The 288,358-nt window shown below is 40.9% G+C and overlaps 2 protein-coding genes across 2 annotated transcripts in view; one reads left to right on the plus strand and one right to left on the minus strand.

Annotated features, from left to right (window-relative positions):
• The first annotated feature begins 77,092 nt into the window (after positions 1-77,092).
• Positions 77,093-242,000, plus strand: LOC126457247 (enhancer of mRNA-decapping protein 4). The gene is made up of 21 exons (XM_050093399.1): positions 77,093-77,228; positions 103,170-103,258; positions 117,965-118,167; positions 118,309-118,501; positions 151,769-151,928; positions 161,668-161,966; positions 163,081-163,270; positions 179,077-179,245; positions 202,358-202,516; positions 203,573-203,949; positions 215,289-215,429; positions 216,352-216,500; positions 218,991-219,161; positions 220,023-220,191; positions 222,943-223,234; positions 224,668-224,783; positions 224,864-225,029; positions 225,142-225,313; positions 228,032-228,248; positions 236,104-236,267; positions 241,271-242,000. The coding sequence occupies exons 2-21, from the start codon at positions 103,188-103,190 to the stop codon at positions 241,452-241,454; spliced, it is 3,762 nt and encodes a 1,253-aa protein (XP_049949356.1). The 5' UTR covers positions 77,093-77,228; positions 103,170-103,187; the 3' UTR covers positions 241,455-242,000.
• Positions 242,001-285,987: 43,987 nt separating this feature from the next.
• Positions 285,988-288,358, minus strand: part of LOC126457251 (rRNA-processing protein UTP23 homolog) — a 57,346-nt gene continuing 54,975 nt past the window's right edge. Inside the window, exon 5 of the mRNA XM_050093408.1 lies at positions 285,988-286,272. Coding sequence (XP_049949365.1) covers positions 286,011-286,272 — 262 coding nt within the window. The 3' untranslated portion in view covers positions 285,988-286,010. The remainder of the gene's footprint in view (positions 286,273-288,358) is intronic.

Here is a 288,358-nt window from a genome sequence, read left to right on the forward strand (position 1 = left end):
TAAAAGGAACAAGATTTCAGTCTGTTGGAGCAGTGAAAGAAAAACGGCATGTGTCATTAAGGAGTTCACAGAGGAAGTCTTCCAGCACCGTTCTCATCAACTGAAAATTCGTGCAGAGCGTTCAGGGATAGAAGGGGTGTATATTGAGGGTGACGATATCTATATATATGTTTGTTTTAAAAAATAAATTGTTTTACAGCAACAAATTTTTTACATCAATCATTTTATAGCCACATCTCGAATGTGTGGTCTAAGAAGGAGATGCTTGAAATGAAAGAGCAAGTGGCAAGGTTGCAATACTGCTACCCTACAGTTGCTTACAGATGCTTCATTGACGATTTTTACCCAGTACCCCACCTGCTATCACACTGCCATTCCCACGTGCTTGAAACTGTATTTTGACATTGACACTGTCCCTCCACAGAGATGAACTTTGAGAATTTACCTCATAGATACTTGTTAAGTGCCCACACACACACACTACCTTATGTAACTTGACAGACAACCACTTCTCTAATTTTTTCATGACACTCCACTTAATGATAACACAATCACAAAACGGTTCTCTGACAGATATATGCACATTTAGACTCTTCTTCTTGCTAAGGAACACACCATTTGTGGTGTGATTTATGCTATCAATGTCAGTAACAAGAGTGACGAAGTTCTTTAACCGTAGCTGCAAACCAAAGTGATCGTCAGTTGGACTTGTCTTCCTACGAAGAAGCTGTGGGCTGTTAAGTGCTCTAGAGCAGCTATGAACAGGTGAAACATACAACCTGTCTGTGGGAGGGAAGGAGGAAGGGAGTCAGAGAACTCTGAAAACCGACAAACTCAGACATCCACTGCAATAATACACTCAAGTGACAAAAATCATGGAATAGTGACATACATATATACATTTGGTGATAGTACTGCATACCCTAGGTATACATGGGCAGTACATTGCCAGAACTGTCATTTGCACTCAGGTGATCCATGCGAAAAGGTACCTGACATGTTTATGACTGCATGACTGCTCCACAGGGTGTGACACCAATTCACACTGTCCATCACAGCACAGTACGTCAAGTCAATTCAAGTTAAGTGATCTCAAATCGCTTGGCTGTCCTCAACTGCTTTTTGCCGGGCATTGCCATCTTCACAAGACGATTTTCAACAGCTTTTCCACTCGAAGTGCACTTACAGAACACAGTACCTTATGTACATGGATGCTGGAATCCACATTTGTACAAAGATGACATTTATTGGTCTCCAGAGGTTTGCAACTTACAGGGATAACTTGTATATTAGACAAGGAAGAGAGAAGTGAAAAATAACGGAAAAAGAGAGCGTGGATCTGAGAAATGTTATTGTGTGGTACAGAAAGGGAATTTTGCTAACTATACAAGGACCTTGAGAAAGAGGTATCTGCATTTTATAAGTATTTTAGAAAGTTGGAGCACCAGTTTTTTCATTTGTTACATCAAATTTTATACATAATTACTAAAAGGAACCAAACGTTATGAGCTACCATAACATCATTTTGATGTCGATGTTGATGCACCATCACATCTAACGAAAAATTCATTTATTTAAGGTTAAGTTCAATTTCCAGTTCAGTGCAAATTTTTGTGCATTAGTCATATCTCCCTCAAGACTTTCCCTTCAAGATTTATAGGGTTTCTTTACCTCTTTTACTTGGCTTTTAATAGTTCAAATGTCTTACCTGCATTTGGGTTAACTAGTGAAACCACATGAATATTGACCACTGATGCTTGCAAAACTGTTTCACACTCACTTAATAACAAATAAGCCTGCCACAAACACATATTTAAACAAACAACTGTAATACGTTACTTGATGTTTACTTCACAAAAAAAGAAATCAGTATTCCGAGATCCACAGAGTCAAGAGTTTGTGAAGCATACAAAATTCAGGCATTATGTCTTACCATGGACAATACATTGGCCAATGGCCTTCACCAAACGACCCGAAGCAGCGGCGTTTGTGTAAGGCTGTCAGTGCTAACAGACAAGAAACACAGCATAAAATAATTGAAGAAATTAATGAGATATGTACGACAAACATATCCTTAGGACAGTGCAGCGAAATTTGATGTTCATGCGATATGGCATCAGGATACTGATGCAAGTGCTTGGGCCCATGATCTCGTCGGTTCGACCTGATTTCAGTTAGTAAGAGCTGATTGTAGGGTTCGAGTGAGGTGCAGACCCCACGAAACCATGGATCTAAGTTATTAACTACGAACTGTGTAAGCTGGTGGTGACGCAGTAATGGTGTGAGCTGTGTTTACTTGGAAAGGACTGGGATTTTTGGTCCAACTAAACCGATCGTTAACTGCAAACGTTTATGTTCGACTATGTGGAGCCCATCTGCAACCATTCATGGACTTCTCGTTCCCAAAAAATGATGGAATTTTTGTGGATGACAATGTGACACGTCACTGGGCCATAGTTGTTCACGCTTGGTTTGAAGGACATTCTGGAAAATTCGAGTGGATGACTTGGACACCCTGATCTCCAACATGAATCCCATCAAATACTAAGAGATCAGTTCACACACAAAATCCTGCACCAGCAAAACTCTGGCAATCACAGAGTGCTAAGAGAAGGCGTAGCTCAGTAATTCTCCATAGGAGTTCCAATGAGTTGTTGAGTCCATGCCACGCCAGGCTGCTGCACTACACTAGGTAAGAGGAGGTCTGATACAATATTATGAGGTATCCCACGACTTCTGTCACGCTGGTGTAGTTGTAAAAGCATAAGAGTACATCTAGGCAGGAAATTATCAATCCAAGTTGTTGATACATCGAAGAAACAAGACACATAAATGGACAAGTCTGTGTAAAAAGAAGAAAAATGTGCTTACTCTAAGGGAAATTATCCAAAAACAAATTTATTTGTAAGATAAATAGTTTTTGCAATGATTAACCGAGAGCTACTACTTATTCAACAGCTGTCGACATCTGATGAAGCTGAAGTTTTCATGACTATATATGAATAAGCAAAAGTTCTATTACTGGTTTCAGTAAAATCTATGGCGTTTACATGAAAAACCCCAGGCAGTCCCAAACATTGTGGTAAGGTGTATACTTGGCATATTTGGTATATTTAGTCCCTACTATTTTTAGGAAGACGAATGATGTGCAACAGCAATTAATACTCATCTCTACAGCAAAGTGTTATAGAATTTCCTCATTCTGGAATCGTTGCTCAATGACATTTTGTTTTGGCAAAATGGCATAATGCTTCAAACAGAACGCCAAGCATGACCTTACTGAAACAACTGTTTCCAAACCTTGCATTATCTCACTTTAGACTTGCGCTGTAGCCATTCATCTGAAGATGAGTGAAGTGAATGGCCTTTACTAATAGTTTACAACCATTGATGAACATAAGACCAGCTTTTGCCATGAAATACACACCATTCGACAGGATATGTTAAGTCACGTTATGGAGCCCTTCGAATGACGCCATCAGTGGAGCAGTAGGCACACGACCCCACTGGAGGGCATTGTTCTCAAATGTAAACAAACCACCTAGTTGTCCTGTAGCTCACTCGGAGTAAGTTGATCGTAGACAGCTGCAGTGGGCTGGATGTGAGAGATTAATGGGCCTGCATCAGCCAATAATGTAATGTGATTCTGTAGCTGTCTCTATGGCAATGCTTCATTGCTGCCACACCTCTTTAGAGAGCTACTGTTCTCACCTACAACTGTCAGCTCTTCATTTTTTAAGCTGGCAAGAGAGCTAAGAGCTGTAAGGGAACTTCTTACACCATCAGTAGTAGGGCAAGGAGAGCCGCTTCGCATTGCATTGTTGCCAAATTTATTCAAGATGGCGGATCCAAGATGGCGATGGTAGATGTGGCATCATCACAATGACATCATAGCGGGAAGTTTAAATTTTGGCAGGAAAACAGGTCACTTGGGCTACCTCCACTAACCTAACCCCCTTCCCTCCCCCACTCCCATTCCCTCCCCCATCCCATCCCTCCACTCCCCTCCCCCAGAAAATGGTGGGAAAAATTTAGTGGGAAAATAGGTCGCTTGGGCTACCTCCACTAACCTGTCATCCAACCACCACCTCTTCCCTGGAATTAGCGGGAAAAGGACTCAGACTGTGCTGGGCTGCTGGATAGGATGGATATAAGTCTTTATTTTGCATGCATTGTTTATCTAAACAATTTGAGTTGTCACAGGCAGTAGCTCCATCCAGTGTGTTCACCATGGGGTTTAGAATCCAACTGACCTAGTACACAGTACCACCACCAAGGGCCACTGTCGCCCCTCCCATGACGTAATGCCAGGTGGCAGAATGGGGAAAATGGCGGGAAAAAGACTCAGTCTGCGTCCAGCTGCTGGGGAGAGGAAGGAGTGTACTTCATTTATTTTATTGTGCTTTATTTATTTTCAGTAGGAAGTTGGAAAAATTTGCTTAGCAATGGATTTCACTTAGTTTATTTATTATGCTGATACTAAACACTCGCCCTGAGATGCTTGGGGTCACAATACATAACCTACAGACCTGCAAACTAAGTGTAAATTACTGAAATAATGCAGGACATTGATGTACTGACACATACACAACTCGTAAATTGTGAAAATAATGCATGTAAATAGCTCTGCAAACACGCTTGCTAATTGTAAACTGTCGAAATAATGCATTGCACAGCCTACAGACATGTTCACAAAATAATGCAGTACACTGATGTACAGACACGTTCACTACGCGTAAAGTTGTCAAAATAATGCATGTATAACACTATGTAAACCCGCTCACAACACTTAAACAGCTGAAAACAATGCAGTGGACAGACTCTCATTGCATATAAAAAAGCTTTCGAATCATCCTTAAGAAATTCGACTGCAACGTATCAGCGATCCGGTCCCTACAGATCTCCAACACACACATGCTGGGGTGGCGCATACACACCTGTCCCACATGCGAGATGCATCTGGCTGCGCAAGTGTTTACCATTGCTGACGCATAGCTTTTATACCTGTGGGTCTAATGCAGGCCTTATTGCCAAGCGAGATATGTTTCCATACCGACTCACCATTGCAAGAGCAGCTAAAAGGTTGTCAGTGTTATACTGATGTCACGTGTCTATGTAAATAACAGCCAAGCCTCCCTCTCGGAAATTGTGAAGTGTCGCAGAAATAGTTAACAGTCACTTTTTGTCTCAATTGCCTGCATGGGAATTCTTGTCCTAACAAGAAATGTTTACGAAAATAGTCCAGAATAACATTGAATGCATTCTTCCTCGTGCTCCTAATGAGACACCCCATCTATCACATGTTTCACTTCCTGGAAATTGTAACGTACTGCTTTCAACGTATGTCTCAGAAACGATAAACGTTTTCACTGCTAAAAGCCTTCATCATGTCTGTGCACACTTGCAGAAACACCGTTAATCATAAAAGCATTCTGGTTGTTTGGAAAGAGAGGACTGTCTAAGCGCAGGCGGGAAAATCAACACATTTACGCAAACAGAATTTGAAGCACTCTCCTACAAAAGAGAAAAATAGCTGCAATTTTAGGTGTCCTGCAGCTGCTGGAATGGAGATGTCCTAGTGCCACAATGGCGGATGAGGGACAGCACCTTGCCAGAGATGGATGGTCTGCTTCAATTTATCTTTGAAAACATGAACAAAGAAGACACCACGTTACTCTCAGACCCTTCTGTAGATACCTTGCCCCCATCTTGTTCGAACCACTCTGTAGAGGCTCCTATGCCACAGCACAAAGGATGTCTCGTGAATGAATAGAGCATTCTGATCGGCTGTTACTGTATTTACCTGCCAAATTACTGATGCTGCCAGTGTGGGAACACTGTCCGCCATTTTTCTCTGCAGACGAGACTTCCAGCTGCAAAACTATCTTGTACACATTGCCATATTGCACTGACAGTTAAACTTTGCAAACGTGGTCTACAGATGTGAAGTACAGAAAGACACTCCCTCAATTACACTGCTCTGCCACAGTCGAGAAAAGCTTGAATATTTCAGCTATATCTCACCACATATCATATCGATGTAGTATACCAACAATTCGTATCCTGCGACATACAGAATCATCACTTCTGCATCCTGCATATAGCTATCGCCCATCAACACCTGTACATATACCACAAACACAGACAGCATAAGCACATGGATTGTATATAGTCCCCACAGCACTAGATATTTCTCGCGATCTCGGTAGGTCATCCACCACAGCCGTCGGCCACAATTCATCTGCCACCCCACACACACTGGCCTGACACATGATGAGAGCGCTCTCAGCGGACTGGGGTCACTCTCCGAACTGTTGTACAAAGGCTGGGTCGGTTCCTCTCGGCACAAAGGCATTACTGTTTCTGGCCCTGACATGCTTGCTTGCTTTCTACATCCATTTCTAGACTCTGGGATTACAAGAACGTATGTATTTTCACATTGTTGGCCAGAATATCATACCATTTTCGCGATACTTCTCGATATCAAGCACATAGCAATATCGGTTGCATAGCTGTATCGCCTGCATACTATAACTCCAAAGATATAGATGGGAAATTATTTCTCTGGAAACCCGAAACTTTAGAGAGGTGCAGCATGCTGTTAACCACTGACTATGTAGAAACTTATCTCGTCTGCGAAGATCTTTACTTGAAAACTCGACAAAATAGAGGACACTGATATTTCCACTCGCAAATACCGATGTCGGTGATATGACAGATCCCTTATAATTTACAAAGTCAACTAAGGTGCTTCTCATGTCTAGAGAACCAGCAAACGTGTCTTCCACCCGTCTCCCACCTGCTAGACGCACATAGCACACACCACAATCGATGTCCTCTCAGCCAAATAAAGATGGGAAATGTGCAGATGCAGTCAACCGGACAATTTACATGGAAGGGAATAATTGTCCAGCGCAAACACACGTCCGTATTGAACTTTCTCAAATTTCCATGGAGAACACACACAATCACGAAAGCTGTCCAACACATACTGAGTATTAGTTCAGTATTCAGCCGTCTAGAGGGCGACACGGTTAGGTCAGTTAGATTCCTGTACCCCAAGCGGCTTCTCCATTCGGATGACACCTGCCGTTAGCGGGAAATGTGAATCATTCCCGCCACAGGTCATCGCCGCCACGTACTCCTCGCACAACAGGTAGATTCGTCCTATGAAACCGATCACGTATGTATTTGATCACTGTGCTTGCAATCAAATATTACGATCGCGGTCTCAATTGGATGACATCCAACAATGAGCGAAGTATGGGAAATACCCCCTGCTGACGGCAGTGGCTATGGTAACATACCTGTACTATTATTATGATTTGACATACTTTTCCAAGCAAAAAAAAAAATCGTTCATTCCCCTTTGTGGCTATCACACCATTCTACATCAAATCCATACCTTCCTTACGACTGGACATAGTCATTTTCTTTGCACATGCCGGAACACACACACACACACACACACACACTTTATAAGCCTATACTAAGTATAATACTTCGCCAATAACTGATTGCTGGCGATGCGAAACAATACTGAGCGAAAATGAGCGATGGCTGGACATGTCTCATTAGTTTTTCTTGCGAGTGGTAACACAGTGTCTTGCAAAGACAAACGTAACCGTCTTTCAAGCCGCCAGGTGTTAAAAACACGATCGCAACGACTATGTTAGCGTCACCAGCGGTCTTGATTCTACAGGTGCTCACAAGTATCGCTAACGACGTCCATGTTAAAAACTATACAAGCCTTATAAATCGAGGTACGGCATTACCTCCGAATTAACTGGTTTTTCCACACAAATACCGCGACACTGAATGCAGACGGTGATCGCCGAAGTGTACATTAACAGGCCGAAAGTGTGGTTACACGTAGCCGACGGAGTAAGTTCGTAATAAAATCATCGAATTTAGAAAGTGATTCGGCTAAGGAACGTGGTATATGAAGCAGGTATTTGCAGCTCCCTCATGCTGCCGCTAGGTATTTCCCCAGTATTTATAACGCATTCTGTCTTGATGCCACATCAGAGATTCTGAGATAAATCCACTGGGTTATAGGAGATGGTTGATGGAGAATGATCACATACAGTGGACGGTGTGCTGATTGAGCTCGCAAGAAATGTACATTAGCTTTTCAGATCTCTAGTGTTACACTTTCCGGTAGACATGCCATCTGCGACTTGGAATCAAGTCCTTCCATTCAGCCACATACCTGCGTTGGATCCTATGGAGAAGTCCTTTAATGATTATAGCCACTAGTTGTATTTCTGGCACTCTCATATCTCGAAACGTCACCTTTTTTTCGAACCTGCCTGTTACAGTAAAATTCCAACGTCGTTTTAGGTAGTTGCATCTTGCAACTGCCCCTCTGACTCTGCCCTGCCATCTCTGCAGCTTTGCGCATGTGGTCATTCCAGTTTAAGTCGGAACCGAGCAGAAGTTGGAAAGGGCTATATCTACCACATTATGCAACCCATTTAGAAACAGGCTAAGCTGAGTTAGTGCGACAGGACCGTGTTTTGACCGTTTGATGGAAATGGGAACATGTTGCCGTAGCTCCGCCAACCGTGTCCAATGTGTAAGGTCACTGTTCCTGCAGCACGAGGTAGTACACAGACAGTATGAACAGTTACACAGGTGTTTCTTATAAGGGAAATTACGAAAACTCAACATCATACATGTACTGCAGTCCGAAGCAGATCTGCATCCCTCAGCGTCCATTCACGTCTATCACCCCAACATTCTATCATCGATATTCTGTACCATTCAACATAGAAAAATTACGAACTGTAAAAGCTCCGCTAACTTCATCCGATAGAGAACTCGATAAGATTTTTACCGCATCCCTCTCTTCCCATGTATTGAAAACAAGTACCGTCTGCGTGGCGGTGATGATCCATTGCACAGACCAGTGTAAAGTTTCATCGGCTGTACTGTAGGAGGCCGACCGTATCCCACAGACTAAACTGTCAGTTACAAGAGAGGCTCCCTGTGACCCTATGTCATTGTTTGAAATATTGTTTTTTCTTCTGCTGTAGCACGCCTTGTACACTGCCATACATTTCGTTTTTTCCACCCCGACTTCGAGGTCTATGTCAGGTTCCAAACACGTTCTGATGCATTTGCCTCTCACAGACAACTAAACATCGCATGGTGTAAATCATGTTGTTACCGCTGCTACTATAACACACACACACACACACACACACTGGATGATTTTAAATAAGACAGTCACAACATAAGGAAACTGCAAGAGTTCTTCGGCGTTGTGGAGCGTTTTCAAACTGCTGTCTTGAAGGTGATTGACGACCTCTACACTTAAATTCATCTGTCACAGTGACAGAACAGTGTTCAACTTCGTTTGATTCCTCATATTGCATTCATGTACGCGATCACTGTTTCGATGCTAGCCAACCCCATTAGGTGTTCCCCCCCCCCCCCCCCCCCCCCCCACCAAGACTCTTTCTTCATCTCAAACAAGCGATCTCAGTCAATCATTATGTGTTAACCAACAGGATACCAATGGACGGATGGGATGGAAAAGACACCGTCGATGTACTGTAATAATAAGCATCACAGTTGATAGTGTGAACAATTTTAGGAATTTTACAGTAATTTCAACACCGACCAATGATGCGACAGCATGCTTCCCAGTTTCAGTATTATCGCTAAACCGCCCCACCTCTGCTTTGCGAGTACCATTGCGAATGTGGATAAATGACTGTGCAGTATGTCAATTCATTGTTAATTCTCGACCATATACTTCACAGTACACCAGACAGCGATCTACATACTTCTGGCACCTTGAGCACAGTCCGTAATTTACGATATATCTCTATGCGGATGTGAGTCATACGGCATTCTCGCATTCTTAGGATGAAGTTAGAGACTGTAAGATCTCCTCACACTGTCTTTGACCAACCTGCCTTGCAGCACTGTTACCGATTTAGTATGCAATTGAGCAGAAGTAGACCACTACATTCCGCATCTCCTGAATGAATGGAGCATACCGAGGCCGTAACTGCTGTTCTGCACCCATCCAGTTGCACACGGTTTCTGCAGATGCACGCATGTCAAGGAGGTTAGCACCCCTTATCGGTGTATAGTAGTGGATATGAAAATGTTGTGCTGTAACAGCAGACGCTTAAAAAGAACAAGAAATGGGTGTTTTTTTTGCTTGATAGAGCTTTAGACAGACGGAGTTCGAAGCATTTTACGTAAATCAATGCTAAAGTATTGCCCTAGTGTCTGGGATCAGTACCAGGAAGGTATTGGTAAGACCGAACATAAAAACATGCACTCCTAAGGCTACACGGTTCTGCACATACAACAGGCTATAATGTTAGATTGCCGCAGTTTCCGACCTGTTATTCATGTGGAATGTAATTATGTTAATAAATGGTTCAAATGGCTCTGAGCACTATGGGACTTGACATCTTAGGTCATCAGTCCCCTAGAACTTAGAACTACTTAAACCTAACTAACCTAAGGACATCACACACATCCATGCCCGAGGCAGGATTCGAACCTGCGACCGTAGCAGTCGTGCGGTTCCGGACTGAGCGCCTAGAACCGCGAGACCACCGCGACCGGCAATTATGATATTCCAATGTAAGAAATATATTTCCAGCACATGACATACATCCTACTTGCAAGTTTCTCTATAATAAACTATGGTAACAAACTGTAAAATGATAAAACTACTTCCTTAAAACATCTGCACAATATAGCTTTCCAGAGAGGTATAGCGTCCACTGTTCACATCTGATCACAGTTCAGAAATTATGCTGTACACGCATCAGTCCTCTATAAAACGATTGTTAGTAACAGAGAATATCTCTTACAAGGAAACAGATAAACACATAGCAGCGGTGTTTGAAACGTGAAATTACACGTCATGCCGCCACTAACTCTGTAAACAGGACATCTGTCAAGCAGACATGTACGTGGGAATTGCAGTGCCTCACAAACACCTGTTGCTAACTTAGAATCACCTTAGGCATGAAACTGAAGTCTCGATGTTATATCCAAGATGCAACAGAGGAATCTAGTACGTCACATAAATTTTTCGTTCATGTGGAGGAATGTGTCAAAACAAGATGGTCATGTTTCACCCTACATGAGATGTAAGTCCTCTGATGACCGAGAGATTTGCTGATAACAATCGCAAGTAGACAGTGCTCTAAGCGACACACAGAACATGCTGTTGTATATGAGTCAAACGCAGGTTATGTCACACAGCTGATGCATCCTGACAGAACAATGGAAAAAATGGTCAAATGATCTGCAGCATCACTACCTCTCTCTCTAGAATGCATCATCAGTCTACCATTAAAGTGTACCTCATTACAACTCCATCTCAACCGATCACTCCATCCACTCTCTGTCATCCTTTAATGCAGATGCAGGTAAGTTTAGAGGCAGATGGTTCTCTGTTTTTCTGAAAAGCGTAAAATACAGTAGTCAACTCGCATATATCACTGTTACGTCAATATAAAAACAGTAGAACGTTGCCGCAATGTAAAAAATTACTGTTTCTCTGGTTCCAGCGCTTCCATGTCAACGTTCTCTCTGATTCCTCTTGCTGCCACATACTCGTTCCCATGAATAAAATTGTTCTGCGCCAACCAGAAGGCACGCAAGTACTTCTTCAATTTCCTTACATTTTGGTGTATTTTCCCTCAATTTACATCTACGTCTACATCTACATCCATACTCCGCAAGCCACCTGACGGTGTGTGGCGGAGGGTACCTTGAGTACCTCTATCGGTTCTCCCTTCTATTCCAGTCTCGTATTGTTCATGGAAAGAAGGATTGTCGGTATACCTCTGTGTGAGCTCTAATCTCTCTGATTTCATCCTCATGGTCTCTTCGCGAGATATACGTAGGAGGGAGCAATATACTGCTTGACTCCTCGGTGAAGGTATGTTTTCGAAACTTCAACAAAAGCCCGTACCGAGCTACTGAGCGTCTCTCCTGCAGAGTCTTCCACTGGAGTTTACCTATCATCTCCGTAACGCTTTCGCGATTACTAAATGATCCTGTAACGAAGCGCGCTGCTCTCTGTTGGATCTTCTCTATCTCTTCTATCAACACTATCTGATACGGATCCCACACTGGTGAGCATTATTCAAGCAGCGGGCGAACAAGTGTACTGTAACCTACTTCCTTTGTTTTCGGATTGCATTTCCTTAGGATTCTTCCAATGAATCTCAGTCTGGCATCTGCTTTACCGACGATCAACTTTATATGATCATTCCATTTTAAATCACTCCTAATGCGTACTCCCAGATAATTTACGGAATTAACGGCTTCCAGTTGCTGACCTGCTATATTGTAGCTAAATGATAAGGGATCTTTCTTTCTATGTATTCGCAGCACATTACACTTGTCTACATTGAGATTCGCTGCAGATCCTCCTGCATTTCAGTACATTTTTCCATTGTTACAACCTCTCGATATACCACAGCATCATCCGCAAAAAGCCTCAGTGAACTTCCGATGTTATCCACAAGGTCATTTATATATATTGTGAATAGAAACGTTCCCACGACACTCCCCTGCGGCACACCCGAAATCACTCTTACTTCGGAAGACTTCTCTCCATTGAGAATGACATGCTGCGTTCTGTTATCTAGGAACTCTTCAATCCAATCACACAATTGGTCTGATAGTCAATATGCCCTTACTTTGTTCATTAAACGACTGTGGGGAACTGTATCGCACGAGTTGCGGAAGTCAAGAAACACGGCATCTACCTGGGAACCCGTGTCTATGGCCCTCTGAGTCTCGCGGACTAATAGCGCGAGCTGGATTTCACACGATCGTCTTTTTCGAAACCCCTGCTCATTCCTACAGAGTAGATTTCTAGTCTCCAGAAAAGTCATTATACTCGAACATAATATGTGTTCCAAAATTCTACAACTGATAGACGTTAGAGATATAGGTCTATAGTTCTGCACATCTGTTCGACGTCCTTTCTTGAAAACGGGGATGACCTGTGCCGTTTTCCAATCCTCTGGAACGCTACGCTCTTCTAGAGACCTACGATACACCGCAGCAAGAAGGGGGGCAAGTTCCTTCGCGTACTCAATGTAAAATCGAACTGGTATCCTATCAGGTCCATGTATTTTCCGCCATTTTTCGTAATTCAGTCGATTTTATATCACTTCTACCCATGTGATCATGATGTCACTTCTCGTTCCATGTTCGAAAATTGCTTGTAAATTTAGTACAGCTGCCAACACCTAGCGCAAATGCACTATGTTTCTGGTCGGGCAGCACAGTATGTTATATGTGCATTATTTTGACAACTTTAGGCGTAGTGAACGTGTCTGTACATCAGTGTACTGCATTATTTTGTGAACATGTCTGTTGGCTGTGCAATGCATTATTTAGACAGTTTACAATTAGCAAGCGTGCTTGCAGAGCTATTTACATACATTTTTTCACAATTTATGAGTTGTTTATGTGTCTGTACATGAGTGTCCTGCGTTATTTCGGTAATTTACACTTAGTTTGCATGTCTATAGGTTATGTACTGCGACCCCAGCATATCAGGGCGAGTGTTTTGTATCAGCATAATAAATAAACTATGTGAAATCCATAACTAAATAAATTTTTCCAGCTTCCTACTGAAAATAAATAAAACACACTAAAATAAATAAAGTACACTCCTTCCTCACCCCAGCAGCTGGACACAGACTAAGTCCTTTTCCCTCCATTTTCCCCATACTGCCATCTGGCATTAAGTCATGGGAGAGACGACAGAGCCCTCTGGTGGTGGTACTGTGTACTAGGCCAGTTGGACTCCGGACCTCATGGTGAATACACTGGTTGGAGCTATTGCCTATGACAACTCAAATTGTTTAAATAAACAATGCATGCAAAATAAAGACTTATATCCATCCTATCCAGCAGCCCAGCACAGTCTGAGTCCTTTTCCTGCCAATTCCAGGGAAGAGGTGGTGGTTGGATGACAGGTTAGTGGGGGTAGCCCAACTGACCTATTTTCCCACAATTTTCCCACCATTTTCTGGGGGAGGGGAGTGGAGGGATGGGATGGAGGAGGGGAGGGGAGTGAGGAGGGGAGGGGGTTAGGTTAGTGGAGGTAGCCCAAGTAACCTGTTTTCCTGCCAAAATTTGAACTTCCCACCATGATGTCACTGTGATATTGCCACATCTACCACCGCCAACTTGGGATCAGCCATCTTGAATAAATTTGGCAACAATGCAACATTGGGTAATGCTCTCCTTGCCATACTACTACAATCTTCACTATAATTTAATGACACTTATGTAAATAAACAGATTACTTGTGCTCTTTTTTTGTTTACTTAGGACGTAATTAATAGGGAAAACAGCTATTATAATTACAATTATTTGTTTGTAACTGTCACTATAATTACCATTTTATAGCCGGCCGAAGTGGCCGTGCGGTTAAAGGCGCTGCAGTCTGGAACCGCAAGACCGCTACGGTCGCAGGTTCGAATCCTGCCTCGGGCATGGATGTTTGTGATGTCCTTAGGTTAGTTAGGTTTAACTAGTTCTAAGTTCTAGGGGACTAATGACCTCAGCAGTTGGGTCCCATAGTGCTCAGAGCCATTTGAACCATTTGAACCATTTTATAGGGAATATTGTGGTGGAATAGAGCACTTACCCAGTTGTCCAATAACTGTCATAATAAAATTGGTAATTTATGACCTAGAAATGGGATCTACCTCCCATAGTGGTGTAGTATGGTCGTATTGGTGCTTCCTCCACCACCACTCCCCTTAGTATTTCCAGCATCCTGAGAGGTAACTTCTCATTCTTAGTTCCTTGTTCGAGTATCATCTACATCTACCTCTACATTTATACTCCGCAAGCCACCCAACGGTGTGTGGTGGAGGGCACTTTACATGCCACTGTCATTACCTCCCTTTCCTGTTCCACTCGCATATGGTTTGCGGGAAGAACGACTGCCAGAAAGCCTCCGTGCGCGCTCGAATCTCTCTAATTTTACATTCGTGATCTCCTTGAGAGGTATAAGTAGGGGGAAGCAATATATTTGATACCTCATCCAGAAACGCACCCTCTCAAAACCTGGTCAGGAAGCTACACCTCGATGCAGAGCGCTTCTCTTGGAGTCTGCCACTCGAGTTTGCTAAATATCTCCGTAACGCTATCACGCTTACCAAATAACCCTGTGACGAAACGCGCCGCTCTTCTTTGGATCTTCTCTATCCCCTCTGTCAACCCGACCTGGCGTGGATCCCACACTGATGAGCAATACTCAAGTATAGGCCGAACGAGTGTTTTGAAAGCCACCTCCTTTGTTGGTGGATTACATTTTCTAAGGACTCTACCAATCAATCTCAACCTGGCACCTGCCTTACCAACAATTAATTTTATATGATCATTCCACTTCAAATCGTTCCGTACGCATACTCTCAGATATTTTACAGAAGTAACTGCTACCAGTGTTTGTTCCGCTATTATATAATCATACAATAAAGGATCCTTCTTTCTATGTATTCGCAATACTTTACATTTGTCTATGTTAAGGGTCAGTGGCCACTCCCTGCACCAAGTGCCTATCCGCTGCTTCTTAATCACATGATTTTATAGTATTCCTTGCTTTCTTATTCACTACCCTCTGTCCCTTCTTGCGATCTGAAAACATCGCGGAGGCATATGATACAATTCCAGCGGCCAATACCTTACCAGTTACTGAAGTATGCATTTTTCTTGACAGACGAAAAACAAAACGAAACTATACAGATATAAACAACAGAAAAGTATAATGTACTAACGAAGAAAGCTGGAGCGTTTAAATGGCGAAAAACGAAACACTACCCAAACGCAATAAAATTCAGTGTAGAGTAAGGCAAAAACTATCGTATGGGCAATACTACCACTGCTCATATGCGCCGTTCCGATGTGAGCATATGGCCGGGCTGCTTTTCCGCTCCCTGCCTCAAATTTCCTACGGTACTAGCAAGGCACGTGCGACGTGCAGCGTGAGAGACTGTGCCACAACCACAACGCCACGGTATACGCGTCTCAATTTCCGCCCAGCCGAAAGGTGTGCTCGTGACCCTGATGCCAAATTCCACAGTGTCTAGAGGAGCAGTAGCGTGTTACATAAAGTTCCGTATCGGATTGCAGCGCCCTTGTTACGTTTTAAAAGCATTCAAAGAAAAATAACCAACAAATCCGCAAGGTGTCGAAAGTTAGGGTGCTCACGCGCTCTTACACAGCATAATTATTACTACTATGTAACAACACTGTAATTAAAGAACAGCCCCTGAGCAATGCAGTTGGATGGCTCTTCAAAGATCTGTAACAGACATTGTCTTAACATCTACATCTACGTGAGTACTCTGCTGTTCACAATAAAGTGCCTGGCAGAGGGTTCAAAGAACCAGCTTCAAGCTGTCTCTCTACCGTTCCATTGACGAACGGCGCCCGGAAAAGACGAGCACTTAAATTTTTCTGTGCGAGCCCTGATTTCTCTTATTTTATCGTGATGACCATTTCTCCCTATGTAGGTGGGTGCCAACAGAATGTTTTCGCAATCGGAGGAGAAAACTGGTGATTGAAATTTCATGAGAAGATCCCGTCGCAACGAGAAACGTCTTTGTTTTAATGATTGCCACTCCACTTATCATGTCTGTGGCACTATCTCCCCTATTTCGCGAGAATACAAATCAAGCCGCCCTTCTTTGTACTTTTTCGATGTCAGCCGTCAGTCCTACCTGATGCGGATCCGACAACGCACAGCATGCAATACTCCTGAACAGGGCGGACAAGCGTGGTGTAAGCAGTCATTCAAGGGGGCTTTTTTTAATTTATTTACAGTATGCTCTCTTACAATACAATTTGTAATACTGCATGTATGTATTGGGTGTGTGTGTGTGTGTGTGTGTGTGTGGACCGTAATGTTTGTGTTGTATGATGATAAGAGAAGGGGGAGGGTGAAACCCAGTGCTGGCACAGAGGCTAGTCGTCTCGCATAGCACTAATTGAGCCGCCGAGCTTGACATCACCATCCGACGCACGGATCACCATCAACAGTGACGCATGCCCTCACTTGATTCACTTTATAAGACATTGCGAAGAGTTTTGGTATTTAAACCAGGCCACTGTCGCAAAGTCTGGTTACCAGGAACTTCACGCCACCACCTCTCCTTCCCTTGCCGTCCAAATACTGGCAGTGACAATTTTTTCCACCGTCCAGGTTTACCCCTGGGTCGGCCACGGAGGCGCTTTTCAATGGGGCACTATTTCAAATTAATATCGTATATCTCGCTATGTCAGAGATAAAACTGTAATCAGTGTCGTTGCAAATGACTTCTGTAATTTCGTGTTTAATTTTTTTCAAAACAATTGATACATGTAAAGTTTCCTTTTCATTGCCCCTTGTCTCACGCCTTTCCTACAAGGATACATTTCCTTATCGTCTGTAATCTGATTATAATAATGAAGTTGTCTAAGTTCATTTATGTTTTTATTTAGAAGTAGTTGGTCATTACTCCTGTACTAATGATGTATACAGACTTCTGTTTGTCTCTCAACTGTTGAACTACGTTGGGAAGCGATTGGTTTGGTGACGTGTTGACACATTTGCGTTTACAAATCGAAACTTGCAATCTAAATTTCTTATTTCGAAGTCCGATTACTGTTTCCGATTATTGTTTCTGTGTAATGCAAATCATGTGTTGCGTTATAGTTCACATTATCACCGTCCGCCGTCACCAAGCTTTTGTGTTTCCCAATGACAACCCTGCACCTGGCTCTAAAACAAATCACAAAATAGCAGGTAATAGAGCCGGCTTTGGCAAAGTGAGAATTTTAATACAAGTTAACATTCAAATTCTGATTATCCATGTTTTTAAAGTGTTCCTGCTTTAGTCGTGCACATTGGATTCAATCATTTTATTACACATTCATTCTTTGAGCCTTACATTACATTCGCCATGCTGCCAAATCGCAAGTGTGTCCTTCATGTATCGTAGTCGACAACGTTGGCGGGACTGCGCGGAGCTTAACGCAATTTAGTCAGGAGCTTGCGTAAAGATATCCGTTACTATCGGAGAGAAGGGGAATGCTACTGCCAATCCAAACATTCATTCATCAGACCATTTGAAATACTTGTATGGCATACATAACTACACCAATTTGTTATATGTGCTGCTCTTATATAAGTTGGACGAAGTGAGTCGAATCATTCACATACGATTCTGCGTATCCCACTAGGGGAAGTATGTAGTTTTCTGGCAGGTACTTCGCCAGGATGTATGTGAGTGAGTCCATACCATTAACTAAAAGCCTTAGGGGACACTTTGCCTATGGATCTTAAGATTTGTTTCAATCAGGAACTGCGTGCTCCACGACTGTAGTAATGATATCAAAGTTAGGAGGAAGGGCAGCATCAGTCGTAAATTTTTAGTCTGTTTAGTGCAGATCAATCTCAGTTACTGCGTACCTATCGCGAGTCATGATGACTTATAGTAAATAAAATCGCACATGGTATTATGTTGCCATTACATATAACGAAGAGTTAACTCGATCTGTACTAAAAAGATTGAAAATTTACAACAGGTGCTGCGCTTCCTCCTATCTTGGATCCTATTATGGATCTTACGTAGCTCCCAAATTCTTCTTCAGGAATAGGTCCTCTGCCTGTGTCATGATCAATTAGTGTGTCTGATTAAGTCTCGATCTTCTTTCCAATCTTCGGTGTCGCATCACCCCCAAGTTCTTTGAAGATGGGCTCACTCAACAAAACAGTTATTTTTGATTTATACCGTGTAGTAGCCTATATCTACCTGGCGAATCACAATGTGCTCATTCCTCGTCAGTTCCTCTACGGCAGCACTTCCTTCCTGTATGGCGATGTATTTGAATAGCCTCGGTCTTTGGTTCTGACTTTTACATGTCTTATCTTTTCAGCTTCGACTTAAGGGGCCTGTAACAGTGCTGCTTCAGCAGACAATAATTTTTATTGTGCCGATCCTTGCAGGCGGGTCACTGCAATGTTTAATCCCTTGGGCAGTACTGTCGTCGCTGCCTCGCTGACGGTCGGTGATATGTTTATTGCGGTTCGAGATTCATTCCGGCCTGCCCATGTAGCGTGAGTCTTCATTGTTCTTCAAATTTCTTCTTTTGGCAGTTGCGGAACAACTATTTATCTCAACAGGTTTGCCTGCTTGTTATTCTGTAGATTTTGTTCACAGTCTGGCATCAGTAGTTTGGACGATAGTCAAAGATATATCTGTGTCGACGTCCATATTGTTCTGTGCCGACGTCCATATTGCTACCAAGTTATTGCCTTATTTCCCGCATCAGAGCATATCCGGCATGTTCATAGACGGCTCTTGCTTTGCTGGCATACAGCCTGGGCGAATCATAAGAAATTTCGAGACGACTGTTCGGCCCGGCACCTCTTATGCAACACTAATCACTGAGTAGTGATTTATTACTCTTTCTCACTAGCTCCAGCAGTCGTATATGGAGTAACATTCGTACCTATACAGATCATTGATATAAATATATAGGCATCGACAGTCAGTGTCAATTTTGTTAAATACCTTCATCGTATGCCACCATATCCTTTTATGAAACACTGAAATATCTGATGTTTCGGCAAAGCAACCAACACCAGCCAGTACCTACATGCCGAATTCCTCCATCATCCGGCTCAGCAGTTTTCCGCATGCTGATCGTGTGGGCCCACCCAGACGCAGCTCAATAACATCAATAGAGAGGAGGCCTACAAGCTCCCGTTGTCCTGGTAACCAGCAGTCCTGGTACGACGAGTCTAGTGTGGTCGCAGGACAGCTGCTACAACAAAAACCGCCGTGACCAGCTAAACCAGTGGTCGTCAAACTGCAGACCGCATGGGACCCGAATCAGGTATTTGTGTGGCCCGCGGTTTTCAGCCACATTTTATAATAATGTTCTTCTAGCAACTAACAGCAGAATCCAGACCTGTCAACTAACGATAAGAGCTTCTTAAAAGTGTACGTTTCTCCCTCAGTAAAAAAGAAACCTATGATAGCGTAACATGGGCTTAACCTCTTAACTTTAAATGGAAATGACGTTTGGCGTCATTGGCCGGGAGGCCCCTTATGGGGCAGGTCCGGCCGCCTTGGTGTAGGTCTTATTACATTCGACGTCACATTGGACGATCTGCGCTCCGGATGGGGATGAAATGATGATGAAGACAACACAACACACAGTCCCTGAGCGGAGAAAGTCCCCGACCCAGCCGGGAATCGAACCCGTCCGTCACGCATCAGCTATCGGGACGGACTTAACTTAAGGTGTTTGGTGAATTCGGCTGTTAGCTGGGTAAAGATTGCCGCTTATGTCAGAGGCAGAGTGGTACGCAGCGCGGCCACTGCACGTTAATGGAAGTGAGAGGCGGAAATTTTGTTGTTTTTCTTCCAGTGCTGACAATTCACGAGCGTCAAACGGAAGTACAGGGTTTTTCAAAAAGAATATACGTATTTCGAATGCATATATTTATTAAACTTTAAGAATACAAATATGAAACTTAACACACATATTTACGAATCTCTCAAGTTCAGATTACAGGTGTTCAATATGTCCATCAGCGAAACGAACAATATCACATCGATACTCAAATTCCTCCCATACTCGGGCAAGCATGTCCTTCGTCACTGACGCTATGGCAGTACAGATCCGGTTCTTCAACTCTTCCACGTTCTGTGGGAGTGGTGGTACATAAACGTTGTCTTTAACGAAACACCACAGGAAGAAGTCAGAGGGTGTCAAATCCGGTGACTGTGGAGCCCAGCCGAGACATGCTAAGTCGCCAGCTCCTTGACGACCAACCCAACGGTTCTGAAAAGTTTCATTCAGATATTCATGCACTTGGCGACTCCAGTGAGGGGGTACCCCGTCTTGCTGAGAAGTGAAGTTGTCTTCGTGCAGTCTCGGAAACCACCAGTTTTGTAACTCTGGGCTCTGCTGGAAAGCAGTTTGTATTCGTGCAACAGTTTCTTCAGGAACACGAGGGCGGCCAGGACTCTTTCCTTTACATACGCATACTGTATCTAGAAACTATCGATACCATCTGCGAATGTTCCACCCATTCGGAGGATCAGTATGGTACCTCAACCTGAAACGTCTTTGCACTGTAATCACGGAATTGCACTTCGCACACTCGAGAACACAAAATGATTTCTGCTGCCATTTTAAACATATGATGATTACCAAGCAAAGCAGAAGACAACTGACACCTAGCGGCTATTAATATAAACTAGTCTATGTCATCATTTCTCCAATGGCCGAGCCGAGGCGCAGCGTACGATAATTTGGACAAAGTAATACTTTGTAATACTTGTATTCTTTTTGAAACAACGTGTAATATACACTACTGGCCATTAAAATTGCTAAACCACGGAGATGACGTGCTACAGACGCGAAATTTAACCGACAGGAAGAAGATGCTGTGATATGCAAATCATCAGCTTTTCAGAGCATTCACACAAGTTTGGCGCCGGTGGCGATACTTACAACGTGCTGACATGAGGAAAGTTTCCAACCGATTTCTCATACACAAACAGCAGCTGACCGGCGATGCCTGGTGAAACATTGTTGTGATGCCTCGTGTAAGGAGGAGAAGTGCGTACCATCACGTTTCCGACTTTGATAAGGGTCGGATTGTAGCCTATCGCGATTGCGGTTTATCGTATCACGACATTGCTGGCCGCGTTGGTCGCGATCCAATGACTGTTAGCAGAATATGGAATCGGTGGGTTCAGGAGGGTAATACAGAACGCCGTGCTGGATCCCAACGGCCTCGTATCACTAGCATTCGAGATGACAGCCATCTTATCCGCATGACTGTAACGGATCGTGCATAGACGTCTCGATCCCTGAGTCAACAGATGGGGACGTTTGGAAGACGACAAACATCTGCACGAACAGTTCGACGACGTTTGCAGCAGCATGGACTATCAGCTCGGAGACCATGGCTGCGGTTACGCTTAACGCTGCATCACAGACAGGAGCGCGTGCGATGGTGTACTCAACGACGAACCTGTGTGCACGAATGGCAAAACGTCATTTTTTCGGATGAATCCACGTTCTGTTTACAGCATCATTATGGGCGCATCCGGGTTTGGCGACATCGCGGTGAACGCTCATTGGAAACGTGTATTGGTCATCGCCATACTGGCGTATCACCCGACGTGATGGTATGGGGTGCCATTGCTTAAACGTCTCGGTTGCCTCTTGTTCGCACTGACGGCACTTGAACAGTGGGCGTTACGTTTAAGATGTGTTACGACCCGTGGCTCTACCCTTTATTCGATCCCTGCGCGAAACCCTACATTTCAGCAGGATAATGCACGACCGCATGTTGCAGGTCCTGTACGGGTCTTTCTGGATACAGAAAATATTTAACTGCTGCCCTGGCCAGCACATTCTCCAAATCTCTCACCAATTGAAAACGTCTGGTCAATGGTGGCCGAGCAACTGGCTCGTCACAATACGCCAGTCACTACTCTTGATGAACTGTGGTATCGTGTTGAAGTTGCATGGGCAGCTGTACCTGTACACGCCATCCAAGCTCTGTCTGACTCAATGCCCAGGCGTATCAAGGCCGTTATTACGGCCAGAGGTGGTTGTTCTGGGTACTGCTTTCTCAGGATCTATGCACCCAAATTGCGTAAAAATGTAATCACATGTCAGTTCTAGTATAATATATTTGTCCAATGAGTATCCATTTATCATCTGCATTTCTTCTTGGTGTAGCAATTTTAATGGCCAGTAGTGAATGCACGCTACATAGACTCTCATGTTCAAATGTGGTACATGTTTGTATCGAGTATCATTAAATCGAATTAAGGCTGTTATAATACAATGCAATGAGTAAAAGAAAAATGACACTGAAAACATTTAGCAAAAATTAGTGATAGAGCCTCATATTACGATAACTGTTATTAAGTAATATAATACACTAATTTATGTAGGTTATCAGTTAATAGTAAGATCAGTAGTAGAAGGTGTGAAAGGGAAAAAGTGGTCAGTGCATATTTTTTGCTCTGAAAAGTGCTGCTGCCTGCGGGGGAAGTGGTCAGTCCAGTTCTAATATACATACCCACTGTCATCAATATGATTTACAGAGGAACCTTGTTCAATTATTTTTTAGTAAAACCTTCCTTGTTTTCCAGTCATCTGATGGAAGATAAGTCATTTATATTATTTTTGTTGCCCCACTCGTATAAAGAGTAATTATCTTTGGCCTACAAATGTAGTTGCTTGTTATTTATTTTAGTAGATAATTCCATCTGTGGATGATTAATGACAACACGGCGTCAGCTCCGGAAAAGTGGTCACCCCGATAAGACTGCGTTACTTACGAAAAGCACGCGTAGTACAACAGATGAAATTGACTTCCAAATCCTTTTATACACTATGCTACAGTCCGCCATTCCATATCATCGTGGCAAATTTCAATTAATTAAGTTGTATTATTTAAAACTGTCTCTATTCTATTAAATTTGTACTAATACCAAATTCCGATTGAAAACGGTATTTTCAGCCGCCTGGTATTCTTTCTGATTAGTATCTGCATTAGCGTGAAGATGCCTAGAAAATGCGCCCGGAAATCAGAAACGCAAACGTGGCATCCTGTTGTGTTGACACTGACCACAGTATCCGCTTAGGTACGGAAAATTGGTCACTTTGTAAGCCTTTAGAAAAATGTACGTATCGCCAATATATTATTTTCTTTTTAACTAAAAAAATTTGGTGTGAGACCTTATAATATGTAGATTCAAAATATGCAGTTAGTGAGTTTCTATCAATAAACATAGTTTGGTTTGGTGAAAATTGAATTTCTCTTTGAGTGCCCACTATAAACCCCCCCCCCAACCCCCCCTCCCCCCACCCTCCCGCTCCCACCCCCCCTCCCCCCACCCTCCCGCTCCCAACGCTTCCTACGCGGCCCTATGTGTCGCCCTACAATGTCAGTATTGGCTCTTAAGTACACAGAATTGGCGTCGAAATTTGTGACTGGTAGAAAGTAAACGCAGAACACACAAGCTTGTCGTCGAATCGCGATAATCTATCAATTACCAGAAATTCGAGCAACTAATAGTCTCATCCGTCCTTCTCACCTAAGAATGACCAGTTGTATTTTAGGAGCAATAAAATGTAAGTAATTCAGCATCAGTGACTTTACGACAACGTTATTAGTGCAATATGCTGACGCAGTCACTCCTCAGCCGAAGGATTCTACGCCGTGAGGGAGGCCACTGCAACACGATCGAAACGGCAGATTTCAGTCATTTATCGATTCCGTCAAATTTGAGTCGACTGCGCGTCATAAAATTTAGGGACAATTTTTCTCAAAAACGCGGAGGGAGGGGTTTGATACAAACTATCGTCGTCTTTCATTTTAGTTTACACACGAGCGACCTGACAAGTATGAGCCGCATCGATTAGCCGTGCCAGGCCTTCCTCTTGTGAGCTAACGAGCCACAAATCATCATAGGATCATCATAGGATGATTTGTGGCTCGTTAGCTCACAAGAGGAAGGCCTGGCACGGCTAATCGATGCGGCTCATACTTGTCAGGTCGCTCGTGTGCAAACTAAAATGAAAGACGACGATAGTTTGTATCAAACCCCTCCCCCCCGTTTTTGAGAAAAATTGTCCCTAAATTTTATGACGCGCAGTCGACTCAAATTTGACGGAATCGATAAATGACTGAAATCTGAGCATTTTTCATCATCATATATGGGGTCCGCATAAGCATATTTTCCTGGAATCGAGGAAAGAAATTTCTACGACTGCCACTCGTGCACCACACGGTAAACGCTGATCAACGAAAGCGCCGCTAGCGTCGTCCGTTGGTTGCAACTGGAAAACATTGGTTTGACTACCGAACACATTTTGCAAGTTTTTTTATTTGTATTGCTTTCCAAATCGAAATTGGTAGGAGTAGGAGGGCTTAACAAGGTAAGTAAGTCAACAGGAAATAATAACAAGATAAGCAAATAAATTTTTCTATCCACTTTGATCAGCAAAGAACTAACATTTTAAACCTCGTTGTATGAAAACAATTCGAGTAAGACTGCTGCGAAATCGTGACGAGGGATCACAGACAACCAAAATGGCGACGCTTATTTACTGTCAGGGGAGGGACAGAATTTTAGTCGCGCGGGATTACCCGAGCGATCTCAGACGCTGCAGTCATGGACTGTGCGGCTGGTCCAGGCGGAGGTTCGAGTCCTCCCTCGGGCAGGGGTGTGTGTGTTTGTCCTTAGGCTACTTTAGGTTAAGTAGTGTGTAAGCTTAGGGACTGATGACCTTAGCAGTTAAGTCCCATAAGATTTCACACACATTTGAACATTTTTGAACAGAATTTTATTTCGAGGCTTCAGTCTAACGGTAGTTGTCATTTTTGGTCTGCTTCTTCCGTTGTATTTCAACAATTTATAGCAATTTAATTTAATAATGTGCTTTCACGTACTCGTTTCTTCAGTATTCGGTACATACTGGGATTTCCCAACATTTAACAAGACATACGCCATTCACAGAGTTCAGATGCGTCATACAATAGAAGCACCTTTTGTACCTTCATACGTCCATTGCCGGGGTTGGAAAACAAGGATGGGAGGATGTTGTTCGCTAGGAGGAGGTAAACTGACTCACACACTTACATCGATTAATTTACGTCAGTTCAGAAAACATAAGCTAATTGTCGGAAATCGGCTCCTTGATAAGCTACCGAAGATTGACGTTTGGTGAAGAAATCTCTGGGCCAGATTTCTGGATGCGAAGAGACAGAGAGAGAAAGAGAAAGAGAAAGGGAAAGAGAGAGAGAGAGACAGCGAGATGGAGCTCTGTTCTCTCTGTTCAGTAGAAGGAGTCCCAACATATGAGTGTTTGTAGACTTAATTAATATTTTTAAAGGATTTAATTAATGTATATAAACAACACCTGTTACAGCACAGTAACCTTATATACCACTGTATTTGATTCTTTCATCCGTTACGTTGTTTTGCCTTTAATAAATGTCATGGATGAAAAGCTATTCATCTGTACGTCGTCTCAAAGAGACTCATGTTTATATAGTTGTATGCAAATGCTCTTTGCTCTAGCAAATAGTCACTGCGTTATAAATGCCAGAAATTACTTATGGAAGGATCATTTTGATATGAAAAAAGCTTATCTGATTTCATTTTTAACAATGAAATTGTTTTTAAGCGAATCAGCTCTGTTTCTGTGTCACTGGGAATCTGCGTTATAATTGTTCACTAACTAAAAATGGGATTAAAACTTATGTAAACGACTTTCAAATGACCATTGCAGTATTTACGTTTGTCATTGTGTTTCGTCACACTGCTGTTATCCGCAGCACATTCACTCTCTTCATCCAGGAACGGAAATTGACTCAAATTCTCCTTTTATAACAGCAAGATGATTGGTTTAACATAATATCAAATGGACTGATGCTTTCGCCTTCTAGTTTTAAATTTAGGCTTTAAGATGGCATCTAACTTCAACTGAAATGCCAAATCAAATTGCTGATTGTCATGCAGCAGAGTTTTCTATCGGTGGTGTATTTGCTTGTCGTAAAAATCAGAAAAAGCGTTTTTCAAGTTCCAAAATGTTTTCAGAAGCTTTCCTTTAGAAATACTGCGATTCAGAATGTAAGACGAGTTCATCATAATCGAAATCCAACAATTCAAAGTAGCCTCGGAAATATCGTGTAGTTAATGCCTTAGCTATACGTTTATCCACACATTTCAGACCCGGTGGCATAAAATGCTGCTTATACAAGATACTAAGTTTTTTCCACGCTGTGACTTTTGGTGTGTAATGCAGTAATATGTTAGTACGTGATGATTTTAAAAGCTCTCGGGCAACGTTGCAGTGCCGTTGACTCTACCTATCATTGACGGCTCTCCGTCAGTAAGCACATTGATGATTTTAGCATAATCTACTTTTAAATTTTTGTGGACATAAGTTCACTTTTTCAAATAGTTCTGATCCTCTTGTTTTAGCATGCACTCTCTCCAGAATGGCAAGATCTTCCAGGACATTAAAATTAATATCAGTTCTAGTTATAAAAAAAGAATCGCGTATTTCCGTTGAACCATCCAAAGCTACAGAAAAGAAAGTACAAGAAAGTACAGTTGCTGAGATACGTCCTAAGAGAGTTCGTTTCGTCTCCTAACTGATTGCCTCGATGTAGCAATTTTTTTCGCTTTCTTTTCAGTACCCTTATTACCAAGATGGCTTGCAAATATTTGGAGACCAAGTATTAAAAGTATCTTTCCCATAAGGGAAAAGTTTATATTAGTTCAATAATACTAAAGAAGGTTAATATGTCGCTTATGTCATCGCCGACCCTTCGAAACTTACTTTAGCAAATATAATTTGTCATTATCAGTGTTCTTCCTTTTTCTGAATCACATACCCTTTCCGTACGTCATACCCAAGTACAAGCTTCATTCCTTCCTTATTAGTATGATTTTGTGCTGCGTAGTATCTGTCAAAGTAATGATGTCTATTATGTGAAAGAGTACTTCAACAGACAATGCAAAAGTCTGCTCCTGAAGGAAGTGTTATAAACAAAAATAACGGCCTCAGAAAGATGAAATGAAGTTCTCGAAAAATTATGCTATAATTAATTTCTGGCGTTCATTACCCAGTGACCATTTCCTAGAGTTAAGGGCTTTTACAGATAGTTCATCTCGTACCTAGCTCTCTCTCTCTCTCTCTCTCTCTCTCTCTCTCTCTCTGTCCCTCCCTTTCCCTCTTCACATCCAGAAATCTGGCCCATAGGTTTCTCCACCAAACGACACTCTCCGGCGGCTTAGATCCACAAGCGGGGACTACGACAGCACTCACCCTCTCACCAAGGAAACGATTTCCGACTATTCATGACTAGTGCACCAATAAGCTTGTGTTTTTTGAACTGACGTAAATTAATAGATGTAAGTGCGTGAGTCAGTTATTCTTTTACCTCCTCTAAGCGAACAAGACCCTACACCTGCGATGAACGTATCAAGGTACGAAAGGTGCTTGAATTTTATGACGCATCTGAACTCCTCTGTGAAAAAAATACCATATGTCTTGCTAAATGTCGGAAACTCCCAGTATGTAACGAATACTAAAGAAAGAGGAGTTGGTGAAAGCACATTATAGAGGCAGCTATCTTCAAATCCGGTACTTAATCGTAGCAAAGATTATCAAATTAAACTAAAGTTGTTGAAATACAACGCAATAAGCAGACCAAAAATGACAAATACCATGAGACTGCTGAGGTTGTCAGCAGTCAGATACAGGGCAATCGACACGATGTGTGCCCACTTGTACCTATATGCACCGATCACAACTGGGGCAGCGACGCTCAGCGATCGAAAACCTATATGTTAGTGAAACGGATCGCACATTATTGAACTATAAATATCTTCACAAGATATTAAATTAGGTTTTTCAGTAAAACTCTTGGAGTGCTATCCAGAACTGTGATCGGAACTGTCATCAGAACTCTAGTGCGATTTCGTATACTTTCTGTAGTTGAGTCCCTCATTAATGCAATTATCTCATAAAGTATTACCTATACAAAAAATATTGTTAAGATTTTCTGCAGAACACTAGGGGGTCTCTTCAGAATTGTGATAATAATTTTATTTTCGCAAATCGGCAAATAATTTTTTTTCCACATAAAAAATTTTCTTTATTACTCGTACTTTTTCGCGAAATTCTGCAGAATGATTCAAATTTAGTACATAGAACTCTAGAACTAAAGGATATCGATAGAAAACTCTGACAAATGTATATTTCTGGAAAATCAGTTGCCAACTTCACGGCTATTGAACTATTCAGAATTGAGATCATAGATTTTTTCGCATAATTCTACAGAAAAATTAAAAATTTTTACCGAGAACTCTAGAACTATAGCATACATATTAAGAACTCTGAAAAAAATTTACATTTCTCGAAAGTCGGGTGCCAACTACACATGATTGTGGAAATGGGTCCCTCATTGTTGCAATTATCTCATAAATTATTATCTGCACAAAAAATGTCGTTAGTATTTTCTGTAGAACTCTTAGGGAGCTATTCAGAACTGTGATTACTATTTTTTCTACAATTACTATTTTTTCGTGCAAGCTTAAAATTTTTCCCAATTTTTTTTTTTGTTTTCTTCGCGAAATTGTACAGAACTATTCGAAATTTGTACAGAGAACTCTAGAACTACGGCATACCCAGCAAGAACTAAAAAAAAAAAAAAAAAAAAAAAAAAAAAAAAAAAAAAAAAAAAAAAAAAAAAAAAAACCCATGTATTTCTCGAAACTCTGGTGCCAACTTTACCAGACTCATAAGGATGACACTATCGAGGTGCAGTCTCCCGCTCGCCAAAAAAAACACCTTGTGTGGTTCGCCTCTCCATACTTTGTTCTAAGGTATATTACGGCCCTCTATTACCTGGTAGAATGGCAGGTCTAAATGCGTGCGGTGCGCTGAACAGCTTTTTACATGGTAAATTCCTCAGGTTCATCGCTGTGAGAGATGGCGTCAAGGTTCGAAAATATCTCCTACTTGGGGATGATAGTGTTACAGCAGGAGGAACACTGGGTGAAATCGGCAAGAAAGGATCTAAAAGACATGTAATCATGCCGTTAAAATGGAGATGGCTGACACTGAAATTGATGTTCTAATGGAACAACTGTCTGGACTGTCCCAGTAGCTCTTGGTTCTTTCTGGTGGTGCAGGATCAACTGTAGGTGAGTAGGACAGCAACCCAAGCATCTCGCTCTTGAACTTACATTCTTATGATCCCCTATAGGTTCTTCTACATGAATTTTATTACTGTTCTCTCACTGTAGCCTATTCTCACTTTTCTCTGAGTTTCAAAGATCTATTCACTGCTTTCTCGGAAATCTACCCACCTGATAGTTGAATGTGTTGCAAATTCTTCCCAACACTGTAGGAACATGACAGGATAATTGTCGTATGTTGGCAGAAACTGTGAGAAGCTGTATCAGAAAATCTAACTCTTAGACCTTTCGTTTCATGACAATACGTACACCATAGCGGTTTCGGGTATTGATTGTTAAAATACTTCACCCTTTCGGTCACGAATTATTTCTTTCCTCAAAAAGATCATGGTTTTACTATCCAGTTCTTCGAATTATGATTTTTCAGATGTATAAAATATTCCGAGGTGCCCCCACCCCCTCCCAAGGGGGGATACAACGCGTCCCCATTTGAGGACATTGTGTTCAAGGTGTGCAATATAAGTTGAAAAGTCAATGTACTTTATTTTATTTTATTTAGCCAACATACAAAAATTACACAAAGCTTACTTAATGATTATATACATAAACTATGGTTTTACACTTCTGAAGATTGATAATCAAAGAAACATTTTTTTTTTCTATACAGACATAAGTGAATATTACATTTTACATAATAAAATTTGGTTTTGCCTTTGCAGCCCGGTTTCTTGTACCTGTAAAATGATTTTTTGTCACTGACCACTGGAAGATTCCCAACGTTGTCCAAACGAAATTCAGCTTCTAGGCGAGCTTCTGCATTGGCTAATTTTGAAGTACTTGAACGTTCACTAGTGGGGCGCCCCCTTTTTTCTGGTAGCTGGCTTATCTATTTTTGCCAGTACTTTGGCCACACTTGCCCTAAAGTGAAGTAAATGAAGGGTCTTATTTTTAGGAGCACGTAATTCTGATGCGTTTTTCTTGTACTCAACCCATGCATTTACGCATGAAATATCAATTGCATGAGCATACGTGCGTCCACTTTCAGGTTGCAAAACCGGCTATAAACCGTCTAAAATGGCTGTCGTAAATAGTGTTCGGTTTCAAAAGCAGCTAACTGCATGTTGTCTTCGGGTGCAAGGCCTGCTAAATGCCCAATAGGCGTGGCTATCGCCCTGCCATGTCCGGATACAAAGCACGTGAACAGGCATCAGACTTACCAATCTGGACATTCAAAGCTACCTTGCAGTCTATTACGATTAGAATGGATATTTGTCTTATTCAGCTTTAGGTTGGCTCCGTTGTAGGAGAGTCTTACACAACAATAACCTTCTTGCTGCCAATGCATTGTCGTTTGGATGGGACGAGTGTTTCGTGATTATCTGTGTCACTTATCTTGCAGTTAGCGGGCTTTGCGTCTAGGCTACTAAGTTTACAATATACCGTATGATATAAAATGTCTAACATTACCTCCATGATTGTCCTCTTGTTCAAAATTATCGCCAGGATCATCGGATAGATTGTCAATTTCAGAAGAATTAAGGAGCTCTATAACTTCTTCTGTAAGTGGCCTTCGTCTGTCTTGGACATGGGGTATTGTGAAATCACCATAAGATGGCTAAAAATACAGCGAAATAATGTCCTAAATTTCTATACTATTACAACCTTTCAATCACAATGTCCTCATTTGGAGACAAGTGTACAGTTATAAATTTGTCACTTACCTGTCCTTCTGAAAGACACCTTGATTTTCACCTTCAAGAATGCACCTTTCTACGCACAAATAATTTTTTTTTAGCTAGAGTCACAAGATATTAACCTGCTGATGGGAGGTACAAAGATTACTGGTAAGCGACAATGTGACTGTACACATTCAGTTTTGTTTCGTGGTACCATAGATTGACAGGAGATGTCGACACTGTTTTCAAGTAGACTCTCCGCTTGTGACAATATGAGGACAACAATTACAAATGGTAAAATTTAACGAATTTTAATATAGTAAGCATTTATTTAGTATGTCCTTATATGAGGACGCCATGAGCGAAAGGGTTAAAGATTTGTTTTATAACGGTACAAGAACATATGGTAGCACTACAGTTCTGACTTTCAAGTTAGAGTGTGGTTTTTGGTGACCAACATCTGCTGTTATTACAGTGAAAACTATACGACACTTTGATGAAACAGGTACGTGCAGGTTAGCACTTGTAGGTTAACGTCATAGGAATACCATTATCCCGCTAGGTGATTCATTGTGTTACATTTCAGATGAGTGAATGACATTTTTGAAGATAAAATAGAATTGGGAGGAGAAGTAGTTTTATAAATAGCTGACTGGATGTGCTTCAGGTTAAGACATGTCAATGCTGGCTACTGCCTATAGGGTAACAGGATGTAGACCAGAAATATCACGCTTTGTCTAAGTGGTTTAATGTCTCGGCATGTCATATCTGAATAACATGGTGAACTTCATAGCAAAATTTATTCTAAAATGTTTTGATGGATGAGCACTATAAAGCTTTACCAGACAACTCCATAAAATGTCTGTACATTTAAGGATATTACATGGTGGAGGTTTTGTTGACGTACATCAGGTTTCTGAAAGTTAGTGCACTTTGTAATATTGTAGTTGTCGATGTAAATTTCACTGTTCTTGGCTAGTTCTCGCTCATATTGTATGGTAATACAGTTAGACTGTTAGCATCTGAGAGTTGAACATTGCAGTAATTTGCACAGAAGTCTGGCATAATTTATGTCACTCATAATCTGATAGCAATATTTTCGAGTCAACAAATTTTGGATTTTCAAACATTAACTCTACATTGATGTCTCAATGTGACGATAACCCTGCTCATATAATAAGACATGTAACGCTGCAGAAAGTAACACCTCATTCATCTGCGTGGCATAGATGTTGAAGGAAGTGGAAAGGAACAGTTCTGCTTGTCCTGCAACAATGTATCATGGAGCTTGTCTGGAACCATTTCTGCGTGCTGCTTCATTATTACCGGACGCTGTGTTGATTTTTAATTGTTTGGTTATACTTTCTATATTACGATACCCATGAACCATGCATGTTGCCGTAACAGTAAATACATTATCTCTATACATTTCCAGTAGATTTGTAACAACTGACATCTATTTTGTCCTTTTTAAAGTCTGTTAGGTCTGATATTACTGATTATTAACTGCATCAGATGCATTGACAGATGCAGAATCAAGTGCGTCTAACTAACGATCTGAAATTACACTCCAGGGAAGACTTCCATTCAATATAGTCAACTGTTATAACACACTGCATACCATTAGTCGAGTGTTCTATGACTAAAGACTTACACAATGTTTCAAATAGGATGGCTCAAAATGTCTCACACTTATTCTGTACGCTGCACACAAAGGGCAATAGCATTTGGGTGTTTCAGATCACATTCAAAGTTTTTTCAGCCTTATATAAGGTTTTCTCTATTAAGATTCCATTTTACTGAGGTTTATGACAACCGCTACTGCGTTTCGGATGTTGCTACATCCTTCCAAAGAAAGATGACGTCTTCATCAACTGCTTTCATCCACGTTGCATAACTTTGCCTACTGACATCACGCATCGCTGGTCGCTCTGTTGTTTCCGAGAGACATATAACTCTTGATGGATATGTCCTACGTCTTCTTTGATCGAAAATCCACGACACTTACCACCGGTCGTCAAGTATGTGGCAAGGCGTGAATTTCACGTCACGAAGGCTGCTCTGCTGTTACAAACTGAGACCATAGAAAACCGACTATACGTCCTCTGATTGCTTTAGGCAAAACACAAACAGTTGGTAAACCTTTTTCAAATATTAAATTCCTGGATTTCGACAAAAAATTGCAAAGTCAAATTGCACTACCTATTGACGTTAATCTGCAAAACGAAGAAGCGAATGGAGGGATGTGAACTACATAGTTTCTCTGTCGCATCTAGATGGGGTTGTGGAGTTTCTCCAAGTCCACACTCACGATCGTTTCACGTCATATTCCCTGACACTCGCTATCATAACCAGCAAAAGACCTCCTGATAAGGGCTCTTGTTGAAGGAATGATAACAATATTCGTCAGAAAATGGTTTCAAAATCCTATGGAAGCGTTTAAGCTTGCTAGTAATAGTCGCACCACCCCACCAATCGATTACAAACATGTTTCACATCTTCAGATTCCTCGACTATTGCCATTTAGAAATCCGCTGGAGATGTTACTAAAACTAAAATCTAAACTCCTCCCGAACAGACCATGAAGGCTCAACGGTACCGACCGGCCGCCGTGTCATTCTCAGCCAGTAGGCGTCACTGGATGCGGATATGGAGGGGCATGTGGTGAGCACACCGCTCTCCCGGCCGTATGTCAATTTCCGAGACCGGAGCCGCTACTTCTCAGGCAAGTAGCTTCGCCCGATAACATCGGCCGACAGCATGGCCATAGTGCGTCCGGATTCCTTCGTCAATTTTTGGCAGAGTCAAGGAGGTTATATTAAATTAGGTTAGAATTTTGTGTACAAGTAGGTCAGGTTTTAACCTCTTAGGATGGGGTGGATACCACGACGCCTCTGTGCCTGGGTACGAGTGCTGCATAGCTGCTTATTAAAGAGACGCCGAATGCATGTGAATCAGCTGTCCTGTATCGTAAATAAGATGGCGAGTACTATAAACTCTGTCCTCAGTTATCGGAATAACCAGAGAAGTCGTCAGGAATATATGAGATGACAAGAGAAACGTGCCGTTCCGAACTCGAGATAATTCATGGTGGCATTGAAAAGAAGATTATAAACATTCTATTTCGCTGTATTTATTTCAAGTTGTGCAGACATACGTGAATTAACCTCCAGTGACTGTCATTTAGCAAACGAATGAAATGCAAGCATATAGTGTAACATAAGATACTCCGAAACCTTAAGCACTCGAAAGTGGAAGTACATACCGTACACCACATTTGCCAACCACTTTATACTAACCGAATCACTATCCAACTGGCATAAAATGCCAGTAAGTTGTAATAACAATTTGTAGACAACTAATGACAACCTTATCGCAAAAAAGATCCAGTACAGTACCTATAAGCATATACGATACGGCACCCTTTTTGACTTGAATTTCCAATAAAGATTTTGCCCATTTGAGATTTCGAATAAAACTGCGATTACGGTCCATAAATTCCGAATTATATTCCGATTATAATACTTTCATCCTCGGGATGCCACAAACTTACTCTTTCTGGGACTAAACTTAGTTGTTTCCCACATTCCATATTTCGTGTGCGAGAACGTCGTCGATTTGATCGAAGAAAGAAATTGATTTGAATTTCAGCGATTGTCGTCAGAAGTCGGTACGTCCGGGGGATAAGGTCGGCTGTAGTCTAACCGCACACGTAGTGGCGTAATGATTTTGAAAAATCGACCGTCTCTGACCGATGTCGGTCGTCGGCGGAATCCACCGATATCGGAGCCACTGTGGCCGCAGCCTTACATCACAGCGATCTCGCCGATCGCCGCGAAGCAGCAGTCATTGTTGGTGAAAGGGACAGGCGGAAGTATTCGCAACAGCTGCCGACAACTGCCATGGATGCAGCCTCCTTCCACAAGGATTTGTTCAATGAAGAGCTGAAGAGATACCCTGAAATATGGGACACGTCTCACAAGGAGTATTACGATAGGATTAAGAACTGAGCTGCATGGTTTCAAGTGTCTGGAAAGTTTTGTGAGGGTGTTACTGAGAAACCAGATCAAAAGAAAAATTATATACAGTAGGTATCACTGTTAAACTGTATCGCTGTTAGACTAATCAGTGTTTGCATTCTAGTGGTGGCGTTTTTACTCGAATGTCATCATTCAAAACTTGAAATGGTGCTAACCAGCAAATGCTTTGCTACCTGGCGAGAGCCCTTCAAGGTGAATCAACAGATCTTCAATTTAAAATAAATTCTGTTCAAAACTTCAGTGTAACCTATGCCTTATTCTATTGCAGCCACAAAATACGGAACTGCACATGTTTCAGTAGAGATATAAATTAAATAATCTTTACGTTCGGCAATAAATTAAGTGTTCGCTACGTTTGTTACAGACCGGATATACGTATTTTTGTCTTGCCATGGTATTTTTCCAGCATTGTCCATAAAGTAATAAGCGAAAACGTTACTCCTACTGCTCAGCGGAATTCCTTGGGTTGATAGGGTCTCATCGTCCAGATTACGTAGCCCCGGTATGCTGAAGATGTGTTCCAAGTTAAAACCACCTATGGAACTGCAATAGTCGTGAAGGACATAGCAACATTTGATAAAATGCGCAGTCCACATATCTCGGGGCAGGATTTATACGGTAGTTAAAGATCTGTTTCTTGTAGGAAAGGAAAATTTGAGCGCCCGTTCTCATGACCAAATTAGACAGATTACATTAGGTGGTAGTGAAACCTTCATCGCACGGTCCTTGTTTTCGATGGGTGATTGCAGTTTTATTTAGTTAATTCATTGAACTGTTGTACACTTATTCGAAACTGAAGAATTTACTTTTATCTTCTCTTAAATCTATAAACAGTGGAACGAACTCTCCTTTCAGCATATGTGAACTAATCAGTGGATGAGTCCAAAACGTCAAGTTGCGTTTCTTAATATTTTCGTAAACGAAATGAGCAAACACTGCGTGCTTTCTTCTTCCTGGGTCCATACTGGTTGGATTATAACCTAGTACTGCTGCGCGATTACCGCTGCGATGGCGCTGTGTGTGCACTGAAACGATTTCCGACGCCGCGATCTCGCTGTGACCAAGTGTAGTTGTTACTCGCTCGTGTGCATCGAGCCTTAAGTGAAAGCATGTCCGTAGCGGTGCGTTCGGCTACCGCGTGACGTCACGCGCAGCGCAACGGAAGTTCCTGGCGATATTGGCTGTCAGTTGAAGCACCGTCTAATACGTACTGTCAGTACACTCTCTGGTGTTAAAGTCGTAACCATTCGACAGATGGAGCGACACAAGCGCTCCAAGCAGAGAGGAAGCAGACAGTGATAATTATGTATCGTAAGGGTACATTTTTTTTCTTAATTAACAAAATAATTGTTATATTTTTTCTTGCCATGCATTACTGAATTACCAAGCGACACGAATTATCGTTAAACGAATGTAAAATCAGATAAATACCACTGATTCAATGATATAAGCTAGTGTTTTTCAGATTTTTTGAATACGCGACCCCTTTCCAAGTAAAAATATTCTGGCAATCCCCAGAACCATAATAAAAGTGTGTCAGCGATTTCAAAGGCAACATATTTAATTTCCTTTTTATTGATACTATACTGACAAAGAAATCAAGTGCAATGTGAAAAGAGGTCATAGTGCCCTACGGGCAGAGAAATAATTAAATTCTTTGCCGCGGTAGAGGCGTGGGGGTGAGAGGGGGTCAGCGGGGGCATTGTATTGTATGTTAGAAAGGACGGAGAGGCTCCGTCCCCGCCGCAGCAACCCCACGACGACTACCGTAGTCCACTTCACCCCGAACCACTCTTTCAGGGTTATTGTGCGGTTGCGGTTCGGCCCCCCCCCCCCCCCCCCGCTATGTTTTGCGTGGTAGAGTAATGATGGTGTACGCGTACTTGTTTGCACAGCAATCGCCGACGTAATGTAGCTGAGGCAGAATAAGGGGAACCAGCCCGCATTCGCTGAGGCAGATGGAAAACTGCCTAAAAACCATCCACAGACTGGCTGGCTGGCCGGCTCACCGGATCTCGACACAAGTCCGCCGGGCGAATTCGTGCCGGGGAGCAGGCGCTCCTTCCCAATTCGGAAAGCCGTGCGTTAGACAGCACGGCTAACCGGGCGTCCTCAGCGAGGGCATAGTCGCTCGTTTTCGGTCACTACCATCAGTTGTCCGAATACGCCAGCAAGTACGGACGTGAGCGAATTTGCAAGTGCTTTCACAAAACCTTGTCACTTCTGTGTAACATTTGTACCATAGCCATGCTGCAACTGCTTTGTCCTGCGACCACGACCCCCTGAGCAAGGCTTTGCAATCCCCCCGCCCCCCTCCCACATGGGGTCGTGACCAACAGGTTGAAAAACACTTTATAAGCTACGATTTATTCATGAAGAAACACTGCCTAAATTGCAGCTTACTCCTCTGAGAGCATGAGGGTATAAATACATATTTCATGCATGAGAAGCATATAGTTCTGTTGTCTGTTCTTATTATGACAGGCGCTTTCCCAGACAAGTAAAAAATGTTTTATGGAGTCTAATGATTCACCAATTCTTGCATTTCACTCAACTTTCCGATACGCGAATATTTTTGTAAACGTGATTAATTTTGCTTCAAAAGCTGATATTTTGTGTCGTTTTATTACGACGTTCATGCGGTTTTCCCTTCAGCATCATGTGTGGTGGGTTATTTGGTACGTTGAATTTTTGCATTCCATACAAGTCTCCTTCGTTCCACATTCACTGATTTGTCTCTTTGCGGCGTCGCGGGGGCGGGAGGAGGACTCTACCTGGAGTTGTTTATCTGCTTGTTCCTACTACACGTGATAGTTACAACCATACAGTTTTGAAGTAAGCTGCTAAACAACTCGTTTAAACTGTGTCGTCAGAACGGCAGTTGTTTTAAATTTACGGGAGAAGTGGGCTTGAGATTTTTTAATTTAAATAACACGCTGCTGAATGACATATGTATCGTCCATTTTGAATTTACCGTCAAACATAAACCTAATGTGACAACCGTTTAAATCAGTGGTCGTCAAACTGCGGCCAGCGGCTCAATCAAGTCTCGGTGCGACCCGCGATTCTCAGCCGTATTACTTGTACCATACAGCAGAGAATCGGGAGCTTTTCGGAGAGTTGATCGGGCCGCATTCCGCCCACGGGCTGCAGTTTGACAACCACTGATTTAAAGTGTGACATCGTGGGGGAAAACCCAGGTATTCTATGAGGGGCGAACAAAAAGTTTCTGTTCGAAGGCCGTACAGTGCGGAATCGGCATGCCATTCATTCATAATGGCTGTGAATATTGAGGCAATCATCCCAATGACGCACCAGGTTGAAGATACCCGTTTGCTAAAACATCACGTCCTGCTTCGTGATGAAGTATGTAGCTTCCTGCTACACATCCTTCTGCGACAGGAATCGTCGACCGTTCAAGGACTTTGTTAAGGAACCGAAGGCTTCGTATTCACATGGGGAGAGACGTGGACTATAGGGCGGATAAGTGAGAGTCTCCTGCTTGAGTTAGTGTAGCTTCCCTGTTCCGACATTTGCGACACGGGGGCGTGTGTTATGAAGCAGCAGCACCCCTTGTCGCACCATTCCACAATGGTGCTTTTCGACAGACATGCTCCCTATATACAAAAAAATGGCTCAAATGGCTCTGAGCACTATGGGACTAAACATCTGAGGTCATCAGTCCCCTAGAACTTAGAACTATTTAAACCTAACTAACCTTAGGACATCACAAACATCCACGCCCGAGGCAGGATTCGTACCTGCGACCGTAGCGGTCGCGCGGTTCCAGAGTGAAGCGCCTAGAACCGCTCGGCCACAAAGCCCTATATACATTTTTCATTCTCTGGTGCAGCGGTTCCCAATCTTTTTCGACTCACGAACCAGTCCTACAACTATCTGAGTTGGGTGAACCACTGACTTTTAAATATACTTACAGTAGACATGCATAAAATTTAATTCCAAGCAGCTTAACCCTTATCGGCTAAAACGTAGCGTTACTCTGGCTAAGGCTGAAAAGTTACACAACGGTTATGCCTAGTTGCAATAATAAATACAAGTCTTCATTGTAATTACTCACCTCTTCCATGCATTTCAGTGAGAAGGTTGCGCCTGCTTTCCATGGCAGAGAACTTTGAAGTCAGGAACCACAGAAGTTAAACAAAGTCTCAAATCACTTTCACCAAGAAGTCTGTTTCTGTACGAGGGTAATCCCAAAAGGAAGGTCTCCTTTTTTTTATAAGTACAGAACTCTGCTTGTGTGGCAGTTGGTCACACTGTTATGAAGCTCAGTCTTGGTTTGGCAGCCGTTGAAAATGGAGCTCACGTCCGATGTTACCGCCAAGTGCGAATTGCGTGCAAGTTATTCGGTTTTTGAGCGCAAAGGGCACTGCGCCGATTGAAATCTATCGCCAATTGACGGAAGTGTATGGTGAGTCGGGCATGGATGACAAAAATGTTCGTAAGTGGTGAAGAGAGTTTGCAGCTAGTCGGACCGAAATTCACGACGAACAAAGGAGCGGGAGACCGTCAATATCTGAAGAGACAGTGTTGAAGGTTGAGCAAAGCATACGTGAAGGTCGGCGGATCACCCTGGATGATTTCTGCACGCTTGTTCCTGAGGTTTCCCGAAGCACCGCTCACAGAATTTTAACGGAAACATTGGACTACCGGAAGGTGTGCGCAAGATGGGTGCCACGCATGCTCACTGAGGACCACATGTGGAAACGAGTTGATGCTTCCCGCGCATTTCTCCACCGCCTTGCAGGACAACTTTCTGGACTCAATTGTCACGGGTGACGAAACCTGGGCATACCACTTGGCACCTGAGACCAAGCAACAATCACGCCGGTGGCGGAATCTTTCTTCGCCAAAACCGCGGAAATTCAAACAAACACAGTCTGCCGGTAAAGTTAGGGGTATTGTTGATCGGCTTTATGCCCACTGGGACCACAATTAACGCTGACAGGTACTGTGAGACTGAAAAAACTCAAATGGGCAATGCAAAACCGGAGACGAGGAATGTTGAGCAAGGGCGTACACATTCTCCATGACAACGCTCGCCCACACATCGCTCGGCAAACCGTTGCTCTCCTGCAACAGTTTCTATGGAACATAATCACTCACCCACCCTAAAGTCCTGACTTGGCACCCAGTGATTATCACCTCTTCCCTAGTTTAAAAGAACATTTGGCCGGAAAGCGATTCAGCTCCGACTACGAGGTGAAAGAAGAGGTTCATAACTTTCTGAACAGCATGGCGGCGAGCAGGTATGACAAGGGCATACAAAAAACGCCACAGCGTCTACAAAAATGCATCGACAGAAATGATGATTATGTCGAAAAATGCCTAATGTTCAAGCTGTAAAGTGATGTAAACCATTGTAGAAATAAACAGGTCTATGTACTTATATATAAAAAAGGGAGACTTACTTTTGGGATTACTCTAGTATTTATTTTTTAAAACAGCATATGAAGTAAACGACTTTTGCACAAATAAATGGATGAAAAGGGTAATAAAGCCATTATGGCTTTATTCGCTAACACTGGGAACTCCTTTAAACGTAACCAAAAACCAATTAATTACAAAGATTTATAACTTTACTGTAACTGAAAATCAGTGGAAGTTTCAAGAAGCTGCTTTTTTCATTTAAGCTTGAATGTCGATTTTAACACTGTTGACTCTTCGAAGGGATTGCGACTCCAATTGTTATTATCGGACCTAGGAGGTAAATATTCGCTGAAGGTTTTTCCAAGTCCCTTCAAATGTTCTTTAACCTTGTTCTTGGCATTTTCGTCCAAGGAAAGATGATTTTCCGTCAGTAAGTTGTAAAGGGTATCAAAGCACTCGGTTTGATTCCTACTGAAGCAAGTTTCGCAAAAATTAAGTTTTTTAATGAATGGTTCAATACGATCTTGTACAAATAAACCAGGAGATATAAGCTTAAACTGTAAATTTTGGGGAAAATGGCTATCAAATAAGTTAAAGTATGTGTCCAGACTACATCTTTCATACACTTTGATTTGTGAAAGGCATGGCTATCGAGAAAAAAATAAACTTCAATTTTAATTTCATACGGCCTGGAAATAGTTCTACCTCGACATTTGCATCTAACGTCAGTATGAGACAATAAACAAACATAAATGCTTCCCATTTCCTCACAAAGCATTGCAAAGATGTGGAAATTTCTACAGCAAGTCCTAATATAATTAATTATTTTCACGGCATCGTCTAACACAGATTTGAATCCATCGGGCATGTGTTCAGAAACAAAAGCCTGTCTATGAATGCAACAATGTGTCCACGAGGCGTTCGGCGCTATCTATTTCACTTTGGCAACAAAACCAGCGTAACACCTTGTCACAGATTTCGCGTCTTGTGAACAAATGCCTACACAGTGAGTCTAAGATATTGAATTTTCGCGAGAGTATTTATCGTTTGACTTCGAAACATATCTCCTACCGCAATTCCCTCTTTAAATAGTCTGCAGAATAGGAGTTCCTCTTCCGCAGACTCCCTGTTAGTAATGGACGAAAAGTAAAAAGCTGACTAAATTGGCAACATCAGTCGATTCATCAAGTTGAATCGCAGAAGAAGTATTGATATGAGCTGTTTCCAGAATTTCATTTTCGACGTAATTTGAGATGTCTTTAATTCGGCGCTTGATCGTATTATCGGACAGTGGTACCATATTCTCCAAGCATGCACTGTACTACATCATTTATACATGAGCGCACTAAATCAATAGTTGTTGAACGAGGTATTGTAGTTCTGTAGTTAACGCGATAATACGCTTCAAGAGCACTCTCATTGTCACTGGTTGCATCGGATTCAAAAGCAGTTAAATCATTTTTCCACTCGTTAGCTTTTCGTGTTTAAAAAAATCAGCAGATATGTAACGTGGGTGGGGTGTTAAATTTCTAAATGATGTTTAAGTAGAGGTTTCAGACTAGAGTCTGCAAGAATGTCGCCACAAACAACACACTGTGGTCTTCGACAGTCCTTGTCACCTGCATATGAAAATCCAAACCTAATGTAATTAACGCAGTACTTTTCTTTCTTTGCACACTGTTCACTTTCGTCAGATTGACAAACATCATTAGAAGCTGAATGAACTGTTGACACAACACTAACTTGCGATTTTGTTAAAGGCTGTTTCCCTTTCAAACTTCCACTTTTCAACCAGTTATCCGTTTTAATATGAACGGAAACGATACTGATACACAACTGACACTGCATTCGTACTATACTGCATCGCCTGAGTTATTTCGAATTACCACGCAAGGCACTGCGGCGACTACAGCTGTTACGAACACACATTTAATGTGTTCGGAGTAGCGAATATGGATTACCACCAGCTGCATAATGGAATGACGACACTGAAAATTTGGGCCAGACCGGCATTCGAACCTGATGTGGTGCTTATCGTAAGCGGTCGCCTTACCATTTGGCTATCCGAGCGCGACTCACGGTTATCCCCAAACTTCCATATCTCTCCCATATGTCTACAGCCTGCACTCGTATATCCATTATGCATACTCCCGTACAAGGGGAGACATTTTACTTAAATGTCGCTTGCTCAGTGTAGCGAATAAATACGATATTGCATGCATGCCCGAAGGAACTTTGCATCGTAAGCTCGGAATAACACAGGCACTGCAATGTCGTATTTATCCGCCGACAACGGGCAAGCGACTTTAAAACAAAATGTCTCCCCTGTCTGGGTATATACATAATGGATGTTCGAGTACAGGTCGTAGACACGTTGTTGACGACATATGGAAGTTTGGTTTTGGTCGTGACTCGTGCCCAGATAGCCAAATGGTACGCGACCGCTCGCGATAAGCAATCAAAGGCCTGATTGCCACACAACCGTTCCTTAGTGGATTCGCGGTACTGTTGTTAGAATTGAAACTTCCTGGCAGATTAAAACCGTGTGCCGGAGCACTTGCCTGCGAAAGGCAAAGGTCCCGAGTTCGAGTCTCGGTCGGGCACACAGTTTTAATCTGCCAGGAAATTTCATATCAGCGCACACTCCTCTGCAGAGTGAAAATCTCATTCTGGAAAAATCCCCCAGGCTGTGGTTAAGCCATGTCTCCGCAATATCCTTTCTTTCGAGAGTGCTAGTTCTGCAGGGTTCGCAGGAGACCTTCTGTAAAGTTTGGAAAGTGGGAGACGAGATACTGGCGGAAGTAAAGCTGTAAGGACGGGGCGTGAGTCGTGCTTGGGTAGCTCAGTTGGTAGAGCACTTACCCGCGAAAGGCAAACGTTCCGAGTTCGAGTGTCGGTCCGGCACATAGTTTTAATCTGCCAGGAAGTTTCATATCACCGCACACACCGCTGCAGAGTGAAAATCTCATTCCTGTTGTTAGAATTGTTAGAATACAAAGAAGCCGACAGACTAAATTTCCATTGTGGCGAAATCGAATGCATTGCTAATGTTGCACATAACTGTAAATCATTCATTTGCAGTAAATATTAATTTATTGTGGAAATAATGTGACAAAATCCCGATGTAGTACTTATATTACAAGGGACAATTTAATTTTAATATAATAATTATTGTGACAGTGCCACGGAAACTAAGGAAGCAGTAATAGGCCTAACCTTGAAACTCACCACTATGGAAAAGAGTTTTGGCGAACTCCTTGAAATATTTTGCGGATCCCTTGGGGGTTCTCGAACCACAGTTTGCGAAACAATGATCTGATTCAGTCCAACGGTGTTTTCCCTTCAGAAACCAAGAGAAGAATAATAGCAGGTTCGTCTTGTTTGGATGCATTTGGTAATAACGTCGCCATGGTTCACATTTCCGCATATACCACATGCACACCAGAAAGACATGAAAGTCACACTAATCCATTTCCTACACGTTGGTGTTTCATATACCCTGCAACAACGCCCTCAATTGGTAAGTTTTTGATCACCATATATGTGACTTGACTGCTATAACGAGGCGTCTAGAAGCAAAATGCTTTGAGTGCATTAGAACATTTTTTCTGGAAACGCAAAAAACTTCTCACTTTCTTCGTATGGCAGATATTCGAAATTTCTTTTCATCATAGATTTACGTTTGTCTAAGGAGAATTTTTCGGACAATCCCTGACATTTTCGGCTTTACTTATTATAACCTAAAATAACTTGAATTCACCGAGTTTTGCATCTGTTCTCACGGGCATCTACAGTACTTTGCTTTTATAGATAGAGGTGTGCAAATATTGTCATAACACAACAGTAAAAAGACACTTTAATACTGGTATAAAGAAGAAAAGAAAACGATTTAACGACTACAGGTAACTGTGATTACGAACTGTGTGACATTCAACAGAAGAGGGAAGTACTTAAAACTTCACAGACTTATGAGTCCTGTCCTGCTCCATCCAAATTGCACTGGAAATTCATTATCTCCGGGATGAATTTCATGTTGTGAGTCCTTCTCTACATTGTTCACAGCACAGATTATGTTCTTGCAGAAAGCAAAATTTTCGTTTTCTTCTCAAGTCTGCCCGAAATGTTTTCTCAAGCAGAAACCAATGGCCCTCACTTTTGTTTTCTTCAATGCTCTTCCAATTCGGACAGCATTTGGTTCCACAGGCATATCACTCTTTATTCACTAGCGTCCATTCTGTAGCCAGTTTCAACTCTTACTAGTACGTTTCCATGTTTACTTCTGACGACCACAACCCGTTTTACAGCGACAAATCTCAAATGACACTGACTAGATGGCTTAATGACATCAGAAACTGTACACGTTTTACAGCGACAAATCTCAAATGACACTGACTAGATGGCTTAATGACATCAGAAACTGTATTCTTCCATCGCCGATTTTTGACATCTTTTCCTGACTGGAAAACTATTCCGTGATCCTTGAACATTTTATTGCACTTATTTGGTGAGGTAATTGTGTCTTTAGACCTGAGGACCTTTTCAGTTCGACCAGAATTTCTGGCCACAGAAACGGCCACCATTATTCCAGCCACCAACCGATATCTGCCTCTGGCGGAGAACAGAGGAAAGCCGTGCGAACGGCCGAAAATGAACCAACAAAAGATGGGGCCAGCTCCCGTCCAACACTTCCTATCAGTTGGCCAGAGCGTCGGCTTCCACTTATCATCATGAAGGTTAAGAAGGACTACAAAGAATTCCTGCGGCGCGTCAAACAGTGGACAACAGCGGTCTTTACTGTGAGGGCTGCATGAGGAACAATGTGCAAGTCCAACTCTCAGATGTGTAAGACTTTACACTTACGCTGTTGTCTCAGACAAACCCATCGAGGTTGTCTTCAAGAGGTTTCCAAAAGTGTGCAGACCCGATCTTCTAAAAGAAGTCCTGGAGCACATCGGATTTGGTGTGTACAAAGTGGCGCGCATCGAATCGACTCACACGCAGAGAGAGTCACCGTCAATGCTGCTGATCGCCAACAACAACCAAGACATCAAGAAGCACTTTTTGGTGATGAGTGAAGCCGACACTCAAATCACAGCACAAAAAGGCTCTCGCCAGTGCTTCCACTGCCAAACGGTGGGACATGCGGCACGTCACTATACCTTCCCTGTGGCACGCATGAAACGCATGGGCGAACACACGAGTGTGGGATACCTGCTACCCAGGATGCACCCCGCCCCCTCCCCCACAACTGCAAGAACTGGTGGCCCATACGTCACCAACTACTGTGGCAGTGAAGTGTTTAATGCTGTAGTAGGCCTCCACTGCAGAGTCCAACTCAAAAAGAAGATCGACCGTCCCATTCGACATCTGTGGGTGGTGCACACATACCAGCCAGATCCACGAACTCCTTAAGAACGTAACACATCGTAGCGTAAACTACTGTTTACAGATATGCTAATAATGAAGTTCTTATTACTTGCATCCCCCTCATGAACCATGGACCTTGCCGTTGGTGGGGAGGCTTGCGTGCCTCGACGGTACAGATAGCTGTACTGTAGGTGCAACCACAACAGAGGGGTATCTGTTGAGAGGCCAGACAAACGTGTGGTTTCTGAAGAGGGGCAGCAGCCTTTTCAGTAGTTGCAGGGGCAACAGTCTGGATGATTGACTGATCTGGCCTTGAAACGCTAACCAAAAAGGCCTTGCTGTTGTGGTACTGCGAACGGCTGAAAGCAAGGGGAAACTACAGACGTAATTTTTCCCGAGGGCATGCAACATTACTGTATGATCAAATGATCATGGCATCCTCTTGGGTAAAATATTCCGGAGGTAAAATAGTCCCCCATTTGGATCTCTGGGCGGGGACTACTCAAGAGGACGTCGTTTATCAAGAGAAAGAAAACTGGCGTTCTACGGATCGGAGCGTGGAATGTCAGATCCCTTAATCGGGCAGGTAGGCTAGAAAATTTAAAAAGGGAAATGGATAGGTTAAAGTTAGATATAGTGGGAATTTGTGAAGTTCGGTGGCAGGAGGAACAAGACTTTTGGTCAGGTGAATACAGGGTAATAAATACAAAATCAAATAGGGGTAATGCAGAAGAAGGTTCAATAATGAATTAAAAAATAGGAGTGCGGGTAAGCTACTGCAAACATCATAGTGAACGCATTATTGTGGCGAAGATAGACACGATAGACACGAAGCCCACGCCTACTACAATAGTACAAGTTTATATGCCAACTAGCTCTGCAGATGATGAAGAAATTGATGAAATGTATGATGAGATAAAAGAAATTATTCAGGTAGTGAAGGGAGACTAAAATTTCATAGTCATGGGTGATTGGAATTCAACAGTAGGAAAAGGAATAGAAGGAAACGTAGTAGGTGAATATGGATTGGGGGGAAGAAATGAAAGAGGAAATCACCTGGTAGAATTTTGCACAGGGCGTAACTTAATCATAGCTAACACTTGGTTCAAGAATCATTAAAGAAGGTTGTATACATGGAAGAAGTCTGGAGATACTGACAGGTTTCAGATAGATTATATAATGGTAAGACAGAGATTTAGGAACCAGGTTTTAAATTGTAAGTCATTTCCAGGGGCAGATGTGGACTCTGTACAACCAGAGGTTGTACAGAGTTTCAGGGAGAGCATAAGGGAACAATTGACAGGAATGGGGGAAAGACATAAAGTAGTAGAAGAATGGGTAGCTTTGAGGGATGAAATAGTGAAGGCAGCAGAGGATCAAGTAGGTAAAAAAACGAGGGCTAGTAGAAATCCTTGGGTAACAGAGGAGATACTGAATTTAATTGATGAAAGGAGAAAATACAAAAATTCAGTAAATGAAGCAGACAAAAAGGAATACAAACGCCTCAAACATGAGATCGACAGGAAGTGCAAAATGGCTAAGCAGGGATGGCTAGAGGACAAATGTAAGGATGTAGAGGCTTATCTCACGAGGGGTAAGATAGATACTGCCTACAGGAAACTTAAAGAGACCTTTGGAGAAAAGAGAACCACTTGCATGAATATCAAGAGTTCAGATGGAAACCCAGTTCTTGAGGACAATATTATGGAAGTGGAAGAGGATGTAGATGAAGATGAAATGGGAGATATGATACTGCGTGAAGAGTTTGACAGAACACTGAAAGACCTAAGTCGAAACAAGGCCCCAGGAGTAGACAACATTCTATTAGAACTACTGACAGCCTTGGGAGAGCCAGTCCTGACAAAACTCTACCATCTGGTGAGCAAGATGTATGAGACAGGCGAAATTCCCTTAGACTTCAAGAAGAATATAATAATTCCAATCCCAAAGAAAGCAGGTGTTGACAGATGTGAAAATTACCGAATTATCAGTTTAATAAGTCACAGTTGCAAAATACTAACACGAATTCTTTACAGACGAATGGAAGAACTGGTAGAAGCCGACCTCGGGGAAGATCAGTTTGGATTCTGTAGATATGTTGGAATACGTGAGGCAATATTGGCCCTACGACTTATCTTAGAAGAAAGATTAAGGAAAGGCAAACCGACGTTTCTAGCATTTGTAGACTTAGAGAAAGCTTTTGACAATGTTGACTAGAATACTCTCTTTCAAATTCTGAAGGTGGCAGGGGTAAAATACAGGGAGCGAAAGGCTATTTATAATTTGTACAGAAACCAGATGGCAGTTATAAGAGTCGAGGGGCATGAAAGGGAAGCAGTGGTTGCGAAGGGAGTGAGACAGGGCTGTAGCCTCTCCCCAATGTTATTCAATCTGTATTTGAGCAAGCAGTAAAGGAAACAAAAGAAAATTTCGGAGTAGGCATTAAAATCCACGGAGAAGAAATAAAAACTTTGAGGTTCGCCGATGACATTGTAATTCTGGCAGAGAAAGCAAAGGACTTGAAAGAGCAGTTGAACAGAATGGACAGTGTCTTGAAAGGAGGGTATAAGGTGAACATCAACTAAAGCAAAACGAGGATAATGGAATGTAGTCGAATTAAGTCGGGTGATGCTGAGGGAATTAGATTAGGAAATGAGTCGCTTAAAGTAGTAAAGGAGTTTTGCTATTTGGGAAGCATAATAACTGATGATGGTCGAAGTAGAGAGGATATAAAATGTAGACTGGCAATGGCAAGGAAAGCGTTTCTGAAGAAGAGAAATTTGTTAACATCGCGTATTGATTTAAGTGTCAGGAAGTCGTTTCTGAAAGTATTTGTATGGAGTGCAGCCATTTATGGAAGTGAAACATGGACGATAAATAGTTTAGGCTCAGATGGATAGAGCGTCTGCCATGTAAGCAGGTGATCCCGGGTTCGAGTCCCGGTCGGGGCACACATTTTCAGCTGTCCCCATTGAAGTATATCAACAACACCTGTCGGCAGCTGAGGGTTTCGTTTAATTATTATTTATTCTACATAAGCTGCACGGTCATCAACGGTTTCTGTTCTTTCGGGAACAGTTATTATCTTCATTTATAGTTAAAGGCACCCGGCCATTGATGTGCAAGAGCTTCCTAGTGAAACTGCTGTACTGTAGTCGAAACTACTTTGGCAACACAGAATATGTTTTATTTTAGTAAAACGAAATGCTTTTAGTGACAAAATTAACGAAATGCTTATGGTGACAAAAATACGCATTTCCTTGTAGTTGTAAATACTTATTTAAAATTAATTCACTAATTATAATGCAACTACAAACCTTTCAGCACACAAAAAAAGAATTCCTTTTCTGAAACTTTATTTCAAATTTTGCAGTTTAAATATTATTAGACTTTGGTCTGCGTTTGGAATACCATCTAGAAACGTTTCAACCATCTCGTTGTACACGCTAATTTTGACATCTTTGTTCATGTATCAGTTTACCCAAACGAGATATTTTACGGTAGAAGTGTGTAAGTGCGATCATTAGTCCACTCCTTCACTTTACTTGCAGCAACTGAAATTTGCTGTCACCAGAAAACCACAGGAAAACTGACGGACTTGCTGAATGTGACCCACGACAGAAATCTGCACGTGTGTGCAGTGGCGTACCAACTATTTCTTTAGAGGGGGGGGGGGGGGGGGAGACAAGAAACCCATTTACTAATTTCGTCTTTCAGCAAAACCGTTAAGAATACGTGCATACCGATAATGTGGGAAGGTGTGTTAGGTAATCAGCACTATGTTCTTCTACAGAGGGAAACAACTCATTAATACTAATATGAACCCAATTTTATAGGTCGTGCTCTTGAAAACAATTTCATTGCTTTAATTTTTAAAACTACATCATTTATCTTGGAAGACCTTGGCCCTACTTTGTTTTGAGTCACTTACGAAAAGGAATTCATATTTACTGTAGACTCCAATATCAATGGGCCAGAGAGAAACCTTTTGTTATTGTTACTATTTTACAAACACTGTGCATCCCATGTTAATGAAAAAAACATACTGGTAATTTGTCTGAAAAAGTTGAAAGTATTTATTTTATTTTTATTTATATTAAAAAAAATTACGTACAATGGTTCAAATAAATGGCTCTAAGCACTATGGGACTTAACATCTGAGGTCATCAGTCCCCTAGACTTAGAACTACTTAAACCTGACTAACCTAAAAGCATCACACAAATCCATGACCGAGGCAGGATTCGAACCTGCGACCGTAGCAGCAGTGCGGTTCCGGACTGAAGTGCCTAGAACCGCTCGGCCACTGCGGCCGGCTTACATACAATTTCCAAATGTAGTTTTACTTTCAACAGTTCAGGAAACCAGTTTTTTCATGACATCCTAAAGATAAATTTTTTCAACCTTGTCTTGATGAACATAGGGGAGGAGTAGATGGGCGAGTCTCGACTGAGCATTTTGATCTGATGCAAGTTTTAAGTCGTCTCAAGGCGCTGAATGACCTCTCAGAGAACGACGACGGTACTGAAACTGTCAGAATCAGAGTGATGACGCGAATAACTTCATGATAGAGTTCTTTAACCCTACCCGGTTCTGCAATAAGTTGTCTTCCAATAGAGGAGGCATTATATGGTTCGCAGCAGTTCGAGCTGTGCAAGAAGCCTGTCCAGGTTAAAGGCTGTTGTATGTACTCCAAGCAGTTCTTCCAAAACATCATGTAGATGAAGGATGTGCTTGGGAGGACGTATATCTTCAAGATGGGATAGTCACTTTAGATCCTCTTTGTTCAACATTCGATCAATCTCATTCGGAAGGAGATCAAGAATTTCAACCAAATTTTTTCCTAAATTTTCGACAATTCTTTTGGAACGGTTGGTGTTTCTGTGTGTTGCAGTTTCGCTGGTATTTTTCTTGGCCATGAATATTTGAGTCTTTCATATTGAGGTTTTTAGAATAAAATTTGGATTTCTCTTGCAGAATATCAAATGCTTCTGTAGTTCTAAGATTAGTAAGAGCTACTTTTAGAATGTCTATGGAATGTTTCACTCTGGCTGCATTAAAATTCGGATTCTGCAGGGTTCTGGCCAATTCCTCACACAGTTCTAACACTTCAGTTGCTACTATTATATAAAAAATACCGTCACTTGGGGTGATTTGGAACTACTGGGGTGAAATGGAGCATGGTATCTGTTTCAACAAATCATCTTTGCTGTGGACTGATACTTTGGTGTAACTAATGGAAACCACCCTCTTGAGTCACCACAGATATTAGTTGTTCGAGTGATATAAAAATTGCATGTGTCAACGAGGTATGTATTTTTTAAAAAAATAATGTATGTAAGTGTAAACTTTACCTTTTTTCTAAAACTCTGGAAACAAACTGTTGCACAGCTACTCTGGTAATAATAATATAGTTCTCTGAGATTGTAATGTGGAGGACAATTATCAGTGATGATGATTGAAAAGTTAGGTTAGGTTTGGTTATGCTATTCATTAGCTGCAGGCATAAATGTAGAAAATCATATTTTTTCAGGGTGAATTGGAAAATGCCATGGGTATACAAAAAGAAGATTGGGCCAGCTGGCTATCAAAAATACAGCGATACAAGCCTGCAGAAAGCTGTCAGTGATGTCAAGGCATGTAAATTATCAGTCAGGAATGCATCCAAAAAATATGGTTTACCACCTAGCACACTTTCAAGGAAATTAAATAACAAAAATCCTTTGAAAACAGGTCGACAAACTGTTTTGAGCTTAGAAGAAGAGATAATTGTGTAGAATGGGGTCAGCCATTAACGACAAGTGAGATAAGGGATATTGTAAAGATCTACTTGGACCGAAGGGGAAGAGTGGAAAAGAGGTTTGAAGACAATAGGCCTGGATATGAGTGGGTGAAAAATCTGCTTTCACGTCACCACAATTTTACTGTACGTTTGAGCGAAAATGTAAAGAGAGCTAGAGCTCAAGTGAACAGAGATGTCATAGCAAGCTGTTTCGAAAATTTGGAGAAGACTGTGAGAGGTGTTCCACCTAGCCACATAGTCAACTACGATGAGACCAACTTCTCCGATGATCCTGGTGCTATTAGAGTGTTTGTCAAGAGGGGATGTGAACATCCTCATAGAATCATAGACTCATCCAAAACAAGCACATCTGTAATGATAGCTGCTGCAGGAGATGGACATCATCTGCAACCTTATATAGTTTACAAGGCCACTCATTTGTATCCAACCTGGACGGAAGGTGGAGTGAATGGTACAGCCTACAACATAAACCAAAGTGGATGGTTTGACCTCAGTATATTTGAAGATTGGTTTCAGACAGTAGCTTTGCGTATCTTAGAAGGTTTGAGGGGGTCAAAGTTCTGACAGGAGACGATATCTCAAGCCACATTTCCTTGTTTCTAGCCTCCCAATGTGAGAAGGAGAATATTACGTTTGTGTTGCTCCTGCCAAATACAACACACATCTGCCAGCCTCTAGACGTGGCATTTTTTCGCCCAATGAAGATAGCTTGGCGAAAAGCTTTGACTGATTGGAAGAAAGGCAATAGGGGTGTTCTTCCAAAAAGCGACATCCCTAAGACATTGAAGGAGACATTTCACTACATGGGTGAGAAAATTAGGGACAATGTTATTGCAGGATTTCGTGCTTCTGGTATCGTACCTTTCAATCCAGGAAAATTTCTCTCTCTCTTACCTTTTAGTAGTTTGGAAAATGAAACAGGTGACCCAATGATGATATGGTCTGAAGCCTTTGTGGAACACTTGAAAGATGTTCGTTATGGATCTGTTAATTCCCAACACAAAAAAACTCTTGGTAGAAAAGTGGAAGTTCTCCCTGGGAAAAGTGTCACGTCACAGACAGAAATTTCAGACGATATTGGAGAGGACAGCAAGGAGAAGGAAGCTGATGATCCCAAAGTTTTGGAGCAAGAAACCATAATATCTGAGACAACAACTGAAGAGGAATATGGATCTGGACCTTATGAGGCACCTCCAATGACACTGGCCAAAAACGATTTTGTCTTGGTTAAGTTTCCTGTTACAGAGACTAATCATTCACAATTATGTGAAGGAAGGATTGAGGCTATGGAGCTGCATGGCGACATTCAAGTTATTTTCATGAGGAAGAAAATTAGTGAGAAACAAGAATACTTTTTTGCCTGATGTTGTAGACATGTGTGTGATGTCAAAAGCACAAGTTGTGATGAAGGTGCAAGGAACTGATTTCCGAAGAGGTGGAATGATATTTAAAACTCTTGAAGGCATTGACATCATGTAATGTAAAGTGTTGCATTATGTAATGAATGATATGGTTTGTTTTTTGTAAAATAATTTTCTTAGAAAAGCATTTGTAAGCTCAGCGATTTAATGGTTAATAAAGCTGGTCGCTAATATAAAAATATTAATTGGCAATAATTAATACAAAGTTGAGGTAGTATAAATGCATTTTTCTTAGTAAAATGCTTGTTAGATGTGTTTCACATGTTCCAATTCACCTCACCACATGTTTCAAATGCAACTAGTGTTCAAAATATGCAGTGTTCCAAACCACCCCAAGTATTGGGGCGATTTGGAAAACAATTCAGATCAAAATTTGAAGCAGGGTTATGGTACAGCATTTTCATTCATGTAGCACCCCAAGCTGTAGGAAGGACTAGAGATGCTGTATTTAAAATTTCAGAATTATAGTACAATATTTTGATATTAATTTTCAGTAAAAATTTCACTTTCTGTACCAATTCACCCCAAGTTACAGTAATTTCAAACTTTTCGAGCTGCTTTGCATAGCCCCCGCAGCACTGGCCTTCTTTCGTCTCTAATTGAGCTCGGTACATGCAATATTTCGGTCACCGTATTCTGGACCCATTCATAGTGTACCCTGAAATGTATCAAAGATTTTACTCTTACAGCCCATTGGAATAAGTCGTTTAGCTTTTGGGTTTCAATTCGTCTCATCGACATCAGAAGTAAGGAGACAAAGCGATTACAGCTCCACATTCCATTGTTGCAGATGTATCCAAGATGGCGGCGATGACGTCAGCGAATATGGCGTCGTGTAGACTTGACAAGATGACGGCCACGACGTCAGATGATGACACAAGTACCGTTAACCAAGATGGCGGCTTTTGGCGGGAAAGTGCCACGCCCCCCCCCCCCCAGAAAAATGGCACTAAGTTCGAATTCCAAGAGGATAATGCATCACACCAAAGTTATCTCTACTAAGCAAAGAAAATCGCGGAAAGATAGGTCACTTGGGCTACCTCCTCTAACCTAAGCCATCCGACTGCCAATTCCTCGTATGAACTGGCGCCAAGTTTGAATTTTGGCAGTGAACAACGGTCACTTGGGGTTTCGCTGCTAATCTAAGAAAATGGCGCGAAAGAAAGGACACTTCTACTAACCTTAGTCACCCGACCGCCATCTCCTCCTAAGGATTCGTGGGAAAAAGGGACTTGGAGATCAGTCTTTATTATTTAACCAATTTCATGCAGTTGTGCTTGCCACGAGGTCCAGAGCAGAGGGCGCTGTCGTCCTTTTCGTGAAGTAATCCAACATGGTGGGAGGAAATGGCGGGAAAACGATTCTGCACACAAGTTTTTATTTTGCAGGCAGTGTCTCCACCACGAGATATAGACTCCAACTGACCTAGCGCACAATACTGCCACCAGAGGGTGCTGTCATCCATCCTGTGATGTAATACAACATGGTGGGGGGCAAATGGCTGGAAAACGACTCTGAACACAAGTCTTTATTTAACAGGCAGCCTCTCCACCACTAGATCTACAGTCCAACTGACATAGTGCACAGCACTGCCACCAGATGGTGCTGTCCTCCCTCATGTGATGTAACCCAAGATGGTGGTCTGGAGGGGGAAAATGGCGCGAAAATGACTCAGCCTGCTCTGGACTGCTGTATAGAGTAAGGAGCACTGCACTCTATTTTGAAACAATTTATTTAGGAATGGAGTATATTTATCACACTGACACAAAACGCTTGCTTGGGATCGTGTCACACAGCCCACAGATCTGAAAACTACTCCTAAATAACGCTCTCCAGACATGCAAACAACTCCTAATTTACCCAAATAATTTATGTGCAGACATGCAGACTCCTCCTAAATAATGCAGCACAGTGATGTGTTGACACGCTCAGTACTTGTAAATTGTCCAAATAACGCATAGCACAGCTTACAGACCTGCTCACATAAATAATGCAATCAACACGCTCAAGCATGCTCTGCCAACCCCTGTCCAGTAGAGCGCACAGGCAACCCCAACAAAGTGACGCGGCCGTCAGCTGTCAAACCATGCACAGGCCGCCGCCTGGGTCCCACAAGCATGAGGCGGCGACATCTCATTCATCCTTGCCACCTGAGAAATTCCTATCTAAATATGTGTTCACCTAGACACATGTGCTGATGTGGTCGGCGGGAGCGCAGCTGCGAACTGCCGCCGAACGCAGGTGAAAGTTGAATCTAGGCACCGTTGATGATGTGATCAGGCAGGAGCGAAGACTTATTTACAGAGTGCTTACTCCAAGCTGGGCCGCGCGTGTGGATTCATCGCTAGCCTCACTCTAACTACGGTCTGGTGAAGATGCTGCAGAAATGCATTTCAGAATAGCACAAGCTGCTTTCTCCTTAGCGATTCTAATGGAACATGCATGACGTTTGAGTGACGCTCCGCCGCGCATAGCTACTTACCATTGCAAGCGCATTTAGCAACATTCTCAATGTTATACCGAAGCCGAATAGCTATCTAAAATGATAACCAAGTTGAACTCTAGCAAATTTCATAGTCCCCCAAAAATACTTAACGTGTGCCTTTGTATGAGTTTTCGTGCTGTCTCGGCTTGTATGCACGGAAATTCTTGCCCCAACAGAACCCCTTTACGAAAATAACGCATAATAACGTGGAATGCAGTCTTCCTCGAGCACCTAACATGGTACCCACTCCATCACGTGCTACCCTTCCTGCTCTCAACATTTGCAAATGTTCTCACAGCTATGTAGAGGCTCCCGTATCCCAGCTCAAAGGATGTGAATGAATCGAGCATTATGATTGGCTCTTATTGAATTTAGTCATTGAATTACTGATGCTGCCAGTATCCAAGCACGATCCATCTCCTCTTTCTGGGACTTTCAGGGGTAAAATTATATTGCACAGATCGCTAAAGTGCATTGACAGTTAAACCCGTGAACTTGTCTATAGATCATCAAATACATACCAGACTCACAAGGTTATTGGGAGCCAGGAACATATCTACCAATGTAACTGCAATTAAATATTATCATTGTTGCTATAGTCTGACACCGATCGTTGTACAGTTAATGTCCCCTCTTGATGGCTGCACTTCTGGAACCAATCTCACTATCTATAGCGCACATAATTTTCCACATAAAAAATCTCTCCTCATTATCGATGTCCTCAATCTATACATCCCTCGCAGTCATCCTCTCTAATCATTCACAACATAAGCCACACTAACTTTACAACGCAATATATACAATTTTACACAACATAAGCCACAGTAACTTTACAATGCAATATAGACACATTTTACACAAACAGTGCAGTTATCTTTTATATCTGTACAGCACCCAAAAAATTATCATATGACTACACTCACACTGACTTTATGTCCCGATGCTCCTCAGTCCTAGGGAAGCACCGTCCACGTTTTCTTTCTTTCTACAGACGTGACATTTAGCCGCAGTGCGGATGATCCTGGCGGAGGTTCGAGTCCTCCCTCGGGCATGGGTGTGTGTGTTTGTCCTTAGGATAATTTAAGTTTAATAGTGTGTAACCTTAGGGACCGATGACCTTAGCAGTTACTTCCCATAAGATTTCACACACATTTAGCCGCAATAAACTATTTTACACTGATCGCCACATTAGACCGACAACTAAACCTCGCAAATTGCCATACATATCGTCAAATACGTAAAGGTACCTATTCATTTACACTGTGTTCCTACTGGCGCCAAGAGCTAGTATATTAGTGTGTGAAACCGATCTCCAACTCAGCAATATATCAATGGGTACAGTGTCGATGTAGTAAACATACAATTCGTATTCCATGCCGTACAAAGTCACCCCTTTTACATCAGAAAACCCTCAGTGAATCGAAGTCACTCTCAGAACTGATGTGCAAAGACAGGTTCATTTCCCCCTCGGTACAAATGCACTACTGTTTCTGGTCCAGACCTGCCTGCTTGCTTGCGTTTCTACACCCATCTCCAGACTCTGGGCTTACACGAACACAAGTATTTCTCCATCGTCTGCCATAATATTATATCATTATCGCGGTACTTCTCGATATCAAACACACAGCAGTAGCCCCCCTATCGCTCACGCAACATAATTCCGAAGATATAGACTGGAAATTATTTCTCTACAAACACGAAACTTTAGCTAGGTGGAGCATGCTCTAGACCACTGAGTAACTAGAAATACATAGGCATGCATATACACAGTCATACAGAAAACAGATCAGACACTCTCCGAATGTGGAGGTGACTGGATATAGTCGAGTACAGTGCTAATTACGCCGCCGATCAGTGCATTTGGGCTAGGTGTTGGCAGCTGTTTACAAGCAATTGTAGAGCATGGAACTAGATGTTATGTCGTGATCACATGGATAGATCTGACATGAAATCGATAGAAATGCGAAAATTGACGAGGGAATAGGTATAAATTGACCGAATATACACCAAAATGCAGGGAAATTGAGGAAGTACTTGCGTATCTACTGGTTCGTTAGTGCACGTTAGTATGCGTTAGTGCACGCTAGTACACGTTTATGTGCGTTAATGTATGTGACATTTCGTCTAGAGAAATAAAAAAAGACAAACACAAATTTAATATTGTAAATATATTTATTTATTCGCTGGGAATGGATACAAATTGACTGTGAAATGCGGGGAAATTGAGGAAGTACTTGCGTATCTTCTGGTTCTCGCTGAACAATTTGTACATGGGAACAAGTATGCGGCAACAGGAAGAATCCGAGGAAACGTCGACATCGAAACGAATTGGAATCAGGGAGGCTGTCAATCTTTTTCCGTCGAGGCAGTATTATACTGTACGTCTATTGAAGTAGCAGTGATACACGCGAGTTGACTTCTGTATTTAATGCTTTTCAGGAGGACAGAGAACCATTCAACTTTAAACTTACTTGCATCTACGTTAAAGGATAACAGAGAGTGGATGGGTGATCGATAGAGACAGAGCTGTAACGAGGTACGATTTAATGTTTGACTGCTGCATTCTAGAGAAGAAGTTGCTGCAGGTCAATTTTTTTCCATTGTTCTATCCGGATGCATCAGTCGCGTAACATACTTTGCGCTCTACTCGTATACAGCCACGTGTTCTGAATGTGGTTTAAAGCCCAGTCTAGTTGCGATCGTTAACCGTATACCTGTCGGTCATCAGAGGACTTCCATCTCATGTTTGATGAATCTTTACATAATCGTCTAAACGAACTTTGATTTATGCGATCACCCCCTGTCGCATCTTGGGTGTAAAATCGAGACTTCAGCGTCATAACTAAGTTAGCGATAGGAGCTTGTGAGGCGCAGCAATCCCCGTGTACACATTTGCCCGATAGATGTGCTGTTTACAAAATTAGTGATGGAATGACTTGTAATTTTCACATGTCAGAGCCTGCTGCTATGAGTTTATCTGTTTCCTTGTAGGAGGTATTCCCTGCTACTAACGATCATTTTATATGGGTCTGCTGCAGGTATGGTATAATTTCTGAATCGTGGTCGTATGTGAACATTGGACACTATATGTCTCCAGAACGGTATATTCTGCTCGTATCACTCTGAGCAAATGTTTTACGGGAGTAGTATTTTCGTTTTACGGTTCGGTGACATAGTTTATCGTATGGAAACCGGGAAGAAGGATGTATCTCATGTGCTTGAAATATATTTCTTACATTGCAATATTAGTAGCGCTACATTCCATACGACTGATGGGTTGGAGACGCAGGCGATCTAACATTATAGCCTGTTTTAAGTGCAGAACGTTGTAACCTTAGGAGTGCAAGTGTTTATGTTCTCTCTTACCGATACCTTCCAGATACCGATCCCAGACTCTAGAACAAAACTTTAAGAGTTGATAGCTTGGTTGATTTACGTAAAAATGCGTCGAACTCCAGCTGTCTAGAACTCCATCACGCATAGAAATCAGTCGTTTATTGTTGTTCTTAACCGTCTGCTGTTACATCACGGCTCTTTGAAATCTGTTACTATACATCAATAAGGACTGCTAATCTCCTCGATATGGTCGCATCTCGAGAAATCTCATGCACTTGGATCGGTGAGGACTCAGAAAGCTCCATTCATTCACGAGAGGTGGATTGTAGCGGTCTTCTTCTGGTCGGTTGCAGATTAATTCGCTAATGGAGCTGCATGGCTGGTTGGTCGATTATGATGTGAGGAGTGTCTTTCACTCTCTAACTTTACCCTAAGACAGCGAGAATGCTCTGTGACTATCATATGCATAGAGGTATATTGTAAATTAAGCACTATGCTCGAGGTGTTAGAAATATGTGACGTGCTGTCTGGTATACTTTGGTGATTTATGCGTTCGAGAATTAACACTGAATGGACGTACTGAGCAGTCATCTATCTACATTCACAATGATACTCGCAAATTGGAGAGGGGATGGTTTAGCTATGATACTGAAACTGGGGGAAACATGCTGTCACATCATTGGCCGGTGTTGGAGTTACTGTAAAATTCTGCGCGCTATCAACTGTGATGTTTATTATTACAGTAGATCGGCGATGCACTGGTTACCACATAATGATTGACTGATATGGCTTGTTTGAGTTGGGAAATGAGTTTTGACGGATGAACAGCAACTTATGGGGTGGATAGCACCGAAACACTGATCGCTACATGAGTGCAATATGAGGAATCAGTCGAAAGGGAACCCAGAGTCGTCAGCTATTCCATGAGTGTGAGAGACAAGTCTAAATGTAGAGCTTGTGAATGACCTTCAGACGGTAGTTTGGAGACTTATGTCAACGCCGTAAAACTCTTCCAGTTTGCTTATGTTGTAACTGTCTTTTATTTAAAATCATCCAGTGTTATGCTATCTGCCGTAAGAATATGATTTACAATGTGCAAAGTTTAGTTTCATGTGAAAGGCTGTAGATCAGAACTTCTTCCTGAAGTCGTGGCAGAAAAAAACTGTATGTTTGGCATAGTATAAAAGCGTGTTAGAAAAGATTGTTTGAAACAACTAAACTGGACCAGAGGGATTTAATATAGTTTATGTGTTAAGATCATTCGCCTAGAGTATAGATGACCAAACTTTATAGTGGCCTCTGCAGCGCCTGTATATTTAGTAGGATCGTGCCACTCAGGCGGTAGTAGCAGCAGCAGGAGTAAATTCGGAGAGGGAGTGCGTATACCATTAGGAATGCTTGGATGGCTGCACGCTGCGGTATTCTGGGGGAGCATTGCGAAATCTCTTTCCCCACGCTGAAGCTTTCCGTAATTGCGTCAGCATCGGTGCCTAGGTGACTTGTAAATCGGTTGAGCTCTTATAGTTCTTAATTTTTCTTTGTTTGGGGGTGGAGAATAACGATGATAGCATGTTGGGCTGATTGATTGGAATGGACGCGGATCTGTAGTACTTGTATGTAATTTGGAGATGTATCACGTTGCGCGCATTTCCATCGAATAATCAAAACATGCTTCTGTCGCACTAACATGGGTTGCAGAAGGTGGTGGATATGTCTTTCTCCGACTTTCGCTCAGTTCCGAATTAAAATGGAACGATCACATGCGGAAAGCTGTAGAAATGGGAGCAGTTGCAGCATGTGTAGGGACTGGCTGAAACAAGGTTGTAATTTTACTGTAGCAGACAGGTTCGAGTATGGTGGGTGACTCGTTGCGAGACATACGAGTGCCAGAAATATGATTGAGTAGTGGTTGTAATCATTAAAGGAATTGTCAATAGAATCCAACACAGGTATCTGCTTGAATGGAAAGAGCTATTTCCAAATCCCAGACATCATTTCTAGCGGATAGCGTAACACTGGAGGTCTGAGAAGCTAGTGTTTTGGTGGAGGGGCAACACCTTCTGCGGATGGCTAGCACAGTGATCGTGTACATGACTGCAATATGAGGAATCGGTCGAAACACAATGCAGAGCCATCAGCTATTCGTCACTGTGACAGATGAGTTTAAATGTAGAGGTCGTCAGTCACCTTCGGACAGCAGTTTGGAAACACTCCACAACACTGCAAAACTCTTCCAGTTTTCTTATGTTCTAACTGTCTTTTACTTAAAATCATCCAGTGTGTGTAGTATGTTACGGTAGCAGCAGGAACAACATGATGTACACCGTGCGATGTCTAGTTTTCTGCGAGAGGCGATGGACCAGAACATGTTAATGTCAGTTTAAAACCTGACACAGACCTCGAAGTCGTCGTGGAAAACCAAAATGTATGGCAGTCTACAAAGAGTGTCAAAGTAAAATAAAAAAAGCAAGGTTTCAAACGACACCGGGTCACAGGGTGCGTCTCTTGTGAGTTACAGTATAGTCTGTGAGATACAGTCATCCTCCTACAGTTCACGTGATGTAACTTTAAACTGGTCTGTGCAGTGGATCAATATCTGTATATTTAATAGGATCGCCCTGTGTGCTCGGTGCTGGCACACATACAGTATTTTCTTTTGGTATATGGGAGGAGAGAGATGCAGTAAAAATATTATTGAGTTCTCTATTGGATGAAGGTAGTGGAGCTTTCATAGTTCATAATTTTTCTCTGTTGGATGGTAAAGAATAACATTGGTAGAATGTTGGGGTGATGGACGCGAATGGATCCCGAGAGGTGCGAATCTGTTTCAGAGTGCCTGTACCTGTATGTAGTTTGGAGAAGCACCACAATTCAGTAGCAAAATCCTCATCCTTCTACCAGTTCGCCTACTGCCTTTTATACTACCTCGTGTTGCAGGAATGGGCTTCATTTGTCGCTGACCTTACATGTCATGCACAGTTGGTGGAGCTACGACAGCTTGTTCACGTTTCCATCGAATGGTCAAAACATAGTCCTGTCGCACTAACTCAGCTTCGCCTTTTTCTACACGGGTTACAGAAGGTGCTGCATATAGCTTTCTCTGACTTCTACTGGGTTCCGACTTAAATTGGAACAATCACATGTGAAAAGCTGCAGGGATGGTAGTGCAGGGTCTGAGGGGCAGTTGCAAGATGCATAGGGGCTATGTAAAACCACACTGAAATTTTACAGTAGCAGATAGGTTTGAGAAAGGTGACTCGTTTTGAGATATGAGAGTACCAGAAATATGATTCACTAGTGGCTGTAATCATTAAAGGACTTCTCCACAGTATCCAATGCAGGTATGTGGTTGAATGGAGAGACTTGATTCCAAATCCCAGACAGCATTTCTACCGAATAGCATAACACTAGAGATCTGAAAAGCCAGTGTACGTTTCTTACGACCTCAATCAGTACACCATCTACTGTCTGTGATCCTTCTCATTCAACCTTCGCCTACAACCCAGTGGATCTATCGAGAACCTCTGACATGGCATCGAGACAGAATGTGTTATAAATACTGGAGAAATATCTAGCGGCAGCATGAGGGAGTTGCAAATATCGGTTTCATACCACGTTTCTTAGCTGAATTACTTTCTAAATTCAGTGATTTTATCACGATGTTGCAACGTCGGTGACGTGTAAACGCACTGTTGGTCTGATAATATACACTCCTCCTATCACCATCTATATTCAGTGTCACGGTATTTGTCTGAAAAATCCACTTCATTCAGAGGTAATGCCATACCTCAGTTTATAAAGCCAGCATATCTTTTAACAGTGATACTTGTGTGCACCTGTAGAACCAAGACCGATTGTGATAATAACATGGTCGTTGCGATCGTGTTTTTTTTAACTTATGGCGGATTGTAAGATGGTTATGCCTCTCTTTCTAAGACACAGTGGAAGCACTTGCAGGAAAAACTTATGAGACGTGTCCACCCATCACTGATTTTCCCTCAGTATTGTTTCATATCACCAACAATCAGTTATTGGCGAGGTATTATACTTAGTAGTAGGAGGTGCGTGATAGGTTCGCCCTGAGCATTAGGCTTATAAAGTATTGAAACGTCCCCTTAGAAAAATTATACACGACTGTCCTTAAACTGACACACAATATTTTTAGCGCAACGCAATCTGACTTTCAAAAAATCCCTACGAAAGAATGGCCCTGACTAACATTAACCTATGCGTTTCACAAATCGCTTACCTCACAAAAATCTTGGTTACTCGAACTACTGCAATACAGCTGGCGCCACTACTGCCAGGTAAATAAAATATTCAAACTATGGAAGGCACTAACTACTGATAGGGATAGTTAGCAAATGAAAGATATTAATAGAGAACAAACAATGTATTTACCTTAATAGTCATAATATATAAAGCAGTTCATGACAAATTACAAAACTCCGCCATCTCTCTCCCCACATCCACCACTGCTGGCGGCTCACCTCCAACTGCGCAACGCTACGCGCTGTTCACATCCAGCTGCCGCTGCCCAACACTACAATGGCAGACAACAATGCAAACTAGCCAGAGACTGCACACAGCATAGCCAGTGATTTTTATACAAAGGTGGCGTTACCTATAAAAAAACCTAAACAGCCTACTTACAGTATGTGTGTGTGTTCCGACATGTGCAAAGGAAATGATTATGTCCTGTTGTAAGAAGGTATGGATCTGATGTGGAACACTGTGATAGCAAAGGAAAAAGTATGTCAAGTCATAAGAATGGTACAGATATTTCTATTTCCAGGGCCGCAGCTATCAGCAGGGTGTGTTTCCGATACTTCGCTCATTGTCGAATGTCGTCCAATTGAGACCATCATCTTATTATTTAATTGCAAGTATAAACTGCAAAAAGGCGGGAATTTAAGGAGATGGGACCTGGATAAACTGAAAGAACCAGAGGTTGTACAGAGTTTCAGGGAGAGCATAAGGGAACAATTGACAGGAATGGGGGAAAGAAATACAGTAGAAGAAGAATGGGTAGCTTTGAGAGATGAAGTGGTGAAGGCAGCAGAGGAGCAAGTAGGTAAAAGGACGAGAACTAATAGAAATCCTTGGGTAACAGAAGAAATACTGAATTTAATTGATGAAAGGAGAAAATACAAAAATGCAGTAAGTGAAGCAGGCAAAAAGGAATACAAACGTCTCAAAAATGAGATCGACAGGAAGTGCAAAATGCCTAAGCAGGGATGGCTAGAGGACAAATGTAAGGATGTGTAGGCTTATCTCATTAGGGGTAAGATAGATACTGCCTACAGGAAAATTAAAGAGACCTTTGGAGAAAAGAGAGCCACTTGTACGAATATCAAGAGCTCAGATGGAAACCCAGTTCTAAGCCAAGAAGGGAAAGCAGAAAGGTGGAAGGAGTGTATAGAGGGTCTATACAAGGGCGATGTTCTTGAGGACAGTATTATGGAAATGGAAGAGGATGTAGATGAAGAGGAAATGGGAGATATGATACTGCGTGAAGAGTTTGACAGAGCACTAAAAGACCTGAGTCGCAAAAAAGCTCCGGGAGTAGACAACATTCCATTAGAACTACTGACAGCCTTGGGCGAGCCAGTCCTGACAAAACTATACCATCTGGTGAGCAAGATGTATGAGACAGGCGAAATACCCTCGTACTTCAAGAAGAATATAATAATTCCAATCCCAAAGAAAGCAGGTGTTGACAGATGTGAAAATTACCGAACTATCAGTTTAATAAGTCACAGCTGCAAAATACTAACACGAATTCTTTACAGACGAATGGAAAAACTGGTAGAAGCCGACGTTGGGGAAGATCAGTTTGGATTCCGTAGAAATATTGGAACACGTGAGGCAATATTGACCCTACGACTTATCTTAGAAGCTAGATTAAGGAAAGGCAAACCTATGTTCCTAGCATTTGTAGACTTAGAGAAAGCTTTTGACAATGTTGACTGGAATACTCTCTTTCAAATTCTGAAGGTGGCAGGAGTAAAATACAGGGAGCGAAAAGCTATTTACAATTTGTACAGAAACCAGATGGCAGTTATAAGAGTTGAGGGACATGAAAGGGAAGCAGTGGTTGGGAAGGGAGTGAGACAGGGTTGTAGCCTCTCCCCGATGTTATTCAATCTGTATTTGAGCAAGCAGTAAAGGAAACAAAAGAAAAATTCGGAATAGGTATTAAAATCCATGGAGAAGAAATAAAAACTTTGAGGTTCGCCGATGACGTTGTAATTCTCTCAGAGACAGCAAAGGATTTGGAAGAGCAGTTGAATGGAAAGGATAGTGTCTTGAAAGAAGGATATAAGATGAACATCCACAAAAGTAAAACAAGGATAATGGAATGTAGTCGAATTAAGTCGGGTGATGCTGAGGGTATTAGATTAGGAAATGAGATGCTTAAAGTAGTGAAGGAGTTTTGCTACTTGGGGAGCAAAATAACTGATGATGGTCGAAGTAGAGAGGATATACAAAGTAGACTGGCGAATGGCAAGGAAAGCGTTTCTGAAGAAGAGAAATTTGTTATTATCGAGTATTGATTTAAGTGTCAGGAAGTCGTTTCTGAGAGTATTTGTATGGAGTGTAGCCATGTATGGGAGTGAAACATGGACGATAAATAGTTTTGGACAAGAAGAGAATAGAAGCTTTCGAAATGTGGTGCTATAGAAGAATGCTGAAGATTAGATGGGTAGATCACATAACTAATGATGAAGTATTGAATAGGATTGGGGAGAAGAGAAGGTTGTGGCACAACTTGACCAGAAGAAGGGATCGGTTGGTAGGACATGTTCTGAGGCATCAAGGGATCACAGATTTAGTATTGGAGGGCAGCGTGGAGGGTAAAAATCGTAGAGGGAGACCAAGAGATGAATACACTAAACAGATACAGAAGGATGTAGGTTGCAGTAGGTACTGGGAGATGAAGAAGCTTGCACAGGATAGAGTAGCATGGAGAGCTGCATCAAACCAGTCTCAGGACTGAAGACCACAACAACAACAGTGATCAGATATGTATTTGGCTGGTTTCCTAGGACGATTCTGTCTATGCGTGCTTGGCGGGAATGATTCACCTTTCCGACTAACGTCAGGAGCTGTCCGAATGGAGAGGCCTGTTGAGATGCAGGATTGTAGTTGACTTAACCATGTTGTCTTCTAGACGACCGAATAGCAGACTAATACTTAGTATGTGTTCGATAGCTTTCGTGATCGCTTGGAAATTTGAGAAGATTCAATATGGATGGGTGTTTGCACTGGACCATTGTTCCCTCCCATGTAAATTGTCCGGTCTACTACTTCTGCACATTTCGCGCCTTTATTTAGTTGAGGGAACATCGATTGTGGTGTGTGCATCTAGCAGGTGAAGGACGGGTGGAAGACACTTTTGCTGCTTCTCTAGACATGAGAAACACCTTTGTTGACTTTGTAAATTATAGGGATGATTTGGAATCTGTTATATCACCGGCATCAGTATTCTTGAGTGGAAATATCAGTTTCCTCTATTTTTTTTCGAGATCTCACGTAAATGTCTTCTAGTTACTCAGTGGTTTACTGCACGCTCAACCTCGCCAATGTTTCAGGTTTATAGATAGATAATTTCCAGTCTATAATTTCGTAATTATACTGTGAGAGTGATACTACTGCTATGCAAGCAATATTGCTGTGTGCTTGACATTGAGAGGTATCGGGTAAATGGTATGATACTTCGGCAAACCATGTGAATTTACATATGTTATTATAATCCCAGAGTCTGGAGATGGGTGTAGAAAGCAAGCAAGCAAACAGGTTGGGACCTGAAACAGTAACGCCTTTGTGCTGAGGGGAAACGAGCCCATCTTTGTACAACAGTTCAGAGAGTGACTTCGGTCCACTGAGGGCGCTTTGGTCATGCGTCGGGAGCGGATGGCTTGTGACTGTCAGCTGTGGTGGATGACCACCCCACCTTCTGGGAAAATAGTTAGCGCTGCGAGGAGTGTATACGGTGCATGTGCTTATGCTGTCTGTCTTTGTGGTATATGTACGAGTGTCTGGCAGTCGATAGCTATATGAATGATGCAAAAGGGGCGTATTTGTATGACGCAAAATACGAATATGTTTACTAGATTGACACTAGATTGATACATAGTCGGATTGGAGATTAGTTTCACACTCTAATATTTAAGCTCAGTGGCAGGTCAGTGTAATTGAGTAATAGTCTTCCCCTGTTTCATGATCTGTAGACCACTTTTGCAGGGTTTAACTGTCTGTGCAATATGGCGATCTGTACAAAATAGTTTTGCCACTAAAAGTCACGTCTCCAAAAAGAAAATGGCGGACAGTACTTCCACACTGGCATCATCAGTAATTTGGTGGGTAAATTCAGTAAGAGCCAATCATAATGCTCCATTCATTCAAAATACATCGTTTGTGTCAGGACATAGGAGGTGAGAACGTGTGCGTTTCGGAGATGTTTGTTGAAAGCAGGACTTAACGATTTCCAGGAAGGGAACACATGATGGATGGGGTGCCATGTTAGGACCATCAGGAGGAATAGGAGGAATGCATTCGGAATTATTCTGGGCTATTTTCATAAACAGGTTCCGTTAGGACAAGAATTTCCATGCGGACAAGCTGAGACAAAAGACAAAATCGACCATTAACTATTTCTGCGACACCTTACAGTTTCTGAGAGAGAGACTTGGCTCTTACTTACATAGCCATTTGACATCAGTATAACATTGAGAACCTATCAGATGTGTATGCAATGGTGAGTTGCTACGCCAACAAATTGCGGCAATGTGACAGCCACACTGCGCAGGTAAATGCATACATGGCTAGACGCAGTTCGCATGTTCCATTAGGATCGCTAGGAACAATGCACCCTATGCTATTCTGGTAAGCATTGGAACAGATTTCTATAGTGCGACCTGTGATGTCAGTATAGCATTGAGAACCTTTTAGCTGTGTCTGCGAGGGTGAGCCCGTATCCAAACATCTCTCTTGGCACTGGATCAGCAGGTACACCTCAGCAATGGTAGTTAGGTGAACACTTGCACGTCCAGAGGGTGACTTGGCTCTTATTTACATAGAAATGTGACGTCAGTATAACACTCGAATTCTAACTGTATACCCGAAAATAGACGCGACTTTCACCTACTGGGACTCTCCAGCGGTGGCTTGTGTCGGCCACCAGCGGCATCGGCGCGCACGCGTTGTAACCTTCATTGGTGACAGTTCACTGATATGTCGCGGTTGATGATAGTTCGAAAGCGGTTTTTACGTGCAGCGAGTGTTTGTACACTACATTATTTTCGGATGTTTAAGTGTTGTGAGCATGTTGGCAGAGCATTATACAGCATTATTTCGGTAATTTACGAGTATTTTGCAGGGCTGTATGCTGTGTACTGCATTATTTGGACAGTTTAGAATTAGTGAGCGTGTCTGCAGAGCGTTTTACATGCGCTACTTAGACAATTTACGAGTTGTTTTCGTGTCTGCACTTCACCATACTGCATTATTTCGGTGATTTACGAGTAGTTTACAGGTCTGTAGACTATGAAGAGTGACCGCAAGTAAGTCAGAGTGAGTGTTTTGTATCAGTGTAATAAATATACTATGTCAAATCCGTCACTAAATAAATTGTTCCAAAACAAATACAGTACAATCCTTCCTATCCAGCAGCCCAGAATAGGCTGCTTCCTTTTCCCGCCATTTTTGGCCCAGACCGCCATCTTGGATTACGTCACGGAAGGGACAACAGCGCCATCAGGTGGCAGTACTGTGTACTAGGTCAGTTGGATTCCAAACCTCATGGTGAACACACTGGATGGAGCTACTGCCTATGACAACTCAAAATGTTTGAATAAAGGCTACCTGCAAAACAAAGTCTTACGCCCACCCTATCCAGTAGCCCAGCACAAGATGAGTCCTTTTCCCGCCAATTCCAAGGAAGAGGTGGTGGTCGGTTGACTTAGGTTAATGGAGGTAGCCCAAGTGACTTTTTTTCCCGCCAGTTTCTGAAGTTAGTGGAGGAAGCCCTACTGACCTTTTTTCAGGAATTACAAACTGCATCAAGATCCACTGTAAGTACTATGACAGTTAGGTGGTAGCTGAGAAAACTGGGATTTCATGGTCGAACGGCTGCTCATAAGCCACAAATCACGCCAGTAAATGCAAAACGACGCCTCGCTTGATGTAAGGAACGTAAACATTGAACGACTGAACGGTGGAAAAACTTTGTGTGGAGTGATGAATCACGGTACACAATGTGGCGATCTGATAACAGAGTGTGGGTATGACGAATGCCCGGAGAACGTCATCTGCCAATGTGTGTAGTGCAAACAGTAAAATTCGGAGGCAGTGGTGTTACGGTGTGGTCGTGTTTCTCATGGAGGGTCTTACAGAGGGGCTTACACCCCTTGTTGTTTTGCATAGCACTATCACAGCACAGGCGTATATTGATGTTTTAAGCACCTTCTTGCTTCCCACTGTTGAAGAACAATTCGGGGATGGCGATTGCATCTTTTGACATGATCGAAAACCTGTTCATAATGCACGGCCTGTGGAAGAGTGGTTGCACGACAATAACATCGCTGTAATGGACTGGCCTGCACAGAGTCCTGACCTGAATCCTATAGAACACATTTGGGATGTTTTGGAACGCCGACTTCGAGCCAAGCCTCACCGACCGACATCGATATCTCTCCTCAGTGCAGCACTCAATGAAGAATGGGCTGTCATTCCCCCAGAAACCTTCCAGCACCTGACTGAACGCATGCCTGCAAGAGTGGAAGCTGTCATCAAGGCTAAGGGTGGACCAACACCATATTGAATTCCATCGTTACCGATGGAGGGTGCCACGAATTTTGTAAGTAATTTTCAGCCAGGTGTCCGAATACTTTTGATCACATAGTGTAACAATACACACTACTTTGAACTGGAACTCAGCTGTACCTAATTACATGCCAAGTTAGTTCTATGACAGCGAATGGTCAGTTGGCTATGCATAGTAGTACAATAGAAAACGTACACAGAGTGGTTTGTTATGTGTCCAAAATGAAATTTGCTGTTGTTAACAGTTCGATGCTCATAAGGTTTCCATAGCAGTGTCATTGTCAGTAATAATGAAATCCTTGTGGGTCAATTACCGTGTCATCTTATAAAATACTTAAAATGTTAAAATACTAAATAAACTTATGTTTCAACCACGTTGAAGCTGTCTTCATCAGGATCTGCAGTTCGATGCTGATTGCAAGAAGCGGAATGTTACTTTCAGCAAAAACTGGCAGATATGGAAATGATGTATGGTGCTGTAGAATTTAGTGCCCAGAGAGCCAAATGAATCTACAGAGAAAAGCCTCACATCAAGTGTCACCCGAAGTGAAAATAATAATAATAATTGCCGAACATAGAAACTGATGAGAAACTTCGTTATTACAGATACAAACACCTGGCCAAAATTCTGCATACTGTATTGCCTACACAGTAGAATTTTAGAAGACGTTATTGGATCGTATTGGAAATTCCTAAATAAACATTTGTTTACTTTATGTGAAATGCATACTTTCAAGAATTCAGTATGGAGTTTTGGCTGTGATTTGTGCGAGTTTGGTTCCAGCTCTCACCTCTTTCATCCTTAATTATTCTGCTAGGCACGTGTTTTTCTAGGACTTTATGAACTACTCATTTGAACATGATCCACACTGCTATTTATGTACTGAAGAAATAGACCCCCTTTTTTGTTTCAGTGGGATTTCAAGGTGTTATCGTAAACTTTTAACTATCACCTCAAAAAAATTAAATTTTGTTTGTCTGCAGGTACATGTCTCACGTCCTGGTACACATTAATTTCTCCGCGCCACAGAACCGTAGCACCTTGCTAGACGAGCTAAAACAAAAGACACAGACCATCAGACAAGTGGAGTATGATGCGGTGATTAATTTTCGTATGTTACCGCTGTGTCAAGCTAATCCACAGTGCTAAAGAACTCAACTGCATGTTGCGTGGACGTTCATCTAGTGTGGAAACAATCCACTGTGCATCGACTTTTTTTTTCCTTTATTGTAATTTTAAGCACCTCATACAAGGCGGGCTGGCAGCAGCATATTACGCCGCTCTTCAGCCTTGAGTATTACACTAACAGGACATATAGGTGGCACAGATAATACAATAAAAACGGCGGGCAAAAAATGTAGATACAAAAAACAATAAACATGAAGCCATTCACGCTGGACGAGAAAAAACACTAACACTTGTGGACACAGCGCACATAACATGGATGACTGCGACAGCACACGTGAACAGTGGTGGCGTGACGGCAAAAAAACACTAAACACAAAATGAAGGCATACACATGAGACACTGATGGCGATGATCTTCGGCGCGTGTGCGAGTCCGGGGACCTGCCAAGAGAGGAGGAGGAGGAAGGGGAGTGGGAGAGGGAGAGGGGAGAGCAGAGATGCCATGGGCAGGGGAGAGAGGGGGAGGGAGGAAGGGGGAGGGGAAGCCCGGGGGAAGAGGGGCGGAGGAAGGGGGATGGGGGAAAAGGAAAGAGAAGGGAGGGAGGGTGCCTAAAGGAAAGGACACAGGAAGTGGAGGGGGAGGATCAAAGTTGATAGGAGGGGTAGATGGAGGGGAGGAGGACATCATCAGGGAGGGGGAGCTGGCGGAAGCCACTTTGGGAGGGGGTAAGGAGGGTGGAGAGATGGAGACCGGGTGGGATGTGGGAATACAGGCGCGGCAGCGGGTGGGGGTGGGAGAGGATGGGTGAGACAAGCAGGTGAGGAGGATCGAGTTTGCGGGAGGTGTACAGGATCCGGATCCTTTCAAGGAAAAGGAGAAGGCAGGGTAAGGGGATGAGATCATACAGGAGCCGCGTGGGGGAGGGGAGACGGATGCGATAGGTGAAGCGGAGAGCATGGCGTTCAAGGATTTGGAGGGATTTATAAAAGGTAGGGGGGGCGGAGATCCATGCCGGATGGGCGTAACAAAGGATAGGGCGGATGAGGGATTTATAGGTGTGGAGGATGGTGGAGGGGTCCAGAACCCACGTACGGCCGGAAAGGAGCTTGAGGAGACGGAGTCGGGAGCGTGCCTTGGCTTGGATTGTCTGGAGATGGGGAGTCCAGGAGAGGCGACAGTCGAGGGTGACGCCAAGGTACTTAAGGGTGGGAGTGAGGGCGATAGGATGGCCATAGATGGTTAGATAGAAATCAAGGAGGCGGAAGGAAGGGGTGGTTTTGCCTACAATGATCGCCTGGGTTTTGGAGGGATTGACCTTGAGCAACCACTGGTTGTACCAAGCGGTGAACCGGTCAAGATGGGATTGAAGAAGGCGTTGGAAGCGCTGCAGGGTGGGGGCAAGGGCAAGGAAGGCAGTGTCATCGGCAAACTGGAGAAGGTTGACGGGGAGTGACAGTGGCGGCATGTCCACTGTATACAAAAGGTACAGAAGGGGGGAGAGGATGGAGCCTTGGGGCACACCGGTGGCGGGGAAAAAGGTGTAGGAATCTGTGTTATGGTTAGTGACGTAAGAAGGACGGTGGGAGAGAAAGGAGCCGATCAGACAGACGTAGTTAATGGGAAGGGCGAAGGTTTGGAGCTTGAAGAGGAGACCGGAATGCCATACGCGGTCATAAGCACGTTCGAGGTCCAGGGAGAGGAAGATTGCGGAGCGACGGGAATTAAGCTGGTCGGAAAGGAGATGAGTGGGGTGAAGGAGAAGGTCGTCAGAAGAGAAGGACGGCCGAAAGCCACACTGGGTAACGGGAAGGAGGTGGTGCTGGTGGAGATGCTGGTGGATGCGTTGGGTGAGGATAGATTCCAGGACCTTGCTGAAGACCGAGGTAAGGCAGTTGGGATGGTAGGAGGAAACGGCGGACGGCGGTTTGCCAGGTTTAAGGAACATCAGGATACGGGAGGTTTTCCACAGGTCGGGGTAGTAACCGGTAGACAGGACGACATTGTAGAGCCTGGCCAGAGTGGAGAGGAAAGAGACAGGAGCTTCACAAAGGTGACGGTAGGTGACACGATCGTGATCAGGAACGGTGTTGCGTTTTGTGCGGAGTGTAGCAATGGGATCCTGTGTAGTGATAGGGGCATTGAGTTCCGTGTGTGCAATGTTGTCCAAGTACTGGAAACCAGGTGCGAGGGGAGGGACAGAGGTGTCAGTTCGATCGCGGACATCCGGGAAGAGGGAGTAATCGAACTGGGGATCATCGGGGATGGAAAACACATTGGAGAGGTAGGAGGCAAAGTGATTGGCCTTACTAAGGGTGTCAGGGAAGGGGTGATCATCATGGAGAAGAGGATGGTAGGGGGAGGGTTTAGTTCGGGTAAGGCGACGGAAGGCTGACCAGAACTTGGACGAGTTGATAGGTAGGGTAGCATTTAAACGGGAGCATGTCTGTCGCCAGTCCCGGCGTTTCTTAGCCATGATCAAATTACGAATGTGTCGCTGGAGTTGCCGGTGGCATCGTAGTGTGTCCAGGTCACGCGTGTGGAGGAAGGCACGGTAGAGACGGCGGGATTCACGGAGGAGGAGGACGACCTGTGGGGGTAAGGTAGGACGGTGGGGGTGGATGGCGACAGTAGGGACGTGGGCTTCCACGGCCTCAGACAAGGTCTGCTGGAGAAAGGAAGCGGCATGGGTTACATCGTCAGGGTAGTGGTAGGTGAAGGGGTGGCTATCGACCTGGGTGGAGAGGGTATCTCGGTAGGCATTCCAGTTGGCATGGGAATAGTCATGGACGTACTTAGGGGGAGGGTCATTACGAGGGTCGGGGCAGGGGCGACGACCGTCCGAAACGGTGAGGAGGACAGGGAGATGGTCGCTACCAATAGGCTCCAGGACATCCACCGTTATGCGTCCAAGGAGGTTAGGGGAGGAGAGGATAACATCGGGAGTGGAGTTGGATTCGGGACAGGTGTGCTGGGGGATGGGGATGAGGTCGCCTTGAAGGGAGGAGAGGAACCGATGCCACCACCGTAACTGGGCGGCGGAACGACTATGGATGTTGAGGTCGGTGGCGATCATGTAGGAGGAGAAGGTACGGTCAACGTGGGAGAGGAAGTCGAAGGGAATAGGGGCGTTAGGGCGGACATAGATAGTGGCGCAAGTAACGGTAAGGCCGGAGAAGAAGAGACTAAGGATCAGGTGTTCGGTGGGGTCGGGAAGAAGAGGGTAGAGCCGAACGGGAATCTGGTGGTGGTGACCAATGGCAACTCCACCACACACAATCGGGAGGGGATTATTGGAGCGGTGAAGGAGGTAGGGCGAAGTGTGGATGGTGTGGTGGGGTTGGAGGAAGGTTTCATTGAGGAGGAAGGCATCCACACGGTGGGTTACAAGGGTGTGCAGGAAGAGGTTCTTGTTGGCGGAAGGGAGCGGATATTGTTGAAAAGGATATGGTGCTGTCGCGCCATGACAGGAATTTAGACAAGGTGAAATGGGCCTGGTTGTTGGAGTAGGTGGCGTACATTTTTAGTTGGAAAATGGAATGGGCAGCGAGGGAGATCTGTTGGAGGGTGTGGTGGCGCTGAAAAGGATGAACATTCTGAAGGACGATGGTGAGGAATCGGATGATGTCCTCAGCGATAGGGGGTGGGCGAAGGGAATTTCCAGGAGGGGTGGGGGCGTCCAGAGGGCTGACAGGAACGGTGAGTTCAGGAGTGGTAGGATGGGGTCGGGCCTTACATTTCTGGGAGTAAGTAGGATGAGGGAGGTTACAGGTATTGCAGGAAGGGGGAGATTGGAGATTGGGGCACTGCCATAAGAAGTGGGCTTGTCTACAGTGCGGGCAGGTGGGGGCCTCGCAGCACTCAGATGTCGGGTGTGCATTATACCGCAAGCACCTCTGGCAGCGGAGGGATTGAGGAGGGGAACGGGAGGGGTAAACTCCATAACGTTGGTTAAAGAGGAGGGCACCCTCCCTCAGGAGACCGTCTATGGAGGGGGCAGGCTTGGAAAAGACCCGCATAAGGCGGGTGGGGCCGGCCGAGTTGAAAATGCGGCGGATCGCCCGCACCTCCAGCGTGGGATGCGCCTTGAGCTCTGCCAACACCTCCTCCTCTGTGGTCGACGGACTGAGCCGAGTGATCACGGTGGTGAGGGTCGGCGGGCGATGTGGAGGTTGGGGTTGGCGGGTAGGAGATGGAGAAGGAGCAGGAGTGAGGGAGGTGTTGGGGCCAAAACGGATGATGGGGAGTCGGGAGAGGATGTCAGTATGGAGGGTTGGGCTGGGGAAGGAGATGAGAACGGAGTCCCGTCTGGGAGTGAGGAGAGAGATATGGGGGCACCAGGGAAGTGTTGGCAGAGGAGGAGGGAGAGATTCCGGGCGTCGAGAAGAGAAGGATCGGGACGGGAGAGGAGGTATTTGTATAAAGAGGGGGGTGAGGAGGAGGAGGAGGAGGAGGAGGAGGCGAAGGGAGCAGGGCCAGGCGGGGAGACATCCATGGCATCCTGGGGGGGGGGGGGAAGGAGGACGGGGCGGGGCCTTTTTGGGAGCGGAGGAGGTGGTGGTGCCACTAGGGCGTTTAACGGCGGCAGAAGGGTGGGTGGTGACATGAGGGACGGGAGCTATAGGGAGGTGGCGGGAAGGGGCAGGTCCCGGCGTGGACGCAGCAGCTGGCGCCGGAGATGGTGATGGTGAAGGCGACGGCGACGGTGGTGGCGAAGACAATGGGGAGAGTTGGGCATGGGCAGTGGCCCGACAGGCCACCACCCTAGCTGGAGCTGCAGTGACAGGCTGGGGGAGTGGGGGAAAGGATCAGAGGGAAAGGCGCGGGAGGAAGAAGCTGGAGAGGGGGTGACAAAGAGCGAGGGCGAAGGGAGAGTGAGAAGAAGAGGAATGGAAAGAGGGGGGTGTGACTGGGCACACCATGTTATGGTGGTGGTGGTGGCGGAGGGGGAAGTATAAACTATGGCTGTGGTGGTAGTGCTGGTGGGGGCTGACATGACGACAGGGATAAACAAAAATGCACAGGACGAAGAAGAAAGGAAAAACAATTGGGGACAGACGAAGTCGAAGACGGATGAAGACGAAGACGGACAAAGACCAGAGTCCCACGCTGCTGGCGCTGGCGCTGACGCCGACGACGGGTGGCAGGAATGCCGCAGCTGCTGCCGCGGACGGGGCCGGGGCCGCTGCTGCTGCTGCTGCCGCTGCTGGAGGGCTGGCTGGCTGGCTGCTGCTGGCCTGGACTGCTGCTGCTGCTGCTGCTCGGCTGGATCGCTGCTGCTCGGCTGGCTGGCTGGCACCTGAAAACCTAGCGCTTCGATTAGTGCTGGAATGGCACAATCGAAGGGCGGTATCCTTGCAGAGTACCGCCGGAAATGTGTGCATCGACCTGCAGTTGGGATATATAAGGAATTCTCTTCTGTACAAACGTAAAAAAAGAAGCAGTACAACCTTAAATGTAATAGCTAACTATAAAATTCAGCACGAATTTCGGGAGCGCTAGGCATAAAGACACATGTAACTGTATACTCTTAAAGCATCTCAGCAATTACGACTGAAAAACATATGCTTGAGTCTTTGTGTATTTCCAAAACAAATTTCAAGATGTTTGGCACGTGAATAATTCTGTCGAAGATTTTTTTTTTTTTTTTTTTTTGAGTGAAAGACATGATTCCAGACAACTTCTTGTACTTAATTAATAAGACAAAAATGTCTATACCTTTTCTACATTATAAAAATTAAACCACGTTATAGCCCTAACGTCTCCTCTGGAGACTACATTATTTGTACACATGAAAAACCTACGGGTGATGCGAGAGCTACGCGTGGTATTCGTTTGTCCAGATCAGTGTTCTGCCTTTCGTTACCTGTGCTTCAATGCTATGCGCACCGAAGTAGCATCTTTGCTAGCTGCGATAAAAAGTAGTGTGTTTGTGACAGTGTGTGCTGGAGCAGGTCGGCGGGACTTTGTTTGTGTGTGGATGCATGTGATTGCGATTGAAGGTACGGAGGTATCCTATTTTGTGATTGGGGTAGACATGTTGTATGGTGATGATAAACAGCCATTACGCAAAGTTGCGGTTAGTTTCAGCTGTGGAAAGTGTTTTTCTGTCGATTTTTCATTAGCTGATGCATTAAACACATAATCGAGAATGTGCTGAATACTGATCATTTTTGCTAAGAACCTCAGATCAGCACATTTTTTCTTGAAACTAACTTGAACGGTATGTCCAGTTTACATGTTCTGGCGTTGAGCTTTAGCGATTATTGCAGTTTTTGCACTGACTGTTGGGGGGTTTATATTTCAACCGGAAACCTTAGCAAATTTTCTACGAAATTAATGACACTAATGCATTGCGATTGGAGAAATATTAACTCATTGTAACAATTCTTATTGTGCATTAACCAACATTTGAGTTTCAAAGGCAAACTTGGAAGTAGAGTGGTAAAGCTTCCAATGTCGACGAGTGATATAAAATTTCGTTTCATGGACTGTTTTATTAAAATATAACAATGCAGATAGAGGATCCAATGAACAAATTGCCAAGATTGGTAGTGAGAGTTAGGAGCTGTTGTAGTTAATGTCAGTCCATTTTATATGGAGGAGCAATAATTTGTTTAAACTTGCATATTGTTTCATTTAAGAGTACTGTGTGGTTTTGTTTTTTTCGCTTTTATTGCAATTGATTACTGGGGGAATAATGTAGCCTATTTTACTTATCAATTGTGGTAATGGTACACTTAAGGTACCAATGAGTTTTGACCTAACAATTTGGAGGTGCTTATTTCTCTGTTGAATTGGGAGTTATTTCAGTATAATACTAAATCACCTTGCATTTGTTTAGAGATTTCTGTATTTGTGCCAGTTTGTGGGGGTGGAGAAAGTTCTGCAAAACGTTGAAACAGAGCTGATTGTGACACGTGTTAACCTCTCCAGTGTAACCAGCAAAGCAGAGTGTCATATTTGATCTATAACAATGTGATTTGTTGTTTACTTTGGGCATAACAGCTCGGGGGCCAATGCATTGCCTAGTTAGCAAATTCAGAAATCACCAAATGATGAAAGCAGTATTCTGATATTTTCTGTCTTTCAAGGATCTGTTTTTTCTTGCTTGCACAGCATGTGGAGTAATTCTAAGTTCATTAGCTGTCATTTCCTTATTAAAAAGTAATCTTCAGGCTTAGCAGGAATATACGAAAGTTTGTTAAGACCAAGTTTTGTAAAGATGGTTGTCTGAATGATGTAGGGTGCAATTCATTTGGCTACAGTTGGGTAATGACGCAAATGCTGTTGCGGGGAAAATGAGAAGTATCTTGAGGAACTGGATGTTTCTCAATACATGACATGGAAAATGTACTAAGCAGAGAAGTTTCCTGTTACCATGTTAATTGTTATTAGGACACAAGTGAGTGTAATTATCACTGTTCAACAGTACTAAGAAATTGACAAAGATTGCCTTTTGTGAAGTACTAGTCATGCAGAAAGTGTCATGTGGATTCTAATGGCAAGAGTGGCATTGTGACATCCCCACCTTCACCCCAATCTTTACATTTTTCTGAGTTGACATGATACATGTACAGGAAGTGCCCCAGAATGCATGTTTGCTATTTATTATAATTTTTTTGAATTAACCTTCCAGACTGGTTTTTCGTTATTTCATTAATGTAGCCATTGGGCTGCGTTACATATCAGTTGCATTTGTTGTTGTTTTTGTTGTCTTCCATGAAAAATTTTGTTTGATGTAATTTCTCTCACTAATTTATTGTGTGCAAGTCATTTCATCTCTACATAAACATCAATTTAGACCTACTTACTGTCTTCAAACATTGGCCTCCGTTGAAAATTTTTACAGAATGTGAGTGAAATAAGAAGGGCATAAAAAGAGGTGTTCCTGGCAACAGGAAATGTACTAGTATTGTACGTCAATCTTAATTTGAGGCAGAAATTTCTACGAATGTAAGTTTAGAGCACAGCATTGTATGAAAGTGAATCATGGACTGTGAGAAAAGTGGAAAAGAAGAGAATCGTTTGACAAGAAATGATTGTCCACAGAATCTCAAGAGACAGGAGCATGTGAAGAACATTGATAAGAAGGGACAACATGATAGGACATGTTATGAGGCACCAAGTAACAATATCCACCGTACTCAAGGAGTGTAGAAGGTGAAACTGTAGGGGAAAACTGAGATTGTAGTGTATCCAACAAATAATTGAGGATCAGACAATGGAAACTGCAGGTAGGAAAGTCAACAGTGTAGGAGAAGATAGATAGCTACTTTCCATAAAGGTAACACGAGATAACTACTTTCCATAAAGGTAACACGAGATAACTACTTTCCATAAAGGTAACACACTAAGTTGCAGACATACGTAACTAAGAAACTTACACATAAGCTTTCGGCCTCAGCCTCCTGGCCCAAGCTGCTGGAGTTTGTGGTCGCGTGTGTGTGTGTGTGTGTGTGTGTGTGTGTGTGTGTGTGTGTGTGTGTGTGTGTGTCTGTCTTTGTCTTTTTGTTTGTTTGTTTTTGCCTGTCTGCAACTTACCATATTGTCTTGATGGTAAGTAGCAATCTATATTTTTCTACATTGTAAATAATTGAGGATTTTGGGTGAAAGAATCATGCTTAAGATGTTACATTACATTTTTCTGTTGCATGTTTTGAAAACTTACATTCTCTTTTTGTCTGAACTGTTTATTGTCCATTTTCCACTTACGTACAAGGTTACTGTCCAGACAATTGGCTTCAGAAAATACTTCAAAACACTTAATATTCAGCATTGAAATTCTCTGTTTGAGAAACACTTTCCTTGCTGTTGTAAATCTCCGTTTTATATCCCCTCTACTTTATTCTTCGTCAATAATTTGGTGCCTGTGTAGCACATCAGCTGTTTTTAGCGTCTTATTTACTAGTATAATTCTCTTAGCGAGATTCATTCCATTACCTTCCTTTTATCATAGTGTTTGTCTTATGTTTTCAGGACACTGTCAGTTTCATTCAGCTGCTCTTCAGAGTCATATGTCTTGTCTGAGAGAATTGTAATAGAATTGGGAAACCTCAAAGTATCTATTGCGCTCTCGGTACTTAATTCCCTTTCCCAGTTTCTCCTTGGTTACCATAGCAGCTTGCTCAGTGTACAGATGGTGTAACATCAGGAATGGGCTACAACCCTGTCTCACTCACATCTCAGCTACTGCTTCCAGTTCTTATCCTTCTACTCTTAGAACTGCTCCTGGTTTCTACAAATGTTGTTGATAGCCTTTCACATCCTATTTCATCCCTGCTACCTTCAAAGTTTCAAAGAGTGTAATGAAGTTAACTTTGTCAAGCTTTCTCTAAATCTACGCATTCTGTAAACATAGGTTTTTTTTTCTTGGGTCAATCTTCTAAGGTAAGTCGTGGGGTCAGTACTGTCTGTGTTATTTACTAAATGGTTCAGTTACCACAAACCTTATTTTGCAATCACATTGGTGGCTTTGCTAGCTCACAACCAAATTGTCACAGAATAACCAAGCCTACATGTAGTGCTACACTACAGGTCAGTCTGCTGGCACAACAAATTCATCATGTATTGGGGGCAGATTCCACATTATTCTGTGTTGTTCAGCTGGTGCTGTGTCTGTTGTCAAATTTTGAACTAAGATCTCTGAGACCAATAGGCCTGCATTACCTTTCAGCATTTTACTGTGCCAAATAAAATAAGGTTGAAAATTGACAGCTGAAAGGTGGTTAATTTGACTTACTCTATGAACAGCCGAGTCACGCAACCAATCTCTAAAACGATTGGCATACAGACTGGTCAACAAAAACTCATAAAGTGATATGAGGTAGGATAGTCATTTTTTTTCTGTGGGCAGAAAGTCCCCCCCCCCCCCCCCCCCTACAAATTCTCTCTCTCTCTCTCTCTCTCTCTCTCTCTCTCTCTCTCTCTCTCTCTCTCTCTCTCTGTGTGTGTGTGTGTGTGTGTGTGTGTGTGTGTGTGTGTGTGTGTGTGTGTGTGTGTGTGAGAGAGAGAGAGGAGGGGAGGGGGGGGGCGGCATGGTAACTCATGAGAACAGATACTGGTAGTGAAAAAAGTTGTAACTGAGGTGCCACAGGGTTTTACAAATCTTGTCAAGTAGCACCTGAAAATGGTCACGTGTCTTTTGTTGCGAAGGTGGGAGAGTGTAACAATTGTTTTACTTTTCTCTATTGTGATAGGTTAAAGTGAGATAGCGTTACTGTTTTTGCCTTGAAAGCTTTATAAATGTAATATTTTATTGTTAAAATAGTTTCTTTGTTATTTCTAATTCTTTGATATGGTGTCGTCCTTGTTATTTTCTAATTTGTTTAATGCAGGTCACTGTTGACTTCTTTTTCCAGAAACACAGGAATGTTTATTTTGTTGGCCTGCTCTTAGTCATTTGGGAGAGGTGTCCTAATTTTAGCCTGTGCTTTGCTGTCACTTCTGATATTTTATTTATGTTTTGGCAGATTTCATTATTTCTACCCACATTTCAAATCTTATAGTTCATTAAGCATTCATGTACATACTAGTATTCTTGGCATACTACTGTGGTATAGTGTTTTATTTTGTAACTCTGTAGATGCATTTCTTATTGTTGATATTTGTAGTTAAATCATATGGTCCTTCCATTTGATTAATTCTTACATATATTGCAATTTATCTTGTCATTCTACTGTATGGCCTCTGTAAGATACTTAAATTTTGTAACTAGTTCTATTTTACCAATTTGTTTTTCCATGCATTTTGGTATATATTTTTTTAATACCTGCCACAGATTAATTGTTTCAGCTGCAATTGTGTTATTGGTTGTTCTTTCCAGAAGAATTATTTTAGTAAATGGTTGTCATATTTTCTGATGCAACTTTGGCAGTGGGTTTTGAGAAAGGGTGGTTTAGACCTACTGATACTGGATGCAATTAAAAAATAAATAAATATGAAGTGTCATATGAATTATTCAAATCGGAGGCATAAATTCAAAAAGTTTGTTCAGTACATGGTCTAATAGCTATATGACTGAACAAAATATTCTCAGGGTTCCAGCAGTGTCAAGTGGTGGTACATTCATGAGCTAACTGAAAGTTACCAATTGCTAATGGCCCAGGAGCACTTGACTGAAAGCAAACCAAGCAAATACCTGAGGTAACGACCAAGGATCAGTTGACCAAAATCTTGTAAATGTATAAATGCTGGAAGCATTGTGTTTGTATTACTGTGATATGCATTCATCTCTTCTGAAGGACTGATGTATCCGGTTTGGAAACTACACAGGGCACATCAATTATTTTATTGCATTTGCTACTGCAGTGTTTAATTTCCAGTTGTTAGCATCATTGTTACCATTACTCTGCTGAATATACACTATCTGATCAAAAGTACTTGGAGAAATGCGTGGTAAACACTGTGCTATCTTACGATATTTTATTCACAACCAGTTTTGATCATTGATCATCTTCACAGTGGAAAAATATTGTGACGTCGTCACATGTAATACATGCTATTTAAACAGAAAAGATGGCACAGCTGACTTACAAACAGCAGAAAAATATACTTCATGCCATAATACCGGCTTAAGCAGGCACAAAAGATTGAAAAATGAAACCACCTAACAGCAGTAAGTGCACAGCACAATTACTCACACTCATTGTGCCTGAACAGTGGTGCTGTGCAGTTACTGCTGGCACTTGGTCCCAGAATGGGTCGGTCAGGAGAGCTTAGTGACATTGAACATAGGCAAGACCATGAATGGCATTCAAGTAGCATATCCATTAGGGACATTCCATCCCTTCCAAAGTTGCCCAGTGGACTGTTGATGATGATGTGATTGCGAAATGGAAACATGAAAGAACAACTCAATAAAGGCCAGGCAGGCCGCGTACTGATAGGCAGGGACTGTTTGTTGAGCATTGCTGGGGGGGGGGGGTTGTAAAAAAGAAAGAAAAAAAGCCAACTAATGATACCAACAGAAGGGATCACTCTTGAGCTCTAAACAGCTGTCCACCTAGCACAGGGAATGTGCTTAGGGACGGAGTTGAGGAGGAGGTACAGTGGTTAAGCAGCTCCTTATACGTTTATGTAGTCGCTGCTAAGTGATGACGATAGCACTGGGCAGTGCATAAGTGAAATTGGATGATTTGGAGTGATGAATCACACTTTTGTGTATATGCAACAGTTTGATGGAAGGGTTTATGTTTGGCGGATGCCTGCAGAACATTACCTGCCATCATTTGTAATGCCAACAGTGAAGTATGGAGGAAGTGGTGTTAAGGTACGATACTTGCTTCCATGGTTAGTATGTGACCCCCTCATTGCACTTAAGAAAACACTAAATGCAGAAGGACATGAACACATTTTACAGCATTGTGTATTGCATAGAGTAGAGTAACAGTTTGGACCTGATGATTGTGCCAGCATGACAGTGTACCCATTCATAAAGCAGCGTCTGTGAAGTAATCGTTTGTTGACAATAACATTCCTAAAATGGAGTAGCCAGATCAGAGTCCCAACATGAGCCCATTGAAACACCTTTGGAAAGAGTTAGAATGTGGATTTGCTCTGGATGCCAACATCCAGCATCACTATCTGCTCTGGTTTCAGCTCTTAAGGAAGAATGAGCTGTCATTCCTCCACAGACTTTGACATCTAGTTGGAAGAGTGGAAGAGTCACCAATAGAATTCAAGCCATCACAAAGGTGATGGGTGGACACACTTCATATTAATGTTCACTATTAGGTATCTAGATATTTTTCATCATATATTGTAGACCTCCTTTAGAATTCTGTGCATTATGGTGTTTTACTATTCACATAAATGTTGCTCCTGTGTGATTTCTGATGTTAGCTAACCATCTTTTATTGGTTGGCTGCCTCTGCCACATTACAGTGGCCGAGGAACTCTGCTGAAAGCTCATAAATGTATAACCATATGATGTGGCTCAAAACCCAAAAAGATTTTATTCAATTCACAAGAACGTTTTTGTAATACACTATAAATAACAAGTATACAAAATGTTATTGCGACACATTTTTATTCTGTCAAAGAAAAACTTGCTCAAACTAATATTACATGTTGCATTGCATGTTTTGAAACCCCAGTATACAGAGATTGTCATAATCTGGACAACGTGTATGCATTCTTTCCAATACACTTATCACTTTTAGCTCTTTGTGCTATCTGCACACAGTTATCAGAATAGTTAAGGTGACTTCTTTCCCGAGTTGATACACAAGTTACTCGGGGCAAGACCTGGAGAAGCACAGTTTGTGGATATTTGTTTTGTGGTGCAGAAAACTTAACTATAGGAAACTGGACGAGGGTAGAAGTTTTCTTTCGCTTAAGTTATTTTTCTCCTGATGCAGCATAAAACCGTTGGTGATGATCACATGAAATGATTGAAAGAATAGTTTCCCACATCATTTGAATTGTAAGGTAGTAAGCTAGCATGTAATCCTATTTATTCATTTGTATGTCATTGTTGTCAAAATTTGTGTGCTCAGAGTTTTGCTTTGGGCTGATGGTGGGTCAATAGACATTAACAACTGTGCAACACAGAGGGGCACAATACAAAGTGCGCTTGTGAACTGTAGATTGTTCAGACTCAGGGGAAATAGGTAATACTACACTGCCAGAGACCTTTTGTGTATAATCTATGCAGTTCCCACCAAAAGACATCAAATGCAATGGAAGCTATGAATTTGAATCGTCAAAACAATTTTTTCAAATGATGTCAACTTAACTGTTAATGCTGGAGTTATAGGGATCTGTCAGAAATAGAAGATATTGGGTATCACATTTGACCCACTGAAATCAATCGTATCACACATCTGTCAAACTGCAAACAAGTTGGGAGAGACTATTTTGTAACTATCACTCCCCATAACAGTGTCAGTATAGTCCAGGGTATTATCTTCCACCACAGCCTCCTTTTACAGACCGATGATGGGTTACATGCCAGTTTGGAGCAACAGGGTGTCCATTTTGCCTGTCATGTCCAGTGGGGATCAAAGGACAACACAGTTGATACAGGGACCCTCATCTTTGAAGGTGACTCGTTGCCTTAACAGGTCATGGAGATGACCTATCAGTGCAATGTGAAACCCTGTGTTCTGCCTGCTTTGCAGTGCTTCAAATGCATGAGATCTGGGCATGTCGCCCCATTGTAACGCCAACTCTGTCTATAGGGATTCTGGAAATCAGTTGCACACAAACACCCCTTGCTCCCCATCCCCCACACTCTTGTGTGATTTGTGGCAAGCACCATTCCCCCTGTTCACCAGCCTGCACCATCCTACAAAGAGAAGAGAAAATCTAGGAATAAGACTCTTGACCCCACCCCATGTACCAGGAGGTGTAGAAGAAATGTGATCATTTTCTACCTGTACATATGACGATTACGTTTGCTATAGCCACGACGATGTTGACTTCTCTGGTGACATTACCCTCCCCCTTTGTGCTTCTACATCAGACCCTTGGGGCCATTCTGCTACATCCATTGCCCAGGTGATGGGGGCTCTCCTCGTACTGTTTCCTGCACACCCACTTTGGGGGCGTTGGCTATCAACCCACCAGGGCATCAATCCCCAACCCCAAGCTGGGGAAGGAACACCATCCTGTGGCATATCTCATGAAGAAGAGATTCTTAGGGATACTGTCCTCCCAGGATACTACTGACCTGCAACCGGATACTAGCAGGTGGCTGAAGGAGGCACAGGTTGCTTGTTATTCCTCCTCTATCACTGAAACAAGGGCAGACAAGACCTCTCAAACAGCAAACTCATCTAAGGAGAATAGAGACAAAAAGAAGACATTCAGTGTAGAGTTTCTGGTGGTCTCCTTTCTATCGGACCCCACATATTCCAACTCTATACTTGTGACAGAATTCCTGCTGGTCCCAGTGACACCGGAGCCCCCATACAACCTGCTTCAAAACTGATGTGTATTGATGCCATAACCTTGCAACTGGTGGCAGCAGGCAACCCTCAGACATGACCTGCTTCCTTGGTATCTTCACACTCCCTCAGGATACCGATAGTGTGAGCCTCCAATGGAACTGTAGCAGTTTTTCCTGTCATGTGTTCCCCTGCTTTCTGCATTGCCCTCCAGCAGACACTCATTTTGAGTGACTTCAACACCCACAACCCTTTGTGAGTGGAGCTATAACAACTGCCCACAGTAAAGCCATTGAAACTTTGCTCACAGAGCTCAATCTTCGTCTCCTGAATACCAGAGCCTCCACACACTTCATTGTGGCGTGTGAATCTTATTTGGCCATTGATCTTTCCAGCTGCAGCCCTCATCTTCTCCCCTTCATCCATTGCAGTGTACATGATGGCCAGTGTGACAGTGGTCATTTTCCAATTATCCTTTCTGTCCCTCAGCATCACTCACTTGGGTGTCCACCCAGATGGCTCTCAACAATGCTGACTGGGATGCCTTTGCCTCTGCCATCATCTTTAGCAACCTGTTGTGGAGATGTGCTGATGCAGCTTTCCAGAGCACAGCCACAGCCTGTCTAATGGCAGCAGACTTAGTGATCCCCTATTCCTTGGGATTCACCCATCAGAAGACAGTATCTTGGCAGGCCTCCGAAATCGATGTGGCCATTAGAGAGATTGCAGCCGGGTTCTCCAATACCATACATGACATCCATAGATAGTGTACTTCATTGCATGTAAATGGCTGCGTACCTGGGTCCCGACCTAATAGAACAAGAATAATTTTTAAACACTGGAATCTCCAGGTAGGAATGTAAACATGCAGGAAAAGATAGATTGCTACTTACTGTAAAGAAGATATGTTAAGCCGCTGACAGGCACAATTAAGACACACATACATAGAGCTTTCGACAGCAGCCCTCATCAGCAATACACAACCAGAGTTAAACAGTAAAAGGTAAAACTCAGTAGCTTACTAAAGGGAAAATCTACTAACAAAAGCATTATGTCGTGTCCATATGTGTGGCTAAAATAGTGTAGCACACGGCTTCTAATTTATAGTCAAACAGGAATTTCCCAAGAGGATCACAACCAGTGTCAAAATCTGAGACATCAATATGGAACATAGACAAACAGCAAATGAATGTATAATGCGAGAGTAATCCCAAAAGTAAGGTCTCCTTTTTTTTAAAAGTACATAGTCCTGTTTATTTCTACAATGGTTTGCATCAGTTTACAGCTTGAACATTTAGCTATTTTTTGACATAATCACAATTTCTGTCGATGCATTTTTGTAGACACTGTGGCAGTTTTTGTATGCCCACGTCATACCAGCTCGCCGCCATGCTGTTCAGAAAGTTATGAACCTCTTCTTTCGCCTCGTCGTCGGAGCTGAATTGCTTTCTGGTCAAATGTTCTTTTAACCTAGGGAGCAGGTGATAGTCACTGGATGCCAAGTCAGGACTATAGGGAGGGTGGGTGGGTGATTATGTTCCACTGAAACTGTTGCAGGAGAGAAACGGTTTGCCGAGCGATGTGTGGGCGAGCATTGTCATGGAGAATGTGTATGCCCTTGCTCAACATTCCTCTTCTCTGGTTCTGCATTGGCCGTTTGAGTTTTTCCGAGTCTCACAGTGTCTGTCAGCATTAATTGTGGTTCCAGTGATTCAACTCAGACGAGGAGGTGAAAGAAGAGTTTCATATCTTTCTGAACAGCATGACTGCGAGCTGGTATGACATGGGCATACAATAACTGCCACAGCATCTACAAAAATGCATTGACAGAAATGGTGATTATGTCGAAAAATAGCAAAATGTTCAAGCTGTAAACTAATGTAAACCATTGTAGAAATAAACAGGTCTATGTACTTATAAAAAAAATAGGAGACCTTACCCTTGGGATTACCCTCATAGTTACTCAAATATCAAGGGAGAAGCAGTGTCATCTGGTTTAGGCAATTGATCATTGTATAGAATAGCACAGTGTGTTTGACCAACAGATGGATAATTTAAGTAGTGGATTTTGGAAAGTGACTATAAAATTAAAAAAAAAAATACATGTTATAAATTTTCAGCCATTGCAACTCATTAACATTCTTCAGTAACTAATAAACAATGTTGTGCAATGATGATGGGAAACGTCATCACAGCAGAGACAAAGTTTTATCTCAACTCCAATAAGCCATACAGTCGTGACAAAGAAATTCTGTTATACTATTTAACATAAAATCTCATATTTTACAGTAGGGATGAGAAGGGGTAATGTAACTTTTAAATATGAACCATATATAGTGATGTAAAAATAAAATGTGACAGTACAATTATCAAACAGTGGAAAGTCCGGGTTGTAATAGTCTTTTCATTGTGTCTGTAACTCATTGTATCACCTTCACCTTTTTCCCTCAGCTTTATTACTGTTCACCCTTTATAATAGTATCAGAGAGTAACACGCAACTGCAAAATTACCAAAAAATGCATAAAGCGTAATACACATGCATAAGACCAGCCTGCAAGAATACTGGGAACTATATGTTGCTACTACTGGACTGCATACCCCTCCCTCGCAGGTTTGGGCAATGTTTCAATGCATCTGTGCACACCAGTTCCCCACTGGAGTACCTGGTGTTGCAACAAATGTTGTTGTCTACACTGACCCAGATGCTGTCGCTGAATGGTTTGCTCTGCAACTGAGAGTCATCAGTCAGCATTTCATGTCCTCAAATGGCAGGTGAAGTGAATTCAATTGCCTTTCAGTGCATGTTAGCTGGAGCCATATAATGCTCCGTTCAATAGTGGGACTTCTCAGTGCTCTAGCACTTTGCGTTGATGCAGCTCCAGGACCAGACCTCATCCAAAGTCAAACGCTCAAACACTTGTTGGTGGATTGCCAACATCACGTCCTTGCCATTTTAAACAATCTCTGAAGTGAGGGTGAGTCCCATCTCAATGATGAGAAAGCACAATTGTCTCAATACTGAAATTGAAATTGGGTAAACACTTCCTTGAAGTGGACTGCTATTACCCCGTTAGTCTCACTAATGTTATCTGCAAGTTGCCCGAACGTATGGTGAGGTAGCAGCTATATTAGTACCGTGAGTCTTGGGGGCTTTTGGCTCCATCCCAGGCCAGTTTTCACGAAGGCTGTTGTACTGCTGAAAATTTGGTGTGCCTGGAGTCTACTAAACGGTCAGCTTTTGCCTGACGTCAAGACCTTATCGCTGTCTCCTTTGACTTGCATGGGCTTTGGATACTGCTTGGTGTCATCACACTGTTGTTACTCTACATGTATGGATTGTCCGGGGTCCTCTACCGATTTATGTTCGGAACTTCTTGTCACACCATATGTTCTACTTTTAAGTTGGTGCTTCACACAGTAACACAGTTTCTGGTTGCTGTCATGGTCTAGCTGCAGCTGAGGGGTCTACAGTATCACCCTCCCTGCATACTGATGATTTTTGCACACATTTCCATCATCGTCAGACTGTCTATCCACCATTCTACCTCAATGACCAGTTCCGCAATGTGATGGAGTCTTATTGCGACTGGTCTTTGATGTCCTGTCAACGTGGCTTTCCGATCTTCGCCAACTTAAGTGACATACTGGTCACAAATTAATACTCTTTGTATCTTCAGTAACAACTGCTGGGGTGCAGACTGCTCTACACTTTTGCAGCTTTACGAAGCTTTGTTCCTGTTCCATTGTGATTATGGGAGTCTGGCATATGGTTCAGCATTGAGGATGCTGGACCCAATACCCATTGTGGGGTCCGACTTGCGACAGGTGCCTTTTGGACTAGCCCTGTAAACGGCTTACTTTGCAGAGTCTGGGTATCAACAACTGCTGCTCAACTATACAATACACATTCACTGCTCCCTTGAGCATCCAAACTACCATGTCCTTTATTCTTTTAGGGAGATCTATTCCCCATGGTGGCAGCCCAGGACCAGAGTCAAGGTTACAGTCCACATATGGTGTCTCTGCTTTGAACTCCAGCTTTCCCCACTGTCACTTTTGTCAGGGAGCAATTACATATGCCTACATGGTATGTACCTCATCCTTGGATCTGTCTCTACCTATCCTTTGCGCTGAATGATTCTGTTGACCCCATGATTTTTTGCTACCTGTTCCTGGTTGCCCTTGAAGCAGTTCTTGGTGCAGAAGTTACATACACTCTATGGTCCCCCCTGCGGGTCCGGGGATTAGAATAGGCCCGAGGTATTCCTGCCTGTCGTAAGAGGCGACTAAAAGGAGTCCCTCCCCCTCGAGGGGGTAGTTAGCGCCTGCGTCCGGAGACGGACGGTTCCACGACCTCTATTTGCGGTCATTTTGCTTTTTCACTTCTCGTTTCTTCCTTCCTTTGGTTGGTTCCTTTCTTTGCTCTTCTCCACCTCACTGTCTTCCTTACTCTTTCCCTTGCCTTCTTCTCCTTGCCTTCTTCTCCTTGCCTTCTTCTCCTTGCCTTCTTCTCCTTGCCTTCTTCTCCTTGCCTTCTTCTCCTTGCCTTCTTCTCCTTGCCTTCTTCTCCTTGCCTTCTTCTCCTTGCCTTCTTCTCCTTGCCTTCTTCTCCTCGCCTTCTTCTCCTCGCCTTCTTCTCCTCGCCTTCTTCTCCTCGCCTTCTTCTCCTTGCCTTCTTCTCCTTGCCTTCTTCTCCTTGCCTTCTTCTCCTTGCCTTCTTCTCCTCGCCTTCTTCTCCTCGCCTTCTTCTCCTCGCCTTCTTCTCCTTGCCTTCTTCTCCTTGCCTTCTTCTCCTTGCCTTCTTCTCCTTGCCTTCTCTGGTCTCCACCTCGGCGTTTGAGACAGTCTGTCCTCTCTCTCCCTCTCTCTCTTATTTTTCCTCTTCTTCCTTCCTCCCTGTGCGCGCCTGAAGGCCGACCCACGCGTTCGCACGCGTAGCCGGTGACGGGGTAACGCGTAATTCCCCGCCCTGGGTAGACATGTAAGGCACGCACGTGCCCCCTGGTAAAGGGCAGGCCCAGGGAGGGGTGATTGCCTGAGCTGATACCTTCTGACCATGCCGATTGGTCCCTCCGTCTGTTTCTCGAGCGGTGTGACCTGAGGTGTAAACATTCACCTAAGGCGGGAGTGCCCTCTGAGAGGGTCCCCACAAGGAAGGAGCGCGCCATCGGAGACGCTGGCAATCATGGGGGATTCCTCCGCAATGGATTTCACTCCATCTCTCTCGACTTCTGCCCAAAAACGGAAACTTGACCAGCCTCCAGTGACAAAAGTACTACCGCCTGCCGCACAGTTCCTCATAGTTTCTCGATCTGAGGACGGAAAGGATTTTTCCTCTGTCAACCCTTTCGTTATCCAGAAGGGCGTAGATGCCATAGCCGGATCTGTCAAATCTTGTACCAGGTTGCGTAACGGTACCTTATTGCTAGAAACTGAGAGCGCCTTTCAGGCACAAAAACTGCTTCGGGCCACACTCCTGTACACGTTCCCTGTCCGGGTGGAGGCTCACCGAACTTTGAATTCGTCTCGTGGTGTGGTCTATACTAGATCCCTCGACAGATTGACTGACGAGGAGATTCAATCTTTCCTCGCTGAGCAGGGCGTGACGGCTGTCCATAGGGTCATGAAAAAGGTCAACAATGACCTTGTACCGACCCGGACACTTTTCTTGACCTTTGATAGTGTTAAGCTGCCATCGCGCATCAAGGCGGGCTACGAGGTTATTTCTGTTCGCCCCTATGTCCCGACACCTACGCGCTGCTACCAGTGTCAGCGTTTCAATCACACTCGACAGTCTTGTTCCAATGCGGCTAAATGTGTCACTTGTGGCAGGGATGCCCATGAGGGTGACTGTCCACCTCCGTCTCCTCGTTGTGTGAACTGTCAGGGTGACCATGCCGCATCCTCCCGCGACTGTCCTGTCTATCCAAGAAATTCGGGTCAAAGAGAAAGTGTCCACCTCGGCTGCTCGCAAGCTATTGGCTAGTAGGAAGCCCACGCTGCTCCCAGCGGGGAAATACAGTACTGTCCTTGCCTCTCCTCGGACTACCAGGGAGGTGGCAACCCAGACATGCGATCTGACCTTCAGCACCACGGTCGTCCGTTCGGCCAGTGCTAAGATCGTGCGGTCGACGTCTCCTCTTCCTCCCATCACCCCACAGACACCAGCCCCTTCATCAGCTTCTGCTAAGACGAAGACCCAGAAGTCAGATGCACAGGCCTTCAAGAAGAAACCGTCCCGTGCAGACTTCCTACGTACCTCGACCTCCCAGCCTTCGACCGGTACTTCCACCAAACGACCTTCCAAGAAGGCTCATAGGAAGCACAGTTCTCCTTCTCCGCCACGGCGCATTTCTTCTCCTGCGCCACCCAGCGGTTGCCGCCCCAGGCCGTCATCCATTTCGCCTGGCCGCACCGCTGGTAGCCGAACATCTTGCCGTTCATCGGCGGAGGAAGCTCCCCCTCTCGGCCATCTTACCAAGATGGCCGATGAACCTATAGACCCAATGGACGATGACTGTCCGCCTACTGATAGCGGTGGCAGTGCTCGCTCGAAGCCAGGCCCTCAGTGGCCTTCGAGGTGACCCCTTCTTTCATCTTCCTTTCCTTCTTACGATGGCACTTATTCACTGGAATATTCGCAGCATTCGCTCCAACCGAGAGGACTTGAAGTTGCTGCTCCGCTTGCACCGTCCGCTCGTTGTAGCCCTCCAGGAAACGAAGCTACGCCCATGCGATCAAATTGCCTTGGCACACTACACCTCTGTGCGTTTTGACCTACCCCCTGTGGTAGGTATTCTGGCACATGGAGGGGTTATGTTGCTGGTCCGGGATGATATTTACTACGATCCCATCACATTGCACACCGGCCTGCAGGCAGTTGCTATCCGCATTACTCTCCCCACTTTTACATTTTCCATTTGTGCTGTTTACACTCCATCGTCATCTGCCGTTACCAGGGCAGACATGATGCAGCTTATTGCTCAGCTACCTGCCCCATTTTTGTTAACTGGAGACTTCAATGCCCACCATCCACTTTGGGGCTCTCCGGCATCCTGCCCAAGGGGCTCCCTGTTAGCAGACCTTTTCAACCAGCTCAATCTTGTCTGCCTTAATACTGGCGCCCCTACTTTTCTTTCGGACACATCTCACACCTATTCCCATTTAGACCTCTCTATATGTACTACCCAACTTGCACGCCGGTTTGAGTGGTATGCTCTTTCTGATACATATTCGAGCGACCACTTCCAGTGTGTTATCCATCTCCTGCAGCATACCCCCTCCCCGTGCTCATCTAGTTGGAACATCTCCAAAGCAGACTGGGGGCTCTTCTCTTCCAGGGCGACCTTTCAGGATCAAACCTTCACAAGCTGCGATCGTCAGGTCGCACACCTCACGGAAGTCATTCTCACTGCCGCTGAATATTCCATCCCTCACCCTACTTCTTCTCCACGTCGCGTACCGGTCCCCTGGTGGACCGCAGCATGTAGAGACGCTTTACGTGCTCGTCGACGTGCTTTACACACCTTTAAACGCCACCCTACAGTGGCGAATTGTATCACTTATAAACGATTACGTGCACAGTGTCGTCGTATTATTAAAGAAAGCTAGCTGGGCTGCTTTCACAAGCACCTTCAACAGTTTTACTCCTTCTTCTGTTGTCTGGGGTAGCCTGCGCCGGCTATCTGGCACTAAGGTCCACTCACCAGTTTCTGGCTTGAAGGTCGCGAATGACGTCCTTGTGGCCCCTGAGGCTGTCTCCAATGCCTTCGGCCGCTTTTTCGCAGAGGTTTCGAGCTCCGCTCATTACCACCCTGCCTTCCTCCCCCGCAAACAGGCAGAGGAGGCTAGGCCACCTAACTTCCGCTCCTCGAATTGTGAAAGTTATAATGCCCCATTCACCATGCGGGAACTCGAAAACGCACTTGGCCGATCACGGTCCTCTGCTCCAGGGCCAGATTCTATTCATATTCAGATGCTGAAGAACCTTTCTCCTGCGGGTAAAGGTTTTCTTCTTCGTACATACAATCGCATCTGGATTGAGGGACATGTTCCCGCATGCTGGCGCGAGTCTATTGTTGTCCCGATTCCTAAGCCGGGGAAGGACAAGCACTTGCCTTCCAGTTATCGACCTATCTCGCTTACCAGCTGTGTCTGTAAAGTGATGGAGCGAATGGTTAACTCTCGATTGGTTTGGCTGCTCGAGTCTCGACGCCTACTTACCAATGTACAATGTGGATTTCGTAGGCGCCGCTCTGCTGTTGACCATCTGGTTACCTTGTCGACGTTCATTATGAATAACTTCTTGCGGAAGCGCCCGACCGCGGCTGTGTTCTTTGATTTGGAGAAGGCTTACGACACCTGTTGGAAGGCGGGCATTCTCCGCACCATGCATACATGGGGCCTTCGCGGTCGCCTCCCTCTTTTTATTCGTTCCTTTTTAATGGGTCGACAGTTCAGGGTACGTGTGGGTTCTGTCCTGTCCGACACCTTTCGCCAGGAGAATGGGGTGCCACAGGGCTCAGTTATGAGCGTCGCTCTCTTCGCCATCGCGATCAATCCAATAATGGATTGCCTCCCAGCTGATGTATCAGGCTCCCTTTTCGTGGACGATTTTACCATCTATTGCAGCGCCCAGTGTACACGTGTCCTGGAGCGCTGTCTTCAGCGTTCTCTTGACCGTCTTTACTCCTGGAGTGTCGCCAATGGCTTCCGTTTTTCTGCCGAGAAGACGGTCTGTATAAACTTCTGGCGCTACAAAGAGTTTCTCCCACCGTCCTTACGACTCGGTCCCGTTGCTCTCCCAATCGTGGAGACAACCAAATTTTTAGGCCTTACATTTGACAGGAAACTTAGCTGGTCTCCACATGTGTCATATTTGGCCGCCCGTTGTACCCGTTCTTTAAATGTCCTCCGTGTTCTCAGTGGTATGTTGTGGGGAGCGGATCGAACCGTCCTACTTCGTCTATATCGGTCGATCGTCCGCTCCAAGCTGGATTATGGGAGCTTCGTATACTCCTCTGCACGGCCATCCATCTTACGCCGCCTCAACTCCATACAACATCGGGGTTTACGACTTGCGATCGGAGCGTTTTATACTAGTCCCGTAGAGAGTCTTCATGCTGACGCTGGCGAATTGCCACTCACCTACCGGCGCGATATACTGCTTTGTTCGGTATGCCTGTCGGCTACTGTCAATGCCCGACCACCCGTCTTATCGTTCCTTTTTTGACGACTCTCTCGACCGTCAATACGGGTTGTATGTGTCTGTCCTGCTACCCTCTGGTGTTCGCTTTCGTCGCCTCCTTCAACACCTTAATTTTTCACTCCCTGCAACCTTTCGAGTGGGTGAGAGCCACACGCCACCTTGGCTCCAGGCTCAGGTTAGCGTTCACCTTGTCCTCAGCTCGCTCCCAAAAGAGGTTACCCCCGGTTCGGTCTACCACTCCCGTTTTGTCGAACTTCGTTCGAAGTTCATTAATATGACCTTCATTTATACAGATGGCTCAAAGACCAATGACGGGGTCGGGTGTTCCTTTATTGTCGGGGCACAAAGTTTCAACTACCGGCTCCATGGCCATTGTTCGGTCTTCACAGCTGAGCTCTTTGCCCTCTACCAGGCTGTTCTTTACATCTGCCGCCACCAACATTCTGCTTATGTCATCTGCTCCGATTCCCTGAGCGCCATCCAGAGCCTCAGTGATCCGTATCCGGTTCACCCTTTCGTGCACCGGATCCAACACTCTCTTCAGCAGCTGGTGGACGTCGGTTCTCCGGTTAGCTTTATGTGGGTTCCTGGCCATGTCGGTATCCCTGGGAACGAAGCTGCAGATGCCGCGGCCAAGGCTGCGGTCCTCCAGCCTCGGACAGCTTCTTGTTGTGTCCCTTCGTCGGATTGTAGCAGGGTAATTTGTCGGCGCATTTTATCGCTGTGGCATGCCGATTGGGCTGCACTTACGGACAAGCTTCGGGCCTTGAAACCTCTTCCCGCAGCTTGGACGTCCTCCTCCCGCCCTTCTCGGCGGGAGTAGGTCGTTTTGGCCCGGTTACGAATTGGACACTGCCGGTTCAGCCATCGCCATCTGCTGACGGCTGCGCCGGCGCCGTTCTGCCCATGTGGGCAATTGCTGATGGTCCGCCACATTTTAACGTCCTGTCCGGATTTTAACACACTGCATTTTGATCTTGGCCTGCCATGTACTCTAGATGCTATTTTAGCGGATGACCCACGAGCAGCTGCTCGCGTTCTTCGTTTTATCAACTTGGCAAATCTCTCTAAGGACATTTGATTATGCTGTTTTTTTAATCCTATGCCTGTCAGTCTGTCTTTTATCGTGTTTTCCCTTTTAGTTGTTGTTTTAAACTTGTGCCTCGCGGTGCATTCTTAATGTAGTCTGGGCGCTAATGACCATTGAAGTTGTGCGCCCTAAAACCACAAAAAAAAAAAAAAAAAACCACTCTATGGTCAATGGACAAACTGGTTTTGCCCATACAATTTTAAGGTACAGTGAAGTATGCTCCTTGCCGAATGGATGCAGTGTATTCACTGCTGAATTGGTGGGCATCACTTGAGCCCACAGTCACATTCGTTCTTGCACTGGTGAGACGTTCTTAATCGATGGTGATTCCCTGAATATTCTTCAGGCTCTCAACTAGTGCTACCCCTACACCCACTGGTTGTGACTATCCATGATCTCTCCTTACTGACCTCCATCAAGCTAGATGGTTGGTCATCTTTGTCTGGACTCCATGTCATGGAGGGGTTAGAGTGAATGAACATGTTGATCGACTGGCTGGGTTGGCTACCAGGCTGCTGACTTTGGCAATGGGGTTACCGGAACTGGACATTCTGTCAGCTCTACACTGCCAATTGTTGGTGGGTTGGAACATGGATTGGTGTGCTCCTGTTTCTTCGAACAAATTGCAAGCAATAAAGGAGTCTACAACATGTAGCAGTCATTAATTTGTGCTTCTTGTGGGGGGATTATACCGTTCTTTGCCTACTTTACACTGACCACACTTGGCTGACCCATGGCCACATCCTACGATGTGAGGATCCACCCCATTGTCAGTGTGGTACCTGTGTGATGATGGCTCACCTATTACTGGATTACCCCAATTTGACTCCCTATTGATGGAAACTTAAACTTGCTGATACACTGCCTCTGTACTAACAGAGAACGCCAAAGCGCTTGATCTGATTTTACTCTTATCTCATTGCATAATGTGATGTGAATGTCTGGCTGCTTTCTGGGTTGAGCAGCTCACCCTCTTTATCCTCTCTCACTTCTATTTGCTTCTGTCTCTTGGTTTGATCAATTCTTGGTTACAGTCAGGTTCATCTGGATTTGTCATCTACGTCTTTCCTCTGTGGAGACTCTTCCAGCGTGATGCATATAGGATGGTGGGACTAATGACCTCATTGTGTTGTCCCTTTAACCCCATCAATCCAATCCAATCCAACAACCAATCAGGCAATAAGCTTGACCAAACCTACTGTACTGTTCGTTATTGTCATATACTCGGTACCACGGTCAGTTGCGGATGACAGTTTAGGTCAGTAATATAACAGTGTGATTCATTTTCCTTGTTTGTATTATATTTCTGTCTGGCGTGATTATTTTATGAGACAATGTCTGAAACTAGATGCTGAAGCGTCTATGAAATTCATAAAAAACATTACCATCCTACTAAGCAGATGCAATACTGCTTGAAACTACATAGCCCATTAAAATTGTTTGCCAGACTGAGGCTCGATCTTGGGACCTTTGCCTTTTGAGGGAGAGTGCTTTGCTGACTGAGCTACCCAAGTATGACTCACAACTGACCCTCACAGCTTTACTTCCGCCAGTACCCCACTTCCTACGTTTCAACCTCACAGAAACTCTCCTGCAGTCCTTGCAAGACTAGCACTCCTGAAAGAAAGGATGTTGTGGAGACATGGCTTAGCCACAGCTTGGGGATGTTTCCAGAATGAAATTTTTCACTCTGCAATGGAGTGTACACTTATATGAAACTTCCTGCCAAGGGTCCCGAGTTAGTTTCAGTCCAGCACACAGTTTTAATCTGCCAGGAAGTTTCATATTGGTGCACACTCTGATTCTGAGTGAAAATCTCATTCTGGGCCAACACTGCTCATTAACAGGTAGCGTGTGAACATGTCCAGAATTAAAGTGCACAGTTGTTGTTGCCGGAACTGTATGGTGTGTCCTGTCCAAGTCAAACTCTTCACGTTTGGTCTTCCATACTCAACTGTCAGTTATTCTGATTGAGGTATAGACACTGTTCTGTTGGAGGTGGTATGCGCTTAGCATCATCTGAAATTTGTTCTGACTTACCCAGCCAGTAGTAGGGGGCCTACAATTTCGTGTCGACTCTAAATCGTGGAGGACCTTGCAATTTTTTTTGTTAAGAAACACTGCCAGTGGGGAAAGAGGCGATAAGTGATAGACAAGAATCCTAGGACTAACCATTCATTGAACCCCAGAGCTTTGAACTTACCAGTAAGTCACCGTTGATCACAAACTTTTTTGTATGGAAATTGTTGTGCAAGATCATTTCTAAAAGAATTTGTTGATTTCTGAATTTTTGTACGAATTCAAGTCTAGTCATGTGAGAAGAGTCCTCATGAGAAAATGTTCCCATTTGGATCCCATAGCCAACAGTGACCAAATCCTGTTTAAATCATTGGAATGGAGACAATTTAACTACTCCAGTGTAGATGTTGAAACTCACAATATTGGGTTAGATACTACAGTTGTTTTCGTTTGGAAATTACATTGGTTCTGGTCCATGCTACATCCTTATAAGATAGGCTCATTTCAGAGTTTTGAGAAATCTAAGAAGTGGAGCGGAGAAACAGGTAACTCTTTTATATTAAGATCTGTTTCTGTGATATTTCCCAAGAATGTTTGTGTTGACTTTATGCACCAAGATAGAATATTCTATATTGTAGACAATTTTTTTCTATATCTGAAAACATGCTCCAATCAGGTTGTATAAAGAATTCATTATATTGAAGTTGGGCTAATCTGCATACTGTTTTTATTATTCTTATGTTTATAGTGTTCTACACTTATAGTGCAGTAGGAGGAAGAATGTTGATAATCTGTAGGGAATGCTATAGGTGTCATTAAATATGACTTGATTTTTACTTTTGCTGAATGAGTTACCATTAGCAGGACAGCTATTGCCCCTAAACAATGGTACATTTGTTATTATGTGAATAGCCCTCTGCTCAGTGTATGTGTTACACTTAAAAGCGATTGGACTTATGTGAAAGCTATACCCATAATCCACCACTGTGTAATATTTTATTAATTAGCCCAGATTGCTGTTTATCTTGGCAAAAACACACACACACACACACACACGGGAGGACGGGAGGGGGGGGGGGGGGGGGGGGGGAGAGAGAGAGAGAGAGAGAGAGAGAGAGAGAGAGAGAGAGTCAATGAAACACTCAAGAATATGTTGTCATTGTAATATAGTTTTGCAACTCCATGCTGAGGTCCATTTAAAATTACTTGATAGTTGACATCTGTCACGTGCCGCTACAGTGTTACCATGTCGGTCGGCCACTGCTTGCCACTCAGTTATAGGGAACACACAAACACTGCTAGTCAGTTCACAAATGCTGTTAATGCGTTACTGGAGCAATGTGGGAAGTGGCCACCACAAGGTATGTCAGAAATGCAAGACATGCTCTGTCAACAGCTGATTTTTAAGTGACCAGTGACTGAACTGTGGCAAAAGATGTATTTTGTATCCTAAGCTAAGCACAACCTCGTGATGTAATATGTCCGAGATAGCAGTGGTCAGCAATCTGCTACAGAACTAAAATAGATTGCTTTGTTCACGGCTATTAAAGCTAACCTCTACGAGCAAACCAAAGACAGAAAATTTCAGGTTTGGCACTAAAAGCAAACTAATTTCTTGCTATCATTGGTTATCTGAAACTATCCTCTCACTGGCTACATGAGCTCCCGTGTTACCAACCAAAGTGCAATCTTTGTTGGCACTTGATTACAGACAATACAGGCATATCCAGACATAAAAAGGGTTACTGGTAGATGTATAAGAGCAAGTAAAGTTGATAAGATGATGAAAATGATGCAACAAACCAGTTAATTGAATAAAAATGATAGTCAAACTCTTTTAATTAGATTCAGAAATAAAAAAGTCCAGTGTATAAGAGGAGGTTCGAAACTATGACCTTCAGTACAGCAGATTATTATGCATACCATTGTGCTAAAGTATAACATTGATGCAACTTGTTTCATCTTTGACTGCAATCATTCAGTTGCAATGATGAATTGAAGCTATGAAAAACTCAGCCTCACACAATGTCATGTGAAACTCATTTAATATGAGCTTATCTCTGTGATACTAATAACTGCGTATGTTACGCTGAATCGCATCTTGTGCAGAAGTATCCAGTAGTGTTAAGTTAAATGCTGTGTATGGAATGCATATATTTCATTAACATCTTGTGTGTGTGTGTGTGTGTGTGTGTGTGTGTGTGTGTGTATGCGGGGGGGGGGGGGGGTTGGTTATCATGTATGATGAAATAAAAGTGCAATACCCATGATTCTGGATGCACACACATAAAGAAAGAGTGTCGGACAAGGAAATGCAGGTGAACAGACATATTGTTGTGGCAGTTTGGCAACAGTGGATGGTTCAGGCATGACGCTGAGTGCTCTGATTGGAGGAAACCAGCTCCAACATGTGAAGTGTCAACTATCAAGTAATTTTAAACAGATTATGTTTACCTACTTGTCAGGAAATAACATTGATCAGTTTTGAAGAGCTCTGTATGTACCATTTTCAAATGGCCACAGTATTATTAATGATAACAGATAGAATTCTAGGCCCATTGACAACTTGTGAAACTATTTGTTGTTTGATTGCTAACCCACACCAGACTGTGTGGCAGAAAATCTTTCACCAGTTGTTTCTTGGAATTACACTAGACTTTTGCTAAACTGGCCCTCAGTAGTCCGGCTTCTCAGTAATCCAGCACACACCCAAAAACATGTGCACAATGAATTATCATTTGCGACAATGCTTAGTTAAACAATGCTTTATATACTGTATTTGAAATTGTAGCTTTCTTTACAGTTCGGAATCATCTTTTAAAAGGAAACCCGTTACGCTAGACCTCATGCAGAAAGTCGAAATTTTAGGTAAGTTAAATAAAGTTCTTTGCAGAAAGCCATTGCTTCTGAGTTCAATGTTGGACGAGCAACTATTTATGACATCAAAAAGAAGGATGATGATATTAGACAGTACTCAAGACAAATGGATTGTGAGTTGGGAAAACGGAAGGTTATGTTAAGGAGTGAGAATGAAGAACTGGACGTAGCTGTTTATAGATGGTTCATGCGACAGTGCAGTAAAGGAATTCCAGTCAGTGGCTCGATTATAAAGGAAAAAGCAACTGCATTTAACAAACAACTTGGCGGTAGTAATGTGTTTGCAGGGAGTGAAGGATGGCTATCAAATTGGAGAAAACATGGCATTCGGCAGCTGACAGTCACCGGGAAAGTCACTCAGCTGATGATAAGGATGCTGACGAGTTTGTAAGCAAGATACGGAAGATAATAGAGGAAGAAGATTTAACTGCTGTTGCCTTGTATAATGCTGATGAAACAGGACTCTTTTACAAGATGCTTCCTTCAAAAACATTAGCTGCTAAGAACGAGAAGGGAGCTCATGGTTACAAGTAACAGAAACAGCGCGCAACATTAATGGCGTGTTGTAATGCAAATGGGAGTCATAAACTACCGCCTATGTTGATTGGAAAATCCAAACATCCACGTTGTTTTCAGCACACTGACATAAATACTCTATCAGTGCAGTATTGCGCTCATAAGAAAGTATGGATGGACAGACAAATATTCTCTCGGTGGTTCCATGAAACGTTTGTACCAGCAGTGGGAAAAGAGCTAAAGAAGAAAAAGCTTCCACTGAAAGCTATCCTTATAACTGACAATGCTCCCAGTCATCCTTCAGATGTTTTTCTAAAGTCCAATGGTATACAAGTACTCGTTCTCCCACCCAATGTGACAGCCCTAATTCAGCCCATGGACTAGGGAATTTTTGAATCAATTAAACGTCATCATCAGCATTCACTTCTCGTCTCCTTGCTGAACGAAAGTGAAAATGACTATCGAGACTATGCTAAAGGCGTGGAAAGCAAGTAACATACGTGATGTTGTTTTCCAAGCAGCCAAAGCATTGGATAGAATGGAGAGGGCTACCATAATGAAGAGCTGGAGAAAATTGTTGCCATTCTTTGATGCTGAGTTTGATCCAGTAGTGAGTGACAGCAATGAGCCAGTCAATTCGGAATTATCAATTACTTTGTATACTGACATGTTCTACAACCTTCCAGGAGAAGAAGAAATTGATGATGAAGGTGCTACTAAGTGGCTGAATGAGGAAAACTGCGATACGGACCAAACTTTAACAGATGAAGAAATAATCAAATGTGTGCGAGAAAGTAATGATGTAAGTGATGAAGAGGACACAGGTGGCGAGAGCATGATTTCTCACACTGCTGGTGCTGAATCTGCCGAGGTCTTCCTGGAGAACATTATGCAACCACCAGATACATGCAGTACCAATGTAATGCTTGTAAAGCAGTTGCATGATAAAGCATGCCACCGTCGCATATCATCATTGCGACAGTTAAAAATTGGGGACATGTTTCATAGTGAGTGATATGAGTGTAGAATTGCATACAGTATACGCTCAAGCACTGAGTTTACCTTGGAAATTAATGTATTTTTGGATTTAATAAAGTATATCCTCTGTTTTAAAATTGTATCCTTCGATGTAAGAAAGTACAGTACACTACATCCCCATTGTTTTCAAAACAAATAAAAAACAGAATAAATGAATAAAATAAATTTCAGACACTCAATAATCCAGCACTTCCGCTAATCCAGCACCTGTATGTGCCAGGAATGGCCAGATTAGCCAGAATCTAGTGTACTTATTTGTGCCACCGTTAGATTTCAATTTTGTCATAATGTTGTATGTTACAGATTTATGGTGCTTCTGAAATGGAGAAAATTGTCTTAAACATGCAGCCACCTTCCACTTTGGCAAAACTGCATCAATCTCCTCAAACCATGTGAGTAATATAATGCGTGTTTATTGAGCTTTTAAGGACATCAGCATTTAATGTGGAGGTGGTTATGTAACCTGCTCCCCTTCCCCTCTCTACTCATAGGCATGGTTAATCTTAAAATTCTTACATTTCAGTCCTTTTCTAAGTAATCTATTACCATGTTTGTGTCGAGTGAGTTGCTCCTCACTGAATCATGTTTCAAGTTCTGATAAATAAATGATAATATAATGATTTTTCAGGCACAATGAAATATTAGCTAATTAGTCTTAAAATTAAAATTTCAAGTGTTCTCTTCCGTGTTAACATTGCAGCACTGTAGAGCCGAGTAATGGTTGTTGGAAGTTCTTTAGTTTTTCTTCTTGTTGTAATTGACTGTATTGGTTTAACCCAGACCATTGAAATGTATATTACTGAAAAGTGTTTTCGTTATGATGTGTTATTTGGACACTATATTGTGACAGTCGGCCATGGCAGGAACAAATTCGAACTTGAATGACTTGACGGGAGAAAGCTGAGGGTAGCAACAAGCGTTGCCTCTCTCTCAAGAGGGCTGATAGTGTATGACCATGTTCTGTGCTCCTGCAAAAGCAGAACTGACGTATTGCTTACAGAGATTGTCAGTCCCTTGTGGTGTAATGAGGGTTGTATTTGTACCCCATCGTGGACATTTCAAAATAAGAAAACAACAAGAAGTGCACAACACAGAGTGGAATGCATACAAGGCTGGTTTAATAGTCTGATAAAACAGAAAAGGAAAAAAAAATGTTTCTTTTGTAAACAACTCGCCTTATTTGTCAACAGTGTCTCCTATGGGGGTTATGCACTTGGTCATGTGATCCTCCACCCTTTCACACAGTTGAAAAAATAGGTTCTGTCAGACTCAGCAAAATACTCATTGACTGCAGTTACCACTTCCTCATTCGATGAAAAATTCTTCCCAGCAAGCCAAAGGTTCAAGCAAGGGAACAGGAAAAAGTAACTAGGAGCTAAGTCTAGTAAATAGAGGAGATGAGGAACTAGTTCAATGCCTCGTTCATGAACTTTTGCCATTGTATTCGCTGATGTGTGGGATGGTGCGTCATCCTGGTGAAAGAGCACTTTTTTGCATGCCAGCCTTGGTCTTTTTTCAGCCAATGCAAGTTTCAAACAAACCAGCAATGAAGCATAATGGTGTCCACTTATGTTTCTGCCTTTTTCCATGTAAATATGAGAATTATTCCTTGGGAATCCCCCCCCCCTCCCCCCCCCCCCCCCCCCAAAAAAAAAGGGCCTTCAACCACCTGAGAAAATTCTCTTTACCTTCTTTGGTGTACTTTCATCAGTCTTTGTCCATTGTTTTGACTGCCATTTTGACTCTGGTGTGTAGTGATGGATCTACATTTCATCACAATCACAAATTGGCACAAAAAGTCTTGCGGGTTGTGATTAAGCATTGCCAGACATTGTGTTGAAATATTTTACCAGATCTGCTTTTGGTTGACTGTGGCCAACTGCGACACTCACCTTGCATGTACCTTTGTAATAGCCAATTTCCATGCAGAGGTTATGCACTTGCTCAGTTGAGGTGCCTGCTGTCTCACAAATTTTTATTTGGTAGTTTTAATTACTGTATTTGTCGATGGTTCCCTGTGTGGTGACCTTAACTGTGCTCGTTGTGATCACCCATTGCCTGTTTGCCATTTCTTGTCCAAACGCTCTTTTTTTTTTTTTTTTTTTTTTTTTTTAAACCACTTACATTCTAATGTATGTTTTCCATCTGAGTTATTGGCCGTTTTAGTGAACGATGCACAGGCTGTCAACTGCATTTTATTTGTTATCTGTTTTAGCAATATGGCGGAGAACATTTAATCTTTAGTTAAGGACCTCTGCCATCTTTACAGCATATTTTGTGGACCTTTCTCAAAGAGGAAGTCCTTATTTTTAGCTGTCTTTCCTTCCGTTGAGTGGGCTTAATGTGTAGTCGCTTTTAATTCCTTTTCTGTTGTGGTGTTCTAAGGTTCTGACATGGGCACATATGACCTTAGTAGTTTTTGTGCCACAAAACAAAACAAAACTCAGCTGGCCAGGCGAAGTGCTCTTAGTCTTCGTCCCTTGTCCGAACACTTTTAAAACCACTAATCCAAAAGTAAATGGTCTTCAGTGATGGTGCAGGGTTTGTGTGAACTTCACCCAATTATGTTTTAATTTGTGCGGCAGTCCAACTCTTTAAATGAAAATGTTTAACAACAGTATCAAACTCCGTTTCATCCATTTTCAACCGTAGTAGACCCACTGACCAGTTCAGACGGCTGTAGGAAATTAACAGTACACCATACATTGTTGAAATTCCTTGTATGATCCTTGGAATAATAAAGCTTACCAACCATGAAGATGCAACGAGAATGTTCCATTCTTTCATGGAAATTTACTAGTGTTATCAAACCACCCTTGTAAAGCATTCACTAAGTGTTTGCTACCCGTTTTCAGTATGTTTCATTTTGATTCAGCATCATGCTAACATAATTTAAGTCTACAATCTGCCTCCATGTTTCTATCAGAAGTTTCTCGTATTTGTCACGCTTTGCACACCCTTGCTAAACAAAAATATTTTCTTACCTTTCTTAACATTCCTTGTAACACCTATAGCCATTAATGCTTTAACAGCCTGATGATCATGTATGACCTCTTATTAATTGACAAGAAAAGTTCTAGTCTACTAGGATGTCTAAGACTTAACCTCAAGAGTCAGTGCTCTACTTACCTGCTTGAAATAATTTCATACATTACATTCAAAACAATTCCACATGAACCTTGACTCTGGTACCAGTTTTAATCACACGACTCTTCCATTCTAAAGCTGGTGAATTGAAGTCTACCCCTATTACAATAGCATGGTGAGGAAACTGAGTAGTGGTATTCTCAGTGTTTTCTCCTTAGCACTCTGCAACTGTGGATCCTGAGGCATGTGGTCTATGAAGAAACCTTATTACCATAGTTGATCCAACTTTGAGGTTATCTTCAACCCATCGAGAATCTGTTGTAACCTCTTGAGGTATTGAATTTTTTGTGGCTTACAAATCGCCATGACCACTGGTGAACTATCAGTATTGTGGAGCAGTGAGATTGACAAATACGTTTATGTATGCATTCCACAATGTTGTCAGTCACCATAGGTAATTCGCACATCGGTCATTTGTGAAGCATTTTCTGTACGTGAAAATTGTCAGTGAAATTGTGTTGGTTCCATGTACCGTATTTCAAACAAATCACAGTTAGTAATTCATTCCAAGACCAAGTATCTGTGTCTTGAATTGTTCCACTCTTGTTGTTGTCTTGAGTCTGTATACTGGTTTGATTCAGCACACTGTGCTGTTCCACCCTGAACATGCCTCTGTCTCTGCATGACTACAGTGACCTACATCTTCTTGAATCAGCAAACTGTATCAGGTTGAACAGGTCCCAAGGAAGAAAAGTCTGTTCATTTTTTGCAAAATTTCTGACACTACTCTCCATCTTTTAGTTTTTGAATTGTATTAGTTCTGTGGTAGTCCTCTTGCGAAATGTGGGTTATGCTGCAATAACCCATGTGGTCGTTCATTGTCACGTATGTTTTTCAAATGACAAAAGTTTTGAATTGTACAGTTAACTGTTGATATATAATTTATTTATTTATCACTGAGTTGTTATTGTTTAACTCAAACTAGCTATCTTGGTCATCTAGATATTTATACAGGATACTTGAAGTTGAACACTACATAAAAAGAACCGACCTTTGTCAGTTTTTTCATTTTTGCTATTCCAGCACACTCTTGCAGCTATCCCCAAGATTCACTATTTGTTCTACTCAGACTTGACAGAAATGACTTGTCTTGAGTTATTGCAGCTCAGAAATGTGATGGTTCTTCAAAAACAGCCATTGTCAAAATAATTTCTGACAAAGACAGCCTTGTCGTGTGACGAGGGCTATTTTTACTATTTTTATGTGAAATTATGTGACAGTACAATTTCAGTGCTCAATGTTGCCTCGGTAGTACTTGCTGGATTACTTCAGTCTGCACTTTGGCAAGTGGTGGTTCAGTGTGTGTGATTCTGTAATGAATTCCAAAGACTGTGTCCTCTGGCCTAAAAAGCAGAAAAATCAAGAAAGAAAAGAAAATGCGCAAGAGGAGGAGGAGGAGCTGATGGGGTGAGGAGCACATGAATAATGCCGGCAGAAATGTTACCACAAAAATTGCTTAATGAAATGATCTCTCTCTCTCTCTCTCTCTCTCTCTATATATATATATATATATATATAATGGAAGGAAACATTCCACGTGGGAAAAATTATATATAAAAACAAAGATGAGGTGACTTACCGAACAAAAGCGCTGGCAGGTCGATAGACACACAAACATACACACAAAATTCAAGCTTTCGCAACAAACTGTTGCCTCATCAGGAAAGAGGGAAGGAGAGGGGAAGACGAAAGGAAGTGGGTTTTAAGGGAGAGGGTAAGGAGTCATTCCAATCCCGGGAGCGGAAAGACTTACCTTAGGGGAAAAAAGGACAGGTATACACTCGCACACACGCACATATCCATCCACACATACAGACACAAGCAGACATATTTAAATATGTCTGCTTGTGTCTGTATGTGTGGATGGATATGTGCGTGTGTGCGAGTGTATACCTGTCCTTTTTTCCTCCTTTTTTCCCCTAAGGTAAGTCTTTCCGCTCCCGGGATTGGAATGACTCCTTACCCTCTCCCTTAAAACCCACTTCCTTTCGTCTTCCCCTGTCCTTCCCTCTTTCCTGATGAGGCAACAGTTTGTTGCGAAAGCTTGAATTTTGTGTGTATGTTTGTGTGTCTATCGACCTGCCAGCGCTTTTGTTTGGTAAGTCACCTCATCTTTGTGTGTGTGTATATATATATATATATATATATATATATATATATATATATATATATATATATATATATATACACATGGACAGATCTGGCGAAGGCAGTTCAGAAGACTATGTGCTGGGGACAACCACCTAGAAAACGCAAACATAGGTGGTGGAACGCAAAGTGTGATGAAGCCATTGAGAGAAGAAAGCAAGCATGGGACAAGTTCAGTAGCTACAGAAATTCAGAAACATGGAAAGAATTTCACGAAGTTCAGAAACTAGCATCGAAGGAAATCAGAAGGGAAAAACGAGCATATGACAATAACAGACTAAAAGAAATTGAGGAAGATTTCAAAAGAAATAACACAAGAAATTTTTACAGAACTTTCAAAGAAAATATTAAGGGCTATCAACCCCCTAGCCTCTGCTTCCGAAGAACAGATGGATCCCTGGAAACAAACACAAAAGAAAACTGTAAAATTCTCAAACATTACTTTGATAAACTTCTTAATTGCAAAAAACCTACAGGAAAATTAACATTCCAAAAGACCACATCTAATGCTGATTCTGATCCACCCACAATAGAAGAGATAGAGGAAATCATAAAACAAATGAAAAATAACAGAGCTGCCGGAGAAGATGGTATTATCGCCGAGATCTGGAAACTCCAAGATGAAAACATCACCAAAAAAATCCATAAGATTATCTCCGAAATTTGGATCACAGAGAAAGTGCCAGAGGAATGGAAATGTGCATTGATCCATCCGTTACATAAAAAGGGTGATAAGTCAGATCCAAACAATTACAGAGGCATTTCGCTAGTACCAGTTACATACAAAATTTTCTCTAAGGTGCTATTAAACAGACTAGAACCACAAGCAGATCTGCAAATTGGGGAATACCAGGCAGGCTTCAGAAAAGGGAGATCATGCATCGAACAGATCTGGAACTTGAGAACACTTTTGAAAGTCAGACAGGCAAGAAACACTGTAGTTACCTTTGTGGACTTTAAAAAAGCATATGATTCCATAGACAGACAGACACTCTTTGACGTACTGGAAGAATATGGTATCGACAGAAAAACCAGGGCACTTATACAACAGACGCTTACAGACACTACCTCCAAGATTAAGTTCATGGGAGAAATTTCGGAACCCTTCCACATACACACAGGTGTCCAACAAGGAGACGGGCTCTCACCAATCCTGTTCAACATGGTGTTAGACAAAATACAAAATTATCAAGCAGTGGGAGGAACAAGTTAAAGGAATACAGCTGGGAAGAACACGTGAAACCAAAACAATCATAAAATGTCTGGCATTTGCAGATGATATAGCCATACTCAGCAATAATACACAGGAGGCAAAGGAAGCACTGGAATGCTTGCATGAAATAGCTGCCAAAACAGGTCTGCAGGTATCTTACGAGAAGACACAATATATGGAACGACAGACCAACAATGTACACACCATGCATACGGTATATGGATCCGTAGAAAGAGTCGAAAAATTTAAGTATTTAGGGGAGTACATACAAATGGGAGGATCAAACAAGGCGGCTAACATGGAACGAACGAAGAAACTCCAGAAGGCATACAAACTCACATGGTCACATTATAATAAGAAAAGCATATCGAGGCAGGCCAAACTTAGGCACTACAAAACAGTTGTAATACCAGAAGCATTGTACGCGTCAGAAACAACCACAATTGGAGCATCAGGCATCATAGACACAGAAAAAATAGAACGCAAAATTCTCAGAAAAATATTTGGACCAATTCACAGAGATGGCATATGGATGAAGCGACCTACCAAAGAGCTGTACCAGCACACTGACAGACTAACAGACGCGATCAGAAAACGCAGATTAACTTTCTATGGGCACATACAGAGAATGGACAACAACCGACTTACAAAGAAAATTTTTGATGTAGTAAACAGCTCAAGCAAGAAAACAAATTGGTATCATGAAATAGACGAAGACTTAAGGCAGATAGGGATCAACAGGCAAATGATAGGAGACAGGAAATACTTCAGAAACAAAGTTAGGAGTGCAAAATTTATTGTAAAGGAGAGAAAGAAGAAAGGAACATTATGGACAGAGCAAAGGAAACAGGAGCACAGCCAAAGGATGAAGAGATTTTGGGAAGAGAAGAGGAAGAAAGGAAAGAAGTGAAAATTGTGTCATCATGTGATTTTCGAGTTCAAACACTGTCCATAAGGGCAACAATGAAATGAATATATATATATAATGGAAGGAAACATTCCACGTGGGAAAAATTATATATAAAAACAAAGATGAGGTGACTTACCGAACAAAAGCGCTGGCAGGTCGATAGACACACAAACAAACGGTAAAAAGGAGAAGGCGACACAAACACACACACAAAATTCAAGCTTTCGCAACAAACTGTTGCCTCATCAGGAAAGAGGGAAGGAGAGGGGAAGACGAAAGGAAGTGGGTTTTAAGGGAGAGGGTAAGGAGTCATTCCAATCCCGGGAGCGGAAAGACTTACCTTAGGGGGAAAAAAGGACAGGTATACACTCGCACACACGCACATATCCATCCACACATACAGACACAAGCATATATATATATATATATATATATATATATATATATATATATATATATATATATACAAAGATGAGGTGACTTACCGAACGAAAGCGCTGGCAGGTCGATAGACACACAAACATACACACAAAATTCAAGCTTTCGCAACACACTGTTGCCTCATCAGGAAAGAGGGAAGGAGAGGGGAAGACGAAAGGAAGTGGGTTTTAAGGGAGAGGGTAAGGAGTCATTCCAATACCGGGAGCGGAGGTAAGTCTTTCCGCTCCCGGGATTGGAATGACTCCTTACCCTCTCCCTTAAAACCCACTTCCTTTCGTCTTCCCCTCTCCTTCCCTCTTTCCTGATGAGGCAACAGTGTGTTGTGAAAGCTTGAATTTTGTGTGTATGTTTGTGTTTGTTTGTGTGTCTATCGACCTGCCAGCGCTTTCGTTCGGTAAGTCACCTCATCTTTGTTTTTATATATAATTTTTCCCACGTGGAATGTTTCATTATATATATATATATATATATATATATTTTTTTTTCAAGCTTTCGCAACGAACTGTTGCCTTATCAGGAAAGAGGGAAGGAGAGGGAAAAGATGAAAGGATGTGGATTTTAAGGGAGAGGGTAAGGAGTCATTCCAATCCCGGGAGCGGAAAGACTTACCTTAGGGGGGAAAAAAGGACGGGTATTCTCTCTCTCTCTCTCTCTCTCTCTCTCTCTCTCTCTCGCACGCGCGCACACACACACACACACACACACACACACACACACACACACACACACACACATATATATCCACACATCTACAGACACAAGCAGACATATTTAAAGACAAAGAGTTTGGGCAGAGATGTCAGTCGAGGCGGAAGTAAAGAGGCAAAGATGATGTTGAATGACAGGTGAGGTATGAGTGGCGGCAACTTGAAATTAGCGGAGATTGAGGCCTGGTGGGTAACGGGAAGAGAGGATATATTGAAGAGCAAGTTCCCATCTCCGGAGTTCGGATAGGTTGGTGTTGGTGGGAAGTATCCAGATAACCCGGACGGTGTAACACTGTGCCAAGATGTGCTGGCCATGCACCAAGGCATGTTTAGCCACAGGGTGATCCTCATTACCAACAAACACTGTCTGCCTGTGTCCATTCATGCGAATGGACAGTTTGTTGCTGGTCATTCCCACATAGAATGCATCACAGTGTAGGCAGGTCAGTTGGTAAATCACGTGGGTGCTTTCACATGTGGCTCTGCCTTTGATCGTGTACACCTTCCGGGTTACAGGACTCGAGTAGGTGGTGGTGGGAGGGTGCATGGGACAGGTTTTACACCGGGGGCGGTTACAAGGATAGGAGCCAGAGGGTAGGGAAGGTGGTTTGGGGATTTCATAGGGATGAACTAACAGGTTACGAAGGTTAGGTGGACGGCGGAGACACTCTTGGTGGAGTGGGGAGGATTTCATGAAGGATGGATCTCATTTCAGGGCAGGATTAGAGGAAGTCATATCCCTGCTGGAGAGCCACATTCAGTGTCTGGTCCAGTCCCGGAAAGTATTCTGTCACAAGAGGGGCACTTTTGTGGTTCTTCTGTGGGGGATTCTGGGTTCGAGGGGATGAGGAAGTGGCTCTGGTTATTTGCTTCTGTACCAGGTCAGGAGGGTAGTTGCGAGATGCGAAAGCTGTTGTCAGGTTGTTGGTGTAATGGTTCAGGGGTTCCGGACTGGAGCAGATTCGTTTGCCACGAAGACCTAGGCTGTAGGGAAGGGACCGTTTGATGTGGAATGGGTGGCAGCTGTCATAATGGAGGTACTGTTGCTTGTTGGTGGGTTTGATGTGGACGGACGTGTGAAGCTGGCCATTGGACAGGTGGAGGTCAACGCCAAGGAAAGTGGCATGGGATTTGGAGTAGAACCAAAGGAGTTGAGGTTGGAGAGGAAATTCTGGAGTTCTTCTTCACTGTGAGTCCAGATCATGAAGATGTCATCAATAAATCTGTACCAAAATTTGGGTTGGCAGGCCTGGGTAACCAAGAAGGCTTCCTCTAAGTGACCCATGAATAGGTTGACGTACGAGGGGGCCATCCTGGTACCCATGGCTGTTCCCTTTAATTGTTGGTATGTCTGGCCTTCAAAAGTGAAGAAGTTGTGGGTTAGGATGAAGCTGGCTGAGGTAATGAGGAAAGAGGTTTTACGTAGGGTGGCAGGTGATCGGCGTGAAAGGAAATGCTCCATCGCAGCGAGGCCCTGGACGTGTGGAATATTTGTGTATAAGGAAGTGGCATCAATGGTCACAAGGATGGTTTCCGGGGGTAACAGATTGGGTAAGGATTCCAGGCGTTCGAGAAAGTGGTTGGTGTCTTTGATGAAGGATGGGAGACTGCATGTAATGGGTTGAAGGTGTTGATCTACGTAGGCAGAGATACGTTCTGTGGGGGCTCGGTAACCAGCTACAATGGGGCGGCCAGGATGATTGGGTTTGTGGATTTTAGAAGAAGGTAGAAGGTAGGGGTGTGGGGTGTCGGTGGGGTCAGAAGGTTGATGGAGTTAGGTGAAAGGTTTTGCAGGGGGCCTAAGGTTCTGAAGATTCCTTGAAGCTCTACCTGGACATCGGGAATGGGGTTACCTTGGCAAACTTCGTATCTGGTGTTGTCTGAAAGCTGACGCAGTCCCTCAGCCACATACTCCCGACGATCAAGTACCACGGTCGTGGAACCCTTGTCCGCCGGAAGAATGACGATGGATCGGTCAGCCTTCGGATCACGGATAGCCTGGGCTTTAGCAGTGGTGATGTTGGGAGTAGGATTAAGGTTTTTTAAGAAGGATTGAGATGCAAGGCTGGAAGTCAGAAATTCCTGGAAGGTTTGGAGAGGGTGATTCTGAGGAAGAGGAGGTGGGTCCCGCTGCGACGGAGGAGGGAACTGTTCCAGGCAGGGCTCAATTCGGATGGGGTCTTGGGGAATTGGATCATTAGGAGTAGGATTAGGATCATTTTTCTTCGTGGCAAAGTGATATTTCCAGCAGAGAGTACGAGTGTAGGACTGTGCACATCGTTGTCTACCAACCCAAGTCCAACATAGCCCAGCTGCAACCAACACCTTGTCGCCTTTTTTCACACCTGATCTCCAGTTACTTTCCAGTTCACCTTTATCTCTCCCCATATATTTTTATTTTCATTTTCATTTCAGCCTCATGTTACACTTTCCACCTGCTAATACCATGTCACCCTCACAACACCCCCACAACGACCCCATTAAGTTTTATTTACATTCCCTCCGCAAACATGCTTTAGCCCTAGCCAGATTACGCTCCCATATTCTATTTTCTCAGGCTTGTCTGACATTTGGCATTACCCCGAAAGGCCTCACACTTAAAGTTCCCATCTCTGGCTGCAACCCTTCTTTCCATCAGCCCTATTCCAGTTCCAAACTGAACAATCCATTGCCCTCACCCACCTAATCCTTCACCTACACATCAACTCAGCCAATGAACACACCCGTCAACTCCTATCCTTAATAAAAGTCCTTAATCTTTCCTCTCCCACATCCACACCGGCTGTTCAGAGCATCCTCCTACAGGCCAATCGCAAATTAGAACAGCATGCCACCCTCCACCTCAAAAAACTATCCAATCTCCTGGTTTCCCACCTCCGGAAAGGCAACTCACTCACCCTTCACAACCTTTCCAGCAAACCTCAACCTCCTCTCATTGCACACAGACCCAGTCTCTCCCATCTACTCAATCTCCCACTTCCAGCTCCACTCCCCCCAAAACCTCAAAATTCCAATCAACACAATCTGGAACCACAACACCCTAATTCAGTAGTTAACCTTTCCTCCAAACCTCTCTCCCAATCCGAAACCTCTGTCCTATCCAAAGGCCTCACCTTCAGCCCCACTCCCAGATTCAACCAAACAGCCCTTGTCAAAGATTTACTGTCCTACACTGGTACTCTCTGCTGGAAATATCACTTTGCCACGAAGAAAAATGATCGAAATCCTACTTCTAATGATCCAACTCCCCAAGACACCGTCCAAATTGAACCCTGCCTGGATCAGTTCCGGCCTCCGTCGCAGCGGGACCCACCTCCTCTTCCTCAAAATCACCCTCTCCAAACCGTCCAGGAATTTCTGACTTCCAGCCTTGCATCTCAATCCTTCTTAAAAAACCTTAATCCTACTCCCAACATCACCACTGCTGAAGCCCAGGCTATCCGTGATCTGAAGGCTGACCGATCCATCGTCATTCTTCCGGCGGACAAGGATTCCACGACAGTGGTACTTGATCGTCGGGAGTATGTGGCTGAGGGACTGCTTTCAGACAACACCACATACAATGTTTGCCAAGGTAACCCCATTCCCGATGTCCAGGCAGAGCTCCAAGGAATCCTCAGAACCTTAGGCCCCCTGCAAAACCTTTCACCTGACTCCATCAACCTCCTGACCCCACCGACACCCCACACCCCTACCTTCTACCTTCTTCCTAAAATACACAAACCCAATCATCCCGGCCGCCCCATTGTAGCTGGTTACCAAGCCCCCACAGAACGTATCTCTGCCTACGTAGATCAACACCTTCAACCCATTACATGCAGTCTCCCATCCTTCATCAAAGACACCAACCACTTTCTCGAACGCCTGGAATCCTTACCCAATCTGTTACCCCCGGAAACCATCCTTGTGACCATTGATGCCACTTCCTAATACACAAATATTCCACACGTCCAGGGCCTCGCTGCGATGGAGCATTTCCTTTCACGCCGATCACCTGCCACCCTACGTAAAACCTCTTTCCTCATCACCTTAGCCAGCTTCATCCTGACCCAAACTTCTTCACTTTTGAAGGCCAGACATACCAACAATTAAAGGGAACAGCCATGGGTACCAGGATGGCCCCCTCGTACGCCAACCTATTCATGGGTCGCTTAGAGGAAGCCTTCTTGGTTACCCAGGCCTGCCAACCCGAAGTTTGGTACAGATTTATTGATGACATCTTCATGATCTGGACTCACAGTGAAGAAGAACTCCAGAATTTCCTCTCCAACCTCAACTCCTTTGGTTCCATCAGATTCACCTGGTCCTACTCCAAATCCCATGCCCCTTTCCTTAACGTTGACCTCCACCTGTCCAATGGCCAGCTTCACACGTCCGTCCACATCAAACCCACCAACAAGCAACAGTACCTCCATTATGACAGCTGCCACCCATTCCACATCAAACGGTCCCTTCCCTACAGCCTAGGTCTTCGTGGCAAACGAATCTGCTCCAGTCCGGAATCCCTGAACCATTACACCAACAACCTGACAACAGCTTTCGCATCTCACAACTACCCTCCCGACCTGGTACAGAAGCAAATAACCAGAGCCACTTCCTCATCCCCTCGAACCCAGAATCCCCCACAGAACCACCACAAAAGTGCCCCTCTTGTGACAGGATACTTTCCGGGACTGGACCAAACTCTGAATGTGGCTCTCCAGCAGGGATATGACTTCCTCTAATCCTGCCCTGAAATGAGATCCATCCTTCATGAAATCCTCCCCACTCCACCAAGAGTGTCTCCAACGTCCACCTAACCTTCGTAACCTGTTAGTTCATCCCTATGAAATCCCCAAACCACCTTCCCTACCCTCTGGCTCCTATCCTTGTAACCGCCCCCGGTGTAAAACCTGTCCCATGCACCCTCCCACCACCACCTACTCGAGTCCTGTAACCCGGAAGGTGTACACGATCAAAGGCAGAGCCACGTGTGAAAGCACCCACGTGATTTACCAACTGACCTGCCTACACTGTGATGCATTCTATGTGGGAATGACCAGCAACAAACTGTCCATTCGCATGAATGGACACAGGCAGACAGTGTTTGTTGGTAATGAGGATCACCCTGTGGCTAAACATGCCTTGGTGCACGGCCAGCACATCTTGGCACAGTGTTACACCGTCCGGGTTATCTGGATACTTCCCACCAACACCAACCTATCCGAACTCCGGAGATGGGAACTTGCGCTTCAGTATATTCTCTCTTCTCATTATCCGCCAGGCTTCAACCTGCGCTAATTTCAAGTTGCCGCCACTCATACCTCACCTGTCTTTCAACAACATCTTTGCCTCTTCACTTCCGCCTCGACTGACATCTCTGCCCAAACTCTTTGTCTTCAAATATGTCTGCTTGTGTCTGTATATGTGTGGATGGATATGTGTGTGTGTGTGTGTGTGTGTGTGTGTATACCCGTCCTTTTTGCCCTCTAAGGTAAGTCTTTTCGCTCCCGGGATCGGAATGACTCCTTACCCTCTCCCTTAAAACCCACATCCTTTCGTCTTTCCTTCTCCTTCCCTCTTTCCTGATGAGGCAACAGTTTGTTGCGAAAGCTTGAATTTTGTGTGTGTGTTTGTGTTTGTTTGTGTGTCTATCGACCTGCCAGTGCTTTCGTTCGGTAAGTCAAATCATCTTTGTTTTTAGATATATTTTTCCCACGTGGTTATATATATACCTGAAAACAAAGATGATGTGACTTACCAAACGAAAGCGCTGGCACGTCGATAGACACACAAACATACACACAAAATTCAAGCTTTCGCAACAAACTGTTGCCTCATCAGGAAAGAGGGAAGGAGAGGGAAAGACGAAAGGATGTGGGTTTTAAGGGAGAGGGTAAGGAATCATTCCAATCCCGGGAGCGGAAAGACTTACCTTAGGGGGGAAAAAAGGGCAGGTATACACTCGCACACACACTCATATCCATCCGCACATACACAGACACAAGCAGACATTTGTAAAGGCAAATATATATAATCTCTTGATTTAAAAAAGTAGTATATTGTAAGGTTTATAAGGTATACTTAATGGACCTGTGGAGTCGTTCCTTCATACTCCCAGCAGACAAGGCGGACAAAAACAGCCTATGCCAGTGAGGACTGTAAATTATTGGGGGTTGGGGGGGGGGGGGGGGGGGGGGGGGAAGAAGAAGAAGAAGAAGAAGAAGAAGAAGAAGAAGAAATGAGCTACTCTGAAACGTAAGTCAGTACAGTGTAATAAAAATGATTTAGACATTCCCAAGAAGCGACATAAAAAACATAATTGTTAGCAAGACATTATACAACTATTTAAAACATTTTTCACTCTCCTAGAAAAATGTTAATTTTTAACAAGGGTTGTTTTTGTTATGTAGTCATCAGTTGCCATAAGCTGCTTTGAGAACCTGCTATACTTCCCAATTATAAAATTTACATCTTCTTCCCTTTCCTCATCCATGGAATTTTTGTGATAATTGACACTGAGTAGTCAGTTAATAATGACAGTTTCCAACAGTTCTTTTACAGGACACGACGATACAAATTCAGTTGAAATTACTTCAGAAGATGTTACCATAATACCAAGTAGTGGAGAGCATCAGCCAAGTTCAAAAATTACACTGAAAAATATTGTTGACTTTAACTGGGAGCTCCGGTTTTATGCTGGGCAACTGTTAGCTGTTCATATTGGAGGAAAATACGTTGCATATGGAATAAAAAGTAAGTAGTGTGTTGACACTACTATTGATTGTCATTATTATGTTTTTGGATGTGGTGGTGGTGGTGGTGGTGGTGATGATGGTGGTGGTGATGATGGTGATGATGATGATGATGATGATGATGATCTGCTTTTTTTTTCAGCTGTTGGTAAGAACACTGGTTTTGTTAGAGTTGTTAACAGGGAAAATAATGGAAGAACTCTTCTGAAAGGCATGGCTGGAATGGTCCAAGATATAGCATTCGCACATATTCCATCACAGGTTGTGCTTGCTTGTGTAGATGAGTATGGAAACCTTCTTGTCCATCAAGTGGAAGAAAAGGGTGATAAAATAAGGTATGACCATTGTAACAGTATGTAATGTTGTTTGAGTGCACTCACTGTATATAGCCAAGGAATTCACACACACAGTAAAGTCAATGTTTGGCAAGCTTTGCTTTTTTTCTGCCATTTATTCATTATGATAAGCACATTGGTGGAGGCTTGTTTTCATGTTTCCTCCTCTTAATTGTGCTCAGTGCTGCTTGGGAAACACTCTCTGCTTACCCTATTGTAACATGTGCTCCTCCTCCTCACTGTACAGAGTTGTCGTCATAGCATTCAAAGGGTTACTGACAATCACTTTCCCCATGTACCATTCGCATATAAGTCAGAAAGGAGGGGGGGCAGTTGCTAGGAGTACCCTCTGCCACACACTGTAAGGTGATCTTTTGAGTATAGGTGTATATGTCGATGAATATTCAGAAATCTACAATTGATTACTGATGAAAACTTGACTTCCTAAATAGTGATCATCCACACAAATTTATTAATGTGCTTCTACATTGTTTGTATGTAGCTGTGTGGCTGGAAACATAACAGCTTTCACTAGGCTTTAAAAATTATAGCATACTGGATGACAGTCCAAAGCATCAAAGACTATTACATACCAAAAGTATTGTATCAACAGCTTGTGATTAAGACTCCAATTACAACTACTCTGCCACCGCTTCTAAATATTCTTTCAACAACTCCCATTCTCAACTCTGACTCATTTCACGCCACTGTTGCCAAGTTTCATGGTTCTATGTGTGGCAGAGGTGGCCAGTAACCTTACCTTTGAGTAAGGTAATACTGGGCCACTATGTAACTAATAAAACTGACTCAAAGAAAGTCACATTACTAAGAGACTAACAATTATTATTAATGGAGATGGAAGAAACTTTCATTTTAAAACTAGCGTCATTGAACATTTCATTACACAACAAGATAAACACCGAATGAAAAATGGTGCACCACAGTGGTCACAAACGTTCACACCATCAAGATGGAAGGTGAACTCCTTGGGAGTTACAGTGCGTGCAGGACATTCAGCTAGGCATCCACTCATAAAGAATCATCTACATCTACATTTATACTCCGCAAGCCACCCAACGGTGTGTGGTGGAGGGCACTTAACGTGCCACTGTCATTACCTCCCTTTCCTGTTCCAGTCGCGTATGGTTCGCGGTAAGAACAACTGCCGGAAAGCCTCCATGCGCTCTCGAATCTCTCTAATTTTACATTAGTGATCTCCTCGGGAGGTATAAGTAGGGAGAAGCAATATATTCGATACCTCATCTAGAAACGCACCCTCTCGAAACCTGCACAGCAAGCTACACCGCGATGCAGAGCGCCTCTCTTGCAGAGTCTGCCACTTGAGTTTGCTAAACATCTCCGTAACGCTATCACGCTTACCAAATAACCCTGTGACGAAACGCGCCACTCTTCTTTGGATCTTATCTATCTCCTCTGTCAACCTGACCTGGTACGGATACCACACTGATGAGCAATACTCAAGTGTAGGTCGAACGAGTGTTATATAAGCCACCTCCTTTGTTGACGGACTACATTTTCTAAGGACTCTCCCAATGAATCTCAACCTGGCACCCGCCTTACCAACAATTAATTTTATATGATCATTCCACTTCAGATCGTTCCGTACGCATACTCCCAGATATTTTATAGAAGTAATTGCTACCAGTGTTTGTTCCGCTATCATATAATCATACAATAAAGGATCCTTCTTTCTATGTATTCGCAATACATTACATTTGTCTATGTTAAGGGTCAGTTGCCACTCCCTGCACCAAGTGCCTATCCGCTGCAGATCTTCCTGCATTTCGCTGCAATGTTCTAAGGCTGCAACTTCCCTGTATACTACAGCATCATCCGCAAAAAGCCGCATGGAACTTCCGACACTATCTATTAGGTCGTTTATATATGTTGTGAAAAACAATGGTCCCATAACACTCCCCTGTGGCACGCCAAAGGTTACTTTAACGTCTGTAGACGTCTCTCCATTGAGAACAACATGCTGTGATCTGTTTGCTAAAATCTCTGCAATCCAGCCACACAGCTGGTCTGATATTCCGTAGGCTCTTAATTTGTTCATCAGTTGTTATTGTGGACAGTTAAAAAATAAGGATTAAGGACATGGTTGTTAAGGTAACTCAGGGGACATATCATATTTATAACCAGACAACAGTTTTGCATCTTCAGTATGGTGACAGGTAAAGGCCTATTAACACTTTTAGAACATGTTTTTTGCTTGCGTATCATGTCATTTCTGGAAACCCAGAGCCACTGTAGACTGCAATGTCTTTCAAAAATAACTGAAGAAGGAATGAAAGGAATTTTTGGTAGTTTTTGGAAACAGGATCTTTTAACTCTCAAAATGTCTACCTGCGTGAATCTCAAATCAGAATCTCCTGCAGCAAGAAGACTATGAACAGGGTCTCACCTCAAAAGACTTGTATTAACAAATACTATTTACATGTTCAAAATTATCCTTCAGTTCAAATATTCGAGCAGATGCTCAAAACTATAGACCTATATCTCTGACGTTGATCTGTTGTAGAATTTCAGAAAATTATTCAAGAATTTTGAACTGCACTTTATAAAGTGCGCATTAATTTTAGGTCTTCTTCTACTTGTTCTTGTTCTTCTTTTTCTTCCTTTTCTTACTTTTTCTTTTCTTTCTTTGACACTTACTTTTTCATGAGTGGCTGTCCTCTGTTCTGGGGCCACTGTGGCGTAAGCTACAGATCTTGTTTGGCCAATCTGGAAGAAAGACTTCATTGGCGTTGTTCTTGAAGACTGGGACTACCTGTGCACTTTTCCAATCATTTGGAACCTTGAATATCTGTAGTTTTTCTTATACACTATGTGGTCATATTGCTGCAGACTTACATGAAATGTGTTCATATATTATTATTCTTTCTTTTCTCAGACGTTATGTCTGGTCAAAAATGGAAAGTGACGCGGACCTTGATCAAGCGTGACTTCCTTTTAACTGTACGGTAGATGCTATATTGCATTTACGAACTTTCGGATGATTGAACATGTATCAATAATTACGGATTTCTGTAGTTGTATATATAAGTTTGGATGTAGCTGTATTGCATTGATGTAATGGTGGATATTGTGTGGTATGACTCCTGTAGTTGATAGTATAATTGGTATAATGTCAACTTTATCCTGATGCCACATGTCCTTGACTTCCTCAGCCAGTTGGATGCATTTTTCAATTTTTTCTCCTGTTTTCTTTTGTATATTTGTTGTATTGGGTATGGATATTTCGATTAGTTGTGTTAATTTCTTCTTTTTATTGGTGAGTACGATGTCAGGTTTGTTATGTGGTGTTGTTTTATCTGTTATAATGGTTCTGTTCCAGTATAATTTGTATTCATCATTCTCCAGTACATTTTGTGGTGCATACTTGTATGTGGGATCGTGATGTTTTATAAGTGTATGTTGTAAGGCAAGCTGTTGATGTATTATTTTTGCTACATTGTCATGTCTTCTGGGGTATTCTGTATTTGCTAGTATTGTACATCCGCTTGTGATGTGATCTACTGTTTCTATTTGTTGTTTGCAAAGTCTGCATTTATCTGTTGTGGTATTGGGATCTTTAATAATATGCTCGCTGTAATATCTGGTGTTTATTGTTTGATCCTGTATTGAAATCATGAATCCTTCTGTCTCACTGTATATATTGCCTTTTCTTAGCCATGTGTTGGATGCGTCTTGATCGATGTGTGGCTGTGTTAGATGATACGGGTGCTCGCCATGTAGTGTTTCCTTTTTCCAATTTACTTTCTTCGTATCTGTTGATGTTATGTGATCTAAAGGGTTGTAGAAGTGGTTATGAAATTGCAGTGGTGTAGCCGATGTATTTATATGAGTGATTGCTTTGTGTATTTTGCTAGTTTCTGCTCGTTCTAGAAAGAATTTTCTTAAATTGTCTACCTGTCCATAATGTAGGTTTTTTTATATCGATAAATCCCCTTCCTCCTTCCTTTCTGCTTAGTGTGAATCTTTCTGTTGCTGAATGTATGTGATGTATTCTATATTTGTGGCATTGTGATCGTGTATTTTTATTATTATTATTATTAAATTTTTTTATGAAAGTATGTTCAGTACCCGCTCCTATGACAATGATTGTCCTTTACTACGTTTCACTTGAGATAGGTTTTGTGACTCCCTGTCTAACAAGGATCGTGAACTGCATGGCTGAAGCATGTTTCAATATCACTTTCACTCTTAAGCACGTATCATCGTAATTGTACTTCTCATGTATATTGTCTGCATAGTGGAACGATATGACACCATGCATTCCACTTTCTCATCATGCAGAAACACTTATATTTCACCTGCCACTTCTTTCACTCTCTGCAAAATCCCTAGAGTTCCTGTCTGACATGTCAACTTGGGCAACTGTTGTTGTAGATACAATGCAATGTTTGCTTTGTTTATCATTGCCTTTGCTCTGCTTTGTATCAACACCACTGTCTGTGTAGCACTATTGGGAGTTTCTCATCGACTAAGCACTCAAACTAAGCTGCATAGCCTCGTGCTGTACTCACCACTGGATACCTCCAGTCCTTGCCCCCTGTTGCTATTAGCAGCCAGTATGGTGGTTAATGGTAGGCAATACGTGGAGTGTCAAATACTGTAAACATCATTGGCCTTTTGTGACCTCACACCCAAGGGGTTCCTTGTTAGATTCAATAAACACGAGTGTTAAGTACAATGATTCGCCTGATAAGTGGTCCCAAAAATTGAGATCTGTTGGTTCAATCTGTTTAAGTGGATTTTTTTGTCTACTCAGACCAGTACCTGCTGGGGTTCTCCAGAGAAATAAATTTAAGTTTTTAATGTATGCAGGTGATACAGCACTCTGTAAAAAGTGAAGTAGAGATTAGATAGTTATTTGTGGAGGTTGTAGAAGCGGCATCTAAATGTGGCCTAAAATTAAACAATCGGAAAAAGAAATATATTATAGTTAAAATTAGAGATGGATAAGACAAATGGTCACATCTGATAATCACAAACATTGCTTCGAACATGTGGAAGAGTTCAAATTTCTGGGTGCAATGATTGATGAGCAAAATCAAGACAAGTAGTAGTGGAAAATAAGACTGGAAAATGCTAACACAGAGTGTATATGCCCCGAGACAACAGGGAAATCCGGAAAAACTCCCCCCCCCCCCCCCCATCTTGGAGAAATCCGTGGAAAACCCAGGACTTTTTTTAGAATTCTGGGAGTTTTTCATTTTTTTTTTTATTTTTTATTTTTTTTTTTTTTATTTTTTTTTTTTCCCAGTTAAATTTTTGTGATTTTTGACTAGTAAGAATTGATACTCTAACAAAGAGTTTTACTTTAGCCCACTACTGCAGAGTAATACGATGGCAGCAAAATGTAAACAAGAGAATAACACCAAAGTAAAACTTAAGTTGCAAAGAAAATGCGCCTTGTACACACACACACACACACACACACACACACACACACACACACAAGCACCTGCCTCCTCCAAAATGTGTCAATACTTCTTAAGAATAAACTGTTTTCGAGCGTTTTTCTCATGAACACTGTTTCAAGAATGTGATGTCACAACCGTTTACATTTTTAACAGGTTGTGATAAAATGGTTTGAATGGTGGCTTGAGAAGTGTTACTTTCAAAGTAAATTCTCTTTTACACAAGGTGAATTATGTTACGTGTGAGAATGTGTAACGAATTTCTTAAATCAGAGCATTAGACTCTCATTCTAAACTTAACATGGAGGACCAGCCACTTATAAAAATTTTGGGCCCATAAGGCCAGCCAGCCATTTATGCCTTTATTTAAAATTTTACAGGCACGTTTGTCTTTGATATGTCTTAAAGAGTAACACACACAAAAAAAATTTCAAGTTTCAAAGTTAGTTTTTCAGATTAGAAAAGTGTGAAGTGAGTTCGTGAGCAATTTCACATGTAATTGGCTTTTCTATGGAAAAGTTGATGTGCTTGATGGAACATGTATTCAACCAGGTTGCTCACAAAATGTTGGTTGCACATCAGTGAAATTTATAATTGTATTTGTGAGAAATGTTCACCTGCTGCAATTTAAGCTCTTCTTGTAGCTATGCGGTATGTATATTAATTGAAATCATTAACTTTTCCTATTTGTGTATTTGCACTACTTAACAATGATGTTGCTATTGGCTGATGACTACATCGCATGTCCTATGCTTGGAATATCTGCTGTCATTGGTGGGTGAGATCATGCCATATGAGCTATGATTGGCTGACAAAAGTGCATTGCAATCTTGATTTCAGTACTTTGGAAGCTATCATTCTGTATTTGGTGGAATTCCTGTTGCTGTAGTTGGTGGAATTCCTGTTAATACTTTCATAATATGAAAATATGTAGTGTAAATGTTGCTGTGCATCAAAGATCTTTCCAAAATGTGTTGGTTTTTGCTGCATTTTGTTTCCTAAAGTGCTGGGAAGTTCTGTGTTGACGTATAAAACTTCATCATTCAAATGATTGATAAGTTTTACAGCCCCAAGGGATAGTATATTGTAACTTAACATTGAAAAAAATGTGTTTTTACCTGGGAAAGTGTCTTTTTAACTGGGAAATCTGGAATTTTTTTCCCCTTGTCTTTGTATACACCCTATAATAGAGCCTTACGACTCCATGCAAAAACATTTGGGGTCTAAACTACATGCAAGGAACAATAAACTGAAGCTGTATAACATAATTGTCAGAGCAGTCGTAACTTGTGGAGCAGAAACACGGAGTTTAATTAAAATGGAAACACATACATTAAAAGTACTTGAAAACAAACATTATAGGGAAGTCTTCTATCCTTACTCTGATAATGAATTGCAAAACTGGAGGAGAAGAGACAACACAAAACCCAGATGCTACCTCAACAATAATGAGCATAATAAATTCCAGAGATTTCAATGGTCAGACCATTTGATGAGGATGGAAAAGGATTAAATGGTGGCAGGAATATTCTTGGAGAAGGCATTTGGCAAGGTAGCTAGGGGGAGACCAAAGAGTACATAGGTAAATGACATTAAAACAGTATGCAAAAGGTTGGTCATAAATAACTGGCTGGAAATGGGACAAGATGGAAACATTTGGAAGCATGTGAGATTGGCATGGGAGCTTAGTAGATGATCATGATGATGATGATGATGATGATGATGATGATGATGATGATTGGGGTACAGATCAGATTCATATTAACAGTGTAATAATCACACGAGACATTTTTTTGTGTAAACAAAGTGTACTTTTTGTTTAAAGGAACATATGTGTCAGTTTTCTTTATCTGACATTATTTTGACCACACTTGTAAACATGACTGCATGATTTGACCATTTGCTCTTGTGATTACATTAAGTATTGATAAAGTTTTAATACTGAGTTTGAAAAAATCAAGCTATTACCATGAAACTTGACTATGTTAGTCCTTCTCTACACATTGTTCTCAACGATGGGGAACTTGACAGAGACCTTGGTTGTGGAAGTCTGCATTTTGGTAGCTCATGATAATTTCCACATCCAAAATCATTTTGGCCTTCCGGAAATGCCTGTCACAATTTCTTTTTCTTTCTTTCCTTTTTTTTTTTTTTTTTTTTTTTTTTTTAAATGTGAGGAAAGATGAAGAAGTTAGTGTCATTTCAGGAGAATCAGGGATGTGGCTATGTATCTGCCAAAGGCAACGTTAGGAAAACGCACACAGATGGAATATGCTTCTAAAGTTTATTAAACTTACGCATTCAGCTCCAACAAGAGGAAATGTGAAACACACAGATTTCAGCAAGATTAAGTCTTGAATGTTTATCGAACATAAAAAAATATTCTGACCTTGTCTGTTTTCAGACTTAAATATTTAACAAACAACTGACTTCAACAAGTTAAATGTGTTGTCTTGCCAAAAGAACATAAGGCTGAAGGCTGTTAACTAGCTTCATGTAAGTTTGTGGTGAAACACTTGTGAAACCAAAAGACTTCTTGTATAATTGAAGAAAATAATGGTATTGCGGCAGAGACTGTCACAATATCGTGTATCATTGGAACTTTGCTTTCAAGGAATTTGAGTAAGAATATCGAACTTCCAAAGTCAGTAAGAAATGTACATATAGTTAAGATCCCATCTAAGTCCGACATGATGTCATTATTTAACAAGAAAAAAATATTACAGAGCCCGAAGGCCAGTTATAGTATTGGTGTCAATCTTCTGCCAGGAAGGCCTCGTCGAAGGTTCCGTGTTGCGGAGACTGGAAAAGAAAGTGGTGATGGCTTAGTGCTGGCTCAGAATGAGTTTCATGATGGATAAAATGAGAGTGCATTTGGTGCCTGGCCCAGAAATCTCACTTCGAGTGAACTGGCCTCCCATGGCTCATGCACTGGCCTAAGTACAGCCCTCGGCATCAGGTTACAGGTGATCGTGTTTCCTGTCACGTTGCAAGGATAGGAAAAAGGTCTGTGGGGCTTGTGGTCTTGCTGGCACTTAGGTCGCTCTCTGGTCTCTGTTGGCACTTAGGTTGCTGTCTGGTGACTGTGGGTGGCATGGTAACCTTCAACTGTAGCCTGCTGGAAAGCCAGTTGCCCACTTGGTTGTAATATGTGTTGCTGGCCTCAGGCATAAGCCCATGATACTGCATACTTCTCCCCCCCCCCCCCTTTACACACACACACACACACACACACACACACACACACACACACACACACACACACACCTTCCTCCCCCCCCCCCCCCTTTACACACACACACACACACACACACACACACACACACACACACACACACCTCCCTGATAGGGAGGAGAGATGGTGGCACTGCTTGACGACCCAACATGTGGTCATCCATTGGTAGCTGAAACCCCTCTTAAGTTCCATGCAGACACAAGCAAAAAGTATCGAAACTTCTGACTGCCCAAAGAGCGATTGGAATGATAGAAAGATTGGCAAGGAGGCTTGGGTCACGAAAGGTGATATGAGCGAACTGGAGTACAGACAAGTGTTGCCAGAGATGATGTGGAGGCAGAAGTTTGCTCCAGAGTCCGGGGTTGCCCTGAAGCCCAAAGGGGTGTTGCTTGAAGGTGATGTAGGAGAACAAACCTGAGCTACATTACTAATGATAGGAAGGTATGCAAAATGTACTGCAAGTTTGAGCTGGACATACAGTAAGGTGCAAACATCCATGCTTAGGTTGAGATGAAGAAGAATTGGAGAGTGTGAGCACCAGCAAAGGCCAACACAAAAGTGTGATTTTATGCTTCACTGGAAGATTTGGATAGGTGTGAGCATCAACAAAGACCATCAGAGAAGCCTGATGGTGTGCTTCACTGGTAACTACCAAGTGTTGCTCCAATCTTGAGATGAAGACAGGTCGTGTTTCCCATGTCACTTCGAAGCCGTGAAATGCCAGCAGCTGGATCATCTCTGCTCATTTCCACCTCTGTAGCCAATGCTTCTGGTGGCACTGTAGCTGGTGAAGAACCTGTGATAAGACAGCATCCGCATGGGGCACCAAGTGTAGAAGGGTCTGCCGATCATGCCGCAATTGTGAAGGTCATGTAAGAGTTGCTGTAGTTCATTCTGTTTCAGTGATTCCATAGTGCAACAATAAAGTTTGCTCAGTAGGGCTGGCATTGTGTGGCAACAGGGCACCAGAGGTCCAAGGTTCAAAGACTCACTACTCATACCGGAACTGCTAACCAGTCCTGTGAAAAATGAGGGCAAATCTTCAAGGTCCTACCACACGCGTGAAAATGAACTCGAAGAACACACACATTGTCATCAGTTAATCTATCCATTAAAAGTGGCACGAGGAAAGTGCACTGAGGTAGAATATGCTTGAAAAGTTTATTATACTTACTCTGCTCCAACAAGAGGAAATGTTAAACACACAGACTTCAGTAAGATGAACTCCTAATATTTATCACACACATAAAACATTCTGACTTTAACTATTTTAAAGCTGAATATGTAATGAACAGCTGATTTCAACAAGTTAATACTGTTACCTTGACAAAAACGCACATGGCTGAAGGCTGGTAACTACATAATTTCATGTAAGTTTGCGGTGAAACCCTTACGAAACCAAAAGAAATTCTTGTATAGTTAAAAATACAGTAATTTTATTGCGACCAACACTGTCACGGATTGTAGGAACTTACTGTGCAAGGATTTTGAGTAAGACTGTCTCACTGCCAAACTCGGTAAGAAATATACATTTGGTTAAAGACCCGCGAGGAAGAGCTGCAGTCAGTGTTCAGAAGGTATGGCGAAAGTGTAAGTCCAACATGATGTCGTAGTTAGCAAGAGAAAATATTACAGAGCCTGATGTCCAATCACAGCGGTGGTGTCCACGTCCTCTGCCGGGATAGCCTCACCAGAGATACTGAGTTGTGGAAACTGGCACTGAAAGCAGTGGTGGCATAATGCTGGCTCAGAGTTAGTTCGTGATAGATGAAATGAGAGTGCATTTTGTGCCTTCCCAAGGAATCTCCCTTAGAGGGAACTGGCCTCCCAATACCGTGCACTGGCGTAAGTACAGCCCGCAGTGCCAAGGTTCTGTTCGTCGTGCTTCCTGTCATGTGCCAGGCGTAAGAAAGAGGTCCATGGAGCCAACAGCCTCTGCCTGCACTTAGGTTGCCATCTGATGACCATGTGTAGTGCGGTAACCCTCAAGTGTCGTCTGCTAGGAAGCTGACTACTTGTGTAAAGGATATAATGTTTGTTGCTGGCATAGTGGGCGAAACCTCAGTATACAGCAGAGACCAAATTTGATGGCCCAAAGCAGCAACATGTTTGATTGTCCCGTGGATAATGAGCTGGGCATTTGCTGTGGAACTGAAACACCCTCTTGGACAGCTTCCTGTGACACTTCATCTTGGCAGCTCCAGTAACTTGAATTACGTAACCATTATGGTACCTCACCTGAACCTCTCGATACCAGTAATATTCTACTGTGTTTCTGTTAACTACTTAACATATTTCTGAGACAAAATTCAGATTTGATTTCACTTTTGATACATTGATATGTTTGTATTGCAATGATATTATTCTTATGTGTATTCTTTCTTTTGTCACTATGATCTTTGACATACTTGTAACTCTGATTTTTGGGCGCGTAAGTGATAGTTAGTTAGTTGTTGAGTTGTTAGAAAGTCTGACCTTGAAAAGGTCAAGTGTTGGACGTCATGTTGGAAAGACGCATAACGTAGTCTGCTTATAAAATGTGAACTTTAACAGTAACTGTAAGAGAGATGTTTTCAAGTATGTTTTGTATTGTGAAGTGATGTTTGTGTGTTACGTGATGTTGCAATAAAAGCAATTAAAAGGAAGAAATTAATTTCGGAGTGTGCTGATTATTTTTTTACATCACCATTGTCCAGCAAAAGTGTAATCTTCAAGAATGGTTTGTGTAGCGCATCTACAAAACTTTTGAATATAGCAGGATAAAACCTAGGCCTCTTTGCATCCAAGCTTGGAATCATAACCACCAAGATTTTCAGCGATTGAGCCATGATTTTACGACGAGACCTGCATGGGAAACACAAAAAGATGAGTGCCTAGTTTTTTCATTATTACATGAAATGACTATTAACTGTGCTCTAATGACACCTGCCACATAATATGACTGTTGTTGCTCGATAATGCAGTATTTAGCAGCGTGAGCAACACCACAATCGTTATAAAATGCTGACCTTTGTTGTGGTAGGGTTGTTAGACTTGTCAGGAGATTTTGGTAGTATGCCGCTGCGACGGTTTGCACTTTAGAGCGGAATTTATTAACACCACAGCATGCCAGCTTCAAAAAGCTCATCATCTCCTTGCTTGATGATGGTAGAGTTTGTGCTTTTTTTTCAGTGGATATGAATCAGTGTTTCCACTGCTTTATTCCTTTATGTCATGGTCATAATTATACATAAAGTACTTGTTGGTGATGATTAGGTGGTCTAAGAAGTCGTCTGGATTAGCCTGAAACAGCTGTAACATTTCTGTTGCTATTTTGGTTTGGTGGGTTTTTCGAATAGGTTTGAGCAGTTGTGGAACCCAAAGGCCAGTGAACTTCGTGATGTTCAAAATGTCAGGCACTTTGTTGTAAACTAATCCATGACTGATTTCAGCGCCTTCCACTACTGCCTCAGTTGTGGTACATTACTCTTAGATTGCTGGAGACTCCATTTCTCATGCAGTTTCCTTATTTTTCAGAGGGATTGCTTGTCACTTTGTTCTTTGTCACTGTTTGATCACACTGGAAGTATCATGTGGAGGTGCAATGTTGCTGTAACTTTCACCAGCCGTGCATGGATTGTTGGTGTTGTTCCCCTTTAAGAGCCGAAAACAAATTACTACGCAATAATCCAATTTATTAATGGCGTACACCAGTTTGGTTTGGTTCATCGAGCAGAGTGCTGCAGTATTTTGGTGAGGGATTTCTGTGTATACTAGGGTTGCAGATATTTACCTACAAAAAAATGTAAACTCAATTATGGAACTTCAATATCAGTTCAAAAGGTGAGAATTAGTAGTTTGACTACCCTCTTGTAAAACTCGATGTTTTGAAGATGGAGAAAAACTGCAAATAAAGTAGAACCATTGATTCAGTTTGAGAGGTCACCATAAAACAGTTACTAATTTAAGCTTACCACTAGTGGCTTCAAGAAGTGAAATTCCAATGTTGTCAGTACACATTAAACCACAAACAATGCTGTTGGGACAAATCTGCATCTGTACATCATAATAGACATGAAAGTCGCCACATCAGTCGTAAGGCTTTTATTTTTTTAAATTTCATGACTGTTTTTGAGCTAACAAATGCCTATCACCAGTTACAATTCCTGAAAATAAACAAGAGAAGTGTGCTAAAAATATTTTTAAATATATTCTTGTAGGCATAAAATAATGAAAACTAATGAGGACTATCATATAGAAAAAAATGTAACAGGAGTTGCACTAGATACAGTACAAAGTGAGAGAGGAATAAGTCGTAATACTGTGGTGACAACTAATGGTAAAACAAAAAGGTGAAGGGGCATGTTGTAAGATAAGAACCAGAACAGTTATGTCCTGTGCTGGGATCCCAAGTACATGAGACTGGGTTGAGCCGTGGTGATCACTACAAGGGAGCACAGAGCATGGCATGGTGCACACACGTAGAGAGCTAAGTTGGTAAACTTTGGTGTGATGATGCTATGGCCATGTGTTAGGATGACTGGAAACAAGTGACATGCGACCTACTAGCACAACTTTTCACATTTAAATTATTGTCAGATAAAGAATTGGAGAGAAAATATTATAAAGTAATGCAAATTGCAAGGCACGTTCAAAAGTGTAATAAGACAAATTTAATGGTTTAATGAACACATTAAAATTAGGAAACAAAACATATAGGTGATAAAAACCACAAATTAAAAAAGCTAGTATCTTAAACAGACCTGTGCAGATTAAAAACTATATGACCAATGAAGTTTTTGCGATAAGTGATAGGCATATACCATTTAGTGACAGACTTTATGGTTCAGTTTGTTTTTATTCTGCACAGGTCTCTAATTCTACTACCTTTTTTAATATGTGGTTTTTATCACCTAACCGTTTTATTTCCTCATTTTAATGTGTTCATTGATGCATTAAATTTGTCTTATTATACTTTTCTACATGCCTTTCGCATCATTTACATTATTTTATATTATTTTCTCTCCATTTCTGGATTTAATATTGTCGATTTAAATGTGAACAGTCGGGCTAGATGGTCTCATGTCATTTACTTCCACGCATCCTAACAGGTGGCTGTAGTATCGTCACACTAAAGTTTACCAATTTAGCTCCCTCCTTTGTGTGCGCAACTCCATGCTCTGCTGTGGCTTGTGCTGGCTGTCTCCAAGGAGTGTTCTTGTTCTTATTGTATATCATGCCCATTCACCTGGATGGTTTCTTGGTTTTATTATTGTCGCTATGGTATTGTGACTTATTCCTTTCTCATTTTCATTGTATCTAGCATGACTGCTGTTAGAATTTTAGATGTGATAGAGCTCATTGGTTTTCATTATTCTGTGCATAGAAGTTTATGGAAAAAGTTATTGTTAGTACACTTTTTTTTTTTTCAGTAATTGCATCTAATGATGGGCATTTTTAGCCCAAAAGTGGCTGTGACATTTAAAAAATAAGTCTTACAACTGAAGTGGTGATTTTCATGTCCATTACAGATTTAAAAGTGAAAACATTTACCATAGCTTCCAGATCATTAGTGTCTCCCTCGGGGAGGAAAGAATTATGGGTTCAGAAAATTTAGAAAGATGTACAAAGGCCATTCAGATCACAAGATGAGAAGGACCTATGTGTTGTGAGAACATCACAACGCATGGATAAAAGTTATATTTTCTCTATCAATTTAAATAGTGTGTAATGTTACCAGCCTTCATTCAAGGGGCGATCGTCTCTCTGTTAGATGGCAAAGGCACCATGTAATCAGTACATACTAGCAGCCAGCCCTAACTTTACACCATCTAAGTTGTTTAAGAGAGTGGTGATTTTGTTTATGGGCCACTGTGTAGTTATGATTAAAATTCAGAGGATGATGTTAGGTAACAACTCCAGATTCTACATCTACATTTATACTCCGCAAGCCACCCAAAGGTGTGTGGCGGAGGGCATTTTACGTGCCACTGTCATTACCTCCCTTTCCTGTTCCAGCCGCGTATGGTTCGCGGGAAGAACGACTGTCTGAAAGCCTCCGTGCGCGCTCTAATCTCTCTAATTTTACATTCGTGATCTCCTCGGGAGGTATAATTAGGGGGAAGCAATATATTCGATACCTCATCCAGAAACGCACCCTCTCGAAACCTGGCGAGCAATTTACACCGCGATGCAGAGCGCCTCTCTTGCAGAGTCTGCCACTTGAGTTTATTAAACATCTCCGTAACGCTATCACGGTTACCAAATAACCCTGTGACGAAACGCGCCGCTCTTCTTTGGATCTTCTCTATCTCCTCCGTCAAACCGATCTGGTACGGATCCCAAACTGATGAGCAATACTCAAGTATAGGTCGAACGAGTGTTTTGTAAGCCACCTCCTTTGTTGATGGACTACATTTTCTAAGCACTCTCCCAATGAATCTCAACCTGGTACCCGCCTTATCAACAATTAATTTTATATGATCATTCCACTTCAAATCGTTCCGCACGCATACTCCCAGATATTTTACAGAAGTAACTGCTACCAGTGTTTGTTCCACTATCATATAATCATACAATAAAGGATCCTTCTTTCTATGTATTCGCAATACATTACATTTGTCAAAGTTAAGGGACAGTTGCCACTCCCTGCACCAAGTGCCTATCCACTGCAGTATAACTTTAACAATTTACAGTGCGCACACCTTGAAAGTTCTCAAGAAGCACAGTTTAATTGATCATCATCATTCTAGTTCAACAAATTTTACAAAATATTTATAAATAATGTATGTAACCTTCCTTGTGTATCAGTCTGTTTATTGGTGTAAACAATATCAAAATCCCTAATGAGACTAATCTTCACCTTCAGATAGAAAAATGCCACAGGGGACTTTCATTTTGCAATACATACAGATAATTAAATTTAGTGATGTGTGATCTGCTCTTGGCAGTCTAGACACTCTGATTTTGTGAAGGCAACAACATTGAGATTGAACTATGAATGGCATGAGGAATGTGCTCTCTCTGGATGACTATCCTTTCAGGTTGCAGAGTAATTGAATCGCATATTCCTCAAATTAATTTTTTTTTTATCTTGGACTCATGACCTTTTTGAACCAAATTAGAAGAAATAATAGTACAACTACAGAATTTTGAGAAAATTTATTAATAAACACAAATTACAAATAGTATTTTAACATAATCATATTACAGATAAACATTGTTGCAACATTTTCTGTAGGTTTCATACATTTTCATCTTCTTCAGCTGTTGTAGGCCAAGTGAAGAAATCAGTATGCAAATTTTGTGCTCCTCTAGGATGTACTGTTCCTGTTTTTTTATATTGTTTATCTTAACTTTGTTTATAGTACATTCTCTCCACGTGCTAAGGTTGTTTGCGAGTCTGATATTTGATAGGGGTTTTAAAAGTCTGAAAGTTTTGAGTCAGTCGATCAATGAATGATCAGGCTACTAATACCCGTGAGTTGTGGCTGTCATACTCAAACATATTGTACTGTGAAACACTGAAGTTGACTTTCATTGAACTGTCTTCTGTCATTGTTTCTAAACACTGGGAATTGCGTTTGAAAAGATCTGGCCACCAGTCCTTATAGTTCTTAACAATGTTGTCATCTTCAAGGTAGTTGACAATGAATGAGTTCTTTTTATTGGCTGAATGAAGAATAAGTTCAATCTATTCTTTCACAGTGTAAACTGTATTAGTTTGTCGTAACTTTCTTCTTATACCCTCAAACACCCTATCACAAGGTCGGAAAGAGTGTCCCTGGATAAGAAAGTATCGAAAAAATTTTCCAAGCTTATCAACCCCTACTAATACCATTAGGAATTGGACTACTGTATTGTTACGTATTTGTCCTGGGCAATCATCAGAGAAAATGTGCACCTCTTTAATATTTTTACCAAAGTAATGTTCTTCGAAGAAAGCAAGCAAGAAACTACAAATCTCATTAGCTCCCTTTTTGGCTGTTCCTTCACGGAACACACAGAAATCAGGTTTGCCAGTCTTAAGATGACCACATCCTGCCTATCTAACCCATGTTAATTTAGGCAAGTATTTGACCCATTTCTGAAAACACTATTTGATGCAGGACCTTAATATTTTTACTGTATATTACATGATACTAATAGTCAACTGTACTAAAATCTACTTTATCCATTTTATAGTTTTTAAGAAATACTTTTTTGAATTTATTAACAAAAATATTAAGTTTTTTCTGCAGAAAATATTTTTTTTGTGAACTTCCTAATGGGGGAATATTGATGAATGTAGTAGCAGAGGTGGCTTTTTATGTTATGCAGTCTCTGAAAGTTTCATTTATTTACCTATGATAGTTTCTGATATAATGGGGCATATGTACTTAAAATTTTATTTTATCGGGAAATTGACTTTAAAGAAAAAACTTTTGAAATTTGTTACTTACAGTTAATTAAAACTGTCCTGCTGCATATGATGGCCCTTGGTTGCCCTCTAGCAGGTCTTCCAGCTTATTTTTCACCTCCCTGGATGTTTGTCGTGCTTTCTTGGCCATATTAGATGTAGACCTGTCTACGTTGGCTGTCCTCATTTTATCGCAGTATTGCAGCCCAGTGATCATATTTTCACCAGGATTAATTCCCAGCTTTTTCAGTACCCAACACTTTCTAATATCACCACAATTGAATGTATTAACAGCATCATGAGCTCCTATTTCATTGTACCCATGCCTACAAATACAGTTTTAGGAAGGCGGTTCCAAATTACACTGTTGAAACATTCACTTGGATTCTGTGTCTGTCCAGGCAGACATTTCCTTAGAAGGTCAGGATGAGCCAAGTCTCTGAAAATAAGTTTAGTTGCTGTAATAACAGCAGCAGGAAGTGAATGCTGGTGAGAATAAGATTCTCCAGTTGCCTGAGCCCTATTGTATTTGCACCACGAATTTTCTCCTGATGGACACAATCCATGACATGGCTTATCATTGGTAGAGGACTTATGGAAGAATATGGTCCAAACATCTCTCTTCATTGCATCCAGATTTTCTATATTTCTCCTAATTGCCTGCCCATAGTATACCTGCAAGTTTTCTATTTCGGATTTAGTTAACCAACCCTGTCCGGTCAACAATTTTCCATCTTCTGATTTTTTACCTCTCATATCAATAGTTAGTTTTCTCAGCCTTGTTCCCAAACGTTTTTGAACATGGCCTACACATTCTATTTTGCTAATAATGACTGTGACATCTCCATATGGCTTAGAGTTCACCACATTGTTGTATGCCTTACTGTCACCATCGCCCAAATATTTGGTGTACCGTATCCCTCTTGTTTCTACGGAGTGATGAAATATTTGTTGTACCATAACTTGGGGTGAATTGGTACAGAAAGTGAAATTTTTACTGAAAATTAATATCAAAATATTGTACTATAATTTTGAAACAAATACTAACAAAGAGATAGAGGGGCTGGCCAGTACTTACCTCAGCTCAGTACAGCCGATAGATACACATAAAGCAGAACTGAAAATTTACATTCCTAGCTTTCGGAACTTTGTTCCTTCATCAGGGAGGAGAGAAGGGAAAAAAGGGAAGAAGGGAAAGTGGATTCAGTTACTCACAACCCAGGTTATGAAGCAACAGGGAAAGGTAAACAGGGAGGATAGCAAGGATGGAGGCATGGTTGTCAGAGGGAAGCCAAAGATATTCTACTGTAAGTACTGTGCCAGCTTCAACCAAAGAGGATGCATACAGAAGTAAAGAGGTATATAGTATAAAGATAAACACAACTATGTAGGATGAAAAGATGCGTGAATGGCTAAAGAGGAAAGGGAAAGAGGAGAAGACTGAAGAGTGAATGGGAGTGAGGTTGTTTAACGTAGGTTCAGTCCAGGGGGATGGCGGGATGAAAGGATGTGTTGGAGTGCAAGTTCCCATCTCCGTAGTTCAGAGGGACTGGTGTTGGGTGGGAGAAGCCAAATGGCACATACAGTGTAGCAGGTTCCTAGGTCCCTAGAATTATGCTGGAGGGCATGCTCCGCTACTGGGTATTGGGCATCTCCTAGGCGGACAGTTCGTCTGTGTCCGTTCATGCGCTCAGCCAGTTTGGTTGTTGTCATGCCGATGTAAAAGGCTGTGCAGTGCAGGCATGTCAGTTGATAAATGACATGTGTAGTTTCACACGTAGCCCTGCCTTGAATTGTGTATGTTTTACCAGTAGCAGGGCTGGAGTAGGTGGTTGTGGGGGAATGCATGGGGCAGGTTTTGCAGCGGGGTCGGTTACAGGGGTAGGAACCGCTGGGTAGAGAAGGTAGTCTGGGAATATTGTAGGGTTTAACAAGGATGTTACGGAGGTTAGGGGGGCGACGAAAGGCAACTTTGGGTGGTGTGGGGAGAATTTTGTCAAGGGATGATCTCATTTCAGGGGTTGACTTGAGAAAGTCATATCCCTGGCGGAGTAATTTGTTGATGTTTTCGAGGCCAGGATAATATTGGGTGACAAGGGGGATGCTTCTGTGTGGTCTGGGGGTAGGAACAGTGTTGTTGGATGGGGAGGAATGTATTGCTCGGGAAATCTGTTTGTGGACAAGGTCTGCAGGATAGTTGCGGGAGAGGAAAGCACTGGTCAGGTTATTGGTGTAGTTGTTGAGGGATTTGTCACTGGAGCAGATACGTTTGCCACGAATACCTAGGCTGTAGGGAAGGGAGCGTTTGATGTGGAAAGGATGGCAGCTATCAAAGTGAAGGTACTGTTGTTTGTTTGTGGGTTTGATATGGACAGAGGTGTGGATGTGAGCTTCAACAAGATGAAGGTCAACATCCAGGAAGGTGGCTTGGGTTTTGGAGAAGGACCAGGTGAAATTCAGATTCGAAAAGGAGTTGAGGTTATGGAGGAAATTAAGGAGTGTTTCTTCACCATGAGTCCAGACCACAAAGATGTCATCTATAAACCTATACCAGGCCAGGGGAAGCAGCTGTTGGGTCTTCAGGAAAGCCTCCTCCATGCGGCCCATGAAGAGGTTGGCATAGGAGGGAGCAAAAAAACATCAACAAATTACTCCGCCAGGGATATGACTTTCTCAAGTCAACCCCTGAAATGAGATCATCCCTTGACAAAATTCTCCCCACACCACCCAAAGTTGCCTTTCGTCGCCCCCCTAACCTCCGTAACATCCTTGTTAAACCCTACAATATTCCCAGACTACCTTCTGTACCCAACGGTTCCTACCCCTGTAACCGACCCCGCTGCAAAACCTGCCCCATGCATCCCCCCACAACCACCTACTCCAGCCCCGCTACTGGTAAAACATACACAATTCAAGGCAGGGCTACGTGTGAAACTACACATGTCATTTATCAACTGACATGCCTGCACTGCACAGCCTTTTACATCGGCATGACAACAACCAAACTGGCTGAGCGCATGAACGGACACAGACGAACTGTCCGTCTAGGAGATGCCCAATACCCAGTAGCGGAGCATGCCCTCCAGCATAATTCTAGGGACCTAGGAACCTGCTACACTGTATGTGCCATTTGGCTTCTCCCACCCAACACCAGTCCTTCTGAACTACGGAGATGGGAACTTGCACTCCAACACATCCTTTCATCCCGCCATCCCCCTGAACTGAACCTACGTTAAACAACCTCACTCCCATTCACTCTTCAGTCTTCTCCTCTTTCCCTTTCCTCTTTAGCCATTCACGCATCTTTTCATCCTACATAGTTGTGTTTATCTTTATACTATATACCTCTTTACTTCTGTATGCATCCTCTTTGGTTGAAGCTGGCACAGTACTTACAGTAGAATATCTTTGGCTTCCCTCTGACAACCATGCCTCCATCCTTGCTATCCTCCCTGTTTACCTTTCCCTGTTGCTTCATAACCTGGGTTGTGAGTAACTGAATCCACTTTCCCTTCATCCCTTTTTTCCCCTCTCTCCTCCCTGATGAAGGAACAAAGTTCCGAAAGCTAGGAATGTAAATTTTCAGTTCTGTTTTATGTGTATCTATCGGCTGTACTGAGCTGAGGTAAGTACTGGCCAGCCCCTCTATCTCTTTGTTAGTATTTGTTTCACATCTTATATGAGATTTTCCATTAATCATTTAGTACTATAATTTTGAAATTTTAAATACAGCATCTCTAGTCCTTCCTACAGCAATGTGTTACATGAATGAAAATGCTGTACCATAACCCTGCTTCAAATTTTGATCTGAATTGTGTTCCAAATCACCCCAAGACTTGGGGTGATTTGGAACACTGCATTTGAAACATGTGCTGAGGTGGATTGGAACATGTGAAACACATTCTAACAAGCATTTTACTAAGAAAAATGCATTTATATTACCTCAACTTTGTATTAATTATTGCCAATTAATATTTTTTGTATTAGTGACCAGCTTTATTAACCATTAAATCTCTGAGCTTACAAATGTATTTCTAAGGCAATTATTTTACAAAAAACAAACCATTTCATTCATTACTTAATACAACACTTTACATTACATGATGTCAAAGCCTTCAAGAATTTTAAATATCATTCTACCTTGTCAGATATCAGTTCCTTGCATCTTCATCACAACTTGTGCTTTTGACACCACACACATGTCTACAACATCAGGGAAAAAAAGTATTCTTGTTTCTCACTAATTTTCTTCCTCATGAAATTAACTTGAATGTCGTCATGCAGCTCCATAGCCTCAATCCTTAGTACATATAACTTTGAATGGTTAGTCTCTGTAACAGGAAACTTAACCAAGACAAAATCGTTTTTGGGCAGTGTCATTGGAGGTGCCTCAGAAGGTCCAGGTCCATATTCCTCTTCAGTTGTTGTCTCAGATATTATAGTTTCTTGCTCCACAACTTGGGATCATCAGCTTCCTTCTCCTTGCTGTCCTCTCCAATATTGTCTGAAATTTCTGTCTGTGACATGACACTTTTCCCAGGGAGAACTTCCACTTTTCTACCACGAGCTTTTTTGGGTTGGGAATTAACAGATCCATAAGGAACATTTTTCAAGTGCTCCATAAAGGCTTCAGGACATACCTGCATTGGGTCACCTGTTTCATTTTCCAAACTACTAACAGGTAAGAGAGAGAGAACTTTTCCTGGATTGAAAGGTATGATACCAGAAGCACGAAATCCTGCAATAACATTGTCTCGAATTTTCTCACCCATGTAGTGAAATGTCGCCTTCAATGTCTTAGGGAAGTCGCTTTTTGGAAGAACACCCCTATTGCCTTTCTTCCAATCAATCAAAGCTTTTCCCCAAGCTATCTTCATTGGGCGAAAGAATGCCACGTCTAGAGGCTGGCAGATGTGTGTTGCATTTGGCGGGAGCAACACAAACTTAATATTCTCCTTCTCACATTGGGAGACTACAAACAAGGAAATGTGGCTTGAGAGATTGTCTCCTATCAGAACTTTGACCCCCTCAAGCTTTCTAAGATATGGCAAAGCTATTGCCTGAAACCAATCTTCAAATATACTGAGGTCAAACCATCCACTTTGGTTTCTGTTGTAGGCTGTACCATTCACTCCACCATCCGTCCAGGTTGGATACAGATGAGTGGCCTTGTGAACTACATAAGGTGGCAAAAGATTTCCATCCCCTGCAGCAGCTATCATTACAGATGTGCTTGTTTTGGATGAGTCTATGATTCATTGAGGATGTTTACATCCCCTCTTGAGCAACACTCTGATAGCACCAGGATCATCGGAGAAGTTGGTCTCATCGTAGTTGACTATGTGGCTAGGTGGAACGCCTCTCACAGTCTCCTCCAAATTTTCGAAATAGCTTGATATGACGTCTCTGTTCACTTGAGCTCTAGCTCTCTTTACATTTTCGCTCAAACGGACAGTAAGTTTGTGGTGAGATGAAAGCAGATTTTTCACCCACTCATATCAAGGCCTATTGTCTTCAAACCTCTTTTCCACTCTTCCCCTTCGGTCCAAGTAGCTCTTTACAATATCTCTTATCTCACTTTTTGTTAATGGCTGACCCCATTCTGCACATTTAAATAATTCACTGACTAATGTCTTCTCTTCTTCTAACCTCAAAACAGTTTGTCCCCTTATTTTCAAAGGATTTTTGTTATTTAATTTCCTTGAAAGTGTACTAGGTGGTATACCATATTTTTTGGATGCATTCCTGAGTGATAATTTACATGCCTTGACATCACTGACAGCTTTCTGCAGGCTTGTCTCGCTGTATTTTTGGTAGCCAGCTGGCCCAATCTTCTTTTTGTATACCTGTGGCATGTTCCAATTCACCCTGAAAAAATATGATTTTCTGCATTTATGCCTGCAGCTAATGAATAACATAACCAAACCTAACCTAACTTTTCAAACATCATCACTGATAGTTGTCCTCCACATTCCAATCTCAGAGAACTGTATTATTATTACCAGAGTAGCTGTGCAACAGTTTGTTTCCATAGTTTTAGAAAAAAGGTAAAGTTTACACTTAAATACATTATTTTTTAAAAAATCACATACCTCTTTGACACATACAATTTTTATATCACTGGAACAACTAATATCTGTGGTAACTCTAGAGGGTGGTTTCCATTAGTTACACCGAAGTATCACTCCGCAGCAAAGATGATTTGTTGAAATGGATGCCGTGTTCCATTTCTCCCCAGTAGTTCCAAATCACCCCAAGTGACGGTACCCCATGAACTTCCATACCACCACTTGTTCCTCTAAAATTAACCACACCGTTGTGTTCTTTATGTTCATTGACCTTACAACATTCGTAATATTTAGAAATTATCTCCACATCTAACACTTTACTAGTGTCTACACTCGTGGCAGTCACTACTCCATTCAGAGAAGTATGTCCTCTTTTCTGCCAGCTTCCATCAAGTGCAACTGCAATATCCGAACATCCATCATTTTCTTCCACTGCTCCCCTAGCAGCCAGTTTCATGCTTTCCTCACTGACCTCACATACAGGTTTCTCTAATATTGCAGTCAGTTTTTCAAATTTATTTGGTAATTGATGTAAGTTCATCACTGAACAAAATGTTCTCCCTGCAGCCATACCCTTGCCAATATATCGTAAGTCATAAACTAATCTAGTATTGATTACATAAGGGCCACTTGCATCTGGTTTTGAAGAACTCATAAGTGAAATCACAGCTGAGCACAACCCCCCTGCAGGTCCTGGGATTAGAATAGGCCCGCGGTATTCCTGCCTGTCGTAAGAGGCGACTAAAAGGAGTCCATCCCCCTCACGGGGGTAGTTAGCGCCTGCGTCTGGAGACGGACGGTTCCACAACCTATAATCATGGTCTTTTTGGTTTCTCACTTCTCGTTTCTTCCTTCCTTTTGTTGGTTCCTTTCTTTGCTCTTCTCCACCTCACTGTCTTCCTTACTCTTTCCCTTGACTTCTCCTTGCCTTCTCATTGCCTTTTTCTCCTTGCCTTCTCATTGCCTTTTTCTCCTTGCCTTCTCATTGCCTTTTTCTCCTTGCCTTCTCATTGCCTTTTTCTCCTTGCCTTCTCATTGCCTTTTTCTCCTTGCCTTCTCATTGCCTTTTTCTCCTTGCCTTCTCATTGCCTTTTTCTCCTTGCCTTCTCATTGCCTTTTTCTCCTTGCCTTCTCATTGCCTTTTTCTCCTTGCCTTCTCATTGCCTTTTTCTCCTTGCCTTCTTCTCCTTGCCTTCTTCTCCTTGCCTTCTCTGGTCTCCGCCTCGGCGTTTGAGACAGTCTGTCCTCTTTCTTCCTCTCTCTCTTCTTTTTCCTCTTCTTCCTTCCTCCCTGTGCGTGCCTGAAGGCCGACCCACGCGTTCGCACACGTAGCCGGTGACGGGATAACGCGTAAGTCCCCGCCCTGGGTAGACATGTAAGGCACGCGCGTACCCCCTGGTAAAGGCCAGGCCCGGGGAGGGGTGATTGCCTGAGCTGATACCTTCTGACCATGCCGATAGGTCCCTCCGTCTGTTTCTCGGGAGGTGTGACCTGAGGTGTAAACATTCACCTAAGGCGGGAGTGCCCTCTGAGAGGGTCCCCACAAGGAAGGAGCGCGCCATCGGAGACGCTGGCAATCATGGGGGATTCCTCCGCAATGGATTCTACTCCATCTCTTTCGACTTCGACCCAAAAACGGAAACGTGACCAGCCAACAGTGACAAAAGTACTACCGCCTGCCCCACAGTTCCTCGTAGTTTCTCGATCTGAGGACGGAAAGGATTTTTCCTCTGTCAACCCTTTCGTTATTCAGAAGGGCGTAGATGCCATAGCCGGATCTGTCAAATCTTGTACCAGGTTGCGTAACGGCACCTTATTACTAGAAACTGAGAGTGCCTTTCAGGCACAAAAACTGCTTCGGGCCACCCTCCTGTACACGTTCCCTGTCCGGGTGGAGGCCCACCGAACTTTGAATTCGTCTCGTGGTGTAGTCTATACTAGCTCCCTCGACGGATTGACTGACGAGGAGCTTCAATCATTCCTCGCTGAGCAGGGCGTGACGGCTGTCCATAGGGTCATGAAAAAGGTCAACAATGACCTTGTACCGACCCGGACAATTTTCTTGACCTTCGATAGTGTTAAGCTGCCATCGCGCATCAAGGCGGGCTATGAGGTTATTTCTGTTCGCCCCTATGTCCCGACACCTACGCGCTGCTACCAGTGTCAGCGTTTCAATCACACTCGACAGTCTTGTTCCAATGCGGCTAAATGTGTCACTTGTGGCAGGGATGCCCATGAGGGTGACTGTCCACCTCCGTCTCCTCGTTGTGTGAACTGTCAGGGTGACCATGCCGCATCCTCCCGCGACTGTCCTGTCTATAAGGAAGAACGCTGTATCCAAGAAATTCGGGTCAAAGAGAAAGTGTCCACCTCGGCTGCTCGCAAACTATTGGCTAGTAGGAAGCCCACGCTGCTCCCAGCGGGGAAATACAGTACTGTCCTCGCCTCTCCTCGGACTACCCGGGAGGTAGCAACCCAGACATGCGATCTGACCTTCAGCACCACGGTCGTCCGTTCGGCCAGTGCTAAGATCGCGCGGTCGACGTCTCCTCTTCCTCCCATCACCCCACAGACACGAGCACCTTCCTCAGCTTCTGCTAAGACGAAGACATCGAAGTCAGATGCACGGGCCTTCAAGAAGGAACCATCCCGTGCAGACTTCCTCCGTACCTCGACCTCCCAGCCTTCGACCGGTACTTCCACTACACGTCCTTCCAAAAAGGCGCATAGGAAGCACAGTTCTCCTTCTCCGCCACGGCGCTTTTCTTCTCCTGCGCCACCCAGCGGTTGCCGCCCCAGGCCGTCATCCGTTTCGCCTGGCCGCACCGCTTGTAGCCGTACATCTGGCCGTTCACTGGCGGAGGAAGCTCCCCCTCTCGGCCATCCTCCCGAGATGGCCGATGACCCTATAGACCCAATGGACGATGACTGTCCGCCTACTGATAGCGGCGGCAGTGCTCGCTCGAAGCCAGGCCCTAAGCGGCCTTCGAGGTGACCACTTCTCTCATCTTCCTTTTCTTACGATGGCAGTTATTCACTGGAATATTCGCAGCATTCGCTCCAACCGAGAGGACTTGAAGTTGCTGCTCCGCTTGCACCGTCCGCTCGTCGTAGCCCTCCAGGAAACGAAGCTACGCCCATGCGATCAAATTGCCTTGGCACACTACACCTCTGTGTGTTTTGACCTACCCCCTGTGGTAGGTATCCCAGCTCATGGAGGGGTTATGTTGCTGGTCCGGGATGATATTTACTACGATCCCATCACGTTGCACACCGGCCTGCAGGCAGTTGCCATCCGCATTACTCTCCCCACTTTTACGTTTTCCTTTTGTACCGTTTACACTCCATCGTCATCTGCCGTTACCAGGGCAGACGTGCTGCAACTTATTGCTCAGCTACCTGCCCCATTTTTGTTAACTGGCGACTTCAATGCCCACCATCCCCTTTGGGGCTCTCCAGCATCCTGCCCGAGGGGCTCCTTGTTAGCAGACCTTTTCAGCCAGCTCGATCTTGTCTGCCTCAATACTGGCGCCCCTACTTTTCTTTCGGACACATCTCACACCTGTTCCCATTTAGACCTCTCTATATGTACTCCCCAACTTGCACGCCGGTTTGAGTGGTATGCACTTTCTGATACATATTCGAGCGACCACTTCCCGTGTGTTATCCATCTCCTGCAGCATACCCCCTCTTCGTGCTTCTCTAATTGGACCATCTCCAAGGCAGACTGGGGGCTCTTCTCTTCCAGGGCGACCTTTCAGGATCAAACCTTTACAAGCTGCAATCGTCAGGTCGCACACCTCACAGAAGTCATTCTCGCTGCTGCTGAATATTCCATCCCTCACCCTCCTTCTTCTCCACGTCGCGTACCGGTCCCCTGGTGGACCGCAGCATGTAGAGACGCTTTACGTGCTCGTCGACGTGCTTTACGCACATTTAAACGCCACCCTACAGTGGCGAATTGTATCAATTATAAACGATTACGTGCTCAGTGTCGTCGTATTATCAAAGAAAGCAAGAAAGCCAGCTGGGCTGCTTTCACAAGCACCTTCAACAGTTTTACTCCTTCTTCTGTTGTCTGGGGTAGCCTGCGCCGGCTATCTGGCACTAAGGTCCACTCACCAGTTTCTGGCTTGAAGGTCGCGAATGACGTCCTTGTGGCCCCTGAGGCTGTCTCCAATGCCTTCGGCCGCTTTTTCGCAGAGGTTTCGAGCTCCGCTCATTACCACCCTGCCTTCCTCCCCCGCAAACAGGCAGAGGAGGCTAGGCCACCTAACTTCCGCTCCTCGAATTGTGAAAGTTATAATGCCCCATTCACCATGCGGGAACTCGAAAACGCACTTGGCCGATCACGGTCCTCTGCTCCAGGGCCAGATTCTATTCATATTCAGATGCTGAAGAACCTTTCTCCTGCGGGTAAAGGTTTTCTTCTTCGTACATACAATCGCATCTGGATTGAGGGACATGTTCCCGCATGCTGGCGCGAGTCTATTGTTGTCCCGATTCCTAAGCCGGGGAAGGACAAGCACTTGCCTTCCAGTTATCGACCTATCTCGCTTACCAGCTGTGTCTGTAAAGTGATGGAGCGAATGGTTAACTCTCGATTGGTTTGGCTGCTCGAGTCTCGACGCCTACTTACCAATGTACAATGTGGATTTCGTAGGCGCCGCTCTGCTGTTGACCATCTGGTTACCTTGTCGACGTTCATTATGAATAACTTCTTGCGGAAGCGCCCGACCGCGGCTGTGTTCTTTGATTTGGAGAAGGCTTACGACACCTGTTGGAAGGCGGGCATTCTCCGCACCATGCATACATGGGGCCTTCGCGGTCGCCTCCCTCTTTTTATTCGTTCCTTTTTAATGGATCGACAGTTCAGGGTACGTGTGGGTTCTGTCCTGTCCGACACCTTTCGCCAGGAGAATGGGGTGCCACAGGGCTCAGTTATGAGCGTCGCTCTCTTCGCCATCGCGATCAATCCAATAATGGATTGCCTCCCAGCTGATGTATCAGGCTCCCTTTTCGTGGACGATTTTACCATCTATTGCAGCGCCCAGTGTACACGTGTCCTGGAGCGCTGTCTTCAGCGTTCTCTTGACCGTCTTTACTCCTGGAGTGTCGCCAATGGCTTCCGTTTTTCTGCCGAGAAGACGGTCTGTATAAACTTCTGGCGCTACAAAGAGTTTCTCCCACCGTCCTTACGACTCGGTCCCGTTGCTCTCCCAATCGTGGAGACAACCAAATTTTTAGGCCTTACATTTGACAGGAAACTTAGCTGGTCTCCACATGTGTCATATTTGGCCGCCCGTTGTACCCGTTCTTTAAATGTCCTCCGTGTTCTCAGTGGTATGTTGTGGGGAGCGGATCGAACCGTCCTACTTCGTCTATATCGGTCGATCATCCGCTCCAAGCTGGATTATGGGAGCTTCGTATACTCCTCTGCACGGCCATCCATCTTACGCCGCCTCAACTCCATACAACATCGGGGTTTACGACTTGCGATCGGAGCATTTTATACCAGTCCCGTAGAGAGTCTTCATGCTGACGCTGGCGAATTGCCACTCACCTACCGGCGCGATATACTGCTTTCTCGGTATGCCTGTCGGCTACTGTCAATGCCCGACCATCCGTCTTATCGTTCCTTTTTTGATGACTCTCTTGACCGTCAATACGGGTTGTATGTCTCTGCCCTGCTACCGCCTGGAGTTCGCTTTCGTCGCCTCCTTCAACACCTTAATTTTTCACTCCCTGCAACCTTTCGAGTGGGAGTGAGCCGCACGCCACCTTGGCTCCAGGCTCAGGTCCGCGTTCACCTTGACCTCAGCTCGCTCCCAAAAGAGGTCACCCCCGGTTCGGTCTACCACTCCCGTTTTTTGGAACTTCGTTCGAAGTTCATCGACATGACTTTCATTTATGCAGATGGCTCTAAGACCAATGACGGGGTCGGGTGTTCCTTTATTGTCGGGGCACAAAGTTTCAAATACCGGCTCCATGGCCATTGTTCGATCTTCACAGCTGAGCTCTTTGCCCTCTACCAAGCTGTTCTTTACATCTGCCGCCACCGACATTCTGCTTATGTCATCTGCTCAGATTCCCTGAGCGCCATCCAGAGCCTCAGTGATCCGTACCCGGTTCACCCTTTCGTACACCGGATCCAACGCTCTCTTCAGCAGCTGGTGGACGTCGGTTCTCCAGTTAGCTTTATGTGGGTTCCTGGCCATGTCGGTATCCCTGGGAACGAAGCTGCAGATGCCGCGGCCAAGGCTGCGGTCCTCCAGCCTCGGACAGCTTCTTGTTGCGTCCCTTCGTCCGATTTTAGCAGGGTGATTTGTCGGCGCATCTTATCTCTATGGCATGCCGATTGGGCTGCACTTACCGACAACAAGCTTCGGGCCTTAAAACCTCTTCCCGTGGCTTGGACGTCCTCCTCACGCCCTTCTCGGCGGGAGGAGGTCGTATTAGCCCGGTTAAGAATTGGACACTGCCGGTTCAGCCATCGCCATCTGCTGACGGCTGCGCCGGCGCCGTTCTGCCCATGTGGGCACTTGCTGACGGTTAGACACATTTTAATGTCCTGTCCAGATCTTAACACACTGCGCCTCGATGTTAACCTGCCAAATACTTTCGATGCCATTTTAGCGGATGACCCACGAGCAGCTGCTCGTGTTCTTCGTTTTATCAATTTGACAAACCTCGCTAAGGACATTTGATGATGCTGTTTTTTAATCCTATGCCTGTCAGTCTGTCTTTTCTCGTGTTTTCCCTTTTAGTTGTTGTGGTCAACTTGTGCCTCGCGGTGCATTCTTAGAGTAGTCAGGGCGCTAATGACCATAGTTGTTGTGCGCCCTAAAGCCTCAAAAAACAGCTGAGCATTTAGTGCAAATTGAATCCAAAGCAATTCCTAGGCCTTTTCTCCCACTGGCACTCTCACAAATTTTCACTCTGTGAGACTCACCACACTGTCTACATTGTACAAGTTTAGAAATTACATCTGATAATATTCTCAAATTTATAATAATGTTACTCCACCCTTTGTCAGTTAAAGTAAATTTGTTGTAACTCTCTTGAAATGTTGAGAGCTGCTTTGATGACGCACATGTTGAAGAATTACGATTAGAAACATCATTGCCTGGTGACATAACCTCTTGTACAGAAAGCTTTCTGAACTTGTTTCCCCTAAATTGTTGTTTCTTGAAAATGCCTTTAAGTTTCGTCATCTTCAATAAACACAACAAAACACACGTAAACGAGCACTGCAAACATAAGTATAACAACTACTTGCAATCACACTTTAACAAAACTAACTGTGTGTTTGAAAGTGTGTTGTTTACAAACAGCAGAAACAAAAGAATACCGACCGTTGCATTCCAAGGATAGCCAACACACTCTGCAATGTAGGGGATATAAAGATCTAAAATATATGTAGAAAAGAGGGTGACAGAAAAGTGGACGTGGCGCATAAACACGTGGTAGGAAAATGCTTGAAAAAAAAATTTTTTTTTTCAGCAAATTCCTTTTCAGAGTACTTAAATAAAACCTTAATATGAGGAAAACCGAAAATTGATTTTTTTCCATCTGAAGCACAGTGCGGTCACCTTAAGGTCATAAATAGAGAAAGTAAAGACCCAGAGCTGACGCAGGTAAAACACTTCCTGCACAGGAATGAGGGAAGTGGTACGTTCTGCATAAAATCCATACATATGCCTTCGACATCGTCATTTTGCTTGCAATTTTCCTGTACAGCTTTTATCTTTTTATAAGAACATTTTGCTTCTTAGAATATGAACCATTTGCTCAGCAACAATCACTCTTTTAGCTGAATCACAAAGGTAAGTGCCTTTTAGTTTAGTTTTAAGTTCCTCATAGTAACCACAAACATCTTTTTCAGGTCTACCAAATCTGTAATTATAATTTTAGTGGAAAAACTTTAAATAAAATCCATTTTACATGCATATCAGGGAACATCTCTTAGAAATAGCGAATGCATGATCTTTTCATTCAAACCGGTCTTAAAAATACTTCATATCTCTGTTTGCATAGCGAGTAACTTTTACCTCGAAAGATTCAATGTGTTCCTTTATTTGATCAATAACACCACCTTTTATAGCTCTGAATCTGCTTCCCATGCTCTTACCCCTGTTATCTACAGGAGATTTTCCTAAAAACGACAGGTCTCCTAATCTTCAAATCCTCTTGTCGCTCTTAAGACCATGAATACTAATAAATACAGTTTCACACACCAATATTCTCTTTCCCTAAACTTGAACATAATATTTGAAGTTCTTCTCTGTACTTTTTGGATTGCTGTATCCTTCATTGGGCGTCTGCTGGTAATTTCCGTAACTTCCATAAGACCTTGTAGATATCCATCTTGTGCATTCTTGCTCCCAAATTTCTTGAACATTTCCAGAATCTCGGCTCTGTTGATCTCATCAATGGCTTCAAAACAGTGAAGCTTACAATTGCAACAGAAGAAAGCAATGTTTATAATAAACAAGGGAAACATAGGCTTTATGTTTTGCTGTACAAACAAAAAACATGTATTCAACATTTTGTTTTTAAATTCATACTTATTTGCAATTTTTCCCCGTTGCAGTTGCAGGAATGTCCATTGTAGTTAATGTACGCTTCCCCTTGTAATATAGCCTTCTTTATTATGATGTGTTCGTATTTATCATAATGCTGTATGCCTTTCCTCTTGTTATGGCTGTTACCTTCTTCATGTCTATGCTCTCTTTTCTGATTAAATTGCCACTACTAATGAAAGATTAGACAACAACCACACAAGATTTGTCTTACAATATGGTGTCAACAATAGATCGTGAAATCGGTACTGGCAAAATCTGCTTGTTGTTAATGTAGGGACATAAACCGTAGGCTACTTCCAGTGATTTAAAAAATATTACATAAAACTAACGAGAAGATGTAGTAGGAAAACGTTAAGAGTCATGGACTCGTGACATTTTCGTACCAACTAAATATTTTGGCAACAATTTTCTTGGCTTTAAAGGCAGTAACTCATGATGTTCTCAACACAGATAAATGCGTCTGCAGATGGAGAATTTAAAAATACTGAAATTTGAATTTGTGAAATATTGGACTCGTGACATTTTCAGAGCTTATTCAGTTCTTGTTACATATTCATATGGAGTGATAGTGACAGCTGATACAGGCACAGGATTCAGATTGGGACAAATGCCAAGATGGTTTCTTGGTAAGGGCATAGCCAACCTCTTTCCCAGATTTCCTCAATGTAAGCTTGTGCATCAATTCTAAAGACATTGTCTTTGACAGTCTTTCCTCTTTCCTTCATGGATGATGTGTGTCTGCAACAGTCCATTCTAGTAAATGATTTTGTGAAGATGAATGTATTATCCACCATAAGGACTGCTGATGAGCAATCCAGGGATGCACTAGATATATGCATTGCAGCCTATAAGTTATGACAAAAGATTTTTCTGGGTGTCAGTGCACTTTGTTCTCAAGAATGGAAATTGACTGCCAGTAAAGTTCTTGAAGTGCCTTGTTGATAGTATGCTTTTAACTCTACCAAATGTATGGCAGCTATGGTTAACACAATTATCTGTTACCCGTTTCGATGAAAATGTTTTCCAGTTTTGTTACTTTTATTATTATCGTGATTATTATTTCAAATATTTATCTCAAGCTTCGGGATTATTTTTGAATACTACTGCATGTCGAATATCTTATGGTCAGCCTTTGTGTGGTTTACAGTTCCATATATTCACGTAACTCCTGAAGCTGTTCATCATAGATGATATAAAAAAATATTTTCTGATTACAATGACGAGGCTGTGCATAGTCTATTCCCTATGAAGTCCAGTAATTTGAAAAGTATATTAATTGTCTTTGTTTGAAGAATACTGAACTAGTATATTTAACGAATGCCTGTTTTCATGAAACATTAAATATATGCTTTAAAGTGCACAACTGTTGATTTCCTTGCAGATAAAATGAAATGTTATGAATAAGTACATAATATTGCAGCTGCAATACTGCAGACAGAATTTAAAACCAGGTATTATGTTCAGTAGGGATCTTCCTCATCCACACCATGTTTAGTTATTTGTTCAGATATATATACGATGTGTAATAATGATGCCTTTTTTCCTTCCTGGACAGCTGCACATTACTACTCCATGTAGAGAATGGAAATGACTCTGTACCAGCAACCAACCACAGAGTTGTATGGTGCCCTTATGTACCTGAAGAAGACTCTGATAGTTCTGAGACATCCTATGATGATGTTGCAAAATTATTGGTGCTTACCCATGACTCAAAGGTTGGTAGTTTTTTTTTGTGTGTGTGTGTGTGTGTGTGTGTGTGTGTGTGTGTGTGTGTAAATTAAAGGACTGTTGCTACTATTATTGCTTTTCAGACATATTTTCAACCCAGTTCTTCTGTCTGGATTAATATAAACTGTTTTTGTTCCATTTGTCTCATGTTGCTGCTATTTAATTTACTTTGATATTGTGGACTACACCCATTTGGTTAATTACTAGGGTCTAGATTTTCATGCAAATGCATATTTTTTTCTATCATTTGAAAAATATTCTCTTCGGATAATATGTTTGATTTACTTCTTTTCTTATGTTTTAGGCATGGTTTTATAGTCCTTATAAATGCGTATTTTGCCTGTTTTCCGAATAAGCTTGGTATTTTCGAAAATGTTTAATTGTGCTGCATTTTTTAATTAAAATACTTATTCTTTTAAAAAATGGACATTTTAAATTGTATGTTAACTTGTTCAGTTGTTGTCAAAGCTTATTTTTATGTACTTATTTCTGATTTTCCTTTCTTCCTGATTCGCGGCTAGGTGTTACCCTTCGCACTTGCTCATGTAGTATGTGGCATTGGTTTGGGAACTGCTCTGGTCTTGCTGCTGAGTTGCACTAACATGGCTACTAAAGGATTAGTCGAACTGTCTTTTGGAGCTGCTTACAATGTAACACCAAGCAACAGTTCTACTTTGTTATTTAATTTGCATATGGTTTTTAAAAAAATGATTCATTTCATAATATTCACACATTTAAATTAAAACAACACTAAAGTGACGACTGACTCGTTACCTGCCTTCAGTTGACTCCAGGTTCTGTGTAAAGAAAATCAGTTCATGTTTGTAGGGAGTGGTGACTACTGGTAGTGGCTTGGTGGTGTGTTTTAAGTACTTCACAATTAAGTATGATGCCAAAAGTGAAAATAAGTTATCAGTCTAGATTCCAACTGTATGAGCGAGAGTTTGAAGGTAGCAACAGATGGCAGAATACTTCATTGGGGGGAGAGAGAGAGAGAGAGAGAGAGAGAGAGAGAGAGAGAGAGAGAGAGAGAGAGAGTGGGGGGGGGGGGGGGGGGTTAGTGAAAAACGGACATAAATCCATGAAAACTGCTCCCGTTCAGATGTTGTTAAGTGAATGTTCTAACACTACTTTTTCACAATTTTCTTTTGATTTGTGTGAGGCCTTTTTGTTGGCAGATATCCTGCTGTGGAAATTAACTAATCCTGTTCTGGTAAATGTGTTTGAGAACTATACAGTGTGTAAAATGACAGACAAATCTACCATATGCAAAAATTTTGTGCAGCAGTGTTGTGACCCAACCATAAAAATGAGGTTTCAGATTCAAAGTAATTTTATATTTGTGTCAATTGACAAGAGACAAGACTGTGGGGGATATTTATTTGAAATATTGTAATTGGGTCTCTCAGCAAAAATGTATGGTCTATGCCATAGCTACTTCAATAGAGCAGTTTCAGATGACAAACATCTCCACAGTTTCCTCATTTTTTTGTCAGTTCCACAAACTGACTATAGCCAATTGGCATTCGGTACGAATCATTCCATTCAATTTTTTATATCATTTTATGTAAGCAGTTTACACGCATATGTAGATTTTTTGTTGCATAAATGCATACATATTTAAGGGATTATTACTTCATTAAAATCCAGACCCTCTTCATAACCAAAACAATTCTGATGAGTCACAATTATCATCAACACAAATGTTCTAAATTCTGTGTGAACATTGTGAGTTGACATGACATTTATTTGATTAAGTTTTTGTTCGTTTTATCATTAAAAGGGGGAATAAAGGTGGCACACAATTGTTTGGCTCATGATGTTGTTAGCCTCTTCTAGAAAGAAAGAAAGCAAGAAATAAAGAAATAGGGGGGGGGGGGGGGGGGGAGGCAATGGTATGTACTGTGCCTGAGACATTGTTCAGGCATTGTATAGAGGTGGGCCTCATAATGGTCTTTGTGGTCCCCATCAATTGAAGTGGTTTGTGGCATAATTGAGTAGTTTATTTCAGTGTTGTGTGAAACATTGTACGGAAAAAACAGGAAAGCAAAATAGAAGCACTTGTAGGGATATTGAGTCCAATAAGGAATAATATTAATACAGGACTATAAATTAAGTGTAGTGATATTAATGTTATGACCATAGATATTATAAATCCCACAAATTTCACCTTTAATTAACAAATTCACTTTGAATTAACAATACTTGAGCTTGATTAAGTGTAGTAACATTATCATCATAATTGTGTAGAAATTTCTTGGATTTCAATTTGAATTAACACAGAAATACATCTGCCATCCTTTTCCTCAAAAGTTTCTTCTAAAGAATTGAAATGCACCTGGTGAATAGGAGGGATGTATGGTAACAATTCTAACATGTCCTTTTTTGTTCAAATTACTGACTGGTTGTGTTTCACTATTTAGTGGTTCCTGTTTTACTGTTGAACAGGACTTGGACCTCCCCTCTCTCCTTTCCGTATGTTCAAGGTGAGAAACTCTATATCGGCATTCTTCAGAAATGTGTTGTATCTTCATAGGTTCAGATCTTCTATACTGCAATCGCTGAATTTGTGACAAAGATACTGGACACTTCATTTCGTAAATTTTGCTGTTAACTACTGCCTTCTCCTAAGCTACTGCAAACACAAGTTGTTCTTGCTTCATCAGTGCTACTGCAAATGGCTTCTTTCTTCATGATTGAGCAATGATTTCCTACCATTGTAGATTTTTTTTTTTTTTATTTTGCCTGGAGCTCTACAGAGCCAAAATCAGCATCGTTTAGCTGATATGAGTGCACACTGCTCATAAAAAGATGATCGGGAACATCCACTTGAAGTATCAGTCACAAGATTCGAACAGGAAAGTGCCATTTTAAAATTTCTATTTTGTCCAGAGCAAGCATCACTGTACATTATTATATGTTTTTTTGTACTAGCCACTTGTTTTGTGTGTTTTACCATGTGTTATGAAATTTCCTGTGATACTCTCAAAACTATAGTTTCGTCCAATATTACTACTCACCATATAGTGGAAATAATATTGTCATTATTCCATCCTGAATTTTCATCCACTGTTTGATTTTGCCTTTAGTTTTGTGCCATATAAGTTTGAAAGCAGAGTTAGTTCTGAGGCTGTGGTGGCCAAGATTATGACAGTATGAGTTGTCTTTATAATATGCTACTGAGAATGTTAATTTTAGAAGTGTAAAAGCATAAACTTCTTCGGAATTATTATTTACGCACTTTCCTCGAATTTTGTGCGGACTTGTCTCTTGTTAAATGTAATTCACGTTGTATTATTTTTTGTTTTCACTTCAGCAACAGATGTCCGTTTCATAAATATTACAAATTGTATATAACTCTTCTTGCTGGATGCAAACTTAGAATCAAATCATGATTGAAAATCTTTTAGACTCTGACACTGGTTTAATGTTATCTTGAACACCTTTTTCTTTATATAAATTGTACATAACTATGATGTTCAATTCAGGACTCAAGTAACATCTATTAAGATTTTCTGATAAAAAATAATGTCTCGTGACATGGAAAACTTTCATTGGTGGAATGAATATAACTCACTACACCTTCTGGAGCTTCATAGAAAGTTTTATGCTGGCTTCTTAAATCACCATTGGGCTCCTCTCCTTCCTTTACTTTTTGTTTACATTGAGTCTTCACACCATTGGAAATTTGGAAAGTTCTCCGGAAAGACTTTTTACAGACTGGAATTGAATAATTTTGAACATGTAAATAGTATTTGTTAATACAAGTCTTTTGAGGTCAGACCCTGTTCATAGTCTTCTTGCTGCAGAAGATTCTGATTTGAGATTCATGGAGGTAGACATTTTGAGAGTTAAAAGATCCCGTTTCCAAAAACTACCAAAAATTCCTTTCATTCCTTCTTCAGTTATTTTTGAAAGACATTGCAGTCTACAGTGGCAGTCATCAGCACAAAATAGTGTAACAGGAGCTGTTTTACCTTTCCTGGTAGTGTATGCTTCACCTCCATTCTTTTTCAGTTTTGTCTTCTGTCTTCTCTCTCTGTCACATTCTTCCACCTGATTGCTGTTTCTCATTTTCTTCATTACACTCATTTTTGGGTGGATGATATTCTGAAGCAGAATCTGAAATTTCTCCCTCTTCATTCATGATTTTTCTCAGCCTTTCTGAATTATTCAGGTTACCATAGACATACACCAGTAACAATTGCCAAGTAATCACGCTAACAGTTTAGACAACAATGTAATAATATAAAACTTGTTTGAAAAGGTTTCGACAATTTTATCATACGGAATTTACTTGAAAACAGTTTTGATAGTGTTAAAATAAAACAAACTCTGAATAATAATAATAATAATAATAATAATAATAATAATAAAGGAAAACTTCATGATGGTGGAACAGAAAATCTAATATTGTTTCATAGTGTTGTGGTAAGTCAGATTTGCTCCACCTTACCATAACATACAAACAGAAAATCGAATTTTGTTTCATGGATTTGCGGTGCAAGTCAGGTTTAATTCATTTCACCATCATGTCTTATCATACTGACAGTTTCACAGTAGAAATTGTCGTGCCATCTGTGATGCTATTGTGCGTACAAAGACATAAATCATTGTATCACCCAAAACAGTGCATTTTCTACTAAATAACATATTACTTAGCTCATTTCTGCCAAAATCTGACTTGCACCATTATGCCATAAACCCATTTAGTTATCTATTTTCTAGGTGAGCATCTTGGTGTATCTGGAGGAAAGATTCCTTTCTTGAAGATGCAAAGTTCAGATGTGCTAGACATCTCGGATGCCAATTACAACAAAATAAATTCACCATGTTGCTTCTTTATTGGATGCATCTTTTCCCTGTATTATATATATTCCATTTTATATTATACTACCACATAGGACTTTAACATAGTTCACTGTACAGATTAGTCTTTATCATTTGTGCTCTCTATGTCCTCTCTGGGATTCCCTTGACACATGACATCACAAACATCGTCATGCCCGACAAAGATCCGTGGTCCACAATGAATCTCTAGGGTGGCGTGGTGTTTCCATGGAATAATTGCTCTGTAATAATTGTGTCAAAGCGCAGGAAACCATGTACCCATCACCCCTGCCTTGTCAGACGTACTGCACCCTTTTTGCTCTCATGATATGTACAAAAGAAACAGAAAATTTCCCACACAGTGTGCAGTCCATAACCAAACATTTACTTACTGTAAGAACGAGGTGCTTACTCAAAGTCACAACTATCATATATCAGTAAAAGGTATAGAGGGGAAAAACACATCACTTTTTTCTCCAAAGTGACAGGTTACACCTTAACATTGAAGTTTTTTAAAGAAATTTATGAATAGTTATTTTCATGACAACATTGTTGTGTATCCAAATAAAATGTAACAATGAAAATAGTTTTTGAAAATATAATGTAATTGGAGAGACAAAAGAATCTCCTCAACAAGTGGTGACGGGAACACACATATAAAGGGTATGAAGTTTTCAAGCTATTTGAGCCAGTTGCTCCTTCTTCCAGCAGGTGAGTGTAAGGGGATGGAAGATGGATGAAGGAAAAGGACTGGTGATGTTTAGGAAAAGAGGTAGAGCTCAGAAAAGTTGCCTATAACCTCAGGTCATGGGAGGCTTAGTGGACAGGATGAGAAGGAACAGCTAATTGTTGGGGACTGTGCTGGATGAGATTTGAAAACCTAAGTGCATACAGATGGAATGTGGGGTAATAGGCAAGACAGATATTATTGCTAAACCATTATGCACAAGGTAATAAGAACAGAAAGCAAAGAGCATTGTATGTGGTGAAGGTGGGAGGGGCAGTAAAAAATAGGCAGGTCAGAAAATGAAAGATATAGAAAACAAAACGGAAGTGAAGAAAGGAATAGATACTGTGAATAAATGCTGAGACCGAAGAAATGAATGTAAATTAATATCAGGTGGTTGGTGAGAACCAAGGACATGTTGTAGTGTCTGGGGAAGAATTCAGCTGGCATGTGTGGTGAAATAGGCATCAAGGTCATGGCTGTCATGTTGCAGAGTATGCTCTGCAACAGGATATTGTGCATTGGCAGTATATATCCTCTGCCTATGCCCATTCACCTTAACTGTTGGTAGTCATGCTAATGTAAAAGGCCAAACAGTGTTTACATAATAGCTGGTATATGCTGTGTTGTTTCACAGGTGGCTCTCCCTTTGACAGTATATGTTTTGCCAGTTACAGGCCTGTTATAGGTGGTGGTAGAAGGGTGCATAGGGCAAGTCTTATAGTGGGGACAATCGCAGGGGTGGGAGCCAAAGGACAGAGAGGTGTGTGCAGGAGTAGTGTAGTGCCTGACTAGGATGTTGCAGAGATTGGGAGGTTGATAAAAAGCTATTCTGTGTGTAGTGCACAAAATGTTGAATAGAATTGACTCATTTTATGGCATGATTGTAAGAAGCTGTAGCCTTGTCAGAGTAGCTGGTTAATACATTCAAGACCAGGATAATACTGAGTGATAAGTGGTGTAGTCCTTAGCTATTTTCCAGAGAAATCTGCAGTTCCATGATTGTATGTAATGGGCAAAGAAATCTGCTTTTGAACTGGGCTGATGGGATAACTACGTCCAGTGAAGGCCAAGGTGAGAATGGTGGTGCATTGCCTTAAAGAGTCTGCATCTGTTCAAATATGTTTGCCTCTAATACCAAGGCTGTACATGAGGGAATGTTTGACGTGGGAAGGATGGCAACTATCAAAATATGAGTACTGTTGTTTGTTAGTAAGTTTAATGTGAACAGAAATGTGTAGCTAACCTTAAATAAGGATGGGATAAACATCAAGGAAAACGGCGTAGGGGTTTAGAGTAGGGGCAAGTGAAATTTAACAGTGAGAATATATTTAGAAATTCGAAGAATTTTAACAGATCAGCCTCACCAAGAGTCCTTGTGGCAAAGATGCCATGAATGTTTCTAAACAAAACAAGGGACTGAAGGCTTATGGTTGGCATAGGAAGATGATGTCCTGTTCCCATAGCTGTACCCCTGATCTGTCTGCATGTCCACCCCTCAAAGGTAAAGTAGTTGTTCGTAAGTATAAAGTGTTAGTTGTTGGTAAGTATAAAATTGGTAGTTACTGGCAAGTATAAAATTGGTAGTTACTGGCAAGTATAAAGTTGATAGAGGTATGCAGGAAGGATAGATTTGAAATCATGCAATACAGATTGAGGAAGTGTTCAGCAGCAGAAAGATAATGCACATGGGGGATGTTGGTATAGAGGGAAGTGGTGGTATCAGTGGTGACAAGCAAGATGTGTGCTGGGAGTGGAGCGATCTAGGGAATGGTTGGTGTCCTTAATATCCAAATACAATGTAAGGTGGCAAATGTCTAAAATTAGTTCATAAATGTCAGTGCAAACTGCAGATGAATCAGCCTGTAAAAGGAAAAGAACTGATTACAGCACTGTGCTTCACATTGTCTCCATTCCTTGTGTTCACTAATCTTGCATGTTTTTACAGGCTGAAATGGCACTATTGTTGTTACTGGAGTGCAGTTTAAATGTCTAAGCAGTCATTGTGATTCACTTATTGTATGCACTTGAAGCAAATGCTGAATTAGTTCCTCCACAAATGTCACAACTTATTTCCTTTCCTTTTCTTTTCTTGTTCGATGCAAGCTGGTGTAGTTTTTAATGATCTAAATGTCAATGGCATGTTGAAATATAACTTTCATATCTTTAGTTGAATACCACTGCCAGCTGACATGCTGAAAGTCCTTTCTGCCAACACCATGGGTAATTGTGTTTAACTTGTTAATCAGTCTGAAATGTCTATGTGTGGTATGGTATCTTGCAGCATACACAGACCTGTGTTTCTGTGTACTTAAATGATAGTGATTAGTGTTCCTCTTTTGTCTCTAAATTTTTTCTTATCTTGAATCCCATTACACTGTTTCTATACCAATTGAGTGCTCTCTTATCATTTTGTTCAATCCTGTGTGAAATGACAGATTTATTTCATATGTGGTTTACACTGGAATTGTTGGAAACAAAACCTGTTGTCAATTAGTCCAATGGGAGATGGTTTTGACAGCAAGATGAAAAGTTCTTGTCCTGGTTTTGAGATGAGATGATGTTGATATTAATGAACTTCTATTTTTATCTCAGAAAAATGCTTGGACCCTATGTTCTCAGTTGTGGTGAGTGTATTCCAATGTGTCTCTTCCCTTGCAGCTTTTACTCTCTACAGGCTCTGCAGTACCATGGAAGTTATTCCCTGATATCTTAACACATGTCATATCGCCCTGTCTTGTCAGTGTTTTCCATATGATCCTTTCTTCATTGATTCTATGGAAAACCTCCTCATTCCTTAACAGTCCACCTAATTTTTAATATTCTTCTATAGCACCACATCTCAAACGCTTTCATTCTCTTCTTTATCAGTGTCCCTACAGTCCATGATTCCCAACCATATTATATTGTGCTCCAATTGCAGATCTTCAGAAATTTCTTCCTCAAATAAAGGCCAATATGTGGTACTAGACACTTATTTTGACCAGGAATGCCCTTTTTGCGTGTATAATCTGCTTTTTATGTCTTCCTTTCTTAATGTTGGGTCCTCTGCAGAGGAGGCTACAGATCAGTGGCTGCAAAGGAAAGAACCGGATGTGAACCCAATGCTTCACTTGAAGATAACAAGTAGGAAACGAGCCAGAATGTTGAGACAACACAACAAAATTATTCTGCTCATAAACTGGAGAACTGGGGTTAGAGAAAAGATTAAACTAGATGAACAAGGTGTGGTACATTGCCTTATTACCTAGAGGAGTACGTATCCATTATGGCTACCAAAGCAGCACAGACTCCTTTAAAGTCTAACAGAGTACAATAAATTCATTTACATCAGAATACATTTTTTTGTATATTGAACATGACATCCCTGATACGAGGCTTGGCCACATGGTGATTCTGATTGCAAACTTATTAACTGTTGTAAAATAAACCTACAGAACATCAACAAGGGATGACATTTCGTTTGGACATTTCCACTGGAAAACTCCACATAGAATACACCTACAATTTCATTTATAACTGCGTGAAGTAATTTAGTACTCTGATAGCTTTTATGATATCCTAGTTGCAGTTGAGATGCAACAGCCTCATCCTGACCGCAACTGTAGCATGTATACACACAGTCTGTGGAGGGCATTCAAAAAATAAATGTGCCTAGGAGTAATTGTGCTGTCAACCTTGTCAGTATGGACGGGGAAACAGTTTACAATAATTACATTGTTGACTAACACATGGTAGCAGCGGCCAGCCAAATTACTGACCCGTTCACAGCATCACGTGCTAAGACAGCATAACAAACTGCCATATCATTCCTTTTCAAAAAATTTTGCCTTGCATTGCACCATATATGACTGGAAACACACAAAGAAACATGTGCGGTTGGCCAAAAGGATTAGGAAGGAGGTGGTGGATTTTGTAATAGAAAGATGCTGGGAGGGGTACTGCTCCATGGCATCAGGATTACGGAAATGGTGGGTGTTCATGTGCAATGACAGGCAGGGAGTCTGGCAGTAAGGAGATGTTTTTCGTTTTTGTCATTTCCTGTAATATATAAGGTAATACAAACATTCCTTTCGCACAGTGTAATGATCCCTAAAACTTGAATTATACAACTTTTACTATATGTATATATAAATAAATATGTTGAGTTTTACTTGTGTGTTTTTCAGGCGGAGTTGTGGAATGTTGGAACAGTGACAAGCCGTTATGGTGTAGGTCCGTTGCGACCTGATGATGTGGAAGAAGGCTATCTTGCAGTTCAGGAACACACTGATGCCATTGTTGATGCTGCATTCTCACCAGATGGAACAGCTTTGGCTACTGCTAGTAAAGATGGAGATGTGAAGTTCTTCCAAGTTTATATGCACAATGGTGGGAAACCGAGGTGCTTGCACTTTTGGCAGCCACACGATGGGAAACCTCTCTCATCCTTGTTTTTTCTTGACAATCACAAAGTGCACAATCCAGAGTGAGTAGTTCATATATCTTAATATTCAGGTTAATTGTTGCACGTTTCATATAATTTTTTGTGTTTGTGAGTAAAAAAAAGTCCTGTTGTTAACATTGCACAGAGGGTGATCTGAATGACTTACTTCCTTTCTATCTTTGTGACTTCTTCTTAATCCCTCTTCCCTACTGCTAAAAGAATGAGCCACTGGCTCTGAAAGCTTACAAATTTCCTTAACTTTTGGGTGTGTGTTCTCATGTATCCGCATCGTGAGATGATGATATATCTACCCAGTTACATTATATTTTTAGAATTTGAAAATTGACTATTTTCCTCACCTCTAAGTTCTTCATATGCTGTCATACTGAAGAAGAAATCTGTGACTCTGAAAACTACATTTGTAAGTTTTGCTTTTCCTCCTACCTTTCAACTGTATCAGTGGTAGATCATCTTGAAGTAATAGCTGATCCGTTCTTACTGTATGATAATTCTGATGCTTCACATATTATAAAAATTATTGTATTTCTTCATGAACTGGGACCCTGATTTGTTGTATTAGCAATACCTTACAGAATGAAAGAGACAATGGAACTTCACTTTATTAATTGATAACTCTGGTTAGCCTTAAATGTTCTTGAATAGAAAACAGTATTTCAGTCTCTTAAAAAAGCAAATCAGGCAATAACAGCAGTGAATTTCAGTTATGTTGATCTTTGGTTTTCATGTATGTACTTTAAGTTGTGGTTGTCTTGGTCATTTCTACTGTTTTTTGACATGCAAAATTTTTGATTTGATGTGCAAAAGATGTAATGGTGTGAAAATCACTTTTTTATTGGTAGCCCTGTATAATAATAAACAAGACAACCAGAAGTGTTCCTCAGAATGTTTGTCAAAACAATTAAATGTTTCAATTTTTAAATGTGTTGGTTGTGGAAAATTTATTTTCTCATACCATTGTTTTCACTTAAATAAAATTATTGATGACTTCAGGAGAGAGAAATGTAAAAATGTTTAAATTTTCTTTTACAGCTCACCATTGAGACACACTGATATTCTTATTTTGTTCTATCAGGTGTGGTAGTTAAAGCTCTGTGTGTAGATAGAATGCCTAATACTATGTTTTTCTGTATTATAGTACTCAATTCTGGAAGTTCGCTATTACTGGAGCAGAGAACAATTCTGAATTGAAAGTTTGGTCTTGTGAGTCCTGGACATGTCTTCAGACAGTTAAATTTAAACCTAAAGACCAGAATAAAGGTATTGTGCTCAAAGCTGGTCTGGACCTTGGAGCAGGACACTTACTCCTTTCTGATATCTATAATAAAGTGAGTACTTAGTTGATGTGTAGGTAAATATTTATAATCGTAAGCAGGGTGAGTGCTTGTTGACTATAATATCCTTGAAGTAATGATAACTGTGTGTTTTCAAAATATTTTGTCAATGAAATGACAGGTCTGAATATGTGCGACAGAAATCATGATATACCCCCACTGGCGTGAGATCACTCCATGTTAACATTCTATATTTTCTTAATATCAAACGTTGCCTCACCATCATTCCCAAAATCCCTTAACATGAAAACAAACCTTACATCTGCAGAAAGAACTGCAGTCCAGCACCTAAAAATTGATCCCAACCTTATAATGTGCCCTGCTAACAGAGGGTCCACCAATGTGGTTTTATACCACAGCAATTACCTGATGAAGGGACTCTCAGATTCATCCACCTACAAACCCTGCCCAGTGACGTCATTCCAGAAATCCAACAGGATCTCCAGTTCTTCAAATCCTCAGGCCCATTCCAGAATGCCTCCCCTGTGAGTCTCATCTCTCCTCACCCCTTCCACTCTCTTCATTCCTATCTTACACATTCTCCCTAAAGTCCATAAACCAAACCACCCAGGGAGCACTACTGTGGCCAGTTACGGTGTCCCGACTGAGGGGATCTCTGCTCCTGTGGATCACCACCTACAGAAACTATTACCTGTAATCTACCCCCTATATAAAAGATACCAATTGTTTCCTTCACAGACTATTCACAGTTACTGTTCTTTTACCACATGGCACCCTGCTCAGCATTGTTGTTGCCTCCCTCTACACCCACATCCGTAATTCCAATGGCCTTGCCACTATTGTACATGAACTTTCTCAACGCCCAACTGACTAAACCTAAGACCTCCTTCCTGATCACTGTGATCAACTATATCACCACCCGCAATTACTTAACCATCGAAGGCATCACGTACAAACAAATGCAGGATACAGAAATGGGCACTGAGTGGCACCATCCTACGCCAGTCTATTCATGGACCATCTGGAGGAATCCTTCCTAACCACTGAGAATCCCAAACCCTTCACCTGGTGCAGATTCATTGATGACATCCTCTTGATCTGGACTGAGGGTGAGGACACCATATCCATATTCCTCCAGAACCTCAACACCTTCTTCCCCATTCGCTTCACCTGGTGCTCCTGAACCCAATGAGCCACATTCCTCGGTGTTGACCTCCACCCCAAAGATGGCTACATCATTACCTCCATCCATACCAAACATACCAGTCAACAACATACTTCCACTTTGACAGCTGCCGCCTATTCCATACAAAGAAATCCCTTCCATACAGCCTATCTACATGTGATGAACAATCCCCCTCCATTCATACCAGGCATCTCCCAGAGGCCTTCACAGTCGAAATTAGTCTCCCAGTGTTGTATAGAAAGAGATCTCCCATGATTTGTCTCTCCAGTCACTTACCACCTCCCACATTTTCACCATCTGGCTACAAAGGAGCACTCTGTTCGTGACACAGTCCCTCCCAGGACTGGAGCTACTTAATCAAATTCTCCACTATGGTTTCGACTACTTCTCTTTGTGACCTGAAATGAGGAATATCCTACCCTCTATCCTTCCTGTCCCTTTCACAGTGGTGTTCCGCCACCCACCGAACCAATGCGATATCCTTGTCCACTCTACTCCACTTCTTCTCCCAACCTCTCGCCAGATGGCTCGTATTCTTGTAACAGATCTAGACGCAGAACCTGTGGCATACCTCCTCCCACCACCACCTACTCCAGTCCAGTTATAGGCATCACCTATCCCATCAGAGACAAGGTTACGTGTAAAAACAGTCATGTGATCTACAAACTAAGCTGCGCGAGAGAGAGAGAGAGAGAGAGAGAGAGAGAGAGAGCGCGCGTGTGCATAAGCACATATGCGCGCATTCGTTGATGAGTGCATATGCAGGCATCCGCTACTTTAGGAGGTGGTCTTTTGATGAAAGCTCAGATGTATTGCAATTTTTTGTTGTACCTATTTGCGACTCTTAAGTCTCCTCTATATGTTGAGTAACAATGTATTCTTTTAATAATATTGTCATATTCTGTCTCAGGCTTTCCATTACTTAATTTTGTATGTGCTATGTTCAGTAAAGATACAGCTGATGGTGAGGTTCGGTCTTGAAGATCCGGCCGAGAGAAACTGAAGTGAAAGGTTAGTTTTAACACCACAATACTGGTCCTACGTGGAGATAGTTTGCCTGTGTCTTCCTCCAAACTTTCAGCTGACTTAACAAGTCACTTGTAAGGGGACCTATAGTTTGATGTGAACTTGAAACCAATGTCAAGAGGCATTTTCACATGTACAAATCATTGACAAAGTTGAAAGATTGAACCCTTAACCTTCAAATTTGTAGTTTCCATCCACTGTCCTCATAAGTGCAGAGTGAACAAGCCCAGTTTCATTGAATTTTAAAATGTTTCTAGACTCTGTCCTCTTCTCTATCATGGAAAGTATTTTTCTTCCATGCTAATCTTCTCTGTATCGTTCAAATTTTAGTATATGTACTGCCTAAAATTAATTTGTTAACTAATGTAATCGTTTTTGTGATTTGCACATCCTATAGCTGTGAATGGAAGTGCAGTTTCTCATTTCTATTTCTTCTTATACAATGCATTCCACCTATAGGAGTGTTTTCATTCTTCATTTCATGGAACTACAATGTACAAAGGTTTTCAGTGAATCTTAAGCTTCATCATTTAGGAAGGCAGAATTTTTTGTGATATATCATAGAAAGAAAACAGCTCCAAATTAATTTTTCAGGTAACACTATCACAGACTGTTTAACATTTTCTCTTTCAGTGCTTATCAGTTTTTTTTCTAACCATAATCACACTAGATTATCATAGGTATATGAAGTTGTAACTTCGTACTTCACTTATCAACAGAATGTGGTGGTGACAACTTCCTTTTTTAACATCTAACGATTATTTACTGTTATTACTGATTATTCTCTTTCGCATGACAGGTTTCAGGGAAATAATCTGCATTTTTGAGTGTGTTTTTATTATTTTGTTGTAAGTTCTTTCCAGTGCAAACATGCGAAAAACCCTTCATTATTGTTGCTTTGTATCTTGCAGGTACTGGTTTATGGGAAGTATGTGCAGAACAAGAAGCCTCAATAAAAACATATTTTCTCGTATTTGCTTTAAAACAAACTCTTCAGAATGGTGCAGTGGTTCACATAAAGCAAGCACCACATTTAATTTGTCAGTGTAATGAAACACCAATTTGAAAATAGAAATTACTTCCCAAAACGTATCACACATCACCATCATACTCCTAAACATCATTCACACTCATCATCATCCATTTGTAATTAACTATGGATATAGGCCTCTTTTAAACTTTGCCAACAGGTTATGATTGACAGCTTTTCTCATTTAAATTTACTCTACTGGTTTCTTTATGTTGTCAACTCTCTTCCATTATGACATCTCCAGGTCTTTTATTGTAATAAGGAATTCAGCACAATCTTGGTTCATCATTCCATCTCCCTCTATGTCCAGCCCATCTCTGTTTCAATTTTGTAAAAGTTGTTTTTATGTCCTGTCATACGTTAATATCAGGTGCTATGGAGAATAAAAGTTTTTGGAGATGAAAATGTAAAAAAACTGACTTTTTCTATTTTCATCCATTAATGTCTTCTGACATTGTTTTCTGCAGTAACTCTTCATTGAGAGAGAAAAACTGCTTTTTGCACAGAATTGTGTAATAAGGATAATGTGCAGTATCCACTCTAGAACCACTTGTAGACAGCTCTTTAAGCAATTGGACATTTGACAACAGCCTGAAGTACATTTATTCCCTTACGGTGTTCGTTGTCAACAATCAGTCACAGTCTGAAAACAGGAACATTAATAAATATAATACTAGAAGGCCTTAGTGTGGTATAGAACGGAGTGAAGTTTTTAGCCATAAAAATCTTTGACCACTTATCCAATCTACATCTACATTCATACTCTGCAAGCCACCGCACACTGCATGGCAGAGGATACTTCTCATTGTACCACTCAAGTATGGAGTGTGGAAAGAATGATCATTTGAATGCCTCTGTGTGTGCTGTAATTGTTCTAATCTTGTCCTTACAGTCCCTCTGTGAGTGATACTGAGGGGGTTGTATTATATTCCTAGAGTCAGCATTTAAAGCCAGTTCTTGAAACATTTTAGCAGACTTTCTTGGGATGGGTTGTCTGTTTCCAACAGCCTGCCAGTTCAGTTTTTTCAGCATCACTGTAATGTGTTTCCAAGGATCAACAAACCTGTGACCATTTGTACTGAAATTCTCTGTATGTATTTTAGTCCTATCTGGTACCAGTACCACACACTTGAGCAATATTCTGGAATGTGTTGCGCAAGTGTTTTGTAAGCAATCTCCTTTGTAGACTGATTGTACTTCCCCAATATTCTTCCGATAAACAGAAGTCGACCACCTGCTTTATCCACAGTGATTTGTTTATGTACTACATGAATATTTCCATTGCTTATTGGGTAACTCTAATGTTTTGAACTTTTTGTGTGTTTAACATCGATGTTTCATGTACTAAGTGAGTATATAGACTTTGACACATTGGAAATTTGATTTTGAATATAGTATTCAGTCCCAGAAATGAGCTCCAAGCTGTTTTTACCTTCCTGTTTGTTTCTTTAAATATCCATTGCAGTGGCAACCGGCAATCATGTGCTAATGTGCTGCAGCCCTCTGTAAGTACTACACTTAAATTATGCCATTTCTCTTCAACTGTGAGCCAGGAATCACATTAAAAGAATTTCTATTTCTCTCCAAATATGTGCTGGTATGCAAATAAGCCAGATGAAAACATGTGTTGTAGCCCTCTCTCCACTATAATTATAAATCTGTGTTGTGTGCTAAAACGGTCAGCCATGCTACAATAAACTCAGAGAAGGGAGGTAGCTGTTTGTTTTAGACTGTGCATGCCTTGATGTGACATCATCCCTTCCATCACTATGGGTGCTATGTTGCTCGCAGCACCAGATCAGTATTTTTATTTATTTATTTATTTAATTTTTTCAAAGTGCATATAAAGTGTTGTGCAAACAACATGGTGAATTCCGTAGGTGATCTGAGAAAGAGGCCCTTTTCCATTATATCTTTAGAGGAGAAAGCGAGTAGAAGCAGGTAATCGTGCCTTCAAGTACCTAGAATATTTTACCTGCGTGATCCACAGGAAAAGGTTAAATACTCTCCAAAGATTTGCGCATGGAATATGAGGAATTTTTGGCAGTAGTTGACATATTGGTGTTGTGGCCTAGTGGTGAAGTTGTTGGCTTGGGCTCAATTCCCGCCATTACCATTGGTATTTTTATTTTATTTTTTCCATTTTATTTTATTCCTTGCAGTGGTAAAGTATTAACTATAAAATTTAAATATGTTCAAATTGTGGAGTTTATATATGTAAAATTAATATATTCAGTTTAGTTATGAATTGAATATATTAATATTACGCTTGTAACTTAAAATTCTGTAGGTGGTAGTAAAAAAAGTGTATGAGGAAATTTGGTATGAATGTATGAAGAGTTGGATATGCAGGTGTGAAATTCACAATGAACTTTTTTGCTTTCCATGTTTGTTACTCAGGAACAGTGATGTTGGGGGTACAGGGGAGTGAAGGATCAAGGAAATATTAAAATATTAACCCTTTGAGAGTCAGCAATATGAAAAAAATATAATTTTAATTTTTTTATAAAATTAACATTTATTGTCATCGTAAGCAAAGAATAGAACAAGAAAGTGTCACAAAGTAAACAAACAATTCTTTTATGGAAGTGGTTTCACTATGGAGCCACTGGGACATTCAGTTATCTACCTATCACAAGCTCAGAAATTCTGCCACGGGAGATTCACGACTTACAGGAATATTTGGTGCAACTTCTTCAGAGAAGTTGTTCGCAGCTGCTAATTTGTGTGATGTTAACCATCTTATATGTGTATTTATCATAGTATGATCATCTTCACTATCATCAACAACTTGTCATGAATTGCATTTACAATGAGTAGTTCAGGACCTGCCAAAGAAGTTGAAGTTCTGGGTCACTTTCTGCCTCGGATTTCTGTACTCCCAAATCACTGGGAATGCTGTCTTCTTTAAAAGATGGAAATTTAGATCATGTGCGACATCTCAAAACTTTCGCAAACTCATAATGCCTATAACAAATTATAGTCCTAAATAGCAAGTGAAAAGTGGGCCTAAAATTTAAGAAATTTATATCCACTTGAAGAATGAATTATAAAAGTACGTACACCACCAGTGGGTTTTTGTTAAAGCTACTCAAAAGAAATGTCAGTGATATCCTCAACATGACCATTACGCAAAAACTACTTGCCAATTAAATTAAGTAACTAAAATTTGTAGTCACAAATTTTCTGCAATCATGTAGCAGAAACTCCACACTGGCTGCTGCTTTGAATGCTGTAAGCAACTGCTGCATTGAACTATATTCGTAGAAGTGCATCAGTGTATGTCTTGGAGTCGTCTTGCATAACATTGATGATTTCAAATGAAATATTAACTCACACCTATCATAATGATACAGTGAAACACAATCTGTTTACGCATAGAGGATGAGGAATTTTTGAGAAGTAATTGGCATGTGGGTGCCATGGTGCAGTGATAAAGTGCACAGATTGGCAATTCGTTGTCTGTGGTTTGATTCGTGCTACTGTAATCTTTCACTCCCCACCCCCTGCCCTTGCAATGTCCTAAGTACACAAATTCAACAGTCTTTACTGTTTTCCCATCAGCATACTGACTGTATTATTTTGGTCTTACTGTAATTAATCTTCAGGCTTACCGTCATACTGGCTCAGTTCTGTTCCTCAGTAATTTGCTGGAGTTACAAAGGGTTCTAGGAAAGTTTCGTAATACAGCTTTGTTTATTTAATTTTTTTTTGAAGTAATTTCCACCACATTGAATACACTTCTCCATCCTCCAAAATCAGTCCCTAAACCAGTTCTCCCAAGTTTCTGAAGAGAATATGGCACACTTGACGTCCCAAGAACTTAGGAAGTCCTCATCACTCGAAAACTGCACTCCTTTCAGCTTCATTTTCACATGTGGGAACAGTGCAAAGTCACAATGAACAATGTCTGGACTGTAAGGAGGCTGCTGAAGACGTTTCGGTTCTGCACCCCGTAAATATTTGGTCCATGCTTTGACATGGTGAGCTGGAGTGTTGTCTTGATGGAGGAATAAAGTGTCCATTCTTGGATTCGGCTGCAGATTCTTCAAAGATTGGATGACTTGGGGCAGGCGCTGCTCAGTGTACCACGTAGCTGTGACTGTCTTCTGTGTGTCCAAAACAACATGCTACCAATTCCACTCCATCTGAAAAAAAAAAAGCTATCATTTTCTTCTTTACTGATCAGGATTTTCTGACAGCTATGGGTGTGTCATCATCTTCAAAGACCCTAACTTCATTTTGAGTCTTAGTTGACACATCATAATATAAGGGTAATTCCAAAAGTAAGGTCTCCTATTTCTTATAAGTACATAGACCTATTTATTTCTACAATGGTTTACATCAGTTTACAGCTTGAACATTTAGCTATTTTTCGACATAATCACCATTTCTGTCAATGCATTTTTGTAGACGCTATGGCAGTTTTTGAATGCCCATGTCATACTGGCTTGTTGCCATGATGATGTTCAGAAAGTTATGAACCTCTTCTTTCACCTCATAGTCGGAGCTGAATCGCTTTCCGGCCAAGTGTTCTTTTAAACTAGGGAACAGGTAATAGTCACTGGGTGCCAAGTCAGGACTTTAGGGTGGGTGAGTGATTATGTTCCACAGAAACTGTTGCAGGAGAGCAACGGTTTGCCGAGCGATGTGTGGGCGAGCGTTGTCATGGAGAATGTGTACGCCCTTGCTCAACATTCCTCTTCTCCAGTTCTGAATTGCCCGTTTGAGTTTTTTCGGTCTCTCAATACCTGTCGATGTTAATTGTGGTCCCAGTGGGCATAAAGTCGACAAACTGTACCCCTTTCTGATCCCAAAAAACAGTTGTCATGACTTTACCGGCAGACTGTGTTTGTTTGAATTACCATGGCATTGGCGAAGAAGGATGCCGCCACTGGCGTGATTGTTGCTTGGTCTCAGGTGTAAAGTGGTATGCCCAGGTTTCGTCACCCATGACAATTTAGTCCTGAAAGTTGTCCTGTTCGGCTGCAAGGTGGTGAAGAAATGCGCAGGAAGCATCAACTCGTTGCCGTATGTGGCCCTCAGTCAGCATACGTGGCACCCATCTTGCGCTCACCTTCCGGGAGTTCAGTGTTTCTGTTAACATTCTGTGAGCGGTGCTTTGGGAAACCTCAGGAACCAACGTGCAGAGATCATCCAGGGTGATCTGTCGATCTTCACACATGCTTTGCTCAACCATCAACACTGTCTCCTCAGAAATTGACAGTCTCCCACTTCTTTGTTCGTTGTGAATTTCAGTCCGACCAGCTGCAAACTCTCTACACCACTTACGAACATTTTTGACATCCATGCACAACTCACCATTCACATGTCAGATGGTGATGGATCTCAAATAGCACAGTGCCCTTTGCGTTCAAAAACCGAATAACTGTGCACAATTCGCACTTGGCAGTAACATCCAACCGGATCTCCATTCTCAACGGTTGCCAAGCCAGGACTGAGCGCCTCAGCATGGCGTGTGCATGTTTACACACAACACTAGAAACTCTCTTCATAACAGCTTGACCAACTGCCACACAGAGTTCTGTACTTATAAAAAAATAGAAGACCTTACTTTTGGGATTACCCTCATAGTACAGCCAAGTTTCATCACCTGTCACAATGTTGTTCACATACTGAGATTGTCCCTTAGAAACCTTCTTTAACATCTCCAAGCACCAAGTCACGCATCATGTTATCTGCTCTTCCATCAGTCTATTCAGCACCCAGAGATGACAAAGTTTCTTTACTTGCAACCGATCATGCAGACTCGAATGAATTGCTGGTGCATTTAGCCCTAAGGCTGAATGTTTTCTTCCATAACTGATGATCATGACTTCCCCATCCTCTCAGCATCCTCCAGAGCCAGATTTACTCCTTGGAATTCTCTGTACCACCTGAATATAGTTTTATGATGTGGACACACATCAAGTGCAAGAGTCGTTTCTTCAATGCACTGGTCTATGTTTGAACCATGTGGAAAGCTGTACCACAAAACTGCCTGAATTTCAAGACATGATTACAGTGGCATAACAAGCACTTCAAACTAGCCCTGCTAGTGAATGACTTTGCCCACAGACTTGGCACAGTGGCTACAATGCCAGTATGAAGTAGTCTCAGAAGACAGCAACAATCGGGCTCTTGTGATTTATTGTTGTGTCGCATTGCAAAAAATTTCCATAACCCTTTGTATTCTGGATCCAGAGGAAAAAAATTGCATCTGCAAATTGAAAACTGTCCAGAATAGATCTGTTTATGTATTTTTCTTCAAACCAGTTTCTTGATTTCAAGACAACAAACAAAGCTATAGAAAATCATTGTAATCGAATGGAAACTGTAGCTTTGTTGTTTCTTCAAAACAGCAATGTAAGTAGGTGCTATTCCTTATCAAGTTCTGCCAGCATAGATTTTATTTGACAGTCCAGTGCTTTCTCGTAGTCTATTAACACCAGTGAAAGCAGTAGATGACATTTGTTGCTTCTGCCTTTAACTTTGTTATGAAACTGTTGATGGTCCATTTTTCTACACCCATTTCTGAATCAGCTTGGTCATTTGCCTGGTTAAAGACCAAGAGCAAGGATTTTTGTAAAAAATTTATATACCAGTGACAAAAGATGAATGGGCTTGTAATTCTTCAGGTCTTACCTGGTCTCTTTCTTATGGATTTAAACAATTCACCGTAAAGGAAAATGTGGTCTGTATGTGCAGTCAGCTAATTTAGACATTTGTTATTTTGAAGCTTCTAAAATAAAAACATACTAATATGGAAACATTGTAAAATATTAAAAGATATAATAACAGTTGTTACAATCCTGGCAAAAGCTGTTTCCTCTAGTTCCATGTGGTTAACCATGTTTGGTGTGGCATATAAATCAAATTACTATTCCAGATTTGAAGCCACATTTGACATAATCCGTATTCAACATTATTATTTAAGAAATTTCTCCATGTAAAGAACAAATATTTGGGGTCCGAGAAGTTCATTTAAAAGATGTTTTATGCAGGGTGTATACGACCCGGGACATCCAGGAAAAACCCAGGAATTTTTTCAACCGGGAAAAATCCGGGAATTTTTCATTGTTTTAGTTTTCAGTTAAATTTTTGTAATTTTGACTGGTAAGATCCGTTACTCTAACAAAGGATATTTCTGTATCGCGCTACTGCAGAATAATACTGCAGCATTAAAACATGAATGAGAGAAAAAAACGAAAATAAAACTTAAATTGCAAAGGAAATGTGCCATATAAAATAACACAATGCTCGTACAAGTGTCTGCCAACAGCAAAATGTGTCAAAGGCTTTTGGAAGACTATGCAATGCTTCATAACAACAAATTGCTTTCAATGAGCGTGACGTCACAACTGTTTACATTAGACTCATTTAATCAGTTACGAGTGGGCTCATGCACACGCGCAGTTGAGTTGCATATGAGTGCTTCACCCACTTCTGGCTACAGAAATGTGGCTGTTGGCTGTGTAAGCAGCAGTAGCAGCAACCAGCCACATGGTACCCGGAAAAATTTTACTGACGTGCCCAAGCTGCCAGATTCACGCGTGTGCAGCAGGCCCGGATCTAGTGGGGAGTGAGGGCAAACCGGGGTATCTGAACCGGGCGGCAATTTCGGGGGAGGGGGCAAATTCATATTCTTGAGGAAAAAAAACCTTGTTTCACAAAGCACCTAGCATCCAGCGCATGTCGGTCTATCGATTATTCATATGATTTTGAAACACACCACTACTGGTTTTTGAACACATTCTAAGTTGATTTCTGAATGAATTATAAGTTGATTTTTGAAAGCGTGCATAGTGTATATAATGTCTCTGCCAGGGGAATCCTCGTCACATCTAGAAATAAACTTTCCTGCAGACAAAACGGGACCGGGCTATACGAGCCGAGTAGAATAAAGCCGAACCGGCGAATGCCAAGTGCTGCTTGTTTATGTGGTTGATTCAGTTTGCGAATGTTCAGCGTTGTTATAATTACTAGCGAAATCCATAGATACAGACTACCTGAGTGGAAATAAACGACTAACCTATTACCTATTATCTTCTCGGTGTATCCAAGAAAGTGAAATTTTTTGGCCAGATTGCTACGTGAGACAGGGCCAGTTGTAGACACTGGCTAGCAGCCGCTTAAGTTCCATTCCGGGAGCAGTGCAGAAAACGCATTGTACGAACAAGTAATAACGCATAACTGGAGAATAATCGCTGGATAACCAAACCGGTGATTGTGGCAGGGTTAGTGAAGTTAACTGGAGGAGGAGTTTTGACAGTGGTAGGAATAGTTACAGAATTAGTGATGACAAGACTGTTTGTTAGAATGGGGAAGGAGAAGAAACGGGGACGTCACACAAATTATGGAAGAATATGACGATTCCAAATTTATACAGAAATTTTGTTCTACTACTTCTTGGTCTCGTGCATGAGAAACTGGAGCGTATGAATGAAATGTGAAACTATTTCCTAACATAAAGCTTTTTGCTTGTAGTAGGCCAAATAGATATTTCGTATTGGTACTTCGTGAATTATATTCTGTCATATTATAAAAATGATCATTATTGCCAAAACAGTCTCGCATATTTGGTGTGTGTTAAAATTGCTGAAATATTAGAAAGCACACAGTGACAAAATAGATGTAATCAGATCGAGAAACCACACTAATCTTGGGTACTATTTGTATTAACAGCTTTTTCAGTATTAGACAATGACATTTCTATTTTTCATGTAGCAAAACGTTTAACAAAAATTGATAAGGTAATAGTACTTTCGCAGAAAGGAAAGCATGCCATGTAAAACTGTAGCAAGATTAGAGAGAAAAATCGCTAGGACCTAAGGATTGAAGAAATGTGTACTGTCTTGCCTGTCTCTTGTCTTTACTGGTTTTGGGTTCCTATATTTAATTTTATGTTGCACAGAAGAGCAAGTTATTAGCTAATAGGCAATAAAGAGTCCACTTTTTCTGAAGAGTTCTTGTTCTCCTGGTTACAAATAATCCTATCCAGCATTAATTGCGAGGGGCTTTTTACAAAAAAGAAAGGGGGGGGGGGGGGAGGAGGATGTCAAACCGGCCGACTGGGAGCAGGAGAGGTGTTACATGACATTTTAATTACCGTATTTACTCGAAGCTAAGCCGCACTCGATTCTAAGCCGCACCTGAAAAATGAGACTTGAAATTCAAGGGGAGTGAAAAGTTTTAGGCCGCACCACCAAATCTAAACAAAGTTGGTCCATTGTAATATGAGACACAAATTAGGTCGAATGAATGACAATACAGCTACAGTAGTTTGGTTCGAGTCGTTAGCTTAGCAGTTAAGCTTTACCAGGTAGCCATCGCTATGCGTCAGGCCCTCCGTCTGTATTTATACGGGTACCCTTCCTTTTTCACGTGCTTCCTCTGGTTTGAATCGATTGCTTATTTTTCTTTGATCTGATAAGTGCTGTTCTCTTTGTTATAGGTGTTTACATCAGTCTAAGCTGAAAATTCATTACTGTGCTGTGTCGTGCATTGTTTGTCGCATTCTGATAATGAGTGTTTACGACCTGTCGCCACTCTTGGCATGGCTAACGTTTGTGCGCACTACCGCTGCTTTCAATTAAAAAACAAAAGAGAGGAATTTTCTCGTTAGCAAAACAATAGCAAGAGACTGCTATTTGTTGTTACTTACACTGCTGCTTTCTTCGATAATCATCAAGAAGCAAATAATAGACTGCGTATGATAGAAATTGTTTTGAACGAGAGTTTTGCGAAAATTTTTCTCAGTTTGAAAATCTTTGCAGACGCCTCTTTAGTACATTACATTCTGCACAGAAATCAGAGTCATCTTAGATTTAAAACTGTAGTCAATTGCCGTGCTTCATTTCTGATTGTACCACTATTATGCATAAGAATAATACGAAAATAAACATGACACGATATGTATATTCTTCCGCGTTTGCTGTTGTCTAACTCTAGTTTCGTAGTTTATTAGGCAGACAGGATTTAAATGAGATAGCAGCAAACACGAAACAATACATGGCAAAATGTTTATATTCGTATTATTCTTATGGTGAAGAGAATACTGCATGTGATTCACAATACATAAAAGTTCCTATTAGCAATCATCTCACAGGTAGGAAAAAATTCAGAACGTAGAGGTGGCCATACTGACAAACATCCCAAACAGTCTTGCCAGTTGGATTTTCGTAGTACATTGAAATGCTGCTACATTCAAAGATGAACAATACGGAATTTGTATTTACTTCATCGGATAATGTATGAAAATGCAGTGGTCGAAACTCGGAGCGGAGAAAAAAAGCTCATCTTCCACTTTTTTTTTAATTTATTTACTGACTCAGAGATTTTGGCGCCAATATTTATCTTTGTGTAGCGCTACATATATTCGATGGCAGAACTTAGTTGTGGCGGCACCTACCAACATTTTTCAGAACTTCCGCTTACTTTGCACTCGATTCTAAGCCGCAGGCGGTTTTTTGGATTACAAAAGCCGGAAAAAAAGTGCGGCTTCGATTCGAGTAAATACGGTACTACTGTCTTGAAATAGTTTGATGGCATCCATTAAAAAATATGCATGTTTGAGTTCCACAGAGCGAAATACAGTGACATGCAGTATAACAATGTTGTTTGAAGATGCGTGGCACCTCACGGCATGCTTAAGACCAAATAACGTGTCTTACATTTTCTCGAAGATATATCTTTTATGTATCAGACTCTTCAGAAAGATGTGCACTACAAAACGAACTTATTTTTGAGAAGTATATATATATATATATATATATATATATATAAAAAAAACAAAGATGATGTGACTTACCAAACGAAAGCGCTGGCACGTCGATAGACACACAAACATACACACAAAATTCAAGCTTTCGCAACAAACTGTTGCCTCATCAGGAAAGAGGGAAGGAGAGGGAAAGACGAAAGGATGTGGGTTTTAAGGGAGAGGGTAAGGAGTCATTCCAATCCCGAGAGCGGAAAGACTTACCTTAGGGGGGAAAAAGGACGGGTATACACTCGCTCGCTCGCACGCGCGCGCACAAACACACACACACACACACACACACACACACACACACACACACACACACACACACACACACACACACACACAACCATACATATTTAAAGACCTTTAAATATGTCTGCTTGTGTCTGTATATGTGTTGATGGATATGTGTGCCATTTAGAAGAATTTCGATCCCAGAAGATTAGAGATTTATGTCGGTATTAAAAATTTTGCTGGCGTATTTGTGTGATGTATCTTAAAGTGTAACATGCGCTAAACAGATCAACATAAGTGAAAGCTTAGCTTCTCTTGTAGCTTATTAATCTTAGAAACAAATATTATATGCGAAAGCTTTTCTTTTCTTCTAGCAACACTATGTATATTAACTTAAACCATTTACTTTTCCTGTTGGTGGAATTAGAATTTATACTTTCGTAATATGAAAATATGCAGCGTACGTGTTGCTGCACATCAAAGATCTTTCCAAAACGTGTTTTCTCCCCCTGAGCGTCGTTTTCTAAAGTGCTGGGAAATTCTACACTGCTGTATAAAACCATATCCTATCTAAGGATAAGTTTTGCAGTTTCGAGGGAAAGTACAATGTCACTTAACATGGCAAAAGCGTATTTTCACCCGGGAGAAAATGTGTTTTTAACCGGGAGATATGGGAAAAGTCCGGGAATTTTTTCTCCTTGTCCGCGTATACACCCTGTTTATTGTATTTGTAATTTAGATTGCTACTCACCATAAAGATGACATGTTGCATTGCAGACAGGCACAGTGAAAAGACAGTCACACATTTAGCTATCAGCCAAAGCATTCGTCAGAAAAGGAAAAACGTGCACACGCACCCCTCTCACGCAAACATGGCCAATGAACTCTAGCTCCAGCAGCTCGGATGGAATCGGTTACAGTTTAGCCTGTGTGGGTTTTAGGTACTAGGCACAATGGAGATGTCATCCCAAATGGGAGGGCTAAACAATAAAGAATGTCACAGAATTTCATAATGTATTTAACACAAATCAATCAACATGCTGCATTTGCTCATTCTTTATAGTGCAAACTTTAGAACATCTTATGCAAAATGAATGTTGCTGGCAGTCTCCAAATGTGCCTAGTTTTGTTGTTGGGCAAGCATATTGAGAGCAGCAGACATGATTTTTCTTTTGTATCAGATTTTGCAGTGTGATATCTTGAAGTGTTGTTCATTGTAAGTTTCCCTTTTTCTGTCACTATTACTGAAAACCAACACCCAGTATTGTCAAAATCAGATATGAAGAGTAGATGCAACATCAGCCCAGTTAAAACTAGAGCAATTTGTTTTGAAGTCTCTTCCTTTTAATTCTGTTGGATGTTGCACCATCATAACCCTGACAATGTTCCAAGGCATATTTACATTTTATTGATCAGAATAGTTCATTCAACAGGGAACAAAGGTAGTTCTTTAGTTCAACAGTGCAACATTCGGAAAGCATCCTAAATGTATTGTATTGAATAATGTCAGTAAGTTTCCATCTAATTGGTAACTAGTCCCTATAACTGCTAAATGGTTGTTTGCCATCTATTTTACTAATACAGTTATTTGTTCCCAGGTATTGTATATTTTCCAAATAAGTAAAGACAAGCTGGACAGTGTCGCATATATTTCTTCAGCTTCAGAAATGTTTCTTTCATACCCAATTTTGAGCTTTGGCATTGTTGATGCTGGTTTGAGGCACGTTAAAAGTGTAAGTTCATCAAGCCTGGATGAGATTTGCAATGGTAAGTTTAGTAAATAATTATTAAATTCTGAACAGAAAGAGTATTTTTTCCCATGGATTGAAATTTATTCGTGTGTTTTGATTGTAACTTGTAGAATAATTTATACATACTGCTCCCTACCCCTTGTCTCATTGCTCTTATCTCTGTAATAGACCTACTTGCAAGACCTGTACCATACATCCTCCCACCACCACCTACTCCAGTCTGGTCACAAGCATCACCTATTGCATCAAAGGCCTGTGAAGGCAATTACGTGATCTAAAAGTTAAGCTGCAACCACTGTACCACATTCTATGTGGGCATGACAACCAACAAGCTTTCTGTCCAAATGGCAACTGACAAACAGTCGCCAAGAGGCAGCTGGACGATCCAGCTGCTGACCATGGTGCCCAACACAACGTTTTTCACTTCAGTGAGTGCTTCAGTCTGCATCCCCTGGGTCCTTCCTAACACCACCAGATTTTCGGAAATGCACAGATGGGAACTATCCTTGCAATGTATACGTTCTCTTAATCCTGCTCACCTCTTCATTAATTCCTGTCCTTTACCCGCCTATCCCCTTCCCTGCACCCACTCGAGCACCATACAACCTTCCATTCCTCCAACTCATTCAGTCTTTTTACTTCTCTTCTTGTCTGCTCCCTTCATCATTAAAGAAAATTTCAAAATAGCATACTTCAAAGGAATAGACGACATTTTGTTACAGTACACTAAATCAACACATTAAAGTAATCATCTAGAATATACAGCATAGGCAAGTTGAAAAAGAGAATAATGGGGAGAAATGTGCTTGCTGGCTCCAGCCTCTCACTTGCCGCCCCCCCCCCCCACCCTCCCACCCTCACTGTGGAGCTCTGACCTCATAAAGGTGATAAATCACAGTTTCATCAGTGAAACAACTTATTTGATTTTCGAAACAATTTTTATTTTTTGTATTTGTACAGATGTGCTGCAACATAAAAATTTGTTACTTGCAAAAACGTGCAAAAGCCATTTCCATACATTTTAAATTACTATTGATTCCGTACTTGACTATAGAGCTCAAAACCGGGTATGCGTAAGGCTACGGCCTCAAGAGCATGTCTATCATGTGCATTTGTGTGGGAATTCATGCAACACATGTTGCTCTGTCAGTGTAGATCACACATGCACTTCTCCCGCACAGTGTAAAGGCCAGGGAAAATCCATCAGTAGCGCATTGGTGCAAGCTGCGGTAACATTTACTGTGCGCACTTATTGTTGTTATCAACTATGAGAGGAATTTCATTGCATAAGAACCTCTTCCTTGCCTTGTGCGCTGCCATAGTTGTCTACTGGCATTGATGAATTTAGAAAAACACTTGCAATTTTTAATTAATGATCAATTTTTTAATATTGAAGAAAATCTGCAGCCATTCACCAACCATTTTTAATGGATCAAATCAAATTTTACAGGTCTCTGGAAACTGGGAATGCAGTGCATTCTCTACATTTCGAGTTTCTTCTAAGCCTATGCACAATTGCTGGCATTACTACACACACATGCACATTCTGATGGACCAAGCAAGGTGGCGCAGTTGTTAGCACACTGGACTTGCATTGAGGAGGACAGCTGTCCAAACCCATGTCTGGCCATCCCGATTTAGATTTTCCGTGATTTCCCTAAATCACTCCAGGCAAATACCGATGTTTCCTTTGAAAGGCCACGTCCAACTTCCTTTTCCATCATTGGCTAATCTGATGGGACTGATGACCTCGCTGTTTGGTCCCCTCCCCCTAAATCGACCAACCAACCTTCAGATGGCAGATGCTAAAAGAGGAATATATGAAACACCGGTCTTTAACTACAGGCTGTCACAAGCACAGCATTATTTAGAAAGTGTATTTGGCACTTTATATAATAAATGGAGAATTTTCCATTGTGTAGTTGATGTTAATGTGGGTGTGGCAGATGCTTTTATTACTAGTGTGCTGTGCACTTGACAATTTTGAGAGACAACATGATGGCTACAATGTTTGATGATACATCAACATGCAGACAGAAAGTATTCCTGCACATGGGACAAAAGTAAGTAATAGTGGCAAAACTACATCAATCATTTTGCTGTTTACTTGGTTTCCACTCAAGAGTCTGCACCATAGTACAAAAGTTACGGTAACATCCTGTAATGAAGATGGAAAAACTGTCTTATTGGCATTTTATTCATGAACACATTTCAGTCTACACTCTGTATAAGTATTGATGAAATATTTACTGTCAGTGCTCATCAAGATCTGATTTCTGCTTGTCATCCATTGCATTCCACTTTTCTCCTTCAGTGGCCACTACAACTGCTTGCCATGATTCTCTTTTTTAATCTCTGTTTTTGCACTCCTTGTACCATGTGTTGTACAGCCATAGATGTTTCTGCACTTTCACAATCATTACTCCACTGTCCAGACACTCCATTTTGACACTTTATAAAGTACATCAAGATGAAACTTCCTGGCAGATTAAAACTGTGTCCTGGACCGAGGCTCGAACTCGGGACCTTTGCCTTTCGCGGGCAAGTGCTATACCAACTGAGCTACCCAAGCACGACTCACGCCCCGTCCTCACAGCTTTTACTTCTGCCAGTACCTCGCCTCCTACCATCCAAACTTTACAGAAGCGCTCCTGCGAACCTTGCAGAACTAGCACTCCTGAAAGAAAGGATATTGCGGAGACATGGCTTAGCTACTCTCCACTGCAGAGTGAAAATCTCGTTCTGGATACATCAAGATGGCTACAATGACAGTAATGCGAGAGTGGTGTAGTCTGTGCGCTAACTCGAGCAGCAAGGTCACACATATATATCATACGTAACACCTGTAGACAGACTCTTCCAGCGACTGTTAAAGCGACTCCTGCAGTGGGCTTGTCAAATCGATGGTGACACATTATGCAGACTCATCTGGAGAGAATTCATTTTTCACTAAACATATTACAGTACACGAAACATTGCAGTTAGTGACTAATATAAATAATGCAAGAAATGGACACCAACAGAATATAGGTAAATCAATGGTCGCTACACTGCGGTGCCTTATATGTAACTGATTAGTAGCTGCTGTTCTTCCCGTTTCCCAAACGTGTGGCAAGCACCCAGCATGAAAAACACAGAACGAATGCACCCCAGTGCATTTGTGTTGTGTGAATACAGAAGTTCGTGGGCACACAACATGCAAAAATACGTAGTGTGGCTACCACCATTCAACAAACCGGGGTTTCTATAATGTCAGTGTGAGTTGCTGCGCAAGCGGACATGAAAAACATGCTTGTATGTCTGTGCATTAAGACTAACATTAATGTCAAAATTGCGAGAGATTTTGCTGGAGCAACATTTCAGTTGGAGAAGTCTGATCATGGAACAAGTCGGACCAACTAAAAGTAAGCTGAACTGGACCAAGCTCAGGCAGGCAGGTGCTAGGATTAGTTAGTGAATCAGTAGGCTTTACCAGCACCACCTAGAGAGAAGGCTGTTGTGCGCTCTTATGACGTCGTGCAAAGTGGGCCAGGGTTGACGTGGCACTGAGCTGAAAGAATCGAGATGAACGGCCTGCAATCTTTGTCAAATGGTTTTACGGAATCTGTTCTGTAAAAAAAATTGATTTCTCAAATACTTTTAGCTTTATATGCCAGCTTCATGCTGAAGTGCCCATCATTTCGATAATGGTCATAACTATTGTGGTATTTAACATATGAGTATCACATTTGAGAATGTTGCAATCAAAAATAGGGTTTGCTATGAATTTGTGTTTGGTGCATATTATACATTCTGTTGTAGAGTATGAAATACACAAGAGATTTTGAAATTTTCGTAAAACTTGGGATCAATATCTGCCTCCAATCTCGAAAGAATTGAGCATCTGCAGCAAGTTCACTTTCGATTGCTGGTGTGTGGGAATGAAATATTCGTAACGCCTCTCATATCTCGTAAACTGCTGGAGATGCGGAAATAAGATTTTGGCAAATGATACTATGCAAAGAGGAGAGTACTTTGCCATATGGTTAAAATACAGAACTTTATCTATCGCAATATAGCAGAAGCTAAAGGTGGTGTGTGTGTGTGTGTGTGTGTGTGTGTGTGTGTGTGTGTGTGTGTTTTTGCAGTATACATGATAAAACAGGGTATGTTTGTGAAAAATACAGTGTGATAAACTTCAGTCTTTCTGGACCAGACAACTATTATTTGCACTCACTTGAAAAATTCTGCACTAACACTGTGTATAATATTAAATTCATCTCCCTTAAGTATCCTAAATGAAATATTGTTTCATTTTGCAGGTTCACATTTGCAAGTTTAGTATAAGTTAATATATAAAAGCAAAGATGAGGTGACTTACCGAACAAAAGCGCTGGCAGGTCGATAGGCACACAAACAAACACAAACATACACACAAAATTCAAGCTTTCGCAACAAACTGTTGCCTCATCAGGAAAGAGGGAAGGAGAGGGGAAGACGAACGGAAGTGGGTTTTAAGGGAGAGGGTAAGGAGTCATTCCAATCCCGGGAGCGGAAAGACTTACCTTAGGGGGGAAAAAAGGACAGGTATACACTCGCACACATGCACATATCCATCCACACATGTGTATGTTTGTGTTTGTTTGTGTGTCTATCGACCTGCCAGCGCTTTTGTTCGGTAAGTCACCTCATCTTTGTTTTTATATATAATTTTTCCCACGTGGAATGTTTCCTTCCATTATATTAATATATAAAAGTTAACATTTAAGCCTATGGACATAAAAATTGTATTGCTCAACAGCTTGGGAATTGTTGCATTTAATTCCATGTTCATACACTGCTTGTTTATGTGTTAGCTGTTTATAGAGCTCCCTCAGGAAAGCTGAGTACATTCCCCAAGCAAACTAATCTGTTCTCAGAAACAAAAATAATCTTGCTATGATATTGTAATGTAAATTTTCTTTCCTGTAAAAAATATGGCAGATTTTGAGCATGTAATGACCAGAGTGCAGTTGTTGACTTCGTCACAAGAGTTGCAAAGAACTTCACAAACCTGATTGACAATACTCTACAGATAAAAAAGAATTAGCAACATATGTGTAAGTGAAATTTTAGGTGTCTTCCTGACCATGATGGTCAGCTGTTCAAAATGCATGCTGTAAGCCCAGCAAACAACATTAGTTTTATCAATAGGACTTATATACAAGTCAACAGTGAAAATCTGCAACCTTCAGCAGACATTTGCAGCAGTTGGAATGGGACAATGTATCAAGCTAAAAATGTCAATAATAAATTTAACCTATTTCTAGATTAATTTGTTCCATTGTTTGAAGCTGTATTTCCCAAGAGAATTTCATTAAGTGTCTACCTAAGTGGCTGCAAGAGACAGTGACTCACTACGGGAATCAAGCTATCCTGTAAAACAAAGGGAATGTTGTATACGATACAAAGAAAAACTTCAGGACAAGGGACACTACAATTCACATTTGCACTTAGTAACTCCAGGGATAGATCAGAATTCACTACTGGTGACTACAGCAAGTTTAATTCTTTGTAATATGTAGACAAATTACTGTGACATGAGAATTGTAGTCCTCAGCATGCTTAAAATAATATAATTATTAATAATTTATGTTAATGTAGGATGTATAAAACACTAGTAGTAATGAACAATAATTTATTTAAGTCAGACATATGTACATGTACTTCTTAAAAAAGCTGATACAAAGTCCAAGGTACAACCTGATTCCATTACAGAAATACGATTGTCACAATTTCCATCTTAAAAGGCAGCAAGCCTTTTCTACATCCAGTGGAAACACAGAATGATTGAATTGTTGTACACATTTGATATATTGTATTTCGTGAAAAATGACAGTTGCAAAACATGCCAGAAGCATACAACAGGTTACATAACCAGTCTTACTGTCTATAAAATGTAATAATTGTGACTAAAGGTGACTTATGTTGCTGACAAATGTAGTAACTCAGACAGAGTAATGGAGCAACAAACATTTGTTGGAATGTGTGCACCGTGTCACTGGCATGATGCACTACCGAAGGACATTCAACAAAGTGAAAATGTAGCTAGTCATTGGAAACTAATAAGTAATTTAATAGTTTCCAGAGGTGTTGTGTGGAGTTTTTAGTGAAATAACGACTTGATAAACTTTTGTAATCGTTCGCTCGCTTTTGGTTCTTCAGTTTTCTGTGCGTCGAAATCATTTAGTAAATTTCGTGTTTTACTTTTCAATTGACATTTATTACTGTTTCTAGTGAAATATTTCAGTAAAATTTTCATTCAGTGTTTTAACTCCGCTTAATGTTCCAGTGGCTGTTTGAATTTTTTGGTTTTAGCTAATAATTTTGTGAAATTTTGTTGGTATTGGTATTAGCTGTGGTGTAGTAGTATTAATATGCGTAGTTGCTTTCTTAATAGGCAGAGAATTTAGAGACCATTATTGTTAGTTGTTAAATAGTTCTTCTGGTGTAACTGCACTTTGGTAACATAGACGTATAGTTTTCTCAGTAACTGTAAAATTTTACCATGAGTGAGAAGTGTGGGCTCTGTCGTAGGTTTGTGAGTAGTGGGTTACGGTGTGGGATTTGTTCAAAGTACTTTATTGGGGGGGGGGGGGGATGCAGTGGGGAAGCCAGAGGTCGTTTTAGTGAGATCCTCTCGTGGGAATGCAGAATCTGTTGCAGAAATAAGTTGATAAAGGAGCAGGAGCGTAAGATCTGTGCCCTTCAAGTGCAGTTACAATGCGCAAAGGAGGAACTAGATAGGTTGAGGAGGGTGAAATGGAAACTGGCAGTTGCCAAGAAGGCAGCTAGGAAGAGGAGGTATTCAGACAGTTATACTTTGCGTATCTGCAATAGATTTGACCAACTGTCAGAGTTGAGTGGAGAGGAGCTTCGTGTAGCTGTAGATGTAGGGAACATGCAGCAGTCCTCAGCAATTAGGAGGCCTAGGTTAGTTCCAAAGCCTAGCAGAAAGAAGGTTCTGGTGCTAGGTAGTTCTCATGGTAGTGGTGTGGGCCAGCAGTTGCAGGAAGTGTTGGGGAGTGAGTACCATGTCACCAGCATTGTGAAGCCTAGTGCAGGGTTGGCTCAGGTGACTGACAGTATAGGGGAGTTACGTAAGAATTTTATGAAGGAGGATCAGGTAGTGATAGTGGGTGGAGCAGGGAACAGTCTCGATAGGGACGGGGACTATGATGTAGGTGGTGACCTGGTAAAGATAGCCACTCAAACTGGTGGCACTAATGTGCATTTCGTGCAACTGTTTCAGCGTCATGATCGACCTCACCTTAATGCGGCTGTTAGGAGCGTTCACATGGGGCTGGGGAGGGTGCTGATGGCAGAGGGCATGGGTCACATGTCAGTGGTGCCAGTTGGGTCTATCAGTAGATCGGGTTTCACTAGGCATGGCCTGCACCTCAATAGGTATGGGAAGGGGATGCTGGCTAAGCTTATAGTTGACAGTGTGTGGGTGGTGGTGGTGGTGGTGGTGGTGGTGGTGGTGGTGGTGGTGGTGTCACTCATGGAAAAATTCCTATAGTAGTTGGTGTTAGACATGCACCTTTTTTAGATTGACGTCAGCTGGTAGGTACACCTGCTTAAAGGAAGTCCCTCTAACTAAGGGCTCACCTTCCGAGGATGTAATGTTTCCATGTAGAGAAGGAATTAGCATATTTCATCAAAATATAAGAGGTAGTAGAGATAAAGTTAGTGAACTGCTTACAGATGTTGACGATGAAATTATTGGTATATCGGAGCACCACTTAAATAATTTGTCAATTCAGAGTCTTCCTTTACCAGGCTACAGATTAGCTGGCTGTTTCTCAAGGAGTTCCTTCTGGGGTGGGGGAGTGGCTCTTTACGTAAAAAAAAAAAGAGCAGTATTCCATTTGAGTCCATAGATGTATCACGACACTGCACTGAGCAGGTATTTGAATATTGTGCACCAGTAGTTGAATTTAGTGAAACTAAACTTCTAATTGCTGTTGTTTATAGGTCCCCTAACTCAGACTTCAGAGCATTTCTGCTCAATCTAGAGAGGGTTCTTGATTCACTTTGTAGGAAGTACCAGGAGCTAGATATATGTGGTGACTTCAATATAAATTTTGTATATGATGGTGCAAGAAAAATGATGTTGGCAGATCTCCTAAATTCGTATGATCTGTTGCAGATTGTGTTTTTTTCCCCTAGGGTTCAGGGGAGCAGTAGCACAGCCATAGACAATATTTTTATTAATTCTTCGTTACTAGATGGGCATTCTTTGAGTAAAAGCGTGAATGGCCTTCCAGACCATGATGCACAAATTTTAACACTAAAAGCCTTTTGTACTCAAACCAATGTCATATTTAATTACAAACTTTGTAGGAAAGTTAATCCAACACAATAGAGTTTTTTAAACCTTGTCAAGGAACAAGAGTGGCAGGATGTTTATAGTGCCGATAACATAGATGATAAATACAGTGCTTTCCTAAACACATTTCTCATGCTCCTTGAGAGTTGCTTTCCATTAGAACATTGTAAATGGGGTACTAGCAGTAATGGGCAGCCCGGGTGGCTGACTAGTGGGATCAGGATATCATGTAGAACAAAGCGGGAATTATATCAAAATGTTAGAAGTAATCACAATCAAGCTACATTAGCCCATTACGAACAGTATTGTAAGGTGCTTAAGATGTTATCAGGAAGGCAAAGAGTATGTGGTATGCAAATAGGATAGCTAATTCACAGGATAAAATTAAAACCGTATGGTCAGTTGTGAAGGAAGTGTCTGGTCAGCAGCACAAGGTCGACAATATAAAGACAGTTCGCAGTAAAAATATTTCTGTTACTGATAAATCAGAAATATGTACAGTATTTAACAATAATTTTCTGAGCGTTGCTGGTGAAATAAATAAAAAGTTACTTTCTACAGGAAATCATATAACTTTCTTGGCAAATGCCTTTCCGAGATCGATATCTGAAATACTCCTCTGTGATACAGACAAGAGGGAGATTGAGTCAATAATGAAATCACTGAAGACTAAGGATTCTTGTGGTTATGATGGAGTGTCTAGCAGAATATTAAAGTACTGTGCTGCACATGTTAGCCCTGTATTTAGCCATATTTGTAATTTTTCCTTTAGGAATGGCCAGTTTCCTGAACGATTAGAGCACTCAGTAGTAAGGCCGCTTTATAAAAAGGGAGAGAAGGATAATGTAGATAAGTTTAGACCTATTTCCATGCCATCAGTGTTTGCAAAAGTTATTGAAAAGGTATGTATGTAAGGAAAATTGATCATTTTATATCACACGATTTGCTATCAAATGTACAGTTCGGCTTTAGAAGTCGTTTAACAATTGAAAATGCTATATTCTCTTTTCTCTGTGAGGTGCTGGATGTATTAAACAAAAGGTTTCGAACGCTTGGTGTATTTTTTGATTTAACTAAGGCATTTGATTGTGTTGATCACAAAATATTGCTCCAGAAGTTGGACCATTACGGAATACGGGGAGTAGCTCACAATTGGTTCACCTCTTACTTTAGCAACAGGCAGCAAAAGGTCATTACTCACAATGTTTATAACGGCTGTGATGTCGGGTCTGAGTGGGATACTGTCAAGTGGGGGGTGCCCCTGGGATCAGTGTTGGGGCCACTCCTGTTCCTTATTTATATAAATGATATGCCATCTAGTTTTACGAGTAACTCTAAAATATTTCTGTTTGCTGATGACACTAGCTTGGTAGTAAAGGATGTTGTGTGCAACATTGGCTCGGTTTCAAATAGTGCAGTATGTGGCCTCAGTTCATGGCTTGTAGAAAATAAACTAACACTAAATCACAGTAAGACTGTTTTTACAGTTTCTAACACACAATTCAACAAACCTGAAGTTTTAATTTCACAGAATGGGCATATGATTAGTGAAACTGAAAAGTTCAAATTTCTCGGTGTTCAGATAGATAGTAAGCTGTCGTGGAAAGCCCACGTTCACGATCTTGTTCAAAGACTTAATACTGCCATTTTTACTATTTGAACAGTATCAGAAGTGAATGAGCATTCAACACGAAAATTAGTCTACTTTGCTTATTTTCATTCACTATTGTCATATGGTATATATTCCTTATTGTAATTTCTTGTTAACAATATTTGATTATTCCCTAGAATAAGCAACTTTCAGTCGGTTAATATTCAGCAAAAATCAAACCTGCATTTGGATTGGACTTCCTTAACTCTTGTGCAAAAAGGCATCCATTTTCAATAAGCTGCCACTCGAATTCAAAAATCATAGCAGTAATCCACGTGCTTTCAAATCGAAACTGAAGAGTTTCCTCATGGGTCACTCCTTCTATTCTGTCAAGGAGTTCCTTGAAAAAATAAGCTAATTTTTATTGTATTGCTGATAGTGTTTGCTTAAACTTGTGGACTGACATTTTTAAGGTTCATGAACATTTTTTGTGTGTTATTACATTTATGTTGTAATTTCATGTACTGACACGTTCCATGACCTTGGAGATTTGCTCCTCAATTTGGTCCTACGGAACTTGACACATAAATAAATACATAATGGTAATACTGAGTATGACAACACATCATAGCAACCTCACATTACATTTGAAAATACCTGATCTGCAACTGAAACAACTCTTTTATATAGTTCCTGCACAGCTATGCAACATTTGTTGAAAATGCTGCCATAAGCTATAAGCAGGCCAGTTTCCTTGTAATGAACTTATGTGTAAACGAAATATGTCAAAGGCACTAATTCTGGGATTAACTAAAGATGTACAACATAAATCAAAACTGTAATGATTTTACGTTGATTCCAAATTAAACTGAATTGTTTAAAACTTCCTAGCAGATTAAAACTGTGTCCCGGACCGAGACTCTAACTCGGGACCTTTGCCTTTTGCGGGCAAGTGCTCTACCAACTGAGCTACCCAAGCACGACTCACGACCCCTACTCATAATTTTACTTCCACCAGTATCTCGTCTCTATTCTACTGCAGAGTGAAAATTTCGTTCTGGAAACTGGATGGTGTATGATATAACATCCTAGACATTCAGATAAAATGCAACAACAAAACACTCCTTAATGTATGCAAGAATACTCTCCATGAAAAGAGGTGGGAAGAACTTTACCTGTAGCACTCTTTCACTTTATTCCTGCTGCATAAATCTTGGAATAAACTGTTTCAATTAAACTGAGTGTATGGAACACCTAATCTGTATTTTAATGCTGTGAAGGGACTGATCCAAAGTGATTTTCTGTAACACATTATTCTACACTTACTGGCAGTAACTACTTCCACTTTGCATTCTAATAAGAGTGTCTCTTAAAACTAGAAGAGGGACGAACTTAACACTAATGACAGTTTACACTAATATGACAGTTCAAGAACAAACCTTTCACTCAGTGCCAAAGTGTGTGTTGTTATGAAATTTTCTAGCAGATTAAATCCATGTGCCCTCGGAGTCTGGCACACAGTCTCACACTGCCGAGGGGTTTTATGAGTAAAAAAAAAAAAAAAATTATAAACAAATTAAGGGTCACAGTCTGGATGAGAAGCAAATTTGGGAATTGAGACCAACTACTGTGTCTGATGTTAAGCTATTCCAAACTGTGAATGGAATAAGCAACTACTAGAATGTAACTGTGTCTCAATAAAATAATATAGGCAAAGCAATAACTAATTGTTACACATATGCAACAATACTGACAGCCTGTATAAAAATTTACATGGACAGCTGTTGTGAGAAGTAACTACATTAGGAAACATCCTGGTGTCATTTTGATTTATGAAAATGGGAGCAATCCATTTTTGGTTTTCCCTAAGTATATTGTAATATGCTACTGTAAGTTTTATATGTCTGCATGCCAAAATAATAGCTTCTAATTACATACATAGCTATAATAAACTACATGAGGTTTAATACAGAATTACGTAAACAAGATTTCTTCTTGTTGGGCAGCACAGGCTCAACAAATTGAAAGGAAGATGTAAATATTTCTGCACAGAGTAGCTGGAAGACATAGACTTTACTAGGAAAAATGGGCCCAGTTTCAACCTTAGGCCAATATCAAGCACACAATTGGATGTGTACACAATGTGATAACATTTGACAATGATGGGGTTTAAACTAGCTGGACAAAGTATTGACTTCAGCTGAATATCCTGCGTGGAAACAGTTATGACTATTTGACATTTGAAACTGTTGGAAGCAAAATACCCAAAAACTGCAGGCTACACGGACCAAATGACAATTAGTGTGCACTTAGGTACTACACCAATATGGATCATAGAACCTTCCTCTACTTTCACTGGACCAAATACAGTTTAACTGAATGTGTGACACTTAATAGAAATTTCCTGTAACATCAGATAAATGTCAAAGCATGTAAACTGTACATAAATTAAAATGTGCTAAACTAGTGTTTCTTAAAAGAAGCTGTAAAGGTGTCATTCTTTTTGTTAATGTAATTGTTTAATAATGCATAGGTGAATGCTTTGACTAACAACTTCAGTATTTTGTCTGCTGAATGACCATTACTGCAAAAAAAGTATGTTGAGAAGAAACTTTTCTCTTGAACAGAATTTATGGTTACATTTCGATAAGCACCCTTGTACTGTTGGATGACAAAACTTTCTTTTTATTAGGGACAGATATTAATTTCTGTACAGTAATGTAATTTTAAATAACAACATTCACAATATCAGGCTGAGGGAAAAACAGATCACCACTGTCCAAATTTTTAATTAAATTAAGATGTTGGCCACAATTCTGCGCACCTCACACTGCTGTTTCTGCAGTACACTGCAAGCACAATATCCTGCTACGTATGTTAATATTGGAAGGTATGTTTCTGCCGACCTGAAATCTTCCTACAAATACATAATGTCAACCATAAACTGAGCCTCTTTGTATAGTCTCTTTTGTGTCATGGCGATTAAAGGTGAACCCTTTAGCAACAGGCAGTTTACGAAAAGTACTTGAATTCAACATGAGCCGGCTTCCACCTCAAAAATCTGTCTCACAGAAACAAGATACTGAGAGCCAGCCATTGATCGACAACTCCTAAACCTTGCATCCACAGAACTAGTTTGAATTTTTCCAGGCAAAAAATAAATTAAAACGAGCTCTTTGCCATCTGAATCGAACCATAGGTTGTGTGTGTCAGAACTGTGGATTTCCTTTGAAGGGGTATTATTTTTTAGGCTTAAGTCCTTCCACATATCGAGCCGCACAAGAAACTTTTCCAGGAAAACTAATTTTTCATCATTATTACTTAGACAGAGGGCACGGGAAGGGATCATAACACCTTTGTGAACTGTCTTAACATTTACAATTTTCCAACATGTAAGTATAATTTTAATAAATTCTGCAGTTTGCTAGTAATGTAATAAGTTTTTCTGTTCCCCTTAGTTGAAACTGCTTCAGCTGTATATGCATTGAATACCGCAAAACAAGGCTAACGTTTTGTTTCTGAAGTGAAGATAGATAAAGAGACGTCAAAGTAAGGCCGTAAGAGTGCTTAAGTAGACCATTAAATTCAGTCTTATGAAGCTGCCTCACTGTTTCAAAAGATGCCATTAACACCTGACAATCATCAGTGCTTCCATCAAATAGTGGATATTTGAGCAAAACTTGAGAGTCCTTTTGATTAACCCAGTTATTACATATACACTTAAGGATGTGCAGAGAATCAATTATAAAAAATAGTGGCCAAGTTGGATTAGCTGGATGTGGGTAAACTATACTAAGTTTTGGAAGTGGGCTAAAAGGTGCCACAGTTTTCCTATTTATAGCATTGTTGTCACTCACTACACAAATAACTTTGAAACCAGTGATGTGAAGGCCACACAATATTTTCTTTACATACAAAAATAGCTGTTGAGCTACAGGGTTTCTCATTGGAGGGACATGCACTACTTCTTTAAAAGAAGGCAGCAATGATTGTATCATAAAGACATATGCTGTAGTAGCAGTCTTGTCACTATCAAATGCTGCCTCCACAATATTTCCTCCCTTGTAATCAAAATAAGGTTTAATATGAATTTCATCCATCATTAAATAAATGGTACAGTATCTTTCCTGCAGAGATCTAAATCTTTCCTTAAGATACTGGAGCATAGCACTCTCATTTTGTTCATTATGAGGGCCATTACTATATGAGGAACATATTTTCTGTAAAGTTCTTGGATGAGGAAGAATAGAATTGCCAGAAGACCTTCAAAATTTGTAGGCATGAGGGGAGATAGAATGTAGGATACAACAAAATACAGAAAAGTGAGGATTAAACCTATAGTTTTCCTCAGTGTTACACAGCAACTTATCTTGCTAACTTAAGAATTGAATTTGCTTCTATTTTTCTTCATCTGCAGAATGACACATATCATTTAAAATGTCCTGTATAAGAAGGCATTGGCTTTTTAATGAATTTTCTTTCACTTTGTCTAATACTGTAAACAAATCATTGCTATTCAAAAGTTTGTCTGATATTTTGCTACGGCCAATCTTTCTTATCTCAGTGTTACTTTAATAGGCAGACAACTGCAACTCACTTGTCACTACAATGGATACAGAGAAAGATGGAGTGAGTAATACAGTAAGCAGTAGAAATAAGACACAGTCACTTCTCCTAACAATGGTCCACTCTTTGGGGATGGTTTCTCTTTCTAAGCACTGCAGAAATGCTTCAAAAGTAGGAGATAACTTCCTTGAATCATACTCTGTTTTGGTTACTACACTATCATTAATTAATTTTAGCAGACGTTCATCGTCTAATCTAGCTCACCTTTTCTCTGCACTTTCTCGAGAGCTGGTGGATAGAGTAGAGAAATAGCTTGGGCAGTGTGGTAACACTGATGGAACAGCACCCTTTCTAAGTCTAGGTCTTGAGAGCTTGGCAGTAAGCTTTGTGCCTTTCATTTCATCATAACATTCCGTATACTGGCAGATGTCAGATTCGGTGAAGTGAAGTTCACAAACCTAGAGCACAGTAGTGTGTCAGTACAGTATACAGTGTGATATAGAGATGAGTGTCTGTATGTGAAAGTAAAAAAACACTGGACACTCATTCATTTTCCACCAATATCAACCTGACAGGTCACATCTTAGTGGAAGTACATACACCATGATCTACAACAACATGCGTATTGCATTGTATTATTCTTTTAGTAATTAGTACTATAAGCACTAGGGATCTGCCTCAATATGATGAAAATATCCGTGAAATGCTTTTGTTGCAGCAGTACTCTGATATTTATGGAACTAAAAGAGTGAAGTTCCTATTGTGGATTAAGTGTCACCAACATTTCAGTGATCTGTTGGATTCTGCATATTAACATAGCAATTATTTTGTAATTTTGACTTAACAGTTTCTTCATTGTCATGGTATATGAGATGCCAACAGCTGCAGAATAATATTTCACTGTGGGTGTTATGCCAGCACACATTAAAACTGTCATTGCAGGTAACGCTGAATGAGGATCTTGATGTAGCACAAATTTCATGTTTGGATAGGAGGACAACTTCAAAGCAAGTGCATGCCAAACACAAAATAAAGTTGAACAGATGCCAGCATAAGTGACACACCTCAATAAGACAGTCATGACCACCCAGCTGGAAGTATGTTACGAAGATATCAACTAAACATTCCGTACCAAGCTGTGCTGTCTGAGCTAAACGACACTTGACATGTCAATTAACCAACTGTAACATTTAAAATACGGGATACATTAAGTAACTGGATGTGTTGTTAACGTGAACATTGTTACGAGGCGGCTCAAGTGATACAGGACACCACTGAAGTCTGGTTGTGATTGCACCTATTCTACAGTGTAACCTGAAGTGTAGGTTAGGCTGAAAGATGATTACTTGGTTGTGAGTTGGTGAAGCCAATGATTGTGACTGCCTAATAACACAGTTTTAACATGTCAGTTTTTTAAATTGGTGAAACTGATTTGTGATGTCCTGCACGTAACAGCATTTTGCTCTGTGAAGGTTGAGTCCCTCTTCTTTCCATCTTACAGCTTTAATATTTTAGCAAGGTGCAAGTATTTCATGTTGGTTAGCATATGGCTTATAATATTAGGATTGATGTTTATTTTTGGGTCATAATGCCATTTTTATGTTCTGTATTTTATTACGATGAACACCTAAGGATATGATTTGATATCACAAAAGCGGTTATGTTACTGTAGAGAAAGATTCGTATACAGCTGGAAGTGATTTGTGTGTCATATATGTATTACTTCGGCTGTGGTTGCCCACAACAAAAAGTATTGGTTGAAAAAGTGGCTAATGGCGCACTGTTGGTCAGAGAATTCACTTTGCCTTCTACATAGCGGACGCGATGTGTTGGCTGAAATCAGCAACTGTGAGCTGAGCTGTTGGCACCAGTTGTTTGGACTAAAATTGATATGGTTGGCATTCAGAGAATTAGTTCTGGAACACAGATGTTGATTATCAGTAAACTATAGACTTTTGTGGACATAATTTGATGCATTTTCTGCTTTATATTTTTCCACTTTTCCATTTTAATTTTTCAATTTTTTATTTATTTTTATTATTTTTATTTTTATTTTTTTCCTGGGCACCAGAGGTCCCCCAATCCTTGGGGACCCTGTGGCTTTGCCCCAGTTTTCCCAGATAGTTATACCCCATACCAGAAATTCTATTCATCCTGCCACTGTGCTTCACTAATTCCCCCATCTAACTTCAATAGATCGTTTTTTTCTTTTCGAGTTCTATGGCTTCCCTATGCTTTTCAGAATAAAGCATTCCATGTTCCAGCCTATACAATGCCAGATTTTTCCAGATGGCAGCAGCACTGACCGCAGATCTGAATGGGGAAACCAGTTTATTTCTGGAATTGTTTTACCTAGAAGGATACCACCACCACCACTACCACCACCACCACTGTCATGCCATACAGTACAGCTTCATATACTCCAGAAATGTAACAGTTGTAGAGTTCCTTTGCTTTCAGCAATGTTGTAATATATCAAGACCCATGCAGGCTTATGTTGCCTGGCCAGACAAGTCACTGATGTAGACTGTTGCTCTTGCAGCTACTGGAAAGGCTGCTGCTCCTCTTCAGAAATAGTATTTTAATCTGACTTCACCACAGATACCTATCTGATGTGGTTACAGCTCCTGAATGGTTACCTGTCTTCTTGAAGCACACAAGCCACTCATCCTTTAGATTTGAGTGATGAGTGAGGCAGTATGACATACGACAAAGGCAAGGGTGGCTGCCACATATCACATGAGTGCTGACAATTACAAATATAGTTTAATGGATGAAAATGTTAAAATGAACATAGGATATGTAGGATTTTGTGTTATATGTAGTATAACACCTGTTTACATGAGAACATATTGTTATACTAAAAAGTTTCACACAGTGATCAGTATTTGTTCCCCTTGAGCAAGAAGTTAAAAAAAGCCTTGATAGTATTTTGATAGTAGCAATATAAAGTAAAAAAATCAAAACAATCAAAAAATTATAACATAGAGGAAAAGAGTGGAGACAAAGAATGAGGTAAGATGCCTGTTAGCAGTGGAAGGAGAGATTTCTCCATCATTACTAGTGCCTTGGGTTAAGAACAGAGCTAGGCATGAAGAAAACCTTAAATACGTAGAAGAGGAAGTGTATCTGAGCAGAAAAAGCGTTTTGAATCAAACAAATAAAAACAGAAAAGGCATTGAAATTTCCTGGCAGTTTAAAACTGTGTGCCAGACCGAGACTCAAACTCAGGACCTTTACCTTTCGCAGGCAAGTGCTCTACAATCTGAGCTACCCAAGCACGACTCACACCCTGTCCTCACAGCTTTATTTCTGCCAGTTTCTCATCTCCTACCTTCCTAACTTTACAGAAGCCCTCCTGTGAACCTTGCAGAACCAGCACTCCTGAAAGAAAGGGTATTGCAGAGACATGGCCTAGCCACAGCCTGGGGGATGTTTCCAGAATGAGATTTTCACTCTGCAGTGGAGTGTGTGCTGATATGAAACTTCTTGGCAGATTAAAACTGTGTGCCGGACCAAGACTCGAACTCGAGACCTTTGCCTTTTGCGGGCAAGTGCTCTACCTCCAGGCTGTGGCTAAGCCATGTCTCCGTAATATCCTTTCTTTCAGGAGTGCTAGTTCTACAGGGTTCGCAGGAGATCTTCTGTAAAGTTTGGAAGGTAGGAGACGAGGTACTGGCAGAAGTAAAGCTGTGAGGAGGATGGGGCGTGAGTTGTGCTTGGGTAGCTCAGATGGTAGAGCACTTGCCCGCCAAAGGCAAACTTCCTGACTTTGAGTCTCGGTCCGGCACACAGTTGTAATCTGCCAGGAATTTTTATATCAGTGCACACTCCGACACTCCGCTACAGAGTGAAAATCTCATTATCAGAAAATGTATTACCCTGTGAAAGTGGGAAGCTGTCACTAACTAAAAGTCTCACACGCCACTGAATGAAGTGCACATTTTGAATGAGAGCGAAAGTAGGATGCACAGTATATCTCTACTTTGCTGCTCATAATTCTTTGTTGGCAGTATCCATAGAACTATCTTATTGGGTGATGTCACTATTTTCCTCAGTTATGATTTGTTGCTTTCTGTTAAAAATGCTGTGGATGTTGCTGACTCTTGGTTTGAATTCATCTGACTGATTTTCAATTTCCCCCCTGTCAAAATACCTGTCCTCCAGTATACCTAACAGTTTCTTGGCGAGACCTGTGGATGTTGTATAGTCTTCTAATGTTGTAGCACAAAATATTAATGTCGCAGAATGAAGAACAGGTCACCATAGTGGTCTAGGTCTAGCTGTTTGTGTTTTTGGCTAGTGTGTTGGATGCCCTAGGTTCAGTTCATTCTCACTGAATTCCAACTGCAAGTATAAGGTATTCTTGGGACAAAATGTGCTATTTAAATGTTTCAGTTTCCTCTAGATAATTTCCAAGCCCATCTTTGATAGCCATATGCAGAGTATCTAAACTAGTCACCATTTTCAGATTAATATGATGACAACTTTGTGTGTTTGCCTGAAGGCCAAAATGTTAGAGGCACAGGCAAAACTTCTGCCATGTACTCCAAACACCGAGCAATGTTGAACAGCATCTGCTGTTGCAGAATAATGCCTGCCCACATGTTGCCAAGATAGTTTAGAGTACACTGCAGAAGCTGCGCAGGGAAGCCCTTACACATCCTTCACACATTCCTGGTCTCTCCCCATGCGATTTCTGCATTTTTAGAGCCCTGAAGAAAGACGAAATAGTACATGCCTGGGTACAGTTGTGGTTCCATAGGCAACTGCAAACATTTTTCCAGGAAGGCATTGACTGTTCTATCTTGCAGTGGAATAAATGTACCACCAGTTTTGGCAATTACTTTTAAAATAATGAACAGTTAAATTACCTTTTCTCCATGTATCTCATTTTCATTTGACTGTCCAATATAAGTTCATATGGGATTAAACAATCGTTAAACACAATTTTCAAAATTGCACCTAGAGATTTCATTTGAAAGAGACTTGAGTTTTTTAATTGCAAAACACTGATATCTCATGTGTTATCTCACATATGTGCTATAGATTTCTACTCCTGTGGAACTAGTGGGATGTATCGTATACATCTACAACTATGTAGGTACTCCACAAGTCCTGGTACACTGTTTAGCAGAGCGTAATTTGTACCACTACTAGTCATTTCCTTTCCTATTCCATTCACAAATAGAGCAAGGGAAAAAACAACTGTCTATAAGCCTCTCTGTGAGTCCTGATTTCTTATATCTTCGGGTCTTTACGCACAATGTATGTTGGCGGCAGTAGAATTGTTTGGCAGGCACCTTCAGATGCCAGTTTTCTAAATTTTCTCAATAATGTTTCTCGGAAAGGATGTCGTCTTTCCTCCAGGGATTCCCATTTGAGTTCCTGAAGCATCTTGGTAACACGTGTTGTTTGAACCTACCAGCAACAAATCTAGCAGCCCATCTCTTCATTGCTTCAATATCTTCTTTCAATCTGACCTGGTACAGATCCCAAACACTTGAACAGTAATCAAGAATAGGACGCACCAGAGCCCTATATGTGATAGGAGAACTTTCTGAAAATTCTTCGAATGAACCATAGCTGACCATTTGTCGTCTTTACCACAGTTCTCACATGCTCATGCCCATGCTCATGCTCATGCTCATGCTCATGCTCATGCTCATGCTCATGCTCATGCTCATGCTCATGCTCATTCCATTTTCTATCACTTTGCAACATAATGCCCAGATATTTGAACGACTTGACTGTGACAAGCAGGACACTAGTAATACTGTGTCCGAACATTACAGGTTTGTTACTCCTACTCATTTGCATTAACTTAGATTTGTACACATGTAGAGTTAGCTGCCATTCATCACACCAACTGGAGATTTTGTCTTGTTTCTTCCTAATGCCACTGAACTTAGTCACCACTGAATCACCAGCAAACAACTGCAGATTGCTGCCCATCGTGTTTGCCAAGTCATTTGTGTGTATAGAGAACAGCGGTCCTATTGCACTTCCCTTGGCACTCCCAACGATACCGTTGTTTCTGATGAACGCTCTCCACTGAGGCCAACATACTGGATTCTATTACTTAAGAGGCCTTCAAACCACTCACATATCTGTGAACTTACTCATAGATTCAGTAACAGCCTGTGATGGGGCGCAATGCCAAATGCTTTCTGGAAATCTAGAAATATAGAATCTGCCTGTTGCCCTTCATCCATAGTTCACAGTGTATCATGAGAAAAGGCAAGCTGAGTTTCGTGTGAGCGGTGCTTTCTAGAACCATGCCGATTCCTGGGCATAAACCTCTCTGTCTCAAGAAAATTTCTTGTGTTCTAACTGAGAACATGGTCGTGGATTTTGCAGCAAACCAGTGTTAGGGATATTGGTCTGTAATTTTGCAGGTCTATTCCTTTACCCTTCTTATATACTAGTGTCACCTGCTCATTTTTCCAGTCAATTGGGAATTTGTGCCGGGCAAGAGATTCGTGATAAATGGAGGTTAGGTAAGGAGCCAATGCTGTGGAGTACTGTTTGTAAAACTGAATTGAGATTCCAGTCAGATATTGTAATTTACTGGCTTTCAAATCTTTCAGTTGTTTCTCTATTCCACGGATGCTTATTACTATGTTGTCCATATGGTAATCTGTCCGATGGTCAAATGATGGTATGTTTGTATGATTTTCCTGTTTGAATGATTTCTTGAACTCGAAATTTAAAACTCAGGCTATCACTTTGCTGTCTTCAACAGCCACACCAGACTGGTCAACAAGAGACTGAATGGAAGCCTTAGGCCCACTTAGGGATTTTACATAGGACCAGAATTTTCTCGGGTTCTCTGCCAGACCATTTGCTAATGTGTGACTGTGGTAGTAGTTGTATGCGTCACCCGTATATCTTTTCAGGGATGCACAAATCTCTACTAACCTTCGCTTGTCACCATTTGTATGTTCCCTTTTGAACTGATAGTGCAACAGCCTCTGCTTCCTCAGCATCTTCAGAATTTCATTACTAAACCATGGTGGGTATTTTCCATCTACATAATTCTGCCGACCACGAATTACAATCTACATAAACTTTGCCCATAAATCCTATACATCATTCTTACTGGTACTAAGTAATGCCAGTTCACTGTCTAAGTAAGATGTTAATAACTACTTATCTGCCTTATGTCACAGAAACACTCTACTGGCATTTTTGACTGATTTATTAACTTCCCTAATCATAGTTGGTATGACATCACGATCGCTAGTCCCCGTTTTTATTCTGCCATTGTCGATAAGGTCAGGCCTATTTGTAGCTACCAGATCTAAGATATTTCCATTGCGTGTGGGCTGCTGTGCTAGCTGCTCAAGACAGTTTTTAGAAAAGGTGTTCAAAAGTTTTTCACATGACTGTTTGTGTCTCTGCTCCCCGCAATGAATCTATAGACATCTCAGTCTGTACTCAGTAGGTTCAAGTCACTTCCAACTAGTATTGTATGATCCGGATATTTACGCGCCTTCTAATCGGAGACTTCATTTGAATGACTCTAGAACTGTCACAACGGAATCTGGTGGCTAGTAATAACATCCAACAATTAACTTTGTTTCATCTACACCTGCCATACGTGACCAGATAACTTCAGTGTCACACTCAGCTTTGACCTCAATGGAGACTAATTATTTTTAAACTCCAGTGAATACTCCCCATCCTATGGCCTCTAATCTGTCTTCCTAATATATGTTCCATGACTCACTAAATATCTCAGAGTTTACTTCCATGGGTTTCAGCCAGCTCTCGACTCCAAGAATAATGAGTGCTACAACTTTTGTGGATGGCAGTAAATTCGGGAACTGTCTTATGAATATTTTGACAATTTACTGATAAAAATTGTCAAATGGTCTGTGTTCTGAATGGCATTTGACTTCCCTTGCTGTGCATTGATCGGCAAGTGTACACCAGAGCACCCCAAACTACTGCCTAGGCCAAAAGACCCTCGTGTGCACTTTACAAGTACTCTGCTACCCAAGTAGTCGGTTCCTTTGTGTAGTGCACCCCTGACTTAGCGAGGGGAGACATACAAATCCCCAACGGTAATGCAGGTCTAGAAATCCGCAGCCAAGACTGTCACAGTCGACAAATCCTTTAACTGAGACCCTCACTTGGCTCCCACTGTGATGGTACAGGATCCTTGGATCCCCATTCGCTCTTATTTTTTGTAATCAAACCGAGCACATATGTGTACATGCCCCTGCCCCACATTCATTTAGTTCATTTATTTATGTTTAGTCCAGAAGCCAGCTCACAATAGCATCTTTTGCTACATAACAATGTCTGTTACTGTGGCACTCAGTGTATGCATGCCTTAAAGAATACTTAATTTTCTGTAAGTTGTTCCCAAATATATTATAATAAATAGTTTCTCTCTGAAGAAATAATTATTTCAGAAGTAATAACATTGTTCATGACAGGTACTTCAAAATGTTCACATTGCAAGTGAAGCCAAATAGTTTTTATACGGATAAGTGGCCATTTGTTGTGGACTGATCCAGAGAACATTAAAATTGTTTGTGACAGAGAGATTATGGTAAACTTGCTTGTAGACTACTTCAAAGCTGATGCAGATAGTTTTCTTTTGTTTTTAGAGGATTTGGATGATGACCAGCTGCCCAGTATACCAGCTGTGGTTGTGAAGATGTTTCTTGTTCAACCAAAGTCATTGCAAGAATGTCATATTATGTTGCAAGCACCGTCCAGTGTGGCTGTTGATGACCACGTTAACACAGTTTCAAAGGATTCTCATGGTAAGATATCAGAATAATTAATCATCAACAATAGTTGTAAATATTACATAATTAGATAGATAAAAAATCTACTCTCCAAGCAGCGACAGGAGGAAACACGTATACAAGTTATAGAACTGTGCAAGCTTTCGTAACCAGTGGCTCCTTCTGGCATCTATGCTAGTCATCCCGTTTGCATGTCTCCCCTGACTCGAGATACTGGGTGACATTTCTGTAACTCTCCCCATTTCCTAAACCTTACCAGTTCTTTTCCTTCACCTTTTTTCCCTTCTTTTCAATCCTTCTGCCAGAAGAAGAAGCCACTTGCTCCAAAAGCTTGCAAATTTCTATAACTTTGGTATTGGTTTCCTCACGCTGCCACTTGTTGAGCAGATTTTTTTATCTATCCAGTTATATTAGAGTAATCAGTCATTTTTAATTTAAATGGGAGAAGTTATGCCATGAGATGTAATTAATCATGTAAATTCAATTTGTGGTAAAGAGAAAGATCTGCCAGTGATATGACACAAAAACATAGTTTCTTAGTAATGGTTACAGTAGATCACTGACAACAAGTGGTGGGTGGGTGGGTGGGTGGGTGGGTGGTGGTGGTGGTCTGAGAACTATATGTGTAGCAAACGAGGGAGAGATGGAAAATGATCGTTTTTACCCAATGTCGTGATGTTCCCACATAAAACTGATACATTTAGTAAACTTAAGTACCTCCTACTTGGACCACAAACAAATTGACAAGGAGTCTCTTCTGAGAATAGGTGAAGTACTGAAAGGCTATTGTCCACATATTTGCTCAGTATACATGTGATATATTGTAAAAAAATCTTTTATAAAGGATGTTTCATAAAATCGTGACTGTTTAGAGGGGCATTTTGATATATGTTCAATAAAAGCTAGGACCATGTTCCAGATTGTAAGTATTATTCTTGCTATTTTATATTTTCTCTTGGGGACAGACTCATTGTGTATGTGAAGTTCTGTGTTCCTAATTATAATTTGTTTTAATGTATCTTAGAAGTGGTGTGTGGTGAACTGTTAAGATTTATGGCTCTATATTGGTAGTGTTTCAGGACAGTTTCTCGGATGTCTCACTGAATGTAATAACCATGAATGGCACAGATTTAGATTCACAACTAATTAATATTGCAAAAGATGAGATTGCCGACTCTCAGCAGCCAACCAGTCCAGCCAATCAACAGCATACACAACAAGAACAACAGTTAAAGCACAAACAAGAAGAAGAGAAACGTAATGATGATGATGATGAAGATGATGAGGAAGAGGAGGAGGAGGAAGAAGAGGAAGAGGAGGAGGAGGGAGAGGAAAGAGAACAACAACAAGTGCAGCAACCACCACAGCAGTTAAATTTGATGACACCAGATGCATTTAGCTCTCCAGCTAAAAAGGAAAGCCCTACTGAAATTCTTAATCCATTAGTGGTCAGTTTTAAAATGTTTCTTTTGTTTGTAGTGTTGTGATAGCATATGTATTCTTAAACTAAATTCAACTACTAATATTATCTTACTAGAAAAATTAAGGGGTTATGGAATGGCTGGTAACCAAGCAAAGAAGATTGTGGCTCCAAACTTCATGATATAAATTTCCTCACTCAAAGAAAAGAGCAAGTTATTGCTGTGGTTAAGACATGGAACTTGCCCTTGTCCCAACCTGGATTCGATTTTCTTTCTGACCAGTAACACTTGGTTTTTCCAAGGTTTCTCAAAGTTTCTCAAGGTAAATGCTGGGATTGTTACTGTACAAAGGACACAGCTGATTTTTCTTTACCATCCTTCCTTGATCTGAGCTTGTGTTCAGTCCATTACAAACTCATTTTGGTATTATTTTAAATCCTAATCTCCTGTTATTTCAGAGGAGGGAGTAAAACGTTTTAGAATGTATTGTTTTGCAGTGGTTATTTGTTTTTTAAGCGTTTAGCGAAATCAGTCAGGAAATTTTTGTATGCTTCGGCTTCCGTGTAAACAAGTCCTTTTTAAGTGTTTAAAAGTATTAATTGAAAAGTGTAGAAATGTATTTCACAGTAATTTGTACATGAATTTTATTATTTTGCGAGTAGAAAAAGTTTGCATTTTAATCTTCACAGCATGACCAAAATAGAACTATTGAGTATGAGATAGGAATATGTGCTTCTCACTATATTTGCTTTGACTCTCACTCCAAAATCAGAGCTATGGAATACTTGAAAGATGATTCAGGTCTGTGTAAGGCAAGTTTTTACCAGATTTCTTGCAGTTGTGACTTGACATACATAGTTGAAACCATCAGGGCATTCAAACCTGTTGCGTTGCATATGACACACATGATTAGAACAGCCAGACAAATCTGCAATTACTGAACATTGTTCTGAAACTGGCCACCCCACAGAAAGCAGAAGTGCAAAGGTTTTGCTCTTCACTACTACCTGTTTAATGAGACTGTGTACCATGATCCTGTTGACATTAAGCTAGCATGTGACCTTACAAATAAGTTTGGAGTGAATTCTGCATGGTATTCTACTCTCCTCCTGAGGAAACATATTTCCTCTCTTACTATAACTATGTGAAGCATTTTCATACTAGTTATCTCTTGTTGGCAGTGGGTACTGATGGCGACCATGTGTAGTTTCTGTTCCAGCTTACTCTTCTACATTGTCCGTACTGACACAGCTGCCCCAGCTGCGGGCTAGATCCTGAAACACTAGTATTTTGCATTGTATTTAGTGCCTGTGAGGAGTTTTATTATGGAAATGTTTCTAATTTGAAAAACTCTACGTGGTTGTGTTCCTGTGAACTATTCAAAAAGTGAAGATGCTGGGAAAAGGTTAACAGTTAACAATACATGCTACGGTAAATCTTCGGCCTCTGACTTCGTGAATAACTCGAGGAGCATTTCCTGTTACTTGAATTTGTCCTAAACATATGTAACTTCATTCAGTCATACCTTTATCATTCTGATCATCCAAGATCGTCCCCTTTTGACTCACAAATGAGATTTATCATCTTCCTTATCAAGTCCTGTTGAAGTTGAGGGTTTGCATAGAAAATCCCTGTGTTCTCTTATTTTAGATTGGTCCCAGTGCAAAATGTGACCTCGTCTACCTCTGTAGCTGAGTGAACTGTGTGGCCGACTGCAGTGCAGAGGACCAGCATTCAGTTCCCAGTACTGCCAGGGATTTCCCTTGATGAGAGGACTGAAAGGTGCACTAAGCCTCAAGATGCCAACTGAGGATCTAGTTGACTGAGTAGTAGCACTTCAGGTCACGAAAACTTAAAACGGCCAAGAGAGTGGTGTGCTGACTGCATGCCCATTCATACCGCATCCAGTGAATCAATGGCAGAGAATGACACAGTGGTTGGTTGGTAATAATAGGTCCCCCTGGACCTGTGGACAGAGTTTACATTTACTAGTTCAAAATGTGGCCTTTGCTTCATAGTCTTAAACTGACCCCTTGTCCAGGATGTTTGCTAATTCACTTGCTATAATATCAGACACTTCTGGGAAAAGTTGTTGAATAGTGGCCCAAGGGTTCTCATAAAAAAATAATAAGTCTTTTATTATATTTTTAAGTGGGAGTCACATGCCATGCATACTTGTGCATAACACAGTCATCAACAGTCCTCATCTTGTAATGTTTAGTATAAATCACATTATGTATCTGTTCATGTAACTGACATGTGCATGAACAAGTATATAGTGTGATCTGTAGTAAACATTACAGCCTCAATAAATTTTAATGAGGACATTATTCGAGCAGCCTGTATTTTAGATTCTTTTATTTGCACTAATAGTTTTGGGAACTGCCCATTCTCAAGTGCATCTGTAGTAACTGATGTGGATACATTGTCCACATTTCATCAACAAATCAAGTGCCATTCATATCTGTGCGCAACACAGTCGTCAACAATCCTCATCTTTTAATGTATGTATACACACGTTCATGCACACTTGTTAGTTGCATGAACAAGTATATGTAGTGTGCTGAAGATTAGATGGGTAGATCACATAACTAATGAGGAGGTATTGAATAGAATTGGGGAGAAGAAGAGTTTGTTGCACGACTTAACAAGAAGAAGGGACCGGTTGGTAGGACATGTTCTGAGGCATCAAGGGATCACAAATTTAGCAGTGGAGGGCAGCATGGAGGGTAAAATTGTAGAGGGAGACCATGAGATGAATACACTAAGCAGATTCAGAAGGATGTAGGTTGCAGTAAGTGCTGGGAGATGAAGCAGCTTGCACAGGATAGAGTAGCATGGAGAGCTTCGTCAAACCAGTCTCAGGACTGAAGACCACAACAACATGTAGTGTGATTTGTAGTAAACATTACAAGATGAGAACTGTTGACGGCCGTGTTGTGCACAGATTGTACATGATTTGTTCATGAAACAACGATGATGTGTCCACACCTGTTACTATAGATGCACTTCAGAATGGGCAGCACCCATAACTATTAGTACAAATGAAATAATCTAAAATACTGCCTGCTGGAGTTATGTTCTTCCTCAAATTTACGGAGACTGTGGGACAAACCTGGAAGAAATTCTCCATTTCTCTTTGCTTGGATGATTTTTATCCTAATGTCAATTCACCTATGACCTTCCACCATTTTTGAGTAATTGGATCTATCTCTTACACCTGTGCATGGATTTTTCTCCCTTATTCCAGTTGCTTTCCAATCCTCCTCAACTTCTTTCACCCAATATTCCCTGAAGCATGTTTTTTATATTACACAGTACAGTCACATTAGTGCGGCCACTGCCTATACTCGATGTCTGCATGCAATAACCACTCACAGATTACAGGTGGCAGCACTAGTAGTGGAGAGTATGTGAAGCGTGTCAGCAGGATGTGGAAAACAGTGCAGTTAGTATCATTATGCAGAAATTGAGCAATTTACCTTACATCCAAAAGTGCTTGATCAGAGGCTTTCGGGCCAAGGGTGGAAGCATTTTTGAAATGGCTCAAGTTTGTGAACTGTTTGTGTGCCACTGTGATTAAAGTATACCATGCATGACAAACTGGTGCTATCCAAAACCAGCACTGAGGCATGACTGCCCAGATGAACCAAGAGGCTGCCAACAGCATCTCCTCAATGACAGTTCAGAGAATGTTGCTTTGGGAGCATCCATGCTAACTGCTCTTCTTCAGTGACAAAGGCTGGAATTTGCATGCTAATATTGAAACTGAGTGTCCACTGAATGGCAACAGATGGCCTTTACACATGAATTCAGTCCATTGGACTGAAAGCTGTTGGCATGTACAACGTGAAGTGTCTGAAAGAAAACACCGTCCAACAATCATTAGAAAAATCCAGGCTGGAGGAGGGAGCATTATGGTCCAGGGAATGTTTTTGTAACATTCTGTGGGTTATCTAGTCATTCTAGAAGGTGTAGTGGACCAACATAAGTATCCATCTATCTTCCCTTACAAGCAGTGTAATGTAATTAGGTATATAAAAAAATCTTCTCGCCAAGAGACAGCAGGAGAACACACACGTGAAAGGTTGTACAGTTTGCAAGCTTTTGGAGCCAGTGCCTCCTCCTAGCAGTAGAATTGAAGGGAAAGGAAGAGGGGTCAAGGAAAATGACTAGTGAGGTTTAGGAAAAGGGATAGAGTCCAAAAAGTCGTCCAGAACCCAGGGTGAGGGGAGGGATGGTTACTTACTAACAAACAACAATACTTATGTTTTGACAGCAGCCATACTTTCCACATCAGATGATTCCTTCCTGTACAGCCTGGGCATCTGAGGCAAATGTATTTGATCAGATGCAGGAATACCCTCCATTCTCACCTCTGCCTTTGCTGGACATAATTACCTCACCGGCCTAGTTCAAAAGCAGATTTCGTGGCCCATTACATCCAATCATGGTACTGCTGATATCTCCATAAAACAACTTAGGAGTACACCACCTGTCACTCAGTACTATCCTAGTCTTGAATGTACTAACCAGCTACTTCGGAAGGCTATGACTTCCTAAAATCATGCTCTAAAATGATGTCAGTTCTGTCCAGCATTTTGCTCACCATACCTAGAATAGCTTTTTGTCAACCTCCCAATCTCTGCAGTATCCTTGTCAGACCCTGTACTCTTTCTGCACCAATCTCCTTATCCTTTGGCTCCTACCCTTGTGATTGTCCCCACTATAAGATATGCCTGTACACCCTTCTACCCACCTATACCAGGCCTGTAACTGGCAAAACATATACTATCAAAGTGAGAGCCATATGTGAAACTTCACATCATATATCAGCTACTATGTAAACACTGTTCGGCCTTTTACATTGGCATGACTACCAACAAGTTTCTCAGTCAAGATGAATGGACATAGGCAGAGGATATATACTGGCAACATACAATATCCTGTCGCAGAGCATACTCTTAAGACAGGCTCATCCAAGTAATGCACCCGGTGTGCGTGGCTGTGCCCTTCAGGTGCAGGGCAGTGTAGTTCAGTGCCCCGTATGTGATTGTGTGTCACTGGTTTTGGCATACGAGTAGGAGAGACAGCTGCAGAGTGACAGAGACCACACAGCACTGCTCTGCACTTAGGGTGACCAGACTTCCGGATTAATCTGGACATGTCCTCCATTTTTAGCTCTTTGTTCGGGGTCCGGCGGATTTTTACAGTGTCCGGCTTTTTCGCAAAGTTGAGTGTAATACAATTAAATTTGTCCCGCTCTATTGCTCTTTTCTTAAATACTTTACCTATTGGCACAGCCTTCGCGATAAACACGCACGAAGGCGGTGTTAGTAGGTGGCACCAGGATCGTCGATGTTATCGTTGATCTACATATAAGCAAATGTAAATATCGATTATTTAAAATTTTCGTTTTGTATCTTCACTTTTTATTGGGTTGGCTTCCTGTAGTGCACGTGTGATTTGTGAGTGTAATTTTTAACCCACTGAATTAACTAAAATATTTGGCTATGCCTAAATGAAAGTGTACATTTTCTGATGTCCTTTCCTGCAAATATCCGGCTTTAAGAAAGGGAGAAATGAATTTGAAGTGGAATGTAAGATAGGTGGAGCTGAAACGTACGTCTCAGTGGCCAATAAAGGTAAGAAATAACTCGACAGATTAACTGTCATGGTTTTATTTCATTGTTTCATAGTGATTCAATTTATTTGTATTTGGAAGGTTATAGTGCAGTTTACATGTCGTCAGCTGCTGCTTGAATTGTAGATGTTGGTAGCGGTGCGTCGAATGAAGGGAGGTGAATGGTCTTATGTTTTTTGCTTTGTAAACAATTCTGTGTTGTTGACATAACAAAACAACTGACGCCACACTGTCACCATAATCAGTGTTTTTAATTTTTTTTATATTGCTCAGGTAACCACCACTTGACCATCAGTAACAATTAGCTACTGGTTTTACCGGTAATTCCCGGTAGTCACGTGACTTGTCCAAAGCTGACGGGTGGTGTCCTCATCTACAGTTTACCCGTTTGATGTGTCCTCTTTTTTTCTTCCTTTTTCCTCCTTTTTGAAGCTTTTTGTCCTCCTTTTTAAACAATTGTATCTGGTCACCCTATCTGCGCTGGACTGTCCTGCGGTCAGATCCAATATAAACAAAATAACAGAGGAAGCGCAGCTCTGTAAAAGAGGTCAATGAGTGGTAAAACAACCAAACCATTTACTGTTTACGTAACAATTAGTGTTTGTGTGGCAGAATTGCTACCAAAAGCTTTAGAAAATAATATTAAAAACAAGAATCGAAGAACAACTTCATAGTTTTCTCACCCTTAGGTTGATTCTATTAGTATTGCGCATGCACACTCATATGTACAGCAGGCATCTTCTGAAAGATATATCAATTTCTTAAATGACCTAGTGTTGTCATAAATATTATATTTTAGAAATTATTTTACGTAAGAGATTGGCATTATTACTGTCAGTAGTTACAAGTAAATATTTTTTGTTGTACTCCGTGCTACAGCTTTTTGTATCCCTTTTCAGATTTTTGACATCAGATCCTTAGTTTGCTGTTTTGTACGCAATAATTTTAATTGACCAACTTTGAAAACTTTTAAAAAATAGAGTTAGGATTATAAAGACCTTTAATCCTTACAGTCAACATGGTTAAAGAAGACAGTTAACATTTCAAACATTTTTCTTTTTCAAGGAAATGATTTTGTCTAGGTTTGGTACAATATTCTGGGAGATTGCTAATCTCAAAGAATTAGTTATTTTTTTCTTGCTGTCTGGTGAGCAGTTCTTAGTTTTAACTAGCTTTAAAAGGGAGAAAAAGGGTTAAAAAATATAGAGGGAGCCAAACATTGAGAGAACTTTGGTCAAACTATCTCATCCAGGAGGAAAGAAAAGTCATTATTGTGAAATGGTCTCCCCCCCCCCCCCCCCCCCCCACCCCCCCCACACACACACACACACACACACACACAAAAAAAAATCGCTATTAATTATAAGGAACCAGGAACTTCTTACGGCGCCATCTTGCTCCCCTTTTCTATAATTCTCAGGTTGTTGTTGTTGTTGTTGTTGTTGTTGTTGTTGTTGTTGTTGTTTTTTTTTTTTTTTTTTTTTTTTTTTTTTTTTTTTTTTTTTTTTTTTTTTTTACTCCCGTCCAAGTTCAATTAGCCACCCTGTTCCACATCACTGTCAGCACTTTGCAGAAGCTCATTGATACTCCTACGGCATGTCTCGCAGTGGTCTGCGCAGGGAATTGTGGTTATTCAGGCTTTTGGCAGATGGTCACATTAATGTGACTGGACAGTGTATGTTGGTCAACACGCTGCCATCTATCCTCATGTTGTGCCTGAAAATCTCGTCTTCATTTGCAAATCGTGCTTGAAATGAGTTCTGTTCTCATTTACAGTGTCTGTCTTGGTCTAAATATCCAGTCTTTTTATTTATTTATTTTTGTACCCCAGATAGCTTTAAAAACTTGTTATGCTGCCTCCGACAAGATAAATCCCTCGTACCCAAGATTGCATACAACACATTATTTCTGATTTATCAGCATATAATACAGCATTCCTCAATAAGTTTTTCTTTGCATATGTTTTATCTTTGCAACATGACATTGTTTCAGCAGTATTTGGGACCTGCTTATTATGCACTTTTTTGTCTATAGCTTACCTCTTTTTCTTTTCCTTCAGATACCGTAAGCTGTGTGTATTCTCCCCCACTGATCCTCATTCTTTCAGCCAGTTATCACATTCAACATCATCATCATTATCAGGATTTCCTTCCAGCGAGCCGGAACTTCATTTCACATGCTTGATTTGACACTCTTCTCTCTTATTTATGACACATGCATCTAGACTATACATCATGATTGGCAGGAGAGAAGTTTTATACATGGTCTGTTTTGCTCTGATGGACTTCCTTGTCCCAGATTAGATTTCGTACTTGGTGGAAGAAGCTAGATCCTTCTGTTATTCTGTTTAAGACTTCTGGTTTGGAACTTCCATTGCGTGATAATGATGCTATCGAGATAATTGAAGCTTATTCAATCTTCTCCCCCTCCAGTATGATGTAACAAGGTATGGGTATCCTGCTCATCTTCATTGCCACTGTCTTGTTCCTACTCACAGTTAACTCGAATTTTTTAAATTTTGTGCTCCAGTAATCTAGTCTCCTCTGAACCTCCATTTCTGTCTCTCCCCGAATGGAAATGTCATCAGCAAAAACAAAAGCATTGAGATCTTCGTTTTCTTCTTCCTTGATTTCTTTCATGATTGTGCCCATAAGTGTAATGAAGAGTAAAGGGGAGAGCGAACTGCCTTGCTGAACACCTCTCGTCGTCTTAAACCATTTTGATCTTCCCTTTTTTAATTAATGAATCAGGAACATTATGTTTTCTCAAGCATTCCCACATTTTATCCCTTGGTACACTGTCATATGCTTTTTCCAAATCCACAAATACTACTATCAAGTCTTTTCCTTTTTTCCAATACTTCTTCATTAACTGATGGAGGGAGAAAGTGAGATCTATTGTTCCCAGGTACTTCTGAGCCCAAGCTGTTGTTCCTCTAATTGGTGTTCTAGAGTTTTCTGCAATCTTTTTCCTATGACTTTTCCATTATCTTAAGGCAGAGTGATAAGTGTGATTCCTCGGTAGTTGGTGCATTTCTTTCTACTACCTTCTTGAACAATGATCTTGTAATTCCTTTTCTCCATTCATCCAGCACTTTTTTTTCTTTCCATATCACCCCTAGCGCCTGTTATAACCATTCTATTCCATGTATTCCTGCGGCTTTCATCATATCCATTGTCAGCTCATCTACTCCAGCTGCCTTCCCACTTTTCATCTGTTTCAGGGAATTTTGTTTCTGACCAGGAGATTGGATCCTGCTCCTCCTCTAATTCAATGATTTCGGTGTCACTTTCTTGTGCACCTTACCCATTCAGTAAGATTTCAGAATAATTCTTCATCTCTTCTCTTATACCATCCATGTCCCTGATAATATCCCCATTCTCTGTTTCAATTGCTCTTGTGTCTTCTCTATCGGATCTTTTACTTTTCAATAACCCATATAACAGTTTTTGGTTCCCTTTGCTATCCTGCTCTAGTTTCTTGGTGGATATTTCCCAACTCTTCTCCTTTTCTTCTTTCACAATTCTCTTTGCTTGGAGTTTCTTTTGTCGGTATTCCTGCTCCAGTGTTGTCACCTTGTGTTAATCTTTTGGCACCAGCCCCTGGTTCTTTCTTTCTTCAAACTCTGTATTTTTCTTTGCCATATTACGTTTTTTAATTGCGTCTTTTACTCTATCGTTCCACCAACTGGTTTCTTCGTGTTTTCCTTAACCCTTTATTTTGCCACATATCTGCACAGCTCTGTTAACTATTAATGTTTTAAATAGGTTCCACTCTTCCTCTACGTTACCCCTTTCAGTTTTTGGTAATTTTTGTGCTTCTAGAGTTTGGAAACTTATTTTATTCTTCTTTCAACTTCCACTCCTTAACTTTTGGCATTCTTTGTACAGCATTCAACATTTTCATCTTATAATTTAGATCAGCTGCTAGTAACCTGTGGTCACTATCCAAGTGCTCACTTGGTATGACTTTAGTGTCCCTTACTTTTCCTCCAATTAATTTGCCTGTTAATATATAGTCTATAACTGTCTTAGATTTCCCATCCCAGCTATATCTAGTAATCTTAAGGCTATCTTGTTTCTTGAAGAATGTATTCTTCACTAAAAGCTGAATCTTTATGCACAGATTCAGAATTTCTTCACCCTCAACATTTCATCTTCCATCTCCAAAGGGCCCATCACCACCTCATATCCATTTCTATCCATGCCAGTGTGAGCATTCAGATTCCCAATTATCATAATGTTATTTCCTCTTACTTGGTCTTAAAGTTCTTCAAGGAATTTCGTTTTTTCTTCCTCACTGCACCCTTGCTGAGGTGTGTACACGTGAAGTATAGGAAAATTATTCTTTCCCGAGTTCACTCTTGCTCTAATTATCCTTTCACTTACAAAGCTCACAGCTTATAAAGCTCAGCCAGTATCTGCATATAATACCTTCTTATTATGTACTATATTGAGGTCAGCTTTCACAGCAATTTCAGCAAGAGTTTCCAGTTTTTTTGCATGTTTCTTCATTCTCCACTCTTCAGTGCCATATTGTTGGCAAAAGTTGGGCAGTCTTCTCAGCTGTTGTTCTGTATTTTGTGTCCCTTTACACCTGTCTCCATTTTGTGATCACTTTATTCAATACCAAGTTATTCAAAATTGGTGGCAACTCATCTCCTTGGCGAATTTATATCTTTAAAGAATTATAAAACTGAGTTTTGCTGTCTGACAGCTCAAGCGGTTGTGCCTCCCAGTGTGTTGCCCTTTCATCTGTTGGTACCCAGCCCCTTGGCGCAAAGGAATACAACAACGTATCTGTCTACAGGACATGCTATATTTAAATGTTCTATGCACATTGTATAGATACTTCAGTTTCCTTCTTGTGTATCTGCTTGTATATTTTACCTGTAACATTTGTTCACCTGTGTTTGGTGTTGAAGGTGGTTTTTGTGTGTGTGTGTGTGTGTGTGTGTGTGTGTGTGTGTGTGTGTGTGTGTGTGTGTGTGTGTCGAGGGGGGGGGGGGGGGATTGCAGTAGAGGCAGATGAAGCAGAACAAAGTAGAATTAATACTGGTAGTAACATGGGGGAAAATAAATATTCACACCTGAGAAGCCTCATGACAGTAAAAGACTGAAAGATTTAACAGAAAGGTAAGTGTTGCTTGGGCTCAAATGTGAGACATTAGCTTTTCTTATGTCTTGGAGACATGCCCATAAATTCACTCTCTTGTTTGCTTTATGCAGACTTCAGTATACAGATTTACACCAGTACTGTAAAGCTTTGCTTTGAATGTGTGACACATTATCAATATATTTCAGTGAATGTCAGTTATGATTATTCAGTTTTTTAATTGCGCTATGGTATTACATAGAACTGCATCAGAATAATAGCATAATATTACCATAAAGTCCACAACTTTTGTTGTGTCTTGTGCTGTTTTGATGTTTTGTGATCATTTCTAATGATGACACTAGACAACTGCATTAGAGATAATTAATAACTGCGCATTCTGGTTATCATTATCGGCCAGTTGTCGGTGGTGGGAAGTTCTAAGTTTAGGCAACTTTAATATAAAAATTCAGTGACATTAAAAAGAACACTGAAAATAAATTTCTGTGTATTTAGGTTTGATAATTCCTTGTTATTGATTCCTTTTTGTGTACAAAAAATTATTTTATAAAGTTTAACAATGCATTGTATGATAATCTCTGTATTTGTCTTTTTTTTTATTTTCAAGGTCTCTCGCCATAATGATTCTTCACACATTCCAAGAATTCTGGATGTGCCAATTTCAGCATCTCCTGTAATTCAAAGTATGGACATAGCTTTAGACTGTACAGTAAATGGTGGTTTGGCACTTGGCAGTGACTCACCAAAGGTACTATAACTTTTCATGTCCTTTTATTAAGTAATATCGTAAGTCCAAATAAAATTGCAAATTAAGCTTGAACTTGCATTGTCATATGACAGAGATATTTTGTAATATTTAATTTAATTGAAAGTGCAAGCATCTAGTCTGGTATACACACATGGTACAGTGTCATATTCCTTTTCTATGACTTGGTGTGGATACTTCCACTTTTATTTTTAAGTAAAGATGTATGTTATCTTCCCAGTTAGGGAAATGGGCCATTACAGTTCGGCAATCTCTTAAGTATCATTAATATGTGTTGCATTAGTATGTCATATGTAAAGAAAGTTATTACCTAAAAAGTAATCTCCATAACAGTTAAAATATTTGTCGCTTTGGAGGACAATGTGGCCCTTCCACTTGTCAGCCTTTCAGAGTGACTTTCAATACCTTTCTTCATATGTACGTATTTCAATTTATTTATTTTTTTAACTTTAGTGCCTGTGGGTCTCCTAATGACTGAACTCAAAGACTTCAAGGATTTGATACTTCGTGTGGCAAATGTGCTGGTGTGAAAACTGACTCTTTGTAATTTGTTGTCTTCTGTTTACCTTTGAAGAGTTAAGCCAGTTGTGGAACTAATTTACACTTAATGCTGTTAAATCTTCCAGAATGGTACAAGCTATTCATTTAACTCCTTATTCATATTGATCTATCATCTAATGATAAAGATGGAATTTTGATTGACATTTATTATACATATCACCAAAACTAGTATACATCATAACTTTCTTTACATATGACATTCAAAGGTGTTGCCTTGCTTTCACAGGTGGGGGCTGACAAAGCATTCATAGCTTGCTGTTATTCTTGAGTGTTATGTTTAAATTCTGTCGTCTTATTTGCTGAAAGAATGGCTACACCAATTCATGAATGTTAATTGTTACAGAGAGAAGGATTTGCAAGTGGAGGCAGTAGTCCTAGTAGAGAGGTGCAGGAGATATTATCGTTGAAGAGTCCTGAATGTTTGAACCACAGTTTCTATGAAGAAAAAGCTGAATCAGATGACTGCCTAAATATCCTTAATCCAGTTGTAAAGTGAGTGCTGCTTTATCGAGAATATAGTTTTTGTTGTGTTTTTAATTAATTTAACCAGTGCCTCAGACAAAGGCTGTAAAGTTAAGAACATGTGAAAGTGAATACACCAAAAGAAGTCCAAATATTGGTAATGTAGCGAGAGGTTTACAAAATCAAGGAAATGGGCCTTGTAAATTGAAAATTGTTGTTTGTGATAGAGGAGAAGCATTAGCAATAGGTCATCTTAGAATTTGAGCCTGTCAGATTTATTACGCTGCAGTACCCCATGTGTGGTGTCAGCTTGCTTTACTGAAGAAGCATGTATAACTTCACTTTTAAATGACACTTTCATAGAAGTTCAGCTGAACTCTTGCTTCTCAGATGACAAGTGCCTTGTTAATTTTTTCGCATCAAATGGTCGAAATACAAAGGTGATAGACATTTGGCATGAGACTAGCGGAATGTAGCAGCTGCAAATGCATCTCTGGGCAAAGTGGCTAATGTTTTGCAATATTGGTATGACAACTTACATTCTCAGTAGGCACTGGAACTGCTCCTAACACATTAAACAGGCAGTAGTCCACAGCCTTCCTGTTAAATGTTAAAACTCGATAAAATTGTGAACTGAAAGTTGAATTACGTCACAAGTTGATGATCTCAGACTTATCAGATCTTGGGTTTCATTTAGGAGCCTCTTCAGTATACATATCACTATAATGTTTATCATGTAACACACAACTTTGAACACTAAATGTGGTCAGACTTCCAGGCATTCCCATCTTATACAAGTATGGTAACTCAAAATGTTTTCTGTGTTGGTACTATCTGCAGGTGTTTGACTGATTTGTTCATATAAATGCACATCAGTAGCCATGTGATCTCCACAGCAGGTGTTCAATATTCTTTCTCTTGCCGAGATAAAAATCTGTTATACAGGTAAAAAGTCGTTATCGGGATTAGTGTGGACTGTGACCAACTGAGGATGTTCCCACTTACTTAACATTGTGAGGGAGTTTATGGACCATTAGTTCACAGATTGCTGGATTGGGATAGGTAGTCCACCGATTGCTTGGCACCTTAGAAGGTTTATCAAGAATCAAGTGTACCAGACACAAGTTCGTGACCTACCAGATCTGGACTATCGCATTCATGCACCTGTCACAGATGTTACACCTGCTGCAAAACACTTGGAGAGAAGTGGATTACAAATTAGGTGCCTGTTGTGCCATTAATGGTGCACTTATGAAAAGCATTTTGAGTTACTGTACTTGTAGAAACATACTGTCAATACATATCTTAATTACTTCCCAAGCTATTACATTGACATAATAAAGAAATTGTGTTAATTTTTGATTCACTTTTGCACAAATAGGATTGTGGAGTAGTTTGTGCCTTGCCTTGTGTTTTATAACCCATTAAGCATATCTGTTAATGGAGAAGTACATAAGAAACATATGCTATGCATGTGTCACTTGACAGCTCTGCTTTGCTTCTGAAAAGGGTACAGCCTGGAGGGATAACAGTAAGGTCTAGGAAAGGCTTTTTGTAGACTCATTGCAATATATTATTCATTTCCATATAACACTGATTTTTTTGAATTACCAATGTTGTGGCAATTTTTCAAACATTAAAATGGTGATTATGTGAATGTTGTGACACTCTTTACAGCTGTGTAAGGAAATAGCATTTTGGGATTATGGGATAGCTACTTAAATTTATTTCATAAAAATGCATTGTAAATCTGTGCCACATTATATATTTCATTTCAGTGATAAACTAAATGTTACCAGTAGCAACTGTTGTGACTTCTAGACATTTTTGTGTAATATGCTATTATTGGTGAAAATCACAACGTTATGGAAAGTGTGGTCAGGTTTGGAAGATAATAGAATAGCAGTAAGTGATAAAAATGGTGTGAGGGTGTTTCAGTGTGATTTGACTGCGTGTTGAGGACAGTGTAAATGGCGGATGTTTGTAGAACCTAAAGTACTGCCTTCTCTCTGGATATATCAGTTGGACAGTATTCAGCCTCATGTTGTAAGTAATGTGCAAGTTACATTTAAAGAATGACACATGCCACTGCTGTCCTTGTTAGTACATTGGCCCATGCCTATCAGACATGGTGGGATTGTGGTTGGTCAGCATCTTGTTTCTCACGGTCCTTCAGCCACCACTTTTAAAGCTTTGTAGTCTAGCATGCATGCTCCATGAAGGTAGATTCTCCAGGGAAAATTGTCAGATCTTCTTTGACTCCATGTCACTGTGGTTAGAAGCTCCAATCACAGCATGTGTGGGCTTGAAATGCTACAGAATTCTCTTTTACATACCTTACACAGTTGTAATCCTAATCATTTGCGTATTCTTATTCACCTATTTCCAGTATTAAGTTCATTCTAATTTATCCCCCCTCATGTTGCAGTTTTCACAGACATTTGTGTTTTGATATAATATATTTGACAGATTTATTGATTTGTTTGTTTAGATAACTTTTACAAGTTTCTATTCCCACAGTATTGATACAAAAGCATTACCTGCACCAAAAGATAAACTCCAGTTTGATGTGCTGCAGAAAGACAGTTTGAAAGTTAACATTACTGAAGGTGATGGGTGGCCTGAGATCCCCATGATGCTAGCTGCAGAAATGAGAAAGTCAGTGGCTTCTGAAGAAAGTAACAGTAAGAGGTATTATTTGCTATATGCTATCTGACAAGAAGACTAGCAATGATTTTTTTCAGTAAATGTAAAGTCAATACTTTTTGACTCCATTAACTTTAGAATGTGTGTCTGGAATCTCATAATCTTTATTTATGATAGCTGGCAATGAGAGAGAGATTTTTAAAGAGGCCTATTTTTAGTGTTGCATAAATTGATGACTTATCCAACTGATAATTTCAAAGGGGAATGTTTTGGGGTATCAACAAACAAAAAAATAATGTAACTTGTTAACTAAACAAATTTTAATCTGTTGAGCAGAAATGTGAAAAACAGGTACTAAATCTTCCCGTTATAGATGGTTTCTGTATGGGAAAGAGTAAAATAAAGAGCAATTTGTGTATGTTGAAAATAAGGCTGATATCCACGAATTATCGTTAATGATGATCCCAATTATAGTAGAAGTAATAAATTAGTATAGTATGTCTGCAATACATTTGAATGTTGATCACAAATGAATTTTATGTGAACAAAAACAATGTACTTTTCGTTTGGTTCATGAGATTAGTCCGAGAAATTCTGGGGCAGTTCTTGCTTGCTCTCATGTGCAAGGGATTTGCAGGTGAAGGGTATAGTCTAAGTGTGTAGGCCCATTGATGAGTGAAATGGGAATCAGCATTAAATATAAAGTTATTTACAAACCTCTTAAAATTAAAGTGATATCAGATATTTAGTGTATGTTAAAAATACTGCAGTTTCAAAATTTCTTTGTTAGAGGAATGTACATTGACTGTTGTGCATGTGCTCTTTTGTTCAATATTAGTAACAAAGAACTGAATAAAGTGTGTTCTTTGCTATAGGCTTCTAATTCTTATTTTTCATATTTTACAGGAACTCTGCAGGAATGCAACCTGAGAAGTTGATGGGAAATTTGGAAATAGACATAAAAAATCAGCAGTTGCTGAAAGCCAATCAGAGGCTAGAAGCATCAGTAACTGCTTTGTCAGAACAAATAAATACACTTACAAGTGTGCTGCATGAGCAGCAGATGCAGATAAAGGTGAATTTATCCCCCCCCCCCCCCTCTCTCTCTCTCTCTCTCTCTCTCTCTCTCTCTCTCTCTCTCTCTCTCTCTCTCTGTGTGTGTGTGTGTGTGTGTGTGTGTGTGTGTGTGTGTGTGTGTGTGCCAGATCATTTATTAACATTGTATCACAAAGTTTGCGTTGTTTATTTCTGTTTTGTTAATATCACCAACCCATCAGATTTCTCCTTTAGTGCAATTTTGGAGCTGGAGGGCTGTTGGTCCATAACATGAAAAAAGCTCAATCAGGGATAATATACATTGAGATTAAAATAACTTTGATATTGTAATGTAACACAGGAGGTATTTATGTAAAATATTGTAATTTCCAATTTTAATCTCTTTACCTTAATTTCTGTGGAACTAATACTACCGTATTTACTCGAATCTAAGCCGCACTTTTTTTCCAGTTTTTGTAATCCAAAAAAATGCCTGCGGCTTAGAATCGAGTGCAAAGCAAGCGGAAGTTCTGAAAGATGTTGGTAGGTGCCACCACAACTAACTTCTGCCGTCGAATATATGTAGCGCTACGCAGGCATGCTTTGCCGGCACAAATATAAATACTGGCGCCAAAACCTCTGCGTCAGTAAATAAATTTTTAAAAAAAGGTGGAAGACGAGCTTTTTTGTCCGCCCAGAGTTTCGACCACTACATATTCATACATTATCCAACGAAGTAAATGCAAATTCCGTATTGTTCATCTTCGAATGTAGCACCATTTCAATGTACTACGAAAATCCGACTGGTAAGACTGTTTGGGATGTTTGTCAATATGGCCAACTCTACATTCTGAATTTTTTCCTACCTGTGAGAAGAGATGGTTGCTAATAGGAACTGTTATGAATTGTGAATCACATGCAGTATTCTCTTCACCATAAGAGTAATACGAATATAAACATTTTGCCATGTATTGCTTCGTGTTTGCTGCTATCTCATTTAAGTCCTGTCTGCCTAATAAACTACGAAACTAGAGTGAGACAACAGCAAGCTCGGAAGAGTATACATATCATGTCATGTTTAGATTCATATTATTCTTATGCCTAATAGTGATACCATCAGAAATGAAGCACGGCAATTGAGTAGACTTTTAAATCTAAGATAACTCTAATTTCTGTGCAGAATGTAATGTACTAAAGAGGCATCTGCAAAGATTTCCAAACAGAGAAAATTTTTTGCTAAACTCTCGTTCAGAATATCTTCTATCATACGCAGTCTATTATTTGGTTCTTGTTGATCATTATCAAAGAAAGCAGCAATGTAAGTAACAACAAATACCAGTCTCTTGCCATTGTTTTGCTAATGAGACGATTCCTCTCTTTTTTTTGTTGTAAGCGGCGATAGCGCGCACAAAAGCGAGCCATGCCGCGAGCGGCGACAGGCCGTAAACAGTCATTATCAGAATGCGGCAAACAATGCACGACACAGTACAGTAATGCATTTTTGGCTTAGAGTGACGTAAACACCTATAACAAAGAGAACGGCACTTATCAGATCAAAGAAAAATAAGCAATCAATCCAAACAAGACGAAGCACGTGAAAAAGGAATGGAACCCGTATAAATACAGACGGAGCACCTGACGCATAGCAATGGCTACGTGGTAAAGCTTAACTGCTAAGCTTACGACTCAAACCAAATTACTATAGCTGTATCGTCATTCATTCAACCTAAATTGTGTCTCATATTACAATGGACCAACTTTGTTTCGATTTGGAGGTATGGCCTAAAACTTTTCTCTCCCCTTGAATTTCGAGTCTCAAATTTCAGGCGCGGCTTAGATTCGGGAAATCATCCCCCCCCCCTCCCCCCCCCCTCCCCCCCTCCCCCCCTCCCCCCCTTGATTTCGAGTCTCATTTTTCAGGCGTGGCTCAGATTCGAGTAGATACGGTAATGCTTAAATTGATATTTTTAGTTTCCATCTTAAATAATATGATCATATTGGAGTGGATATTTTACAGGTTAGTTGGGTAATTGTAATATTATTTCATTACGCCTATAAAATATATGTGAATATTCTGGTTTTGGCAGCATTTAACCCTCGCAGTACTGGGGGCAGTACATTACGCTCGCCTTTCAAAACTATTGTAATCTAGTCAGTTACTTCATATATATTAAAATTCTGAAAAAATATATTCTTTTTAATGAATTCTTGTACCAGATTCTGTATATTAAATTTTTCAGTTAGATTTAAATTTTTGGGTTAAGCTTAAGTAGCAGATTCACGTTCCCCAATGAATATGCCAATCAATATTTCCAGGTCCAGGGATTTATTTACACCTCAATATCAGTTTAAAAAGCATGTTGAGAGTAGAAGTCAACAACAAAAAAGAAATTTGCATTTTTGAAATTTTTCTGTGTTGGTCGTAAAGTCGGTGGTATGTGTCATGGAAAATGCGTTGATATTGCTAAGAGTGTGCTGAAAGATGGCGTTGATATTGCTAAGAGTGCGCTGAAAGATGTTTTCAGGTTCTGAACCCTACTTACGCATCTGTACCTCTTTAAAATATATATTGTTATGTATATTTTTTCCCATGTGGGCATAAAGTACCCCCACCTCCCAACCTGGTAATGCACATTATGGAAACTGGATTGGTTTTGGTAGGCTTAATTTTTCTTTTAAAATAAATTAATTTGTTTAAGTGTTTAGTACTCTAACAAACATATGAAATGAATGTGTAAGTCTTGCATCACCTTGACTGTAAGTATTTCTAGCTTAGTTTTGTTTTTTCCAGGAGCTGAAAAGTGAAATTCAAATTGTTCGGCAAGAAGCAATGCCTGAAAGGTTTGCGTCCCAATTGGAGCCATATATGACAGCAGTAATTTCTTCACAAATTGAAAAAACCTTAAAAAATCATGATGACCAAATTGCACCATTGTTAGAGGAAATGTTAACTACTAGAGATGAACATGATAAGAAGAGACAAGATGCACTCATGTCTGCAATATCACAGACTGTCGGAAATCTAGTTTCTGCAAAGTTAGAAGATATTGTGTGCATTGAAATAAAAGAAAATATTTTGCCAGGTAAACAGTCAATTTCAGTGTAAAAACTGATTAAGTAAGTGTTCTTTTTTGTCGTGTTGAAAAGTCTATGGTTTAAAAAATACTGTGGTACACGTTTTACCCTTGCTCATTCTGAGAACCAAATTTAAGCTCTTCAGTGAGTAAAAAAAATTGGTAGAGATGGGTGGAGAACTAGCAATCATTTGTCTCAAGATATGCTGAGTATATTGCGGCACTCCTTCTGTTATCACATTTCGAAAAATACTGAAAATCCTCTTTTACACTAATAAGGGTACTTTAAAAATGGTGTAAATTTCGGGAAAATGTTAATGGTAACGTACTGTTTATACAACATGAATAAGCTACTTTATTAATTGCTTATGTAAGTTGGACATTTCAATGAAAACATTGGTAGTTCCTATTTAATAAAAAATCCAAAATTGTGATTTGTTCCAGTTTCTTGTGTGTGTGTGTGTGTGTGTGTGTGTGTGTGTGTGTGTGTGTGAGAGAGAGAGAGAGAGAGAGAGAGAGGGGGGGGGGGGTCTGTTTTTTGTTTAATCTGATTTTCTTGGAGTGCAGAAATACATTAGAAAATTCTGATACCTACGTCTTCAGCAGAAACACAGGGCGATGCCGAAGTCACATACCTACTTACGGAATGTATGTTGATTGTATATACGTCATTATACTTAGCAGGAAACGGGAAATGACGTGTAATGTTAACAGATGAATCATAATCATAGTAGCATGGTGTTGACAACACAACTAATGGTTTTCACAGAATGTTAATGACAGAATTGTTTTTCAAAAGTGTTTTAAAGAAATGTGAAAGAACAAAAAGAAACTATTAATGATTAAAAAAGAATGATAATGGTATTAGTAGTACTTCTTCAGCCCCTTGATCCGTGTGTCTTATCACTAAAGAGTGTTTGGAGCAATCTGTCCAGAAACGGCTATCAAAAATTTCTTGGGGGTTGGCAAAATGCAGAACTTTTGGATTAAACAGTTAACTCCATTGCAATCAAACTATTTTTTCACATGCGCATCTATAAAAGAGCACGTTGAAATACTGTACGGGTTGTGTCTGAAAGATCATACTGTAACAGAATTTTTTTTTTTTTTTTTTTTTTTTTTTTTTTTTTTTTTTTTTTTTTTTTTTTTTTTTTTTTTTTACTGAACCATATGCTGACTGTGTACTGCTACAACAAGAATGGAAATCTGTAAATATATCTGAATTACTCACTGCACATAAGTAGCGATAGCAAAATGTTTAAGGATTGTAGACCTATGGTCTAGTTAACTGCAACACACAGATTGATCACAGCAGCTATTGCAAATAAAAATCAAAACAAGAAAGCTGCCTTAGTGACTCAACAATGAAACAGTTACAGCTCTGTTCACATGTTTCTCCACATAGATATCTTTTTACATGACTTTGTTTTTATCACTTACAGCAATACTTGAAGCAATTGATCCCATAAAAAATCAACTCCATACAGAAATGGCTCAGAAACTGTCAGCTACGGACCATCTTTTAAAAGAAAACATATCTAAACTGGTTCAGAGCAAGGTAAAAAGAAATTCTCTGTGCAATATATTTTTGTTGTTACCATGCTCTGCAATACATTACTATAATTACTTTTTTTTCAGTCAGTTATGGAGGTTCTCAGCAGTACTCTTGTGGGAGCATTGCAGCCTGTGGTAAGGAACACTTACAAGGAAATGTTTGGAAGCACTGCATTGCCAGCATTTGAAAAAGCTTGTCAAAATATGTTTCAACAGCTCAATGAGGTTTTCACAAAGGGTTTGAAAGAACGTAAGTATTTGTTTCATGTTTGTAATTTACATTTTACTTTTATGGTAGTTGTGCTCCACTACATTTCATACATTTTTACATTTCATGTGACTGTGGCAACAAATGTTTTCAGATGTTCAGAGCTTTGAAAGCCACTTTGATAAACAACGGAGACAGCAGGAGAAAGGCAGAGATGTCTTGTCTCAGATGCAAGCCACTGCGGAGACCTTGCGTACAAATACTGAAAACATTCCAGTTGTTATACAGCAGGAAGTGCAATCACAAATTCAAAAGGAGCTTTCCAGGTAATAGTCTTTAGTTGACTGAGAGAAAAAAAAAGGCATTTGTCTATCTAAAGTGTTCATATGTATTTCATTGTATTTTCATGAGGTTGTTTTTTCTCATGTCGCAGTTTTGTCGGTTTATTTTACTATTGTGCAGGGAATTTTATTGAAATGTGTAAGTAATAAGCTGGAGAGGTTTGTGTGCAATTGTAGGCTTCTGAACATATTCACTTGTTACAGCTGTCACAAAGCAAGCCTTTCTCTGTGACTTGCTTAAGGCAGACAAGATTAGTAACAACATATTTACTTACTGAATGACCAGCACTTAACCTCCAGGAGGTGAAATAGTACTGCCGATACACAGAAATAAAAGGAGACACACTCTCTTAGCTTTCAGAAGTATGGCTTCCTCCCTGTATGAAGAGGAGGGGGATAGGTTGGGAAAGGTTCAAAAGGAAAGGCAGGTCACTCAGACTCCAGGATGAGAGCAACACACTTTTTGTCTTTCATATGTTCTACTTGCTACACTAGAGCAGCTTTTCAGTAGCTTACTCTTTATTGATGGCTCAATGACTAAATGTCGGACTACCAAACCAAAGGTTCGAGATTCAGTCCTCAGCCAGTTTTATGGCATGTTTCTTCCGCAACTTGTTGCATGTTTCACCAATGGCAAGAATTTTTCATGTGCAAAATGTCACGTTAACACCATTGTTAACACTCCATGTTAAACTGGTGGGTCCTCTATAACTGGCTAGGTTTGTCACACTGCAAGTACATAGCACCTATAGTAGGACCACACACTGTGGTCTTCAAACCGCCTTTCAAGTTGACGCTTGCTTTACCTTGCACCTGTCTTTCAACAACATCTTTGCCTCTGTACTTACGCCTCGACTGACATCTCTGCCCTTCTAAGCTTTCCGCTCCCGGGATTGGAATGACTCCTTACCCTCTCTCTTAAAACCCACATCCTTTCGTCTTTCCCTCTCCTTCCCTCTTTCCTGATGAAGCAACCATTGGTTGCGAAAGCTAGAATTTTGTGTATATGTATGTGTTTGTTTGTGTTTCTATTGACCTGCCAGCGCTTTCGTATGGTAAGTCACATCTTCGTTTTTAAATATATTTTTCCTGTGTGGAATGTTTCCCTCTATTATATTATATATTTTTAGATGGACATGAATGTGTATTTTAAATGAAATCGTGGTTCCCCAGAGTTCTGGCTGCTGGCAGCTGTAATTTTGTCACAAGCAATGAGAACTTAATGCTTCAAGATATCCTTTGTCTCACCAAAAGATGACCTACTTTCTATCTGCACAGTGGTACCCACGAAGTGATTTGTATAGATGTTTGCATTATCCTGTTTATCATCAGTTTCATTATTAAGACTAAGGACAATATCCTAGGCCCTGATGTAAATACACCAGTCTTGCTCCTTCTTATGTTCCTCATAAATTTGATTTTCTTGCCTAAATTACAATTTTTGATAAGCAAGTATATATTTTCCTGGATTTTCAGTTACTTTATTTATAATTTGATACTAGTTTGTTATAGAATCCTACCTTTGTTTGTAGGAACCAATTGAATTTTTGATTGATATGTAATGCCTTCCTCCTCCTACATAGTATTTTTATCTCAAACAATGGAAACCTCAGATTGGAATATCAACAATGTAGGAAAAGACAGATTGCTGCTTACTATAAAGAAGACACACGAAGTTGCAGACAGGCACAATTAAGACATTCACATATAGGCATTCTGGCCAGAGATGCTGGAGTTAGCAGTCGTGCATGTGTGCGAGGTGTGCTTGCTTTTTGTGTGTGTGTATATGTGTATGTGTGTGTGTGTGTGTGTGTGTGTGTGTGTGTGTCTGAAAACTATATGTGAGTGTCTTTTAATTGTGCAGACCTGTCTGCAACTTGATATGTCTTCTTTACGGTAAGTAGCAATCTCTCTTTTCCTACACTTTTAATATTTTTATCGCTACAGTAATCTATGATGTTTGAAGTGCACTCTACATAGTTTGTGGCTAAACATTTTTATAAACTGATGCAGTTTTCATTACCAGTTGTTTAATTTAGAGTTTATAACAGTTCTAAACAGACTAGCTCTATCTACAGTAAGGCCCTGTTGTGAGCCTTTGAACTGGAATTATTTATTATCTAATTGTTCACCAGCAGTGTTACATTGTGTTCTGACGCACAATGTGGGTGGTAGCACACGTTTTTCTCCTCACACATTTTAAAATGACTGTAATAATCATCACACACACACACACACACACACACACACACACACAAGGAATAAATATATTTTATCTTAACTGGCATTTGTACTTTTAATTGTAAATTTTATTCTGTAGTACTTTCTGTGTCAACCTCAAAATTGTATAAATCATAGTCAGACACAACATATAGTGTATTTGTATGGAGTCCTTTGTCTGTGAGATCGACAGTTACCCAGTAGTCTTGGAAGGTCCTAATTACTTCAGTTAAACTGGTAAGTCTGCACAGTACATGTAACTCAGTTGCTCACTGCCTAGCAGCTGATCAGTGAGCCAGAACATCATCTCCAATTTAAAACTGATTATTTATGTGTATGAAAATGTTAGCTGTAAAATGAAGTGCCAGTATACACATTTCTGGTTCAATTTAAGCAATATATTTTGGCTCGGATTACACATTTCCCTTAGCAATAATAAACCAATTATGATCAATGCATCTTTGTTAATTAAATCTCTCTCAGTTTCCAGGATAACCTGACAAAGGCTGTTAGCATAGTTGTGAAAGAAAACATAACAAAAGAATTTCATGCCCAGCAGTCTGTTATTGAGGACAGAGTATTAAATGCTGTTCGTTCAAGAGCTGTTACTCCTGCTCCACACTTACTAGATAGTCAGGTGCAGAAGGCTCAGCTGATGCAATTAATTGCTCAAGGACAAATAAATCCTGCCTTCCAACAGGTATCTATCACAAACATTTTAACAGTTGTATCAAGCTAAATTAGAATGTGATCACAAAAGAACTTCATGTGTGTTATCTGTTTTGTAAGTCTTGAAATGCAGAGGATAGTTTGAAGTTGCCAAAAACTAAACTAAACATAAGAAAAAGTAGTGTTACATTGAATCAGCGACAGGCATAGAAAAGTAAAAAATAATAAGTACTATGGTCCTTCTGACATTAAAAACTTTTATATTATTGATTTACACATCAAGTTCCATAGGACCAAATGGAGGAGCAAATCTCCCAAGGTCATGGAATATGACAGTATATGAAATTACAACATAAAAGTAATTCGCGAACTTACACCAATTATTGTCTGAACTGCCCATTTCTGAGCCAATTAGAATGGGAAGAGTTACCCCAAAATATAATGCCATATGATATAAGCGAATTAAAATCAGCAAAGTAGACTAATTATCATGTCAAATGATGACTTTCTTCAGATACCATTTGGATAGTAAAAATGGCAGCATTAAGTCTTTGAACAAGATCCTGAATGTGGGCTTTCCACGACAGTTTACTATCTATCTGAACACCTAGAAATTTGAACAGTTCAGTTTCAGTAATCAAATGCAATTTCTGTGAAATTTAGATGTTGGGTTTTATTAAATTATGTGTTAGAAATTTAAAAACTGAGTCTTACTGTGATTTAGTGTTAGTATATTTTCTACAAGTGATGAAGTTATGTCGTGAACTGCACTGTTTGAGACTGAGCCAATATTGCACACAACATCTTTTACTGTCAAGCTAGTGTCATCAGCAAACAAAAATATTTTAGAGTTGCCTGTAATACTAGAGTACATATAAACAAGGGACAGGAGTGGCCTTAACACTAATCTCTGGGGCACCCGTCACTTCACCATACCCCACTCAGACTCCACATCACAGCCATTCTCAATCCTGCGAATAATCACCTTTTGCTGTCTGTTTTTTAAAGTAAGAGGCGAACCAATTGTGAGCTACTCCCTGTATTCCGCAATGGTCCAACTCCTGCAGCAATATTTTGTGATCAACACAATCAAACACTTAAGTTAAATCAAAAAATATGCCTAGCATTCGAAACCTTTTGTTTAACCCAGCCAGTACATAATAGAGAAAAGAGAATATAGCATTTTCAGTTGTTAAATGGCTTCTAAAGCCAAACTGTATATTTGATAGCAAATTATGTGATATGAAATTATCAATTATCCTTACATACACAGCCTTTACAATAACTTTACCAAACACTGATGGCATAGAAATAGTTCTTAAACTGTCTAAATTATCCCTATCTCCCTTTTTATAAAGCGGCTTTACTACTGAGTGCTTTAATCGTTCAGGAAACTGTCCATTCCTAAAGGAAAAACTACAAATATGGTTAAGTACAGGGCTAACATGTGCAGCACAATACTTTAATATTTTGCTAGGTGCTCCATCATATCCATGATTTATTTATTGACTCAATCTCCTCCTTGTACTGAGTACCCCTTTCAGTCAACAGATTACATAAATTGCAGTCCTGCCTAAATTAGCTTTTATTTAGTACAAGAGGTACAACAGAAAAAAAAAAATCGCAAAGAAAAGAAGCAGAAAAATAAAACAAATAAAGATGAAAGCAAACTATAGTAATTTTCAGGTAATGAACACAGCAAGATCAGAGATGTAAAAGATACAAAATGCTTCAAATTTTGATGTACTTGACTTCTGCTTAGATGCATCCTTTTCTCACTGGGACCCAGTCCTACTCTAATACCTGCCCAGCCGAGTTCGTTTTTACATTTTGGGTATCAATGGTCATATGAGACATTTCTTATAATATACTACCACAGTAAATTTTACCGTCTAGTAAGGTCATCCGAAGACCAGTATCAGTTGCAAAGTGATTCAGAAAAGATTACTGTATGGTGTGGCAGGTGGCAGTTGACACTAAATAACGAAAAGTGTGAGGTGATCCACATGAGTTCCAAAAGAAATCCGTTGGAATTCGATTACTCGATAAATAGTACAATTCTCAAGGCTGTCAATTCAACTAAGTACCTGAGTGTTAAAATTACAAACAACTTCAGTTGGAAAGACCACATAGATAATATTGTGGGGAAGGCGAGCCAAAGGTTGCGTTTCATTGGCAGGACATATTCATATTCTTGAGTGGGAAAAAAAACCTTGTTTCACAAAGCTCCTAGCAACCAGCGCACGTTGGTCTATCGATTACTCATAATTTTGAAACCCATCCCTGTTGGTTTTTGAACACACTCTGTAAATTGATTTCTGAATGAATCAAGAGTTAATTTTTGAATGCGTGCATAGTGTACGTGATGTCTGTCAGGGGAATCCCCGTCGCAACTAGAAATAAACTTTCCTGCAGGCAAAAGGGGACGGGGTTATACGAGCTGATCAGAGTAAAGCTGAATCGCTGTATGATTATGTGGTTGACTGTATTTGCAAATGATCAGCCTTGTTATCCATTGTTTCATACTACCAGAATGGAAATAAATGACTGACAGGAATAACGGGCAAGATAGATTACTTATTATCTTCTCAGTGTATCCAAGAAAATGAAATTTTGTCAGAAAAGTTTTGGGCAGACCGCTACGCTAGTAAGGGCCAGTTGTACAGTCCCCGTCTAGCAGCCGCTTAACTTCTATTCTGGAAGTAGCACGGAAAGCGGTTTGTACGAACATAACAACACCTAACCGGAGAATAATCAGGGATAACTAAACTGGTGATTCTGGCAGAGTTAGTGAAGTTAGGCGGCGAATAAATTGTGACAAAGGCAGGAATAGTTCCAGAATTAGTCATGACAAGATTGTTTGTTAGAATGAGGAAGAAGAAGAAACGGGGACATCACACCAATTAGGGAAGAACGTGACGATTCCAAATTTATATAAAAATCTTGTACTACTACTTTTCGATCTCATGCTCGAGAAACTGGAGCGTATGAATGAAATGTGAAACTATTTCCTAACATTAAGCTATTTGCTTGTAGTAGGCCTAATAGGCATTGTATGTTGCTCTTGGTAAATTATATTCTGTTGTGTTATAAAAATGACCATATGCGCCAAAACAGTCTCGTTTATTTTGTGTGTATTACAATTTCTGCAGTGTTAGAAAAGCCTATTTTGTTTTATCCAGCAGACAGTGACAAAATAGACGTAATCAGACTGAGAAACCACACCAGTCTTTGGTACTATTTGTATTAACACCTTACGCAGTATTAGACAATGATGTTTCGATTTTTCATGTAGCAAAACATTTGACGAACTTTGATGAGGTAACAGAGTCTTTCACAAAAAGGAAAGCACGCCATGTAAAGCTGTAGCAAGATTAGAGAGAAAACAATGCTAGGAGCTAAGGATTGAAAGAATGTGTACTGTCTTGCTTGTCCATTGTCTTTGCTGGTTTTATGTATCCTATATTTAACTTTGTCACCCAAAACAGAAAGGCAATAAAGAGTGCAAATTTTCTGAAGAGTTCTTGTTCTCCCGGTTACAAATAATCCCATCCAGTATTAATTGCAAGGTTTTTTTTTTAAAAAAAAAAAAAAAAGAGGGGAATGATGTCAAACTGGGCGACTGGGAGCAGGAGAGGCACCACAGGACATTTTAATTTCCCCTGTTCTGAATATAGTTTGATGGCATCCAGTACAAAATATACACGTTTCAATTCCACGGAGCGAAATACAATGACGTGCGATAGAAGAATGCTGTATGAAGAGGGGTGGCACTCCACTCTGGCACACTTAAGACCAAATAACATGTCTTACATTTCCTCGAACATATATGTTTTATGTATCAGACTCTTCACAAAGATGTGCGCTAAAAAATGAACACATTTAAATTTTTGACGTTGTATCTCAAACACTTGTGGGGGGAAGGGGGGGGGGGGCTACTATCTTAGTATTGCCCCAGTTCGGAAATATCGTAGATCTGAGGCTGATGCGTAGAGCAGTCTGAGTTTTATTGGGCAAGTGTGTAGTTTCCATGTGACCAGTGTTTACATTTGGTGATTCTGCTGTTTCCTCTTCATTTACTGCTCTCACGTCAAATGAAAACAAAATTGATTTCTGTGGCCAGGAGCTATCAAGTGAATTAAAATACGCTCACGTAATCACAGAAGGCTAATACACGTTATTAGTTTCAGATTTTATTTTATTTCCACTTTTCTGGCAGTCGTGCATTAATCGCCTTGAAGAACAATGAAGTTAGTTTTGTCGGTTTGCTACAGAAATTTGGCTTTTATTAACTTTTTACGCTGAGGCAGTCAATGTATTTGAAATGAAATGTTTGGTTTCTCACTATTGGCAAATTTCAACTGTTTGCTGCATTTCAGGTGCACATTTTCATCTTCTAGCACGTATGGCATTATGTCACAATAAAGAATCAAAAATGAATTAATACAGTACTGGTACTCAAAGAAAATTTACATCCCGAAACCCATACTGAAAAGCTTAATATCCGGTTGAGGCCTACTTCATTGGGAATCTAGATATACGAATGTGCTCTTTAAGTATGCACTTTAAATGTCCCATTTTAGTATGGCTCACGAAATTCCGATGCTCTTGGAGTATCCTCTGACGTCTCTTTTCTTTTATGGCGTAATGTAAGATCTTTTAATGTTTTACGCGTACGAACATACAGGCTTCCTGCGTCATAGCAGCTGCCAAAGCGCAGTGGCACCAGTTATCTGGCGCTCTCTGACGACTACTGAAATGAACCTATTTCTAACAGGTCGCGGGAAAATATTGTGAATGTTGGTTTGAAAAGCGTTACTTTCAAAGTAAATTTCCTTTTTCGCAAATTGTACTAGTGTGAGAATGTACAATGCATTTCTTGAATCACAGAGCGTTTGATGACGTGCCATTTAGAAGTATTTCCAGCCCAAAAGATCAGACATTCACGTCGTCGTTACGAGTAAATTGATGTAGTGCTACGGAAGCTCTCTCTCCTCTGCGGTAGCTAATTTATTTGTGGAAAACTCTGAGGACAAGTCACTGGACTCGTCTAAAATTTTTACTGGTACGTTTGTTTGATATACCTTTTAGTGTAACACGTGCAAAAAATATCAACATTATATGTGAAAGCTTTGCTTTTCTTGTAGCAACACTATGTATATTAATTTAAAACATTAACTTTTCCTGTTTGTGTATAAGCGCTACTTAACAATGATGTTGCTATTAGCTGACTACATCGCGTGTCCTGCGGTCTGAATATCTGCTGTCATGGGCTGGCTGGATCACGTGACATGAGCTATGAGTGGCTTACAAAAGCGCATCGCAATCTTGATTACATGGTTCGGAAAGTAACATGTGGCGTTCGGTGGAATTCGAATTTATACTTTCGTAATACGAAAATATACAGCGAAATCTTTCCAAAAAGGGTTTTCTTCCCTGAGTTACGTTTTCTAAAGTGCCTGGAAATTCGACGCTTTGTATAAAAACATAACCATTCAAAGGATTGATATTTTTTACAGTTCTGAGGGAAAATATACTGTCACATAATAACACGAAAAGTGTGTTTTCATCCGGGAGAAAGTGAATTTTTAACCGGGAAATCCGGGGAATTTTTTTTTCCTTGTCCACATATGCACCCTGTATGTGATTGAATGCCGGTGATTGTGTAATGAAAATTAACTTTTTGTCATAACCATATCAGTCACAAACTAAACATTAGTTTATGCTAAATGCATTTCATTTGCTATGCAGACATATTGCCACTGCCTCTATAGCATAATAGTTGCTGTCGCTACCTTTGGTACTGAAGAATCTGGGTTTGAGTGCCAATCCTCTCCTTAGATATTTTTCCTGAGGAGAGAGGTATGGAATGGGGTCAACTCAGCAGAGTAAGGCTGATCACATGTCCCATGGGACACTAGATCACTCCTTATACTACTTTGTAGGCAGCATTCAGTACAGGTCTAAGGCCTAGTTTGTGAGTGGTGTTTACGTAAACATGTTACCACCTGCGTTAAGCCTGACTATTAAGATGATTTTATAAAGTATATATTACACCACTGATTAATCTTACTCTGACATTTTTCTCTCAGTACTTGTGAAGTCTGTTGCCTATAGATGAAGGATGTATTGAAAAATTTGTGATGGCTGCATTTTGTAACTTCTCACTCTGTCATTGTTGTAACTGTGTGCTGTTGTTTAACTCCTTCAGTTGTCCCTTTGTTGTTAGTTTGGTTACAACACTAGTGACTGGGTTTTGGGAACGTTTCACTTTGACTAACGAGGGATGGCTATGATGTTTGGATCGTAGATTTACTTCAAACTATACACACTTTTAGTAGCCTATTAGGACAACATAACATGCAAGTAATAAGGCGTACTACTTAGGCACTTTCGGGAAATTTTACGCATTGAATATGTACCTATACATAGCAATTGTGAGTAGAAGATGGCAGTGGTCGAGTGGTTAGCATTTGAGTTCTGCAATCCGTGGATTGCTGGTTCGAGTCCTGCTTATCTTTTCCCCTCCTCCTCCTCCTTCCTTCCTTCCTTCCTTCCTTCTTCCCTCCCTTCCTACCACCCTCCAACAATGGTCATCTTATTCATATATATGACGTTAGAATGAAACACAGGTATTTGCTTGAACTTTTATTCAATTTCCAAAGGTATTTGGCTGTTTACTAATTTTAATTATTGTAACAAATATTCTGTTTACAATAATCAACAAGTAAATGACCAGATGCATAAAGTTTTCCTGAAAACTTATAGCTGTTGTGGTTTTCAAAATCTCTTATACCTACAATTGGGTAAGGTATCCCGAACGGCATTGCACCTGGACCTGCAGACAGAGACCCTCCCATTCTTCAACTTTCGTAGTGGTGACACCTTGCTAACATGGCAAGAACAAATAGTGTATGTGTGAATTTTTTAAACATCACTAAATTTACATTGTTACTTCAAAAATGGAGGTGACTCCTGGTTCTTCGACTACTGAGGATGGTGAAAGTCATGAAGATTCAGCATATAACTTAATGCGGTGGCAAATGTCAGTTAAAAGATGCATTTGTGCACTGTGATAGTCTTCTTCAAAAAGCAGACCTTATTGACAGAGACTTATCGCTGAAGATTTCTGCAGATGCAGTGGCGATTGGGAAAAACTTTTATCAGCCTATCGTCAAAATGTTAGGGCCAAAGATATTTATTACTAATGAGCACCTTATTCATTCCAACAAATTAGGTAAAAGTTTATTCCATGAAGCTAAAGATTTTTCTGATGATAAGGATAATGAGCAGACTGAAAAGAAGGCAAAAGTTGGACACATTCTGTTGGAGACAAAAATACTAGTAATGAGACTGGCAAAAGAACATGCCACGTGGTATCTGCAAAGTTTGTGCAAATAAATGTCCTTTATTATTATTATACCTTTCAAATGTTATGTGTGAAATAACATGTTGGGTTGGGGGGGGGGGGGGGGGGGAACAGAAGGTGTTACAGAAAAACGGAGCAGGCCCGGATCCAGCAATGCTCCGATTATGGGGCTTGAAGGATAACCACTGACAGCTTTTGCTCCGAGTCACAACACAGTGGTACATAGTCAATGTGTAAAGCTTTTCTTGCAAGTACATCTTACTACTTGCACATTATATTGTCCTAATGGATTACTTAAAGTGTACAAAGCCTGAAGTAAATCTGTCATCCGAATGTTGTCGCCTCCCCTTGTAAGACATACATTTTATGTATAGCTTAACTACTGAGAATGTATTTCAATTTATTGTGAGACACTTAACATAGTGTAATAATAAAAGTGAATTTTTGTTTACATACACAATTAAGTGGGAATTACCTTATAATTATTGTTATGTTTATGTGGTTCTTTTCTTTTCAGGCACTTTCGGCGTCTGATTTGAGTCTAGTAGTTTTTGTTTGTGAACGTGTCAATCCCCAACAAATCTTTAGTCAGACACCATGTCCTCTACAGCAACATGTTTTGTTGTCTCTTATACAGCAGCTTTCAGCTGATATGGAAAATGACACAGAGATCAAACATAAGTAAGTTTACAACTGTAATTAAATATTGTTCTTACTACTTTAGTCACTATTTCATATTCGAGTAGTGTTCATTAAATCAAATGTTGCAGTCTTTCAAAAAATGTCTTGGAGCAATGAGTAAGGATAACCACTCACTATATAGCGGAGGTGTTGAATGGAATATGCACCGAGGTGCCAAAAGTTGTGGGGTACCTCCTAATATTGTGTCGGACCTCATTTTACCTGGCATAGTGCAGCAGCTCAACATGGCATTGACTCAACAAGGCGTCGGAAGTCCCCTCCAGGAATATTGAGTCGTACTGCCTTTAGAAGCATCCTCAATTGCAAAAGCGTTGCTGTGCAGGATTTTCTGAAATACTTTAATCGTATTATCCAGTACAATATTTCTGCTTTCTTTATGCATACACAGAGCAACTGAGGTGGGGGTTGCTAAGGAAATGTAAGTTCTTTTGCCCTTCATGTTCCCTTCTTCTGTATATTCTAATGAACAGTGCTGCCCTTTGTGTTAGACCAGTTGTAATCAACCTGGTCCCCACCATCTGCTAGTGCGCTTTCCAGCTTTTGTGCTGGACCGTAGGCAGTTGGGGGTTGGAAGATATTTTTATAAGGTTTTCATAAAATTTTGACAAAGTATTTGGTAAATAATAATAATAATAATAATAGTAATAATAATAACAACCCGTGGAGGCCCGGAAAAAGAATAGGCCTCCGGTATGTTATGCCAGTCGTAAAAGGCGATGAAAAGAACAAACCACTAATAGGGCTAACCCCCCTTTTAGTGTGATTAATTGGTTCAGGACAGAACTAAAGCAGCCTCGGACAAGCGCCGTCATGGTCGGGGACGACGTTTGAACCCTATGCACACCCGCAATGGTAACGACACTGCTAGCCAATTGGAAAATGATTTACATCCAAATAAAGGTGTTTTGCAGGATGTGCTTCCTGCAACCACCCTAGAAGGAAAACGAAGACAGAGGATGAGATGGTCAGATGAAGTTAATCGACACCTCATGTTCTGTTATTACCAAGCAACAAACCTAGGAACCACAACTGTATACAGATCACAAATATACACAACATTTATTGTCAGATACTCAGAATTAAAATTTTTAACAGAACAACGACTAGCTGATCAGATCCGTGTAATAATAAAAAAAAAACACGATACCCCACTCAGAATTAGAAAACATCAAACAACAAGTACAACAAATACTGGAACAAAATAATGTGCAATCAGAAGAAGAAGAAGAAGAAGAAAATACAGTAATGGACTCAAGCATCCCAGAGCAAACAAACAAAGAACAACACGCATCAATTAAACAATCAGAGGAAAATGAAATCTTAAGACAGCCACCAGAACAAGCACAAATAGAACTCTAAGTAACACACATGTTAGATATAGAAGAAAAATTTCAGCTGACATGTATAGAATACAAAGACACAAATACAGACATTAGACCATTCTTGCATAGACTGCCAAATAACCCACAAGTCAAAACAACAATAAAAACTATCAACACAACTATGGAAGAGTTACAACTACTGGTTTATATAGGAGCACTCACTACACTAAATATACACACTAGGCAGAGATCAGAACCAACCAACACACAGAAGAAACCCACAAAACCAGCATGGCAACACAGGCTACAGATCAGAATAGAAAAACTGAGAAAAGACATCGGACAGCTAACACAATTTATAAAAAATGAAATGTCAGAAAAAAAACGAAAAAGGTTAGGTAAAATCTCACAACAAGAAGCAATAGAGCAATTAGATGAAAAGAATCAGAAATTACAAGCATTGGCCAAACAACTTAGAAGATACAAAAAAAGTGAAAATAGAAGGAAACAAAACCAAACATTCAACACAAACCAAAAGAAATTTTACCAGACAATAGATAACACACACATTAAAATAGACAATCCACCAAACATAGCAGACATGGAACACTTCTGGAGCAATATATGGTCAAACTCAGTACAACATAAGAGACATGCACGGTGGATACAAGCAGAAACAGACACATACAAGATGATACCACAAATGCCTGAAGTGATAATTTTGCAACATGAAGTCACCCGAGCAATTAATTCTACGCACAATTGGAAAGCCCCTGGAAAAGATAAAATAGCAAATTTCTAGCTAAAGAAGTTCACCTCAACACATTCACATCTAACTAAATTATTTAACAGTTACATTGCAGACCCATACACATTCCCTGATACACTTACACATGGAATAACTTATCTGAAACCTAAAGATTAAGTAGATACAGCAAACCCACCAAAATATCGCCCCATAACATGCCTACCAACAATATACAAAATATTAACTTCAGTCATTACACAGAAATTAGTGACACATACAACACAGAACAAAATTATAAATGAAGAACAAAAAGGCTGTTGCAAAGGAGCACGAAGATGTAAAGAGCAACTGATAATAGATGCAGAGGTGACATATCAAGCTGAAACTAAACAAAGGTCACTACACTACGCATACATTGATTACCAAAAAGCTTTTGATAGTGTACCCCACTCATGGTTACTACAAATATTGGAAATATACGAAGTAGACACTAAATTGATACAGTTCCTAAACATAGTAATGAAAAATTGGAAAACCACACTTAGTATCCAAACAAATTCAAATATCACATCACAGCCAATACAGATTAAGCGTGGAATATAGGAATATGCCAAGGAGACTCACTAAGTCCTTTCTGGTTCCGCCTTGCTCTGAACCCACTATCCAACATGCTAAATAATACAAATTATGGATACAATATTACTGGAACATACCCACACAAAATCACACATTTGCTATACCTGGATGATATAAAACTACTGGCAGCAACCAATCAACTACTCAACCAATTACTAAATATAACAGAAGTATTCTGCAATGATATAAATATGGCTTTTGGAACAGACAAATGTAAGAAAAGTAGCATAGTCAAGGGAAAACACACTAAACAGGAAGATTACATATTGGATAACCACAGCGACTGCATAGAAGCGATGGAAAAAAGACGCCTATAAATATCTAGGATACAGACAAAAAATAGGAATAGATAATACAAATATTAAAGAAGAACTAAAAGAAAAATATAGACGAAGACTAACAAAAATACTGAAAACAGAATTGACAGCAAGAAACAAGACAAAAGCTATAAATAATTATGCTATACCAATATTGACCTACTCATTTGGACTAGTGAAATGGAGTAACACAACCTAGAAGCACTCAATACACTTACACGATCACAATGCCACAAATATAGAATACATCACATACATTCAGCAACTGAAAGATTCACATTAAGCAGAAAGGAAGGAGGAAGGGGATTTATCGACATAAAAAACCTACATTATGGACAGGTAGACAATTTAAGAAAATTCTTTCTAGAACGAGCAGAAACTAGCAAAATACACAAAGCAATCACTCATATAAATACATCGGCTACACCACTGCAATTTCATAACCACTTCTACAACCCTTTAGATAACATAACATCAACAGATACGAAAAAAGTAAATTGGAAAAAGAAAACACTACATGGCAAGCACCCGTATCATCTAACACAGCCACACATCGATCAAGACGCATCCAACACATGGCTAAGAAAAGGCAATATATACAGTGAGATGGAAGGATTCATGATTGCAATACAGGATCAAACAATAAACACCAGATATTACAGCAAGCATATTATTAAAGATCCCAATACCACAACAGGTAAATGCAGACTTTGCAAACAACAAATAGAAACAGTAGATCACATCACAAGCAGATGTACAATACTAGCAAATACAGAATACCCCAGAAGACATGACAATGTAGCAAAAATAATACATCAACAGCTTGCCTTACAACATAAACTTATAAAACATCATGTTCCCACATACAAGTATGCACCACAAAATGTACTGGAGAATGATGAATACAAATTATACTGGAACAGAACCATTATAACAGATAAAACACCACCACATAACAAACCTGACATCATACTCACCAATAAAAAGAAGAAATTAACACAACTAATCGAAATATCCATACCCAATACAACAAATATACAAAAGAAAACAGGTGAAAAAATTGAAAAATGGATCCAACTGGCTGAGGAAGTCAAGGACATGTGGCATCAGGATAAAGTTGACATTATACCAATTATACTATCAACTACAGGAGTCATACCACACAATATCCACCAGTACATCAATGCAATACAGCTACATCCAAACTTACATATACAACTACAGAAATCTGTAATTATTGATACATGTTCAATCACCCGAAAGTTCCTAAATGCAATATAACATATACCGTACAGTTAAAAGGAAGTCACGCTTGATCAAGGTCCGCGTCACTTTCCATTTTTGACCAGACATAACGTCTGAGAAAAGAAAGAAATAATAATAATAATAATAATTATTATTATTATTATCATCTTTCCTTTCTCAGACATTATTATTATTATTATTATTATTATTATTATTATTATTTGCCTTAACTTGCTGCAACTCTGCTTTATAAGTTTTATAAAGTAAAGTTACAGCCCTACTTTATGTATCACCGTTACTGTGGAACTGATGGGCAGTTACTAGCAAAACATCCTAACAGAGATACAAAAGGGAAGTAGTTAAAGCAAGTTGACTACCCCTGTGTTTGACTGTAAATACATACTTGCATGCCAGCAACATCCTCATAGCCTCATAAAGAAATAATTATCAAACACACATCACTGACATGCCTTAAGTGGAAACATTGCACTTCATTCACACAGCTGCAGGTGGCAGGCCTCCCCAGTGAAGTCAGATAATATACAGCTCATATATTGTGCTTTGCACCAGGGTTCAACTGAAATGCTGAGCTAATGATGCTTTAAGTGTTTCACGCTATGAGACTTGAAATTATTTTATGAACTGACATAAGATATCTTTGTTAGTAACCAATATTAAGGTTAACAGACTTAAAAAGGATTACTGTATTTTCAGGTACTTGGAAGAAGCTGTCATGAACTTGGAGACAAATAATGCCTTAACCAGAGAACACTTGCCAACAGTGATTACTGCCCTTCAGCGACAGCTTTCAGCGTATATTACGAAGAACCCAAACAACAAAATTACTCGCAGTATGAAAATGCTCCTTATGGCAACGAGGGCTTTACTGAATCAGTGACATAAAATATCAACCAGAACTTGAAATTTTTATATTTTTTATCAATTAAATGTCTGTAAAAGTATTACACTGTAATTTGATAGGCTGTGGGCATGACTGATATTCATGTGTAGTCATCGTGTGTGTGTGTGTGTGTGTGTGTGTGTGTGTGTGTGTGTGTGTGTGTGTGAAGGTCGCAGTATGATTCCTGGTGTATATTTATTTGTAAATACGATTCTTGTGAGAGACTTTGACAACGACAAAGTGCTGTTGTAGTATATTATTACATATTGAATTCAGATCTGTTAAGACTGACTTGCATACCTTTTATGTAAATTGATGCAAATGTATTTTTAGTAGTGTTTACAGATCAGAGCAATAACTTTCAGTAACTAAAAAGTTAAAGTTGTTGTTTTTATTATTTTAGGTATGTTTATGCCTATAATAATTAATACTATGATATGCCCTCAATGCTGCAGCTGGTCACAGTAAAAAAAAAAATAGATGTTTTATAAGAATTGTAAAGTTATTTTTAAATATACATTATTAAAAAAATGTGAAAAATCACCTTTTATTCTTCAATAGTTACCAGAGTAAATATTTTAGATGCCAACAGTGCCCATTTAAAATAGTACAACAGACATTCTTCAAAGAGCCATTGCTGGAACAGTCATTAGTTCACTGTCAGTTTAATTGCCCCATGAAACTGTAATAAATAAGACTTAACCGTTTCTTGCAAGTATCTGAAATCAAATTCAAAACCCATGCATGTCGCAAGAAATGGAATCCCTCGCAGAATAAGAATTAAGCATATGAGTGTTTAACCCCTAAACTTAGTGATTTCTTTTGTTCAAATTATGTTCCACAAAATAATTTTTTATTAACAAAAGAATCCTATAATGAATGACATTATATACAGACATATAAAGATGGCTTTTAAAGTTCAAAATAATGAATTACAAATGGCTCTCCCAAGGATCTCAATAATTGTGAGTGAATGTCATCTATCATGGGACCTTGTTCAACTCAGGTCTTTCAGTGCTCTATCAAATTCTTCTTGCTATAGCATGTCTTCCATCTCGTATCTTCCATCTCATCTGCATCTTATGTCACTTCCCTTTACGGCCTTTCTATGTATTCTATCCACCATTCAGCCTTGCCTTGTTTATTTAGTACTGGTTTGTCATCTGAGCTCTTGATATTCATGGAGTTGCTTCTCTTTCATTGGAAGGTCTGTCGTGTATGTGCACAAGCATGACAACACCATGAAACTGTCAATGTTAACGCAAATGTGACTATACTAGCTGATGGGGGCTCAACAATAAAGCTGTGGAGCTGAACCCTGGAAGGGGGAACAAAACTTTACTTGCGAATCAATCTACGGAGGAACAGTGTGTCCAAAAGCTGCTTAGACATACACACAACGTGACCAGTGCAAATGACCGGTAACAGAGCACGGTGCAGGGGGAAGGTCAGGCCCAAAGTAGTTGAAATCAGCTTAAGAACTTACAGGCCTGGCCTATCACCACTTCTTGGTTGACACCTGGGTCAATGGTTCTGCCCTTTCAATGATTCATGCACACACTGTCCATGACAGATTGCCATACTAGTCTGCTGCGAGACGCCAGCTCATCTGCTTCCATATTGATGTCTGCTGGCGGGGATACTACATCACTACCAACCTGAGGTCCTGAAAACACAACTACTCAGCCTTGACCTTACTGCCTTTGGCAAATGGAGTGTAGTGGTGGTGACATAATTTAGGTATTGCTGATGACTTATGCGAGATTTGTGCCTTCGAATTTACTGCCAAACCAATGGTATTCTCAAAAAGCTGGTCGTACAACCGTAGTAAAAAGTGCAAATCTTGAAACAGATGCTGACTCGGACACTAAATGCATTTTGTCCACTGTCTGGAAGCCAAAAATGCTTTGTGCCAATGGCGAATTAACCACTAATAACATCAGTCATTATTCCACATTTTTATAATTTGCTGAGATGAAGAATTGACCCCTCAAAGGAATTTGCTGTTTACTACAAGACACAACTTGGCGTAATGGCCGTTGCAATGCATGGCTGCCCAAGAACCTGTATGTATCGAAGTTACTGAGGCTAACTGTTGCTCCTATATCCACCTGTAACTCAATTGATCACTCATCCAAGACTAGTGTTAGCAAAATACGCTGAGGTGATGCTTGTGGGGCACTGGAGACAGCATTTCAGTCCAGGGAGAACACTAGGGCATCCACAAACTGATGCAAAATGGCTATTTTCAGCGATATCCCACAGATGTCTAAATATGGGAAATAACATCTAAAATGGACCACATGACAATTGGGAAAGACTGTCAACTTGTCCATTGAGCAGAAGAGATGTGGGAGGAGAGCAACACCAAGAGCCAAAAACCATTGAGGGAGACCGTGACTCTTCGTCTTACTTGTATCTGCTGGGCTCACTGCATGCACAAGCAGGGAGCACAGGTTTTCGCCATACTTAGAATGTCAAAGGCATCACCACACGACACCTCAATGGAAGGCACAGTCACCTGATGAACCCCACTGAGCACTGAGGGCTAGTTTGGACCGCTGACTTAGGTGCTAAACACAGTCACATCTCTGATTGAGTCCACATGCGATAGAACACTGCGGGCAAAGTGACCCATGTGCAAGATACCTTGTAGGTTGTCAATCAAGGCAGCATGTGACTTCCTTGGGTGCCTGTGCAGGTTAAACTGCAAGTGTGCCACCAACACATGGGTTTGATGTCAAAAATATTGCATGAACGACTCCCTGAGTTTCTCAAAGTTACGTTCCTCAGGCTCAGTGGTAGGCTTCAAATTTTGCACTATTTCATACAATCCCACACTGCTGGACAATAGGCAAGGCAGTCTTATCAGCTGGATTAATGATGTGCCATACCTGGCAATGCAACAACTGCCACAGGTGATTCTCCCATATTCCCACAGGCTTGTCAAAACTGGAGAACAATGTCGGGGAGAAGGCTTCCCTGCAGGCACTTGGCTCACCACAAGCACAGTGTTAGAGTAGAGCAAGTCTGGATTCTGTTAGAGCAGTTACTGCATTTGCTCCTGCTGCAGCTTTTGTTGCTGCTTTTGGAGACCCAAACTGTTCTGCCACAGTGCAAAAATGCCAGGTTCATGATGGCCACAGATCAACACTATGAAAAAAAGAAAAGTCTCACACACACATAAGAATGTCCTACATTGCCTCTTTGGTATCTGTGCAGGATGTGAAAACTCTGTGAAACCGTCACTGTTCGCACAAATGTAACTATACTAACTGACCATGGCTTGACAACAAAACTGGGGAGGGGGAATGTAGCTTGACATGCGAATCAATGTATGGGGAGCAGAGTGGCTGAACACTGTGTAGAGCCAAGTGTGCCGACTAACACAAAACGGGACCAATGGAAATGACAATACACTAGCAGACAGAAACAGAGTATGGGGCGAGGCAAATGACACTTCGGGATAGTTGAAATCACCGTAAGATCGGACAGACCTGGCCTGTTTCTGCTAACAAGTTTACATCTGGGTCAGCAGTTCTGTCCATTTTTTTTTTGTTCATTGTCTGTGATGAATTTCTGTGTTTCTCTGTGTGAGGCCCACATCAGCTCATCTGCTTCCATGTTGATGTCTACTGGCTGGGATCCTAAAGTGCGTCTAATTTTCCTTTAGGCAGCATTGATCTTTCCTCCTAGCTATGAACACTTTTAAAGCCTCACATTTGTCTTTCTAGCCATGCATGCTTAACTGTTCTGCACTTTGTCAATCTCATTTTTTAGATGTCTGCTTCATTTGCTGCATTTTTATATTTACTCTTTTCAATTAAATTCAGTATCGCCTGTGTTCTCAAAGGGTTTCTAGTAGGCCTTATCTCTCAACCTATTTGATTTCTGCTCTTAGCTTTATCAGCTCTGGAAGCTACCAATTTGTATACTAATGTATTCCTTTCCCCTGTTTCAGTTCAACGTTGCTTTATGCTTTCTCTGAAACTCTCAACAATTTTCTGGTTCTTTCAATTTATGCACGTCCCGTCTCCTTAATTTCTTACCTTTTTGCAGTTTCTTCGGTTTTAATTTGCAGTTGATAACGAGTAAAATCGTGTTTTGAAATCTCTTTCTACCAGTATATATATATATATCTAAAAACAAAGATGATGTGACTTACCAAATGAAAGTGCTGGCAGGTCGACAGACACACAAACAAACACAAACATACACACAAAATTCAAGCTTTCGCAACAAACTGTTGCCTCATCGGGAAGAAGGAAGGAGAGGGAAAGACGAAAGGATGTGGGTTTTAAGGGAGAGGGTAAGGAGTCATTCCAATCCCGGGAGCGGAAAGACTTACCTTAGGGGGAAAAAAGGACGGGTATACACTCGCACACACACACATATCCATCCACACATATACAGACACAAGCAGACATATTTAAAGACAAAGAGTTTGGGCAGAGATGTCAGTCGAGGCAGAAGTGCAGAGGCAAAGATGTTGTTGAATGACAGGTGAGGTATGAGTGGCGGCAACTTGAAATTAGCGGAGATTGAGGCCTGGTGGATAACGGGAAGAGAGGATATATTGAAGAGCAAGTTCCCATCTCCGGAGTTCGGATAGGTTGGTGTTAGTGGGAAGTATCCAGATAACCCGGACGGTGTAACACTGTGCCAAGATGTGCTGGCCGTGCACCAAGGCATGTTTAGCCACAGGGTGATCCTCATTACCAACAAACACTGTCTGCCTGTGTCCATTCATGCGAATGGACAGTTTGTTGCTGGTCATTCCCACATAGAATGCGTCACAGTGTAGGCAGGTCAGTTGGTAGATCACGTGAGTGCTTTCACACGTGGCTCTGCCTTTGATCGTGTACACCTTCCGGGTTACAGGACTGGAGTAGGTGGTGGTGGGAGGGTGCATGGGACAGGTTTTACACCGGGGGCGGTTACAAGGGTAGGAGCCAGAGGGTAGGGAAGGTGGTTTGGGGATTTCATAGGGATGAACTAAGAGGTTACGAAGGTTAGGTGGACGGCGGAAAGACACTCTTGGTGGAGTGGGAAGGATTTCATGAAGGATGGATCTCATTTCTGGGCAGGATTTTAGGAAGTCGTATCCCTGCTGGAGAGCCACATTCAGAATCTGATCCAGTCCCGGAAAGTATCCTGTCACAAGTGGGGCACTTTTGTGGTTCTTCTGTGGGAGGTTCTGGGTTTGAGAGGATGAGGAAGTTGCTCTGGTTATTTGCTTCTGTACCAGGTCGGGAGGGTAGTTGCGGGATGCGAAAGCTGTTGTCAGGTTGTTGGTGTAATGCTTCAGGGATTCCGGACTGGAGCAGATTCGTTTGCCACGAAGACCTAGGCTGTAGGGAAGGGACCGTTTGATGTGGAATGGGTGGCAGCTGTCATAATGGAGGTACTGTTGCTTGTTGGTGGGTTTGATGTGGACGGACGTGTGAAGCTGGCCATTGGACAGGTGGAGGTCAACATCAAGGAAAGTGGCATGGGATTTGGAGTAGGACCAGGTGAATCTGATGGAACCAAAGGAGTTGAGGTTGGAGAGGAAATTCTGGAGTTGTTCTTCACTGTGAGTCCAGATCATGAAGATGTCATCAATAAATCTGTACCAAACTTTGGGTTGGCAGGCCTGGGTAACCAAGAAGGCTTCCTCTAAGCGACCCATGAATAGGTTGGCGTACGAAGGGGCTATCCTGGTACCCATGGCTGTTCCCTTTAATTGCTGGTATGTCTGGCCTTCAAAAGTGAAGAAGTTGTGGGTCAGGATGAAGCTGGCTAAGGTAATGAGGAAAGAGGTTTTGGGTGGGGTGGCAGGTGATCGGCGTGAAAGGAAGTGCTCCATCGCAGCGAGGCCCTGGACGTGCGGGATATTTGTGTATAAGGAAGTGGCATCAATGGTTACAAGGATGGTTTCTGGGGGTAACGGATTGGGTAAGGATTCCAGGCGTTCGAGAAAGTGGTTGGTGTCTTTGATGAAGGATGGGAGACTGCACGTAATGGGTTGAAGGTGTTGATCTACGTAGGCAGAGATACGTTCTGTGGGGGCTTGGTAACCAGCTACAATGGGACGGCCAGGATGATTGGGTTTGTGAATTTTAGGAAGAAGGTAGAAGGTAGGGGTGCGGGGTGTCGGTGGGGTCAGGAGGTTGATGGAGTCAGGTGAAAGGTTTTGTAGGGGGCCTAAGGTTCTGAGGATTCCCTGAAGCTCCGCCTGGACATCAGGAATGGGATTACCTTGGCAAACTTTGTATGTGGTGTTGTCTGAAAGCTGACGCAGTCCCTCAGCCACATACTCCCGACGATCAAGTACCACGGTCGTGGAACCCTTGTCCGCCGGAAGAATGATGATGGACCGGTCAGCCTTCAGATCACGGATAGCCTGGGCTTCAGCAGTGGTGATGTTGGGAGTAGGATTAAGGTTTTTTAAGAAGGATTGAGAGGCAAGGCTGGAAGTCAGAAATTCCTGGAAGGTTTGGAGAGGGTGATTTTGAGGAAGAGGAGGTGGGTCCCGCTGTGACGGAGGACGGAACTGTTCCAGGCAGGGTTCAATTTGGATAGTGTCTTGGGGAGTTGGATCATTAGGGGTAGGATTAGGATCATTTTTCTTCGTGGCAAAGTGATACTTCCAGCAGAGAGTAAGAGTGTAGGACAGTAAATCTTTGACGAGGCCTGTTTGGTTGAATCTGGGAGTGGGGCTGAAGGTGAGGCCTTTGGATAGGACAGAGGTTTCAGATTGGGAGAGAGGTTTGGAGGAAAGGTTAACTACTGAATTAGGGTGTTGTGGTGCCAGATTGTGTTGCTTGGAATTTTGAGGTTTTGGAGGGAGTGGAGCTGGAAGTGGGAGACTGAGTAGATGGGAGAGACTGGGTTTGTGTGCAATGAGAGGTGGTTGAGGTTTGCTGGAAAGGTTGTGAAGGGTGAGTGAGTTGCCTTTCCGGAGGTGGGAAACCAGGAGATTGGATAGTTTTTTGAGGTGAAGGGTGGCATGCTGCTCTAATTTGCGGTTGGCCTGTAGGAGGATGCTCTGAATAGCCGGTGTGGATGTGGGAGAGGAAAGATTGAGGACTTTTATTAAGGATAGGAGTTGACGGGTGTGTTCATTGGCTGAGTTGATGTGTAGGTGAAGGATTAGGTGGGTGAGGGCAGTGGATTGTTCAGTTTGGAACTGGTATAGGGACTGATGGAAAGAAGGGTTGCAGCCAGAGATGGGAACTTTAAGTGTGAGGCCTTTGGGGGTTATGCCAAATGTCAGACAAGCCTGAGAAAATAAAATATGCGAGCGTAATCTGGCTAGGGTGAAGGCATGTTTGCGGAGGGAATGTAAATAAAACTTAATGGGGTCGTTGTGGGGGTGTTGTGAGGGTGACATGGTATTAGAAGGTGGAAAGTGTAAGATGAGGTTGAAATGAAAATGAAAGATAAAAATATATGGGGAGAGATAAGGGTGAACTAGAAAATAACTGGAGATCTGGTATGAAAAAATGCGAAAAAGTGTTGGTTAAGTTGATCCTGTGGTGAACTTGGGTTGGTAGACAGCGATGTGCATGAAGGTTAGGTGGTTGTGTTGCCGCTAAAACACGTTAAAGGACGGAGAAATTCGGGAAAATTTCGAAAAAACGTGTAAATGTATTAAAAGGCGTGGTGTTGTGGTGAAAGATTACGAAAATGGGGCTAAAAATTGTAAATAATGACGTTAAAACCTGTGGAGAGCGGCTAAAAATGATCAGTGATGTACGAAAAACGGAAGTGGAAATAAAGTAAAAGTTATTAGAACTAGCCGAAATGGTTATTTAATACGTGAAGGCAGCTGTTATTGAACTAGAAACGGTAAGCGGTATTGTTGAAAGCGCAAAATAAAAATTTTTTGGTTATGGTTTGGAAGTGGGTTACGTATTATAGAGTATATATAGGCGGGATAAATTTGTATTACGGTAAAAAGGGAAGGTGAATAGAAAGTGAGACTACTGGTAAACGCAGAAAGAGAAAATAAAGAGAAAAAAAGACGACAGGAAAGATTTCGAGATGCAACAGCGACAATAACAAACGTAATTGTTGGGTTCAAATTAATGATATGGTTATAATAGAGGGAAACATTCCACGTAGGAAATATATATCTAAAAACAAAGATGATGTGACTTACCAAATGAAAGTGCTGGCAGGTCGACAGACACACAAACAAACACAAACATACACACAAAATTCAAGCTTTCGCAACAAACTGTTGCCTCATCGGGAAGAAGGAAGGAGAGGGAAAGACGAAAGGATGTGGGTTTTAAGGGAGAGGGTAAGGAGTCATTCCAATCCCGGGAGCAACAGGTAATAGAGGGAGCAATGTGTGGAGAATGAGGCGGATGGGTAGGGCTTCCCATTTTAAAGTTTCCAAGTACGTTTTGACCTCTTTTGCAAAATGGGGTTGAGTGTTGTCATGCTGCAAAATCACTTTATCGTGCCTCTCGCTGTATTGCAGCCATTTGTCTTTTAATGCTCTGCTCAAACACATTAATTGCATTCGGTAACAAGCACCTGTAATTGTTTCACTTGGTTTAGACACCTCATAGGACACGACGGCGAGCTGGTCCCACCAAATGCAGAGCATGATCTTGGAGCTGTGAATATTTGGTTTGGCTGTCGACGTGGAAGCATGGCTGGGATATCCCCATGATTTTTTGAGTTTAGGGTTATCGTAATGAACCCATTTTTCGTCCCTGGTCACAATGCGATGCAGAAATCTCTTCCATTTTTGCCTCTGAAGCAACTGTTCACAAACACACAAACACCGCTCTTGGTTTAAGCTCACACGGGACCCAAGTTCCCTCTTTCTGAAATGCCATTGCCTTGAGAGGTTTTGAAGTGGCTTGCTGTGCCACTCCTGCTATCTGCGCAAATTCTTCTTGAGTTTGATGCGAGTCTTCACTCAGCATGTCTCCAGTTCTGCATCTTCGAAAACATTCTCTCTTCCACCACTATGCTGGTCTACGGAGTTAAAATTCACTAATAGCATCCTTACCATACATACTTGAGACCATTCGATGAGACATACTTGAGAGCATTCGATGAGACTCATCCACTGTTTTCTTCATATTGAAACCAAACCGTAACACCTCCCGCAAATGACGAGAATTAGGCTCATAAACTGACATTTTCAATCAAGAACAACTTTATGATGCAGACACAAATCGACTAATGTTTGAATGAGGTTATGTTGACCAAGGTCCAAGCTAACTGCCTGACGTCTGTGATCTGTTTCTTTCGACAGATACTTACCATTGTTGCCACCTATTGGCAAACGGCGGAAGTAAAGTTGTACACCTTGTATGAAGTCAGTACAATTGGGGGTACAAATATTACAAACAATGGTTTGCCCTGTTCTAAAAATGAGACAATAATTAATTCAAATTTTACAGGACCTGAAACAGAAAGACTACATGAAATGTACAAATTATGCTGCAACAATACTGGAAAACATGGATGAAGAAACATTTGCTGTCAGTCTCTTGTTTATTGATGATGATGCAACCTTCCTCGTAAGTGGCAAGGTTAAATGACACAACAACTGAATATGGGGTCCAGAAAATTTTTCTTTAATTGAATATCAACGTCTCTCACTGAAGTTAATGTGTTCAGTGTGATGTCAGCACAAAAAAACTGTACAGTCCATTTTTCTCCATTGAAGTGCTTCAATAAACATTCACCTCGATGTGCTTGAGCAAAGACTGATGGCACAGCTTAGTATGGATTACATCTTCCACCAAGATGGAACACTCTCAGACTGGGGTATTGAGTTTTACAGAGTTTTAAATTGACACATCCCAAACCGTCGTGTTAAACGTACTGGACATGATGGCACTGTGTTCTGCTCTTGGCCACCTAGATCTGTGGACCTGATACCTATGGAGTTACGTGAAAGATGTGTATGTTCCTTCGTCAAAAGAATTCCAGAATTCAAAATGTCCATATATGATGCACTTGGATCTCTGACTCTACATATGGTTGAAAATGTATGACCTGAAATCGATTATTACTTAGATGTCATCAGTGTGCTAAGGAGACTCGCAAGAACATCTATAAAGAGTACATAAAAATTTGAGACATTCTTTTACATTCTCTGTAATTCTTACTGATGTATCATTATGCATTAAATAGTTATAGTGATTTATAATTCCTATATTCATTTTGAATTGCCGTATATTATAATATATATTCAACTTACTACTCTGTTTCAATCAAAACCATTTCTGGGCAAAGCTAAGTTACACTTTATTTACTAGTTTTGTTTCATACCCAAGACGCTCCACTAAAATTTTAATATTTTCTTGCTTGGCAAAGTTTTGACAGAGCCTACAAATTAGCTAAATAGCCAATACAATTCTGGTCACCAGAAATTTAAGGAATTATATTTAGTGATTAAAATTGGTCACAGTGTCCTGAGTTCCTAATTAGCAAGCCAACTCCATATCAGCAGGGGCACATTTAAGCTTAGGCTACAGCCCAAGGACCCACACCACATGCATTTAAAATAAAAAGTCTTCCTTTTAATACTGTAGCACAAGCCAATCAATAATTATGAGAGACTTTTTTCATATAAAGGTATTTGGTTGAATTTTTTGGCAGACAGATATGTGGGAAGTCTTCCGATCCACAGCCTACAGACTCATAAGGTGATAGTGAAGTCAAGTGACCACCAAACATTTTAGCAGGAAATCTGAAAGTCAAATAAATTAATTCTTTTTTTTCAGTGGATTAGAAAAACGGACAACCAGTTGCAAAATACAGATATATTAAACCTTGACTATGGTTTCGACATTTTTTCCATAAATTTTAAGACAAAGCCTTACAGTCAGCAGCTACTACTTTTATATAACATATTTAAATGGTGATTAAGTGATGACATGTAATAAATGGAGTCAACGACCCCCCAGTGACTATAGATAATGTGATTTTACATCCTATATCTTCTGAAGACGACGATTTTAAAACCATCAAAACCAAGGTCAACACTTAACAAACCTGTATTTTGCAACTAGTTGGCTGTTATTTCTAATGCAATGAAGTTCTTGCATGCACAGTTGCTGAAGCTCAGCCATGTTCAAAATCTTCATTCTTTCTTTATTAAAATGATTTTATAGTAACAATTACACTATTACCAGTCGCTTAAAGTTAAAGCAGCACTTTCAGATTTTTGCATAGATGTATCAACTTCTCTGTTCTTATAATGGTATTAATAAATCACATTGCATATGTCACCGAGTTCATTTCTCTCGTTTAGTTAAAAAATAAAAAACTATCTTCAAATATGTTTCTTTATGCCTGCTAAACAAAATAAAATGTGATCTGCTTCAAGCACAATCTGGCTATCTTAGCCTCATCCCAAAACTAATATTGCTCTTCTTGATACATGAAATAACTAAATGCTATCCACTCAAACTGGCTGAGAAAAAGTGCTGTTGTTCGCTATATATTATTGCAATATATGTCCATTCTGGATGATAGAAATGCATCCATTCTGAATGATAAATACATTGCAACTACTAGTCTCATTAGATAAGCAAAGGAACATCAGTTTTTCTCCTGCTAGACATTTTTTGAATCTACAAATAACATTTATATTTACTGGTCAGTTATATTGTTTCTGGCGTAGTTGCATCAGATCCTAGAAGGTAATGCACTCTTCACTTTCATTGCTCCATGCTGATCCAGGAAGTCATCTCTCATACATCTCAACATCATTGCTTATGAAATACACAGTAATCATATAAGCTTTAACCATTCTAATTTCAGTTCTGACTGTGGCTGGTGTGAACAAAACAATGAAAAGGGACATCACAGGATCTCTTCTGTGGCTTTTGCTTAAAATTTTCGTGGACAAGGATCCAAATTCCCTGGAAAAATGGTTGCAAGAGTTCTTGTTTAAGTTGTCTATAATAAAGGAGTGCGAAAAGTGAGGGTACATAATTTAAAGCATGTTGGAAGTGGAAGAAAACCACGATTGACATTTAGCTGTGTTCAATTTTTTTGCCACTATTTCCTTGTATATGTCAATGACCTTCCAAGTAACACCAAGCAGAGTTAGTGTGCACCATGTTTTTGGTCTCCCTATGTTGGTTTGTATTTGTATAGTATTATGTCATGACCACCCATCTAACTTACATGCTCTTCCTATTTCATGCTGTACTATTTTTGCATTTAGATATACTAATCATAATTCTGCTCTTATTTTGATTAGTTCACTTTCAGTCTTGTCTTTTGCATCCTGCTATGTCTGAGAAATCTCACTTCTATACTGGGGGTTATTAGTGTCTCTTTGTTATCCAGGTTTGGTTTCCATATTTTGCAACTGGAAGTGACAGTGTTTTGTAAAGCTTCAGAATTATTTTTTCTTCTTACTTTAATTTGTAAGGTTCATCTAATAGTACCATTAATTAAGATAAATTTCTCTCTCTCATGTTGCTAATCAGTTTCACCTGGAAGGAACACACAAATAAGCTGGAACTTCTGCTCTATACATAATTTGTAGATTTCAAAACAAACAAATTAACATTTATCGTGCATATTGTACATCATTGTGTTATGTCATAATGATCTGGAGTCATCATCAGTTAGATAGTACCGATTGCTCAAAAGCACTCAAGAAAGTTGTTGTGTTGACAGTAATCTTGAAGACATGTTTTCAAAAAGTTAGGCAATGTACCTGCATCTTCATTGCAGTAAGAAAATAATATTAATGTCCACAGGTTGTAGTGTTACACATCACTCAAGAAGAGTGATGAGTGTGTTGATGATGATACTCAAGAATCATAAAACAAAGTATTATCTGTAAGGGCACTATTATTGTGTGGGTTTATTGCATAACATGCATGTGGAGAACCAGGCCACGGGAGAACGTGTGTCATCAAGGCAGGATAATGACCACAGTAACTCTGCAAGGGGAAGTACCTGCACGGACGTGAGGGACAAGCTCCACAAATCACTTACCTGTGTTGGACAACAGTTTCATCTCGAGCATAAATGTGAGAAGATAGAACAATGCTGTAATATCTGTAAAACAAATGAACTGTTATTTTGTATCATGAACCTGTATATACTGTTTACAAATTTGTTGTTTGACGGACCTGTAAACCTTTTGAAACAGTATATGGAGTACTAGCTGTAAGCCTCAGCTAGGCTCACATATCAGCAGTTTTGTTATGATGAGTAATGCTGAGTAAATATGTCCCTACTGATATAATTAATGTGAAAGTAATGCTACATTTCGTGACTTAATGGCTGAATTCACTTTATTTAAATTTGGTACGGAGATAGCCTGAACCCTAAGGAAGAACATAGGCTACTTTAGAAAAAGGAAAGGAGGAAAAAGAATCGACCCTTAAGAGGGTGAAGTGGGTAATGGAATATTAGTGAACAGAAGCCCTCTTAAAAAAAATCTCTGAAACAACCTTTCCATCTTTTTGAAGTTGGATTGTTGTATTTTCATTTTGAGTTTTATTGATATTTTTAAATATGAAACATGAGTGGAATGAAGATGAAGCTTTTGCAGAGGCCAGCTACATGGATTGTTTATAGATATTCTGTGACAGTACAAATCCAATGTTTACTCGTGTGCACAGGTTCTGAAATTTTACAAAGAACTGCTACACCATCCAGCAAAGCTGGACAGTTTTTATGGCAAAATACTGTGGTGATACAATTAAACAGTCCGACATTAAGCCCAAGAACCGTATTTAAAACTTCAATGTTGGAAAAGCAAATTTCAGTAACTAGATGCACACGAATAGGCATTTGATTAAAAAAAAGAAGAAGAAGAAAAGGGGAGGGGCTGGAGAGGTTGTTTTAGGTATTTAACATGGTGCATATTCACTGATGTGAAAAAAGATGTTCCATTCAGGGGAATAAAAAATAAAGTAGATGAGCTATTAGTGTGTTTAGATGATCTCAAAAATAAGAATGAGATTGGTGTACTCTGTCTGTCTGAACACCATTTAACTGTAGGCATGGATAGTGTCAGTATAAGTGGGTATAATTTAGCATCTTACACTTGTAGATCTAGGATGGATAAAGGAGGAGTTGCCATTTTCATAAAACAAGGGTATAAATGCAAAACTGTAGAAGTAAGCAAATTTTGTGTTGGTCAGCACTTTGAGGTTTGTGCATGTGAACATCAGCTAGATAATGTAGTATTGATATTAGCAACAGTGTATAGGTCCCCATTAGGAGACTGGGAGCTGTTCATAAAAAAGTTTGACTCCCTATTATGCTGTCTGTCAGACAAAAAGTAGAAGTTGTTAATCTGTGGTGATTTCAATACAAACTTTTTCTAGTTATCCTGATAGGAAAAATGAACTAGAAGTGTCATTAACAACATATAACTTAGAATCAGTGATCAATTTACCTACACGTATAGCTCAAGACAGTAGGACGCTAATAGATAATGTATTTGTACAGAAAGAGGATGTAAAACAAACACATGCTTTCCTGTGGTAAATGGATTGTCAGACCATGATGCACAACTGATTAACTTACAAAACCTAACAGGGTGTACAGTTCGGAAACCATTAAGTAAAAGTGTTAGGTCGCTCAACCCGGTATCTATAGAGCATTTCAGAGAAAGCTTAAGAAATGTTTATTGGGGAGGTGTATATTATGAGCCAAATGCTAATGATAAATGCAACATATTTCTTGATAAATTTATATCCCCTTTTGAACATTGTTTCCCAAAGAAAATAACTAAATGTAACACCACGCACTTCTCAAAGAAACCTTGGATTACTACAGGTATTAAAAGTGTCTTCAGAAAGAAAAAGAAAACTATATGAGACAGCAAGAACTAGCAAAGATCCAGAAGTAGTTTTATACTATAAAAATTATTGTAACATACTGAGAAAAGTTGTAAGGAAATCAAGAAATATGAAATATAAAAGAAATATAAAACACAGTATATACAGTTCTGTACAGTAAATGGCACAACTCCAGTAATAAATATAGACTTTGAACAGAAGTCTGTAGCTAAGGTAGAATTTTCAAAAATTTTAGGTGTGTCCATTGATGAGAGGTTAAACTGGAAGCAACACATTGGTGGTCTGCTGAAACGTCTTGAGTACAGCTACGTTTGCTATTAGGGTTATTGCAAATTTTGGTGATAAGAATCTCAGTAAATTAGCTTACTATGCCTACTTTCTTTCACTGCTTTCATATGGCATCATATTCTGGGGTAATTCATCGTTGAGTAGAAAAGTATTCATTGCTCAAAAACGTGTAATCAGCATAATTGCTGGAGCCCGCACACGGTCATCCTGCAGACATCTATTTAAGGATCTAGGGATCCTCACAGTAACCTCGCATTATATATATATTCACATATGAAATTTGTTGTTAATAATCCAACCCAGTTCAAAAGTAATAGCAGTGTGCATAGCTATAACACCAGGCGAAAAGATGATCTTCACTATGCAGAGTTAAATCTGACTTTGGCACAGAAAGGGGTAAATTATGCTGCCACAAAAGTCTTTGGTCACCTACCAAACAGCATCAAAAGCCTGACAGATAGCCAACTAACATTTAAAAATAAATTAAAAGAATTTCTAGATGACAACTCCTTCTACTCATTGGCTGAATTTTTAGATATAAATTAAGGGAAAAAAACTTAAACATTAGTGTCATGCAATATTTTGTGTAATATATCTTTTACAGACATCTTTTATTAACCTGACACGTTCCACATCATTACGAAGTGTCATATTCATGATCTATGGAACAAGTATTAATCTAATCTAATCTATGTTAGAGAAGAAATCAACAACTCCGGCAATAAAATCAAATCAATATGGAATGTTGTTAGAAGGGAGGCAGGAAAAGTAACCACTGGGGTAGGTAGTATTACTATTAAAGAGAATGAGACCATCCTAACCAATAGTACACAAGTAGCTAATGTATTTAACAACCATTTCTTAAGTGTAGGAGAAAAAATTGGTGAGAACAGTTCAAAAGAAAAAGCCAGGCAGTACATGGAAGAGACCGTTTTGAAAAAAAAAAATTAGTCAGATTAAGTTTCACCTAACAACCTCTTGTGAAATAAGTAAAATTATTAAAACTTTGAATCATAAATGTTCTGTTGGATTAGATGATATCTCTAATAAGATATTAAAACAATGTGGAGCAAATTACAGCTGGTGTTCTGAGTCACACACGTAATGTATCACTAACTCAAGGTATTTTCCCAGACAGGTTGAAATATGCCATTGTCAGTCCTCTCTACAAAAAGAGGGACCCCACAGATCAATATTTATTGGCCAGTATCCTTGCTTAAAGCATTTTCAAAAATCTTCGAGAAAGTAATGTACTCAAGAGTGGTTAGCCATCTCAACAGTAATGGGATACTTAGTAAATCACAGTTCAGATTTCAAAAATGCTGTTCCACTGAGACAGCAATATACAATTTCACTGTCCACATACTAGAGTCTTTCAGCAGTAAAATGTCACCAATAGGAATTTTCTGTGACTTGTCCAAAGCATTTGATTATGTGACAGAAATTACAATTCTATGGTATAAATGGAATAGCATATGAGTGGTTTAAGTCATACCTACAGAACAGGAAGCAAAAAGTTTCCTTATATGGGTCAAGTGATTTAAATAAGTATGCCATTTCATCTAACTGGGGTGAAATTACATTAGGTGTTCCACAGGGTTCAGTCATGGCCCCCTTCTGTTCTTAACACATGTGAATGACCTCCCTTCCTATCTGAAACAGGAAGCTGAACTGACACTGTTTGCTGATGCTTGTATCATCATTATTAATCCAGTAAAAGGAACTCCAATTGAAAAGGTCTTTGGAAAAGTCATTAATTAATTTTCTGCAAATGGAATTGCTCTAAACTTTTAAAAAACACAGTACATCCAATTTTCTGCTGCAAAAAGTACAGTTTCTTCAATAAATTTAACACATCAACAGAAGTCAGTAGACAAGGTAGAGAATACTAAGTTTTTGGGTGTACATATAGATGAGAATCTTAATTGGAAAATTCATATTTTGGATCTTCTAAAGCGACTAGGTTCAGCAACTTTTGTAATCAGAATAATTGCCAATTTTAAGGATACAGAAATTGGTAAGCTAACATACTGTGCATACTTTCACTCTCTGATGTCATATGGAATAATATTTTGGGGTAACTCAACATTTAGACAAAAAGTATTCACTGCTCAAAATAAAGTGGTTAGAATAATGTGTGGGGTTCCTAGTTGCACATTTTGTAGGCATCTTTTTAAAAGATTGGGAATTCTTACAACAGCCTCACAGTACACTTACTCACTCATGAAATTTGTTATCAACAACATGGACCAATTTAAAACAAACGGGAAATTCATGATTATAACACCAGAAAAAAGGAAGACTTACACTATTCTTTACTCAACCTATCTTTGGCACAGTAAGGGGTTAAATATGCTGCTATAAAAATTCTCGACAAATTACCAGATGAAATAAAATGTCTGACAGACAGCAGTAATATCTCCTTGACAACTCCTTCTATACCATAGATGAATTCTTGAATAGGAATAAATAAATCTATAAATATAGTATATGTATTTTGTGCTATTTAAGGGAATGGGGTAAATAATAAAAATATTAATCTATATTTAAAAATCTTGTTTCATATGTGCATTTCTTCTGCACCTGACACGTTCCACATCATAACAGCTACCAGACCGTGTGACTGATCAATGAAACATATAACCAACTAACTAACTAACTGACCCTCTTTGTTTGTTTAGGTGGTTGGTTGGCTTTTTCTCTCCCCCCAAAGCAGCTTATGTTCTTCCTCAGGGTTCAAGCAATCTCACAACAAAATTTCATCAAAATCAGGTCAGTGGTTTAGTTGTGAAAATGTTGCAGACATTTATAATATAAGTGTGGGTTTCTACGGCAAGTGTCGGAACAATTATTGAAGGAAAGCAGAAGTTCTTATACACCATTTTCTTCCACGATAGGTTGTACAATCAAGTGAAGTAGTTCTATATGCTGCAGCTAAGGTTATGATTAGTTAAGAAACTGAAGAAAATTGAAGTAATACTAAATGTGTCTTACTTAATAAAGTCAAATTTAATTTTGAACACAACTCACGGAGAAAACACGAGTTATTACTCATCATTAAAGCTGTCAGAGACTGAGAAAGATGTTCAGTTGCTGCCACAGGGATCTTTCACCATTTTTGCAACAACACAAAAGTCTGACAATCAGTGCCAATTTTAAGTCTACATTAAGCTGTTGCAGAAATAAACATATAAAAGTTATCGAAATGTGCAAGCTTTTCTGATAGAAGCGTTGAAGAGGATGGAAGAGGGATATAGGAAAATGATTAATGAGGCATACGAAATGGCGAGAGTTATGAAAAAGTCGCTAAGGACTGGGTCCGGGGAGACTTATTGAATGGGATGAGAAGGAAAGACGTGCTCTTGTGGACTGCACCAGGTGAGATTTGAAAACCTGAGAGCATTAAGGTGGAGGACAAGGTAATAAGCAATACAGAGATTACTCATAAAACATTGTGTAAGAGTTAATAAGAGTGGAATGCTAAGTGAATTGTATGTGGTAGACTTGTGAGGTGGGAATGAAGAACGCGTGTTGTGTACCAGCTGTTATGTAAACACTGTTCGGTGACTACCACTAAGGTATCAATTAGAATCAATGGGCATAGACGGAGGGTGTATACTGCAATACACAATATACTGTTACACAGCATGCTCTACATGACAATCATGAACTCGGTGCCTGTTTCACCTCACATGCCATCTGGATTCTTCCCCCTGACACCAGTTTCTCAAAACTCTGCAGGTGGGAACTGGCATTACAATTTGTCCTTGGTTCTTGTCACCCACCTGGCCTTAATTTATATTAATTCCCTTGGTCTCATCATTTCTTTTCAGTAACTATTCCTTTATTCACTCCGTTTTAGTTTTCTATAAATTTTATTTTTTGACCTGTCTGTGTCCATGTCCCCCCCCCCCCCACCCCCCCCCCCCCCCCCAGACACAAACACCACATCATGCCAACAATGCATAATGCACTTAGTTGTCCGCTCTTATTAACTGTTGCACAATGTTTTGTCAGTAATTTCTGTCCTGCTTATTAACCTATCTTCCACCTTTAGGCTCTCAGGTTTTCAAATCTCATCCGCTGCAGACTCCAACAATCAGTCTTTCCTTATCTCATTCAGTAAATCTCCCATGACCCAGGGTCTGAGTGACTTTTCCATAACTTTCCCCATTTCCTAAACCTTGCCAGTCCTTGTTCTTCATCCCCCTTCAACCCTTTCACCAAAAGAAGGCTGCTGGCTTCAAAAGCTTGCAAATTTCGTTAACTTGTCCGCATACACACACTTCCTACCAGCACTAAACTGGTGATCCTTTGGTGACTCAGAATGTGTCCTAACAACTGACCCCCTCTCCCCTCTTAACAGTCAAGTTGTGCCACACCTTTCTTGTCTTCCCCAATTGTATACAGTACCTCCTCATTAGTTGTGTGGCATACCCATCTAATCTTCAGCATTCTTCTGTAGTGCCACATTTCAAAAGCGTCTGTTCTCTTCTTGTCGTCCACGTTTCACTTCCATACATGGCTACGCTCCAGAAAAATGTCAATATTTGATGTTAATAAATTTCTCTTCTTCAGAAACTGTTTTCTTGCTATTGCCAGCCAACTTTTTATATCTTCTCTACTTCAGCCATCATCAATTATTTTGCTACTCTAATAGCAGAACTCATGTACTACTTTAAGTGTCTTGTTTCCTAATCTAATTCTCTCAGCATCACCCAACTTAATTCAACTATATTCCATTATCCTCGTTTCGTTTTTGTTGATGTTCATCTTATATCCTCCTTTCAAGCCACTGTCCATTCAATTCATCTGCTCCTCCAAGTCCTCTGCTGTCTCTGACAGAATTACAATGTCATCGGCAAACCTCCAAGTTTTTATTTCTTCTCCAGTGTACAGGTTGAATAACATTGGGGATAGGCTACAACCCTGTCTCACTCCTTGTGCTGCCTTCTTCATTTCAAAGAGAGTGTTCAAGTCAACATTGTCAGAAGCTTTCTGTAAGTCTACAAATGCCACAAATGTAGGGTTGCCTTTCTGTAACCTACCTTCTGAGATAAGTCATAGGGGCAGTATTGCCTCATGTGTTCCTACAGTTGTCTGGAAACCAAAGTGCTCTTCAAGGTTGGCTTCCGCTAGTTTTTCCCATTCTTCTGTTAGTGTTTTGCAACCATGACTTATTAAACTGACAGTTTGATAATTTTCACACCTGCTTTCTTTGGAACTGGAATTATTACATTATTCTTGAAGTCTGAGGGTATTTTGCCTGTTGCATACTTTTTGTGCACCAGATGGAAGAATTTTGTCATGGCTGGCTCTCCCAAGGCTATCAGTAGTTCTGACGGAATTCAGTACTTTGTCAAATTCTTCTCACGGTACCATATCTCCCATCTCATCTTCATCTATGTCCTCTTCCATTTCTGTAATATTGCCTTCAAGTTCATCCCCTTCGTGTAGACTCTCCATATACCCATATACTACAAGAGCGATCATATGGTAGTTTGTAGGGGGTGGGGGTGGGGGTGAGGAGGCAAGACCTGGGGTATGGAGTATTTAAAAAAAGAATGGTGACTTTAAGTGCTCACAAAAAAGTTCCAGTTCTGACCCTGTTATGAACCTGCGTAATACTGACTTTTAAATCATTTTCATGAAAGAAAAACACCTGACTGCACTATACTTTTTTTCCTTTCCCTGAGAGCTATCCATCCACACTCCTCTACTATTTTTCCATCTCTTCCTTTTCCTACTATCGAATTACAGCCCCCCACGACAATTAAATTTTTGTCCCCATTTACTACCTGAATAATTTCTTTTATCTCACCATGCATTTCTTCAATCTCTTCATTATCTGCAGAGCTAATGGGGATGTAAACTTGTGCTAATGTGGTAGGTGTGGGCTTTATGTCTATCTTGGCTACAATAATGCATTCACTATGCTGTTTATAGTAGCTTACCCCAGTTCCTATTTTCTTATTCATTATTGAACCCTCTCCTGCATTACCCCTATTTGACCTCGTATTTATAACCCTGTATTCATCTGGCCAGAAGTCCTGTTCCACCTGCCCCAAATTTCACTAATTCCCTTTGTATATAACTTCAACCTATCCATTTCCCTTTTTAAATTTTGTAACCTACCTGCCCGATCAAGTGAGCTAACATTCTACTCTCTGCTCTACAGAATGCCAGTCTTATTTCTTCTGATGACATCCTCCTGAGCAGACCCCGTCCGGAGATCTAAATGGGGAACTATTTTCTCTCTGGAATATTTTACCCAAGAGGACACCATCATCATTTAAACATAGCATAGAGCTGCGTGCCCACGGGAAAAATTATGGTTGTAGTTTCCCCTCGGTTTCAGCCATTTGTGGTACCAGCATAACAAGGCAGTTTTGGTTGATGTTACAAGGCCACATCAGTCAACCATCCAGACTGTTGTTCATGTAACTTCTCAAATGACTGCTGCCTTTCTTCAGAAATCACACATTTGTCTGGCCTCTCAACTGATACCCATCCATTGTGGTTGCGCCTATGGTACGGCTATCCGTATTGCTGAGGCAAGCAAGCCTTCTCACCAACAGCAGGGTCCATGGTTCATGAGGGCTAAATAATTATCTCCATATGTGATTTCTTATTTTCATCATTAATTTCTCATTCTGGTTCACAAGTTTTTCTCTTTTTTCTCCCCATTGTTCAATAATGTTATGTAAATAATGTGCATTTACCATATCCAAAGCAGTCAAGTATTCAGTGTCATTTTCCTTTCAGAAGCACAAGCAAAAACACATTGCAAAGCCTATGCACTGACTTTGGAATTTCTACTAACATCTTTTGGGCTTTTAAGCTGCTTGCATCTTTTTACCCATGTACCTGATTCTGGCTTTGTTGTGTTCTTTAGTTTTGTCTTCTAGAAAACCCTGATGCAACAAAAGTCTGACATTCATAATGATATGATTTTCTCCTACTATCCCCTTCACACCTCTAATTATTTACAGATAAAATATAAGACTATGTGCAACATAGTAAACAAAAAGTAGCATTTTTGTCTTTTATACCACATACCGGTGTATTACTAATTTTTAACTAAAAAGTTCGCTACAGAATAGGAGTTGCCCTAATAAAAAACAGTACAAAAGAGTAGATTTTTTATCTAACTATATTTTCAAAAATTTATTATTTCATTAATATATAGAAAAGTTTCTGCTTGGCTTTTCACAAGCGATTCTTAGGGGTTTGTTGGTCAGCGCATCTTACGACAAACAACTTCTGGGAAGCGGCAATCATATTTGGCATGAAGGCCCAATAAGTTACATTTGAGCACCTCATATGAAAATTTGAAATTTTACAAATGAAAATAAAAATTCCTAGGCTAGGTGACCTGTACAAATGCTTAGAGATTACTGCCATCAGCCAGCCCAAAGAATCAGGATTGACTGTTAAATTAACCCTTGAATAAAGATGATGATTTACTACTGTTTCCCTCAGGGACAATATACTTTGCAGGAGCGGCTCAAAATAATAATACATGATTACTAATCTGCTATTGGATAAAGGAAGTAGGCATAGACAGAAGTCTCTCATCACATGCACATTCCTGACATTAACATTGTGTTAACAATGAAATATAATTAATGTGCTGTATTCTGTTTGTGTTGATGAATGCTATAAGAGTCATACAACTAGTAGATAAGCTATGACTTTCTTAAGTTAGTAGTTGCGGTTTATTTATTGCTGTTCACTTAATATTTCATAGGTATCTTAATTATCAGTCACATAATAAGAGGGGAACCCAAAAGCGACAGGAACTTGTAGTAACAGGTTGTGCCACTACAGAGTTTTTGCAGGACCTCTCCTGAATCAGTCTACCAAACGACATCACCCAATGGTAACGATGGGTGTGGTTTTTGTGGCAGTTATTTGTGTGCATCTATAGTGCACTTACAACACAAAGGAATGACTGATTATCATAAACAATATGTGGCTGTGAAGTTTTGTTTTGTACTCCATAAGAATGCAGTGGAAACTATTGTGCCAATACAAACAGCTTACAAAGTACATGCTCTTATTAAAACTCAAGTGTACAAAAGGTGCGCCTGGTTTTAAAATTCTGCTTGAATACCACCTTAATCCACAGGCCCTTTTTGCTAGATTTAGTACCATTGGACTTGCACTTATTTCTTAGGATGCAAAAGGACTTAAAAGAGCTTTCCTTAGGCTGACAATATAAAATGCAATATCACAACAGCACTAGTATGTGCATCAAAAGAGTATGAATTTAAAAGGTGCTTCCAACACTAGGATGATCATTTTGACAAGAGCATTACTGCTACTGGAGAGTACTTTAAAAGTCATTAAAGTTGTATAAAAAAAATAAAGTACATACATTTCAGTTATTTTTGGGACTCCCCCTTAGAGGTTTGCTTACAGTGAAAATTGTTTCACGATAAACAGTTCTACATCTACATCTACATCAATAGTCTGCAATCCATCTTATGGTGCCTGGCGGAGTGAACTCTGCACCAATACTAGTCATTTCCTTTCCTGTTCTACTCGCAAATAGAAAAATGGGAATATGACTGTCTGTTTGCCTCTGTACAAGTCCTAAATTCTTGTATCTTATCTTTGAGATCCTTATGCGCAACATATGTTGGAGGCAACAGACTCCTTCTGCAGTCAGCTTCAAATACCAGTTCTCTAAATTTGCCCAATAGTGTTCCTTGAAAAGAATGTCGCCTTCCCTTCAGGGATTCCCATTTGAGTTTCCAAAGCATCTTCATAACACTTGCATGTTGTTTGACTCTACTAGTAACAAATCTATCAGCCTGCCTTTGAATTGCTTCAATGTCTTCCTTTAATCCGACCTGGTACTGATCCCAAACATTCGATCAGTACTCAAGAACAGATCACACTAGTGTCCTATACGTGGTCTCCTGTATGATGAATTCTCCCAATAAACCGAATTTGACAATTCACCTTTCCTAACACAACCCTCACATGCTTGTTCCATCTCATGTTGCTTTGCAATGTTACATCCAGATATTTAAATGACATGACTGTGTGAAGAGGGACACTATTAATGCTGTATCCAAACATTATGGATTTGTTTTTCCTACCCATCCACATTTACTTAAATGTCTCTACATTTAGAGCTAACTGCCACTCATCACACCAACTAGAAAGTTTGTCCAAGTCATCTTGTATCCTCCTACAGTCACTCAACTTTGACACCTAACTATACACCACAACATCATGAGCAAACAACTCCAGACTGCTGCCCACCCTGTCTGCCAAATCATTTATGTATATAGAGGATAATAGCCATCCTATCACATTTTCCTGGGGCACTTCAGATGATACCCTTGTCTCTGATGAACACTTGCTGCCGAGGACATCATACTGGGTTCTGTAACTTAAGAAGTCTTCAAGCCATTCATATATCTGTGAACTCATTCCATGTGCTACGGGGGCACCATGTGAAATACAATCCAGAAATTTAGAAATATGGAATCTGATCTGTTACCCTTCATCCATAGTTTGTGGTATATCATGTCAGAAAAGGGCAAGATGAATTTTGCACAAGTGATCTTTTCTACAACCATGCTGATTCATGGATACAGCTTCTCTCTCTCTCTCAAGAAAATTTATTGTATTCAAACTAAGAATGTGTTCATGGGTTCTGCAGCAAACCAATGTTAGGGATGTTTGTCTGGAATTTTGTGGGTCCGTTTCTTTTACCCTTCTTGTACACAGGAGTCACCTGTACTTTTTTGCAGTTGCTTGGGGCTTTGTACTGGACTAGAGATTCACGATAAATGCAAGGTAAGTAAGGAGCCAATGTTGTAGGGTACTCTTTGAAAAATCGAATTGGTATTCCATATGAACCTGGTACCTTATTTGCTTTTCAACTCCTTCATTTGTTTCTCTATGCCAGGGAGGCTTATTACACCATATGGGGGTCTGTTCAATGGTCAAATGACAGTATGTTAGTGCAATTCTCCTCTGTGGATGATTTCTTAAAAGCAAAATTTAAAACTTCGGCTTTTGTTTTGCTATCTTCAACTGCCACATCAGACTGGTCAAGTGACTGGATTAAAGCTGTAGACCCACTTAGTGGTTTTACATAGGACCAGAATTTACTCTGGTTCTCTTCCGGATATTTTGCTAAGGTATGACAGTGGTAGTAGTTGTATGCTTCGGGCATAGATCTTTTTACAGACACACAAATCTCCACTAATCTTTGCTTGTTGTCATTTTCGCATTCTATTTTGAACCAAGAGTGCAAAGGCCTCCGCTTCCTCAGCAATTTCCAAATCACATTATTAAACCATGGTGGGTGGGTCTTTTCTGTTCTTCATCCGCTTACTAGGCACATAATTCTCCTGACCACAAATTACAATTGGTTTAAACTTTGCCCATAATTCCTCTACGTTCATCTTACTGGAACTCAGTGATCTCAATTCACTGTCTAAGTGAGATGCTATGTTTCTAGACCTACTTTGTCGATAAGGTCCAGCCCATTTGTAGCTACAAGGTCTAAGATACACTACTGGCCATTAAAATTGCTACACCACGAAGGTGACATGCTACAGACGCAAAATTTAACTGACAGGAAGAAGATGCTGAGATATGCAAATGATAAGCTTTTCAGAGCATTCACACAAGGTTGGAGCCGGTGGTGACACCTACAACATGCTGACATGAGGAAAGTTTCCAATCGATTTCTCATACACAAACAGCAGTTGACCAGTGTTGCCTGGTGAAACATTGTTGTGATGCCTCTTGTAACGAGGAGAAATGCGTACCATCACGTTTCCGACTTAGATAAAGGGCAGATTGTAGCCTATCGCGATTACAATTTATTGTATCGTGACAGTGCTGCTCGTGTTGGTCGAGATCCAATGACTGTTAGCAGAATATGGAATCGGTGGATTCAGGAGGCTAATGCGGAATGCCGTGCTGGATCCCAACGGCCTCTTATCACTAGTAATCGAGATGACAGGCATCTTATCCGCATGGCTGTAACAGATCGTGCAGCCACGTCTCGATCCCTGAGTCAACAGATGGGGATGTTTGCAAGACAACAACCATTTGCACCAACAGTTCGATGATGTTTGCAGCAGCATGGACTATCAGCTCGGAGATCATGGCTGCGGTTACCCTTGACACTGCATCACAGACAGGAGCGCCTGCGATGGTGTACTCAACGACGAACCTGGGTGCACGAATGGCAAAACATCATTTTTTCGGATGAATTCAGGTTCTGTTTACAGCATCATGATGGTCGCATCCGTCTTTGGTGACATCGTGGTGAACACACATTGGAAGCGTGTATTCGTCATCACCATACTGGCGTATCACCCGGCGCGATGGTATGGTGTGCCATTGGTTACATGTCTCGGTCACCTCTTGTTCACATTGAAGGCACTTTGAACAGTGGACGTTACATTTCAGATGTGTTACTACCCATGGCTCTACCCTTCATTCGATCCCTGCGAAACCCTACATTTCAGCATGATAATGCACGACCGCGTGTTGCAGGTCCTGTATGGGCCTTTCTGGATACAGTAAATGTTAGACTGCTGCCCTGGCCAGCACATTCTCCAGATCTCTAACCAATTGAAAACGTCTGGTCAATGGTGGCCGAGCAACTGGCTTGTCACAATACGCCAGTCACTACTCTTGACTGCATTTCTTCTTGGTGTAGCAATTTTAATGGCCAGTAGTGTATTTCCATCGTGTGTGGGCTGCTGAACTACCTGTTCAAGACAGTTTTCAGAAAATGTGTTCAAAAGTACTTTGCGTGACTCTCTGTCTTTATCCCCTGCAATGAATCCATAGGCATCCCACTCTATACTCAGTAGATTAAAGTTGCCTCCAATCTGTAAAGTGTGATCTGGGTATTTACACGCTACTGACCATAGGCATTCTTTGAGTGACTCTAGAACTATCACAGCCGAATTAGGTGGCTGGTAAAACCCTCCAACAATTAGCTTGGCTTCGCCTAGACCTGGTATACATGACCAGATAACTTCATTCACACTAAACTTTTATCTCAATAGAGAAAATATTTTTGTCAACTGCAATGAACACTCCCCCTCCTGTGGCCTCTAATCTGTGTCTCCGATATATGTTCCATAACTCACTAAATATCTCAGAGCTTTTCACTTCAGGTTTCAGCTAGCTCTCAGTCCCGAGAATAATTTGAGTGTGAAAACTTTCCTGGAAGGCAGTAAATTCAGGAACTTTGCTACAAATACTTTTACAATTTACTGATAAAATTTTGAGTCAAGTGCACTTACTCTGAATGTGGTCTGACTTCCAATGCTGTGCATTGACTGGTGAGTGATCATAATTTCCTCAAACTACAGCCTGACCTAAAAAAAAAAACCTCATGTGCACTTCACAAGTACTCTGCTACCTGAATAGCTGTGTCTTTTGTTTAGTGCACCCCTGACCCATCAAGAGGAGTCCTACAAATCCCCAGCCAATAATGCAGGTGTAGAAATCTGCAGCCAAGACTTTACAGATTTAATGTACCCTTTGGCTGAGATCCTCCACTCAGCTCCAAACCAAAGGACCCCAGTCAACTCTGGGAACAATGCTGCAAATTGTGAGCTCTGCTTGTACGCCATGTATGAGACCCGCAGTCTTCACCACTTCTGCCATCCACCTGTATGAACTGAGGATGGCCTCAGAACCCATATGACAGCCATCGATGGTGGCGATGTGAGCCACTACTTGTAGAAGACTGCAACCTGGAGCCACCACTGCTGCACCCTGACGCAGCAGCCTGAAGGTGACTGACAGTAGCATTCAGTCATTTGCAAACTGTGGCCAGCTCCTCCTGCATCTGCACACAGCAAGCACACATCCTACTCATCCTAGTAAGACTAACTCAAGAAGTAAACTATAAAAGCAGACAGAATCCTAGATATGCAACTTGCTACCCTCCTGACGTGTCGCCTCTGAAGCCTCAATGAGCTATGTAGCTGGCTGTTCAGAAGAAATGAAAACTGTGTTACAGACTGCCCACATTTACACTTACAAAATGTGAGCTTACACTTTCAGACATGAAGAGGAAGGAAACGTTTGGAATGTGGTGCTACAGAAGATGCTGAAGATCATATGGGTAGATCAATAACTAATAATAAAGTGCTGAATCGAACTGAAGCAAACTGAAATTTATGGCAGAACTTGACCAAAGGAAGGAATCAGTTGATAGGACATACCCTGAGGCATCAAGGAATTGTTAATCTGCAAAGGGAAGGAAGTGCAGAGAATACAAACTGTAGAGGGAGGCCAAGGTTTGAAGAAGGAGGGGGTGGGGAAGAAAAAAAAAGGGGGGGGGGCGGGTCACAGATCAAAATTAAATGAAATAAAAAGAAGAAAAAGAGTGTCAAAGGTGTGTGACCTAAATCATTCAATTGTGTGGCAGATATATTACAGGCACCTTTCTAAACAGGACAGTTACATACAGCATTCAATTCATGAAGCATGCCCAATAAGTGCCTGAAGATGAGACAATATTGTTTTGAAAGTGATCATACATATATGAAAGAAATACAGCTGCAAGGAAATTAACTTCATTGCAATAAACAGGGTGACTTGGCCATGGTCCAGACACAGCTACAAGTGGCATTGCCTACAGGCAGTTGCCTGAAGACACACAGATGTTAGGGCAACAGTTGCAAAAGCTGCAGCACCTCTGGTGCAGATGGAATCCCTTGAAAACCTTGATATCACTGCATGTTCCAATGTGCATCCTCTGAATGGTTTGTCCTTACTCATGGGTGAGTAGCAGGCAGCTATAACACTGCGTACCTCTGGACAGAAAGTAGGAACTAACTGTGCAGCTATCCCCTTATATCTTAGCAAAGGTATGCAGTGCTGCCCATAGATGACAACACATCGGAGTCTGCATGGATGCCTCCTCTGTTGGCAGCCAATGGCTGATTTTCCTGTGAAGTCCAGACAAGCACAGAGGGTGGATATGTGGCTCATTGGGAGCTCCAAAGTCAGGGTGTTAATGGAATGCTTGACAGAAATAGCAGACAGGTTAGGAAAGGTCAGTGTGCATTTAGTATATTTGCCATGGTGTAGTCCAAGATGTGGAGGAGGATGGTTTTCAGAGACACTTTTTCTCCCATCGCCTTAACTCGATAACGGAGTGATATTTACAAAGAGGACCACTCCCTTAAGCTGTGTTCACTGACTTCTGCAAGACATTCAATACAATTTTACATTTTTATTTAGTTAACACAATTCAGGCTTATCCAGGGTTGCCTCAAGTATCCCCAAGGGAAATTCCCTGATTTCCAGACAAGTTTTACCATTTTTCACTGACAAATTTTGAGATCTCCAGATGTAAGTTGAAAATCCATCTTTGCAGCTATGGTACAAGAAACAATAGTGCCAAGCAAGCGAATATCTAAATAAAACTTGCAGCAAACAATATTTCCTAATGTGAGCAAAAATCTTAAGTACTAACATCATTAACTTTTGTAATAAACTGTTTTTAGATGGAGAAAGCAAGCCAAATGGTACGTGTGTTTCATTAAGACCACTGATGTTATTTTGTTTCAGTAAAATGAAACATATTTGGTGAAAAAATGTGAATTTCCTTGGAGTTGCTACAGAGATGTAAAATACCTTCACTGATTTCAGAAATAACCTCAGAAAAATGTAGGTCTCTTGAAAGAAGCGTATAAGGCAGGGAAGAATTGTGTAAACCAACACAGTTGGTGGCCGCCAATAAAATGCCGGTTTTACCATGTTCATTACTCTCGGTTATTACTCACTCTATTACATCTATTATTTTACTGGTATTATGGAATTTTTCTTCTGAGAATATTTGTGTACATAGTGCACAAACCTGAAGCAACTGCCTCAATTTTCTTCTTCTTATCATCTATACTTTCTAATATATAAACTACTTTTAAAGTGCTAAATGTACTAGCAGGGATCAAATGTCTATAAAATGCCGCACCTTGCATTGTAGTTGTGTTCAGACAGTCGCAATTTCTGAAATCCCTCGCCTGAAACAGACCCAGCCTGCGGCTAAGTCAGTGAGACTATATCTGATGGGCAGGACCTTCGCATTAGTGGGAAACGAAGGGCTTCAGGCAAGCAGGTCCGATCCGTTAGATATACCCACAGAAATGGCCTGCAATTTTGGCTTGCAGAAATCCACTAGTGTGGCCAGCTATTCAGGAGTCACAGACAGCCTGCCGATCAAACGGGACTGCGGTGATCAATCCATGAAACAGATAATTTGTGCAAATACTCTGAGAATCAATAATAATGAGGATAGGTAGTGACTCACCATAAAGATGATCACTGAGCCACAGACAGGCATGTAGAAAAGATGATCACACTCTTTCAACTAAATTTTCGGCCACAGCCTTTGTTAGAAAATGAGAGCATCCCACATTCACACAATCACTCAGACACGAATCATGCACACATGATCGCCATCACGAGCCACTGTGTATAAAGTCTCTGAGAATCAGATCCAAACAAACCACTCCTCACACCTTCCTGCCTCTCGTCTGCAGCTGCTAGGCTAGTGGTGACAAGTGGTGGCAGCATTGACTGTGCTGAGGGATGTGGTAGGAAGGGTAGAAGCAGTAGTAATGAAGGAGTATGGAAGCGGTGCACGTGCTCAGCTCCACCGAACCTGTGACAATGCACGACATCTCAGTAAACAAACCATTTCATCTACTGAGACAAAAATGAGATTTTTCCAGTGTATTATTCAAATTTCCCACATTTACCCGACACATTTGAAATTCCCTGATATTCCCCAATTTCCAAAACTGTGGCAACCCTGTTATCAAGTAATGGATCAGATCTGTGATACAACTCAGGACTTCCTTGTAGACAGAGCTCATAACAGAACAAAATCAACAGTTGTACAGGTAATTTCTGGAGTTCCCCAGAGAATGTTAGAGACCCATTAATGTCAACAATTCATATCAATGATGTAGTGGAAAACGTTGGAAGCTCTGTGTGGCTATTTCTGGACAATGATGATGTCTATAAGGAGATTGAAACACCAGATGACTGTAGCAAAATGCAGGAAGGCCGGTAGAGTGTTGGAAATTTGTGGAAGTTCTGGCAGTTGACCCTGTACATAAATGAGTGTAACATGTTGTTGTTGTTGTTGTTGTTGTCTTCAGTCCTGAGACTGGTTTGATGCAGATCTCCATGCTACTCTATGCTGTGCAAGCTTTTTCATCTCCCGGTACTTACTGCAACCTACATCCTTCTGAATCTGCTTAATGTATTCATCTCTTGGTCTCCCTATATGATTTTTACCCTCCAATGCTAAATTTGTGATCCCTTGATGCCTCAGAACATGCCCTACCAACTGGTCCCTTGTTCTTGTTAAGTTGTGCCACAAACTCCTCTTCTCCCCTATTCTATTCAACACCTCCTCATTAGTTACGCGATTCACCCATCCAATCTTCAGCGTTCTTCTGTAGCACCACATTTCGAAAGCTTCTATTCTCTTCCTGTCCAAACTATTTATCGTCCATGTTTCACTTCCATACATGGCTACACTCCACACAAATACCTTCAGAAATGACTTCCTGGCACTTGAATCAATACTCGATGTTAACAAATTTCTCTTCTTCAGAAACGCTTTCCTTGCCATTGCCAGTCTACATTTTATATCCTCTCTACTTCGACCATCATCAGTTATTTTGCTCCCCAAATAGCAAAACTCCTTTACTACTTTAAGTGCCTCATTTCCTAATCTAATTCCCTCAGCATCACCCGACTTAATTAGACTACATTCCATTATCCTCAATTTCCTTTTGTTGATGTTCATCTTATACCCTCCTTTCAAGACACTATCCATTCCGTTCAACTGCTCTTCCAAGTCCTTTGCTGTCTCAGACAGAATTACAATGTCATCGGCGAACGTCAAAATTTTTATTTCTTCTCCATGGATTTTAATACCTGCTCCATATTTTTCTTTTGTTTCCTTTACTGCTTGCTCAATATACAGATTGAATAACATCGGGGAGAGGCTACAACCCTGTCTCACTGTCTTCCCAACCACTGCTTTCCTTTCGTGCCCCTTGACTCTTATAACTGCCATATTGTTTCTGTACAAATTGTAAATAGCCTTTCGCTCCCTGTATTTTATCCCTGCCACCTTTAGAATTTGAAAGAGAGTATTCCAGTCAACATTGTCAAAAGCTTTCTCTAAGTCTACAAATGCTAGAAACGTAGGTTTGCCTTTCCTTAAACTATTTTCTAAGATAAGTCGTAGGGTCAGTATTGCCTCACATGTTCCAACATTTCTACAGAATCCAAGCTGATCTTCCCCGAGGTCGGCTTCGATCAGCTTTTCCATTCGTCTGTAAGCTGTGACTTATTAAACTGATAGTTCGGTAATTTTCACATCTGTCACCACCTGCTTTCTTTGGGATTGGAATTATTATATTCTTCTTGAAGCCTGAGGGTATTTCGCCTGTCTCATACATCTTGCTCAGCAGATGGTAGAGTTTTGTCAGGACTGGCTCTCCCAAGGCCGTCAGTAGTTCCAATGGAATGTTGTCTACTCCCGGGGCCTTGTTTCGACTCAGGTCTTTCAGTGCTCTGTCAAACTCTTCATGCAGTATCGTATCTCCCATTTCATCTTCATCTACATCCTCTTCCATTTCCATAATATTGTCCTCAAGTACATCGCCCTTGTATAGACCCTCTACATACTCCTTCCTCCTTTCTGCTTTCCCTTCTTTGCTTATAACTGGGTTTCCATCTGAGCTCTTGATATTCATACAAGTGGTTCTCTTTTCTCCAATCCTGTAGGCAGTATCTATCCTACCCCTAGTGAGATAAGCCTCTACATCCTTACATTTGTACTGTAGCCTTCCCTGCTTAGCCATTTTGCACTTCCTGTCGATCTCATTTTTGAGACGTTTGTATTCCTTTTTGCCTGCTTCATTTATTGCGTTTTTATATTTTCTCCTTTCATCAATTAAATTCAATATTTCTATTGTTACCCAGGGATTTCTACTAGCCCTCATCTTTTTACCTACTTGATCCTCTGCGGCCTTCACTATTTCATCCCTCAGAGCTACCCACTCTTCTTCTACTGTATTTCTTTCCCCCATTCCTGTCAATTGTTCCCTTATGCTCTCCCTGAAACTCTGTACAACCTCTGGTTGAGTCAATTTATACAGGTCCCATCTCCTTAAATTCCCACCTTTTTGCAGTTTCTTCAGTTTTAATCTACAGTTCATAACCAATAGATTGTGGTCAGAGTCTACATATGCCCTTGGAAATGTCTTACAATTTAAAACCTGGTTCCTAAATCTCTATCTTACCATTATACAGGGTGTTAGAAAAAGGTACGGCCAAACTTTCAGGAAACATTCCTCACACACAAAGAAAGAAAATATGTTATGTGGACATGTGTCCGGAAACGCTTACTTTCCATGTTAGAGCTCATTTTATTACTTCTCTTCAAATTACATTAATCATGGAATGGAAACACACAGCAACATAACGTACCAGCGTGACTTCAAATACTTTGTTACAGGAAATGTTCAAAATGTCCTCCATTAGTGAGGATACATGCATCCACCCCCCGTCGCATGGAATCCCTGATGCGCTGATGCAGCCCAGGAGAATGGTGTATTGTATCACAGCCTTCCACAATACGAGCACGAAGAGTCTCTACATTTGGTACCGGGGTTGCGTAGACAAGAGCTTTCAAATGTCCCCATAAATGAAAGTCAAGAGGGTTGAGGTCAGGAGAGCATGGAGGCCATGGAATTGGTCCACCTCTACCAATCCATCGGTCACCGAATCTGTTGTTGAGAAGCATACGAACACTTCGACTGAAATGTGCAGGAGCTCCATCGTGCATGAACCACATGTTGTGTTGTACTTGTAAAGGCACATGTTGTAGCAGCACAGGTAGAGTATCCCGCATGAAATCATGATGTGCTCCATTGAGCGTAGGTGGAAGAACATGGGGCCCAATCGAGACATCACCAACAATGCCTGCCCAAACGTTCACAGAAAATCTGTGTTGATGACGTAACTGCACAATTGCGTGCAGATTCTCATCAGCCCACACATGTTGACTGTGAAAATTTACAGTTTGATCATGTTGGAATGAAGCCTCATCCGTAAAGAGAACATATGCACTGAAATGTAGTGTGAGGAGGGCTATGCGAGAGGCGTTCAATGAATTCGAAAGTAAAATCCGAAGAAATTTTGGTCTTATGTCAAAGCGGAAGGTGGATCAAAACAAAATGTCCAGACACTCTGTGACCAAAATGGTACTGAAACAGAGGATGACAGACTAAAGGCCAAAATACTAAATGTCTTTTTCCAAAGGTGTTTCACAGAGGAAGACCGCACTGTAGTTCCTTCTCTAGATTGTCGCACAGATGACTAAATGGTAGATACCGAAATAGACGACAGAGGGATAGAGAAACAATTAAAATCACTCAAAAGAGGAAAGGCTGCTGGACCTGATGGGATACCAGTTCGATTTTACACAGAGTACGCGAAGGAACTTGCCCCCCTTCTTGCAGCGGTGTACCGTAGGTCTCTAGAAGAGTGTAGCATTCCAAAGGATTGGAAAAGGGCACAGGTCATCTCCATTTTCAAGAAGGGACTTTGAACAGATGTGCAGAACTATAGACCTATATCTCTAACGTTGATCAGTTGGAATTTTGGAACACGTATTATGTTTGAGTATAATGACTTTTCTGGAGAGTAGAAATCTGATCTGTAGGAATCAACAAGGGTTTCGAAAAAGACGGTTGTGTGAAACCCAGCTCGCGCTATTCGTACATGAGAATCAGAGAGCCATAGACACGGGTTCACAGGTAGATGCCGTGTATTTTGACTTCCGCAAGGCATTCGATACCGTTCCCCACAGTCGTTTAATGAACAAAGTAAGAGCATATGGACTATCAGACCAATTGTGTGATTGGATTGAAGAGTTCCTAGATAACAGAATGCAGCATGTCATTCTCAATGGAGAGAGGTCTTCCGAAGTAAGAGTGATTTCAGGCGTGCTGCAGGGGAGTGTCATAGGATCGTTGCTATTCACAATATACATAAATGACCTTGTGGATGACATCGGAAGTTCACTGAGGCTTTTTGCAGATGATTCTGTGGTGTATTGAGAGGTTGTAACAATGGAAAATTGTACTGAAATGCAGGAGGATCTTCAGCAAATTGATGCATGGTGCAGGGAATGGCAATTGAATCTCAATGTAGACAAGTGTAATGTGCTGCGAATACATAGAAAGATAGTTCCCTTATCATTTAGCTACAAAATAGCAGGTCAGCAACTGGAAGCAGTTAATTCCATAAATTATCAGGGAGTACGCATTAGGAGTGATTTAAAATGGAATGACCATATAAAGTTGATCGTTGGTAAAGCAAATGCCAGACTGAGATTCATTGGAAGAACCCTAAGGAAATGCAATCTGAAAACAAAGGAAGTAGGTTACAGTACGCTTGTTCGCCTACTGCTTGAATACTGCTCAACAGTATGGGATCCGTGCCAGATATGGTTGCTAGAAGAGATAGAGAAGATCCAACGGAGAGCAGCGCGCTTTGTTACAGGATCATTTAGTAATCGCGAAAGCGTTACAGATATGATAGATAAACTCCAGTGGAAGACTCTGCAGGAGAGACGCTCAGTAGCTCGGTACGGGCTTTTGTTAAAGTTTCGAGAACATACCTTCACCGAAGAGTCAAGCAGTATATTGCTCCCTCCTACGTATATCTCCCGAAGAGACCATGAGGATAAAATCAGAGAGATTAGAGCCCACACAGAAGCATACCGAAAATCCTTCTTTCCACGAACAATACGAGACTGGAATAGAAGGGAGAATCGATACAGGTACTCAGGGTACCCTCCGCCACACACCGTCAGGTGGCTTGCGGAGTATGGATGTAGATGTAGAAATGAGGATTGACACATTGTTGGATGAACCATTCGCAGAAGTGTACCCGTGGAGGCCAATCAGCTGCTGATAGTGCCTGCACACGCTGTACATGGTACCGAAACAACAGGTTCCCCCGTAGTACTCTCCATACAGTGACATGGTCAACGTTACCTTGTACAGCAGCAACTTCTCTGACGCTGACATTAGGGTTATTGTCAACTGCATGAAGAACTGCCTCGTCCATTGCACGTGTCCTCGTCGTTCTAGGTCTTCCCCAGTCACGAGTCATAGACTGGAATGTTCCGTGCTCCCTAAGACGCCGATCAATTGCTTCGAACGTCTTCCTGTCGGGACACCTTCGTTCTGGAAATCTGTCTCGATACAAATGTACCGCGCCACGGCTATTGCCCCGTGCTAATTCATACATCAAATGGGCATCTACCAACTCTGCATTTGTAAACATTGCACTGACTGCAAAACCACGTTCGTGATGAACACTAACCTGTTGATGCTACGTACTGATGTGCTTGATGCTAGTACCGTAGAGCAATGAGTCGCATGTCAACACAAGCACCGAAGTCAACATTACCTTCCTTCAATTGGGCCAACTGGCGGTGAATCGAGGAAGTACAGTACATACTGATGAAACTAAAATGAGCTCTAACATGAAAATTAAGCGTTTCCGGACACATGTCCACATAACATCTTTTCTTTATTTGTGTGTGAGGAATGTTTCCTGAAAGTTTGGCTGTACCTTTTTGTAACACCCTGTATAATCTGATACCTTTTAGTATCTCCAGGGTTCTTCCACGTATACAACGTCCTTTCATGATTCTTGAACCAAGTGTTAGCTATGATTAATTTATGCTCTGTGCAAAATTCTACCAGACGGCTTCCTCTTTCACTTCTTAACCCCAATCCATATTCACCTACTATATTTCCTTCTCTCCCTTTTCCTACTCTAGAATTCCAGTCACTCATGACTATTAAATTTTCGTCTCCCTTCACTACCTGAATAATTTCGTTTACCTCATCAAACATTTCATCAATTTCTTCATCATCTGCAGAGCTAGTTGGCATATAAACTTGTACTACTGTAGTAGGCATGGAGTAACATATTGTGCATAATTAGGTGAACAGACTCACTACTGTCCATTTACACTATTGGTGACAAATGACTGAATTCAGTAACTACTGTACAATAGTACATAGAGCGACCTAAAATGAGAAGACCACATGAAATAAATGGTAGGAAAATCAGGTGCCATGCTGAGATTCATTACAAAAATCTTAAGTAAATGTAATCCATTCACAAAAGAAGCAGCTTACACACACACACACACACACACACACACACACACACACACACACACACACAGAAAAACTGGCACACACATGGTTGCTGCCGTCTCTGGGTGCAAAGGCCGAAAGCTGAAAATTTCTGGCACTCATTTTCATTGTGTCTGTCTGCAATTCAACACTTCCTCTATAAGGTGTGTATCATATTATTCTTCCCATATTGTTGTTAATGGAGGAATGATGATAATTTTGTGTAAAAGAAGAAAGTTACATGCAACAAATAAATAATGTATAAATAAACATAAATATTACAGCAACAAGAGATGAATTGCTCAAAGAAAAGTTATTCTAGGTGCGAAACTTGAGTTCTTGGTGTGCTTGCTCCACTATGGTAGCGAGACACACTTGAATGTAGCATGTAGTATTGTTGCTGCACTCTGCTAAGCAATCAAGAATTGTGTAATTTTGAAATTTTCCTATGTTATGCTATGGAATAAATATGATTTGGGAAGCTGAAGTTGTAACTGTATGAAAGAAAATATATTTTGATTTTCTGGGAGAAATGTCATGAAGAAATCTGTGCTTAGTAATGATAGTAAACAAGCTCTAATAAGAACAGTTAATTTAGAATTTCGTTTGATTTCAATCCTTAATATGTTGTAAGAAAAGTGAGATAGCTGGACCACAAGTCACTGAAAGTAGTTTAAGGGACTTTATTTTAAACAAACTGGTAAACCTAAGAGATTGTCATCATACAATGGGAAACAATTTGTAACTAAAGCATTTAAGGTATTCCTAGCTTGGGAAAGAGAGAACCAAGTGTTGGCAGTATAGTACCCATCACAAGCCAACCTAGAAGATAATGGTACACCAATTGTATTTAAAATTGAGTGTGTTGGTTTTGATAATCACCATCAAGTTCCAAACCAGATAACAAAACTAAGATATTCTTTTCTTTGTATGATAGACCGTTCACAATTTAAGCCATATCTTATCCAAAATCAGTCATTTTGGGGCATCCTATCAATCATAAAAAACACACAGTTTATACAGCTGCCCAGAGACAAAGAAATTAGTAAGTGGGCATTTGTGTCCAATCTCTCAAGAAAGTGGATAAGATATGAACTTCTGTACAGGAGAGGTTTAGAGAGGAATGGCCAAAAGAAGTCACTGATATTTAGTTGTAAGTCTGTTACAGTTTGTATTGTTTCTAGTAACTCTTGGTTTGCTCAAAGTGATAGTCTTTAAAGACTTTATAATATTAAATTATCTGTTTGATTATGTCCATCTGACATTTGTTTGTTTAGCATTAGTGGTGATTTGAACCCTCTTACCTTATCTATAATGTGCACCAGTTTAGGAGGGACAGCCAGTGTAGTAATGTAATCCACTACCAATCAGCAGGTCTTTGACCTTCAGTGTTGGATGCAATGGTTAGTGGCTTGCCACAAAATAGTGTACCATTCTACAAAAATTTTTGGTGATGATCATTTTAACATTTAGTTAAGTCAAATAAATAATATGAGTGATGAATTTCAAGGAATAATACATACACTGAGTTCTGATGAACCTAAGTAAGTTTTGCGCTAGGGTAGGATTTCTAAGGACCACAGGTCTCTTAAATCTCTCCTCCAAGGGTTTGTTTCTTTATTTGTAATGTCTCATTTCAGATTTCCTGTTTAACTAATGCCCTGAGGCTCTGTATCAATGCCAGGCTTCTGCCCTGGTGGTACCTACTTCTCAGATGTGACATATTACATGTCAGAGTTGGTCTAATTTTTCATGACTTTTTGAACCTGAGTTTGATTATTTCTACAAGATGTTCCAAACTGGGTACCTCATGCAGTGTCTGGATGCGCATGCGCTGTGAAGCCTAAGTATCCATCAAAGGATTTTATTTTGTAACACCTAGAATGTGCTCCTGTAAAGGATTTTTGTAGAGCCTAACTTTTGTTAAGATACTGAGCTCACTCCTATGGAATAGTGGCATCAGTTCCCTTGCCTTGCCAGAGGCTTTAAGCTTTAGGTCTTGCGCATGCCTAAGGAAAAAAAAGTGCAGGCCCACTGTGACTCTCAGATACTTAACAGCTGAAATCCATGGTACCTCTTGTCCCTGGATAATAAGGTTTCTGCCTAGTTGTGGATGTTTCTTGCTGAAGTATACTGCTGTTGTTTTGGCTGGGTTGATTTTAATCTTGTCATGTCTGCACGACTCTGTGTGGAGGTTCAATTATGTCTTTGGTCTTCTGATGATGGTGTTACATTGGCATCCACTCGTATAGTATACAGTGTCATCAACGAACTCTGCCAGTTAAGCATTTGCAATCATCGGTTCGCCATTAATGTAGATAGTTAACAAGAGTGGTAACAGGGCCGAGCCTTGTGAAATTACAGCCTCTACAAGTTTGAGCTCCGATATGATGTCTTGAATTTGCACTCACATTTTTCTGTTCTAGAGAATGCTCGCTATTAGTTTAATATACTTGTCTGGGTTCACTGTTTGGTCTCTCATCTTCCATTACAAGTTCTCATGCCAGACCTTATCACAGGCCTCTTCGACGTCTAGTCAAAATTGTTGTACTGAAATTCTTCAAGACATTTTCTGTAACTCTCAATGCTTGGAGCTATGCCAAATTATTTTGTTGGAACCCATATTTCTCTGGTCGGATCATCTCATTTCAGGTCAAGATGTGCTATAGATTGTCCTTAATGATCCTTTCAAAAGTTCTCCCAGGAGTGCTCAGTAAACTGATTGGTCTGTGATTTGGAGGCTGAGTTAAGGCTTTGTTTGGTTTTGGAACTGGAATGACATGCGTGAGCTGCCACTTTTCCAGGAAATAGCAGCTGAGCAAAGAACTGTTGTAAATTCTAATCAATAGGATGAGTGGTTTCCTCAGTAGTCTCTCAAGTTGTTCATTTGTTACTGCGTCTGGACCAGGTGCTTTGTTGTTCGCAAGATTCTTTATTTCTGTCTTCACTCCGCTGGGTGTTGTTAGTCGAGATGCGTTCCAGGTCTCTTGTATGGCTATCTGCATCACTGTTTGGTTAGCTGTTATTTCATACTCTCATTCCTGGATGTCCATGTCTCCCTGTATTAATCAATTTTGTGTCGCAAAAGCCTTAACAAAGGTTTGCACTTTTTCAAATAGGTCGTTCATAAGTCTGTTCCCTGTCTCTTCCAGAATGTGTTGCGGGTTTTTTTCTCCCTCTCAGTCTTCTAACAAGTTGCCACTCATCTCTGGTTTGTAGCAGATAGTTCGACATCTTGTCTTCCCATTTCTCAGTTTCTTAGTATTCCAACAGTCACTCCCAAAGTTCATGAAGCAAACTGTTTAAGTTCCGTCTGTCACTGGGATCTCAGAACTGTTGTCACCTATTTTTCTGGTATTTGAGTTCTTGTAATAATGGATGTAAAGCATCTAGTCATAATCTGTCAAGTAGAATCCTAGTACTGGCCTCCTTGGTCACCTTTAATATCTTTTCTGTAAGATAGGTGTTAGCTGTTTTTATGTCTTCTTCAGTTGCCACATTTCTAGTTGGTCTGACATCGTTATTTGCTAAATATGTTCAAATCAGTATCAGTCATCTTCCAATGCTGTGGGTGTTTTATATCTCATTGGACTTTTCCAGTTACTGGTTGGAGATCAGAAGCTAGTTCCACCTTTGTCATCAACTTGAGAGTCTTAAGTATCGCTACGTCCAGTACATCAGGTTGATGATTAATTTACACTGGATTATGGGTTGGCTCAAGAGATCCCCATATGGTGGTATCAAGGTATTCCTCTAGTTTTAACAATTGTTTCCCCTTTGGATGGTTCTGGCCGAGTGCCATATTGGGTGTTTGGTGTTGCCACCGACAAATACTTCCATCGAAACAGTGAAATATTGTCTGTAGGACTTGAGGTATCAGGTGGGCATTTGGTCTTAAATAAGCCACCACCAATGTTACTGGTCCTGTTGTCCAGATGCCATTGTTGTCCTGCCATTGCCTCAAATTGTAATGGTTGGAGCCTTTCTTCCAGAAGTGCTGATGATGTTGCGAGGAAAAGCTGCCATCCCAACCCCTCTTCTGTTTCATCTACCCATTTTATAACCTGTCACATTCTGTATTTGGAAAGTTTCAGGCATGTGGAGATGCGTTTCTATCAATAACAGAGCTTCAATATTGTTAGTGGAGACAAAGTCCTGTAGTTCTGCTTTCTTGTTTCTGACTCCATTTGCATTCCAGATGCAGATTTTTAAATCCTTCATACATCCTCTTTCCGTGGTGCATGGTACTTTTAGTCAATGATGTTCATTAGCTCTTCAACTAAGAAAATTATCTTAGTAATAGTGTCAGGTGCTTTCCTCACCTTCCTCCCCACGTTGATCAATTTTTGGAACAAATTGCCATTTTTTGGTGAGGGTAATTGTTTGGCTGTGTCTGATAGGGATTCACCAGCTTCCAGTTTTTCTGTGTTGTTGTCTGAGGTTGTTGCCATTTCATCTTCCATGTTGCTCAGAGTAAGAAATTAAGTAGATGTGTCTTATTTTATAATTGTGGAGAAGAGTAAATACAGTGCAAGAGTAAAAAAATGGTTCAAATGGCTCTGAGCACTATGGGACTCAACTGCTGTAGTCATAAGTCCCCTAGAACTTAGAACTACTTAAACCTAACTAACCTAAGGACATCACACACATCCATGCCCGAGGCAGGATTCAAACCTGCAACCGTAGCGGTCGTGCGGTTCCAGACTGTAGCGCCTTTAACCACTCGGTCACTCCGTGCAAGAGTAAATCTGGAATTGTTCTCAATAGAACTTGAGAAGAATCTCTCAATATATAGAGCTAGTAAGCGTCTCAAGAAGTGAAAGGTAGACTGCTTTCTCATAAGACACCCTTTCTGTAGGATTTTCAGGGTAGGCAAAATTTGACTGCTCTGATAACAAAAAATGATAAAACATATAATCTAGTAATACTGAGTAAATCTCAAGCGACCAGTAATTAACAAATGACATTTATGGGAAGGAGCTATATAATACTGGAAGAACCATAAACATGAACTATAAAAGGAGTAGCCAGGAAGCACATGGTGGAGCAACACGGTAGCATCAATCTGTTATGGCGAAACTTTATCATTGGGAGGTGAAAAGATGAGGGCCAGAGGCGGTCAAAGCTGTTAAAGATTTAAGATGAGGTGTACCCAATTTTGTGTAGGTATTGGAGAGATGAAGTGTAGGGGGACCCACAGAAGGGATGGCCTACGCCTATGTCGTGAACCCACCGAAGAAATGACCTGAACCATTTTTTTATGAAGAGGGGTGAGTTGGGAGACACTCATATCAAAGATATAAAAGATCCAGGATCGAATAATGACAATATTATGAAAAGTATAGATTACTACTCACCACATAGAGGATATGCTGAGTCTGCTGAGTCGCAGAAAGGCACAACAAAAAGGCTATCAAGTAAGCTTTCGGCCAAACAGACCTTCACCGGGAAAAACGCGCACACACACACACACACACACACACACACACACACACACACACACACAAACCACATTCTCCAGCTGCTGAGGCCATGGCCATGTGTGTATGAGAGCTGCATGCACTTGTGTGTGCGTGCATGCACGCACGTGTTTTTGTGTTGTTTGATTCAGATGATGGCCTTTTTGGCTGAAAGCTTACTTGTGTGACAGTCTTCCCATTGTGCCTATCTGCGACTCAGCATTTCTGCTATATGGTGAGTAGTAATCTATCCTTTTCATAATATTGTTGAAGATATAAAAAGGTATTTACATAGTATCTGCCCACAGATCAAGGTGCACGCTCAGCTCTTACAGAGATCGGAAGCTATACAATGACCTTTAATCATACTGTCGGAGCATTCTTCAAAATGGTTCAAGGTTAATAGACTTACCTGAGCACAGATGATTCTTTGTATTCATGTTTCTGCACATTGGACTTATCACAAATCGCAGATATGAAACTTTAGAGAATAGTGCAAATCAAAATGTCAGTATACTAACTCCTTCTGGTTAAGATGAACCTAGTCATTTTTCTACCTCAATATTTTTGGAAAACGTATGCTCATGTAATCAACACATTCCAAATAAATAGAATTCAGTCAGATTTGATGAACAGTTGAACATATACAAAAATTTGGATGAAGTATATTAAGCATTATCCTATGTCTAAACAAGCTGATTTACTTGGTGAAGATTTATTTTCAAATTTAATACTGAATTCTGTCTTAAAGGACTCTAAGAACTGGCATTAATTTCAGTTAAATAAAGAGGGATCTATTTTAATCTAAAGAATAATTTATGCTAAGCAACGTTGTAAGTAGTTAAATAAGTTGAGTTACACAACATCTTTCATCTAAGTAGGGGGATCTGAACTGTAACATGAGATTCTACAGGATAACATATTCCACTTTCATCCTCTTAAACCAATGAAACATGTTTATGAAAACTGAAAATATAACTCACATAGCTGTTAAGAATAGAACATCCCATGGTGCATGCTCTTCTTTTACATAAACACACTGAATGAAAAAGGGAGTTATTTTGGCGAATCGGCAAGGTGTGACAATGAGTGCATCTCTCCACCTGCTGCAGAGCCCAGCTTATTCTTTGGCGTCACAGCTCGGTGGTGCCCAGGAGGTCATAAAGAAAGGAGTACTGGAAAGAGTGTGAATGATGGACCAAATGAATATTAGTGATGGAAAGTATCAGACGGTTATGTTGTGTAGTGTAATGTGCATGAAAAGTGTTGCTGGTATAATACAGACGAGTTATTAAAACTAGTTTACATCATTTAGTAGCTTGGACAGATTGAACCTCTCTTCCAGCACCTGCTTCACTGCAGAAGGTGAAGAAGTTACACGTCAGAGTCTTACGGGACTGTATAGCAGGGCCACAGAAGTAATCCACTTGAAGAATGGCAACCAGAAATTATTTAACAGGTAAAGCTGATGCACAAACACCCATCAGCGTTACAGATTATATATGAAGTGCACTACATCATAACCAACTAATTGTCATGGATACATTCCCACAGTAAGTTCAACCACCCCATCCCCATGCTCTTATCAATCACCAAATCCAAATTTATTTTCTTTGCAGCATGATGGAATAAATTACACAATTTACTTACTCTTGTATCCACTACAAAGCTGGTAACTCTGAAAGAATGTGGGCATTGAGCATGGGATAAAATATGAAGGAAATAATATATAAATAGTTTTTTAATATCTTATGATTGTACTGATGTCTGTAACAACATTTCTTTTATATGTTTTGGTATTTTCACTCTCTTTCTCTTTCTTTTTGGTTTGTTTTCTGAGGTGGATGGTTTCTGTGTAGCTATGGAAGACTTTTTCTTCTTCTTTTTGCAAGACAGGGGATTAGGTCCTCCTTTCTTACGTTTATTTTTCTGTGGAGCAGATTCGGGTTCATCCAGTTTTCTTTTCTTCAGATCTGACAACACTGCTTCATCTTTCTGCCCAATTAGAAACCTGCAAACAGAATACAGAAAATGATAAATAACAGTAAAAACAGATAAATAGATATGTGAAAGTAGACTTTACTGGTGTTGAAATTTCATGAAATTTTGATTACTGTCACTCTCACCATCGCCTGATGAAGATAATGAGAGTGAAACTCATTAAGACATTTCAGAATTTCAATGCAGCCACTCGGATGAAAGCCCAAGAGATTTCATCAGATAAATAGATCTCTCCATAAAACAATGCAATTCATGAGATGTCACAGACACACTATTATTACATGACAATAGCAACCTACCAAAAAATGCCAGACTGCCTCATGCAGCCATAGAAGGCATAAAACAAGGAAGTTTCAATAATTTGTTCCCAATAACTCAAGGGAAGGTATCTAACTGGTACTGTTTTTATGCATTTATAGTAAATTAATATGAGTGTTTTTATTGCATAATAAAACATGGTCATACCAAATGCTGCTTACATTGCAGGGTGGGGGGTTACAATTTGTGTTACAATGAAGAATGTTATTTTCAGTCTCCTTGAATTGACGCCAAAATTGTCAACAAGCATTTTGATTACGTAATTTGAAAATAAACCAGATGTCTACAACAATTCTGTCTTATTGGGATTTCTTGGAGATAATTAGCTGCTTTGCTGTTCACTCTGTCAGGTGGCTAATATTAATTACAAAAATTAACAGCATTCAGTATTCACCTGTCTCATTTACTTATATGTGACTTGTATTTTTGTGAATCAGCACGGTGTTATTGATTCTCATGTATTCTGAACATTATAAAGTTTCTTTCACACAATGTTCTACATAGTGAAAACAGGAAGCAGACTATTAATGTATTAATTCACTTCATACAATGCATTACCACTCTAGTATGTATTGCTTCAAAAATATATTTTCATTTTCAGTTCTGCAGCACAAAACAATGGAAAAGAAGTTAAAATCAAAAGATGAAAAATATGATGATGATGGAGTGACAGCTTTGTCTGTAATGAGGCAGAAAAGTTAGGAGCGTAATATGTCATCAAAAGTAAAGATATTACAGAGCAGTACATCATTGGGACAAGCATGGGGAAGGAAATCAACTGTGGCCTCACCGAAGGAAGCCCACCAAAACACAACTTTATATAAATGGAGAAGGATTTAAGTTCTACTCTTACCGACTATTAATGCAGCGTACTGCCTTCATTAGTATTTTACTATTCCTGAGTGCAACTTTATAAAAACAAATGGATGTTATTTTCAGCATTATGAAAGAATAGATTACCTCTCACCATATACGGAGACAGTGAGTCTCAGATAGGCACAACAAAAAGACTGTCACACAAATAAGCTTTTGGCCAAAAAGTTCATCATCAGAATCAGACAAAACACACACACACACACACACACACACACACACACACACACACACACACACACGTGTGCACGCAAAGCTTTCACTAATTTGACAAACGAGCAACATGAGTGATTAATCAGGTAAAATTATTTTGCTGAGAGCTTTTATATACCACTTGCACTGGTATCTTCGGTGTAGTACACATAATATTCAGCTGTGCCCACCTGTCCAGCTGAGTTGTCAGCTTGTCTGACAGTTGCACTGAGAATCTATGTTTGCTCCCCACTACTGCCAATTATTTTTTGCTGGTAAGACGACAAACTTAGGATCCATGTAGCCTCAACAAGACAACTCAAAGGCTGTTCTAAGAAGTATGGTCTCCACTTTCATTCATCTCTTTCTGCGTCTACACTTTTGCATATGTGTCCTCCATTGTTGAAACTAATGTTACAGGTCCCCATCTGTCATCCCTTTCAACAAGCCTGTTACACCTATGTGCACCAGTAGAAGTTTGTCATTTTTATATCACTCATTATTTAAGTTTGTAAATAATTTAGGACTAAACATTACCACTTCCTGACAAGGGAACCTCCCCATCGCACCCCCCTCAGATTTAGTTATAAGTTGGCACAGTGGATAGGCCTTGAAAAACTGAACACAGATCAATCGAGAAAACAGGAAGAAGTTGTGTGGAACTATGAAAAAACTAAGCAAAATATACAAACTGAGTAGTCCATGTGCAAGAT

This window comes from Schistocerca serialis, chromosome 2, assembly GCF_023864345.2.
Source record: "Schistocerca serialis cubense isolate TAMUIC-IGC-003099 chromosome 2, iqSchSeri2.2, whole genome shotgun sequence".
Lineage (NCBI taxonomy): Eukaryota > Metazoa > Arthropoda > Insecta > Orthoptera > Acrididae > Schistocerca > Schistocerca serialis.

What these genes read in the sequence shown, in the direction of transcription:
- LOC126457247 (XM_050093399.1), top strand. Translation starts at nt 103,188, where the DNA reads ATGGAGAAAATTGTCTTAAACATGCAGCCACCTTCCACTTTGGCAAAA. An exon ending in GAAAAGGGTGATAAAATAAG is followed by an intron (nt 118,502 to 151,768) that starts GTATGACCATTG and finishes CTTCCTGGACAG; the next exon opens with CTGCACATTACTACTCCATG. An exon ending in CCTGGATGAGATTTGCAATG is followed by an intron (nt 179,246 to 202,357) that starts GTAAGTTTAGTA and finishes TTTTGTTTTTAG; the next exon opens with AGGATTTGGATGATGACCAG.